The following is a 288358-nucleotide window of genomic DNA, read 5'->3' on the forward strand; positions in this document are numbered from 1 at the left end:
ATGTAAATTTTTCCCCACCTTTCTAATTTTTTAGATAAATGTCTAAAAGTGGAATTTCTGGATTAAAGGATGTAGGTATTTCTTTCAAATTGCTTCTCCAGAAAGAATGATCCAACTTCCATCCCTATTTCAATTATATGAAATATCCATATTTTCATACCTTTGGCAATAAGGGTATTTTATTCCTTTTACTCAAAAGCTCTAATTACTAAAATTTCTTTTTTTACATTGGCCTAAAATTTCCTTATCCAAATCATGAGTTTATTGATTTGAATTTTGTCCTCTGGAGATTTGTAGCATAAATTCAATCTTCTTAAAATGGAATTTCAAGTATCTGAAAATAATTATCATGCCTGCATTGTGATCTGTCCCCAGTTATATCTTTCTCTTCTTTAATAATCACAACTTTAACCCCACTTCTGGATTAACCACAGTTTTGGTCTCACTGTTCTAGACGAGCCTTTATTAATTAAGCTGTTTCTCTTAAAACGTGGTGCAATGATTGCTAAGATTTTCACCCATGGTAAACTGGGTTGGGATACAGGTGGAAGGTCATGCACTGGCTGGCTCAGTACATCTGGTTTTTGAGGGGTACAGTAAGGACAGTGGAATTGGGTGGCTCTTGCTGAGTGCCAGTGAAGACAGAAAATGACAGGCTCAGGTCTATCAATTAACTACGTAAAGCAAAGTATGAGAGTTAAAGATCCTCAATCTCCTATAGCCAGAGGGATGACAAAGCCAAAGACAGGTCAGCACAGGATTTAATTGTAAGCATGGCAGAGTATAAGAGAACACTGAATTCTCTAATCAGGTAAGTCTTCTGAGCTAAATCAGGGCCCTTACAAGGAACAAATGGGGCCCTAAGACTTGAGAAAGGGATATCTGGATAACTGGCCTTAAAAACCCTGAAGCTCAAATTTTCCAGAAAAAAATTGGGGTGGCAAGGGTCAAACTATTTTGAGCACCAGACTTCTAACTGGTACAACCTAAGTAGGTACTAGCTTTTCTTGGCAATCATGGCACAGCACTGGCTCATAAAGAGATTGATATCAACCAAAATTTCCAAGCATTTTTAAAACAATCTTGTGACCATATCAGGCATCATCTGAGCTTCACTGATGCAGGTTTTATCTGAAATCCGACTTTCATAGGGATCAATGAAATCTTTAATTCCAGCTTGTCAAGTCCTGTTTTGAAAATGGAGTTCATCACCAGATATGCCTTCTACAGACTTGCTAAGGGTGTCTTTTGTAGTAATTAAGAAAAACAATAGCTGATATCTATTACTGAGTCTTGCCCCACTCTACTAGTCTGTCATTGATCCATTAATTAACAGACTTTAGGTAGAAACCTTAGTCCAGCCACACCACTTGAAGCAACATCCAATGTGTATGTGTGTTCCTGCTCCCAAACAAACCAGGAACAAACTAAAGTTAGTTGAATTCCAAATACATTCTTCACATGTCTTTTCTATAACTTACCTGCCTATCATTCCTATTTCTCTTTAATGGAAGGTGATCGGCCATGCTGTTGTCTTGGTTTTAACTTTATTCCAGAATATGGTCAGGGTTAATGTCAAGTTCAGCTGTATGTAGTGTCTAGTTTCTAACTTCATTTCTCTATTTTGAAATATCAGGCTATTTACCCATGTCTCATCTGCCGGAATGCCTTGCTTTTATAGTAACATAAGTACGTTTTCTCAACTGTGTATAACTTATCTGGGTCTGATAACTACTATTTATTTCATGTGAAGACATCTGTTTTAGTATCTTCTAGCATCTTTAACTCTACTTCCCTGATTACTATGCTTGTTACCTACATTTTCCAATTTGAAAATCATTCTCCTTAATATAGAAGATAGAGAAAATTACCATAAAATAGGAGTCAAGAACCTGTGCTTTTCTATTACTTGTTAATAATATGTTATTTATATCAATTTTGATTTAAGCTTTCCTCATTTTTAATGTTATGGACATAATTTCAATGACTCATTTTGTTGTTCTTAGCACTTTTGCCACATCTGTGTTTTAACCTAGATTTTTATCTATGAAATGAATTGCTCTTGTCATAGGTGATCTGTACATTTCAAAGAATTCAGATTACTGCAAAAATAGCTCAGCTCTGGTATCTTTCAAAGAACTTTTGTACTTTTTTTAAGCTTAAAATATAGATGCAGTCAAATTGGATCATAAGTTTAAGTCATTTCCAGGCTAATGCAATGTGAGGTGGTTATGAATAAGGTAGAGATTGACTACATTTTCTTAAGAAAAATAAATGTGTGTATGTATATATATATATATATATATATAAATACTCTACACTCTATATTTGGGAGTTTCCACAGTTTCAGCTTCTACACAGCATAAAAGAAACACAGAATAAAACTAATTGACTTCAAACTAAATATAGGAAGGGAAACTCAAACATTTCATATGTAAGGATCATTTTAAAATAAAACATAGAATCTAATGTCCGGTTGTAGTTTTTATCTAGGGTCACCAAACATCCCAGTTGGCCTAGGACTGGGTGATTTCCCAAAATGTAGGATTTTTAGTGCCCAAACCAGGAAAGTTCCTGGCAAACTGGGATGAGTTGTTCACCCTTTCTCACAATTCTCCCCCGATAATTACCTTTTTTCTTTAAACCTAGAATGGCTAATTACTTTCCAAAATCTGATATGACTAGATTTTCTTTGGCCAGTTTCCCTTTTTTTTTTTTTTCTGGTTTCCAGATACTACTGCTGGTTAGTATACAGTCTACTCTTTCCTTCTTAAAACTATCCTCCCTTCTTTCTTCCCCATCTCCTCTCCCTCTCCCCATCTTGCTTTCTTGTTTTCTTTCCCTTGGGAGAGGAGCAAGGGCCACAGAGCACATTGTTCCTCTTAATGTACCCATTCAGTCTTTAGTTTATGACTACAAAATGATCATTAATATCTCTAGGCAATTTGTATCTCTATTTTCATTGGGAAATTCATCATATCTCTACAGTATACCAATGGCCCATCTTTTTGTGATTTGGATTCCAAATTAAAGCAATAAAAGAGGAAGATAAGTTTTATGACATGCTTTTGAAGGCCCAGAGTAACCAGCACACCAGAAGTTCTTGGAAGTAGGGGCATGATCTTGATTCTTATATCCCTGTCTGCTAAAAATGTGACCCACCCTTATTGGGTTGACATCGTCAAGGTTCACACAGGATCCAGTCATATAACTGGTGATTCCATGTCATTGGATATAAGGATCAAGGGTTGCTCACTGGGGGCTTGTGTGCCTAAAGTAGGCCACAAAATGACTGTATGACCAAAGTTTATAACCTAAAAGAGAACTTTGAAATGGTCAGGTGTAACTTCCTCATTTTCCGCTATAAGAAACTGAGGCTCAGAGATCTTAAGAAAATTTCCTAATATCACAATCCAGTTAGTGGCAGAATTGAGGGTCTCCATCATTTGGGATCCACAGCTTCATTCTGTTGTGTGGTATTTGTGACAACACCTCTGGCAAACTAAGAATCACTTACCTACTTGGCTAGTAGAGAGCAGATGATGGCCAAGTGGGAGCCATTACCCTGAAAAAAGTCAGAGTCCCTTCCCACCACCTTCCCCTTTATCCTTGACTTCCAACCTTGCTTACCAGGTAACTACAAGGCACAAAGACTCTATGTAACTTATAATTACAAGTCTTTTGAACAAAACATGCTCTTAAATCTCAACCCCTCTAGGTCTGTATTCTTTCATGCTTCCCCTATAACATAGAATATTTCATCTCTTTTTAAAAACATCCATTGAAAATACTTATGTTCTAAAATGTTATTAATAAGATGAAACTGTAACCCACCATTATTTTTAACTTAGTTTTTGTTTTAGAATGTTTCAATGTACAGAGAATTTCCAAATGTGGTACAGAGATGCCTCAATATTATTCTTCCCGTTTACTCTAATGTGTGCATCTTACATAACCAGGTTGCATTTGTTAAAACTGAGAGACTAACGTTGGTACATCATGATAAACTAAACTACAGGTTTAATTTGAATTTCACCAGTTTTTACACTATATTCCTTTCTCTGTTCTGGGATCCAATTCATGGTATTACTTTGCATTTAGTTATCATGCCTTCTTATTCTTGATCTGTGGCAATTTTGAAGTCTTTCCTTATTTTTTATGATCTTGACAGTTTTGAAGAGCACATTTCATAGAATGTGCCTCCACTTGGGTTTGCCTGATATTTTCTCATGACTACACTGGGTTATGGATTTGGGGGAAAATACCACAGAGACAAAGTGCTCTTCTAAACACATCACATCTGGGAGTATGCAGTATAGACATGGCTTTATCACTGGTGATGTTAAACTTGATCACTTGGCTAAGGTACTGTATACCAGTTTTCTCCACTGCAAATTGTAGATTTTCCCTCTCCATGTTCTATTCTTTGGATGAGAGTCACCAAGTCCAGCCCAATTCAAAGGGCTGGAGAATTAAACTATAACCTGTAACCTTATTTCATCTATGCCTGTCAACTTCCTTCACCTGGGATTTAGGCTGCTTCATCTCTAGATGGATCACATTTATTTCAACATTTTCTGACTCCTTCCTTAAGCATGTTTCTCTCTCTCTCTCTCAACCAGCTTCCTAAATCTTCCCAATGTCCATATATTCTGCATCTCTTCTCAGAAGCATCAATCTGATTTTAATTGACTTCATCTAATGAAATGTAGTGTGGCATATATTACCCCAAAATTTGAATCAAGAGATAAATCATATTGGATTAGAAAGTTATTTATGAAGGATAAAGAAGTTTAAGTTAGACTTCATAAGTTACAACTGAGAGGATGGCTACTCAGAAAATATAATGATGAGAGGATTTCAAGAAATTCCAGGGAGATACAGAGCTCCTGAGAGGTGGATTTTTTTTTTATTGAGCTTTATACAGTCATCTCCTAACACATCACATGGCACCCACTTCATAACCAATACATTTTTGTTGTTAACAGAGATATGTAGATGTAGATTTAAATGCAATAAACATAAACTCCTATGTGACAAACACTCATAGAAGCACTAGACAAACAAAAACACTGCATTTCTCAGCAGTTGCATTAAATCACCATCTGGGTCTGAATTCCAGTTCAATCACTTACTAGCTGTGCAGTCATAGGCATGTTATTTACACACACTGTATTCATATGTAAAATGGATATGTAAAATGGATATATTATTAGTGTCTGTGGTTCAGAGATGTTGTTAGAAATAAATTAATTACTCTATGTATAGCACTTCACACTTAAGTGCCTGGAACATCACAAGCATTCAATCAATTTTAGTTATTATTATTAATATTCTTGCTCATGTTGAATCTAGTATAGATCAAGCCATGAGCTGTTTTTTTAGCACAGCTATAAGACTGTCACACAATAAAAGCACCAGAGACATTCTCTAAACGAGCTAGCTGCAAAATATTAAATTGTACCTATGTAGTAAATGATCCTACTTTTCTGTTCTAATACAAAGTTATTAGTTTATCCCTGCCTATCATTTTTGCTAGTTTTTTTCCTAAAGTGTGGGTTCCATAATTTAAAATATTTTGGTAAATTATCCTTGCAGCAACTAAATATGAAAATAAGATTATGGCTAAACTTGTTTCTGTTTTTGTTTTTGTGTGTGTGTTTTTGTTTCCCTGGATATGGGATAGCTCCATACAAAAATTGCTTCCTGGTATAAATGGCCTAGACTTGGGGTATCCAGAGCAAGGGGGAGGCTCCCACTCCGAGTTTGGTTCATACGGATGACCTCAACAGTGTCTAAATCTTTGTCAATGGCAATCTTTATCTATGCATTAATTGGAGATTTTCCAAAAGACAGATTAATTAAACCATGCATCTTTACCAATTAGACTTCTTCTTCATTGGTAAATGTGGTCATGAATTATTCGTAGACATGGTTTGGAGGCCAGCTACCAACAACTCTTCCACAAAGTAATTTAGTTAGTGAACTAAAAATACTGTGCATGACTATAAGTAGCTGATCCAAAAGAACTGCTGAGCTGGGTTGCCATGTATTTGCTTCATTATGCAAATGGATGTCCCAAGAGAGTCATCCTAAAGACTATTAGCCTCTTTCACCTTTAATAACCTAAGATCTCCACTGGTGATGTGTGCAGATGAAAATATGTTCTGCCTGTGGGTAAAGGTGTAATGCATAATTCTTGAGCTTCTTTTCCTGTATACTGGAATTCTATTTTGGCAAGCTTCTTGGGGTTGGTTGTCAGAGAGATAAAAGCCTTTGAGTTCTGCAGTAGAATCTTGAGTGAATCTTGGTAAATTTAGAAGACCAGGTTACTCTTTGTGGGTGGCAGTCTTTATCTGCGAGCAATAGAATGTCTTCCCTTCCTTGTTGTATAACTGATTGTCTGCCTTGCCAATGCTCTAACTGGCTCTCCTTGGATTTTAAATGTGACCCTTTATCCATCTGAAGATGAGTCAAAATTGCCAGCTGCATTTCAGATGCAGCCTCTGGAGCAGGAACTGCTGCTTTGCAGGCAATGTTAGTCTTGTGAGGATAATGCTTCATCTGGAAGAAAGTCAGCCACAGCCTTGGAAGGCTCAGAGAGCATAATGCCATTGGTTGCCAGAGTGCTCACTTCCAAAAATGAAATGTGACCTTGCAGCTTTTTGAAAAGGTATTTGCTGGATTTAGGCATCCATCCACATGCCTTTGTGCAACATCAAAAGAGTGTGATAATTCACAGGTCTGAAGTATATTTACTATGCATATTTCCAGAAGTTAACCATCACTAGCTTCTGTCTCAGAAAAATTCAAGAAGGCTACTTGTCTAAGTGACTGCTGATCCTGAGGGGCAGGAATTTCCAGCTCTGCTGATATATAGTAGTTTAATTAGTTAGTGACTTATAAAGAAAATAAATTTTAAAAAATATTCTATTTTCTCCATCCTTCCACCACCCAGATTTCTGCCAGGTACTTTCTCCAGGACAGTTTGGAGATAAGAAGACACTCTGCCATTTCTTGGAGGACCCAATACAGAGAGACCCGATGATGTTAACCTTCAGTGTACTTGAAAACTCTTTGTAACGTGACTGCATCTCATAGAAGTGGGAATATATGGCTGTACAGTTATTGGAAGGCATCTTAGTTCAGTGTACCCCAGGCCCTTAAAAAACTGTCAACAGCCAAAGAGAAATTACATTTAAAAATTCAGTCAAAATTTTGGGGAAAAGGGTGATTAAAATTTGTTTCTTTTATTATCTACTTTAAAGTAATTTGTTCTGTTTCATTCAAAGGTTTCCTTTTCTTTTTTCTGTGAAAGCTACACTACCTTCTTCCCCACCTTTCTCCATAGATCTGTCCTTTGTAAATCTCTGTGTTCTTGAGACATGAAAGAGTATATACTTTCACACTATCCTCTACTGGTCTTTCTGAAGTCGGACTTTCCTCCAGTTGACTTTTTCCTTGTGTGTGAGGTGGTTTGCTTTTTTTTCTCCCCTTTTAATGCTTCTCATTCTCCTGTTAGTTGTTCTGCCTGAGACCTTTTTATCTGTTTGAATCTTCAGTCTTTATGTGTCTCATTTCCTTTTTCTTCAATGTCTTTCATGTCCTAGAACATCATTGGGCTCAATAAAACCTGTTCACAAAACATCTTTTAATTTTTTTATTAGAAATGCTGTAGGTTTAGAGAAAAAGCATACAGAAAATACAGTTCCCCCAAAGAAAAACTCAGCTAGCCTCATTAATAACTTTGCATTGGTATGGCAGCTTTGCTACAATTGGTGGAACAATATTATTATTCTTATACTATTAACTATAGTCCATAGTTTACATTAGGGTTCACTGTTTGTGTTGTACTGTTATAGTTGTTTTAAAATTTTATTTTAATAACATATATACACCTAAAATTTCCATTTTTAGCCATATTCAATATGTCAATGGTGTTAATTACATTCACATTCACAATGTTGTGCAACCATCACCACAATCCATCACCAAAAACTTTCCATCTCATCATTAGAAACTCCATACCAATTAAGCATTAACTTCCCCATTCCCAAGATCCAACCCAGCCCCTGGTAACCTGTATTCTAGTTTCTGACTTTATGAATTTTCTTATTCTAATTATTTTATATCAGTGAGATCATACAATATTTGTCCTTTTGTGTCTGGCTTACCTCACTCAAAATGATGCCTTCATGGTTCATCCATGTTGCTGCATGTAGGAGAACTTCATTACTTTCTAAGGCTGAATGACATCAGTGTGCTAATATCTGTTTGAGTTCCTGCTTTCAATTCTTTTGTTAATATACCTAGAAGTGGGATTTCCAGGTCATATAGTAATTTTATATTAACTTTCTGAGGAACCGCCAAACTGTTTTCCATAGTGGCTGTACCATTATACATTCCCACCAACAATGAATAAGGGTTCCTATTTCTCTACGTCTTCTTCAGCACTTTTTTTCCCATTTTTTAAACAGTAGACATTCTAGTGGGTGTGAAATGGTATATCATTGTGGTTTTTACTTATATTTCCCTAATGGCTAATAATGTGGAGCATCTTTTCATGTCTTATTGGCCATTGTATATCTTCTTTGGAGACCCTTTAAGCTACCTTATCCATTTTTTTTTTTTAATTGGGTTGTTTGTCTTTTTGTTGTTGAATTGTAGGATTTTTAAAATAAATTCTGGATATCAAACCCTTATTGGATTTCTGGTTGCCAAATATTTTCACCCATTCTGTAAGCTGTCTTTTTACTTTCCTCATGAAACCCTTTGATGCACAATTTTTTTAATAAAAGTTTGATAGTACCTGATTGAGGTGCCATCTATCTATTTTTTCCATTGTTGCTCGTACTTTTGGGGTAAAGTCTAAGAAATCATTGCACCCAACTCAAGGTCCTAAAGATGCTTCCCTATGTTTTCTTCTGGGAGTTGTGTAGTTTTGGTTGAATTCATATATTAGCTCTAGTAGACTTGTGGTGGATTTTCTATGCATAGGATCATGTCATCTGCAAAAAAGGAAAGTTTAGCTTTTTCCATTCTAATTTGCATGCCTTTTATTTCTGTTTCTTACCTAATTGCTTTGACTAAATTTCCAGTACAAGGTTGAAAACCATGGTAACAATAGTCACCCTTGTCTTCTTTCTGATCCTAGAGGGGAAAGTTTTCAGTTTTTCACCATTGAGTGTGATGTTAGCTGTGGATATTTTCTATATGGCCTTTATCATATTGAGGAAGTTTCTTTCTAGTCCTAGCTTTTTCAGTGTTTTTTTTTTTTCTCAAGAAGCAGTGTTGGATTTTGCCAAATGCCTTTTTTGCGTTAATTGAGAGGATCATGTGTGTTTTCCTTCATTCTCTTAATATTGTGCATTATATTAATTGATTTTCTTATATTTAATGACTCTTGCATACCTTGGATAAATCCCACTTGATCATGGAATATAATTCTTTTAGTGTGCTGTTGTATTTGGTTTGCTAGTATTTTCTTGAGGATTTTTGCATCTATGTTCATAAGGGATACTGGTTTGTAATTTTCCTTTCCAGTGGTATCTTTATCTGAATTTAGGATTAAGGTGATAGCCTCATAGTAGTAGTTAGGAAGAATTCCTGCTCTTCAATTTTTTGGAAGAAGTTGAGCAGGATTGGTGTTAATTCTTCTTGGAATGTTTGGTCAAATTCACCTATGAAGCCATCTGGTCCTGGACTTCTCTTTGTTAAGAGACTTTTGATTGGTGATTCATCTCTTTACCTATTATTCGCCTGTTGAGATCTTCTATTCTTGAGTCAGTATAATAGCATGTGTGTTTCTAGGAATTTGTCCATTTCACCTGCAACTCTTACAATTATTTTTTTTTTTTTCCTGTGGGGTCAGTAATAATGTTCCCCTTTCATTTCCAATTTTAGTTATTTTTATCCTCTCTCTTTTTTTGTCAGTCTAGCTAAAGTTTGTTAATTTTATTGATCTTTTCAGAGAACCAATTTTTGGTGTCATTGGTTTTATCTTTTGCATTTTTATTTTTTATTTCATTTATCTCCACTCTAATCTTTGTTATTTCTTTCATTCTGCTCATTTTGTGTTTAGCTGCTCTTCTTTTTCTAGATCCTCCAGTTGTGAGATTAGGTCTCTGATTTGGGATCGTTCTTCTGTTTTAATGTACTCATTCAGAGCTATAAATTTCCCTCTTAGCACTGCCATTGCTGCCTTCCATATGTTTTGGCATGTTGTGTTTTTGTTTTCATTTGCCTCAAGCTGTTTCCTAATTTCCCTTGTGATTTGTTATTTGACCCATTGGATATTTAATAATGTTCTTTTAATTTCCACGTATTTGTGAATTCTCCAGTTCTCCCTGTTATTGATTTCTAATTTCATTCCACTGTGGTTGGAAAAGATAAAAATTTTATTATTTCAATACTTTAAAATTTATTGAGACTTGTGTTGTGACCCAACATATGGTCTCTCCTGGGGAATAATCCATGTGCACTACAGAATTTGTATTCTGCTGCTGCTGAGTGAAGAGTCCTATACATGTCTCTTAGGTCTAATTGGCTTATAGTGTTGTTCCTACTCTTCTGTTTCCTTATTAATCTTCTTTTTAGTTGTTATATTCATTATTGAAAGTGGCGTAGTGAAGTCTCCTATTAATAGTATAGAATCATCTACTTATCTCTTCAAATCTGTCAGTTTGTTTCATATATTTTGGGGCTCTGCCACTAGATACATATATATTTATAATTATTATGTCTTCTTGTTAAATTGACACCTTTATCAGTATATAGGAACTTTTTTGCTCTTTGTAACAATTTTTGACATCAAGTGTATTTTATCTGATACTAGTATAGCTACTCCAGCTCTCTTTTCATTACTACTTGCATGGTTTACATTTTTTCTCATTCTTTCACTTTCAACCTATTTGCGTCTTTAAATTTTAGGTGAGTCTCTTATAAATAGCACAAAGTTGGAGCACGCTTTTTTCCCTTCTGTCAATCTCTGCTTTTTGACTGGAGAGTTTAATCCACTTACATTTAAAGTAGGTATTGATAATGCAGAACTTTCTTCTGGCATTTTGCTATTTGGTTTTGTAAGCTTATAAATTTTTGTCCCTCAATCCTCCCATTAATGCCCATTTTCATATTTATTTGATTTTTTGTGCTGTAATATTTTGAGTTCCTTCTCTACATATTTTTCATATATTTTCTTTGTGGTTACTATGGTGTTCAAATATTATATTCTAAATCTATAGCAATCACATTTGATTTTGTACCAATCCACCAATCCATTTCTCTGATTTCCTTTAGGTGTTTCTCTGTGTTTTTATTTATTTCCTTCAGCAAATTTGAGATCTTTTTTTTTCGTAAATCTTTGTCCTGTATGTCCAAAGTCTGTATTTCTTCATTGATGACTTCTGAATTTTATCTTGTTCCTTTGGATGGGCGATCATTTCCCTGTTTCTTTGTTTGTCCTGTAATCTTTTGTTGCACACTTCATTTAAAAATTTAAGGTGTGAGCTCTGGGATTTAGTCCCTGAGCTATCTGTTCCTTAAGTTTTTATCCAGCTAGCAATTTAATAGAGATTTCCATGAGTGTCAGAAGCTGATAAAACCAAACAAATCAGTTCAAAAGCATACCTTTCACGGTCTTTAAAAAGTGGCTGTGCGCTGACTGGTGCTCTCCTTGAGTCTAGCCCCCCTATCAAGATTAGCCCGAGGCAAAAATGAAATATAGAGTCCTCTCCTTTTCTGAACTTAGGTTTTGTCTTATGTTTGTGCTCACTTATGACCTTAGGAATTCCCCCATGTACAGGAATCCAAATGTTCCATCGACTCCTTTTGAAATGGACTCACCCCCTCCAGTAGGCTCTATTGTATGTCTTAAGGCCTGCGATTCTTTGCCCAGGCTGCTTTGATTTAATTGTGTCTTACACTGCTTTAGCTCTCTGCAAGTTGCTTCTGCCTTGAGGGCAGTTTCTTGGAGGGCAAGACAGAGATGAATGTCCTTGTTCAATCTTTCAGGCTCTCATCTGAGAGACTGGGACTGACATACAGTTCCCCCATTATATACATAGGGATTACTCTGATCCCTCTGGAACAAAACCAGGGATCCATGATTGAGCACAGGCTGGCTCTACACTCCTCTGGAACTGGGTGGGAGACTGGGGCAGCAAGGCCATCATAAGCTTCTCCAATCATTTTAAAGCCATGTTTTCTTGATTTAGCACTTGACCAGTTACTGCAACCCTTTAGCTCTTTCCCTAGTTGTTCACAGAATCTGTAAGGGCATGGCACCCTGAATCATCTTACACTGCCATCTTGGTCCAATATATCTCACATAACATCTTTAATGCTCTTAAAAGTTCTATACCAACATGATCTCTTTAACTTTAGTATCTCTTCTTCATAGATGAGAAACTGATGCACAGATAGATCAGACAATTTCCCTAAGATCATATAGTGAATTACTGGAAGGGTAAGAATTGTGACCCAGACTTTATGATTTCCAGAGAAATGTTAGCCAGCTGAACCTCTACTATTAAGAAGTAGTCCCTATACAATGGGTAAACTCGGAATTGAACCTTAGAGCACAGCTTATCAGGAGAATGCCTATTGTAACTGTCCTTAAATTGTAAGCTCTTACAGCAGTCACATATATTCCTGAATTGTAATGGCTATGTACAGATCCTTTGTGTATAACCTGATCAATCCCTGGAACTTTGGGTATCTGTGTGATGCCTGAAACTCAGAGCTAGAACTTGGTAGATATGAATGTCAGCATTAGCACATATAGCAAAGTTAGAAAGCTGCAAAAGAGTGCAGACTTCAACTAGAGATATGAATGAAGCAGATGTGGTTAGGACTATGGCAAATCGGGCCAAAGGGTAAAACACAATACTGACTGCATTTTAAAACTTCAAATTCCATATGAGACCAAAGGAAGAGATGTTCAGTTGGTGCAAGATCTATATTTCCTGAACACTTTAACTCGTACCATTTGTTCAAAGATCATAATTACATAGAACTTTTAATAGGAAGTGAGACCTGGTAGGTTTGCATAGGTTAGTGTGAAATAGTGACACATTCAAAAGTAATTTGGACAGAGAATAAAAATATATACACAGGGCCCCCCTGAGGAGCTGGGGGAAAATGCAGAGGTGTTGGGTTTCCTCACCTGGATTGTTGCTGATGTTCTCACAAATATTGAGGACTGGCTGTTTGATGTGCTGAGCCCTCTATCATGGGACTTGCCCTTATGAAGCTCATTACTGCAAAGGAGAGGCTAAACCTGCTTATAACTGTGCCTCAGAGTCTCCCCCTGAGTACCTCTTTGTTGCTTAGATGTGGCCCTCTCTCTCTAGCTGAGCCAACTCGGTGGGTGAACTCACTGCCCTCCCCCCTACGTGGGATCTGACTCCCAGGGATGTAAATCTCCCTGGCAATGCAGGATATGACTCTTGGGGATGAATCTGGACCTGACATCATGGGATTGAGAACATCTTCTTGACCAAAAGGGGGATGCGAAATGAAATGAAATAAAATTTCAGTGGCTGAGAGATTCCAAATGGAGTTGAGAGGTCACTCTGGTGGACACTCTTATGCACCATACAGATAAACCATTTTAGGTTTTAATGCATTGGAATAGCTAGAAGTAAATACCTGAAACTATCAAACTGCAACCCAGTGGCCTTGATGCTTGAAGATGATTGTATAGCAATGTAGCTTATAAGAGGTGACAGTGTGATTGTGAAAGCCTTATGGCTCACACTCTCTTTATCCATTGTATGGATGGATGAGTAGAAGAATGGGAACAAAAAAACTGAATGAAAAATAGGGTGGGGGGGTGATTTGGGTGTTCTTTTTTTACTTTTATTTTTTACTCTTATTTTCACTTTTTCTGGTACAAGAAAAATGTTCAAAAAATAGATTGGGGTGATGAAAGCACAACTATATGATGGTACTGTGAACAATTGATTGTACACTTTGGATGACTGTATGGTATATGAATATATCTCAATAAAATTGAATGAAAAAAAAAGTAGTCCCTAGACCACAGCATGGGCATTAGCTGAGAGCTGTTTAGACATGTAGAATCCCAGGCACCACCCTATACCAACTTAATTAACATGTGCATTTTAACAAGGTCCCCAGATGACTCATATACATATTAAAATATGAACAGCACTGAAATAGACCACTCTGTTCTGAAGGACACTCTCTGAAATGAATTGTATGGCATTGGTAAGTCTGCTTTGCTTCTGTGACGTTTCTCTGGATTCCTGGCTGCTCTGATTGAAATATGTGAAAGCAGGACAGACACAAGCAGAGGCTTTGGTTTCAGTATCTGTCTGATCTCTATTCTGGAAATTGGATTTCAGATAAGCTACACTTGTATAGAGTTCCAAGTAGCTAATGACAAAATAAGTGGAGCATTCTTTTGTATGCAATTAGCTTTCTCTCTCCTTGTTTATTTGTGGTTCACTGATTCAATCACGTATCTTCAAACTTGTTGGTGACTATGGAGGCATCATAGCTTTAACTGTTGTTAGCTGGCATCTGTTTCTTTGAATATATTGTCTGCAATTTTCCAAGCACAGAGTGAAATATCTTCAAGTGCTCCCTGGGATATTTCAATATCCAAAATGATTTTTATTGTTTCCCCAAACCTTAATAAAAGAGGTGTTATCTCCTTCATTCCCCTGACTAGATTTTAAATTTAGATGAAGACCAGAACAACTGGAGGTATAAAGAAAAATCTATTTGATATTAGAATTGAAATGAATCACAGGGATAAGAAACAGTTACGAGTATTTTCTTGTGGGGAGGAAGTGTTGCTAGATTTAACTGCTATCATATCAGTTCGTATATAAGATACACATCCAGTTTAGGATTTCCTAAAACAAGGGCAGAGTAATCATGAAAAATGGATGCTAAAGCAATTTCCTGGCAGAGATGAATGACGAAAATTTAAATCAATCTTGAGGGATCAAAAAACACTTCTGAATATTTTTGTCTTTTTTTCATTTTTTGTTTCCAAATAAACAGCCTTTTGATTCGAAGGACTCTATCTAGAAAGGAGTGTAATTTAAGACAGGATGGAATCCCACAAATTTGTTCATATCTCTGTGGTATGAGACTGAACCTACTTCATGTTCCTGAATATTTGTATCAACTGTGAGCAGACCCTCATGTCCCAAATGTATTATTGTTTAGAGAGGAGATACAACCATCCAGTGAGCTTCTGCAGAATGGAAGGCTTTGCCCCACGTCATTTGAACCCAGAATCAGTGTTGCAGTTGCCAAATGCCATGCAAGTCTCAGCAAGCCAGTTTGTAGAAGCCTACCTTCTGCAATGCTTCTGACAACTTCAAATGCCTGACAATTAGAATAACTGGTAAAATTATAACTTCTCCCATCTGAAATCCAGCAGACCCACCAGTTTTATCTTTAATATGCCTGAATGTGACTATAAGGCCCTCAGAGAAAGGTCCCAAGTATTAGGCCCCAGTTAAGAAAAGAGCAGAAAAGACATCCCAGAAAAATCTGACTTAAAATCTGTTTGTTTACACACAATTTTCATCCCTTTCATTAACTCATAGCAGAATAGAAAGCAGCTGATGAAAAGAAATAACTTAGCAACACCATGCCTGGCAAGATGGGAACACAAAATGGTATTGATTTGATTTTCCATCCCTGCCCTTCATGGACTCCTTGCCGATATGTCCAAAGTGAGGAAGGTAAAGGTCATTCAAAAATGGTTTTAAACTCCAGCCATCAGCTAGGCCAGCATCTGTCCTCACACATTCTCACTTAGGTCACCTGCTAGAGGTGGATGTTCTATTCCCCCCACATTTTCTTCCCACCATTGAAGACTTGTTGACTAATCTGCTAAAACTGTTTAGCAGTTCTCCATGAATTTAACCTTACAATTATAGAAAATTATGGAACTTCAGGGAGGCCAGATAAAATGTAGCTTATTTCCACTTTGCTATGTTGATGCATTTACCTTACCTTCAATTTTGAAATTCTCAAACTGCAAGCAGAAGCATGTTCTTTTACATTTGAAGTAATGCTATTGTTAGCTTGGCTTTTATTGTTTAGGAGGTGCAAATTGATGCTGTTTGAGAGGAACGTTTAAAATTCTCTGGCTTCTATTGCTAAACATATATATACAAATTCGCATTTGGAAAAGAAGATTGCCTTAGCACCTGAAATGATATTTCTGTTGAAAATCTAAGTTGGAAATGCACAGTGATTCCCAAAAGAGTAAATGACAAGCTTTCTATATTTTACATTGGGGATAGCCTAGAATATGTTATGTTACTCTAACTTCCTCCCTTTTTAGAATTGCCTGCTACTGGCTCTTGAAAATTGAAGAAATAATGTGTGCTTGGAATCATGGCTGCATTGCAAAGCAGTTCAGGTGTATTTTTGAGGCATATAAAGAAAAACAGATTTTAGAAGGCTTCAAGTTTATATTTTTCATATATTATTATCCCTTATGAAGATTTCTATGCACCTTTGAAATATCTTCCTTGAAAGAAAATAAATGAAAAATGATAGCATACTCACATACAACTATTTCACTGATGTTAAGCATAGGCTTGCGGCCCTTGGGTGTCTCCACAAAAGAACCTGTGTCCCTCACACCAGCTCTGCCATTACTTGAGTTCTTCTAATGGTGGCCCTCAGAAAATGTCATGTTTATATCAGCATCTCAAGTCCCTGGATTTCCATATGAGTAATAATGCATGCCTACTTATGTGGCAACATGGTAGAGATGGATTCCAATAAGAGTCATAGAGCATAAACACAGAAATTGCCAATGCCATGTCACAGTTGACTATCAGTGGTTTACTTCATTCATTCATTCAGTCATTCAACAAATCTTAAGTGTGCATTATATACAGGCATTTCTCTAGGCCCTAGGGATTCTGCAGTGAACAAAAAAAAAAAACCTTTGCTATTTTGAGGCTTGCTTTCTGGTAGGGAAGTCAGAGAAGATGCAAATAGATGTTGTGATGCATTCTATGTAGAAAAATTAAAACAGGGTAAAGATGGAGATTATTTTGGTTAGTGTGGTCAGAGAAGGGCTATTTGAGTAGTTGACATTTGAGCAGAGACCTGAAATAAGTTTGCAAATGAACCATGAACCATGCAGAGATGAAGGTCTGAAAGAGTATTCTAGGCAGAGGAATATCAATTATAAAAGCCCTAGAGGCAGGGCTGAATTTGATGTCTTAAAGCAGTGCTGTCCAATAGAAATATAATGAGACCCATATATATATGTATATATATATGATTAAAACTTTTATAGTAACCACCTTAAAAAAGTAAAAGTGAGCAAAATTAACTTTAATAATATTTAATAATATATATATATATATATATATATATATATATATATATATATATCTGGAATAACTGTTGGGGGAAAACCGTGACTGTCCACACATCGTACACCAACCAGGATTGGGAGGAATGCCTGAGATCACAGCATAAAATCTGTAAATAAAAGCTGCAGAACTGTGCCAGGAGCCCTCTCCCCCCACGGCAGGCTTAGTTGCAAAACCTCGCTGTGGTAGAAAGCAGCACTCTCCAAGCTAGCGAATATAGCCCAGCCCAACTCCAACTGGGGTTTTAATTAACAAATGTGGACTGCTAAATACAAGCTACAAACCCCCAACAAGCAGACAGAGGCTTTTAGTGATGATTGACCTTAAAGAACCAGAAGACTCCTCTGTCCTGGGAGGGGGAGCCCAGAATGAAGAGTGAAACTGGGGGCCTGTGGACTGGCTCCAAAAGGGGACTTTCTGTCCCTTTTTTTCTCTCTCTCAAACTGAGGGGTGCAGTGGAGAGAGCCTCAGCCATTTTCAGTTCCCAACATTCTGACCCAGACAGGGGTAGAGATAACAGGGTCAGAGGGACAACAATTCACATGCAGATGATAACTCCCTAGGGGGTGTATCTTCACTAAAGAGGAAGAAGGTGGAGCCCAGCTCTACTACTGGTCTTCCCTTCAGAACCAGACCCCAGAGCCTGGGGGAAAACAGCAAAAACAGAAACTGAAGTGGCCCATCTCCTTACACCAGTTGGGTGTGACAGGCTAACAGGTGACACCTACTGGGCCAGTTAGGAAAAGCACAGCAACTGGAAACCTCACAGGAAAGTCTGTCATTCCTCTAAGATCCACCCTGAATATAACCCTATTCTGAGACCTGAACCCATTCTGGTCTGGGAAAATCTGACTGGTGTAGCCAAGGAAACCAGATGCCTAGACAACAGAAAACTACAATCTATACCAGGAAAAATGAAGGTATGGCCCAGTCAAAGGAACAAACTTACACCTCAATTGAGATACAGCTGAGATATTGTTTCACTTTAATGAAACAATCTATTAAAGATTTTCAAAGAAATATGCTAAATGAAATAAAAAACCAAGTCAATGTGTTCAGGGATGATATAACAAAAGAGATGAGGGCTGTAAAGAAAACACTGGGCAAAAATAAGGTAGAAATTGAAAGTTTGAAAAAACAACTGGCAGAACCTATGGAAATGAAAGGCACAACACAAGGAGACAAACAACAGCAGATATCAAGAGGCAGAAGAAAACACTCAGGAACTGGAGAATAAGACACCTGAAATCCTACACACAAAAGAACAGATAGGGAAACGAATGAAAAAAATGTTAGCAACATCTCAGGGAATTGAATGATAAGATGAAATGCACAAATGTACATGTCATGGGTGTCCCAGAAGGAGAAGAGAAGGGAAAAAGGGGCAGAAGCAATAATAGAGGAAATAATCAATGAAAATTTCCCATCTCTTATGAAAGACATAAAATTACAGATCCAAGACGCGCAGTATACCACAAACAGAATAGATCTGAATAGGCCTATGCCAAGACACTTAATAATCATATTATCAAACATCAAAGACAAAGAGAGAATCCTGAAAGCAGCAAGAAAAAAGTGATCCATCACATACAAAGGAAGCTTGATAAGACTATGTGTGGATTTCGCAGTAGAAACCATGGAGGCAGGAAGAAAGTGGTGTGTTTATTTAAGATACTGAAAGAGAAAAACCACCAACCAAAACCCTATATCTGGCAAAACTGTCCTTCAAATATGAGGGAGAGTTTAAATTATTCTCTGACAGACAATGAGAGAGTTTGTGAACAAGATACCTGTGCTACAGGAAATACTAAAGGGAGCACTACAGACAGACAGGAAAAGACAGGAGTGAGAGGTTTGGAACATAATTTTGGGTGATGGTAGCACAGCAATGTAAGTACACTGAACAAAGATGACTGAGTATGGTTGAAAGAGGAAGGTTAGGAGCAGCTGGGACACCAGAAGGAAAGAGGAAAGATATAGACTGGGACTGTAAAACTCAGTGAAAAACCTAGAGTGCTGGACAATTTTGATAAAATGTACAAATGTGTTTTAAAACATGAGGGAGAACAAATGAAAGTCAACCTTGCAAGGTGTTAAAAATAGGGTGGTATTGGGGAAAAATACAACCAATGCAAACTAGAGACTATAGCTAATAGAAACATTATATTATGCTTCCTTTAATGTAACAAGGGCAATATATCAAAGCTAAATGCCTGTAAGAGGGCGACATATGGGAGGGGTATGAGACTCTCGGCATTAGTGATGCTGTCTTTTTTACTTTACTTTAATTTAATTCTATCTTTTCTTTTGTTGCTTTTTAGCTGTTATGGTTTTTTTTTCTCTCTTTTTCTTTTTCTTTTGTCTCTGTACCTTATTTGACTCTTCCTCCTTCTTTGTGGAAGAAATGGAGATATCCTTACATAGATAGTGGTGATGGTGGTGAATGCATAAATATACAACTATACAGAGAACCATCAATTGTTTACTTAGGACGAAAAGTATGATGGGTGAACAAAACCGTCTTAAAAAAATGGGTTGATGAGGAAAACTTGAGGGCACTTATATTGAGTGAAACACATCAGACACAGAAGGACAAATATTGCAGGGTCTCGCTGATATGAACTAATTATTATATGTAAACTCATAGACCTGAAATATAAGTTACTAGGATATAGAATGAGGAAAAGAATGGGGAGCGATTGCTTATTCTGAGCAGAATGTTCAACTAGGTTGAACTTCAGTGTTTGGAAATGGACAGAGGTGATGGTAGCACATTATCGTGATAATAACTAACAGTGTTGAATGTTGTGTGAATGTGGTAGAAAGGGGAAGCTTAGATTCACATATGTAACTGGAAGGAAAGTTGATGGTTAAAAGATGGGAATGTATAAAACAGTGAACCTTGTGGTGGACAATGCCCGTGATTAACTGTACAAATATTATAAATCTCTTTCATGAACTAGAACAAATGTATGACACTATAAAAGTTAATAATAGAGGGGTATTTTTGGAAAAATATACCTATTGCAAACTATATACTACAGTTAGTGTTATTTTAACACTAACTGTAACAATGTACAGTAACAAATATACTATACCAATACTACGAGTCAATAATGGAGGGGGGGTGGTTAGGGGTTTGGGAGGATTTAAGTTTTCTTTTTTTGTCTTTATTTCTTTTCTGGAGTAATGAAAATGCCCTAAAAATTGAAAAAAAATTAATTGTGGTGATGGATGTACAGCTGTATGATGGTACGTACCATGGGGAATAGATTGTGTACTTTGACTCTTTGGATAATTGTATGGTATGTGAACAATCTCAATAAAATTAAATTTAAAAAAAAATGGGTACAGGAATTGAATACACATTTCTCCAAAAAAAAAAGGAGATGTGATCCACCTAACTGTAGGTGATAACTCTGATCAGATTATTTCTATGGAGGTGTGGCCCTGCCCATTCATTGTAGGCCTTGATTAGTTTACTAGAGCCTTATATAAGAGCTCAGACCAAAGGAACTTGCTGCAGCTTAAAGAGACATTTTGAAGATAGCCATTGAAAGGTGATGCTGACATTTTGGAGAACGCCTTTTTGAAATGCATCCTGGGAGCAAGCAGTCACCAGCCACATGCCTTCAGAGCTAACAGGGGTTTTCCAGGCACCATTGGCCATCCTTCAGCTAAGGTACCCTATTGTTGATGCCTTACCTTGGACACTTTATGGCCTTAAGACTGTAACTTTGTAACCAAATAAAGCCCCTTTATAGAAGCCAATCCATTTCTGGTATTTCGCAAAATGGCAGCACTAGCAAACTGGAACATTCATAGAGACAGACAGGATATTACAGGTTACTTGGGACTGGAGGAAGGTTAATGGGGAGTTACTGCTTCATGGTACAGAGTTGCTGTTTGGATGCTGAAAAAGTTTTGGTAATGGATGGTGGTGACGGTAGCACAATATTTTGAATGTAATGCCACTGAATGGTGCACATGAAATCAGTTAAAATGGACGGTTTTGGTTGTATAAATGTTGCCACAACAAAAAATATTTTTAAAGATGCACAGATAGGAAAAAATAATAAATTGTACCATTTTCCTCTCCCTAATTTCTCCATCTTCTAATCTTTCCTTCCACCATCTTTCTTCTTTACTTCTCTCATTGGCAATGCCTTTTCAAAGGTGCTGCAGTTGGTCAGTAAATACAGTATTTTAATACCAGAGGAGCTGGAATCTATTTCAGGGATTTTCTCTGGTGCCTGTGTTGTGTTGGGCACATCACTAACCTCTCTGTTTGTCAGGCTGACTCATACTGGGGCTGTTAATAATAACACTACCTTTTGAGGACCTCTCAGAAGGTTTAATTATATGCTGTTAGAGTGTATAGTAACATCACCTGAAGAACAGCGATAGCTTTAATAATTAACGTAGCTGTTATACACCTGGCTCGGTCTTCAAATTGCTCTGGCAACCTCCATTTCAGAAGGGGCCCACTCCCACCGCTGCTGCCTGACTCTCCTGGGTTGAGGTGTCCTAGAGCCACATTTGACACTCCCTCCTTTACCAAATATGAGTAAGTACAGACAATGAAAGTCTGCAATCCATTTAAGGTCTGGAATTCTTCAATCATTTCTCTTTCATGATTAAACACACTCAAGTATTAATGACACACGAACTAGAAAGACCACATGTTAAATCATGGCTTGGTCTGCATGCACTTTGACTCCCAAGAGTTTAGTAATTCCTACTCTGCTTCCCCTTTCTCCCTTCCATCCCACACACACCTACCCATTCCTTCTTCTTGCTCTAAAGAGCATCTCAGAACTGTAAATAATCTCCTAGAGTTTTTCTTTCCCTTTTTCTGATGCTAGATTTTGCACAAAGAACTCACAAAACCAAATGGATCATTTGTAATCTTACCCAGTGAATACCTAATATTTATTTTTTAAATTTACTTCTCTCTGTGATTTGGACAATTGGTCAATAGATCAATAAACTGTGTAATCTGAAATCTGAAAATGTTTATTTCAACATATTTGGAAATGTTTTTAAAATAGGAGATAGGATTTCATTTTTTTTTTTTTTTGTCATGAGATTCTCCTTTGACTTTAAAGATCACTTCAAATCTCTTTGCAGCACTATGCAATTTGTGGTGAATCTTTCCATTTAAATGATACTGCTGCAGAAAGAGAAAGGTCAGATCCAGAAGGAGAACAGCAGGGAAGTATTACTTAAGATAATGTTCAGACAAACTCTTGTAAGGAATTAATGGGCTTTAATTCTGAATATATTTAATGGTGAGTTTTCCAAAAAGTCTGTCACCCATTTTGATGATTATTATATACATACAAATAAATCACAGTTGAATTCATAGACCCAAATTATTTATTGTAAAGAAATGAACAAGGCAATATGTTTTCTATGCCTTTCCAATTAGAGTTTAGATCCGTTTATCTTTGTGAAGATATTGCCTATTTGAACGTTTAAAATATATTATGACATGTTATTGGAGTCAACTGGCTGGAACACAAGGTTCCCGAGACTCAACATTCATTATTTATCCATTTATACTAATGAACCTTTATATCCAACATGTCCCCTGCTCATATTTGAATGGGGTCTCAGAAGCACAACCTGTTTTAGATTTATGATATAACAACAATTGCTTACGACAAAGAGGAATGACATAAAAGTGCATCTATTTCCCTCCCACAGGAAGACAAATGATAAGATTTTTTTAAAAAAAGATGGCATTCCTTTCCCTTTCTTAGAAGAAAAATTAGTCTTAAGAAAAAGAAACTCAGAGATCATAAACCACAGGAAAGAAAGAAAAATTGATTTGAGGATGCAAGATGGGATTGAGTTATATTATAAAAGTTGCTAGTCTTCTCCTACTGAAAGGCAAAACCAATTGATTAATGATCACAACACTACGCTGGCTTTTCTACTTCCCCTCCCCTCCCCCTTGGGAATGGACTGTTTATACTAGGTGGCATGACTCTTTTGATTTGCCACACTATGTCTTAATTATCAGTGCTGGAAGATCAGCAGTAGTATTTTCTAACTTCAAAGGCTTCAACAGCCTGAACAGCATGAGGAGGGTCAGATGTGCCAGGATACAGAGTGACAACAATATGGTGTCTTCATATTTTAAGGAGTGTCAGCTCATTTTTTATTTGTGGCAAATCAAAGTGAAAATGAGGACACGGGGAGGGTTTTACTCTTTGTAATTCTCTTCTTGAGCGACAGCCATGTTTTCCATTTCAATGCCCAGGCCAGAGAAGCTAAAGAACAATTCCTTTGAATTTATATTTTTCGTCTTCATAGAACTTAAAAAAATAGCTACCAATGAGAAAATGGAATAGGAAAAAAGCATGCTTATTGAGAAATACGATGAGAGATCTCAGGAGGATAGTTGGAGTGACACAAATACTGTAATCATGTTGCTTGCTATTAGTGAGCAATAACAAAGCCATGGTAATGATAATGGTAGTAGAAGCAGCAGAAACAGCGGACATGGCAGGAACAGCTAATATTTATTGAACGTTTACAAGTTGTCAGATGATTGAACAGAGGCTCAGAGAGGTTAAGTAACTAGGTTAGTTTTATTCCATATGGCATGGATTTAGGATTCAACCCAGACCATTGGACTTGGAGCCCACTCTCATGACTACTAACTGTCTTAAGCACGAATTAGGTCCTGAATTTAGTACTTGGGGCAAATACCATGAATAGCCAAAATTACCCTCAAGACACCATGAAACTGGTTGTAAAGTCCAGCGTACTTTTAAATTTTGGATTGGGTGTATAAACTTCCCAGTAATGCTTATACTAGCATTTAATAAATGAAAGAACATAATAGTGAAATGCAATTTGAGACTATTTTAAGATAGAAATGCAGAGCAAACATAGGTAGTTGCATTTGCATATATAATATCGATGCATAACATGACGTTGCTGTAATATGAAGATGATGATACTGGATATGGGTTTCTCTATTTGATAGGAGGTTTTATAATGCACAGAATATAATCACATCATTTGAGTGTGTTCATGTCCTCTTTTTCCAGGGAAATGCACTTTCCCCTCTAGTCCAGTGAATGGTGTAACAGGAGAAGTGAAGGTTGGATGTGGTTCAGAAGCAAGGGCTTCACGTCATAACCTAGTCTGTGCTTGAGTCCCGCTCCTAAATGCCTCATTTCACCCTCACAGAAACTGTATGCTTAGCAATATTTCCATTTTCTTAGAATACACAGTCCGGGTTGTTAAGTAGCTTGTCTAGGTCACATGGCCACAAGTTTGCTAGGAAATCTTTGGAAAATCCTGTTCCTGCTGTTGTTTTGTGAGGTGACAATCATTCCTTCATCGGAAAACAGATGAGTCTGATAAAGTTTTGCCATGAGAGCATGTGCCACTAGGACTGGCCTCTGGTTCTCCAGGGAGCCTCATCTGTGTTGAGAAGGGGACAGGATAAAAGCAGAACATGTTCAGCGAAATGTTGCTATCTTGCTCTCTGTCATGATAAATTATGCATGCCAATTTCATTGAATATTTCTGTTTGAAAAGAGAAGACACGCAACACAAAGTGTCCAAATGGAGACAAGAAACGTTCTTGGATATCATTACTGCCAGTCACCTCTGGAATAAAAAAGGGGGTCTGTTTGAATGGACTGCAAGAGAAGCGGTGAGTCGCTGGGTCCACAGAACTTGACAGGTGTCTCTTTCTGTCCCTCTTAATTGAGGGCAAAGGAGAGCTTCATTGTCTAGGCTATTGATGAATAATAAAGAAACCTTACAAGCAGAGGGCTGAGAAACCAGTGTAGATAATATCTGATTATTTCTTAACAGACTCTTAAAAAATTAAAAGGACTTGGTAGAAAAATCCTTTTGACTGATGGCGGGTCTTTGGAGTTTTGAATTCTTCACTAATGACCTGAAAAGAAGAACCAATTAATTATTTCTGACAAAGAAGTGTCTGGACCTGCTGACTCCCATACCGTTGGCCATGGTGTGATTCTGTCTCCATAGTTCCCTGACACTACTTCAAGGTGGGTTGCAGCCATCTTCCATTGATCACTCACCTGCCACTATGGATGGCTCATCTTTGAAGGGAGTCATATTAACCATCATCTTGTACAGATAAAACTCAGAACCTGGGCATTGAGACCATTTAGGCAATGCATCTCCTTGAGAACATAGATGGGTATCTGTGTTTGTAACTAACACAAAAATAAACTTATTTTTCTGAATTGAGTTGTTTTATTTATTTATTTATTTTGTCTTTTTCATTAACCTCATTTGCTAAGGGTTAAGTAAATCATAGTCCCCTCAGCCCAAGGCATATTATCATTTTCATTGGTTAAAGTAAAACTCTTTTCCTGTTTTATTAATTTATTCTTTAGCTACATTCCCTTTCCTATTTTCCTCACTGTAGGCACTCATTCTAACATGTTATCATCAAATGTGTATTGTGTTTTGCTTACATGTATTTTTCATGTTTACAAATGGCATTGGATTGTAGATCTCATTCTATTTCTCACTTATTTTTCATCTAGCACTATATTTGTTGGATCTACCCATGTTACTTCTAACTTCTTTATAGTTCTCCAAGGTGTTTATCTACCACATTTCATTTATCCATGGCTTCCAGCTTCCATCTCTGTTGTCAGAACTGTAATATCCATATTCATACCTGTCCACTTGTAGACCTGGTTGATAATTTCTTTGGATTGTATACCTGAGAGCCAAATTGTCCCCTAGCCTACTACACAAGTCTATGCTCCCACAGCAAAAGTAATATATCGGTTTAAATTTGCAATTTCTGATAATTTATGGTACTGAGGGTTTCTTCACATGCTTTTTGGCCTCTTAGAGCTTTCTCCGTAAATTAATCTTTTACATATTTGCCTGTTTTTCTATTGTGGTTTCTATTTTTGTTTGTAGGAGATCTTTGCTAATTTAAAAAATTGAATGTAAATTCTCTGTCTGTCATCTATCTTTTAAGGTTGTTTATGAGGTTCTTTCTTGCCTTCACCAAAGAGGCTAGAAAAGCTAAATGCATGTTCTTCCTGCTTCCCTTGCAGCTAAAGGGCACAATGTGATCCAGTTCTGGACAATGAAGTATAAACAGAAAATTTTGCTTTCCTAATAAAGGGGATAGAAGTCATTGATGAATCCTCCTTGCCCTTATCACATCTTAGAATCTTGTGCTGGAGTGCCTTTGTTAGATCATTACCATTTCCTTCCTTCTATGCCCTTCCTTTAATTGCATAGTGTTTTAGTTTCCTAGGCTGTTCAAAGCAGATACCATAAGATTGATTGGCTTAAACAGTGGAATTTATTGGCTTACAGTTTGAGGCTGAGAGAATGTCCAAATCAAGGCATCACCAAGGCAATGCTTTCTTTCTAAAGAATGACAGCCAGTGATTGTTGGCTCCATTGCCACATGGCAAGGCCCATGGTGTTGTCTGCTGGTCTCTCCCTTCTCTTCTGGGTTTCATTGATTTTAGCTTCTTGCTGCTGTGGTTATCTCTCTCCCTCTCTCTCCCTCCCTCCTTCCCTTCATTCTGTTTATAATGGACCACAGAAACACCATTAAGTCCCATCCTGAATGAGTTGGTATACTGGTTTGTATATATAATGTCCCTCAGAAAAAGCCATGTTCTTTGATGCAGTCTCTTGGGGGCAGACATATTAGTGTTGATTAAGTCGGAACATTTGGATTAGGTTGTTTCCATGGAGATGTGCCCAAACCAACTGTGGGTAATAACTCTGATTGAATAATCTCCATGGAGTTTTGGGCCCACCCATTCAGCGTGGGTCTTGATTAGTTTACTAGAGCACTATATAAGCTCAGAAAGAAGGAGTGAGCTTCCTACAGCCAAGAGGGACACTTTGAAGAATGCACAGGAGCTGAGTGAGGAAAGTCCTGGGAGAAAGCCATTTTGAAACCAGAACTCTGGAACAGATGCCAGCCATGTGCAATCCCAGCTGACAGAGGTTTTCCAGACACCATTGGCCATCCTCCAGTAATGGTACCTGATTGTTGATGCATTACCTTGGACACTTTATGGCCTTAAGACTATAACTGTGTAACCAAATAAACCCCCTTTTATAAAAGCCAATCCATTTCTGGTGTTTTGCATTCTGGCAGCATTAGCAAACTAAAACAGTTGGGTCACCACTTAACTGAAGTTGCCTGATCAAAAGATCCTACTTAAATTGGGTTTGCACCCACAGGAATGGATTAGATTTAAGAATGTGTTTTTCTGGTGTACACACAGCTTCAAGCCACCACACATGGTATAGAAGCCTGGGAACTATGTTCTCAGAACTCAGGCCATCAGGATTTCAATTTAGACTTGGCATGCACGTGAGATTTGGAAGGCAGAAGAGAAAAAGAAACTGTTTTATCGGTCTTCCAAAAGCAGTGAGCAGATGGGCTTTGGCAGAGGAGACATTTTGAAATGGCTTCTGGTTATTTTCTTTAGAATCACCTTTTCCATTTCTGGGAAGTCTAATGATGGTTAGTTACTTCCTATGGTTCCTACAGCTTCCTAACCCCCTGAAGCCAGCTGCAACCCCAAAAGCCAGCAGTGACCTAGGCAGACCACCTTTCTTCCACACCTCTCGAAAATTCCATAAGCACTAAATTCCCTGTGCTCAATCCCTTTCCTGTTTAAAATACCTGGACAGGTTTCTGCTTCCCTGAGCAGCCTTGACTGATACAAACAGAAATGATCACTGTTTTGTGATCAATCTTGAAGCAACATTCCAACATGCTGAGGATGCTGAGACAGAAAGATAACAGGTTCTTGATAGTATCATAGGGCCACTGCATCAGTTCCAGACTGAATTACACATTTACTGTTTTTTGTATGAAAAAAGATATATAAATATTTGTTAAAGCCATATTAGTCAAGTTTTCTCTATTTGTAGCCAGAACATTCCTAATTTGTACATTCAGTTTTCATCTGTAAAATAGGGCTACAGTGAGGTTTAGTATGTAAAATATATGCTGGTTACTTGGCACATGGTGACCATTTCAGTGTTGCTAATTAGTATTGAATCATTTTACTAGTCTTCAAGTTAAAAATAAGATACTTATCTTCCTCCTAATGAAATTTCCAAGGAGGAGAATTCAGCTATAGAGATTATGCTCTTCTGCAGAAGAGCCTGGATATTCAGTTAAATTGGTTAATGCTAAGTGATAATGTTTTCACGAGAATGTTTTCCATTGCATTGACAGATTGACTTAGTGGAAGCATTTTGTAGGGATCTGTGTGTGAAGTGCTGACCTTGTCTTAAAAACATAAGGAAGAGATTGGATTAGAGATAACCCAATGCATTGTAAAGAAAAACAAACTTTAATGCCATGGGTACAACTTTCTCTCCTAATGGCATTTTCTATAAATATTTCTCATTTTATAATAACTTATTTTAAATAGGGTGACCATTTATAATGTTCTCTTGGAGCCATAAAAAGAAAATGTTGATTATATCTCATCAGCAGAGGATAGCTGGGAGGTCATTATATTCCTTACTGTTTTATGAAATCAAGACTATAATCAGTGCTTTGGTTGGGAAAATCTGTTTTCCTTACCCAGTGGTTTTACATACTTAGTGTCTTTAATATGGAAAGGTATTTGGCTTGTCCAACTTCTCTAGCTGTGTCCATAAATCATGATAATCAGTATCAGCAGAACAAACAAGAGGAAAATATTATGATAAAATGTATGTGATACATGAAAGAATATTTTCAAAAGTACAATTCTAATGAAAAACATAAAACCGTTATTTTATTTTGTCCCCCAAAGTGATTTATTTGCTTTTGCAGAATCTTTCCAAATTTGTTTCAATCCCAGGATTATTAAAGACAACAAAGATATATTAATATTTTGGCTCAGAACTCTTAAACTTACCTATATTTTCACATCAAGCATTAATATATTCATGGTCTATAGAAATAAAGTTGCTTTATTAAGTGCCGGCACTGGGACTTCATAATTATCTTTGCATTGTTGCTGTAGAGAAATCTATAATTTCTTCACAAATTTGAGGCTTGTAAGATGCAATTTAAATATCTGCTAACCTCAATATAAAATGGGTTTAACTGGCTCTCTTTTTATTCTTACCACCCTGAACAATATTCTGGTCTCAGTGGACTGTCACCAAATTGACAAACCACAGCAAAACTGCTCATATACTGAACCTGGGAGATAAAAACGGCTGAGTGACAGGTGGGACTAATCAGGCCATCGGTAAAAAGCAAGATTGGATTTGATGAGGGGATTTCTTGGTCCATGGTGGATTCAATCCTTTTTTCAATATACTGAAAAGACATTTTTTGCCAAGTTTAATTTTGATTATTCCACAACCGTGGCTCTTTCAGTTTTCCACAAGGGGCCGTCCCTCACTTGCTTCTCCTAATTCAATACCTAACCAAATAACCTGAGGGAAACATTCAGAGTCAATTAAAGGGTGGGGTTGAAAATTAAATGATGGGGTCCCTGTGAAATCTATCTTGGAGACTTGTTATTAGTTATGTTTGGGGTTAGCTGCAGAAATACAAAAAATACAATAGACATAATGAGGCAGCACCAAGATGGCGACACTCACTGAGAATGTGGAGAGAAGACGACCTGCCTCCTCTCTGGCTCTGGACAGTTATGGTTGTTATCACCATCAGTGGTAGAGAGGTGATCATCTTAACATTGATTTTCTCATCTCATTGGAAATCATTAGGTCTATGCACAGATACTATTTTCGTTATTCTCTTCTATGCCATAAATTCCCAACAAAAGGGTATTTTAGGGTCACTGGAGGAACACTTCTTGAATAACACAATCACTTCTTTCTCCACCTCTTTTAAAAGGCTCTGACAGGTTAAGTGCATCTTGAAGAAAAAAAAAAAAACCCATGAAATTTTGATGTCTCATTCCTACTCCTCTTCCTTGCTCTTCAGTGTGAACCTAGGGGGCTTTTAAGGGGCTTATCTGGGACTCACACAGGTAGTTCAGGGTCAGAGAGCATCCTTGGTGATCCCCAAACACTGAGGTTATGGGGAAGCTGGGAAAGGAGGCCCATCATTGTTTCCTGCTCAGGAGCAGGGTTGCAGGGGCTAAGACAAGAACATCCTGGAATTGCTCTTACAAAGTCCAGCAGTTTGGGGTTGCGAGGAACTTAATTTACCTTTATCTGCAAGGTTGACTTACTTTAAAACATCAAGCTAGCAATCTGAGCAAGAGTCACTTACTACCAAAAGGACTATGATAAACAGCAGGCCTTTGCCCTACCCTAGTCCTGTGCCCCTAGCAGCAACCACTCTCAGTTCTGGCTGTGTTCTGTACTATAGACCTCCATATTTTAAATAATGGGCTACATTCATATTTTATTTATTCAACAAATATTTAGTGAGGCTCAGCTCTAGGTGCAGGTATCTGGCAGTGAACAAAAAATCAAAATTCACTGTCTTCAAAGAGCTGATATTCTCTTTGGGGGAAGAGTATAGTGGGCAAAATAAATAAGTAGAATGTATGCTATGGGATAGGGCTATGGGGAAAAAGCAGCAGGCAAAAGGATTTGCTAATTTCTTTTTAAATATTGACTTCCCACTCTGATGGAAGAGAAGAGTAGGCTCTGATCTTCCCCAACTCAGCTCCTTCTTCTCCACCATAGTTCTACACATTTTTTGGCTAAATTAGTAATCTTTGCTTTCATTTATTTGATGCTATAAATATCACTCACTGCTAAGCCAAATAGTGTCCTAGGAACATACCTTTGTCCTCTTGAATAACCCTTCATTATTTTTTTCCTGGAGTTAAAAATTATTTGTTGGCCTGGTTTTCTATGTATCTTCAGATCTTTTAATATCTCAATTATATGTTCATCAGTAATAGATTTAATAGACCTAAACACAGTGTGATGGTTAGTTTCATGTGTCAATTTGGCCAGGTGATGGTACCCAGCTGTCTGGTCAAGCAAGCACTGGCCTAACCGTTGCTGTGAGGACGTTTGTGGCTGGTTAATAAACCAACAGCCTGGTTTATAAAATCATCAGTCAATTGACTGCAGCTGTGACTGATGATGTCAATGCGTGTCTTCCACAATGAGACAATGCAGTCAGCTAGATTTAATTAAATCAGTTGAAGACTTTTAAGTGAGACAGATAGAGGACCTTCACTTCTTCTTTGGCTGACCAGTGACCTGTTTCCTTAGGAGTTCATTGAAGTTGCCAGTTCATTTCCTGAGAAGTTCATTGAACACAGTCATCAAAGTTGCCAGTTCATTTCCTGATGAGTTCATTGAAAATCTTCATTGGAGTTGCCAGTTTGCTGCCTGCCCTGATGAATTTGGACTCATGCATACCCACAGCTGCATGAGACACTTTCATAAATTTTATATTTATGGGTCTCTCTCATTGATTCTGTTTCCCTAGAGAACCCTAACTAATACACATAGCATCTCCATTTTTCATTGGAAAATCCCACTACTAGAGTACTCCTTCTATTTATGTATTTAAGAAACACTTATACTCATGTTTTAAGTTCCAAGCACTGTTCTAAGTAAGTTATATGTATTAGCTCACTTTATCATCATTGTAGTTTTGCAGATGAGAAAACTGAGGTACAGAGAGGGTAAGCAATTTCCCCAAGGTGAGACAGCTAATAATTCTCACAACCAAGATGGTCTTGTTCCAGAAGCCCTGCTGGTAACCAGAGGCCAATTTACTATGAAGCCAAAAAACTTGCTTTCACAGGCCCCTCCCATATTCTGAGAAGGAGTCTAGCAGTATGATTACAGGGTCTATGTTTCATAAATTTGTAAAAGTGAGATTGTGGTGGGAAAAATAATACCCCACCTCAAAGCTTTCTATGCCTTAATCCTTAAAACCTGCGACTGTGTTACCTTACATGCCAAAAGGAACTTTGTAGAGGTGATTAAGTTAAGGATCTTGAGTTGGGGAGATTATTCTAGAATAGTGGGGGGGGGGCAATGTAATCACAAAGTTCCTTATAAGAGCGAATCAGAAGAGACAGTGTCAGAGGCTGAGACAGATTTGGAGATGTTATACCACTGGCTTTGAAGATGGAGAACGGGACCACGAGCCAAGGAATATGAGCAGCCTCTGAGGCCAGAAAAGGCAAGGAAATGGACCCAAGGTCTCCAGAAGGAACACAATCCTTTCAACACTTTGATTATAGCCCAGGGAGACCAATTTTGAACTTCCTACCTCCAGAACTATAAGATAATAAATTTGTGCTGTTCTAAGAGAGTACATTTTTGGTAAGTTGTTATATCAACAACAGGAAACTAACACAGGTATTTTAATCCACAATTGGCTAAGATGGTTGTCTCTTGCCAACTTCTCCTCTGTGACTCCTTCTTGTGTGTTAGTGGTGCTGACAGAATTGCAGGCATTTCCAGAGCCCAGTTAAGGGATGTTGAAATGGGTTTAGAGGCATGGATTTGTGTGGGCCTCAGCTATATTTTGCTGGCCTTCTGGGTATATGACTGGTTACCAGGAGTACAGAATCACCTAGCAATTTGATTCAAGTTAAAGGGTCAGAGGCCCTACCACAGTAGGAACTGGCCTGTGGTACCCCACTCCAGAGATATGTGGGGACTGGAAAGGAAACAAAGCTTGAAATATAGAGAGCTAGATGCCTTTCTCTAGGAAATGTTTCCTGTCAAGAAGATGTGTGAAACTGTGAGGAGACCTAGCCTACACCAAAAATGTTCTCCTCCTTCAGAAAAATACCCAGTGATGGAGTATGTCCACTTATAAATGTACTAGGCATTTTCAGTGGGAATTGGACAAAATGAATTTATTGGAATTTCTGAATTTGTAGGGCATACATCTACAGCAGTGCTACAAAGAGTAGATTTCTGCATGAAGTTGCATGTTTTACATATCCCAACTATCAATTAGAAAAAGCAAATTTTGATCAACTGTGCTACAAGAAAACTGAATTTTCTTTCAAATCCCTTTATAGAAAGTGATATTACATAATGATTGTCATGGGAAGAGTCAGTAGAAGAATATGCAAGCAAAAAGTAGAATAAAACTGTTACTGAGGTGTGTTAGCTACTTAATGAAAATATTATGCAGTCTATCTGGGTTTTGTGATGGCTTTGATATGTGTCAGCTTTTGTAAATTCATACTTTGTTGCAATTCCCTTTCTGATTTTAGATAAATATTCACTACGCAATCTGACTTTGAATGCATAATTTTGTATTTTTTTCTTAAAGGGGCCTCCAAGTTATATAGCTTGTGGTTCCATCCATCCCAGTCTTAATCACTAATCCATGCTGTCTCCTTTCTATCCTCCAGCTCCAACCCAGATTGGCTGTTCTCTAGACCTGCTGACATTGGCAGTGCTGAGATTCCCCTTCGCAGTTGTCCTGGAACTTCCACTGCTCATATTTTGGGTTGGCTCCCTTGATTCCTAAGTCATGTCCTCCTCATTCTTGGTTTATTCTCTTCTTTTCCTGGATCACACCTTCCCTCAGTTAAATAAGAACGGGTACATGTGAATCAAGTTGATTGAGACTTTGCACAGCTTACTCATGATTGACAATTTGGGGAAACTGAATATATATATATATATATATTTACATGAATTTTGAAGACAGTTTCCATTGTCTTCCAGATTCCAGTGTTGCTGTTGAGAAGTCACATTTATTCTTAATCTCTAATATATGACTTGGGTTTTTGTGTGTGTGTGCATGTGTGTGTGTGTGTTTGTTAGTTTTTTATCTCTACTGTTCTAAAATGTCATGAGATGCTTTTTAGTGTGAGGATTTTCAATCATTTTGCTGGGAACTTTCAATTTCTCCAGACTGAATGTTTTTCAGTTCTGGGAAACTTTGGCTCTATGAAATTTTGCATTAGTTCTTGAATGATTTCTGTCTCAGAATATTTTCTTTTTTCTTTTTTCTGGAACACTTCTTCTTGGGCTTCTTGGATTGATATTACAATTTTCTTATTTTTCTTTTCTTTTCTTTTGTTCTAATTTCTGGAAATTTTCTCAACCTCACCTTCAAACTCTTCTATCAAACATTTTATTTTGGCTATCTTATCTTTAACTTTCAAGAATTTTGTCTTTTCTTATTGATCTCTTTTCTTAGAAAGATGTTTGTCTTTCATTGGTACAGTCCCTTTCCTTATCTCTCAGGGGGATATTCATTTATTTTTGCAATTTCCTTTGGCTCCCTCCACCGTTTCCATTTCCTTTAGCAATGCCACATGCTTTGTGTGTCTAAATGTTTGTTCTAGTCTTTCTGTGTCAAATTGGAGGCTTTTCACAAATGTAGAATGACTGTTGGTTTTCTGATCACAACAAAGTATGAGGCTAAAAAGTTGTTGAGAGTGCTGTGTTCCTGCATGGAACTTGTCCACTGGTGGAGGGCAGCCAGGCAGCAGGCTAGCTTTGCATTCAGGGACCACCCCTACGCCACTCATGCCAGTTCTTTGATGGTCTTTGTCCAGGATCCTCGTGCTGCTCCAGAGAAGAATTCCAGTCCAGGATGTTGGACTGGAAGATGGAGGCTGACTTCTCAACATTCAACAAATAGATTTTAATTTTTTTCTCCTATTTTGAGCCCTATGCTTCCCCTCCTGCACTGTGCTTGATACACCTGAACGTAGAGTTTCTCAAGTTCTATTTCTATCAAAATTAGAACCTGGGATCAGGTGCTGACCTGAATTTGTAGAGTAGGAGAAGGGTCCCAGAGTTCTCAACTCCCATTCAGACTTTCAAACAGATTTCCTGTTGGAAGCCCTTGGCTGAAACCCCAAGTCAGGAGCTAGAGAAATCAGCCAGTTACATCTAGTGCATCAGTTTTTATTCTTCCAAACTTGAATGCAGTTTGTCATCCAATGGTGCCGTCCTTCCTGTTCATTTTGTCTTTTTGGATTTGATTGCTTCTTATTTATTGTCATTTTTGTTTAATTTTTGGAGGGGCAGGAAATAGATGCCTGTTTGCCATATTTAGCAGCTAATTGACCTTGGATCCAAAAATCTATTGTAAAAAGAGAGAGGGAGGGAGGGGGAGGGGGAGGGGAGGGAGAGGGAGAGAGGAAGAAGGAAGGAAGGGAGGGAGGGAAGAGAGATATCCTTTTTTATCTATATCTTTGAGTCAGAGCCAAAGTGCATTTTGATTTAATCAAATTTAGCCTCTACAGCTTATAAGTTTCAACCTTCTTCTTGAGGCAAAAATGAAAACATGATTCCAGGTCAATCTCTTCAGAACCAATTTTGAAATGCATTGAAAGGAAAAAAAAGTAGTAGTTATTTTTGTTGTTGTTGTCTTGAAAGCATTCAATAATTCATGAAAACTTGATCAGGAGAAGTTGGTCCCCTGGATATTATGACAGGCTTTTCTCTACCTTGTCAACAATACTCTACTCTGCTCCTGAGTTTCTTTATGAAAGTGAGTGCTATGGATTGAATTGGGTCCCCCTCAAAGTATGTTAAAGTCCTAATTCCCGGTACTTTAAAATGTGACTTTATTTGGAAACAGGGTCATTGCAGATGGAATTAGGCAAGTTAAAATTAGGTCATATTGGAGCAGGGCGGATCTTTAATACGGTAAGACTGGTATCCTTTAAGAAGAGAAAAATTTGGACACAGATAGTGGAGACCTAGGGGAGAACGCCATGTGATCACTGAGGCAGAGAACACCATGCATTGTCGGCAAGCCACCCTCAGAAGCCAGGGGAGAGGCACGGAATAGGACCATCTCCAGAGACTTAAAAGGGAGCACAACCCTGCCAGATGCCTTGTTATTGGACTTCCATTTCCAGAACTGTGAGACAGTAAATTTCTGGTGTTTTAAGCCTCCCAGTTTTTGGTAACTTGTCATGGCAGCCCTAGAAAACCAAGACAGTTGGTTAGACTGAGAGCAGTTTTTTTATTAGCAGCGCCTGGTTTCCCACCAGCTGCTGAGTAGAGTCTGGTAATATTCACATTCCAGCACCTTTGAACTCAAAAGATAGAATGGCCCCTCTCCCAAGACAGCTGGCAGGGCCTATGGAGAGTCCATCAGGCCAGGGCTTCAGGGGCTGTACAGCTATGGTGGTCAAACACAAAGGGCTGGCACCAGTTTGCCTGGGTCTGCCTCCTGGCTCCACCACTACTGTCTGTGCACTTGTGGGCAGAGTCCATTCTAGCGAATGACTGTGATGATAGCACCTACCTCACAGAGTGTGTGCTGATGAGATTAATTAAAACGTTAACTTAAAACATGCAAAACACTTGGAAGGGTACCTGGCATAAGATAAGGATTTAGTACAAGTGAGCCAGTATTATTTGTCCGTTCTATGTTATTCTTTTTTTTTCCTTTGTGCATTTTTATAAATTCATTTATTGCTATTTATATGGATGACATCTTTGACAATCAGCTCTACTCTTTCCCCCAGAGATAACCATTCTGATGAATTTGATGAATTTAATATATATCATTTTAGAAATTGAAATAATTTGTTCAACACAAAAGCTGACATTTAGCAATTTGCTTATTCCCAAGCTACTAGGAAAACAGATTTGCTAAGAAATTCACCTCCTTTTCCCTTAGAATATCCCTAAATGTTTCTTAAAAGAATTAACTGATACATACAAAAATCATTTTCATGATTTACACCTGTATATATGTATACACAGAAAATATGATGGGTTGTATGTGTAATTTTTTACATAGTATCATGCTATGTTGTTCTGCAAGTTATATTTTTATGCAACAACTTGTTTTTGAGATTTATTCATATTCATTCTTCAACTTAATTCATTGCTTTTCACTTCTGAATACCATGCAATTGAGAAAATATGGCACTAGTTGGCAAGAATTCTAGATTTTCCAGTTGCCTCTCAATTTAAGAGGCCTACAGAGGGGTGCCTGAGTCATGCACTAAAGAGGCTACTCCCTGAAACTGAGGTTTCCAGCCCTTTCAGCAATTTTCTCTTTCCCTGTTGAAGTAGGTATGCCTCCTGGTTTGCTAGAGCAGAGACAGCAGGGCAGAAGCCTCAAACTCCCAACTCCTGCTCACTAACTGATGGGATAAGTAAGAGGTCCGAGCAGAGGTGCTATCTATCCATCACATACAAATGCCACGGGGCATCTGGGAAAATGGCCCACTCTTGATCCTGTGGCAGGGCCCAGTGTGGCCCTGGGAGGAAGGAGGAGGCTTTGCTGCAAAAGGGCCCCTCCTCTTGTTTGCTCTCTCTAGCCCAGATGAACCAGTGTGAAATCAGACACCAAGAAATTGTTCAGGGCATGTTTTGAGCAAGTTAACTCAATCATAAAATATAAATAATAGTCATCTGAATTGCTAGCATGGTTGTGAGCAATAGCTAATTAAATAGATGGTAAGGCACATTTTTATTTGCACAGAGTTCCATCAGAGACGGAGGCTTAGAGACTGGCATCGGGTCAGCACAAATCTCCTCCTCAGGAAAACAGACTTCATCTTGCAATTCATGATGCTATGAAATATCTAATTTGAGGATTTGTGAAAAGATGCACAAGCTGTTGCTTCATATAGTCCATGGCTGGATATGATCAGGACCATCTGCCTGATCATTCCGGGAAATGACTTGAGTGTGGCTTCTTTCATTATTTTAATTTCAGGTATAGTTGTTTAGAAAAGACAGTTTCTAAAATTAATCATATTGAGACAATATAGTAAACTCATTAATTTGAGCCAAATGTTTGGTCAAAGCTAGACGATAATACTATCCAGTGATCTCTGGAGAAAGTTCCAGTGACTACCAAGATATAAAGACAGAGCTCCAGGGCCTGCCTTAGTCCAGATCTAAGGGGTGGAGCAGGCTCATGGCCCACAACTCTAGAGGCTGTTGCTGAAGGGAAGTCTCCTTTGGTTTCTGCTTTGGATTCTTGTACATAATGAGAGACCGTATACTCGAAAAAGGTGCTTTTGTGCACAGCTGTTTGAATTCTCCCAGGAAATATCTAGTGACTATGAAGGGAAGGAAGACTGACTCTCAAGCAATATATTTTTTCCTAGTTTCTCAGGCATATGCCAACCAGCTAAATTTCATCTTTTGTTTTGGCGGTGGTTGTATGAAAAATTGCAGAGAAGCCTGTAACATGAAACACAATTTTACCTGAGACTTATCATTGCATTTCTCTTTGTTTGTTTTAAAATTTATTTTATAATTAGCTCAGAATTTCAGGAAGAGAATTTGAACAATGGTTTCAAGGTTTAGAGGTGAAGTTGCAAGAGAGTTTTATTTATTTAATTAACGAATGGTTTTGTTTGTCTAGTCTGCATCACATGCCCTGAATCCAATTCAAGATTTGCAAAAACAAACATGGTCTTTGCCTTTCTGGAATTTTCAGGCCTGTGGGAGGCTCCCAAACAATCACAGTAATTCATATATGATTTCAAAATTTGGAAGAGCTGTTGGTTGCTATGAGATATACAACCGGGAGAATTTATTTACTCTGGGTAAGAGAGAATGCTGCCCTGAGGAGACTTTTTTGACTTGAGATCTGAAGAGTGAGTAGGATCTAGCTAGGCTGGAGGGGGTGGACCTGCTGGTCACCATGAAGCGCTTTATGTGAAAGGGGCAACACCTTCAACAGCTTTGTGGAGAAAGCCTTATTTGGGAAACTGAAAGCAGGACTCTGTTGCTAGAGGGCTGAGAGGAAGAGTGATTGGGGAGAGAGGTCTATAAGGAGGGCCAGAAGAGGTAGGGCGTGGAGGTGTAATAAGTCATCCTGCCTGGGAATAAACAAGGAGGGGAGAGGGCACTGGCGAGACTGTCGCATTTGTCTAGGTGAGAATTATTTTATATGGACACACATGCATACGTATGAAGAGAAAGAAAGACGAAGAATAAAAGAAAGAGACACAGAAAGTGATCATGTGTGGGGGTGTTTTGTATGGGAAAGAGGGAAAGAGGGAGAGAGAGAGAGGAAGGGAGGGATGGAGGGAGAGAGAGAAAGAGAGAGAGAGGGAAAAAGGGAGAGAGGGAGGCGGGAGCAGGGTGGGGAGAGAGAGAGAGAATCAAGTTAAAAAACAAACTTGTTTTTTAAAGTCAGAGCTATTTCAAATCCTGGCCCTGTCCCTTGTAACCAGGTTACTTGAGTGAATTTCTTAAATCTCTTAACTTTTGGTTTCTTCCTTTCAAACTGGGATTAATAATATTCCGTGAAGGTGGAATGAAGTAATGTATGTAAAGCTAAGCATAATGCCTGGTGCTTAGCATTTACTCTCCCAATGTTAACTTCTGTTATTATTATGTCTGTGTTAACAAAATTCCAAAAATTAGTGTATACCAATTTGAGATAGAAAAATAGGGTACTTACTATGTGGTGAATATTTTTTTATTATATGATCTTATTGTATGGTGAATATTTTTGCCATAAGATCTTACTTTAGTTGTCTTTTCCTGCTATACTCTTCTTTTTCAGAATATCAATGTACATGATGCTCTCTTTCTACATTTTTGTTGGACATGGAAATGAAGAGAAAATTAAATAAGCTAAAATCATGTTTCTTAGTTTCTTAAGGCTGTCTTAACAACATGCCACAAACTGGGCGGCTTGAAATAACAGAAATTTTTTGTCTCATCGTTCAGGAGGCTAGAAATCAAGGTTATCACCGAGGCTATGCTCCGTTGGAGTGTCTCTGGGGAAAAATCTGTTCTCTGCTTCTGTCCTGTCTTTGGGTGGTTTGCTGGCAATTCTTGGGCTTCAATCTTTGCACAGTTGTCACATGGTCATCTTCTCTCTTTGTGTCCAAATTTCCTTTTCTATAAAGACACCAGTTATATTGGTTATATTGAATTAGGGCCCACCCTAATCTAGTTTGGCCTCCTTGTCTAATAACATCTTCAATGATTTTATTCCCAAATAATGTCACATCCACAGGACTAAGGGTTAGGACTTGTACCTGTCTTTTTGCAGGATACAATAACACCAGGTGATAATTATTTGATATTTGGGAGGACATTTTAAGAAATTTTACATGGAGTTTTGTAATGAAAATACAAATCCAGGCTTCTACAATAGGTTAATATAAGAACAGTCAACAGAACGGGGAAAGGCTCTAGTTGGTTGGGGGAGCTCATGGTCAGAAGCCCTGGGAGCAACTTCAGTGCTGCTACTGAGTTTATAGCAGCTCTTATTTTCTAAATAAACAGAGAAGCAATGTCAATTCCTGCTATAAGAATATCTGAACTACCATTTGTCCAGACTCTCCAAAGGCCTCCTTTTTTTTCCTGAATGTATGTATGTGTGTGTCTGTAAACTGGCTTCCCGTTCTCCTTTGGGATTATAGACTAGGCATTCCCCAAATGTCCCATGCAGGCCCCTCTTTGCCCTTCCTCAGTGTTTTTGTCCAGACCCATGACTTTGATTGTTACCTCTACTCAGTGACCCCACAGTGTAACTATAACTAGAACTTACTCAGGAGTGAAGGCTGGAATGCAGACCTGCGTTTCCATATCCACTAGCACCATTATTTCAAAGTGTAAGCAATATTTTAAATTCAATAGATTCTGGGGACAAAGTTGCTTTGGAAAAAGAAGATCTGATACCAGTCCAACAAAATGACACAATAGCTTTGCACAGTTACTTAACTATTGGGGGCCTCGTTTTGTTTTGCTGCAAGGCCATAGTGAATTTTGCCTAGAATTAGGGCTAAACCAGAGTCTGGTTTTGTAAACAAAGTTTTGTTGGAACACAGCCATACCCATTTGTTTACACAGAGTTGAGTAGTTGCCACAGATACTGATGGATTGTAAATCCTAAAATATTTACTGTCTGGTTCTGTACTGAAAATGATTGCTAAACGCTGGATTAAATCATTAGCTTGCGAATGTCCCTTTGTTTTTTCCTTCCTTTTCAACTTCCTTCCTTCTTTTCCTCCATCCCTCCCACCCTCCCTCCCTTCCTTCTCTCTCTCCTTCTATTTTTGTTCCTTTTTTAACTGCTGAATCCTTTCTTCAAACAATATCTTTTTTGTGCAATTTTATTAAGACATAGCCACATACCAGATAATCATCCAAAGTGTACAATCAATGGTTCATGGTATCAAACAATATCTTACATAGAATCCTAGCATAGAGCACAGATAAAAGTAGGCCTCCTCTATCCCAAAGGTTTGGATATGGGGTGGTGAAAGTTATTTAAATTTGAAAGTCACTGGACTTGATTATTTTTAAATCCTCTATAATTGTAATGATATCTATAATAGCCCTGAATCTTGAGAGATACTTGCAGGCTTTAAGCAAAACGTGCCTTGGTGGCCCCACCCCACCATGTTTTCCTCCAAGAAACCCCTCCTCTTCCTTTCCTCACCTGTCCTCTGTCAGGTGCCCTAACTGGGACACACATTTGGCCCTGGCCTTTGCAGCAGTGTCTGGTGTTCCAGGCCCTTCTGGATCCTTTCTCTGAAGGAGAAACTTGAACTTCGTGTTCTCCTCTCATTATCCATTTTCTGCTGAATGACAGATGGCTAATCAGATAAATTTAGTCTGCTAATTTTATAAAGACTGTTAATTTTTACTAATGGCTTAATGAATTTATTCCTCCCAGGTAACACATTTGTATTTTAATCAGAGTTTTCTGGAGATGGTGCATTAACCCAAAGGGAGGCCTTTAGTTGAAGGCATCCAAGCTGCATTCTGATGATTTAAGAAGTATTTAGAGGAAGAAGAGCCTTTGGTTGCTGCCCAAATTACAGTACAATGGTAGCTATCCATTCCTACTTTAATTCTCATTGACTCAGTACACCAAGGCATGACCATTTGGTTCTAGGAAGGGGGAACTTCCTAGGCTAAGCCATGCCCCTCTTTCTTAAGCACTGGGTCACAGGAGCACAAGCTAGGGTCTTTGAACCTCAGACTCATCTGTTCATGGCAGAGTTAGTGGGGATCAAATTAAACAACATCCATAAAAAGTTCTGCACGTATTTGGGTCTCAGTTAATGTTCCTTGGTTCCCATCCCAAGTGCAACCAAGATCTCTTACGTTTAGAAGTTTGAAATTTTCATGTTAGTCTTATGTAGAATTTGTTCACTGATTTAGAAAAGATGGTTTTTTCTCTTTTTGTGTTCTTTATTTTCAATTCAGTAATTGGAAGAGACAGCAATTGGAATCAGAAAATTCAATAATTGTAAGAAGCATTAGAAACATCTGATCTGTTTCTTTTATTTCCCAGACGAGGACACACAGAGAGGTTAAATGGCTTATTCAGGGTTGCCAGCAAGCCAACTAGTGGTGGATCTTGAACTAGAAACCAGGGCTCTGGAGTCCCAGTCTTTCCCAAGTCAAAAAAAAAACAAAACCAAAAAAGCACACTTTCTTCCCTGAGACTTCTATCCTGTACAGAAGCAAATGCTAAATTAGAAACCTATGTTTGGCGTCACATATGTAGAGATTTGCTCAGAATACCTTCAAGACTGGGAAGGTTGCCTGTCTCATTCTATTTGTGACCAGAGAAATGGTCAAGTTCTCAAATATACTTCGCAAAGCAAGAAAATAGGTCATTTTCCCTTGACTCTCATTTGGTGTCTGCTTTTTTAAGCCTGCTTCTGTAACTAGTGATGAAACCTGCCTTCATTCCATTTATTACTGGATGAAAACTGAGCTCCTCCATGTTGATGGCATAGCTCCGGGGAGTCACTCTGCCCACTTGAACTTTAAATAGGCCTCTTACTGCTTCGGCTGTATTCATTCCTCCATGCAAAACGCTCTTTCCCCTTTGCTGAATAGCCTAATGAGAAAGTAGCCAGACACAGCTGCTTCACTTCGCCATGGTATTTGGGGTGATAACCACCTGGCAGGCAGCAGGTCTCTCCTCCCCCCTCCTCCAACCTCCATGCAAATGTTTGAGCCTCTCCTTGTACCAGCTGCCCCACCCTCCCTTTCAAAAATTACTTTCAGTAATTACTACAGCTCAAGGATGCTGTCCAATCTAAAATAGCTAATGAGAACCAGTCCTTCAATCTAAACTGTAATCAGCTTATAACAAGCTCCCTTTTCCTGTGCTTCATTACTGTGACACAATCTATTTTTCATACTTCAGAATGATAAGGCAGAGTTGGGAGGTGGGGGTGGGAGGGTAGGGAGAATAGCTCTCTATCACCAGGCTTGCATGAAAGGGAGATGGGCTTAAGCATGCAGAATTGATTTATTTGCATTCTTCTATGGCTTTGGTGGCTGCACCTTTGAAAGAAGTTAATATTGTATTTTTGATTTGGCCCGAAGAACAGCAGGGCCTGACAATCAAGCGTGCTTAGTACAGCCAGGAAGGAAAAAAGTAGTCCAGCAGAGCTCAAGTGCACCATGATTTATTTGGACATGTGCAGACTGGGAGCAGAACGTATTTTAAATTCTATTGGAGAACCCGAGGATGCTGCCTTTATCTGTGTATTTGTTCTCCCTGAAATTTGTATGACTGTTGCCTATAACTCCGCTAGCTACCTGTCTTACTTTTTATGTTCCTGTGTAAACTCCTCATTGTTTATTTTCAAAGAAAGAACACTGAAGGCTCCAACCACAGGGATTCTCACTAGAAGTTTGGGGGAATCTGCTTGGCTAATATTGTACAATCTGTTGATAAACACCCAGGCTATTTTAATCTCCTTTCCAAGTTTATCCTCCTGAGTTAATTTCCAAACTGTCATATTTTTTTTTCCTGGTGTGATTAAAGCCCGGCCCGATTAAGCAATCCACATTCTCCCGGCGTGATTTCCTAGGCATTGAAGCTGTGGCAGACCTTGTCTATTAATCCCACCCGAATGATTAAAGGATCTCGGGAGCTGCAACATTTGATGGGTTAATACTGGTGGCTGAGCCCTTGCATTTAATCCAGCTCAGTCATCACTTTGAATGAGGCAGTTTGATGAGCTTCAGTAAAGCTGGGACTGCTGTCATTGACCATTTTAGATTCCAAGATTCCAAACACTAGGAAAAAAATAAAAGCCAGTCTCAAATGGCTAGACAGCTCCTCAGAGTTCATCTGTCAATAACATAAAGATATAAAATGCAGATTGGGGTATCTTTGTTATGTAACTGTTAATGGGTTATTCCACTTACCTCCCTGCCAACAGCAGAAAAAAGTAGAATCCATTAGCGGATTTTAAAAGTTGTTTTTCCCTGCTTTGTCTGAAACTGTAAAAGATGAAGCTAAATTAGACAATCTTTTACCCGAACTCTTCATTTGTATAAAATAAATGAGCACAACTCATTTAAAGTGTTGGGGGGGAGGGGGCTTGTGAGTTTACTCATTAGGCATAATAAACCAGTAAGCTGGTATCTCCACTCTAGTGGAATCTTGATTAGGCAATCACAAAAGGTGGTTCTCATCTCTCTCTCCCTCTTCAAGAACGCTGGGATCCAACTTGCTTTTAAAGTACGAGGCTGTCAGAGGATTCAGACTGAGCATCTGCACTTCGGGTGAGTCCATAAATTAACTTGTAGTACTTACAGCATTCTGAAAGAATGATGCTTTCATTGGAATTCATGGATTGGCTGTTTCAGGAATGTTATGTAACCATGGCCGTTATGTGGGGAGAATTTTCTACCGCCATCCTTTTCAGGAAGGAATTTTTCTTGCCAAAGCAAGACATGTTATCATTTTCTCTCATTTGCACACGTGCTTTCTTTATTTCTCCCCCACCCCTTCTCTCTTTCATTGAAGGTGACCTTCTGAAAACATGCAAAGTGGAATGCCTTTACAACTTGGTGTCAGGGGTCAGGATTCCCAGGCTCCTCCTGACTGTTGAAGCTGGCTTTTCTTACTTGAGAATTTGGTTTAAAAGAATGTGAGTCGGCTGGCAGGGTACCGGATTTATATATTACTGTATTATTTTCCTAAGGGGCATTAATTTTCAATATACACGGTTCCTATCATTCTTTATCCACCTGCCAATAGGCATCACAATTCTGAATTGTACTGCAAACAAAAATTCCAGTTTGCCAATATGTATGCAGGCATTGGCTAAAGATGCACATGAAAGAATAAATCTGGTTCAGAAATTTTTATAAATTTGCAGTCCAGTAAAGTTACTTTTATCTTAGCCAACATATACATATATATATACTATGCAATAAATATTTATTTTTAATGAAGAACATTTCTTGAGACCTTCTATGTGGTGGACAAGAAGGTAGGCATTGAGACATCAGCGTGCCTCATGGTCTCAAGGTCTCATGCATGGAACTCCTTAGTAAGTAGACTTTTTTCACAACATTAATAGAAAGGGGAAAATAATCATTAATGATGTATTTTTAAAAATAATTTTCATATTATAGTTTTGGGGGAGTTACATTTATATCAGCGATATAAATAATATTTTTCTGTTGATCCACGATTAAGTAGTTAAAGATGTTTACATTTTCTAATTAATTTAGGTTTACAACCCAAAGCCTCTCAAAATAAATCGGGAAATAGAAAAATGTTTTAAAAACAGGCTATTTGCAACACAATTTCTTGGGAGTGGAAAGATACATAAAACATAGGCATTGTCAAAGAGTTTTTAATCTAGTCGAAGAAATGGAATCACTGTAATCAAAACTTAAATATGTTTCATATACTATATATACACAGCTTAAGAAATTGTGGAAATATATATTTTAAACAGTTTTGAAGAAAAAAAAGTAAAATAAAAGTTTTAAAAAAAAGTTACCTGGAAAATAATATTGACTACAAATATTTTTGAGGAAACTAGTTCTAAGAGTTGTGTCAACAAATGATTTCTGTGGTTACATTTTGTTGAAGGCCGCTTAGGGAGTGAAGAATAAAATCAAGAGAAAAAGGCTGAAGGTCTGTACACTTGGAATTTGGAGCTGATATGGCACTGTGCTTATATTTCATTTTCTCCTCCTTCCTACCTTCCTCCTATCCTCCCTCCTTCCCCCACTTCTCTTCCTTCCCCCTCTTAAGCTTGGGCATATCATGTAACTAATTTGTGCCTTCCTTTCTCTTTAAAGTATGAACAGTCAGTGCCCTCTTTCGCTGTTACAGAAGGGTATTTTTAATAGAAATGAGATTTGTTGTAAAAAGCAATATGGATTTCTGAAAAAAGTTTCATAAAATATGTTGTTATTATTGTTAACCCTATCATTAAGAATACTTTAAAATGTAATCTTTCCTTTTTAAATGAAAAAAACAGAAACATTCCCCTGACATTTCATTCAGTATTTTTTTAGTATAAAGTAGCCATGGGTTAATATTTCAGATACTGACTTAGTGACAGTAGAATTTTAGTTATGAAAAATATATTTGATAAATACTGTAATTATAAATAGGTCCTACTCAGGAAACTCGTCTAATTGTGACAGAATATAAAACCAATCCTATACAGATTTATGGACCTGAGATTTGGCTCTCAGTTGCAGATTTTCTCCTCAGAGTCCATTTGATCAGTTAGCAAAAATCAGAGTTTCGAATGCCCTGGGAATGCAATTGGTGTCATATCAAAGGCCTTGAAAAGATGGAGATGAATGGAATTAAAGAAGCATTATTTGTTGCTAAAGTCTCTAATTTGGGCAATAAATTCATAAAGAGATCAAAAGTGGTAATGAGCTGTGGACATAGCCTGAGGTGTGGCACCAGGGCATCTCGGCTTGGTGTGGAAAACGTGGGTGGCAGGAGATGGTGTGAGGGGACATGCAGCGAGAGCAAGTGGGAAGGCCCAAATACACAGGCTGGAGCTTTAGAATTCTGGGTCAGGGCAGTCAAACCAGAGGTACACATTGGTGCTAATAATAATATTAACAATGCTCGCTACCACATATTGCTCAGTTTTGGTGATTGGGGGTATCTGAGAAGGCTTCGTGGAGCTGATGGCATGGAGGCTGGGAAATGAAGGCTGGAAAATATTTGGATATTCAGAGATAGAATAAGGATATTAAAAGTAGCATGAACAGTGCATAAAAAAGGACTCGAGCATGAGACATACTCAAACTGCAAATTGTGGAAATCGTCTAAATCCACTTTAAGGGTCTGCAATTGAACAAAGAGGCCAGAATATTCTTTTACTTAGAAAAGTAAATTTAGTACAAAGGAGAATATTAGGCTATCTAAGACACTTATTCATGCTTATTTTTCACAGTGGGGATCAACTGGTACATAACAGCAACATCACTGAACGTAATAGAATCAAGAAAACTGCTTGGTAATTATACTAAAATCTACGGACTGAAGGGCGTCAGTAGAGACAGCAAAATTGTGAGAGGTTGTCAGGATTCACCATGACAGGTATTCAACTAGGGAAATGTACATTTTTAAAAAAATAGATACAGAATCATTGATTGTTCCTAAAATAGAAAAGAGAAGGGAAAACTCCTTCTAAGTTAACCAGAAACATCACAGCCTTGCAGACTGTTATTCTCTTTTTAGACCAAAGTAAATCCATCTCTGAGAGGACATTGTCTGCCTAAGTCACGTTGATAAAACAGGCTGAATCAAGGCAGGGAACTAACACCAGAACAGTTTCTCCTCCCTGGGGTTGATCAGAATGGTGAAGAAGAAAAAAATCCTGTATTTTAATACCTCATCCCATTTTTCGAATTAAAACAAGCCTGGGATGCTTGACAAACAATCTCTTACACTAAAAACATATTTTCTCACAATGCAATGACTTTTTCCACCCTTTAACATATTAGATTTGAAATGTTTTTAACCATAGTTTTAGTTTGAAGTAATTTGTGCCTCCCTTAATTGTTCCTGGTGAGAAGTATAACCATCTGCTAATTAGCACATGTTTATTGAACACATTTCTATGAGCAAAGCACTGTGCCGGATGTTATAGGGAGTACAAAAATTTATTTTACTTTGCAAATGCTGCCCTTGCCTACCAGCAGTTCAGGATCTATGCCCTGGGAAGGTTGTGGATTATTACATAAATTTTGCTAAGGCTCCTCTCAGCATTGCACCAAATGTAGTGGAAGTAGGAAGTCAGGATTCATTGGTTCTGGTTCAAGGTGTCTGAAAGGGCTTCTTGGAGGAGGCCTATTTACTTTTGAGGGAATAATGATCAAAATGAATTATTTATATTCTCATGTTAGCTTTGACCTTGACTCCACTGGGATCCAGAGTTGTGTCCCCAGAACCCCAATATACTCTTTCATTTCCCAGATAGATGTAAGTGGCCATCTACTTTAGCAATTCATATTCAGAATATCTGGATTTTGATGCAACTCCTACTCTGCCAGAGTTATAGTCTGCAATTGAGGAAAGGCACCCAGATATGCCAAATTTAACATACTTGTTCTAAATTCATGATGAATTTCTCTCATCTCTCCCTTTCTCTTTTCCTTCATCTCAACTCCCATCCTTCATTTCTCACCGGCCCACCTGCAATTTTGTTCTAAGACAAATGCTCTTCTAAGAGTACTTCTAAAAGTAGCTACTGACTGATCGATCTTGCTGCCGACAAGTTTTAGAAGTAATTATTTGTGGATCATCTTTCTATCATAAATATTACAGATTCCATTTTAGTAGAATATCTTTACTCAGCTTCTAAAAGTGAGCACTGAATCCTTCTATGGGCCAACATTGAATAGTGGTTAAAAATGTAATATCCCATAGGTTATCAGGAGATAGAAAGAGAGTAGAGATTGGGCAATTGATACTTAAAGAGGACAGAATGTTTAATAAGGTTGATTGTAAATGTTCGGAAATGGATAGCACAATACTGTGTGATGGTAGCACAATATTGTAAGTGTAAGTAACAAAGCTGAGTGTGAGTATAGTTGAAAGAGGAAGGCTAGGGTCCTATATGTCACAGGAAGGGAACCTAGAAGATAAAAACTGGGACTGTATAATTTAGCAAAACTTAGAGTGGTCGATGATGGTGGTTAGTTGCACAAATGCAAGAAAGTTCTTACATGAACTAGAATAAACATGCGTCACTGTTACAAAGTGTTAATAATAGGGTAGTGTGCTGGTTTGGATGTATTATGTCTCCAAAAACACCATTATCTTTGATGCAGTTTTGTGTGGGCAGGAAATGTATTGGTGTTGATTCGGTTGCAGACTTTTAATTAGATGTTTCTGTGGAGATGTGATCACTGAACTGTGGGCGAGATCTTTCATTGGATAATTTCTGTGGACGTGTGGCCCCATCCATTCAGCATGGGCCTTGTTGAGTTTACTGGAGCACTATATAAGCTCAGACAGAAGGAACGAGCATTGCTACACCCAAGAGAGACTCTTCAAAGAATGCACAGAAGCCGAGAGAGTAGCTGCAGATGAGAGACAGTTTGAAGACAACCGTTGAAAGCAGACTCTTGCTCTGGAGAAGCTAAGAGAGAACACCCCAAGAGCAACTAAGAGTGACATTTTTGAGGAACTGCAGCCTAGAGAGGAATGTCCTGGGAGAAAGTCATTTGAAACCAAAACTTTGGAGCAGACGCCAGCCACGTGCCTTCCCAGCTAACAGGTTTTCCAGACACCATTGGCCATCCTCCAGTGAAGGTACCTGATTGCTGATATATTACCTTGGACACTTTATGGCCTTAAGACTATAACTGTGTAACCAAATAAACCCCCTTTTATAAAAGCCAATCCATCTCTGGTGTTTTGCATTCTGGCAGCATTAGCAAACTAGAACAGGTAGTATATGGGAAAAATAAAACAAATGCAAACTGAGGGCTACAGTTAATAGTAACATTATAAGATTCTTTCAATAATTGTAACAAAGGCACTAAACCAAAGCTAAATGTCAATAATGGGGGGATATAAGGGGTATAGAATTTTTGTTTGTTTGTTTGTTTACTTTTTCAAAACAAATAAGGATGTTCTCATTTTGACTGTGGTGGTGAATGCATAACTATGTGATTATACCAAGAGACATTGGTTATACACTTAGGATGGATTGTATGGTGTGGGAATAAAATTGTTTAAATAAAAAATTTAAAAAAAAGAAAGAGAAAAAAATGTAGGCTCTTGGGACCCCAGTCTTTGCAATTTTATTGAGATGTATTCACACACCATATAATTCATCCAAAGTATACAAACAATAGCTCACAGTATCATCATATAGCTGTGCATTCATCACCAATTTTAGAACATTTTCATTACTCCAAAAAAAAATAAAAAATAAAAAATAACACCCCAAACATCCCATACCCCTTATCCCCCGCTATTATTTATTTATTTTGCCTGCCCACACACTAGATAAAGGGAGTGTCGGTCACGAGGTTTTCACAATCCCATGGTTACATGAAGAAAGCTATATAGTTATACAATCATCATCAATGATCAAGGCTATTAGATTACAGTTCAACTGTTTCAGGTATTTCCTCCTAGCTAAATATCTATATACAGCATAAGAATAACCTCCAAAATGACCTTGCGACTCTATTTGAAATCCCTTAGCCACTGAAACTTTATTTTATTTCATTTCTTTTCCCCTTTTTGGTCATGAGGGCATTCTCAATTCCATAATGCCAGGGCAAGGCTCATCCCTGGGAGTAATATCCCATGTTGCCAGGGAGATTTACACCCCTGGGAGTCATGTACCATGTAGGTGAGAGGGCAGTGAGTTTATTTGCAGAGTGAGCATAGAGAGAGAGGCCACAACTGAGCAGCAAAAGAGGTTATCTGGATGTGACTCTTAGTTATAATTATAAGTAGCCTTAGCTTCACCATTGCAGAAATAAGTTTCATAATGGCAAGACTCAAGATCAAGGGTTTGACTTATTAAATTGGGAGTTCCTAATCCTCGGAGAGAATATCAGAAATTCCCCAGGTGGAGGAGTTTAATATTTTCACCTTTTTCCCAACTCACTCAAGGGGACTTTGAAAATACTTTTTTGTTTTCTGCCCAAAATACTCTGGAATGTGTTGATGACCCCAGGCTTTTGATCTCAGAAGAGCTAGCTTGGAGCTCTCAGTGTCTGTTTCCTTATTTCCATCTACCAAAATGAAGATGCTATGAAGATCAAATGAGATAATATATTTAGAATTCTTCGCATTTCATCTGATACATAGTAAGTACTCAGTAAGGTTGGCTTTTATTATAATATTCTTCTTCCTCATCAACTTCATAATCCTCATCAGAGAACATGACAAATGGTGAGTGCATATTTTTGGAACTGACTGTTCATGAAGAGTTGAGGGACAGAGTAAAGTAATTTCAGGGGTAAGTAATTTAAAGTATCATCTTTTCATTAAAACAAATATAGCTCTGTTACAGAGCATAACATAAAAATCATATGAATTCTTCAAGATAAAATTGGACTTAAAGGAATTTTGCACTTGTTGCAGGAAGCCCCTGGAAAAATACATTTACTTTCCTCTGCCATTTTTGATATTCTAGAGACATTTAGAGAGATACTGCTATTGGTCAACAAAATGGGATGGAAAGAAGACCCCAATCCTCTCAACCCACTATCATAGCTTACTCTCTTAAATTGCTTATTTGTCTATGTATTTTACTCAGGACTAAAAAAATTTTCAGACTTGTCTGAAAATCTTTTAGATACAGTAAATATATTAAATATATTTTATGTACTTCTCACAACAATATTGCAGATCTATGTTGTCATATTTGTTTTACAGGTGAGGAAACCAAACCTCAGGAAGATTAAATTACTAAGGTTTCACAGTCACTAAGTGATGGATTTGGACTTTAACTCAAGCCTCTTGACTCTTTCCATTCGACTTTACTGTCTACCATTAGAGTCAATTGAAATAGCTTATATGGTGGACTTGTAGTGTGTCAATTTAGCTAAGGTTCAACTACATTTTCCAGAATTGCTTTCCTTGCATAGTGCTGAGTTAGTGTGAGCCATTGGAGACATTTTTTGGGTGATTTGGAAAATGGAAGTGAAGACCTGGGGGCTAGGGGGAGTCAATGCTAGGCATGAGGTATGGCACAGTTCATGTGTTGTCATTTTCATTTTGACTCATGTTGTTGGTGTGGACAGTGGCTGGGCCATCAGCCCTTCCATCTCCTTCTGGATCTCTACTGATGCATTTCCAATTCCAGAGCCAGGTGCGTGATGAGGGATACTAGTTTCTCCAGAAAGCAGGACTGGCTATACAATTTGTGGAGCCCAGTGCAAAAGGAAAATGTGGGGCTCCTTGTTTAAATATTAAGAATTTCAAGATGGAAGCAGCAGAGTATTAAACCAAGCATGAGATCCTTCTAAGCACAGTACCCTGTGTAACTGCTTGGGTCACACACTCTTGAGGGCAGCCCTGCCTTCAGGACACTCCATCCTCAGGGTTTGAGGGTTGGCAATGATGAAAAGTCAGTATAAGTTCCAGGTCAGTCCTGAAAGTTCTAACTTGCTTTGTTTCCCCACTTGATGCCCATCTTCCCTTAATGATGGACTGCCCTGCCAACTTCAGACACTCAAATACAGCCTCACATAGATAGGCTAACCAGCTCCCACAAACACATAAGGTAAAATGCCTCAGGAAAAACTGAAACAATAATTCTTCAAGCATTTTCAGTGTGTTGTGTATGGTTCAGATGGGAAACCCTAGCTGAGAAAGCCTGAGAGCTAGGCATTAAAGAGATAACACACAAATATTTCTATCATTGCTACTGTGGTTTTTGCTGTGAAAAAAGGGTCCAGGATGCTCTGGTATTTACTTGCTATTTATATGGATATTGTTCCTGGATTGGAACTGGAAGAAATTTTTAGACACATCTTGTAAATAGACACCATAGGAGAAGATAACTCTACAGGTTTACTTACCTAGGCAGAGCAGATGATTTTTTAGACTCAAAGAATCATCGATTTCAAGTTTTGAATAAACTATGAAATCAGTCTTAAAGAGTGCTGTTTTGTCCTTTACAGTGTTCCCAACCATTCACGTGCACCTCAACTTTCCTCAAATAATTCTGGGTATTTCTGTACCCAGGTATTATTTCAAGGATGTTAGTAGAGGTTCTCTGTTTTCTCCCATCTCTTCATTAAGTTTTACAGTTTTAATAGTGAAAATGATACTTGAATTTCACTAGAAGAGCCAAGACTCTTGAGAGGAATGAGAAAACTCCTGAAGATGATGAGATCTATGCTGTAAGTTCTTCTTTCAGGAGCAAGGGGAGGTGGAAGGAGGTGAGCAGCGTACCCTGGTAGACATCAAGGGGAGTGACAGAATAGGGAAAGGGCTCTGGGGCAGGGGTCAGCACACTTTTCCTATAAAGGGCTGGCTAGTAAGTATTTTAGTATTTTAGGCTTTGTGGGCCATGTAGTCTCTGCTGGAACAACTGAACTTTGGCATCACAGTGCAAAAACAGCTATAGATTATATGTAAACAAGTAAGTCTGGCCATGTCCCAATAAATCTTTATTCATGGACACTAAAATTCAAATTTCATATCATTTTCACGTTATGAACTATAGCTCCTCTTTTGATTTTTTTCAACCATTTCAAAATGTAGAAAACATTCTTAGCTTGCAGGTCGAACAAAAATAGGCATTGGACTTGAGTTTGCCAACCCCTTTTCTAGAGGCAAACATCCCTGGTTATAAATTTGCCTAAAATTGCCTTGGCCACTAGGCAGGTGAGTTTATAGTATGTTCCAATGCATTAGAATCACCTGGGAAGTTGTCAAAATGCAGAAATTTGGGCCTTAGCAATCTGCGTTTTTAATAATCCTCAAGTTGAACCTTGCTTTAAATCTACATTTTTTACCATTTATTTATTTATGATAGAATATAACATATATACATAGACGCAATAACTTTCCAAGTGCAAATTAACAAGTAGTTAGAGAGTAAATTTCAAAGAATGTTATGGATTACAGTTCCACAGTTTCAGTTATTTCCTTATAGGGAAATATAACATATATGCAAAAAGCTAGTATCTTTCCAAGTATTATTTAACAAGTAGTTATATAGGAAATTTCCAAAAATGTTATGAATTACAGTACCATAGTTTCAATTATTTCCTTGTTGTGAAATATAACATACATACAAAAAGGTGATAACTTTCAAATTGCAATTTAACGAGTAGCTATAGAACAAATTTCGGGTTACAGTTCCACCATTGCAATTATTTCCTTCTAGCTATTCTAATACCCTAGCAACTAAGGAAAAGAAAATTATACAGAGATTCAGTATTCATAATCCTTTGCTGAATTCCATTCTTGTCTGTTGCTACCCCTCCCTCTTAGGTAGCCCTTTCTCTGGATTTCCCCCTTTTGCATGTGAAAAAAGAAAATGTAGTTGAATGACAAACATTGCTTGATTTATAAAGGCTGGGATAGGAGTACACTCATACATACGTATGACCACTTATTTACACATTTATGTTTGTGTATTATCCATCTAGGTACACAAATTCCTGTGTATGTTGATACATGCATACTATCCCGTATTTGAATATACAAACATGTATAGATATGCTTTCACTAGTGTATGAGTACATGAACAAAACCTTATTTGACAGATCTACATTACAGTGATGAAAATACATATACTTATTTGCAAATAATAGCTGCTTCCATACTATGGACATGTTTTGACACAGACTGAAGTAGAATTTATCATATGACACTCTCACTTCTGCTGAAGTTGAGGATAGGGGAAGCAAGCTCTGTTTCTTCCAGGCTTTAGTCCTCATTAATATGTGTTGTTGAAGTCTTTCATCATGTCAAAGAATTATCATCTTTTAGAGATGGTTGCTTGGAATAAAGGGTTTAGAATATGGTTACAAACTAAAATTCCATAATATATCTAAATGAACAAATTCAAATATTATTAATAGAAAAATACTACTCTATAATTGACTTTTAGTGATCTGATAGTCATTTGAAATGAATTTTAGATAAATGACAAAACCATTTATTCTCTTTTAGTGCCTTTTTTTATTTTAGCCTACTTACTTTTATTCCTTTAGTTTGTTTAGTTTAGCTTTAAACTTGAATTTCCATTTTCTATTTAGAGAGATTTTCCCAAACACAAGAATAATTCCTGCTGGTCATGTGGCTCATTAGGAACATTTCCAGCAAGAGAGGTGAATGGTGTGGCAAATATCTATTTCCAGATTGACAAATAATCTGCTAAGACAATACTCCAGCCAATTGTTTAATTTTGTATCAGATTTAGGTGACAGAACTTGGACATGACCAAAGGGCTTAGGAAGAGTTATCCATATTCCTTCCCCTTAGAACAGCAGCGTCTTCAATAAAGACACATTATATCTTTATTTCCTAAGGCATGTAGAATCAGTCTTCTTACTTTCAGTTAGTAATGGATGAACTTCAAAAAGGTAAGGATTGCCTTTTCATTTTTGCTCTTGCTGGCAGGTTTTAGAAACTTGGAGAATTTAATGGTTTCCGACCCCTCCTCTTCTGTTTCTTTTTGTTCATACCCTCAGGATGACTCCTATGAGTTAGCAGTTTGTTAGCTTCCTTTTCTTATTTGCATGCATCTAATTATTTTTGATATCTTGGCCAGGAGAGGAAGAATAGAAAATCTTTTTGTATAGATGACCTTTGTTCTTTTTTTTCTTTTTTAAAAAAATAATGGCCACCTTTTAAAGCTGTTGAATGAATTCATTTGAGATATAACTTCACCCATCATCACTTGCAAATAAATCCTTCCCAAGCTCAGTTTTCTTACAATTTTCATCAAAAGAAGAATGTGCTCAAGATTAAAAGGGATCTTTCTGCATTAATCCTATTTTTATTTCAAGGTTTGATGATTTTGAGTTTCTTTTTTTTTTTTTTTTTTCGGATTTCCTAAACTGTTTTCTCTCAAACTAGAGGTTGGGATTTCCAAATTATTCTTCTTGATAAAGGACATCTGGAGATATGAACTGTGGTGCTGGATGTAGCTACCTGGTGTAAATAGTGTTTCAGCATGTCTCATCCTGTAAGTATTTCTCTTCTTTTTCTACTTTACATCAATCAGACACAGCTTTCTTTTCACTTTAACCTCAACTTGACCCTGATGATCTCTCTCTAGTAAGTCATTCATTTATCCATCCATCCATCCAATATGTATTACTAGATATCACTTTTAGTCTGGCACTCTGCTAGTTGCCTGAGAAATAATGGTGGTGATGGTGGTGGTGAGGAAAACATAGTTTCTGCCATAGGGAACTTATGGTCTATGGAAGAGTAAAATGTTAATTAAAATATTATACATATAACTGTAAATCTTCAATGGAAGAGAGGTACATGCTTCCATGAGAACATTCGATAAGGGCATTTAACCTGGTTAAGGCAGGCAAGAAACGATTCCCTGAAGAAAGGATGACAGAGCAGAGAAACAAAATGGAGGAAGTAGAAGAAAAGAAACAGGCATTAACCAGGAGAAGTGGAAACTAGACAGACAATAAATGAACACCCCCACCCCCCAAATCTCACATAGAGACAAAAACACTCTAACTTTATATCATGTTCTAGTCATATAGTGGTTCTCATTTCTTTATTGCATATAGATTATAAGTAGCTCATGAGGGAATCTTTGTCATCTTAGGCAAATTATGCCCCATCTACTGCAAATGAAAATCAATAAATACTTACAGGTGATGACAATTATGTCACAACTTGGTTAAGATCAGAATCACTAGTAGAATTGAACAAAAAAGTCCATAGTACATTAGCCACAGTTTCAAATTCTAAAAGGTTCTGACAAAAAATTTTTGAAAATAAATTAGTGAAGAGTTTGCTCTGAAAAATTTTACCTGCACTGCCTTGAGGCTGTTTATGACCTTTATTATCCCAATAATAATAACTGAGTGGACATAATCCCAATAATAATAACCAAGTGGACATTTACAGTTTACTGCAAAGATATTAGTGTACTGGTGTTTGTGGGATGCTTTTGAGCATGGTATGTAATATATAGTTTGTATGCCATATTATCCTTCAAAAGTCTACATTTCAAAAAACATCTGGCCCCCAAAATTTCAAATATTTGCTACTCCTCCCTCTGTCTTTTCAATGTTTTATTTTCTTTTTAATTTTCTTGTTGATGGTGTGTGATGTTCATATGCACATATTTGTGCTTCAGATGATAGTGGTAGAAGATGGTTATTTGGTGGGGACTAGGTAGGTTTGGGTCCTAGCTTGAAGACGTGAAGCATTTCAGATTGAGTGCCTTGGGACAAGCTTGCCTCTACATTAAATATTTTTAAGTATATTTCTATTTCTGCTTTCACCCTTATTGATCTTTATCAATCCAATTATCAGTGAGATAGATGTTTGACCATTTTTATTCTTGAACAATTAGGTAAGACAAATTCTATATTAAATTTTACATTTTGTCTCACCAACTCTTCTCATTCTGGCCATGAAAGGGTTAGTATCTGGCATGTCTAAGACATTGAGTTGATTTTGAACTTTTTCAGTGCCCAGGAGGAATGGACAAGGTTAGGACTAATGAGAAGCCTGGACAGTGAGTTTTGGAGAAGGGAAGTGATAGAAGCCCTGATTTTTTAGTATTGCAGGCTTGGCTTCTTGTCAAAGACCTTCCTTTGCTGGGGTTAGGGTAGGTTAAAAGTTGGGACCCAATCTTATTGGCTGGAGGCTATGCCTAACCAAGCACAACTTCCTTGGTCCCAATTCTGATTTCCTAGTAGGGACCCATGTAAGAGGAAAGACTCTTCTTCTCTAAAGGTTGGAAAGAATCTTAGTGTTCATTGAATCCAGTGACTCCTTCCTCACTAACCAGGGCCCCTTTGCAAATCTGATGAAAGCCATTCTAAAAGAAATGTACATTCCCACAATATTTCACACACACACACACACACACACACACACACACACACACAATCTATTCTTAGATTTCACAGGGCTGTTAAAGAGGTCCCTGTACCACAGGCTAAGAAAGAACTCTTGCCATAGTCCAGTAGGTAGAGTCCATTTTATACTTAGGAAATCGAAGCCCTGGAGGGGAATATATATCCTCAAGATCACAAAATAAATTAATGTTTGAGCTTAAAATCCGGATCTAGCCATCTCTATCTCGATGTTCTTTCCACAATGTCAAGCTTATCTGTCCTCATAGATTTGCTTTTTAAGTTTTAAGGGAAGAAAAGCCTCTGCTTGTCTCTGCATATTTATATCTTAGAAGGGCATCACGTAGGAATATCCAGAAATGTGAATTTCCCACTAATTGTCCCTCTGTTGTTTTATCTTAATTATTTACTAACCTCCGTTGTAGCTTCCTTTCAAAACACCATCTAGTCAACCTTGCTTCTTGCCTGCCAAGGGCTCACCAGGGGTATAACTACTCATTGCCTTCTGACCCTTCACCATTTAGTGTTTTGCACTGTCCCTAACTCCCTGCTGTGCCCGAAAGTGTGGACCAGATTGGGAAGGAACACATGTGAGCAGTTGTCCTTTGTTCTTCTTTTGGCTCCTTGCTCTGGCCATGTGTTCTAGGCAGGACTTCCAATTAGAGCGCCTGAGAAAAACGAGCAGATTGGAGCTGCTCTGTCCTCCTCCACTGCCAGCAGGACTGGGGGAGGCATAATGCGCTGCCCAAAAACTCATCAGGAAAGACTTGCTTCCAAGGAAAGAAAATGTGGCATTACAACCTGCAGGTAGAGTCTGAGAGAAGCTGAAAGTGTGGCAGATCTAGGGTAAGGTTCTGCCCAGATTGATCAATGTATCCAAATCTTTATGCTAAAATTAATGTATCTGGAAGCTGAGTATAATCTTTTCCTTATTTGTTGCACATGTTTAAGTGCTCTAGGGGAGCTTTGCCTTATTTTACTTATTGTCTATTCATCATAGATACTATATATATTATACATTTATTGTAAGCCAGAACATAAGTGCCATCAATGCAGGGATTTGGAGTTTTTTGTTCACGGCTATATCCCCAGGGTCAGAATGGAATTCAGCACATAGTTATCACCAGGATTATATTTAAAAATGTTACCATATATAGTTTTTAACATATATCATACACATAGAGTCTTAAATTAATTTTTGAGCATTTACCTAATTAAAATAGCTCTTAGGCAATTTTATACCCACAAAACTGTGCACCTGGATATATCAATATGCATATGACAAATGGTCAGCCTTTTTAATCAGAAAAGAAATGCTGATTGAAACATACCTTTTCCTTGTTATTTATCTGAGCTTCTAAGGCTAAGACAAATAATGGTCCTTGAATTGGTGAGGATATGGCATTTGTATATTCCAGAGCTCATTTGTTCTACTGGCCACTCTTATCTGTATCCTGGAAGTTTCATCTCATTGACCTGGAAGGGGTAAATTGGTCCAATATTATAGGATTGCAAATATACTGCAATTTGGCAATAAGTATCCCAAACCTTACATATATGCTTGAGAATATTTGTTCTAATAATTACTCCTCTAAAATGTCATCCTAAAAAAATAATTTAGATAATTTTGCAAATACATATAGGTTGTATAGATAACTATATTCATAGCAGCATTGTAATAATAGTAAAAAATTGAGAGCCACTTAAATGCTCAATTATCAGTGAGTTGGTAAAATACATTACATTGCATCCACACAAAGTTATCTTGTGCAGCCCTGACAAATATTCATGCAGGGCCTGAATTGAAGGACATTTCATTAAGATAACATACAAAAGATGATACAGACTGTTATGTAGTCACCAAATTGCTGTGTAACAGAGGAGATGTCTAGCTACCAAAAGAATGTACTCTGTTCAGAAAGTTTGAAGTAGAGAAAGGGCAAAAAAACAAAGCAGTATTTATAATATATTTCCTTTTTGTTTACAAAATACATATACCTATACTAAACATATGAGAGTTAAAAAGATCACATAGCATTAACTCTAGAAGTAGAAAAAAATCTGAAAGAACATATACTAATATGTAAATGGTTATTTATTGGGAATTCAGATCATTTTTTCTTTTAGTTTTCATTTTGTTAATCTGTATTTCCTAACTTTTCTACAAGTGTCATGTATTTCTGTGACAGTTAAACAAATAATAATGAATAGATAAAGGGTAGTTTCTAAGATATTGTAGGAGCCAGCAGCACTGCCTATGGGATATAGCATGAACTTTGAATTGGGAGAGGAGCCAATTAGTTTCCTTGATCTTTCCTGGGTGACCTTGGATATATGACTTAGCTGCCCAGATTCTCGTTTTCATCAGTCCCATAGTAATGCTTGCCTTGCAGTACTGTTTTAAGAATTAGAGATGATATGTGTAAACTTATCAATATGGTACCGAGCACCTGGTAGGCCCTTAAAAATTTGCTATACATTGTTAGTGTTATTGGGAGACTATCTCTTAAGTTTGAAAGAAGATGTGAACATTTAGTCTTTCTCTTTAAGATCCATCTCCAAGTGCCCAGATAGGAAACTTGGCAATTAGGAATGGGACATTATTGTGGGTGATAGCTATGCACTGATACCTTGGGAAGTGAACCCCATGTGATGAAAAGGAGCCAAGGCCTGAACAGCTAAGGGGCTAGTTAAGGATTTTTAATTCCTTCTCCTAGTTTAGGGGATGGTACATAGCTGCTTGAGTGCAGTACATTGTATTTTGAGGGTAACATACACTCTTGGACACACGTACATCCATATGTGTCATATAGCACAGATCAATGGATTTGTAAACCAAGAGTTATTGCATATTGGGCCTTTTCTTTAAAACTAAAATGATTTCCAAATGCACACACACATACACCACACACATATGCAGAACAGAATGCAGCCTCCATAACTTTTGTACTCTCACCAATAGGACACCTGTGTAACAATGAGGTTTTGCCCTCATCTTCTCTTCTTTCCATACTTTGCCATGTTTCCTTGCCTCCTGGGAATCAAGGTAATACTCTGAGAATGTGTTCTGTGGACTAAGCACAGGGTTCAGTGAGTAGAACAGACCTTTGGGAGTTGCCCTGTAGATGTGCATCTGAAGTTGTTCTAACCGAGGTGCCACTGATGTTGCTGAGGGCAGGGAGTGGGGTGTTGGGAGTGGGGTCTGGACTCAGCCAGCCTCACTTTCTCACCATTTTCCCCCAGGGCCAATTACACCCAGGTTAGACCAGCCCGGTTCTAGTCTGCTGCTACAGAACAGGGTTGGTGTCCATGTAAAATCCTTGTCCATAACCATTTTCCCCTATTGCTGGGCAAACTAACCAAATTAAAAGAGGAAACATCTCTTTATATTAAAAAAATGTGTTACAATACAGGCAAGAATAATTTATAGATTGCGGGGTGGCAATTATTCACAATTATGTGTCATTTTTAAGTTTTATTTAGATAAAAGACATGTTAATACAGAAAGGGGGGGAGGGTCTGCCAACTTTCTATGTACAGTAAATTTAACTGGTTACTGAAACTTAATACTCCCAACAACACCTGCTTTTAATCTAATTTTTATGGGTTATGACTAAAAGTTAAGTATCATTTGAAGAAGTCATTCTATCAGCATTTAGTTTTTCTCATAAAAAGCTTTCCTCCTTTACAACTTGTATTTTTGGCTTCTGGAAAAATAGTAATACTTCAGGACAGGAAAGAACAGAATTCTTCATATGATTCAAAATTGTTTTCTTTCCTTTTTTCTTTTTTCTTTTTTCTTTTTTCTTTCTTCTTTTTTTTTTTTTTTTTTTTTTTTTGTAGGGGGTAAGGTTACAATTCAGCTAGTCTTCAGATGTTTTTTAAATACATATGAACTAGTTTGGGGAAATGTGGTTAATTCCAGCAACTCGACTCAAATACCTTTTTCTTACTAAACTTTTGTATATGCAAGCCTAAGCCTCAACAAAACTGATAAGTAGTTAAAACTTACTTTTATAACTAAATTTATCTTTCTAAACCCTCTTTCTTTATCCCTGGTGTCCCTCGTCTTATTACAAGATCCCAGCATATATTCCATCTCCAATTGGTCTAGTTTTGAGTTAATTAAAAATAACTCCTTTAAGGAAAGCTATTCCTTATCCCCAGGAAAATTTTCCTAGAAGGAACACGGACTAGGAAATCAGAAGTCTTGGGTTCAAGGTTTAAATCTGCCGCTTGCTAGCTTTGGAACCACTGGTAAATAAACTACACTTTCCAAGTGTGAATTACTCATCTTAGTGTAGGTATATTATAATACATGTGCCAGAAGACTATTATGAAGAATAATTTAGACAACATATCAAAACTGTAGAACATTATATAATACAAGCCCTAATCATAATTTGGTAAAGATGGGCCAGTTGCATAGATTACATAGTTAGGTTGATCATTTACGTAGGTAATTGAATCAAGAAGATAACAAGTCAGATAATCAAATCCCCAAAGAGTTACCCACAGTTGGGTAATTAAGAGTCCCCTTGGATGAATTACATTTTATCTCTCTCAGACTCTGCTCCCTTTTGAAAAGAAGTCTCTGCATTCAATACTTAAGGACTTTTCCAGCTTTGAGTTCTGTGACAACAGAGACCATTTTTTAAAAAGTTATCATCAAAGTCATTTTAAAGTAAGTTATTTTTTCACAGCTTTAATTCCTGTCATTTGATCCTCTTTTTTTGCAATGGAAAGGAAATCTGCCACTGAGATCTGTTGTGTTGGCATCACAACATCCAAAGATACTCAAAAACAGATAAATAGAAAATGCAAACAGAAAGGTCAGAGTGTCCTCTTGGAAGCTGGCAAACAGCATGGTACCAAGCAGTTTTCAATTGCAGGGCAATCTGGAGGTTCAGATGAAGTTGATTTCATTTCACTCATCGGGAGCCTGTTACCTACTAGTTTCCTAAACTGGATCCTCCCTGTCATGCAGGGTCCCTGCCTAGCACTGAAGTAGCAAGCTGGCTTCATCTACTGACTCTGGGGTGTGACTGGACTTCCAGCCCAAAAGGCTTGTGTGTTACAACACAGCCCCCCTGGGGGACTGGAATTTTCACATTGCTACTCCATGGCAAAGCAAGACAGCTGCAAGCCCAACCAGGGAAATAAGTCAAATAAACGCTTTCATGGGCAGATGAATATTTGCTGCAAATTGTCTTCTCTGAATCCACGACTAGCATGGATGACCAAACCTTTCTATAAAATGAGGAGTAGGATAGTGTAGCTAAAATGTATTAAGCACTTACTATGTATCACTATACTATTCTGTATTTCCCATGCATTCTTTGGTTTAATACTTTCAACATCTGGTTAAGGACAGCACTATCAGCCCCATGCTCTCAGCAGATGAAGGAACAAGAAGCATGGAGAGGTTAAGCAACTTGCCCAAAGCCACCCACACCCAGGAAGCTTGTTGCATAGTGAATGAAGAGGCCAAATAGCAGCTAATCGCAGACATGAACCAAAGCACAAGCTTGACATGTGTGCAGCATTACATCGTGCTACATTATATATTATACAGGGTCTTTGCACCACTAACTGCACACCTGTGTGAACTCTGACACTGATAATGTCATTAAATCCCTAACAGATGACTCCCTACTCCTCCATAGGAGACGTTCAATGTCCTACATTTCAGCCAGCCCCTATAATCTAATTTTTCTCTTCCACAGGAAAGAAACAAGAATGACCAGTTCAAGTTACCTTAACCCTGAAGGGGATAATAAAGGATGATTGATCCATCCTTTTAGTTTCATGCTTTTAGTATCATTTCAAATTTTAATACATACCGAATGAAAAACTGATTATAGCACACTTTGATAGTTCAAACAACATTTCATTTTTTTTCTATGAGTGTGTGTGTGTGTGTGTGTGTGTGTGTGTGTGTGAGAGAGAGAGAGAGAGAGAGAGAGAGAGAGAGAGAGAGCACACATTGACCTATAGACCATGGAGTTATTTAAGGGGGAATGCTTTAAAAACTGCAAAAACCAAATACAAAAATTGATTTCCAAGAAGGCCTCAGAAATTTCTAGTTATATTCCTATTGCTATTTATTGCAGAAAAGTGGGGCAGTCTCACGTTATGGTCAGCATGTCTATATAGAGTAAAGAATGACTGACATAAGAGTTTAAGCATAGCAGTTATTTTATGTCATGGGGAATGATGTTAAAATAGCTTGAGGCAGGTACGTTTGAATGGGATTTAGTCCTTTGGGCAGCAATAGTTGAGACATCACCTAAGTGGAAAAGTTTAAAAAGTTCAATATGGAACACATCTTAACTTTATAAAGTACTGTTTCAAGTTTTATCCAAAGCTTTTTCAGACATTATTTTAAGGATCTGTACACTAATTTAAATCCACCTTGGTAGGAAATAGAATCTAAGTTTAGAACCAAAGGGAAGCTTAAGCAAAGCCATTAAGTGTTGACACTAAATGTTGGAGGCAGGCTTCAGGGCTGCAACTGTGCACCCTTCCAGGAGGTAGATTCACATTGCTGTCCCAATGGCTGTGCAACGCACAACTCTAGGGTGCACCACTCACACTGAAGCCATCTCCTTTAACTGCACAAGGGGGCAGGCTGGGCAGGCTTGGGAGTTGGGGAGATTAGAAGAAAGGACTGTAGCAAAATGGAAAAGTAATCATGGTGAATTTTTAAATAAAAATGCAGATTATAAAATTCTTCCTATAAAATTGTGGTCAGTATGCAAAAATCTAATATGTACTTGCTCAAGGTCTAGAAAATGCCATCCAAATGAAAACACTGACTTGGTTAACCGTCTCGTGAAAAAGTTTTGTCTTGCATCTATCTTCTTGTTTTGATATTGTTATTAAAGTAAAACAATATTACTTTAAAACAACCACGGCCTCCAAATGACTCTGCACACTTATTCAGATGAAACGCACATTCAATTTTTTTCTACTCAAGAAAAATCATGTAGTCAAGCTCCCTCACTGGACAGAGGAGGAAATGAGGTCCAAAGGTGCTAAGGCTACTTAGTTAGGTACATATCAGCAGTGGAAAGATGGAATTTGAACCTATAGGGCTCCTTCTTCCTCACCAAGGTGGTTTCCTTCCACCTCTTGCCCTTGGCAATTCATCTACCCACTTACTAATAATTTATAATCTGAAGACTCTTGTAATAGACTGAGTAAAGGCCACCTGAAGATATAAGGACCTATTCCCTAAAGCATGCAAATGTTACCTTATTTGGAAAAAGGGTCTTTGCAGGTGTAAGTATATTAAACATCTGGAGATGAGGAGCTAATCGTGGATGTTGCAGGTGAGCTTTAAGGCCTTTGTTACCTGTTGTAATTGAGAGGTAAAGGGGAGTTGACACACACACACACACACACACACACACACACAAACACACCACTCAGAAGAAGGTAATGTGAAGGCAAATGCAGAGATGGGGTGATGCTGCCACAAGCCAAGGAATGCCAGGAGTCACCAGAGATGGAAACGGCAAGGAATAGCTTCTTCCCTTAGAACTCCAGAGGCAATGTGGCCATCTGGCACCTTAATTGTGGTCTTCTGGACTCCAAAACTGTAAGAGAAAAAAATTTCTGCCATTTGAAGTCATCCAGTTGGTGGTAATTTGTGACATTGGCTCTAGGAAACTACCACAACTCCCCAATTTCTCTCTCTAATCTGTACGTCTTTTCAGCATTGGAGATCCAAATTTCTATGGGTGCTTTAATTTTAATTTCTAAATCTCTATTAGCTATCTCCTCCTTTCTCACCATGAGAAACTTGCTTGGTGCCTCAGTTAATTGTTCAGCAATTCCTAATTGCACTGGATTGTATCTCTTTTATGTCATCTCCAGCATCTGATTAGTTTCCAAGTCAGGGTGAGGCTATCTTGAAAATGTTATCTTAGATCCCCATCGACTCCTCATTCCCAGCATTGCTAGTCTAGGCCAGGTTCTTATCATCCATGTCTCATCTTAGATTTCAGCAGTCCTCTGCACTCTCCATTCTCTCTAGTTTGAATCATCTTTCTGAAATGGCAATTTTGATAGATACTCTCATGCTCAAAAACACTTAAGTCCAATATTAGAAAGTTAATAAAGCAGGGCAGAGTGCAGACGCTAGAGACCTTGAGCACTGGATTCTATTCAGGGCTTGGCCACTTACCAGCCCTGAGATCTTACGCAGGTCATATTCTGAGCCTCATTTTTGCCTTTGTAAATTGAGGGTAATAACATCAACTGCCTTATATGGTGGCTGTCAGGAATAAATGAGTTAATACCTGCAAAGCACCCAGAAGAGTGTTTTGGTCACCCTAGAAATAAGCAGCCAAATTATGACTTGCCAATAATAACAATAATATAATCAAGAAATATTAGATGTTTTAATATGCATAGGATTCCTGGTCATGTTTACTGTCATAACCTCCTCTTACGTCATCCTTTCCTAACTACCATCTGTGCCAGCTCAGCAAAATCTCAGTGGTTCCCTTAACAATCCTGGTACTTTCTTGTCATCCTGTCTTGGCTCACACTGATTCTTCCTGCTTAGATGGCTCTACGTCCCTTCCTCCACATCCTTCCTCCTCTCTGGCCTGGAACACCCCTATTGATTCTTGGCAACCAAGTTCAAATGTCACCTTCTCTGCCTGGAAGCTCAGTTCTCTCCCTTCCCACAGTTAGATTAGTCCATCCCTACCTCTGTGCTTATCCAATAACACTTAGTTCATGGAACTGATCACACTGTTAGAAATAGGCACACCCATCTACTGAAAGTCAGACTTTATAGACGAGAGGAACACAGCTTGACATCTTATTTTCTCAGTGCCTGGCCCAGCGCCTGATGCATCTTAGATGATCAATAAATGCTTGTTGAATTAATTCTTGGTCCTGTGAGAATACCGAGATGAGCAAAGCAAGACCAGCAAACTGGAACTCTGCTTAGTAGCAGTTGTGCCATTCCCTAAGTGAAGTTTCTTCTAGAAGGCATCTTGCCACTCATTTCCTGCAGAGGGAATTTAGGGACTGCCAGCAGGAGTACCCCAGCTGATCTGAATCACTGTGATGGTGTGCAGGGAGAGAGGCAATCTTCTAAGCGACCAGGCGGTAACCTTTATTTAATTGGCAAGATGGAAATCAGTGACACATATGGCATTAACAATTTTAGATTCTGGATTAGTTTGCAGTGATATCTGCTGATTACCAAAAAGAAAGATTCAAATAATCTTCAAAACATTTTTGAGTCCAGGAAAAAATCCCAGTGCATTTGTGGTATTTCTTAATAAGAAATTCGATATTTAAATTTATATGCAGAATATATTTAAAAAGGTTATCTAAAAAATGCATTCTTTACTTAAAACCTATCATCTGTGAAATATAGCAGATTGTTCCCCATCTTTTTTTTTTTTTTTTTTTTTTTGGCTGACCAAGAGATAGGTCTATTATTACCTTTCATTTTTATTTTAAACCTATTAAAATCGTAAAGACAGACAAAATATCTCCACAACCAAAATAAAGCAATGATTTATTTTAGTAATTAACTGCATCACTCAGGGAGCAGTGCAGGAAACAGAAACCACTTCAGGTATTTTAAGCAGAAAGGGATATAATACAGGATATTAAGGGCTTCGAGAATTGATGGGAAGGCTGGAGGAAGACAAGTCAAAGGTCACCACTGGGAATACCGAGGAGGCAGCTTGGAAATCTAGAGCCAGTATGGCGCTGCTAATGTTCAAGGACTCCTGACACCTTGAAGCTGGTGATTCCACCCTGGAATGGCCCCTTGTCACTCATGTCTCCAGGACCTGACTTATCAGGAAAAAGAGTGGTCATCCTAAAGCGTTAGTTAAAGTGTCAATATGATACAAACATTAAAAGTGCAACCAATGTCATTTGGGTGCTTTGTTAAACAAACACAGAAGGAGAACTTTCAGAGCTACCCAGTCCAAACCCCGTAACTGCAAAATAAAATGAACAAACAAACAAAAAAAACAAAAACAAAAAACTGAAGCTCTGAGCTGTCTGAAGAACTTAATTTGAAAAATAGCTGAGATAACACAAAGAATCAAATTGTCAAATCAGACTTCCATGAATCAAGGATTTTTCTCAGTGTCAAGCTTTATTAAAAATTTCAAAGATACAAGCAACATAAAGGCAAAGTGAAGCACAGGAGAGCAAGGTCTGGAATATGGAGGGTGGCTCTCCAGGCCCTTCCTTCCATCATTGCACGCACATACCCTCTGGCCCAGATTACGTGTCTCTAACTGAGGTACACGGGTTACCTCACAAGCAGAGGGCATTTTGGCTATGAAGTATCTCCATATTCTATCCCAGATGGTCACCTAAATTATGTAACATTTTCTAGGGAGTCATTTCCCATAAATCCATAGAGCCTGGGCTTTTTTTTTTTTTTTTTTTTTTACCTTAAACAATCCTAAACCAGAGACTTCCTCTTAGGAAGATTCCATAGATAAGGACTCCGTTACTAGCAAATAACTGGAGTATATTTACTAGCACATTTATAAGAAGATTAGATGATGTCACCCACCTTTTTTCTTTCCCTGGGAGTGTAACCCTCAGAAGTGGAAAGAGAAATTTGATCATAACCACCTGTTTGAACTCCTTCCTCCCCCAGTATTAAACCTACAGAAAAGTTGAAAGAGAATAAAATAAACTCACCTAGATTCACTAATTGATAACATTTTACTGCATCTATTCTCTCTTTCTTTAATGTACATGCGTTTGTTTGTGCGGATGTATGGTGTATGCATTTTAGGTTGAATGCCCCTGAAGCAGATCTTGAGATGAAAATTTATGTGAAAGTGATGTATTACGGATATGCTTACAGGGGAAATAGGGAAAAATGTTGGAGGGGAGCAGGAAGAAGTTAAGTGAGGGCAAAGTTCAGCTTCAGCCTAATCCCATGTGAACTCCTTAACACAATAGAAGCTTCCAGTGTGGGGTATCAGAAGCTAAAGCACACAGAAGCTGGTGGATGGATGTGCAGAAACAGTAAAGGGGATGCAAGGAGATCTAGGCAGAGCCATGTCACAGTGTGTGTGTGCATGTTTGTGTGTGCATGTGTGTGTGTGTGCATATGTGTGTGTGCATGAGCACACATGCATGTGTTTATCCACACACTGGTGGATGCATTTTTGTTTTTTGGTGAATCATTTGAAAGAAAATTACCAGCTTTATTGACACTTCACCTAGAAACCCTTCAGCATTTATTTCCTAAATAATCTATGTAACTATGATAACCATTATCACATTCAAGAAATTTAACATTAATCTAATAATGTTAATCTAATATAGACTCCATATTCAAATTATCCCAATAATGCCTGTAAGAATTTGAGATTTTTTTCCTCATCCAGGATCCAATAAAGGATTGCATGTTCAATTTAGTTGTTATATTCGTGTTATACTCCTCTAATCTAGACTAGTTCCTCCAACTCTTTTTGAAATGAATATTTTTGAAAAGCCCAGGTAAATGGTTTGTAGAAGGTCCCCAAATTTGTTTTTGTCTGATTGTGTCTTCACAATTAGATGCATAATGATGAAAAAATACTACACAGGTGATAGTGTGTTCTTCTCAGTGCATCATATTGGGAGACATGTCAGCTGTCCCACTATAGATAGCGATAATTTTGTCATTTGTTTGAGGAGATGGCTCCCAGATTATGGTACCCTAAAAACATATTCTGACTCAAAATCCAAACCATAAAATCCATCCAATGTATACAATGTATACAATCAATGGTTCACAGTATCATCACATATTTGTGTATTCATTACCATGATAATTTTGAGAACATTTGGATTACTCCAGAAAAAGAAATAAAAAGAAAAAAGAAGACCCCAAATATCCCATACGCCTTACTCCTCCCTCTTATTGATCACTAGCATTGCACTCTACCCAATTTTAAGACTTACAATAGAGGTAGGTTAACTAAGACAGTGTAGTGTTGTCAGAGATAGATACATAGATCAGTGCATCCAGAGTTTCTAAACTGACAACATTGTTTCTCCCTGTTTCTTGGACCTACTTCTCCCTGCTTTGACACATTCTCACACTGAATCTTTCCCTGTGGTAGCCAGTTTGACACAGACAGGTCTATCTCACCTGCTAAGCAACCCTATTCAAGAGCAGATGACTTTTCCTTTCCAAAAGAGTCTATCTATCTCCTGATTTGGCATCTCATTGGCTGAGCATGGATCACATGCTTGCCTCTGAACCAATCACATGGCTGATCATGCCGTGGGGCTGCAGGCAAGCACGGAGTGCGAAGGACCTTTACCCTTAGGAAATCGAGGCTTTTGTTACAAGAAGGTAATGGGTACTGAGGAGACAGAACAGAGAAACAAACAACTCACCCTATGTTCACCATAGTTCATTTATACATCTCTTATATTTTCATTGGCACTTTCAATTAATGGAAATGTATGTATGTACACAAATATATTTGAGTTTCATAATTTCTGCAGCAACTGTGGTGCATACAAAAGGAAGTGGAGGCCAAATCTTGATTAAGACAGTTTTCAGGAACATGCCTTTCTAAGGGAAAGTGCCACAAACTTTTATCTTGTAGGGATAACATATGGATTAACCAGGACTTTGAACATAAAAAGAACAATGTAACTGTAGCCTTTAATTATGCTTCTGAAAATAATACCTGTTTTCCCTATCTATTAGGAATAACATCAGGTAGCAAAAGTAAAATGTAATGAGAAAGACCAAAATTAATCATGCTGGGTCCAAATAAGAGATTGAGGCAAAATAACTAGGCAGAAACTCTTTCTTCTTGAATACAAAATCAAATCCAAACATGATTTCAACTTGCTAAAAAATAAATCATGTCCACTTTCTTCAACGGCTTCTTTATGTATTGCAAAAAATGACCTTTAAACTACCTTGAGAGATAGCAGCTGACTAGAAAATTACAGTTATTAACAGGATAACCAGATATTAGAGTATTTAGAGTATTGTACAAAAAATGCTAAGAGACAGATGTTACCAATTTGCAACCTCAAAAGACAGTTACAATAAAGCTCTATATTGTAGTGCTTCTAAAAGATGATTGTCAGGTTTGTGATAATATTCTGTACCTAGAAATCTGAATATGGAGAAGTAAAATTACCTTTTTTATTGAGGACTTTATCTTGGACGTTTGTTTTAAGAAAACCATGGAAAATTATTATCTTTATCAAGATTCACCTCTGCCACAAAGATTTTTAAGTGTAACATTTTCCTTTATTACAAACAACTAAAATACACATTTACATTTTTTTGAAAGACATTCCTAATAAAGGACCACATAATGATTTTTGTCTGTTAACTGCTAACCCTTCAATAGAAGGGCAACATGAACTACTGGGTAAAACCCTAAATTGGCTATTAGGAGTCCTGAGTTAGAGACATCAGTATTAATTTCCACTCAATCCAAGGCCAATCATTTAGTAGTCATTTTTCTTTCCTTCTCAGAGGAAAACTCTAGCAAAACCTTCTCTGGAAGAAAGTGGAAGGAAAACATGAGCTCTGACACCAGGCGAAAGGGTCCCTGTTGACCCGACCATATTGTCCCACTTAGGCATGCAGAGACAACAGTGTGGCAAATAAGCTCATGGGCTCCAGCCCCAGACTGCATGAGTGTGAGTCCAGCTCTGACTCTTGCTATTTGAGATTGTGCTACCAACTTGACTTTCTAAGCCAGGGTTTCCTGTTCCCTCAAATGGAGCTGAAAATCATACCTCCCACTGCAGTTAGGAGAAGTAAAAGGTTTAATATTCATAAAGGGCTTGGACCAGTGCCTGGATATGACAGGAGATATTTAAGTGTTTGCTGTTACTATAGTTACCTGAGATTAGCAAATCTCAGTTACCTCTTTAGTAAACTGGAATTGTAATGAGTAAGTGAGATACAGTTCATAAAACACCTAGGTTTTAGGTGCCCAGGGAATGATAGCTGCTTTCCAACTGATGAGACTTTTCCATAATGACAGCTGGACGTGGGGCCTGGAAATATTCTATAAAATGGAGTGGTTGTTCCCCTTGATGTCTACCCCAAGTTCTAATGATGTCTCTTGACATCCTATTTACATCATGGTCATCATATACCTTTAATGTTTATTGTGGATTCAAATCAATTCAGTAACTATTCATTAACTTATTTTTATGTGTAACTTTCTGTCGGGTGCTGGACTAGGAGACAGATGTAAAGAGATAAAATAATTACTTAATGTCTCAACAGGGAATAATTTTTTGCCTCCATCCAACTTGTTTTTCCTCATATGCTTCCTGCTTTTGTCAATGGCACCACCACCTCCTGGTTCTTAAGGACCACTTCTTCCCTTCCTCTCCCTTGTCCTCCATATCTAACCAACAGTCAAGTCTTCTCAAGTCTGTTTCTCAGACCTCCACCCCCTCTGCCATAGCCTCGGGTTAGGGCTGCAACATCCTTTGCTTACCCCATGGATGCACCCTGAGGGACCCTCCCCTCCCACCCCACCTCTTCCTCTTTTGTCCACCTTTTCTATGAGCAGATTAAGGAGAAGATACTGTCCAGGTTCCTCAGACTGGCATTGGTTTCCAAGCTACCATCCCAGCACTTCCTTACTGTTTCTCCTTATGCATCACAGGATCCACTCAAACTGACCTTCCCTTTATTCCTGTTTGTGCTTTACTCCTGCCACTTCCCCTACCTGGGAAACCCACAAGCCCACACTTCCAAATCTTAGCCAGCCTTCCGTGGATGGTTTCAAAGCCTGCCTTGTTCCATGAAGTCTTCTCTGGTCATTCTCTTCTCTCCCTCCCCCCTTTCTTTCTTCCAACCCTCATTCACTGTGGAAATGCTCTGTTCTTCTCAGAGCTCTCACAACATTTAATCTTTGCTTCTCTTATGTGACTTATGGTTTACCTTGTATTGCATTTATTTTTCTACCTGTCTTTTATTCCCTGCATTGTAAACTCTTGCAGGATAAAATATAGTCTGATTTATTTTTTTATCTCTATAATGCCTAGCACAGTGAATATGGACACTCAAAGATATGTATTTAATGACTGAAGATGGGGGGAGACAGTCACGGCCTCAGCATCTAGCAGAGACAACTAATATATGCAAGCACTATATAAACACATATAAACAAACATCTTGTTAGGCAAGTATGAGCAAAGTCAATGACTCTGACTGAGGGACTTGGGGGATGCTTCTTAGAGGAGGTGGGATTCCAGCTGATCTTTAAAGGAGGGATAGAAGACATAAGCAGATTGGAGACAAAGACATTTTAGATGGAGCCAACAATTTGAGCCAAAATCTAGTGGAAGCTAAAGGTAGGAACATGTTCAGGAAACACTGTCCAAACTCTTGGATGTGTTGAACTTATCTAAATCTTTTATGATCTAAGCATACTCCCCCCGGATGGGTTTTTCGCTTCAACTAGATTATAGGCTTACTTAAGAAACTAGTTTCCTAATATTGCATGGGGGCAAGTCTATTATTGAATACTAGTTATTTTGTGAACAATAGACCTTACATTTTGCACTTCCCTTATTGAACACTATAGATAGTGTTCATTGTAGGAGGAGATGTGCTCATTTCAATGTCTTTATTACTTGCCATTTTGTTTCATGATAGCACTGTAAGCTGCAAATCAAACAATATGTATCAGCATATTTTTTAGTGGTTCACCCAATTTAATTTTAAAAGAGTGAAGTGTTATGATAGAGCACGTAGATTGACAAGCATGAAAAGTTGAGTGGTGTAGTGCCCTGCACATAAAAAGGTACTTAATGAATATTGGCTAGATTGAACTGGTGTAGAGGCCACCCTTGAGATTGTCTATGCAGTATTACCCCATCAACCATCTACAGGGAGAAATGGGAGTCACCATGTCTTAAGGGGACATCCACACACATTCCTGGCCTTGGGTTCCATGCAACACCCAGTAATTTTTAAGAATAAATTCCCCTTTTGTTGTCTAGGCTTTTTACATTCGCATTTTGATCTTTTTCTACCCAAAGAGTTGGAACAAATATAACTTGTCATAGCCTCCTTCATTATATATGAACATCCTTAATTAAAAATGATTATTTCTATATACCATTTAAAATGCATATTGAAATTTTATCTATAGTAGTAAGTTCCAAGTTGTAGCACATTTAAAATCCTCCATTATCCTATCTATATGTTGGAAATTATTGTTTTATAAACCAAGCTTTAGAGGCAGGAGAGTTTTCTTTCTGCCAGAAAGCAGAAGGGCTCCTCAAATTGGTTATCATCTCCTAAGCTTGGCTGATTGCATCAGGTGCTACTGAATTTTTTCTAGGAATAAAGCATTATTGCTTAATATCTCAATTCATCTTTGGGGCAAAGATATGTCTGCCATCTGATTGTCTTCCAACATTTCCATTTTATCCTGGGTACTCTTTCCCCCTACATAACCAAATCTCATGACTGATGTGGAACTTGGGTAGTCAATGAATCATTTCATAAGGATTATTGAATTTGGGATCCAGAGAGTTGCAGTGAATCCCATTTAATGGCAAAACCCATAAGATCCAGGGGCTGTGTACAGCCATATTCCCTACAAAATGGATAAAGATTGGAAGTGAGAATGATTTTGCCATCCAGAGCAATCAGAAATAGGAGATGAAAAGAGGTCATCTTCAAATACCAGGTTGCAGTTGATCCTGGGTTCAGCTACATTTTTGTCTCTCCACTAGCTGGAGTTCTGACTTTGGGTTCTGTTAGTTAATGTATTTCCCTTTCTGCTTGAGCTTGCTGGATGTGGACATTTGTCATTTGTAACCAATCTACTATAAGATCTCTGAATCAGATTGGGATCCAGGAAACTAGAGCTTGGCATAGGAGTGGAAAGACTGCCCTAGGACTGTGAGAAGTGGAGCAAATGACAACTAGGGGCAGTGCCTAAGCAAGAACAAGCTCAGAAGAGGCAGATTACTTGACCTGAAGTAGAGCTTAGAACAGTGATCAGGTTTGGCTAATCAGAAGGCAGATAGTAGGAAAGAGACCCCTGTGTAAAAAGGAGAGGGCAATTCTCAAATGCCTGGGTACCAGCCCATGCGTGGGGAGGGAACTTGAAGATCCTGAGTCAGTTCAGATGCAGAAAAGGGCAGGAGAGATTAACTAAATGCAGGATATGTTTTGAGAAAATATAAGATATATAATAGGGAAAAGCAACAGGTTCTTTTCTCTCTCACACCTGGGAAATGAATCAATATCATCCATTGTCTGTAGATCAATACATCCCCAAATATTGTTAACAAATATGAAGCTATAAGAGAGTGAAGTAAAGCTTTAATGCCGTTTTGGTGATGCAACTGGCTCTCTGTTAGAGCCTTTACATTTCAGCATATGTTAACAAGAAAGAGAGAATTCATATGAGAACATTCCAGACCACAATACTGAAATCATATAATCTGAGTTCTTCTCTGAGAAGCTCAAATACCAGAAATTGTAGGGTTCTAGGATTCTTCTGTACACTTAGTTTTTGATCCTGACTGCAAAGCACATAAATATATCAGAAGTCAGAGTTAGGTGCTTTGTGTGTTTTAGGAAAATAAATGCCACTCAATTTCATAATCGACTGATGCTGAATTATGAAACACCTTATGATTTAGTTCAGTGGATACTGCCAAAAACCTCTCTCCTAAAATTCACATCTTTTACCTTGAGACATGAGGCAATGCAAAGCTTTTTAGGATGACATGTCTTTGCTTTCCAAATTAGTTTACTGCAAGACTATAAATCAAGACTATTTTTCATTCTTTGCTGCGGTGGGCTTCTGTGTGTCTGACTACATTCTGGAGTGGAAGACTTTTCCCTTCCGCAATGCAGTCATTCTCTCACTCTCTATCACTAATTGCCTTGTCTCTTAAAACAGACAGTTGAAAGTTGAGTGCATGGGAGGATGTGACTATGGGGCCTTAATAAATCAGGGCCAGCCAGGTTAGAAAGTGTGGCATAACAGATGTCTACCATTCTGACCCTGAACTTGCTTACCCAGATTCCTGACCTTGAACTTTAATGGTCTGTCATATTAATTATGGTTGTACATTTTTTTTTAAAGAAGGAAAAAGAAAAAATCCTTTTCCATATTTGAGCTATAGAAGTGTTTGGGAACTTTACTGGGTTTCCCTAGTTTGGTTTCTGTTCAAATGGTGAAGTATTTAATTTGTCCAGTTTCACCCCGTCACTCCATTGTTCAATTATCAAGAGAAATATCACTTTCCAACAATCCTTAGAATCTGTCTATAATATACAGAGGTTAAGAACATACTAATTTAAAGCAAATGGTAATCTAAATTATGTAACATTTATATATGGTTAGCACATAAAACCATACACAGGCATTACTCATAGGCACTCCGGGCAGCAAGTATTAATTTGTCAAGGTGAGCAGGCCAACTTTATCATGTTGGCCTTAGGCAGGAATTATAGGAGTTATATCCATCTTAAATCCTTTTCTAGGAAAGAACATGGTAGGGCTTAAAATATATATAAATAAATGTGAGGTGAGTTTGAAACCTGTAAGCCTTCCATCTACAAAGGGAGCTACACTATGCAGACAGAGGGATTATAGTTCTGCTTTTATTAATCACCTAGGAGGTACATACTCAACCAGCTGCAACTGGGTTTATTAGTGAATATACATTCCTTTATAGTCTGCATTCTGAAAGTGTTGTATATTCTTCCTTCCAGTTAATGGCTGTTCAGAGGGAATGAGCTCAAGCCCAATCCTTGTAAATTCTCCCAATAACTCAAATACCTGGAGAGGATAGAGTGCTGGTTTGGATGTATTATGTCCCCCAAAATGCATGTTCTTTAATGCAGTCTTGTCGGTTCAGATGTATTAGTGTCAATCAGGTTGGAATCCTTTGATTGAGTGTTACCATGGAGATGTGTCTCAATCAACTGCAAGCAAAATATTTGATTGGATTATTTCCATGGAGATGTGGGCCCTGCCCATTCAGGGTGGGTTTGATTGAATCACTGGAGCCCTATAAAAGAGCTCACAAACAGAAGGCGCTCAGACCAGCTGAGAGTGACATTTTGGAGAGCAGCTCAGAGAGACATTTTGTAGATGGCTGCTGAAAGCAGACTTTTGCTGACACTTTGGGGATGCTAGCCCAGTATTTACTCTGGAGAAGCTAAGAGAGGACAAAATGCCCCAAGAGCAACATTTTGAAGAAAGCACAGCAGCTGAGAGAGGAGCTGGAAAACAAACCGGGATCAGCAGATGCCAGCCATGTGCCTTCCCAATTAACAGAGGTTTTCCAGATGCCATTGGCCTTCCTTTGGTGAAGATATACTCATGTTGACGCCTTAGCCAGGACACTTTTATGGCCTTAAGACTGTAACTGTGTAACTAAATAAACCCCCTTTATAAAAGTCAATCCATTTCTGGTATTTTGCATGAAGGCAGCATTAACAAACTGAATAGATAGTAACACTGGTCTATTTGAATGGGTCTGCAGGATGTCACACGCTTCCAGGTAGAAACAGAAAACCAGTGTAGCAAATACTGTCTGAAGATTCTCCCCTCACACTGCTAAGCATTGAGGAAATTGATTTATTTTTTCACTCCTCTGCTGGATGTTTCTCTGGTTTGTCTTAATGCTGTGTAGACAAAGTAGTGGGACCCTACTTCTGAGCTCCCAGTAGCTTTAGTTATTCTAACCCAGAATTCCACTGAAGGGACACATGATGGATGATGAGATCTAACAGTCAGTCATAAATATGAGCGGGTGGAGGAGGGAGAGGCCAGGCTGACACTTCACCTCTGAAGACTGGATTACAGACTCCTAACTGATTTATCTGCCCATTTCCCCTCATTATGCAAGAAGGAAACGGTTTAGCTCAAATGGTTTACAGAACTATTTGGTCAGGATGAACCTATTTCATGGAGAAGAAATTCCCATTTTAAAACTGTTTATTGCTCTCCAAAAGCTAATGTTCTTTAAGCTACATACAGCCACCAGGCCTCCATTGACAGATTTTTCTTAGAAATAAAACACAAAACCCTGGAACTTGCAAACTCCTGCTCTCCTGCTTTCTTTTGGAGAGGATGTATTGAGTAAAGTGCATACTGAAAACCCAAGGTTCCTTCCTGACAGTAAAGAGCACATTGTGGGCGTTCAGATGCGGTCTGAAGTTGTACCCGGCCCTTTTCCAACTATGCAACTCCAAGTTCATTACTTAACTGCTCTTGATCTCAGTTCTTCATAGACTTAATGACATTAATCATAGCATCTGTCTCCAAAATAGCACATAGCAAGGGGTCAGTAAAAACTGTTACATACAACATCATCCTCATCTTTCCCACAGAATGGACACCAACACTATATTAGGAAGGAGAGAGTTTTTTATTTTGGGACTTGTTGCCTCTTTTCCATTAGATCCTGGTTCCTTAAGTACCTGAATGACTGGAAATTATCTCCATGTGCTGAGCTTGGGCAGACTTAGCCCTGCATTGTGTTTCAATAATTTTCATCCACTACAAAATGAGGTCCAGTTTCCTTAGCCTTATATACACATATACAACCCCCTTCCCCTTTACCTGGATTATGTTTAACTCTCCGGGCTCATCACATTCCCTATCTCAAAATTCATTCTATAAAATATAAAATGGCTCACTGTTTTCTGCTGAGTCACACTTCCATGGCTGTTTACATGCTTTCCCCTTTGCCATAAACATACTTTGCACTTCTTCTAGAGCACTCTTATTTTCTTTTCAAAAATATTTGATAGTTTACTTTAGGCATACTCTCTCCCAATCTCTCAGGTGAATCTAAGTGACCCTCAGGTACACTTTTTCAGTAATCTGTATGTTTCTCTTGAGATTATTAAATTGCCACTTTAAAAAAAATTATGTGCATATTAGTCTATTTATGTACTAGAATGTAAGCGCCTCGGGGCATAGATTGCCATATCAGTGCCTGACACTAGGAGGCACCCCAAACATGATTTTAAGGGTGATTTAAGCTAGTGTTGGGATGAGAGAAGCTATGGAAATCACCTTCCCCAAGTGTATGGGTACATGGAAAACAAATGAATCATATAGTTACAGATGTTTACATACAAAAATATTTACAGATTTGAGATCTGTGCATATATATGTGTTAGTATACACATATTTCTTTGCTCTATCAGCCAAGAAGTTCTAAAAAGCCTGAAAGAAATGACGTCTCCATAGCAATGAGCACATCTAATGCACATATCTTGGTTTCTAATACCATTTTCATTTTCTAATAAAAGGATCTGGAACTCCTTGGAGAAATTGTGGCTCTATGACTGGGGAAAGAAATATGTAAGAGTCTGGAGCATCTTGCTGTGCCAGAAAGTGAGGAAATGCTTTTTTTAAAAAAGAAAAAGCACACACATTGATCACACTGATGTTAAGTCAAAGGAACCCAGGAGTCAACTGAAAGTGCTCCCAATGGTGAATGTTGGGATGACATGAGGAAAGAAATAAGTAAAGTGGTATTCGATTATAAACAAAAGTATAAAATAAATATCCATGAGTTCATATTGATGCAACTGATTGAATAACTTAATAAAAGGAGGAAACTCTCTTTAAGTGTGGGCTGTGTATGAAGACTCCTTTAAGGGCATGTACAGTATGGAAAGGGGGAAAAAGAGTAATTTTACAGTGGAGAGTCCATTACTTCATCCAAGTGATAGAGGTCAATATAAACAGTCATAAATCATGTGGGTAGCATGCACCCTGAATATATGATGTAAATGGCACTTTACCTCTGTGATCCTCCTTCCCCAACCATGAAATCACTTTCTCTCATCATGAGAGAATCATAAGATAAATCCCAACAGAAGGGCTTCCCACAATAAACCCAAGCAGAACTCCTCAAAACTGTTAAGGGTATCAAACACAAGGAAAAGTCTGAGAAACTGTCATAGTGAAGAGGTGCTTAAGGAAACATTTAGACTAAATGTAATACGGGATCCTGGTTGGGATCCTGGACCAGAAAAAGGACATAAGGGAAAAACTCAGGAAATCTGAATAAACTTGGACTTTAGTTCATAATAATGTATCAATATTGGCTCCTTAACTGTAACCAATGTGCCATACTAATGCAACATGTTAGCAATAAAGGAAACTGTAAGGCAGGGGGTATGTGGGAATTTTGTACTCTCTTTTCAAATTTTCTGTAAATCTAAACCTACCCTAAAAAATAAAGTCTATTAAAGTGATTAAATAAAAAAATAAAAGAAACAAATGAGAGGAATATATTCATTTTGCTGAATAATACAGAAGAAATACTACTTCTTCTTTATCTGCAGCCTTTCCTGCTTTATCTAGATAGTTTAAGCAAACAAATTTACCTCACAAATTAACTAAATAGTTGCCTCTATTTTCTGCTTCATTATGTGACTATAGGCAGAGTGGAATGAAGATACTTCACATGGAATCCTTTGTATAACAAGAATAACATGTTGCTCCAACCGTCAGACTTTTACAATTGGTGGCTTTATGACACATCTTCTCTAGTCCTTGTTTAACTCAGACTGACATCACGGTCAGAAGAGATGAACAGTCAAGGGCTGACTCTGCATTTATCGAGCCCTGTTGGTCAGAAGAGTTGGAAGGATTATAATGGCTCCTGTTTTAGTTTCTCAGCTGCTAAAACAAATACCGTACAGTGGGTTTGCTTAAACAATGGTAATGTATTGGCTCACATTGAGGCTAGAAGTGAAAAATCGAGGTGTCAACAAGGTGGTGCTTTCACCCTGAAGACTGTGGCATTCTGGAGCTGGCTGCCAGCATTCCTGGGTCCTTGGCTTTTCTGTCACATGCCAATCCACATGGTGTCGTATTCTCCTTTCTCTTTCAGGTTCTGTTGACTTTAATTTCTTGCTTCTCTGATGCCTTGTCTTCTCTATCGGATACCTTTGCTTATAAGGACTTCAGGTATGTTAGATTAAGGCCCACCCCTCTTCAGTTTGGTCACATGTTGACTACTAACATCTTCAAAGGTCTTATTTGCAAATAGGTCCTATTTGCACAGGACCAGGGGTTGGAACCTGAATATGCTTTTGTGGGAGATGTGATTCAATCCCAAACAGCTTCTTTGCTATTTTGGCAAAGTCAGGTAGGCGAAAGCAAGCTGAGCACCAACCTGCTCTCAGTGAATTTAGGCAGAGAGAAGTGTTTTGTTTTATAAACCTCAACAAGGAATGAATGTAAAAGGCTGTGCTCAGGAACCATAGCATTCCCGATAAGAGGTTCTTTTCTGCTGTGTTGCTTAACCCACAGCCTGAGACTGATTTCCTTGGTCATAATATTTTTGTTCAGACAGGACCTACTGATTTAGGGCTCTTAGCTGACTTGATAAAGAAGCTGAAAAGTTAGCTTGCTGCTCTCAAATAGCCATGCCCCTAGACTGATGCTTTATTTCATATACATGGATCTGTGTTCTCGCTCAGAGAGAGCTTCGACTGAGTCCTTTTGATAAATGGTGGTGTGGGAGAAAGGCAGAGGATGGGCAGCAAATTAAGGCTCCTTCTAGGAGCTGAGCTGGCCAGGAGAGGGATGGCTCTGGCCTTGAGAGCTTTACCCTGGAGGCCTGCAGAGGTGGTCCAACACAGAGTAAAAGATGCAGTGATTTGATGAAGTTATTTAGATGCATTCATATCCCTGTTTAAACCCTAAGACTAGGCCCTCATCATGTAGACACAGCATGAGTGCCTTTAACATTCAAGTGTTTGTAGGAACGTCTGGTAAGCATGTCCTGGGATGCAAGAACCTTCAGTTAAGTCTTCGTTCATAATTCCTTATACCTTATGTACAGTGCTTTCAACTTCCCCAACTGCTTCTGTAAACTTGAACTCACCCTCTGGGTCCAGCCTGATTGACTAGCCAGTATCTTCTCCCACTTTCCTTTAGGAAAAAAAAATCAATGATAGAGTAATGGTTTTACATTGCCTTGGAAAATTAACTCTCCAGAATTTTATATATTGATGGGAAAAGGTGGTAAAGGGAGGGCAGTGCAATGTAGCAGTTAAGGGCACAGATCTGAGCAGGACTGGCTATGTAAATTGCAGGCCCAGTGCAAAATGAAAATGGGGCTACTGGTTGAAACTGATTCAGATTTCAAGGTGGTAACAGCAGAACATTGAACCAAGTGTGGGGCTCTGTGCGACTGCCCAGGTCACACACTCATGAGGCCAGTCCTGGTCTGGGGTAACACAAAAATCATCCCTGTTCTGGTTTGGATGTACTATGTCCCCCAAAATACCATATTTTTTAATGCAATGTTGTGGGTGCAGGTGTATTAGTATTGATTACGTTGGAATCTTTGTATTAGGCTATTTCCATGGAGATGTGAACCACCCAACTGTGGATAATACCTTTGATTAGATTATTTCCATGGAGGTGTGGCCACACCCATTCAGCATGGGTCTTGATTAGTTTACTGGAGCCCTAGAAAAGCTCAAACAGGACTTCAGAGCAGCTGGAGCTTAGAGAGACGTTTTGGAAATGGCTGTTGAAAGTAGACTTTTGCTGACACTTTGGGGATGCTAGCCCAGTGTTTGCTCCGGAGAAGCTAAGAGAGGACAAAATGCCCCAAGAGCATCATGTTGAAGAATGCACAGGACCTGAGAGAGGAGCTGGAACACAGCCTGTATCAGCAGCAGCCAGCCACTTGCCTTTCAAGCTAACAGGGTTTTTCCGGATGCCAATGGCCTTTCTCCAGTGAAGGTATACTCATGTTTATGCCTTGGTTTGGACGCTTTTATGACTGCAGAACTTTAAATTTGTAAGCAAATAAACCCCCTTTATAAAAGCCAATCCATTTCTGGTATTTTGCATGATGGCAGCATTAGCAAATAGGAACAGTCCCTAACCTTGGTTCTACCTTTTACCAACTGTGTAACTTTGGGCAAGTTTCTTATGCTCTCTGAATTCAAGTTTCTTTATCTGTAAAATGGTAGTAAGAGTACCTACCAAGTTGGTTTTGGAGAGTTCAATGAGGTAATGAATGCAAAGAACGAACACTATTGTATTGTGCAGTAAGTATTGAATAAGATAATAACAACAATAACAGCATTAATAATAATAATAGTACAAGCAAGAAGGGAGGGGCAGGAATCAGGAGTTGGGTTGGCAGCATCAGATCATTGTGTCCCTTGGCTTTCCTTCCAGTGCAGACACTGCATGGTAAGGAGAAATTGCTGCCCCTTCCCAGCTCCTCCTCTGCTGGCTGCCAGTTGCCTGCCCCCGCCTGCAGGCACCAGAGGCGGTCATCTGGAACTGACATTTGACACCACTCAGAGCATAGAAGAGACCAAAAAGCAAGGTCAATAAACTGCTCCAGTGGTCACCTCCTTGACAACGGCATGTGTTTCTATTTACTGCAGTCTTGTTCCTCTAGAATCCCAGTCCTTCATCATAGTCTGAAATTTCCTGAGGGTCCCTGTGCCTGACCCCCACACCTGGGCCTGTGGAGCTGGCTTCCTGCTGTTGCCATCTGCCCTCCTGCCTATCCCTCCACCCCCCTGTTGACCTCCAGAGGGTGTGTGCCCTATGGCCTTCTTGTCTCTACACTCTCCCTGACCTGACACTGTGACGTCTGTATTTGCCCTCAGGCTGCCTGCTGACTCTGTTTGTAGTCCTTTGCCTCACATGAACACCCCCCCAGTTTGGGCCTTTTGCCCAGAACAGTGACCTTGAGTGGCCTGGACCCTGTCCAACAATGCCCCATAACACATTGGTGAACTGCAGTCCCTTTACCCACCCGATCTGGCCCTGCTCTCTCAGTGTTCACAGAAGGACCCAGAATAATGACTAATAGAAACTTCTCCACATGCCTTGATCTGGGTGGTACCACAGCAGCAGATTCATTCAGTCCAAACACCAACAGCATTAGTCATGCAGCTTTCACCAATGGCACTTTGGAGAGCTGTTCTTTCTCCAATGAGTCTTCCTCCTTCTTCCCTGCCTGTGGAAAGGCAGAATAGCTGGGACATTCTTTCCTTTGGGGTCAGCAAGAGTTCTCCATGAGCACACTTCTTTGTTCTTTATGATTTGGTAATATTTATCAAAAAAAAAAAAAAAAAAATTCAGGCAGGCTTAGTGCAAAATTAACCCTTTGGGATTATGTATTACTTGACAATCCTTAATACCAAACCACTTATTTTTCATTTGGCAGGAATTGTGGCAGTGAGCCAAACTGCAGTGAGAAGGTTAATAATCAATCTACTTGTGTTTTTATTGTGTCTGATACTGGGCCATGTCAATGTAAGCTGCCCTGATTTGCCAACAGATGCTTACACTTTAGTTGAGTTGACCAGTATGCCTCAAAACGTGTGTCTTTGGACACTGGAAATTATTCCAAGACAATGTTTTTTTTTCCTAAAGATGTAGTTCTTAAAGTGTGGTCTGGGCACCCTGGTAGTTTGCAGATGTCTCTAAGCAGTCTCTGAAATTGGAGTCCCTCAAAGAAGTCACAATGTTTAAGTAATCGTACTTGACACGTCAGCAGCACTTGACAGTGATCGCTCTCCTTGAAACACATTCTTCAATCTCTGTGACATCTCTCTCTTGATTTTCCTTCTATCTCACTGTCTCCTTCTTGTCTATCTCCCTGCTTGTTCCTCCTCATGTACAAGATCTCCAAAAATTGTAATACCCTTTAGCTTTGTGCTGTGAGATCTCTTCCATTTGCCTATTCAGCTTCTCTCTCCCATCTTCTCGCCAGCTCTGAGCTCTGGGAGGCGGACCTCTGTGGATTGCATCATGGACTTCAGTGCCCTTTGGCTTCCAGTTGTACTCAGCCCATGAGGAGGAACCTGGAGGGAGAGGGGCTGCAAGTCAGGATCTGCATTCCCCCAACCATGTACCTGTGAGCTTGCTTTGGATAGCAATACCTAGTGTTCCTCTCAAGATGGCCAGTTCTGCAAAGCTCTCCTTATGGGTTCTGACAACCTCTGCCTTCCTTCATGCTTTGGCTAAGAAGTGTACTGGCTCTGCTGTTGCTAACCCCAGATGCCACAGCATTTCTTGTGATGGTCCAAATCTTCCCACACCTTAAGGATTTTTTCCTTTGTAAATAAAGTTTTTAAAATATTATCCTAATTTTAGCACACTGACTGTTCCCTTTTGGAGCATTAACTGATACAGACCTTCTCTCTTTTCTATACATACTCAATCCTTTGGTTATCTTTTTCTAGGCACTTGCCTATAAATACTCTCTTCAATCTATACCTCTCCCTGGAATCCCAGTTTAGCTGTCAGTCATTGTATTATTTCCTCTTTGTTGGTTAATAGGTATCACAAGAACTTACATATCTGGAATCTAATTCTTGATCTTATCCAAAATCAAGTTATTGATCTTGTCTCCCAAACTTCCTCTTCTTACAGTCTTTCTCATCTCATGCAATGGCACCTTCATTCTTCCAGTTGTTCAGACCAAACACCTGGGAGTAATATTTACTCTTTTCTTTCTTTGATATGCACATTCAATCCATCAGCAAATTCCATTAAATGTACATAAAAAAATATTTATCCAGATTGAACCACTCTCCCCCACATGCACTGATGTCCTCTGTGTCCCAGCTGCCATATGTCTCATGGGGATAATTGCAGTAGCCTCCTTGGGTATATCCCTTATTACACACTTGCTCCCTGTATGAAGCACGGTTCTCCAGGGAAAAGAACCAACCAGAAATACTGGTAAAAGTGATGTTGAATTCTTGAGTCTGACTTTCCAGGTCTGGAAACTCAGCAAGGAGTGTAAGGTATAGTCTTGAAGCAAAATCCCTTCTGATCCCTGGACCCGTCAGTTCTTGCTGTCAAGACCTCCAACTGACTGGCTGAGATCCACCCACATTATGGAGGTCATCTCCTTTACTTAAAGTCAACTGAGCGTAGATCTAATCCCATCTACAAAAATCCTCCACAAAAACAATCAGGCCAGTATTTGAACCAATAATTGGCCACCATAGCTTAGCCAAGTAGACACATCCAATTAATCATCACTCTTCTCCACACAGTAGCAAGAGTAATATTGTTAAAATCAAGATAATTCAGATTAAGCCATTTCTTTACTTATTACCCTCTAGGAGCTTCCCAGAGTAAAGGCAAAATCTTTATATTGGCCTACAAGTTTCTCCAGGATGAAGCTTCAGTTACCTCCAGACCTAATATCCTTCCATTCTCTTCCTCCTCTCACTCTTCTCCCACTGGCCTTGCTGCTCCTGGAATGCACCTAAATTCCCTTTCCTCTGCTGGAAAGGCACCTCCTTCACTCCCCTAGGGTCCTTGCTCAACTTTCTTCTCATCTCTGAAGTCTTCCCAGATGCACTCCACACACTTCCTATCCTCATCCTGTGCTTTATTTTTCTCCATTGGAATTCCATATAGAACTGGTTTACTGTTGGCCTTTCTCCCCATTATAATGTAAACCCTTGAAAGCAGGGGCTTGTTCACTGGTGTCCTCCTTCCACCTAGAATGGTGCCTGGCCCATGGCAGACACTTGAAAAATATTTGTTCAATGAATGAATGAAGGCAATACTATCTATGTTCCTATTCCTGATCCAGATGAATAATTGATGCGAATAATAAAATTCCAGACATTTCCTCATTGTTGTCTGCTTCCACTATTTAGTCTATGACTTTTTATTATTGTTGTTCTGAGCTGCTTCTGGGGAAGTAAACGGGCAAGAGGACTTCAGACTTGGGAACCCCACTTTGCATCAGACAATGGTTTACTGATGGCAAGAAGAGGACACTAGAACTTCTATTTATGCTCATTTTTTATTATCCTTTTAAAAATTCTATTTTTACTTTTATAATATCCACAATACATAATAGAGTTGTGCAGATGTATATAATTCATATATAAATGAAGATACATATATTAGGGTGTGTGCTCAAAAATATTTTGTGGGTAGGTGGTCAAAAAAGTTTGGTAGCAACTGCAGTAGTTCCTTTGTTCTCTGTCTGGATAACTCACTTCCAGCCTCTTCCCTCTCCCCAGCTCTCCTCAAGAACCCCTCTACCTTTAGTTTCACTCCTCATAGAAAGATATCTTGCTGCAATTCAGTCCCTGCCCTCTAAAAGTTTATAAAGGAGCCTGCTATTTGTTAGTTGTATCATTACGACAAGGAGCCCAACCCTGCCTCTTCCCAGCCTTCCCACAGGCAGTGACCCAAGTGGAAGGATGGGTTCCCCTTCCTGGCTGTATCTCCAACACCTGGGCCTCTCGCTTTTCATGAGCATTTCCCCCCTTCTTTCCTTTCTGTGGGGAGCAGGAGTACATGGCCAGAGGTGGGTGTGGGTGGGCAGTGTGTACAGAGTCTTGCAAGCTGTGTCTTGTGCTACCTGGTTTGTCCTTTTTAGGTCTCCAGTCTCGCCTTTCCCTACTTATCATTCTTAGACCCCAGGAGAACTGGACTCTACCTGAAGACCCTCCCATTCAGTGTGCTCTCCTTTACCCATGGCCGTTTAGGCTTTTTAGCTCCCTCTTTATCTGGCTAACTCTTACTCCTCAGTCTCAGCTGAGATACCACTTCTGTTTGAGCCACTGAGATCATGATTAAACCTCCATCCAATGTGCTCTTGGAGCCAACTGTTTCCTCCTATCATGGCTCTGCACTTCCAGATTACAATTTGGGTTAATACAGGGAGGGGATTTTTCTGCTTCCTACTGTCCCCACCCCAAGCCTGGTACCTTAACTCAAGCAGAGTTGGTGCTCCAGAAATATTTGTTTTTAAGTGTGCAAATGAACGAGACTCCACTGAGGGCCCCTTAGAATCTCCAATCCCTTTTATCTGGAAACACAAGCAAAGGATGCTAAGAGAGTGCTCTAGTTTGCTAATGCTGCTGGGATGCAAAACACCAGAAATGGATTGGCTTTTACAAAGGGGGTTTATTTGGTTACACAGTTACAGTCTTAAGGCCATAAAATGTCCAAGGTATCACATCAACAGTTGGGTACCTTCACTGGAAGACGGCCAATGGCATCCGGAAAACTTCTGTTAGCTGGGAAGGCATGTGGCTAGCATCTGCTCCACGTTCTGGTTTCAAAATGGTTTTCTCCCAGGACGTTCCTCTCTAGGCCACAGCTCCTCTTCAAAATGTCACTCTCAGTTGTTCTTGGGCGTTTGTCCTCTCTTAGCTTCTCTGGAGCAAAAGTCTATTTTCAACGGCCGTCTTCAAACTGTCTCTCATCTGCAGTTCCTCTCTCAGCTCCTGGGCATTCTTCAGATGTCCCTCTTGGCTGTAGCAAGCTTGCTCCTTCTGTCTGAGCTTATATAGTAAATTAATCAAGGCTCATGCTGAATGGGCGTGGCCATATCTCCAGAGAAAGTATTCAATGAAAGATCTCGCTCACAGTTGAGTGATCACATCTCCATGGAAACATCCAATCAAAAGCCTCCAACCTGATCAACACCAATATATTTCCTGCCCACACAAGACTGCATCAAAGATAATGACATTTTGGGGTGCATAATACTTTCAAACCAGCACAGAGGGTAAGACAAAGGAAGGAAGTGGTGAATCTCCATGGTGTGATGGTAGCTTGTAAATTCTAACTCAAATATGGTAGAGATAGTTTGAATTAAGTGGATGTTTTGAGTAATCATTATAGAATTCATTGTATTAGGAAAACTTCAAGTCAGCCAAGCCTTTGATGGGGGCTTCCAGGACCCTCCTACTTCAATTCTGGCTCCACCTTTGCAATTCAAAGGGTGAAAATGGACCAGCAATTTCATACCACCAGGGATCCCTTAGAAATGAAGAATCTCAGGACCACCACAGACCTACAGAATAAAAATCTGTATTTTAACACAGGCCCCAAGTGATGTGGGAAGTTGGAGGAGCTCTGAGCTACACTGCTTACCAGCTGTGTGAACTTGGGGAAGTTACGTCGCTTCTAGACCAACCGTCCTAGTCCATAAAGTAGAGAGAGTGATAGCCAGGGTTGTTTAACAACTAATTGAGGTCTTTTCTGCTGTTGAAGAGCCTGGCATAAAAGAGGCTCAACAGGCTATAGTTGTCCTTGCATCTAGGAGGTCATGGGCAAATTTCAGAGGACAGAATGGACCACTGTGGCTTTCTCTAGAGGCCATGGCAGTGTCATGCTCACCATAGTACCAATGTTCCTAGGTTTCTGAGGTGGACTTAGTTCTAAGTTCCCAGCAAATTATATCCGGAGAACAGGGCCAGTCTCTTATGATTTGCTCATACTACAGTGTCTTTATTCTGAACATTGTTTTTGTTTTGTGTTTACTTCTAAACCCTTTTTGGTTATTTTATTGGGCATTCACCATTATTTATTGGACATCAGTTATATGTAAAGCTCCATGCTAGATGCTGTTGTAGACTTAGAAGATAAAAAGGCAGGGGTCTCGTCTTGCATGAATTTATAATATGTTAGAGGAACATAAATACATATAAAGTAAGTCAGAAATTGAGAAGTACTAGACAAGATGGTAAGAAAGTTAGGGAATGGAAACATTTCTTATTAGTATATATGTTATGTTCCTGTAGTAGCTACTGTCTCAATTTATTTCTAATTATTGAAATAAATATTTAATAACAGATACCCAAGCTCCACCTACAGAATTAGTGTTCACTTTTTAGCTACTTTTGTTTTGAGCAAGATTTATTGTCTTTCATATTTTGAAAATTGGAATTAATATGCTCTTTATGAACATTTCACTTTAATTACTACTTTAAAATTCAAAGAGAAACATCATTAAATATTAATAGGCCAATCTGCAGAAGCACATCTCACTGGAAATTTGGCTTAGGTAAATGGGGATTTGAGAAAGTATGGCAGAGCTTAAGAAATAACAGAACTAGGAAGTAGTTTGCATTGTTGAGGCCTTCATTTCCTTATTTATAAAACTGAAATTTAGGACTATGATTCCTATGCTCATATATACTGGTGGTCATAAAGTAAATAGTTATAAAAGCCATCCAGGTAATATTGAGAGAAGTGGTCTGGTGTGATACACAAAAGGGAATGGTGGGGACTGTAACAAATCAGAAAGCAACTGCTTGGACATCACTAGGGCCCAGCCAAAATGTGCCATATAGAATGCTTAGAATTGCTTTTCCAGAAGAAGTCAGAAATCCATATTTTTACATTAAATATTCTGTTGTTTTTTTTTTTAGACAATATGGATCAATTTAAAATATAATGCATGGCACATCAAGGATATTTATATGGTAATTAAGGTCCTAAAGCTTCAAGTTGCAACTCCTCATCTATACCAAGGGCCCATAAGCAGTCAATCATCAATCATAATTAACCATCAGAGTTAACCCTGAACTCAGCAGTCCCCAGCCCAGCTGAATCATTAGACTCATCTGGAGAGCATTTTAAAATACCAGAGCCAAGGATCCACCTGCAGAGATTCTGATCCACTCAGTCTAGGGTTGGTTTCTGGGATCAGTCTTTTTAAAAGCCCCACAGTTGATTCTAATGTGCAGCCAGGTTTGAGAACTGCTGCCTCAAGAAAACATTTGCATCTCCACTCTGGCTCACCCTGATCTCATAACTTCTGGGGTCCCCATGACTCAGGACCTGCAACATGCCACTTGCCTTTGCCATCATTCCAGAGCCTTTATTAATGACCAGAGCCAACGAAGAAGTCACAAGTAGCTTTCTTTCTGAAGAAGGCTGTAATGTTGACTTGTGCATTTCCAGGCCATTCTGCTCCCAATAGCATTCCACATTCCACGGTCCCAGGTCCATGTTTCTCCACCAGCTGCAGAGCGAGAAGGAGAGAATCAAACGGATCTCCTCTTGCTATTTTCTCAATTTTATGCTGCCTAAACAATATTCCTAATAAGCACTGTAGCAAATTTCTCATTTACTGTCACAGTTTTTCTACTGTTTTGGTGTGCTTTTATATTTCTACTCCCTCTAAGTATTGAAAACAAATCAAATTCAGCAAAATAGAAGATCCAGGGAATACAGCAAATAATTATTCCTGCCAAGCATGAGTATTTAGCACCTGCATGTTTGGGAAACATTCAGATTGGGTTGCTTCGTATATGCTGTAAAAGTGCTCCCTGGAGCTGAGGAAATCTCTTTTGGATTTACTTGTTATTTATGTATTTATTTGATTTTGAAAATGTAAGCAATAGGCAAATTAAGTTAGGTTGCAAGGTCTCTGGGTGCAGCCAGGAGATTTTTAGAATATTGCATTTGGTCTGGATCTCATATTGGACTCAAGTTTGGGTTATTAATCTGTGGACCTGGGGCCGGATGGATTATATTAAGGTAAGACTTTGTACACTTTCATATAACTCATTTTTGTCATACAGCATTCTATTTCTCAGTGGCTAAAGGTTCACAAATGGCTCATAAATATTTCGTGAATGAAGGTTTGTGGATGATAGTTTGTCATAGCCAGGATGAATTGATGTGAGAGAGAGAGAAGAAAAAGGAAAGTGAGCTGCAGAATTTTCATTGCTCCTGCATATCTTGGAGAACTGATTTAGAGGCCTGTGTAGTTTCTCTTTAATTACTTTAGAGATGGTTTTGGAAAATGCAACTCTAAATGGAGCGCAGGATGATTTGTGGCAGTATTTTATGAGATGGAATTAAAAATTCAAACCAGAATGTGGAACTGCGGCAGCATGGGGCTACTCATTAAATGGCAGTGAACACTGCCTTCCATTCGAATGCACCTGCTAGCAGAGGAAAACACTGATACCTGCCCATTTGACTGCGCTTAGCAGGAACACTGATTTCCAGATCAGTTCCTGGAGAAAAACTCTTTGTAGGGAGTCAGGAGAACCTCCCCAATTCCCAAAACAAGAGCATTTGGTAACTTACAGAGTACAGAGTACCTGGGAATCTGTGTAGTTGGGAATCCTGACTCACATCCTGCAATTGAAGACCATGTGGCTCAACTTCTCCATCTGTCAAATGGGGTCAATGAAAACCTTAGGCTGTTGTGGAAGGACAACATAAAATCACATGTGGGGAAGTTGCTAGTAAACTAGATAATGGTATATAAATGTGACTTTTGCTATGCTACTCTAAAATCCTCAGCAAGATCTTTTCATCCTTTACTATGAAGGCACAGTTTCTCCATTTCATCTGTAAGCGATCTGTTTTTCCTTGCAATCGCCCTCCTGCTAAGTTGGGATGGATCAGTTTGGTAACCTGAGTTTGATACAGTAATTGAAACTAACTCTCTAGGTCTCTCAGCTTATAGGTAAAAATGCTAAGACTCCCAATCTTCATGGACTCCCCCTAACTCCTCTCCCAAATGGCTTATGTAACCTTGAGGCAGCAGGTGATAGGGTTCTAGGGTCCAGGCAGTGTGCTCTGGCTTCTCTGCTCTTGAATGCTGTCCCTGTCCACTTGACACCTGTGGGCATTCGTGGTCAATGTAATTTCTGATGTATTCTCTCTTTTACCCCTGGGTTCAGTAGCATCTCTCTGCTTCTTGGCCTCACCTGGATTCTTTGTGGTCCCCTTTGAATCTTGGCCATATTCTCCTTCCACCTCACTGGCCCAGGGTTGATGTGGGTCTCCTCTCCCTTCATCATCAAAGAGACCCATTGTTTCTCAACTTAGCTGCATTTGGAGTCTTCCCTCATAGGTGACAGAACATCCCAGATTCTGCTCACACCACACAAGAACCAAGAGTGGCCCAAGAAAATGTAACACCTGACCATTGCTCTGATTTTCATGTCTGGCTATTAATTTTCTTTGATGCCACCACCTCCCCTTACCTACTCCTTGCCAGGCTGGACAGTGGTAATCTGTAATCTAGAGTTCTTTGCTCTTGACTTTTTCCTTCATTTATCTAAAATACCTCCTCATCCCCACATCAATGTCTGGAGAAAGTAGATTAGGACTCTCCTGCTTTACCCTCTGCCTCATACCCAAGGAAATAAAAAAGTTGGTTGGATTTGTCTGTGTTCCATTCTGGTAATAAGGCTGTGGTCTGGTTGTCATGGGTGGAAGAGGCATCTTAGATAAACCATGGAAGATCTAAAAAGATCTAAAACAAAATTGCTTTAACATTTAGACAAATCTTTCTCCACAAAGACAGGCTTCATAGCCTTTTGTCTTTCCGTAAAATCTTATTTTGAAAGCCAGAAACAGAAAATTAACTCTTTTTCTTTTGATTGTGCCACTTCAAATATCTCCCACCCACACACTGGCCTTTCTTGTGCCCCCAAAGCACACAGAAGCTTCAGGATTGCCTCCTTCACTCAGTGGGCATTTATTGATGACCTGCAATGTGCTACACTTTTGTAGGTGCTGAGAGTAGAGTAGTAAAGGAAACAGAGCAAATTCCTGCTTCCAAGGAGCTGTCATTCTAGTGGAGGGTGACAGGCAGTGAAACAAATGAATAAGGAAAATAAACCTGTGAGGTGGTGATATGTGTATGAAGGAAAATAGAGCAAGAGAGAGTGATAATGAGTGCTGAGGGTTGGGGTAGTGGGCTTTGCTGAAAAAAATGACATTTCAACAAGACCTGATGGAAGCAAGAAAGCAAGCCATGAGGATTACCTGGGAGAACGTCATGTTAGAGAAGGTTGTGTATAAAAAATTAAAAATTTTGAAGAGTATTTTTCAAAATACTCTTGTTACCTTGTCATCACTGATCCCAAAAGATGATTCTCTACTTTAGACAGATATATTCAGGCTGCATATTATGGTATGTTTTTTTTTCTTTCAATTTTCTAAAAAGATTTTCTAAAATACCACAAGGATTACGTCACATCCATGTTCAAAAGTCTTCACAGAATCTTTATTACTCACATGACAAAGTCATTTGTTTATTCATGCAGAATACATTAGGAGCTGGGGATAGAAAAAGGAATGTAACTAGTCCCTGCTTTCAAGGAGCTCTTGATCAATTAGGAAGGATAGATTTATTTTTAAGGACATATAATAAGAGCAATGTTAGAAATGTGCATGGGTCTTTTGGGAACATAGAGGAGGCATCTGATACATGCCAGATGGGAGTGGGAGGTCAGGAAAGGCTTTCTCAGAGAAAGCAATCCCTGAGTCTTAAAAGTTGAGTAGAAGTTACCCAACCAATGCCATGGAAGAAGGAAATGTGAGCAGAAGGGGCAGCATCCGTTAATGCATGCACGTGAGAAAATGCAAGCGAACTCAACATAGCTTATAGTGACTAGAGAGTAAGTATGAGCAGGCAGTGGAGAGAAGCAAGATTGGAGATGTAGACACATCAAAGAAAGCCATATTATTAAATCCAACTTTGTCACGGGGCATTCTTGGCTCTCCATGATCCTTTCCTTACCAGGCCTGTCTCCAGCTGTCCAGTCTAGTACAGCTTTCACTCTGCTCAAGCTGTGCTGGGTGTCAGGGTGTTGTCCCCTGCTGTCCACTCCCATAAAATGTATGCATCTCTTAAGTCCTGATTACAACCTGCCTTAACTTTCCTCGTTATAGCTGTCTGGGTGATCTAACAATTATTTTTTTATATACCCTCAGGTTTCTCTCATTTTAGCTCAGTCACTGATGATTCTTGTCATTTAGATGTTTCATGTATATTTTCCTTTCACAGATTATAAATTTAAGAGCACAGACTTTCCCTTGTATTTCTTCCACATGGATCAATAGAATGTTCTGCATATAACATGTGCCCATAAATCCTAGTTGAAACATGCATTTTATTACTTTAGACATGTTCTATCTGCTACAGTAGCCATTTGTCACATATGGCTATCTAAATTTAAATTAATTAAAAAAAATAAGACTAAAAAGTCACTGTCTCAATCTCTTTAGCCACACAAAGTGCTTAATTGCCTACTTGTGGTTGGTGAGTAGTACATGGGACAGCGTGAGAACATTTCCATCATCCCAGAAAGTTCTATTGACTGTCGATTCTTTAGAATTTTCTTAAAAGAATTTTGAGATGAGAACTGCTCCAGGCCCCTTTGGAATCATATCTGTAAATTGTCAAAAGAGCATCATTCAATTCTGTTTGCACACGAGGTTAAAGTTATTGATAAAATATTATAATTTGGCTCCAGGTAATTTATTTTTACAAGCTTGGCAATACACAAGATGTAGATATTTATTAAAGAAATAAAAAATAATAGTGTTTTATTGATATCTGCTCTGTGCCAGCCCTACCATGTTATGTATATATATATAAATTTAATCCTTAGAACAACCCTTTGAAGTATATATTATTGAAGAAGAGGGGACAGAGATCACTCAGGTGAAATGATGTGCTTGGAATATACAATCAGGAAGAGGCTTGGTCAGTGTCCCAACCCAGAACTTTTGAATTGTGTATATATATAATTGTGTGTGTGTGTGTGTGTGTGTGTGTGTGTATCTATCTATGTATCTATCTATCCATATATATATCTTGCCAATATGTTGCCTAGATCTAAAAAATGTTAGTGTTTGCCATATTTGTTTCTTTTTATAAAGACCTACAAATTTTAAAATATTAACCCTTCCCTGATCATCCTGTTCCCCTTTATTCTTCCCCCCACAGTGTAACTGTCATCCTGAGGTTGGTGTGTGCCCTTCCATCCAGATCTTAGTACCAGCATTTTCATTATGTATCTATGTATCCAAAAACAGTATGTGGTATTTTTTTTGAATTTCTTTAATTTAAACAAAAGGAATAATATATGTGTATAATATTTTCATTTTCACTTAATGTCTTGTTTCAGGATTTATTCCTGTTGATGCAAGTAGCCTTGGTTCATTTATCTCCACTGTTCTGTATTATTCCATTGTGTGAATGTAGCAGGGTTTATTTATCCATTTTCCTGCTAATAGACATTTACATTGTTTCTAATTTTTCTCTATTATAAACAAAGCTACACAGAAGATCTGCATCTATGTTTCCTTAAACACATAATAAATGTGTCTCTAAGACATATACCTGGGAAGGGAATTGAGGCAGACTTAGTTATGCGTATCTGCACATTATTAGGTATTGGTAAATTGTTCACTAAATGGTGATTACAGTTTATATTCCTATTGGCAGTTCTTGAAATTTCCCATTTTCACATATTCTTGCAGCAGTTGGAATTGTCACTTTGTAATTTTTATCATTCTGATGGAAATGAAATGCTATTTAATTTTTGTTTTAATTTTCATTTCCTTGTTTATGAGTGGAGTTAAGCATACCTTCTTATATTAGTAGGCATTCATTTTTTCTCTTCTATGAACTGCCTAGCCATATTCACTCTCCAAATTTCTATTGGGCTATTGGTTTATTCTTCATTTTGATTCACGTGAGTTCTTTATATGTTCTGATTACTAGTGCTTTGTTAGTTATATGGGTTGCAAATAACTTTCAAGTCTGAGTTTTCTTTGTTTTTTCACTTGGCTCATAGAAGTTTTTAATTTCAACATAGTCAGATTTACAATTTCTTTCTTTGGGTTTGCACTCTTTATGTCTTAAGATTTTTTAAAAACTCTTAATATCATAAAGATGACCTCATGTTTGTTTTTTTTTTAAGTTTTAAAACTTTGTTTTTTACATGTAGGGCACTGGTTGATTTGGATTTTATTTTAGCATATGATTAAGATTAGCATCCACTTGTACTTTTTAAATATATACAGCCAATTTGGCCTTAGCTATTTTTGACCAGCCACCCCCCTCACTCTGTAGGATTCTTCTCTGTCATTTTTTAAGTCCCCAGATAGGTGTGGGCCTGGGCCTGGCCTCTCTTCTCTGCCACTGATGACTTTATCCGTTTGTGGACTTTGTAGCAATGTTTGACCTGTATGGTGCAATCATCTGTTCTTTCTATTCTTCTCTGAAATTGGTTTGGCTAGTCTTGACCTTTTCTTTTCCTTCTTAGGTTTTGGAGCAGCCTGACAAGTTTGAACCTGTGGTTTCCCATTCTGTCCTACCGACTCTACTTTAAGTCCCAGGGTGGTGATTACAAATTTTATGAAGTCATTTAATGCAGTCTCTGAAAGAGAAAGCTTTTGTCTCAAGGAGGACTGTGAGGTTAAGTTAGGAAATAACATGGGAGGAGTTTGTGGTTGGTGCTAACAAGACTTAAGCACTTCGGCCAAGATGGATGGACAGATAGAGATGAGAACTAGTCGCTGGCCTTTCAGACCTAAGGCTGGATGCACTGTCCACCCAAACAGGGTCAGGATGAAGCTGTCAGAGCCCCAGGCACACAGGATGATGAGCTGAGATCCTGGCAGGGTAAGTGGCAGATAGCCAGGATCTGTGACAATCATCTGGATACCTGGGGGCAAGTAGCTACTTAACAAACAGCTAACAAGATCAAGGGCATCACAACTGGAGGCAGCCTTGCTGTAGTCCCCAGCACTTGCCCAGAAGGGGATGTCCTCTCGCCCTGGTAAGGCAGCATGGGCAAAGTCGTAAGGAACAGGACTTCTGCACCAGTCCCAGGGTCACTACCCACCATTGAGGAGCTGAATGACCTTGTGTGAGGTTCCTGGTCTTTCTAGGCCAAAAAAATGAGGATGGTCCTAATTTCTTTAGCACAAGGAGGAAAGAAGTCATTGTCTTCTTTCCACCAGATTCACTGCAGGGTGACCCAGAAGCATCTGATTGTTCTTCTTTCTATATGTCTCAGGATGGGCCTCCCAAACTCCCTCCTAAATGTGACGGGGGAGAAGACTGAATGGATTGAGATCGTGGGTTTGTCTGCCACCAAACTAGGTAGACAAGCTCAAAAAAAAAAAAAAAAAAAGACAGACTTTTGAGAAAGAGAGAGGAGTGGGGGTTTGAAATTACTTTAATCTTGAAAAAATTAGATGTAATTACAAAATAAAACCTCAATATCACAGCTGTAGTTATCCACCCAAATACAATCTTCACAGTAGGTGAATTCAACTTTCTAGTCATTAGCGGCTCTCCCTGAGTTGCCAGATATGTCGTAATAATAAAATGAATTCTTAATAGCTTCCAACCAAAGAATTAGAACACAAAGTTCGCAGTTTATTTTAAATGGCTTTTTGGAATATAATGCCAATTATCCATGATAAGAAAACTCACTTCTCCTGGAACTGGTGGGGGATAAAGGGGCCACTTTCCTGAAACCACCAGGGTGATGATGTTACATTACAGACACTACCCCAGGAACGGCCCTATGCCATGTGTATATAACAAAAGGCTTTTGTTTCTGGCTCTCAGCCTCTGAAGTTTTGTATTAGCTAGAATGTAAAGTTGGGTGCGACAAGAAAGACCAAATTAACAATGGCTTAAGTAGGATAAAACTTAATTCCTTGCTCTCTTTAAAATCCAGGCAAGTATGGAGGCTTTATTGTAGTAAACAGTCCTCAGAGGTCCAGGTTTTTTCATAATGTTCAGCATCCTTGATCAGCACATGTCTGGGTTTCCAGCCATTGTCTGCAGAAAAGGGCAAAGGGAGGGCATGCGCCTTCTTTCAGGATATGGCCCAGAAGCAGCACACCTGATTTATGCTTACAGTTCACTGGTCAGAACATGGTCACATGGACACACTTAACTGCAAGGGAAATTGGGAGATGTAGTCCTTTTTTTTTTTTTTTTCCCTAGGCAGCCATGTTCTCAGCTAAAATTCCAAGAGCCACAGAAATTATGGGACAGTTCAAATGGGAGCTGGGGTCAATTTTCTATTCCTAGTGCCTGAAAACTTTGGCCTGAGTTTACCACAGGGCCTAGGAGAGGAGGATAGACACTAGTTCACATGTTGAGGCAGTTCTCAAAGCTTCAATCCAACCCAGTAGCACTAGTCACCCCATTGGCACCCAGAAGTTTATGTTTCGGCAATAGATTTTTCAAACAGTGCCCATATTTCAGGCCTTTTTATTCCATATAGTCTAGTAGGAGATAAGAAATATGTTAATAGTAATACACATAGAAAGTTATGTGTGCCATCGGAGAGATTCTAATTAAGTGTTAGGGAATTCAGGAGATGAAAGAGTTACTTCCTGTAAACATGCCATCTTTTCCCTGGTCCACTCACTGGCCACTCATTATCTATTCACCAAGCCCAGTGATGTTATTCCTGGGCTTTAAATGACCGGCAAAGATGGCAGCGAAGGAGAGGGTCCTCTAAGCTGAGGAAACAAATGTGTGGAAGTTTCACATTGGCTAGCGCGTAGGCAGCTGAGGCTGAGAAACGAAAGAAGACTGGAAAGGAAGGCAACGAAGGATGGGGCCAGATCTTACGAAAGATGTTGATATTGTGTCTTTCCAAGCAGTGATTGGAAACATTGGGCAAATAGATGTGATTCCACTTACTAAATACCCTTATTGATTAGGCAGAAAATTAAATGAACATGCAGACTGTGAACTGTGGGTGATAGAACTGGCTACTATAAACTGCGGCAAATAGCATCGCCTCCCATGCCCTGATCAATCTTAGACAGGAAAGGAAGGAGCAAGCAACTGCCCACATGCTGAGTTTAAAGATTCACCAAAACTTTCTCAACAATTTCCCCTGAAAGAAAACAGCTGTCAAATTTCCAGGTGTTAAATCCCAGTTTTCTCTGGAGTTTGATCATAACTGCTGCTTTTCTTCCCTGTTCTCCTTCTCTGCCTTCTCTATCTTCTATTCAAATTGAAGCCTCATGATGTAATGGATGAATAATTACTGGGGATTGGGCAACTGGGTTCCAATTCAAAATCAGCCCTGAAACTGTGGCCCTTGGTTAGCTCATGTCTAGCTCATCTCTTGGAAACATAGCCTCTACTACTTAGGCTAAAACATTGGTATGTCTGAGCTGAACAAAATCCTCAATGGCCTTGGTAGTCATTAAAAAATGAACACTAAATGGCCTTTTCTCACCAAGATCACACAAGCAAGGGGGAGGGGAGGTGAAAGAATGATCAAAGTAAAGAGATGAACTCAATTTTCATTTTCTCAGCACCGCCACTTGGGTAAGGCTTTGGAGTTTTCTTAAGACACAGATATGAAGATTCTAGACAATCTGCTCCCAGTTTTAAGAGGTCAGGGTAATACCAGGTACCATGTGGATCAAACATGAATGTATAACCTCATGAAGCTGTATTTGGCCCATCAAGTCATGATGGTGATTATAAGCACTTAGTTATATCTTTTTAAACAAATGTGTGTCACAATAGTCTTTAAGAGGTAAATTAAAATTTAGGTGAATATGTTAACATTTTTCCAATAATGCAGTCTGGAGACATTATGTGAAAAAGAGACATAACATTATGTGAAAAAGAGATTGAGAATGAATGGCAAAATGACTTGATTAGTATTGTATATATTCCCAGTGTCTTACAAGTATGGATTAATCATTCCACCTGATTTTGCCACAGTTAGATAAGGAGCATTCAGAATATACATGGAGCAAAGAACTATATTTCCATCCTTGATTATAAGAAGAACAATTTTTATTTTTCAGATTCACCTTTGGCTCAGTGAAAGCATAGCAAGATTGGAGGGGTAAAAATGCTTTAGAAAGAACCATTGGTGCTTTTTGGTTTTGGTTTTGTTTTCCCAAAGAATGTGCTTTGATCCCTCCTGCTATTAAGGGACAAATTTTCTTATGTGAAATTGTAATCTCAGAGGCATCCTGGAAAGAAAATAATGGAATCTATTTACCTGTCCAGCAGCATGACAAGAAAGATAACCCACAGAACTTGAAATATTAAAATTCTGCATAAAATATATTAAAAATAAACACATTTCTAAGCAGGCATGAAAGAACTAAATACATTGATTCTAAATTCAAAATGAAATCAGGAATCCTGGGAGATAAACAGACACTAAATTTGGCTTCTACTTTGAAGTTTTCTGCTGAACCCTGGGGACTTTGAGATTTCAACTTTGGTTGCTTCATGGAGTTCAAGGGGACATAAACTGAAAGTCACTCAAAGTGGAGGAATTTAATAGATTTCTGAATAAAGCTCAAGGATGAATGAAAATAAACACTGCTCTGCAGACAAACATAGCAAAGAAGCTTGACTTTCTCAAACTAGTATATATGTCAGGGAGAAATAATGTCACCAAGAATTAATAACCAAAGGCAGTCCTCATATCTTAAATGTAGCTAAAGAAAAACATCAGATTACAAAGGTAAGGCAATTAGACAGTCAATTGACTTCTCAATGACAAAAATGGAAGTCCAAAGAGATTACAAAGAGAAAAAACTTTCAACCTATAATTCTACACCAAGCTAAACTATCTTTCCAAAATTAGTGCTAACTAAAGACATGTTCAATAAACGCAACCTGAGAGAGCTTACTATATTAAAAAAAAATTAAAGGATATTCTATAGAATATACTTTATGCAGGAAAAATTTATCTAAGATACTAAGTCTGAGATATGAGAAGGAATGATGGTAAATATCTCTGAACAACTAAGTGATATTGATTGCTCAACACAATTAAAATAATTATATTGTTTCATTCTTTGGCTAAAATAAATTAGAACTAAATTATTGGAGCACAATAGTATATAAATCAAAAGAATGGAAAATTATTTCTTAATTAGTTTCTAATTTACAAATAAGGTAAAGAAAATGAGCACATTTGGATTTTGATAAGTATTTGTGTTAAAATAGTTAGAAAATCATTAGTTTGTTAGCCATAGACAATACAACTTCCAAACAAGTGGGAGAGGGGTGGGGGAAATGGAATTAGAAAAGAACAAAGAAACAAAAATACTGCTTTGAGAGAGAAATTTGAGAGAAAGCAATGAAAAATGGGGGGAATTAGGGACAAAGAGCTAGCACATAGCAACATGGCAGAAATAAATTCAAGCATACAATAATATGTAGATTATAGTTATATTTATATAATGGTGTTTGAAAAATCAGTCAACAGATTGGCTTAAGCAATGGGAATTTATTGGCTCATGGTTTTGAGGCTACGAGAAGTCCAAAATCAAGACTTCATCCAGGTGATGCTTTCTCCAAGAAGACTGGCTGGCAGTGATCCTGGGCCCTTTGGCTTTTCTGTCACATGGTGATGCACATGGCAGCTTCCCCAGGCTTCTCCTTTCTCTTCCAGATTCTCTTGATTTTCAACTTCTTGCTGCTCCCTCTTTGAGTTGTTTCTCTTCCATGGCCGCCTCTCTAAGGCCTTCAGTAACAGGATAAAGAGCCCTCCTGAATCAGTTGAGCCACACCCTAGCTATTGTTATCTCATCAAAGGTCCTACAGGAATGGAGAACATGTTTCTCTGGTGTACATAGCTCCAAGCCATCACACATGGAATACTACAAAGGACTGAAAATTAATAAACTGTTCCCCCAAATCTGTTCTTTCCTTCCTCCTAGGTACATGCTGCCTGCTGGAAGCTACATTTCCCAACCTTTTATGTTATATAGCTAGGTCTAAACATATAATTAAGTTTCTGCAAAAAGATGGGGGTAAAATTGATATGTGTACCTTTAACATCATTAAAATATGAAATCCCCAAATTTCTTGATCAAGGCCATTTTCCTTTCCCTTTCCTGGGCTGAAATACGGACTTGACCAGAACCCAACATTGACAGTGAAAATGTGGTCATTGCTCTAGTGGATACCACGGCAACCAGATGGAGGGACCCTGGGTTCTGCATGAGTAGAGCCAGCTCCCCACTTGGAATGCATTCCTCAAAACTGTTGCATGGAAGTGAAACTAATTTCTGTCTCATTTAAGCCACTGTATTGTTTGGATTCTTCTGTGATATCAGCTCAGCCTCTCTTCAAATAAATGCTATGCATTAATACAAATTAAGCTCTAAAATATACTGTTGAATTAAAGAAACTTGTCTCAGAAGAAAGCACATAGTGTTATATATGTTGAGTTAAAGCTAAATAGTATATTGCTTAGAGATTCATATGGATGGTAAAACTGTAAGAATAGTAAATGTTTCAACTAAAATTCAGGATAATGTTTCTTCTAGGGATTACTGTGGAAAATGTGTTAAAAAAGGGAGACACAGGGGACTATATCTTAATTTAGGTAGTAGGTACAGGGATGCCCATTTCATCATAATTTAAAATACACAGACATGATTGATATGCTATTTTGTAAGTCTTAATACTTCACAATTAAAATAAATATCAGAAAATATGCAACCTGGAGACCTAGATCCTGGGTCAGGCATTCTACTAAACACCAATATGATCTTTGGCAAGTTGCTTTATCTCTCTGAGCATCAGTTTTCTGATCCGCAACAACAGATTCTTCAGGGTACAAATTCTATGCATGTTGAATTAAAGGGTCTTGTCACAGAAGAAAGCATATACTGTTATTCCATTTCCATATACATAAATATGTATATATGTATATACATCCAACCAGTCTTTATATCTTTTCATAGTCTGGACCATTTCTTTGCAGTAATCAGAAAATTCTCTGAACATCTGGCTAGTATTTGGGGATGACAGAGTACAAAGTTTTTTCTTTCTCCAAAGCTTTAGAGGACAGCATTTTGTACATTATGGAACAGAAAGTAGAGAACGATTTAGATAAAGGAGTTCAGGAAGCTGAATGACTATCACAATATCAGAAACAAATATGGTTGAAGGTATAAGTGATTTCTTTTTCATGTACTGGATCTACAAGGTGTTAAGAATGTCTCTAAGGCATCGTTTTGTTTTGTTTTTATTTGATTTTTTTTTTTTTGGTTGGTTGTTACTTTGTTTTCCTTAAGGAAATAGATTATTTTTAAATGTGTGTGTAACACATTGAACCATGAAATTATGCAGTCTACCTGATCTCTCTAGAATTAAGTTTCTATATCTGAGAACTCTGGTATTTTAAATTTCTTTTAATAGTTATATCTGTGTGAATTTGAATAAATTAAGATAAAAACACCCAGTCCCTCTAATTGTGAACCACTTATTCCCTGACTGTAGGACACGATGGAGAGCTAGCTATGTCCTCATCAGGCAGGCACTGCAGCAAAGTGTCTGCTTTGCCAAATGCTTTTTCCCCCTATTTGCAAGGGCCTGTTTTTGAGATGTCCTTCTGAGTGCCAATTAGAAAAATGGGAGTACATACAAACAATTCCAATTCCCTCCTCCTTATTATCTTTCCTTTTCCTTCTTGTTCTCCTCCTCCTCCCCCTCCTTGTATTCCTCCTCCTGTTTTAGCAGTACTAAACAACTTTGTTTCATTCTCTCCTGCACCCCTTCCTCTTTCTTATTTTATGGAGCCTTTCCCTGTCCCAGCATTTTACATGGATCAGAGGGGCATGACCCTGCCTTCCCCACTCTTGCCCCAGCCACAGCTGAAGGCACAGGTAGGGATCTGGCAAAAGAGGAACCTTGCTCTCTGGACATGATAATTAGTGTAGACTTGGACATCTGCCCAAGCAGAGCCAATTAGAGACTTGCTGGGTATTTGAGACGGGGGCTATAGAAGCTGTGAAAGAGACAGGTTCTTTTCCTTTGAGACCAAAAGAAAAAAAAAGAAAGAAAGAAAGAAAGAAAAATGTATGCAAGGGTTGCTTGTGCACTTTTCTCCTAGTCATTTGGAAGAAGTTTGCAGAAGTAAAGGAGGCCAAGACAAAAGAAGAGGAAGAAATGCAAGAGGTGGGGGTGGGGGTGTGGGGGGGTGGATGGAGAGAGAAGCTGAGAGAATTAGGGAAGGATTCGATAACAATTTTTGATAGCTGCTAAAACAAATAGCAAGGGATATGTTGCTAACAACAGGAATATATTGGCTCATGTTTTCAGAGGCTAGAAGGCTTGCTTCCTCCCTGGCTTGGTATCTTCTCTCTGGCCAGCAATCTTTGAAGTTCCTTGACTTTTCCCATCACATGCAAAACATATGGTTCCATTGGCTTCCAGCTTCTGTCTGCTCTTTGTGGCTTCCCTCTCTGTTGCCTTCTTTATGAGGCCTCCAGTTAGATTAAGGCCCATTCTGATTCAGTTGGGCAACACCTTAAATAAAAATAACATCTTCAAAAGGTCCTATTTACAACGGGTCCACACCCAGAGAAATGGATTAACATAAAGAACCTGTTTTATTCCGGGATATATAACTTCAAGCCACCACAATTCTCAAGTCATATCTATGTATAAAGTTTTTAGTTACGTGATAAAAATACATTTTAAAAAATTGGACCAGTTTGAGTAGAGTTTCTGTCATGTATACCCCAAATATTTGTTGAATACAAATTTGAGAGACTGAATTAACTTATCATGATTCAAAATACAAGTACTAGCACTTAAATTTTTAATTAAAAATACACATAATATAATATATGCATTTTTTTCAGAGCAATCTTATTAGACTTGGGTAATTAGATCAGCCAAATTTTTTTGGTCTGGTCTGAGTAAATCATGTTCAGTAGACAATTCAAGCTGAGATAAAATTTCTTTTTAAAAGTTTCCAAATATAAGCTCATTCCTTATTGTATTGTTTGTTTTGTAAGCAAAAGTCTGCTTATATTTGTTTACAAAATTTGTATAGTTTGCAAACAGTTGGATAAGGAAAAACATTAATATTTATCATGAATGGCATGAGTGGTTTGGAATAGATGTCACATTTGAAGAAAATGAAGAAAATTAACAAAATGTGTTATGTTTATTTGCTTTTGGCTCTATATTTAAATAAAAACTACGTGAATACGGTAAATATTTCACATATGTAAATACTGCTATCACATCTCTACTAATCATGTAGTACATTTGCTAATCTCAATTAAAACTCTTAATTTGCCTGCTGTAATGCCTGCAGTCCCTAGAGTAATTGCTCTCTTATTTTCTTGGAAAACTTATTTAGGAAAAAATAAAATAATGAAATTATCTTAAAATGAAAAGGCCTGAAAATAGTGCTCTTATTTAAATTACAATACTTCACACTCATCTGAGATTTCTTCATCTCTGCAATAACGCAGCTGTTTTCCTCAGGGTGTTCTCACAAGTTCATAAAGAAAAAAACTGTTATGCGCCTTGCGAGACCCCAAGGAAAGCAGCTGTGTTTTTGATAAACTGGGCTACGGTTTCAACACTTTAAGCTATAGAGAAATTTACACGGGAATTTTCTGCATTATATATCCACAACCAATATTTTTCCAACAGTAACAACATACACCGTATTTAGCCAAAGTTTACACAGCGAAGGGGCCAGACTGAGCACTGCGAAATTAAAAACCTGACCTCCAGAAGAAGATTCCGCGTTCAGAGCGTCACTCACGCTGACCTGCGAAAAAACACGAGGGAAATCGGGGAGCCAGGAAGGGAGGCTTTGGCGGAACTTCCCCATCAGACGTCTGAACCTCACTTTTTCCTTCCCATTCGGTAGAGGGGATAGGTCATAAATCAGTGGCATTTACCAAGGATTTCAAAAAAGAAAAATGTTTACCAGACCTTGAGTGATTGAAGAGTTGGGACTCTGCCAACCCCAAATTCTCCTGGTGCGTGAGGCTGTGCTGAATCTTCCCTGCTCCCTCACCTTTACTGTCAGAACTCTTATCCCTCTGATTTTGAAGAAGAGGGGGAAACAAACCAAAACAACAACATTCCCGGATTGAATATATCTTCAGGGTTTCTGTGTACTTTTATAAAAAATGACCTAGGTTGTGTCCCCGCAGTTGCTAGAAAATGTGCAGCGAAAATACTCAGGGTGTTGGGTTGGAGAAGATCCTTGCTTCCGGCCGAGGAACCCCCCACCCCTTCCAGTCACCTCCCGCTGAGCAGCCCCTGGGATGGCGCCTTCAGGCCCAGCCGTAGCTCTTTGTCAGATCCGCTCTCCAGCGAGACAACTCTCATTTATTCGGTGCTTATTTCTTCCTTCGAGCGTCATTTATCCTGCTGACTTTTACTTCTTGCAGCCTTCTTAGGCTCCCCTACTGTAGCCATTGCAATGGACTTAAAAAAAAAAGTCAGTCTTTACCTTATTCGGCGAGCTGTGTCTGTTTTAAGAGTTCTATTGTTGTTGCCTTGTGTTTTTTTTCGTTTTTTGTTCTATTGCTTGTCTTAAGAGTGTATGTTGGGGGGGTTACCATTTTTAACACAAATATTTCCTGAGCTCATTCATTTTCTGAGTTCCTGTTGATGGGTTATATGTATATGTTTTCTGGGAAAGAAGACAGAAAGGCACAAGGAAACAAGTAATTACAATACAGTATGATGTGCACAAGCAGAGAAGAATATGGTATTTACAGTGCTGAAACCCAGGGTTTTTTTAATGTTTGTTTGTTTGTTTATTTTTGTGGAGTGGAATTAGAGGTTTAACAATCCCTGGGCATTGATGATAAAGGATGCAGGCAGCAGGCTAGGGGCCTCAGGTGGGTCATATCACTGAATCAACGCAGCAAATCTGCCTCCTGTTACCCTCTGTCAGCAGGTGAGGCTCTCAAAGGTAACGTCATTCTCCCAAGGTTGTAGAGCTGGTAAAAGGCAGAGGCAGAATTCACAGGACCATCTCTTAACAAAGTCCACCTCGTGTCCCCTCACCAAGACAGTCTCCCTTTCTTCATAAACCTGACTTTGTGTCTCTGTTTTACAGTCCTGAATCCAAGATACAAGCTCATGTTTCTTACCTATCAAGGATAACGCTCATCTCCAAATATAGAGGAAAACAAATTATGCTGATTTGATTAACTTACCATGTCATTGCCTTTGCTACCCCTTTTTGCCAGGGCTGGGATAGCCAATAGAGTCACATATGCCCACCGTCTCGTGACAGACATCATCAGTCAAGTGCTACCCTCAGCTCTGCCCATCCCTGACACAGTCAGGGAGACCTTCTCCCCACAGTACCCAAAGCAGCTGTTCCTACATGTCAGCCAACCTTGGCAGGTAAGATTAAACCTATTTCCCATTGCTATACTTGGGAAGGTAGGTAAAAATTAGGGGGCAGGGGGTTTTTAAGTGACTCCACTCTCTCCCTGCCACTATGACAGCACTCACAAATAACCTATATCATTCCTACTCAAATTCAGTTTCTCTTTAGAGACAATATCATATATGGTCTCACAGCAGAATAAATTAGCAATTGATAATGTTATGCACCATCTACAGCAAGTATCCTTTAGGCTAACGCAGGCCAGCGTCTCATAGAGAAAATCATGGCCACAATCATATGCTGAAAATTGATCATGCTCTTTGGAGGTGTGAAGCTGGGTGAAGTGGGAGCCCTCCCTTGGCCAGTACACCTCAGCCCTTGCCCCAGTTGTGACGTTAAGAAAGGGTCCTTACTCATGCTGTGAGGAGGCAGACCTAATCTAATAAACACAATGTCAGATAATTATTTCAGTGCTTACAAAAGGATATTAGTCATTTCAACAAATGGCACATTATTGTGAAGCAGAAGGATAAAAGGTTGAGGGTGTGTGTATTTAATACTATGTGAAAATTAGGCTCTCTTGTACACCATTATTAAATGAATAAATGAATGAATGAATGATACATGGCATAGCATCAAAGAAAGAGTATGGGCTTTGGCAGGATGGAGAACTGGGTTGCAAGGATTAAAAGAGCTGGTGTGTGCGAAAGCACCAGCAAAGCTGTGTTAGTTTCTTTCACACTCCTTGCTTTCATTACCGACCTTATGCAGGGACTGCAAACTCAGTCTCATTAAGCACCCTGATGTAGTTTCATGGTCTTATTCTAGCCTCAGTCAAGCTTTATCTAAAGGGATCTAGATGAACTCAGTTGAATAAATCCATCTTCCGGTATGATAATCTCATCTTTTACGAGACAGAGAGGGTGATGTTATTCATAAACCAGTCTTTTGCAAAGTCAGATTTTATTAATCATTTACCGTCTTGGAACTAATGAGTGCATTGGCAGAGACTAAGCAGCACATCCTGCTTTAGTGATCAAAGAGGGCATGGCAATGACAAGCACACCCGTTTATGTCTCCCAGGGTGCATGTTACAGTCAAAACCCCACACCCCTAAGTCGTGTGTGCCTAATGTTACCAGCTTAATCCTCACTCCTCTAAATTGCCCTATTAACTAGTTGGGCTGGAAGGCTTGTCCAGCAGTCATGGATCCAGGGAACTTTGGGTAAAGTAGCTAACTACTGGTAGTGCCCTGTGGATTTCGTCTCAGTGACACTGGGGTTCTCACTGATGTAGAAGCTGGGTCTTTCTAGCTGCCGAAGGACATGAATAGGGCCAGAGAATTAAGGAGATGTTTCTTGTCTGCCCTTGCATCATAGCTTATGGTATTTCAAATCAATAAGTTGCTTAAGGCGAACCTTAGAATATACCGAGACATTCAAGGTTTTACCAGAGAGAGACGCAGATTCAGCATCACCTTGACATAGGGGATGTGACCCTCTCCAAACTATGTCGGTTGACTTAATTGCCCTTTCCTTGGCAGCATAATAGAGAGCAGAGCTCTATTTAAAAGTTCCTTTGGCCAAGACATTGCTTCCAATTTTTGCTCCTGTATCCAAAAACTGGGGCTCTGTTTTAGTTCCACTACAGGTAATGAAGCAGCTGCAAAGCATAGCTGCCTTTTTCATATCACTTTCTGTCTCAGGGTCTTACTCTGTGACTGTGGCAAAAAGATACTCTGGGTACTTCATTGCCAGATTAAAAACAAGAATTTGAAAACCCGTCTACCAAGAGAGGAGAAGAGTTTGATTTCTTAACCACCAGAAGCAACTGAAGAATTCAGAGCTGAATTGTTACAGCAGCTACGACCAATTCAATTTGATCTCTGAGCCTTGGCTAAGAGTCCCAGCAAAGAGGGAAATGTGGTTGATTCTTCTCCCCTCCCCCTCACACACATTCAGCGTCATTCTTAGACCTCAGCTTCAGATCAGTGACAAGACGGGTAATTATGGACTCTGGTAAACCTTTTGCTTTCAGCTTGCAGAGCTTCTCAATGCAAAGCAGGATCTGATTCCATTTCTAAGAAGAGATTAACATGCAGAATTGTTCTTTCAAATTTTGGTACCAAGTGGTGGGTCGGGTGTATGGGGAATCACAAGTGAAAGAACCACGGTAAATCTTTTTGGCTTATTAACTTTACTCAATGATATGCTATTTAAAATTCTACTTTTTACATACGAGAAAAATGAACATGTTTTGGAGAAGAATAGCAAATTCTGTGAGCTTTTAAGTAAAAACACTGAGATACCATAAAAATACCATCCTGAGAGCAGGATGCTTCGGGTGATGTCTTCAGATCCTCCAAGAATATTTTCTCTCATCACAGTGCTTAGTGAGTTAGGGATAATTCGATTGAAAAGGATGAGAAGTTTGCATTAAAGTGCTTTAAATTAAAGGAGGGCTAATAAGATAAGCAAAATAAAGTCAGGCAACAGAATTGTTAGGCATTTTATATTCAGACAGGTCAAATTGACATCTGTAGGACCAGCTTACGTAAATTGCAGGGCTCAGCGCAAAATTGAAAATCTGGGACATTTGTTCAAAAATTAAGAATATCAATATGGCAACAGCGGAGTATGAAATCTCTGTATGACTGCATGTGTTGTATACACATAAAAGCCAGTCTTGGATACCTGGTTGCACACAGGGTTGCCAGATAAAATGCAGGATGCCCAAATAAATATGAATTTCAAAAAAATAATGAATACTTTTTTTAGTATATTCTCCAAATATTGCATGTGCACACTTATGCTGAAAATCATATGTTGAGTATCTGCAATTCACATTTAATTTGGCATCCAGTATTTTTATTTGCTAAGTCTTGCAACCCTAGTTACATGTGACTTCCCAAAGTAAATATTCCTCCCTTTCCAAAAGAAATTAGCATCAATGTAAGTTTATTTTGTGCTTGCATTTTGTATGTCTATATTCACATTTTTAATAAAAGTAACTGAAAGGGGAAAAAAAGGTTGAGAAATACTGGCACCATGGAGCAAGCTTAGCTTTTAAGTCCCAGATCTGACCCTTAAGTAGCAGAGGAAACTGAGAGGTGTTTGGCCTCTTCTCAGCATTGGGAAAAATAATATAAAAGGAATATTTATGGTTGTTAAATATCCTTATTTATACTTAAAGAATAAAATTATAAAGCTAGGGATATAAATGATTTGACCAATGTCTTATGACTTTTTATTTATTTATTTTTTTGTTTCTCCCTGAAAATTCAGATTGATTAGTACTGCTTTTCCAAAAACAAACAGGATAACTTGATACAGTCTTAGCATGGGCTGAAATTGCAGGCAAAGCCCTTGGTTCATGTTAAAGTGAGATGTGATCAGAATTTCTTTAGAAGTAGGGGAGAAAACATGGGAGAATAGTCCTAGTTGCACCATGACGACTTTCACTCTCCTGTAACAAATGCCCAACCGGAAGCCCACCTGGTAGACGGGTGCAAAGCAGGGTGCTGAAATAACGGGTTGACATTTATAATCTGCAAGCAACTTTTTGATTGTACAATTTCCTTCCCTTAATTAAATCACCACTTAATGAGTGATAATAATAAAGGAAAGCAGAATTATAATTGTTATATTATTAGGTGATTCCGAATATAACAAACAAGATGTCACGCAAGTAAAACAACGTATCGTTGGTCAAGAACAAGAACTTGAATTTGAGGACAACATAGTTTAGGAGTTCTCCTACCTTCCATCTTTGGTAATGCATCTCTACAAGATAGCAGACATAGTGTTTGCTGCAAAACCATAACATATGGTGAGGAAATTGAAATGAGCTAAATGGCAAACCAAGAACAGTGTTCTTTTTTTCTTTCCAGTGTAAGTGATAAATTGCTAAAAAAGAAACAGGATACAGAATATTTCGAACTTAAATATAAGGAAGAGATCCTTTGTGAAACACAGAAACTGACACTGGATACATATAAGGAGAATTTTTAATGGAGTATGAATTTAGTTAAAGGTACAAACTTCATTTCCTAGTGGTTTGGAACATAGGGAGAATACAAATTGTCAGAGCCAAGAAAATAAATACAGCAAACTCCTCTGTTCTCGGATAAACTGTAAAAATAAATGAAGTCATCAACAATATTAAGTGTAATTTAATAATAATTTTTCATTCAACATTTAATAGTTTCCAGATGGCTTGATAGTTCTCCAAAAATATAGTATATACATTTATAAAATAAAAGCAAATAGTTAATTATTTTCTAGAAATAGAAGCAAAAAACCTGAGAAATGTATAAGCTTTAGATTTATCAATTACATTTATCTTGAATCACAGATGTAGAAGAATATTTAATCTAGGTATTTTTTCAATTTGCTTCTGAAATTTTACCGCATTCAGGAGTATTCTGTTTTGTCTTCTCAATTCTCCCTTCTCCACCCATGTTTTCATACATGTGCAATGTTTGTTTTCTCTTATTGGTCCTTAGATGGTTAAAAATGCCTCTTTTTTATTTTCTTCTTTAATGCAACTTGAAACATGGCTTTAAGTAACCATATATAGGAACTTAGAAAATGCTTGTTCTTCTTCTAAACGCTGTGCATCCTCAATGCCCATGGATAAGGGATGTCATGAGGGTGTCTTGGCTTGCTTTCTGCACGCACTGCACTTGCATGGATGAGTTGTGTAACAGGGATCTCAGCATTACTTCTACAGCCTTAACTTTCTTCTTATATCCTGGACCTTGTGATTTTTCTAAGCCCCAAGATGTTTATAATGTAGTTCAAGGCCACCTGCACTCTATAGACTTGCAAAAGTTCTTGGAAATGGAGGGGTGGGGGGGCACTCCCTTTGGTAGCAGACCCAGTGCATTAAAGAGGGAAGATCCTCATATCTGTTAGTGGGTTTCAACACTGTATGTCAGAATGACCTGAGCAGCTTTAAAAAATATTATTGTAGAAAACTCACTCCACACCAATTCAATTGGAAAATTAAAGAGTTGAATAAGAAAGCAACGTTCACCAAAATAGACAATATAATAAATCTTAACAAGATGTTTTTCTTTTAAAAAGATAATATACAGCACATGTTCTCAGCCCATAGTGGAATTAAGCTAGAACTTAATATAAAAAGTATATGGAAAATCTCCAAATATTTGGAAATTAAAAAACAAACTTCTAAATAACCCAAGGGTTAAAGAAGAAGTCTCAAAGGAAATTAAAGAAATATTTTTTAACTGAATGAAAATTAAAACATATCAAAATTTATGGGATGATTTGATAAAACTTAACTAAATTTGTGGGAAGCAGCTGTAAGAGTGCTCACAGGAAAATTCATAGGACTAAATACTAATATTAGAAAGGAAGAATTTAAAGATGGCAAGGTCTCAAATCAGTAACCTAAGCTTGTGCATTAAGAATCTAGAGAAAGAAGGGCAAATTAAGCCCAAAGGAAAAAAGGACATAAGAAATAAAAGTAACATCAGAAATTGATAAATTGAAAATAGAAAAATCAATAGAAAATAGAAAATCAATCAAGCCAAGAGCTGGCTCTTTGAAAAGGTCAATAAGATTGATAAACTTCTAACCAGATTGAGAAAGAAAAAAAAAAGAGAAGACAAAAATTACTGCTATCAGGAATAAGAGAAGTGACATCAATGTTGACTTCAGAGACAATCAAAGGATAATAAGAAAATACTACACACACTGTGTCCATAAATTTAAGAACTTAGAGATAAAATTTACTAATTCCTTGAAATGTACAAGCTACCAAAACTTACTCAAGAACAAATAACTTCAGTAGTATAACTTGAATAATACTATATGTATTTTTAAAATTGAATTGGTAATTTAAGAAACAAAAAATGAAATGCTAAGTCCCCGATGGTTTTACTGGCAGATTCTACTCAACATCTAAGGAAGACAAAATACTATTTCTATGCAATTTCATCTAGAAAATAGAAGAAAGAACGAATTACACTGTTATAAAAAAACTATAAAACATCAATATCCCATGAAAATAGGCAAAAAACTCCAACCCAACTCAAATCCAGCAATATATTAAAAAAAGATAATACATCACACTGAATGGGTTCTATCCCGTAATCAAGGCTGGTTCAACATTCAATTAATTCACTGTATTAATAGACCAAAATAGAAAAATCATATGATTATCTCAGTAGATGAAGGAAAAAAACAAGAATTTGATACAATCCAACATCCATGCAGATAAAAACTCTCAGCAAACTGGGAATAGAAGATAATTTCCTTAACCTAATAAACAGTATCTGTGAAAAATCTATACTGATGTCAGACATCTTGATGAAAGGATGAATGATATTTCTCTGAGATTAGAGAGTTCAAGGATGTTCTCTCTTACCACTATATTCAACATTATATTGGAAGTACTAGTCTGTGTGATCAAACAAGGCAAGAAAATAAAAGAAGCATATAGATTGGAAAAGAAGAAATAAACTGCCACAATTTGCAGGCTACATGATTGTCTAAATAGAAAATCCCAAAGTTCCTAGATCAAGGAAGTAAGCCTTAACAAGTTTGCAGGATACAAGGTAAATATACAAAAGTTAATTGTATTCCTATTCCAACAGTGAAAAATTGGAATTTGAATAAAAAATACCTTTATAAAGCATAAAAATGAAATGCTTAGGTGTAAATCAAACAAAATATATACATGATCTGTTTGTTTAAAACTTAAACTATAAAACACTGATGGAATAATAAAAAGAAGATCCAAATAAATAGAGAAATACTGTGTTAATGGATTGAAAGACTCAACATTGTTAATAAATCAATTTCCCCTAATTCAATCTATAGAGAGTCAGGCATTCTCATTCAAAATTCAAACAAGCTTTTTTTTTTTTTTTTGGTAGGTATTGATAAATTAATTCCAAAATTTATATGGAATGACAAAGGAATCAGAATAGCCAAAACAATTATGAAAAAGAACAAAGTGGAAGAACTCACATTACCTGTTTTCCATATACTGTAAAACTATGGTATTCAAGGCAATAAGGCATGTGTTATTGGTGAACTGATAGACATATAGATCAGTGGAAAACAATAGCTAGCTACAAAAATAAACTTGTAAAAATGTATCAACTGATTTTTGGCAAAGATGAAAAGGCAATTAGATGGAGAAAGGATAGTCTTTTCAATACTTGGTGCTGGAACAATTAAACATCCACATGCAAAAAACAAATCTTAACACACATTTCATGTGTATACAAAAATTAACTTGAAAGACACCAGAGACCTAAATGTAAAATATAAAACAATAAATTTTCTAGAAGAAAATATAGGAAAATATGGTCTTGGGTTTGTCAAAGAGTTTTTTTTAGATTTAACATAAAAGCATGATCCATAAAATTAAAATGTGATAGCTTGGACTTCATCAAAATTTAAAATATTTGCTCTGTGGAAGACACTGTTAGGAGAATGAAAAAACAAAGGATCTGCATCTAGAATATATAAAAAACATTTAAAACTCAATAGTAAGGAAACAAATGGACAAAAGAACTAAACAGACACTTCACCAAAGAAAAGATACAGATGGCAAACACATGAAAAGGTGCTCAATATCATTTGTCATTAGAGAAATGCAAGTTAAAACCAAAATGATATACCACTGCACACTTGATAGAATAGTTACAATAAAAAAATATTGACAATACCAAGTGCCAACAAAGGTGTGGAGCAACTGGAGTCACAGGGGCTAAATTTGAATATTATATTATGAAACTCCAATAGGGATTATTGGAAAGTTCCAAAGAACATGATGAAGGCGAGAATTGATAAGAAAGATTTCAAGTGTCATAAATCCATGGATGTCTATTTAAGCATAGACATTGGGAAATTTCCACAAAATTCATAGCAATTAACATTTTAAAATATAGTGGCATAGTATATTCAATGTGAATGCACTATAAATTTTTTCACATGTTTTTAATTTGAAAAATCAGGTGCAATTCTCTTCAATCCTCTTCACTTGTCAAGAAAGAGAATAGTGTTATCCTTTTTTATATGTTAATGTCTTCACATTTTTATTGTGACATTCACGAAATTTTCTAAGAATTAGAGCTTTTTGATTGGCATAATGCATTTTTCCTGTTATGCAATCCAATCTTATGTGTACCTCTGAATTATCTTGATCATTTAATTGAGTTCAGATCTTTGGATATACAATTCCACTGACTATTTGATGAAATCTCTGTTCACTACCCACATGCTTACTATGAAAATGGAAATAGAAATGTATAAAGATAAATGATGATGCCAAATGGCAATGAAAACAAGGAGAAGTTGAACCATGTGAGTAAACAAATTAAATTTCCTGGACATTATTTTGCAGGGATCACAGATGAAATGTTGTCACTGAATATATGCTGCTCAAGTCTCCTCCATATGCTTTGATTTTAACAGGCAAATGAGCTTCCTCTGCCTCCCTATCTATGTTTTCTTCCTGAAACGTTTGTGGTGTAAATGCAGTCACTGGAACTAACATTATCTGTACTTTTCATTAAAGTTCCTTCTTTAAATGCAAAATCTTGGGTTTAGAGTTAGACAGAACTGGCTTTGTGACCTACTGGCATGAGGACCTTGAGCAAGTGACTGTCTCTCTGAAACTGAGGCTTCTCTACATGCAAATTAGGCTACTCAAAGGATTGCTATGAAAATTAAATAAGATAATGGTGAAAAGCATAATACCTGGCACATAGAAGTTTCTCTATAAAAATTAGTCTATAGTTTCTTCGTTCTTCTCCTTTCCTCTCCCTGATTCCTCTAGAGAATACTCTATCCATTTTATTGGTTGACATCCAAGAATGGTGTAAGTTTAGTAGAATACACTTGGGATAGAATAGAAGTTTATGATTTTTTGATAAGTCTACCTGACATCTAAAATGATGGTGAAAGCTTTTGCAATGCAGAAAGATTACTGGATAAATATAAAATTATCCTGGAAAGAAATCAAGTCAATTAAGCAGCTATTTAGTGGCCCCTGAATCCTGTATAAGCCCATATGTTATGCATGTGCTTGGAGACACAAAGATGAACAGGGCATAGTCCTTGCCCTTAGGGTGTAACTAACTCATGGAGATATAAAATATGTGATAAAGTACCCATAAAACAAAGCAGAATAAAAAATGCTAGGTCGCTATATAAACAGTGAGCTGTGAGACTGCAGAGAAAAGAATGATTTGTTTTTATATGAATTTCAGTGAGAGGTAGTTTTAGTTTTCTAGGCTGCTCCAAGCAAATGCCATGAAAAGGGTTGGCTTAAATAATGGGAATGTGTTAGCTTATGGCTTTGAGGCCATGAAAGTGTCCAAATCCAGGCATCATCAAGGCGATGTTTCCTTTCCGAAGACTGGCTGCTAGCAATCCTGACTCCTCTGCCACATGGCAAGGAACGTGGCCGCATCTCCTGGTCTCTTCCTTCTGATGTGGGTGCTGTTTCAGCTTCTTGCTTCCTGTTGCTTTTTCTCTCTGTGTATTCATTCCATTTATAAAGGGCTCCAGTAATAGGATTAAGACCCATCCTGAATGAGGGGGGCATTGACATAATCGAAGGAGACTCATACAAAGGTTCTACTTATAATGGGTTCACACCCACAAGAATGGATTAAATTTAAGAACATGTTTTTCTGTGCTACATACAGCTTCAAACCACCACAGAGGTACTCCAAACAATTTGATAAATTAAATGGCAAAAAAGGACTTATTTTTTCCCTTGGTTCCACATTCTTATTTCACATGACTTTAATGTTTAATTACAGTATGCATGTTACATAAGGTGTCAAGTGTGGACTAAAAGATGGTGCTGCAAACAACAAAGGAAAAAGGTACCCTGTCCTAAAACAAGTTAATGCACTGGGATGGGATTCATGTAGATTAGCCAGCACATTGGTCCATGAATTTATTAATTTCTTTGAAGGAATCTATTTCAAAGTGATTTAAAAGTGATTTATAATGCCCAGTACAGTAGAATAAGTAGTACCAGTAAAAATGGTAGTAACTTGTTGCTTCATAAATAGATCACTGCACTTGTTCTCTTCAGGTAGCTGAGTTATTTATCTTTTCTATTTATGTTTTATTAAGAGCCCCAATATATGCTCTTTTTAATTATGTATATAGAGAGATAGATAACTTACATACAACAAGATTCATAGATATTAAGTGTACTGTTCACTACATTTTGAAAAAAGCATATGTCTGGTTAACTCACATCTACATCAAGAATACCATATTTCTATTATTCCAGAAAATTCCTAATCCAACCCCCATAGACTACCGGTATCCTGATTTTTATAACCACAGATTAGTCTTTTTTTCTGTTCTAAAGCTTCTTATATGAATAGAATATGAATAAAATATGCACTCTTTTGTGTCTGGCTTTGTTTACTCAGCAAAATGCTTATGAGATTCAACTGGGTTATTGGGTTATTAGTAGTTTGTTCCTTTGTATTTTTTTTAATTTAATTTTATTGAGATTGTTCACATACCATACAATTATCCAAAGATCCAAAGTGTACAATCAGTTGCCCATGGTACCATCATAAAGCTGTGTGTCCATCACCACAATTTTATTTTTTTCAATTTTTAGAACATTTTCATTACTCCAGAAAAGAAACAAAGACAAAAAGGGAAATTCAAATCCTTCCATACCCCTAACTACCCCCCTCCATTATTGGCTCATAGTATTGGTACAGTACATTTGTTACTGTTGATGAAAGAGTGTTAAAATACTACTAACTGTAGTACATAGTTTGCAATAGGTATATTTTTTTCCTATATGCCCCTTTATTATTGACTTCTGGTTTTAGTGTCATACATTTGTTTTAGTTCATGAAAGAGATTTCTAATATTTGTACAGTTAATCATGGACATTGCCCACCACAAGATTCAGTGTTTTATACATTCTCATCTTATAACCTCCAACTTTCCTTCTGGTGACATACATGAGTCTGAGCTTCCCCTTTCCACCACAATTACATACCATTCAGCACTGTTAGTTATTCTCACAACGTGCCACCATCACTTCTGTCCATTTCCAAACACTTAAGTTCAACCTAATTGAACATTCTGCTTATGATAAGCAACTGCTCCCCATTCTTTAGTCTCATTCTATATCCTGGTAACTTATATTTCCTGTCTGTAAGTTAACATATTATAATTAGTTCATATCAGTGAGACCCTGCAATATTTGTCCTTATGTGTCTGTCTTATTTCAGTCAATATAGTGCCCTCAAGGTTTCTTCATCAACCTGTTGTTTTATTTTTTAAGACAGTTTTGTTCACACACCATACATTCCTTCCTAAGTAAACAATCAGTACCCTGTATAGTCACATATTTATGTGTTCACCACCCTCACCACTATCTATATAAGTACATCTCCATTTCTTCCACAAAAAAGGAGGAAGAGTCAAAGGTAGAGAGACAAAAGAAAAAGTAAAAAGAAAGAGAAAAACAAACAAAAATCATGACTTCTAGGAAACAACAAAAGGAAAGATAAAATTAAACTAAAGTAGAATAAAGAATCAGACAACATCACCAATGCCAAGATTCTCATACCCCTCCCTTACGTCCCTCTCCTATATGCATTTAGCTTTAGTATATTGCCTTTGTTACATTAAAAGAAGCATAATACAATGTTTCAGTTAACTATAGTCTCTAGTTTGCATTGGTTGTATTTTTTCCCCCCAATACCACCCTATTTTCAACACCTTGCAAGGTTGGCATTCTTCTGCTCTCCCCATGCAAAAACGTATTTGTACATTTTATCACAATTGTTGAGCACTCTAGGTTTCATTGAGCCACACAGTCCCAGTCTTTATCTTTCCTCTTTCCTTCTGGTGTCCTACATGCTCCTAACCTTCCTCTTTCAACCATACTCACAGTCATCTTTGTGCAGTGTACTTACATTGCTGTGCTACCATCACCCAAAAGTGTGTTCCAAACCTCTCACTCCTGTCTTTTCCTTTCTGTCTGCAGTGCTTCCTTTAGTGTTTCCTATAGAGCAGGTACCTTGTTCACAAACTCTGTCATTGTCTGTTTGTCTGAGAATATTTTAAGCTTTCCCTCATATTTGAAGGACAGTTTTGCTGGATATAGGATTCTTAATTGGTGGTTTTTCTCTTTCAGTATCTTAAATATATCACATCACTTCCTTCTTGCCTCCGTGGTTTCTATTAAGAAATCCACACATAGTCTTATCAAGCTTCCTTTGTATGTGATGATTTGCTTCTCTCTTGCTGCTTTCAGGATTCTCTATGTTTGATGTTTGATAATCTGATTATTAAGTGTCTTGGCATAAGCCTATTCAGACCTATTCTGTTTGGGGTACGCTGTACTTCTTGGATCCATGATTTTATGTCTTTCATAAGAGATGGGAAATTTCCATTGATTATTTCCTCTATTATTGCTTCTGCCCTCTTTCCCTTCTCTTCTCCTTCTGGGACCCCATGACATGTACATTCATGCATTTCATGTTATCATTCAGTTCCCTGAGACATTGCTCATATTTTTCCATTCTTTTCCCTATCTGTTCTTTTGTTGTAGGATTTCAGGTGTCTTGTTCTCCAGTTCCTGAGTGTTTTTTTCTGCCTCTTGAGATCTGCTGTTGTATGTCTCCATTGTGTCTTTCATCTCTTGTGTTATGCCTGTTGTTTCCATAGATTCTGCCAGTTGTTTTTTCAAACTTTTGATTTCTACCTTATGTTTGCCAAAGGTTTTCATTATATCCTTCATCTCTTTTGCCATATCTTCTCTAAACTTGTTTAATTGATTTAGCATTAGTTGTTTCAATTCCTGTATCTCAGTTGAAGTGTAAGTTTGATCCTTTGACTGGACCATATCTTCATCTTTCTTAGTATAGGTTGTAGTTTTCTGTTGTCTAGGCATCTGGTTTCCTTGGTTATCCCAATCAGATTTTCCCAGATCAAAATGGTCTCAGGTCTCATAAGGGGGCAATATTCAGTATCAGGTTTCCCTGAGGGTGTGTCTTAGAAGATTGACACATCCTGTGAGGCCTCTAGCTTTTCCTAACTTTCCCAACAGGTGGCACCTGTCTGCCTGTCACTCCTGACTGGTGTAAGGAGGTGTGGCTCCCTTAGTTTCTGTATTGGCTGTTTTACCCCAGGCTCTGGGGTCTGGTTTTGAGTGGAAGGCCAGTAGTAGAGCTGGGAACCACCTCCTTCCTCTTAGGGAAGATACACCCCCTAGGGAGTTATCATCTGCATTTGAATAGGTTTTTTTTTTTTTTTTCTCTCTGGCTCTGCTGCCTCCACCCTGTCTGGGTCAGAGCACTGCGAAGTGAATATGGCTATGGATTTCTCCACTGAGCTGCTCAGGTTGAGAGAGAGAAAAAGGGACAGAAAGCTCCCTTTCAGAGTCAGTCCACAGACCACCAATTTCACTTCTCGGCCAGGGGTAACACCTGGTCTTCTGGGCTCCCCCTCCTGGGACTACACAGTCTTCTGGTTCTTTAAGGTCAGTCATCACTAAAAGCCTCTGTCTGCTTGTTGGGGATTCATAACTTGTATTCAGCAGTCCAGATTTGTTAATTAAGACCCCAGTTAGAGCTGAACTGAGATATATTCACTTATTCAGAGAAGGCTGCTTTCTACTACAGCAAGGTTTTGCCATTGAGCCTGCCATTGGGGGAGGGGCTCCCAGTGTGTTTCCGCAGCCTTTACTTACAGATTTTATACTGCAATCTCAGGCATTCCTCTCAATCCAGGTTGGTGTACGATGTATGGACAGTCATGGTTGTCCCCCAGCAGTTATTCTAGATTATTTACTAGTTGTTCCTGGTTGTTTGTTTGTTGTTCCAGGAGAACTAACTAACTTCCACTCCTCTCTATGCCGCCATCTTGCTGCCTTTCTGTTCCTTTTTATTTTTGAGGTGTATTTAGTGATGTGCTGGTAAATGTCAAACAACTGGTTCTTAAAACAAAACAAAACAAATAAGCAAACAAAAAAAACCCTTGAGTGATAACATTCACCTATAGTCATAGTCCATTGTATCAACATACCACAAGTTGTTTATCAACTCTTGATGTAAATATGTGGGTTGTTTCTACTTTTGCATTATCATGACTAAAGCTCCTAGAAACATTCTTACACAAGTCTTTGGGTAAACATATGTTTTCACTACTACATGGGTAAATATTTAGGAGTAGATTTGCTTAATCATAGTGTAGGTATATGTTTAACTTTACTACAATATCTGCCAAACAATTGTCCAAATATATTGTACCATCTTGCACTTATAAAAATAAAGCATAGGGGTTCTAGTTGTTCTATATCATTTGCAATATTTGATACTGTCAGTCATTTTAATTCTAGGCATTTTGGTGGAAATCATGTCTCACTGTGCCCCACCCCCCATGATTAATGGTGAAGAGCAGTATCTCAGGGGCTCATTGGCCAACTGTACATTGCCTCTGTGAAATGTGGTAGATCAAATTATGTATCCCAACAAAAACATGTTCTTAATCTTAATCTGCACTCCTGGGGCTGTTAGCCCATTATAAATAGAACCTCTTGAAGATGTTATTTTTAGTTAAAGTGTGGCCCAACTAAATGAGAGTGGGTCTTAATCTGGATTACTGGAGGTCTTCTAAACAGGATTTGGAAGTCACAGGAGGGACGAAAGGAGAGGACATCATCATGTGACAGGAGACAGAGATGCAAGGCAGGGAACCCCAAGGATGGTCAGCAATCAGCAGTAGATGCTACAGACTTTGGAGAGAAAGAAAACCATGCTGGTATCTTGATTTTGTACTTCTAGTCTCAAAACCATGAGTCAATATACTCCTGTTGTTAAGCCAACCCATTGTGTGGTATTTGTCATAGCAGTTTGGCAAACCAAGACAGTGAAGTATCTGTTTAAACTTCCAAACCATATTTTTGTCTGTTTATTATTGAGTTTAGGAGTTCTTTACATATTCCTGATACAAGTTCTTTGTATACATGTAGTGTCTTATATAGTGAATATTTTCTCCAGATTGAGGTTTGCTTATTGCTTTTTTTTTTTGCTGCCTTTAGATGAGCAAAGGTTTTCAAAAGTTTTATTGATAGTTTTTAAGACTAATGTTTTCTGTGTCCTAAGAAATGTTTGCCTATTCTGAGTTAATAAATATATTTTCTTATGTTTTCTCTAGAAGTTTTATGTTTACATTTTGTATTTAGTTCTATAATGTATTTCAATTTAATTTTTGTATAGGGTGAGAAATAGAAATTGAGATACATTTTATTCCATTTATATTTCCAATTATTCCAGCATCGTTTGTTCAAAAGAGTTTCCTTTCTTCATTAAGTTATTGTATCACTTCTGACAAAAGTTAATTGACTATATAAGTGTGAGCCTAATCCTGGACTCTATATGCTGTTCAGTTAATCAGTTTGTCTACCCTTATATCAATATTTAATTGTCTCAATTACTTTTTATTTATAAGAAGTCTTGATATCAGGTATTATAAGTCCCCCAACATTGTTCTTTTTCAAGGTCATTTTGGCTTTTTGATGTGTTTTGTATTTTAACTCTTTATATTCATTATATATTAAAATCAACTAGTCAATTTCTACTAAATAACCTGCTGTGATTTTGATGGGGAATGTGTTCAATCTTTAGGTCAATGTTGGGGGATGACTTCTTAACAATACTGAGTATTCCAATCCATAACTGTGATATATATCTTTATTATTTCTATCTTCCTTAACTTCTCTCAGCAATGTCATATGGTTTTCAGTGTATAGGTTTGTTGGGAATTTAATAATGTCCCTATTAAAGTCATTTGAGGCCTAACTCCCCAGTGTCATGAAAGTGAACCCATTTGTAAATAGGACCTTTGAAGATATCATTAGCTAAGGTGAGGCAAAACAATGAGGTGAGGCAAAACAGTGAGGGTAGGCCTTAGTCAATGAGGGTAGGTCCTAGTCCAATATTGTTAAAGTCTTTAAAAGCAAAGGAAATTGTACACAGAAGGAGAAGCCAGAAGTGGAAGTGAAAGAAGGAGACAGATATCACCATGTGATAGAGGCAGAGATCAAGCCAGCACTAGAATGCTATAGACTTAGAGAGAAAGCATAGCCTGGTGATACCTTGATGTTGGACGTCTAGCCTCCAAAACTAAGACCATGAATTGCTGTTGTTTAAGCCCACTGGTCTGTGGCATTTGTCATAGCAGCCCTAGCAAATTAAGACAAGGTCTTCAATATAGTATGTTAAATTTCTTCTTAAATATTTCTTGTTTTATGATACTATTGTCAATGACATTGTTTTAAATTTTATTTTCCAATTTGAAGGGTTAGTAGGTAAGTTTGCAATCAGTTATTTAATTGATCATATATCCTGTGATCTATTTAAATTCACGTTACGCTAGTAATTTTTTGGAAATTTCTTAAGGATTTTCTACATCAATAATCATATTATCTGTGAATAAAGATATTTTTAATTCTTCTTTTCTGACTTCTATGCCTTTTTTTCTGTTTGCTCTTCCAGCATCATTAATCTGCACAAGTTTCTAGTTTCCTTCATTTTTGAGACATGTTTTTGAAGGATATATAATTTTAGCCTGATAATTTTGGTTGTTTTCAACACTCAAATGATGTTGTCTGATTACCTTCAGACTTTCATTGTTTATAATGAAAAATCAGTCATCTTTTATATTGTTTTCTTCCATAGGTATTGTCTTTTTGTCTTGCTAATTTTAAGATTTTTTTTTCCTTAGCTTTAGAATTCAGAGACTTGACACCTTCCTATAGCTGTCTTTATGTTTATTTTGCTCATGTGTTTCAAGCCTTTTAGATGGGCAAATGAAGAGGAACCTTAAGCAGTTATTTGGAGGTTCTTCTCTGTACTGCCTTCTTCTATCTGTTAACTTGCTGTATATATCCTAACCAGCTCAGTAGCCTTGAAATTCCAATACTGGCTTTTTCTAAGCAACAAGACTGCTGCTATCTGTTTGGATCCAATTCTTTGTACCAAAATTTGGATTGTGATTCCAGGCAGGAAACTTGGGTGAATGTGGTACTCACTTTCTGTGTATCTTTTCTGTCAAGGCTCATAGCCCTGCCTGCTCTACTTTTCAATGCCCCAAGACAACTGCTACATATATTTTGTCCAATTTTATAATTATTATGGTGAGAGGTTAAATGTGATACCCACTCCTTTGTTAAAGCCAGAACCAGAAATATGCCAATATATGCTTTTTTTCCAGACAAGTATTTTTATGGTTGTCTTCTGAGAGAAGCAAAATGTAGACATTTCTTACTTTTCCCCATTACTCATTCTGGTATTGCTTTAGGAATGTCTTTCAATATTATGCCAAATTCAAGTGTTATCTGTGAATTCTTTGCTCTCTTTCTCATTTCAAACCTTCCAGATGTGCTTTAATTCTTCCACAAATTATTCCCTCACGCAATGAATTTCTCTATGAACATGTCTTGTCTTATGCATTCGAGTTTTTGAGAACTGATTGTTCACTCTATTATGATTAGCATATTAAGGGGCTACGTGTAGAACTCATTAAGACTTTAGTGCTTTCACAGAAGAACTATGATGATAAAAACTTAGAGAAAAGAAGCTTAGTAAAATATATTTTATAATTTCTAATTGTATGAAGCTGTAATAGGAATTATTGTATAGTTCCATAGAACATGATTAATTCTAGTTAGCCTATACACAGTTACTATTTTGAGACGGATTTAGTTGATTTCTTACCAATTAATTGATTCAGCATAGGACCTAAACAAATTGGTCATATTCCAGAATAAATAGATAAGGTTGATTATACGTAGATATGCTCACAATTCATAGATCACTAAATTGAGAAATAACTGCTCTAGTGTTTCAGGCTATACAAATAGTTAATTTGGGTCACTGTATGGTGAGTTCCATTGAATGATGGCTACTTAATAGCTATTGATTGAACACATACCCTATAAAGGGACTGAATTCAAAAACATGAGCAAACACAAAGTAAATCAAGTTTACACTTTGTATCTTCGGGTTACAGTATATTCATATAATAAGAATACACATCAAATGACTTACAAAAACAATTAAGTTATGAAATTGCTGGTCTGAGGTTTTGTAAACAAGATTGAGGTTATTTTTGTAAAGAGATGACCAGGTGATAAAGATTTGAGGATTAAATGAGATAAACTGAGAATGGGTAACCATACTTTGAAATTTATAAGCCATGATAGAAATATAAGGTATTTATCATTATATGCATTAACATTTTAGGCTTCCCAGGCTCTCTTCTAACTTCCTCTTTGGTGACATGTTCTCAGGCAAAGACTACTTATACTTTTTCTTATACAAAAAAGTCCACAATCTTTTCTTCCATAAGAGATTTCTTAAGCTATATTATAAATTTTAAGCCTTTGCAATCTGGTGATGGGTTTTGAGGACAGGAGAACTTCTGAGTTCATACAAACTCATTTGCCTACGGATAAGTTTCATTTGCAGAACAGAGATTTCAAGGGTAGGATATATCCTAGACTGCAAAGCCTAGAAAGACAACTAGTCTGAAAGAAGCCCCAACTGACAGAAAGGCATAGTTAGGAAAGTAAAGTCAGAGAAAAAAATCAGTATGACATGAAAATGCAGATTTTTCAACTCTAAAGCCTTGAAAGGAATAGCAAAATCTATTTATTTCAGCCACTCAAATCACGCCTTGAATTCCCTCATCTGGGTTTTGATCGTTTGCAGAGGTGACAAACTGGCCACCTAATGACAGGTAAAATCTGGTCTATAGTCATGTTTGTTTGTACTGCCCAAGGTTAAAAGTTTCTTTGATTTTTTTACTGCATTTTTTGAAGTTGGGATATTTACCATATAAATATGGTTATCTGACTTCTTTTGAAAAGTTGAGACTATCTGGCTGCACCAAAGGCTCAATTAGCTGGGATTGAATAGCAATTACATGCTCTCCTGTTCATCATTGTTCCTATACCTCTACTTCGAACATGTATCTTCTCTGCCCAGACCCAATAGCCTTTGAGATTATGATCCCTAGATGTCTCAGTGATTGGAAATTTTCACATCTGAAGACAGCCCACTTTTTCTCTGAACCCCTCCCCTGATATTATGTATGACCTCTCATGAAGCTAAATGCTCCACGCCTTCACCACCAAACAGAAGAGATCATTGGCAACCTTCCCCAACTTGGCTTAACAATTGAAATATATTTCTTTTTTTGGGGAACTTCTGTAAATAATGTCTGTTATTCAAAGAAAAAGGACTCTGTCGGTTCTCTCTCTAATCCAAGCTGGTATTTGTTATTTGCACATAAAAAGACTTGGAAATATTTACCATAGGCTAAGTAAGGTCCTTGTTGGTATCACCATTGGATCCGACATAAAGGGCCTGCTCTGGCCTTTCTGTAGCCATAGTTCTCACCATGGTGTGAAGGGGCTACATCATCAAGGGGTCTTGGCTACCCAGAGCCCAGTACCCCTTCCCTCCACTCCAGACCATGGACCTAGAATTCTTGCCCCAGTGCCCTGGAGCCCTTTTCCCAGAACTCTGCTGGTTTCTTCCCTGGTCTGCCCTTTAAGAGCAGACTGGGCAACCACTGTGAGTACCCCCAAGACTAAGGGGTTGGAAGTTACTATAAGAGTGTATCTTAGGGTGTCCATACACACGTACACAAGATCTCTCATGGATTAGGACAGGAAAAAAAGAAGGCAAGCTGGGGCCAAGGGTCTCTAGTTGTACTGTTTCCCACAAATGCTAGGGTTGGCCCTAATCCTTGCCTGCCTTTCACCCTCAACTCTTGCCTCTCTCCCCCACCCTAGTCACACAGATTTTCTTTCTAGCCCAGAAACAGATCAAATTTGCTGCCTTGGTAAAGGCTGTTTCTTTTGCTTGGATTATAATTCCGCTGATTAATTCCATGGTTGACTTCTAGTTATTCAAGTCTGAGCTTAAAAAGGATCTCTCCTAGGTTTCCCTTTTCACTCCCAGTCGTTTTCCTTCATTGTAGTTGTTTTCTTCATAGAACATTTCATAATCTGAAAGCTCTTTGAAAGACATTTGCTTATGTCTTGTTAATCTCTTCTTAGAATAATTTAAACACCATTGGGGCATAGAATTTGTCCTGCTCACTACTATCTCCCCAGGATCTAGTTCACAGCAAGTGTTCAATATTTAGTTACTAAATGACTGACTGAGAGTTGACCAAATGGATATTTGTTGCCTCTGCACAATATGAAGACAACCACATGCGAAGTTAAAAATATAGTTTTGATATCAGCATTAATCAGGATAGGTTAGGTTAAGCTCCAGTAACTCCCTGGCTTAAAACAAGTATTATTCTCATTTACACTACATCTCCATTGTGGGTCAACTGGGGACTTGACCCTGCATTGCCCACATTCTGTGACCAAGGTTGACAGACCATTCACCCATCTGAGAATATCACCATGGCACAGGGAAAGAGGGAGGGCAGTGAATTATTAAGTAGCTCTTAAATATTCACCGGGAAGTAACATACATCACCTTTGCCCAGTTTTCATTGGTCAAAGCAAGTTACAAGACTATGAGTGACTTAAAGGGGGTGCCCTGAGGGAGAACCGGACATGTGATAAACAGCTCCACTGGTGCCCACATATCCACTTGACAGATTCTTTGTTCTCCACTGATGTTATAGAATTTTTTGCTTAGTGTAGACAGCTTAAGTTTGTAATGCAAGTGAACACCACATTTATGAGTGGTCATTAGTATTGGTGAAAAACTACACTTTTATTTAACAAAGGTGAATCTCATTAAAAGTTAAAGCTGTTTTCTTATGTATTTATATTGTCATATTTTAGTTTTAAAAGATTTCAGTTCTTTAAAATTGGTAATAACTTTGCATCTAATTCCTTTGGCCTTTTAAATGTGATAGCTTCAGACAAATCCACCAACATGTTTTAAAATACAATGACAGAAAATCACGAGGTTTATTCTCCTGCATACATATGGCTCCATAATGAAATTATTCCTGCTGTGAAGAACAAGTTTGCATTTTGCAGCTGTTCACAATTGGTGAGAACAGAGGGTCTCTACAGCTTTAATGGAGAATATTTCTCAAAATCTTCCTGACAATTGCAGCATCTCTCAATTAAATCAGCACCCCTTGATTTCAAGTCTTCATTAAGGAGAGATGTGAAGTATTGCACACTGAGACAGCATCTTGCAGGTTGCTTTCTAATCTATTATCTCTTGCTTCTCCTTTTTGTTCTTCTGCCTGTCTCTTCCAACTTCAAATTATCTGCTCATTATCTGCATGAAAAAATTTAGGTGAATTTCATTAAAATTCTTGCATATTTTGCAAAAATAAATAAATAAATAAAATCAACACTTAAAAAGTGCCATTTTGAGATCTTTATTTTCCTTTTTTTTTAATTTAAGAAATGGTTATGTTGTTTTTAAAATTGATAAAAGCCTTTGGGTCCAAGAGAACATGAAGGAATTTCTTGGAAGAAGAGTGCGTCAATATTTTCCTGCTTCATCAGGTGGCATTGGCTCAACATGGTAAACTGCCAATTGGTTTCAAGAAGCATCTCATTTACTATTTTTGGTCAAATTGCTTGATATGTCCTCCCTCTATGGGTTCTAGTCTACGGATCTCAGAACTATTTTTATTCTAAATATGATTGAGAATGTATGTTGTGATGAACATGTTACCATAAAATGTTGAGAGAGGCTATTCCTAATCATAATCTTAGGAATACTCGCTTTCCATGGTAAATCAAATATTTGTAAACATGCCTTACTGGTTTCTTTAGAAAACTTTCCCACTATCCTAGAAAAACAATAAGATACACGGTAGGGAGGATTAGTGTCTGTTGAATCTCCTATGTACTAATCATTGTAATTTTTGCTTTACTTACTTCATCTCATTTAATCTCCCCAGTCAACAATCTGTAGAATAATGATCACTTACATGCTCATGTTTGTTTTATGAACTTCCAAATTGGAAGCCAGAAGTGGTCACACACATTTTTCTCAAGGGCAGCCCATCTCACAGCCTTAGTCTTGGGAAGAAGGATAGTGCCTTTTCCTGGAATCTAACAAGTTTCAATATCCATACTTGTGTCACTGTTATTAAACCTTGTCCTCGAATGGTAGAATGACCAAGGTATTCTGATACAACTTTAAATTACCTTCTTGTGTATAACTGTCGTGTTGGTTGCATAAAATTGTAGACAGGTAGAGAAAAATATTTATTGTTTTGTTTTTACATTTATTTATTTTATTAATAACATTTCCTAAAATATTAAGTTAGAATATTGAAAAAGATTGAAAATACAATAAAAAATCAATATGAGTCATGACCATTCCAACCACTTTTTACATACTGGCATATTTGCTTCCAGTCTAATTTGATGCATAATATATAATATTGATATCCTGTAGGTTTTAGTTTTTACAAAACATAGATTTTTACCAAATATACAGTTTAATGTTCTCCTTTCTTCACTCAAAATTCCACAATGAACATTTTTGCTTGACATCATTATTATTTCAAAATGTAATTTTAATAGCTATGTATTTTCCGTTTATGGATATACAATCATAGATATAGGTTTCTCCCCATTGTTGCAGAGATGCTGGTTATTTTTGAATGTGTGTATGAGTACGCGACAAAGGGACATGTGCTTGACCTATTCTTCTACATTTTCTGTTTCATTTCTGTAGCAGGTCAGATTACCATACTACCTATTTTAATTTCCCATGAAGATGCCATTCCTGAATCATGGCTTAGTATTACTTCTGCAGCAATGATTAGGACTCTACATAAAAATAATAGCAATTTGAATAACATTGCTGTGTCCTCTATAAAACCATCATACCAAGGAATTATTCACTATATGGATAAGGGCCCATGCAACATATTCCTAGCAGATATTAGGGGTGAATAAGAGATTGCTTCCTTTAGTAACAAGAATTTCTTTGACCAGCTAATTTTTCTCAAGGCATCTTCTATTTTCCTTAGATAAACAGGAAGCACAGAATTAAATTTAGAGCCCAGCAGCAGAAAATATTCTTAGTCTAGATCTGCACTATCCAGTATAGCAGCCACTAAACACTTCTGGTGTTTAAATTTGAATTAATTAAAATTTAATAAAATTTAAAATTTAATTCATCAGTTAGACTAGACACACTTTACGTGTTCAATAGTCACATGTTCCTCTTCCCCACCATATTGAACAGACCAGACATAGACTACTCTGCTCATCGTGGAAAGTTCTGTTGGACACTCAGGTCAAGATTATAAATCAAAATATAAATTTCTAACATTCCATACATCTTTATATTTGATGTTAATTTTAACTACCTGGATGATTCCAAACTTACTTATTGTATGTTACCTTCTATTACTTTTAGAATTAAGTGGCAAATAAATTGCAAATATGTGATTAAAGATAAAATAATTTCTTATAGTGTTGATAGCCAACCACTAGGAGATGACTGGATAGTTTATCAGGCTTATGAAAGAGAATTGAAATTTTTCTAATATCCAGATTATTTCCTTTTACATGATTAAATTTGTTTGGATCCTGCCTATCATATTACATGACTTTCTCCACCTCATTCCCCTTGTCTAGTCTTATTTTTTACATCCCATGTACTAAGTGTGTAAGAAGAGACCTTAGCCAGGGTTGTTAGAGTGGTACCAGAAATTATGAAGGTTCAGTGATTCTGTGCTTCTATTTTTTCCATGCAATCAGTATTTTTAGTAGACATAGCTGCAGGCTGAGCACCAGCAAGACTTGCAGCAGGAAAACAGTCAGGCTTGGCTGGGTAGCATACAATATTTTATATGCATTTGGGACATTTGATCTCAAATTGAAAATCCTAAAGTAGCATTCATATTTTAGAATACAAAAGTCCCTTTTCCTATAGTTTTTACTGATTTGAGTTGGAGGAATAAAAAATCAATGTTACATCCTCTTTAGGGCTGGTGATGGCACATACTTTTGAAATGCTTATGTATAAAAAACAAACAAACATATATTTCCTTGGTCTGGCTATACAGACATAAGCACTTGGTCGTAAATCAGCATGGACCACTTTAATTTCATTCTTTGCCTACATAATCAAAACATGAAGCTCCCTTTTCTTTAATGCATAATTCTTCTCAATCATTACATAAATTGCCATATTTCTTTATAACAAAGTAAGTGTCCAGGTTCAGCTATGATTTACAGATTGTGTAAATTATTAGCCATATGGTTGTTGTATGCCATTCTGCTTACAAAATATGTGTTTTAAGTAAATACATCCATGCCTACGAGACAGAGAGTTAGCCATTACAATTTAGATTTTTAAAATATCTTCTCTAGTAAGGGCAATCTCTTCCAGCTGGCTTACATTATTTGTCCCAATATGTTTTTTCATGGTTTTATTCCAACCTATAAAAGTAAATAAAGGATGAATCTTCATGCTATTCATACTATTTTCATTTACTATGAGAATATCATACACCTTTATGTGACTGCTTCTCTTTCCCACTATCAGCCAACAATTATCTGACTGAATTTTTCATTTGTCAATTTCTATATTTGCTGGGTTCTGAGATGCCACTGATTGTATAATCATCATTGATTTAATAGTAATCTTTCTGACAGTGGAGAGGAATCTATTTCAATACAAGTAAATGTTGATTAGCAATAAGGTGGAAAATATGTTCTTCCATGATCAGCTGGCACCAGAATTTTTCCAGGAAGAGAGCTGTTTTGGTAGGCAAGATGCTTTGTTGAAGACTTGGAGTTGCCACTCAGCCCTCCAGACGATGTGGATTTTAGAAAGTGTTGTATCTACTGAAGGTGTGTATGTGTGTGTGTCTTTGGGGAGCTGCTGTTGGGGGCATGATGATGCCATGCATACAGACCAGATAATTTAGAACTTAGGTTGGGGCACTCCTGGAGATAGTGTGAGAGGGGAGAAAGATGAGAGAGGCATGTAAGATGGGAGTAGATCTTCAATTTGACCACTTAATATCTCCCTAAAATCTTCAGCAAATTAGGCATGCTCACAAGTAGCCTGGTGGAAATGAATTTTTGTGTAAATTGGAGGGGAGGCCAAGGGGCTTTTGACTGGCATCAATGAACTTGGGATACTACTGAGAAGCACCCAGAGATGCAAGGGCCAGAGTGAGGAGAACCATGGAGTATAAACAAGCCTTGCGGATGTCTTCTTGAGCATACATAGAACAGCTTCTCTAAAGGATGTATCTAGAAGTGCAATTTTCACTTTATTGGAAATTTTCTAGATCTTTTCAAATTGTCCTCCAAAGTAACTGTTGTAGAAATGCATGCTTTGATGTTCAGTGTATGAAAATTCTCCTTTACCCTCATTTTGTGAACAATTGATATTATCATTTGAGTATAGAATGATACCTTATTATTGCTTTTTTTACATTTTTTTATTCTGAAATATAACATATATACAGGAAAGTGATAACTTTGGAAGGACAATTTAACAAGTAATTAGACAGCAAATTTCAAAGAATGTTTTGGGTTGCAGTTCCATAATTTCAGTTATTTCCTTCTTGTGAAATATATATGCAGATAAGTGATAATTTTTAAAGTACATTTTAACAAGTAGTTAGAGAGTACATTGCATAGAATGTTATGGGTTATATTTCCAACATTTTAGTCATTTTCTTCTAGCTATTCTAATACCCTAGCATCTAAAAAAATACTTATAGAAAGAGTCAGTATTTGTAACCCTTTGTTAAATCCTATCTTTTCTGTTGCTGCCCCTTCCTCTCGTTTAATCACTTGGTTGATCTTCAGGGATGTCTAAGCAGTGACCACTCTAACTCATTCATATTGAAAGGGGTGTCAACATTATGGGGCTGCATCTGGTTGATGTTCTGGAAGAAGCTGTTGCCTCTGGGTTTGGGACTCATCTGGCATAGGAACACTCTGGAGGATTTAAGTTTCTGAAATATAAACTTAGTGAAGTTTCATAGAGTCTCAGAAAGGGACCTAGGTAATTCAGGACTACTGTGGATTAGGGCTTGGTATATTGTGGCTATTTGGGATATCTAGCTGGAGCTTGCATAAGAGTAACTTCCAGGAAAGCCTCTCAACTCTATTCGAAATCTCTTTCTCACTGAAACCTTACTTTGTTATCTTTCTTTTCCCCCTTTTAGTCAAGAGGCATTCTCAATCCCTTGATGGCCAGGTTTGTTCCTGAGAGTCATGCCCCTCATCCCCAAGGAGATTCACTCCCCTAGGAGTCAAATTGCACTTAGTGGGGAGATTAATGAATTTATTTGCAGGGTTGGACTTAGAAAGGCCACATTTAAGCAACAAAAACGGTTCTCTGGAGGTGCCTCAGGCATAATTATGGGTAAGCTTAGCCTCCCTTCTACAACCATAAGTTTCACAAGAGCAAGACTCAAGACTGCAGGCTTGACTTATTAAGTGGAGTTCCTGATTTCACATAGTATATATTCTTTCCAAGATAAGCAATGTCACACATTATCTTCACTTAGTTGTGCAATCATCATCACTCTCAATTTTAAACAATTATCGTAACACAACACACCCCAAAGCTCTTCTCAGCCCCTAATTTTTTATCCCTACTATTAGTGTGGTACTGGAAAGGTATTCCTATTAAATATAGTCTATAATATGCAATGGGCAGTTTTTCCCATATACCACTCTGTTGTTAACTCTTTGTACCAGTGCCATACCTAAGAAGTAGATCATGAAAGCACTTATTTATATGTAATGCTTATCTGTGGGATACATACTTTTAAACAACCCTTTCAAACATGTTCACCTTCAATGCAGCACTGATACTTATAATCCCATTAACAAACTTTTATCAACCCTGTCTATTCCTATACGTTTAAGTTCACCCTCATTAACATGTCTGTACATATCATGTAATCATTCCCCCTTCACTAGCTTCTGTCTGCTACGTCCCCTATATTCTACATCAAAAAACATTGATTTTAAATTGTTCAGGCAGTTCATATTAGTGTAACATACAATATCTCTCCTTTTGTGTCTGACTTATTTCACTCAGCATTGTCTTCAAGGTCCATCAATGTCATATGTTTCAGGACCTCATTCCTTCTTACTGCTGCATAGTATTCCATCCACATGTGTACACCACATTTTGTTTATCCACTCCTCTGTTGAAGGATACTTGGATTGTTTCCATCTCTTGGCAATTGTGGACAATGCCACTATGAACATCGGTGTTCAAACGTCTGTTTGTGTCACTGCTTTCAGATCTTCTGGATATATACAGAGAAGTGGAATTGCTGGGTTGTAGGGTAATATGATACCTAGTTTTCTGAGGAACCACCAAACTGTCTTCCACAGTGGCTGTACCATTGTACGTACCCACCCAGCAATGAATAAGAGTTCTTATTTCTCCACATCCTCTCCAGTATTTGTAGTTTACTGTTTGTTTAATGGCAGCCATTCTTATTGGTGTGAGATGACAGCTCACTGTGGTTTTAATTTGCATTTCCCAAATAGCTAGTGAAGATGAACATTTTTTCATTTGTTTTTTAGCCATCCATATTTCCTCTTCAGAATAATATCTTTTCATGTCTTTTGCCCATTTGATAATTGGGCTATTTGTGCTACTGTTGTGGAGTTGTAGGATTTCTTTATCTATGCAGGGCATCAGTCTCTTATCAGATATATGGTTTCCAAATATTTTCTCCCATTGAGTTGGCTGCCTCATCACCATTTAACAAAGTCTTTTGAGGCTTTGAAGCTTTCAATTTTTGAGGAGTTCATATTTATCTATTTTTTCTTTTGTTGCTTGTGCTTTGGGGGTAAGGTCTAAGAAGCTACTTCTATTACTAGGTTTTGAAAATGTTTCCTTATATTATCTTCTAGGATTTTTATGGTACTGTCTCTGATATTGAGGTCTTTGATCCACTTTGAGTTAATTTTTGTATAGGGCATGAGGTAGGGAACATCTTTCATCCCTTTGGATATGGATATCCAGTTCTCCCAGTCTTATTTGAAGATACTGTTCAGTCCCAGTTCAGTGTATTTGGGGGCCTTATCAAAAAATCAGTCAACCATAAATCTGGGGGTCAATTTCCAAACTCTCAATTTGATTCCATTGATCAATATGTCTATCTTTGTGCCAGTAGCATGCTGTTTTGACTACTGTGACTTCCTAGTAGGCTTTAAAGTCAGGAAGTGTAAGTCCTCCCACTTTTTTCTTCCTTTCTAAAATGTTTTTGGCAATTTGAGACCCCTTTCCCTTCAAAATAAATTCCATAACTAGCTTTTCCAAGTCTGCAAATTATATTGTTGGAATTTTTATTGGAATTGCATTGAATCTGTACATCAGTGCAGGTAGAATTGACCTCTAAATGGTGGGTAGCCTTGCTATCCAAGAACATGGAATATCTTTCCACCTAATTTGATCCTCTTTGTTTTCTTTTGGTGAAATTTTGTAATATTCGTTGTAGAAGTCTTTTACCTCTTTGGTTAACCTGATTCCTAGGTACTTGATTTTTTTTAAGTTGCTATTGTGATAGAATTTTTTTTTTTTGATTGCCTCTTCAGTTAGGTCATTACTAGTATATAGGAACATTACTGACTCATGCATTAATCTTGTATACCAACACTTTGGTGAATTTGTCTATTAGCTCAAGTAGCTTTGTCGTAAATTCATCAGGAGTTTCCAAACATAAGATCATATCTTCTGCGAATAATGACAGTTTTACTTTTTCCTTTCCAATTTGGATACCTTTTATTTCTTTGTCTTGCTGAATTACTCTGGTAGAACATCTAGCACAATTTTGAATAATCACAGTGACAGTGGGCATCCTTGTCTCATTCCTGATCTTAGGGAAATGTTTTCAGTCTCTCACCCTTGAGTACTATGCTGGCTATGGATTTTTTATATAAGCCCTTTATCATATTGAGGAAGTTTCCTTCAATTCCTACCTTTTGAAGTATTTTCATCAGAAAGGGATGCTGAATTTTGTCAAATGCTTTTTCAGTGAACATCAAGATGATCATTTGATTTTCCATTACAATTTGTTAATGTATTGTATTACAGTGATTGATTTTCTTATGTTGAACCACCCTTGCATGCCTGGAATGAACAACACTTGGTCGTGGTGTATAATTTTTTAATATGCCTTTGGATTTGATTTGCAAGTATTTTGTTGAGAATTTTTGCATCTATATTCATTAGGGAGATCGGCCTTTAGTTTTCCTTTCTTGTAGTATCTTTATATGGTTTTGGTATTAGAGTGATATTAACTTCATAAAATGAGTTAGGTAATGTTCCATTTTCTTCAATTTCTTGAAAGTTCTTTTTGGAATATTTAGTAAAATTTCCCTGTGAAGCCATCTGGCTCTGGGTTTTTATTTGTAGGAAGCTTTTTGATGAATGATTAGATCTCTTCACTTGTGATTGGTTTTTGAGGTCTTCTGTTCCTTCTCAGCTCAGTCTAGGTTGTTCATGTGTTTCCAGGAAATTGTTCATTTCCCCTAAGTTGTGTAGTTTGTAGGAGTACAGTTGTTCATAATATCCTCCTATGATTTTTAAAATTTCTTTGTGATTCATAGTAATGACCCCACTCTCATTCTGATTATGTTTATGTGGGTCTTCTTTCTTTTTGTTTTTGTCAGTCTAGTTAAGGGTTTGTCAATCTTGTTGATTTTCTCAAAGAACCAACTTTTGGTTCTATTCATTCTCTCTATTTTGTTGTTGTTGTTGTTGTTGTTCTCCAGATCATTTATTTCTGTTTAATCTTTGTTATTTCTTTTCTCCTACTTACTTTAGGTTCAGCTTGCTGATCATTCTCTAGCCTATTCAGTTGTTCAGTTAGGTCTTTGGTTTTAGCTCTTTGTTCCTTTTTAATGTATACATTTAGATCTGTAAATTTCCCCCCAGCACCACCTTCACCACATCCCATCAGTTTTGATACGCTGTGTTCTCATTTTCATTCATCTCTAGATATTTACTGATTTCTCATGCAATTTCTTCTTTGACCCACTGATTGTTTAGGAGTGTGTTGTTTAACCTACATATTTTTGTGAAAGATCTGGTTCTTTGGTGGTTATTGATTTCTGGTTGCATTCCATTGCAGTCAGAAAATGTGCTTTGAATAATTTCAATCTTTTTAAAACTTATTAAGAATTCTTTTGTGTGCCAGCATATAATCTATCCTGAAGAGCATTCTATGAGCATAAAGAAGAAAGTATATCTTGGAAATTTGGCATGTAATTATATATATATATATATATATATATATATATATATATATATATCGTTACACACACACACACACACACACACACACACACATGTCTTTATGAAGTCTAATTCATTTATCAAATTGATTAGGTTCTCATTTTCCCTTATTGGTTCTCTGTCTAGTTATTGTACCTATAGAAGAGAGTGGTGTATTTAAGTCTCCCACTGTTATTGTAGAAATATCTATTGCTCCCTTCAGTTTTACCAATGTTTGTCTCATGTACTTTGGAGTTCTTGGTTGGGTGCATAAACATTTATGATTGTTATTTCTTCTTGGTGAATTGTCACTTTTGTTAATATATAGTGTCCTTCTTTGTTTCTTATAGTATCTTTGAATTTAAAGTCTATTTTGTCTGATATTAGTATAGCTACCCCTGCTTTCTTTTGGTTGCAGCTTCTGTGGGATATTTTTTCCATCCTTTCACTTTCAATCTCTCTATGTCACTGGGTCTAAGATGAGTCTCTTATAAATAACATATTGATGGATCATACTTTTTAATCCATTCATCTGGTCTGTATCTTTTAATTGGGGAGTTTAATCCATTCACATTCAAAGCTATTACTGTAAAGTCGGTTCTTGAACCAGCCATCTTATTTATTTATTTATTTTTTTTGTCAGATCTATTTCCCCCCTTGCTAATACTCTTCAGTTCTGTGCCCTTCTCCTAACCTCTCTCTCCTTTCTTTTTTCTCTCAGCCAGTAGTACTCCTTTTGGTATTTCTTTCAGGGCAGGTCTCTTGTTAACAAATTCTCTCAGCATTTGTCTGTGAAAAGTTTAAACTCTCCCTCAATTTCAAAGGAGGGCTTTGCTGATATGAATTCTAGGCTGGCAATTTTTCTCTTTCGGAATCTTAAATATGTTATACCACTGTCTTCTTTCCTCCATGGTGCCCATTGAGTAGTCTGTAGTTAGTCTTATGTGGTTTCCCTTGTATATGGTGAATTGCTTCTCTCTTGTTGTTTTCAGGACTTTCTCCTCTTCAGCATTTAACAATCTGATTAATATATGTCTCAGAGTGGGGCTATTTGGATTTATTCTATTTGAAGTTTGTTGAGCCTCTTTGATTTGCATATTCCTGTCATTTATAAGGGTTGGGACATTTTCCCCAACTATGTCCTCAAATGCTCTTCCTAGCCCTTTACTCTTCTCTTCTCCTTCTGGGACACCAATGATTCTAATCTTTATTTGCTTCATGTTGTCCATCATTTCCCTGAGATCCATTTCAATTTTTTAAATTTTTTTAACCATTTGTTCTTTTGTGGTTCATATTCAATTATTCTCTCCTCTAGTTCACTTACTATTTCTTCTGCTTCTTCAAATCTGCTGTTGTCTGTCTAGTTTATTTTAAACTTGATCTACAGTAACTTTTATTTCCATGAGATCTACTATCTTTTAAAAATTTACTCTTTCAGATTCTTCTTTATGCTCTTTCAGAGTCTTTCCCTTATGTCTTTAGCCAACCCATTGAAATTGTTTTGGAGTTGTGTTTCTACTTCTTTGATTAGTTGCTCCAGATTCAGTGCCTTCTCTAGATTTTTAATTTGGTCATTTGTCTTGTCCATATCTACGTGAAGACATGTGCTTTGTGATTTTCTGTTGGCTTTGTGGTATTTGCTTATCTTTATAAGGTTATTTTGGGAGATCCAGGATTACCTGGACATTTATTTAAAATTTTGCAGAACCACAGCTTGCTGGGGTTCATTTTCCCTGTCTTCCTAGCAGATGGCACTCTTGAGCCACCTCTTACCTCAAGCCAGCTTTTCCCCAACTGAGTCTGCTCACTCAGTGGGGTCTGTAAGCAGCTTACCAGTTCTCCATGTGCACTGGGACTGCCAGCCCTGTGGGTGTGAGGTGGATTCCATACAGTTGAGCTGGGAGTCTGTTTAATGGCACAGTGTGTGTGGTGATTCCTGGTCCTCCAAGTGGATCACTCTTGGGCTGTGAGGCTGCATGTCTCACCCTCCAGCTCAAATATGCCCCTGGCCCTGCCTGTTGTGCGCCTGTGAGCCTCTGAGGTGGTAGAGGAGGGGCTCCTGGTGCTTCTCTGTGCCAACCTCACCTCTCCCCACCTCTCACTCATGCATACTGCAAGTTTGCATGGAGGAAGAGCAAACGTAGTCAACACAGTTCTGCTGAATCCCGAGTTCCCTCACAGTAGCTCCCAGCCACAGGACTGTGAAGGGTTATCTCCCCAGCTAGTTACTGAGATGGGTGTGGGGGGAGTGGAGAGCTGCTCCCTCCCCCACTCAGTGGCCAGCATCCTGCTGCCAGCCCCCAGTGGTGGTCCTGGTTAAATAAACTCACCGTATCCTGTCAGACATAATTTCTCCACTTTTTCATCCAAGTCCCCACTATATATTGTACAGATCCCTCTCTGGCTCACACCCTGGAATCACTGTCCTGGGCACTTTCTCTCCTTTCTTGAGTTTTCTTCATGGAGAAGTTTGCTCTGCCTGTCCTATTCTGCCATCTTCCCAGAAGTCCCCAAAGTCTTTTCTCTTATTGCTTCATTCTGGGTTTTTTTTCCCCCTGATTACTGGAGAGATTGAGAAACATTTTATAAATAGACATTAAATTTGTCTCTTCTGTGAATTGCCTCATTTTTTTCTTTGGCAGTCACTGATAATTGTTTCCCTTCTATCCATTATTCACTTCTTTACAAAACACTGATTTTATTTGAGCTCCTAATATATCCAGTTTAACATATTCACTTTCTTATCTTAACTTGTGGCTGAAGGTGGTATGTGACCCAACTCTGGCCAATGAAGTTGCTGGGGCCTCTAGGAAAGCTTTTTAAAAGTCTTGTATTTTACTTTTTGTCACTGGCTCTTCTCTTTTCTTTTTTTCTGGACAAAGACTTGATGCCTGGAGAAGGGGAAGAAGTCTGTGCTGTGTGATGAAAAAAGCCTCTTGAACAGGAAAGAAGCTGAGTCTTTTATTTCTTCAGGTGGCTATGCCTGCCCTGAATGGCCTCTTTCCTAACCTCTGGTTGTGTGAGGAAAACTATTGCATATTTGTTGAAGCCCCTCTAACTGGATTTGTGTTATCAATAGCAGAATGTTATCATTTTCTAAAATCCTTTTCTCATTTTTAATAGGATTCTTTTTATTTTTATCATTGATTTACAAGAGTTCTTTATATATTGCAGATGCAATTCCCCTATTCATTATATCTGCCACAAATATCTTCATCCAGAGGGAAGGAATTTTGTTCTGGTTCTTTCTCTAACATCACCATGGGTTTTTTGGATAAATCACTTTCCTCTCTAGGTCTTGGGGTCATATTCTATAAAACTAAGGGGAGGGAGACTCTAAGGACATATCTAGTCCTTATATTTTATGAATCCACAAATAGGTGCTAAATAAACACACCTCTGAGCAGTGTAATCTGCCACAGCCAGTCATGTTGATAAAGCTCTTTCGCTTGCTGCTTAATCAATCACAAAATCCAGACTGATTACTTAAAGAGTATTTGCAAAACATTCTGGTTTGCTGTAGTGTTATCCATCTTTTTGAGCATGTATAGAAATAGTTTTACAGACTTGGAGATGAAAATTTTTGTATGTTACCTCAGTCAAAAAAAATGCCTTAGAGAACTAAAAATTACAATATTTTGGCATATCTATTACTAAATTAACCTGTTTAATTAAGTGGACTAATTTGTTTTATTGTTTATATTTAGTTTACTATTAAACTAAATGGACTCAATTTCTGAACAGAACTTGAAAATAGCATATTTTATGGATAAGTAATAGAAGAAAATGTTGAGTTATTCTTGATATTTTTCAACAATACTAATTAAGTTACTATAAAATGCCAATTTATTAAAGCAAAATAATTTTCTAGCTTCCAGGATCAGATTTGATTCAAAACAGATGGCCTGAGGAGAAACTGCAAAACAACAACACAGAACAACAAGGTAGCTCATCATGAGAGGTTTTTCAGGATAGCCTGTTTATTTCATTAATATTGTGAAGAGAAAATGTTGGTTTTTAAATTGGGGAATATTATCCCTACATTTTTGTTTTATTGGTTTGTGCTTTCATAAAAGCTGATGCAGAAAGGATCATGACAAACAGTCTGGGTGAAAATGAGAGAATACCTTTTCTGGAGTAAGACCATCTTGGATGTGAGCCCAATAACGCAAGCACTTATGTGAGTATTTGAGCTGCCAGTGTGCTTTGCACCACTCTCTCTTAATTTCCTTGCTCTGAGCAAGAGGATCCTGGCCAGCTGTCTAGAGCTGCAACTCTCAGGTTGGTAATGGCTTGTGAGGTTGTGTGAGAACTACTGCATAAATATGCTGACCCGAATCAAGCAAATGAAGTCTCAATCCACTGACAGCAGATAAACAACAAAAACTAAACTTGTCAATAACTTGGCCCATGGAAAAAATCTTCCAAGTAGTGTTTTATTTTCCCAGTTGCTAAAACAAATACCATGCAACAAATTTGCTTGAACGATGAGAATTTATTGGCTCACAGATTTGAGGCTAGGAGAAACTCAAAATTGAGGCGACATCAACATGATACTTTCTTCCAAAGACTGTGGCATTCTGGGGCTTGGTCCTTGCTTTTTTGTCACATGGCTGTACACATGGCAGCCTCTCCTGACTTCTCTCTCTTTCTGACTTCCACTCTGCCTATAAAAGGCTCCAGTAATCCACATTAAAGCCCAACCTGATTTAGTTGGGCCGTCTTGTAATTGAAGTAACATTTTGAAGAGCTCTGATTTACAATGCATCCATATCCACAAGAATGTGGACAAAGACCAAGAACATGTCCAAACTAGAGTACATAATTCAATCCACCACAAGGTGCCTGCTTTATATAATCCTTCATCTTCTGCCTCATTATCTTTTCTTTATTGCAAATCAAAGGTCCTCTGGAGTCCCCCGTGGTTTATTGGAGCCTAGGTTAAGGTGTCACTGATATTGTCATTAACTGAACTAGATGGATAGCCCCAATTTCAAATGGTAGGAGCTGGCCTTCCTTTTCTCTTGTATTCCTGTGATATATAGAGAAGGCTGCCTGAGCTGCTCCCTTAGCAATAGGCAGGTTTCTGCTCTTGCTTTCTCCATAGTTGTTGCTACATAACCCATGTAGCAACATGGCCCTGTCCATCCTCTGCAGCCACACACAGCAGCACATGCAGGCGTCCATAACCCCAGAAGCTTCTTGGGGTAACTTATCTCTCCACTTTCTACTTGTTTTTATGAGGGGCAGCAGTGGGCTGGGAAGTTCTGAAGTCAACTCTGCATCTCTAATAATGCATTGGACTCCAAAGCCCCCTTTTTCTCTGCATGTACAGGTCCCTTCCTTAGAGCCAGTTACTGGGTAGTTAGACGTGGACCTGAAGCAACTCTACCTGCAAGGTCAAGGGTCCAGTGCTTCTTCTGGCCCTCATCCTGGCCTCCTCCTCACTTATAAAGATGGGGTGCACCTTCATCCCCTGCATCCTTCACAGAATCTGTTTTTCATCTTCTCTCTTCTTTTCTACTTACTTCATGTTGTCTATCAAATGTGAATATATATTTATTTGAAACTCCAAGTCTTAGATAAGGTTCAATTATTTCTTCTGTGTGTGTTCATGTTTTTATTTGTCTAGTAGCCTATTAATGACTTCCTACTGGTTTATAAGAGATCCTTGCATGAATTTGTTGAGTATATTGATTCTTTGTCTCTTGGAATCATGTAGTGTGCACTGTTGATGTCCCATCCTCTATCTCTCAGAACACCCTAGCTTACCTAAAGTTGTGGTGGAGGTTTCCAGCCCCCTGATACCTTCTGTCCTAATCACCAGCATCCCTCTGCCTCTCTGACTGAGATATTTCTCTGGAGCAGGGAGCTTTTTGAGGGTATTAACAGCCCCAGGGGAACCCTCAAGTAATGAAGGATGGGAGCCTTGTTCCTATTTCCTAAGCTCATTCATTAAAACTTCATATTTTATTTACTATTGTAAATTTGGATTTATTTCTCACATTATGTTTTTTTAAATAGAACATTCTGGCATAAGTAAAGTATATAAAACCTGTGACAAAGTGCTTGGCACATGGGAAGTAACTAATGAATGTTTTGGTCTTTGTAAATTTTTTTGCTTTGTGGTACCTTACTTAATAAATTTGTATATTATTTGTAAAGTTTACTTTTCTTAATTTTTTTTATTTTTTAGTTATCAATTATATAATCTGTACATTATTTGCTCTTCACTTATCCTTTTCAATTAATACATTATTTTTGTTTCCTTCATTATTACATTGGCTCAACCTCAATAACAAATTTCAGTTATGCTACAAGGAAATATATGTTGGTCTTATTCTTGAGAGTAAGGGGAACCTTACATGTTAAAATTTCCCCTGAGTTATCTTTGCTTCCTTTGGGCCCAGTTTTTCTCTTTGTTTATCCTCCTGGCTTCTTTCACATTTCATATTTTCCCATTGTCTGGTGTCTATTTTTAAGAATGTGACAATAAAAAGCTTCTTGGCAGCTCTTTGTACAGGCATGGAGCTTTTTGACTGATGGACTTTATTATAGAGATTTCCACAAGGTTTAAGATACCCAAGTGTCAGAAATTGGGACTTTTCAATTTCTCCAGATTTCAGGACTCTTTGATCTCTTTATTGGGAAACATTAGCCTGGCTTCCAGGAGTTCGTCACACAGGAGTTTGTATGTATTCCCTGTACATACTTTCAATTTGTTTTCAGTCTCATGTCTTGTTCCTTCTGTACAGTGTTTCTGAGTCTCAAATCTTTCTGGGATTCTGGAGGGTGAAAGAATAGTTCTTTACTATATCCTCCTATTCAAGGATTCTCAGCTTCAAATCCCTTTACCTTGCAGATGAATGTCTCCATCCATCTCTATGTTTTCATTCTTCTAGAAATTCATTAATTTCTTTAAAAAATGCTTTGGGTAGATTTGAACTTTATTGAAAATATTTTTTATTTCAATGTGGTCTCAGAAAGTAAGTCAGTGAACCATATATTTTTAAAAGGGCTGTTAGCTGCTTATTTAAGATAAAATCTTTTACATGAGAAAAAAAATTTTCCTAATTTTCCAAAAGGTTTTAAAATTAGGTGTTTCACAATTTTTGGAAGATCTTTAAAATTATCTTGGTGTTTTATTATTGGTCCTAATGGTGTGATATGCCACATTATTAGATTTTCTTCCCCATTCTCTTAATTCTTCAGCACTAATTGAATATATACCTTTCTCTAGATGCTTCTTAGAGGATACAAAAATAAGTAGATATACTTAATATAATTGAGAAGCTTTTTAAACAACTAAGTATAATAAAGTACAAAATAGATGTACAAGGAAAATGCTCAGATAATCAGAGTAGAAGCGATTGATTGCAAAAAGCTTCAGAGAGTTTCAAATTCCATTTGGGTTGAAATTTTCTGTGAAGGATAATATGTCCCACACCAGTAACGGGAAGTGAGGATAAAGTTGAAATGACATTCCAGGCTAAAGGAGAAGCATGAGCAAAAACCAGTGAGGGGATAAAATAACAAAACATGGGCCAGATGGAGATGGCAAGTGACTACCTCTTGTTGTCCTTTAAGATGTATGGAAGAGGAGATGTACCACCAAGATAGATTGGGGTCGGGTCAATGAAAGCCTTGAAGGATTTTAACTTTTATTCCATGGGCATGGGCATTTAACCTTGTGAAATAGTTTTTACAGAAGTGTAACATGATCAAAACTGTTTTACAAAGGTAAACCTGGAGAAAGGATGGGTAGCCAAGGTGATAGATCAGTGGCAGGGAGCTTGTTAAAAAGCCATTGCAAGAGTTCAGATAGAGATCAAAAGTGTCCAAACTAAAGTATTGGGTATAGTAATGAAAAGGAAAGAATAGATGTGGATACACAATTGAGAGGAATGATTAACTGATTGGAAATAAAGATTGAGAAAAATGGAGGAATGAAAAATACATTGAGTTTTCTAGCCTGAGTGACTTGGAGGGTTGCAGAATTTTCTCCTAAGAAAGGAAACATACAAGGCAGGTAATAGGGGAAAGGTAATAGGGTATTCATGGCAAATATGATGCTAGAAAGTATCACCTAAGCCTTCTGTGTTCAGAGGAATAGTCAAAATATTGGAGCAGAGTTCCACTTCATTATGTCATGCTATACCCAAGAAGTTGTAGAATTTGATGAAGAGCTGGGAGAGTGGCCTAAGCTGTAATGAGAAACTGTATCATATACACCAAAATAATGAAATGTGATCAGAAACAGGGACTCTTTAACAGAAATGATGAAGCCTGGCTATAAGATTTGAAAGTCCATAAGGACCTGTCAACAAGTTTTCTCACATACACACACAAAACACACACACTTACATACAAATACACACATTTCTTTAGAAAACCATGTATGGTGGAAAACTGAATTCTTAAGAGTCTGTGTGCTCTTCAACCAAGGACTGAATGGCATGAAATTGGCTTTTCCTTGGAATTAAATTTCTTTCAAATCAGTTGGGTGCAGCTGAGTCTGATTATGAAACTCAAGTATATACTAAGTGTTCCGGTTTGCTAAAGCTGCCATTATGCAAAATACCAGAAATGGATTGGCTTTTATAAAGGTGATATATTAGGTTACAAATTTGCAGTTCTAAGGCCATAAAAGTGTCCAAACTAAGGCATCAACAAGAGGATACCGTCACCAAAGAAAGTCAGTCAGCTGGGAAGGCACATGGCTGGCGTCTGCTGGTTCTTTGCTCCCAGGTTCTGGTTACAAAATGACTTTTTCCAAAATGTCTCTGGGCTTCTGTCTCTCTTAGTTTCTTCAGCTACTGTGCATCTAAGCATCTGGGCGTCCTCTCTTAGCTTCTCTGGAAAACTCTGGGCTTCATCTCTTAACTTAGTATCTCCAAGTGTCTGGGTCTGTGTCAGTTCTTAGCTTCTCCCTGGGGCAAACTCTGGATTATGTATCTTAGCTTCTCTCCAAAATGTCTCTCTCAGCTTCTCTGAGTAATTTGTTTCTGTGAACTCTCTTAAAGAACTCCAGTGATCTAATTAAGACCCACCTGGGATGAGTGGGGTCACATCTCCATGGAAATAATTTAATCAAAGTTCTCACCCACAGTTGGGTGACTCATATCTCCATGGAAACTCTCAATCAAAAGATTCTACCCGAGAAGATTAGCTTAAAAGATCATAGCTCTTCTGAGGTCCATAACAGTTTCAAATCAATGCACTAAGGAAAGGTAACCCCAAACTTCTTTTGTTCATCAATTCTAAACAAGCAGGAGCTCCCACTAAACTTCTTTGGATGCTTTGATAATGGCTGCAGATCAGTGCATTTTTCTGACTCTTCCTGGGCCATTGTGGAGTGACCCTCCCATAGTGATCCCTGTTTTGTACGATAGTGGAACCTCTAAGTAGAGAGGACTTGAATAGCAAGCACTGGAAATGCAGCCCTGACTGTCCAGCCAGCAGTTGTTTCTTCCCATGTGCGGTGCCCAGCAAAGCAAAGAAAGGGAGTGCTTCTCTTTTTTTCATCTGGAAGTTTGTAGAGAAATGGGCCAAATAAAGCATTGCTACCCCAATTCCTGAAAACTCCACTTCCTGAAGGCAGCACTGCGGCTCTGAGAGAAAATAAAGAGACAGGGATGCTTCTTTTTCAGGAAGAAGAATTTCCAGCTCTTGGTACCATTCCAAGCATCTGCTTTCACCAAAGGATCCATCCACCCTATCTAGATTGAGCTAACATAACTACGGCCATAATGTTCTAATTTCCCATCTCTGAGTTCCTGATCAGGGTTAACCACCCCACATCTCCTGAAACCCCTCAAGCCATGTGTTATTTTTTGGATATACAGTTTTTTCTTTCTCCTGCCTTCTATCTACCATGCTTTCTGAAAATTTCAATCCTAAATCAGATTAACTAATCAAAAACTTCCTTTATATTAATTTTATAACCACATTTTAACTTTATCAAAACATGCTTGCACAGTGTAATTTCCCTTGGGACCTTGAAGGGCCTGGAGAAGATCCTGGAAAGGAGAAACTCTGTGTGAAGATAACAACAACAAGATTTTGTCACTAAGCACAAAGACTTCTAGGTCACAAGCTTCAAGATATATTTGTGGTTATCCTGTGGTATCAGGCAAAGCCTGTACCCTCCAGAGCTCTCAGCTCTTTAAATGGTGGACTCTCCAGGCTGGGCCGATGGTGCCCAGCCACTCAGTGTGGAAGTCAGGTTTTTGCATGAGGTGCAACACTTTGAAGATGGCGTCACAAAAGAGGGTACCTAGTCAGGCAAGACCCAACAAGCTGGCAGAACCCGGCCTCTGGGCTCATGTAACAAGGCAGATTGTCCAGAACAGAGAAGTGTATCTTGGATTGGGGCTTCAATAAACTTAAGATGGGAGGAGAGAAGGCCACCTTCCTCACAAATATGGGCTCAGAGAACTGGTGTCTAGTTGGCATAGAACTGTGAATATATATGTTTAAATCACAGAGTTGCTGTAATGATATCCAATTTTGTTTTTTACCAGAAAGTAGTTTATATTTTGGGAGAGTAGTCACCATAATCTTTTATAACCCATCACTTTTGTATAGATCTTCTTGGTTTATAAAGTATTGCACACGCTTGATCTAATTTAATCCTCTAATGACCCGATACTTTATTAACCTCACTTTGCAGATGTGGAGCCCCAGAACCACGGAAATTAAAACAACTTCCCCAGAAATGATTCTCATCTTGTACTTTGTCCACTAAACCACAATCATGCAATCAAGGACCTAGGTAGTTGGTGCAAAGATTGGCTCTCCCCCCAAAAATCCTTATGTGTAGACTGAGGAACTCTTACAGTCTCTTTAGAACTGGGCTGTATATTCCTTGGCTGTTAAGTTCCTACTGTCATGCATATACATTCCCTCCTTGCCCTAGAATTGACACATCCCTCCAGTCTCAGCTGGGTGGTTGTTGCTTCACAGAAGCTTTCTCTGGCTTTGCTGACATCCACCCCAAACTTACACTCTCCTAACATGATGAAATTTTCTTCTGTGTGATTAAATGATCAATGTTTATATCTGCTTGGAAGCCCCTCATATATCCTTTGAGTAAGGAGAATCTGTTTTTGCTTCTTGCTTTGTTCCAGTGCACAGCAGTTTCTGGCCCATAGTCAGTGCTCAATATCTATTTGTCGAATGGATGAATGAATAATTAAGTCTTACTTGAAGAAGTTGACCTATTTGTAATAAAAGCATTAATTTTATAATCCAGTGCTGGAAATGTGTTTAAAGACTTTTTCCCCTACTAAGCACATTTTCGTATTGTGAAACTGACTATGAATCCAATTCCTCTGGTACTTAAATTATTCCATGAAAGTAAATGAAGCTACATAAAATTAGTTAAATCAAGCAGAGGAGCATTTAAGAAGTTTCTGTTTGAACACATAAAGCTAGTTATATCCAGAATGAACTAATAAATCTATCAGAGATTCCAAGTCTTTTTTTTTTTTCAGAAAGGCCAGCCACAGGGAGAATCTCATACCAGGTGGATAAAATTCATTTCCAAGTATTTCAGCTCAGAAGCTGGCCCAAAACAGAAATGTCAACTCATGAGACATTTATGTGAGATGGATAAACTTTTCTCCTGAGCATGCTAAATCATCAGTGGGCATTCTGAGTTTTCATTTTGCCTTTGATACTAATGCTATAACAAATGCGTACAAGCATTTTTATTTACATAAAATCTGTCATAGAGTAGTTCAAGAGGTGAGACCATATTTTTTATCTTGGCCCATGCTTTTTTTATAATGCTAACAGACCATTCGATGAGGGCTGGTGTTATTCCCACTGTACAGACAGGGTAAATGAGGCAGAGCACATTGCTGGCTCGGTGCTTCAGGAATTAGATGAGCCAGAAAAATGACTTTTGTGAAATGAGTTTCTTGCATTGACCTGTGATAGGCTTTTCTCTGCAATTTTATCCCCATAAAAAGGTGGATTTGCAGTGAAAGATTCCCAATGGAGTCAATGAAGAGTTATGGGAAGCTGCCCAGAGTCCACCACATGAAACCCTCTTATCACCCTAGTGTTCGGCGGCTTAGCAAGAAGGGAAGAACATTGGGCTGGAAGTTGGGAGGCCTGGTGATCAGTGGTGAATCACTTTATTAGTCTGGTTCTCAGTTTTTGCATCTGTAAAATGAAGAGAATAAATTCTGCTGCTGGATTGTATCAGAATTACTGGAGACTCTCAAATGCAGGATCCTGGCCCTTATCCAAGACTTAACAAATCAAAACCTTTGGGACAGGAGTCAGGACCTGGGAATCCATATATTTAATAGCTCCATAGATGATTCTTGTAAATTTATGAAATACAGATGGAATACTTCCAGCCACAGGGTGTAGGCTGTTGGCTCCTGCATTCAGCAACCCAATCACAATCTATATCCCCGGGATGGCAATGGAGGTTGCTGGAAGTATCTCTGGGTTTGACACAACACAAATGGTCATCAGGATGTATTGCCTGGATTTTCTAAGCAATGTATGATTTGAGGGAGACTAAGATATATATAGTTCCATCTAGGGCCATAAATACCATAAAATAGAGATGGGACATAATTTTGACAACAAAGGAGGACCCATGGAAAGCTTCTGAGGAGAGGACCACCATGAGCAACGTGTGTCTTAGGAAGTTATTTCTTGCAGCAGATTGGTGGACAAGCTGGAGGAAACATCCTACGGGCCACTGCTGCGCTCCAGACAACAGGTGATGGGTATCAGAACCTGGCAGTGACCTCTTACTAAACTGTGCCAGAGGCTGCTCAACCGAAACCACTGCCATTGAGAATGAATGGTGGTGCTTCAAGGGCACCGTCTGTTTTATACATTTTTATACACTTCAGCACACACTGTGTTTCTTACGTACATGGTTAAGCACATTTGTGCTCTCTCAAAGTACCTAGATGTGGGACCTGCGTGTGTGTGTGTGTGTGTGTGTGTGTTTAAGTAGTTTTTGTAGTGTTTTTGGACAGAAGTACCCAGAAGTTCTAGGAATTCTACTTGGGATTTGGAATTGGAAAAGCAACACTTTGCAGACTGGCCTTTTTTTTTTTTTTTTTTTTTTTTTTTCATTTAAACAACTGATTTGTGGTTAAGAAATACTTTACAGCATACTGTGTATAATTAGCTTTGTTTCTCCCAAGATTTAAATTTAGAACAAAGATGACGCTTCTTAGTTAAGACCTTTAGGCACAACATTTAAAAATTTAAAATGATGATTTTCAATGTTAAGATATCTTTAGATTTTCAAAAAATAAGAGATGTATATTGACGCTATAATTTTAAAAAGCCAATTAATATTGGGGTATTTTGCTTATCTTGGCTTTTTTTTTTTAAATTTGTACCCTTGATTGGTAGCTTATCCTGATAAAAAAGATAAAAGTTTTATGGGTTTATTCTAATCTGCATATTTTCATCTCAACTTATCCTCTCAAAATCCTGTTTTAGAAAACTCTTGGTTGAGAAAGTCTCTGTAAGATGGCTTTAATTTAACCTACTTGGCCACTAAGTTGCCAGTTTGAGTACTGATGACAACTGATATTCACAATTGTACTTTCTTCAGACAATAGAATCTCAACCATGGTTCCTTGAAGGTGTGGCCAAGGGTAGCCTTCTGTAGGTGTGAGGTTCACTATGTTAGGTTGTCAGCCAGAGAACCTCCTGCTTTACTCTCTGGTCCACAGGCATTTATTGAGATACCATCGCCAATACTGTGACCTCGCCATGTGCAAGAGAACTGCTACAGGAAGGAAGCTGACAAATGAGCAGCACAGATCTCCTATCTTGCTAAAATCAAATAGGACCTTTCCCCTTTGTTGGATGACTTTATACACACGGAATAAGCCAACAGGAGGCCCACATCCGAGTTACTCATCCTTTTCACCCAGCTCAAAGAGGGCCAGTTCTCATCACTTTTATTCAGCAAGAAACATTTCACCATAAGCCAACTCATTTTTCCCAGAGAAAGCAAGATCTTATATAACTTAAGAGAATAAAAAGTCAACTTTCCTATGTATTTTAATGAATATATTAAACCTTACTTCTCACCAGGTGGTGCCCAGGTATGGTGGAAATAACATGGACTTTAGTGTCAAAAAGACCCTCTTTTTTGGTCTGGAATATACCACTTACTGGCTTTTGACTTTTCACATTACTTACCTGCTCTGAACCTCAATTTCTTCATCTATGAGATAGAAATAATGATAGCTACTTCATAGTGTTATTTTAAGGAGTCAATGAAGAAAGGATTAAAATAATGAAAATCAGGTTGTGTACGGCTATGAGTTTCCCCAAACAAATTACTTTTAAAATTTTTTCCCTCCCAGGTTGTCTCTGAAACAGTTGTGTGTGTGTGTGCATGTGAACTTTTGTAACAGGATAAATATAAGCTGGGCAGTTGGAGGCTATCACTACCTTTTTGGGGTTGGGATTTTCAGCCAGCTACTTCTTCTGTCTCTCTCTGAGCCTCAGTTTCCTCATCATGAAAATGGGTATAAAAACTCTGACCTCAGGTGGATGTTATGATGATTAATTGTGATAACCTATCTAAAATACTTGGGATGTGGCAGGAATGCTTCAAGAATATTAGCTCCCTTCCCCTTCTCTCTTTCTGCCTTTGAATAGGAAGAAAATGGATGAGTAGGACCAACTTAACTGTAGTGTATATCATGCTTGCAAAATTAGTCCCTAATAGAGTGATGATGATTATATTAAACATCTATTGATTACTCTGTCTGAACAGTTCAAACTCTTATATGTATTATCTCAAGCAATCCTCATTTCCGACCCTCTTTGGGAGATAGTGTCATTGCCCCTGATTTACAAACAGCGAGGTTCAGAGAGATTAGGTAACTCATCTGAGATCAAACATAGGTCTCCCGGATGCCAAAGCCAATGTGTTCCATCCTTTGCTCTTCTAATTTCCTAACTAAGTTTTTTTCACACTTTTATCATGAGCGTGCCCCCCTCACCCCTTTGTAGCAAACTTTAGAATTAGATCATGAGGAGGGATGCTTTATAAACACAGACAGGTCAAACTTATGCTGTCTTTAGATTTGCTCTAGTAAAAATAAAGTATCATTTTTTTCAGCCTGAGTATTTGATTGCTGCTTTCATAAATACATAATTGCAGTGCACTTAGGGAAAAAAATATAGGATTGCACTTACTCATTTGCTTTGCAACAAAGGTATATGGTCTGAGGAAGCCTTGCCCTTAAATGATTAGACAGCTTGTGTGACTAATAAGAATATTGTCCCTAAGGGAAAGTGGAACACCTTACAAATACAAGAGCACTCAATTAGAGTTTTAAATTAGAATGTAATTATGTGTTTTTTTTTTTTGTTTTTTTTTTTTTTTTTAGGAAGAAAAAGAGAGAGCTTTTAATCTGTTAGGTGGTCTCATTTTGGTGAAAAGACAATTTTAGGAAGTGTTTAAATTTAAAAAACTTCTCTGCATCTTGCCGAATTTTGGACCTGGTCCAATCTCTGAAGGACTAGAAGCAGATAAGTTTGCTCATACCTGGCTTTTTATATAACTGCATTTTATAATTCAAAACAAGGATGAGTTGTTGATATGGATTACTGCACTCAGTATAATGAAATTGTCAATATGCATAGAGATGCACTGCATGTAATCAGACATGTAGGGAAATAGCCCATTCAACCTCTGAAACAAAGCATTTACCTTTCAGACCATGACTGTACAAAAGTAACTATGCCCTTTCTTTATTCAGAAATCAAATTAGCATATGGATAGCTGTCTGAACATGGAACCAAGTCTACCCTTTGTCCCCAAATACTCGCTTTTATAGTTCCCATGGGCATTTTCCTTAGGGAAAAATAAAAGGTTATTGTCTGAATATGGTGGATCAGATTCTTGTCCTGTCTGATCAGTAACATCTCTTGGGACTTAAATAGAAGGACAAGGTGTATGGTAAAGACCAAGGGGTTATCTCTGAATCTACTCATTTTCCAGAGTCTCCCTTTAACCATTTCTTGAACTGGAACCAAACAACTACTTGGGGATCAAGTCTTGGGAACAATGATGTAATCTTAGCAAATTTCAAGGACAATTTCATCTGAAGAGATGAAAAGCCATTTGTTCAACTTGGAACAATCTTGCCCTTTGGTAAGTCTCTATTCCCATGATGTGGATTCCTTGTAGCCTCTGTTTCATTGTTTGAACTTGGATGCTTTCAGACTAGGACACTAGTAAAAACTATGAGTTGGGCTCTGCAATGTGCTGGGTATGGTTGCAGATGCTTTGCATTTACATTTCACCCAATACTAGCCATATTATGAGGGTAGTTGTTGTTTCTCCATTTTATGGATGATGAGTCAGGCTTGAAGAGACAGTGACTTTGGATACCACAGCTCTTAAGAGGTGGAAGCAGGATTTCTTACCCTTACTCTTAATAATTCTGGAGTCCTCCTCAAGGAAGAGGTGTGGTCTGGCATGCTGCCCATGTCCCTTGAATCAAACCCAATCGTCAGTCTCCAGCTGTGCTTTTATAAAGCCAGTCAAGCTAACACATGTTTTCTAAGGGTAGGGTTCCTGGGATCCTAGAAACTCAGTGTTTGAAAAAATGCTGGGAGTCACCCAGGACCCAATTCACTAAATATACTCATGGGAAATTGAGGACCAAGGAAGCAAATAACAAATAAACAATAATAACAACAAATTCTTTCTGACCTTCATTCGGATGACCAGTAGATCTAAAATTAATACTTGGTTCTTTCTGCAGTGTTCCAATCGCTCTGCTTCCATGTTGCTAGTGATATATTTGTATCTTTCCTTGGTTCTAAGGACACCTTACAGAATTTTTCATTTAGGGAAGGAGAAATTACATTTTTCAAATGTCTTTTCTTTAAAAATTGCACCGGGATTAAAAATCCTCATTGAGAAGATAATTATAGATGAAAACACAAATAACTGGAGTGCTGTTTAAAGACATCTGAAACCATGGTAGGAGGCTTAAAGTAGCAGAGAATAAACAAGTCACTGAATATAGGAGCTGGAAATGGTATTAAAACTCCTATTGTTCAATGTTTCCCAAAGAATGGCACACGTAGTGGGGTGATGTGGGAGTCCATGAGATGGTTTTTGGTGACATAAACATAAAATTAATATTTATTTTAATAAGATTAGTATATATATGCATATGTGTTTATATGTGTGCATGTTTATGTGGACAGATTTATTGAGCTCTTACTATGTGCCAGGCCGTGCCCTAGGGGCCTGGACTACATAAGTAAACAAAGATCCCTGCCTTCATGAAGCTGACATTTGTCATGAGGATAGTCGATACAACTCAAGGATTGTTTGAAGTTTCTTGGCCATTCTACTGTTGCCTTTCTGGGAAGGCTCCCCCTTAACTATAGAAGTCGGCTCCCTGCACAAGCTTGGGTAGGAAGAGCGTTTGGTTTGGGAAGAGAGAAAAGTCCTTCAGTGTATCCCAGGTTCTGTAGCAATAGATAGACCTCATTAGCCATTCTCAGCCTCATAGATAATGCAGTCATGAAAAGCATCATTTGGTCTAGTGAAGAATTGCTGGAGAGATTGTGTTGACATCTGAGATTTATTTTAATCCCTTTTTGCAGATTTTATAATGAGCATTGTAACCAAGTACACCAAGAAAATCATTACATATCTTATAAAATCTTAATTATATAAAAATTAGTAACATTTTTCATGCATATGATCAATTTACTCAGAATCCGGTGATTTTACTCTGCTGATTAGCATTACGGTATCCTGCAAGGGGACAGCTAAGAGGTCACAATCCTGAATCACCATGCATATTTTTGTCATGAATATTGTTTACAGGCTGCTACTGTAAATTTTTGCAGTTTGGACAAAGAAGATTTAGCCAGCCATATACATGTGACCAGGAATTCTTTTTTTCTCACTTATTGACCAAATGGCTATTGATTGCCTACCTTGAACACAGTATTAGCTATAAAGAAGATGAAAATTAATGCTTTAGAAATCAGGAAGCATTTCTGGTTTGGAACAGGAGATATGTTGTGGGATTCATCTAGAAAAGTAAATGATTCCCATGAAAATAGGAAGCCAAGGGAATGGGTCATTGCAGGCATGTGGTGTCTAGGATTAGATGCCCACCACCTTCTTTTCTGGCCTACTATTTAAGAGCTGTGTGATCCTGGGCAAAACATTCAATCATTCTGAGTCTTTCTGCATCTGGAAAAATGAAGCTAACACCAGCTACTTCATGGTGTTGCTGTTTAAAAGATGAAAGGGATGTTGTATGCAAAGTACCTGGCCCAGAGGAGATATCCAGTAAAAGTAGGTTTCTTCCCTCTCTGTTATTTCATTGTAAGAACTAAAACAACTCAGTTATCCTCAAAGAACCCAGGTGGTGGCACATAATTCAAATTCATTTCAATATATGTCTTCATGAGATGCTTCCTGGTCCTGATTTGTCAAATCTTACAGCTTTTTTTCCTTTCTACTTCTCATTCCCAACCTAGAAATCATTTTGCTTCTCTATCTTTTCCCCAGCACTGTATTTTTTCAATCTCCCAGGCTTACTTCTCCCTCAAAAATCTATTTGCTTCCCTTTCCTTTTCACAGCTTTCTCTTATTCTGTTTCTTAGGCTCCATTCCACTCAAGACCTGCTATAGACAATATTTCCAATCTCCTCACTTTTTTTTTTTTTGCACCAAAATAGGAGCACTTAAGTATTTTTAATTTAGAGGCTTTCCTGGTAACGAATAGGAGTAAGAAAAACATGAACAATAAAAAAGATAAAAATAACCTAGAACCTCCCAAAATTCTTATTATATTTGTGTTAGCACTCCATAGCAATATGTATATTTTTTTTAGAAATATCAGGATATGCTTTCATTTGACATTTATTTAAACACAAATGAAAGATTGTGAGATGGCAATAAAGGGAGTTGGCAAAAAAATAACAGGCATTACTAATATTTCTATGAGCTTAAAACAAACATTTTCATGTTTGCATATTCAGTACTATTTTTAACCCATGTGTGTCCACGTTTCCTTTAGTTGAAATCACAGTATGGACATTCTTAAATTCTTTTTCATTTAGACTTTTTCTCTTTCTCCATAATGTTCATTATCTTTTTGTCTGACAACATATTGTACTTTATGTTAATATACTATGTAACCATTATATTTGGAGGTTGCCAGTTTTGCTTATTGTTTATTTGTTTAATAATGTTGCCACTGGCATCTTTACAGAACTCTGTTCTGTCAAATGATTTCCCTAGGATAAATGCTCAGAAGTAGATGAGACTGGGTCAATGTCAAGCAGTGTTTTTTTTTTTTTAATTTTTTAATTTTTTAATTTTTCAATTTTTTAAATTTTTTTTTGAAATTATTCAGATACCATACAATTATCCCAAGATCCAAAGTGTACAATCATTTACCCCTGGTACTCTCATACAGCTGTGCATCCATGACTGCACTTAATTTTTGTTCAATTTTTAGAACCAGACAAGAAATAAAGTGAAAGATGTAAAAAGAAAAAAAAAAGGAAGGAAACTCAAATCCTCCCATATCCCTAACCAACCCCCCTCAATTGTTAACTTGTAGTGTTGGCATAGCACGTTTGTTACTGTTTATGAAAGAATGTTGAAATACTGCTAACTGTAGTATATAGCTTGCAATAGGTATATATTTCTTCCCTATATGCTCCTCTATTATTAACTTCAAGTTGTATTGTCATATATTTGTTCTGGTTCATGGAAGAGTTTTCTAATATTTGTTCAGTTAATCATGGACATTGCCCACCATAGGATTCAGTTTTATACATCCCATCTTTTGACCTCCAACTTTCCTTCTGGTGACATATATGACTCTGAGCTTCCCCTTTCCACCTCATTCACACACCAGTCAGCACTGTTAGTTATTCTCACATCTTGCTACCGATACCCCTGTTCATTTCCAAATATTTAAGTTCATCCTAACTGAACATTCTGCTCATACTAAGCAACCACTCCCCATCTTAAGCCTCAACCTATATCATGGTACCTTATATTTCATGTCTATGAGTTTACATATTATAATCAGTTCTTATCAGTGAGACCCTGCAATATTTGTCCTAATGTGTCTGGCGTATTTCACTCAGTATATTGCCCTTGAGGTTTTGTCATCAACCCATTTTTTTTTTTTTAAGATGGTTTTGTTCACTCACCATACATTCCATCCTAAGTAAACAATTGATGGTTCTCTGTATAGTCACGTATTTATGTGTTTACCACCTTCACCACTATCTATATAAGGGCATCTACATTTCTTCCACAAGGCAGGAGGGAGAGTCAAAGAAGGTAGAGAGGCAAAAGAAAGAGGAAAAAAAAAATGACAGCTAGGAAGTAGCAAAAGGAAAAATAACCTTAAATCAAAGTAGAATAAAGAATCAGACAATACCACCAATGTCAAGTGTCTAACATGCCTCCCCTATCCCCCCCTCTTATCTGCATTCACCTTGGTATATCACCTTTGTTACATTAAAGGAAGCATAATACAATGATTCTATTAGTTACAGTCTCTAGTTTATGCTGATTGCATCCCTCCCCCAATGCCTCCCCATTTTTAACACCTTGCAAGGTTGACATTTGCTTGCTCTCCCTCGTAAAAGAACATATTTGTACATTTTATCACAATTGTTGAATACTCTAGATTTCACGAAGTTACACAGTCCCAGTCGTTATCTTTCCTCCTTTCTTGTGGTGTCTCACATGCTCCCCACCTTCCTCTCTCAACCATATTCATAGTTACCTTTGTTCAGTGTACTTACATTGTTGTGCTACCATCTCCCAAAATTGTGTTCCAAACCACGCACTCCTGTCTTCTATCACCCTGTAGTGCTCCCTTTAGTATTTCCTGTAGGACAGGTGTCTTGTTAACAAAGTCTGTCATTGTCTGTTTGTCAGAAAATATTTTGAGCTCTCCCTCATATTTGAAGGACAGCTTTGCTGGATACTGGATTCTTGGTTGGTGGTTTTTCTCTTTCAGTATCTTAAATATATCACACCACTTCCTTCTTGCCTCCATGGTTTCTGCTGAGAGATCCGCACATAGTCTTATTAAGCTTCCTTTGTATGTAATGGATCGCTTTTCTCTTACTGCTTTCAGGATTCTCTCTTTGTCTTTGACATTTGATAATCTGATTATTAAGTGTCTTGGCATAGGCCTATTCATATCTCTTCTGTTTGGAGTACGCTGTGCTTCTTGGATAGATTTTATGCTGTGTTCTCGGGTATTCCTCCCAATTCAGGTTGGTTTATGATGAGTGGATGGTCTCGTTTGTCCCCCCACAGTTATTCTGGATTATTTACCAGTTGTTTCTGGTTTTTTGTAGTTGTTCCAGGGGGACTACTTAGCTTCCACTCCTCTCTATGCCGCCATCTTGCCCGAGTCTCCTCTCTAAACTATTTGAATTGATTTAGCATTAGTTGTTTAAATTCCTGTATCTCAGCTGAAGTGTACATTTGTTCCTTTGACCAGGCAATAGCTTCATTTTTCTTAGTGTAGGTTGTAGTTTTCTGTTGTCTAGGCATCTGACCTCCTAAGCCACCCCAATCAGGTTTTCCCAGACAAGAACAGGCTCAGGTCATAGAAGGAGGAAATATTCAGTATATGGTTTCCCTGATGGTTTTTCTTAGAGGATTGATACACCTGTGCTTTTCTGCCCAGCAGGTGCACCTGTCAGCCTGTCACTGCATGTGTAAGAGGGTGTGGCCTGTGGCTCTCCTCCCCCAGGCTTTGGGGTCTGGTTCCAGAAAGGTGGACAGTAGAGCTGGGCCCCTCCCTTTCCTCTTGGGAAGCTATGCCCCCTCCCGAGAGGCCATCTGCATATCAATAAATTCCTTGTTTCTCTGACTCTGCTGATCAAAGTGTTTTGATTTTAAAATGGCTGAGGCTGTCTTTACTGCAAAGTGCTACAGCTGAAAATGGCTGAGGTTTTCTCCACAGAGAGAGAAAGGGACAGAAAAGCTCCCAGTTTCACCCATCAGCCAGAGATAGCACCCGATCCTCTGGGCTCCCTGTCCTGAGACAAATATGTCCCCGGACTCTCCCAAGGTCAGTTGTCACCAAAAGCCTCTGTCTGCTTGTTGAGGATTTGCTGTCTGTATTGAGCAGTTAACATTAAAACCCCACTTGGAGCTGGGCTGAGAGAGTACTGCCTGTGAGGGGCCGGTTCTCGGCTCTCGGCTCTCAGCGTGGGTCTGCAGTTTTACTTCCAGATTTTATGCTGCGATCTCAAGCATTCCTCCCAATTCAGGTTGGTGGATGGCGAACAGACAGTCATGTTTGTCTCCCCGCAGTTATTCCAGGTTATTTATTAGATTTTTGGTCATTTATGAATTGTTCCGGGGGGGACTAACAGTCTTCCACTCCTCTCTATGCTGCCATCTTAGCTCTTCCTCCATAGCAATATTTTAACCAATGTTTTCCTCATTATACTTTTACCCCATCTCACCCCAATCCAGACCTAAAGGGATTTCTGTTATAAAGCTTGCCTGCTTGTCTACTCCACTATCCACCATGATTGTATCTGTCCAGCTCTCACCCTCCTCCAGACATATCAGGGTTTTGTTTCCTAAAATTAATGTCACTGAGAACATATATTGAAGGGAGGTAAGAGAGGCAAATGCCTTAGGGGTTGAGAAAGGTGAATGAAAATCATAAGAGAAATCGTTATGGATTAAAGGATAGTGGCTTGAGTTTCTACACAGTGAGAAGCAGTATAGCCCCTCAGAGAGGTGGAACAGATCTACCTCCTACAGGAAAGGCTGCATGGTAATCCTAGGGTACCAGGGACCCCAGAACTGAACCCAGGGACTGAGACTTGTGGACACCAGTGTTCCAAGCTAATAGAGTCCCCCACGTCCAATCCTAGCAAAGCAGCTATGGAGACAATGTAATGCATTAAGAATTACCCATAGCTCCTGGTACCTTCATGTAATTCTGGGGTGGGAGAAAGGAACCCCTGTAATAATGAAATGGAATTCCCCATCAGGCCAGTCGAATGAGAGCTCGGTTTCAGATTAAATTGAATTCAAAGAAAATGAACAAATTTCATATATATTTGTTATATATATTGTGTAATTTGTTAGAATTTTTAATGCAATGGAGAAAATAAACCAGGGAAGGTTGACAATGGATAACATAGTTGGAAGAAGTTGTAATTTTGAATAAGTAGGCAGACAAGACCTCACCTAAAGGAAAACATTTGAACAAAGATTTGAAAGATGAGAGGGAGAGAGTCATGAGATATCCAGGAGAAAAGAGTATTCTAGACAGAGGGCACAACAAGGGAAAAGTCAGTGAGGTCTTGAGATAAGGGCAGGCCTGGTGTGATGTGAGCACAGCAAGTGGGAAGGAGAATTGTAGAGCGGCCCTTTCCAATATGACAGCTGCTGGCCACATGTGGCAACTGAGCACTTGAAATGTGGCTACTCTTAATTGAGATGTGTTGTAAGCATAAAATACATGTCAAATTTCAGAGACTCACTATGAAAAAAAAATGTGAAATATCTCCTACATAATTTTTAATTGATTATATGCTGAATGATGATACTTTGGTTATACTTGGTCAAGTAAAATAAATTATTAAAATGAATGTTATCTCTTCATTTTTGCTATTTTAAATGTGGCTACTAGAAAATTTTAAAGTTGCACATGTGGAGCCCACTATGGCTCATAATATATTTCTACTAGCAGTGCTGTTGAGAAGATGAGCTCCAAAGAGTGAGGCTCTGTAGGCCATTGTAAGGACATCTGCATAAGCTATGAGAGAGATCATTCTTTTATAATAGGATCACTCTGGCTGTTGTTTTATAGGCTATAGGAGGACACGGGTGGAAGCAAGGAGACTGGTTGATGAGCCAGGCTAGATGTGTCACCCATTTGGGTTGCATCAGAGATTGTGAGAAGTGGCCAGAAACCAGAGGATTTTCCCGTGGTATTGGATATATGATGCAATAGAAAGAGAGGAATTGAGAGTTACTCCCCAAGTTTCTGGCTGGAGTGTCTATAAAGATTCAGATGCAATTCGTTGAGATGGGAAAGGTGGGGAAGAGTAGGTTGGGCTGAAGCTCAAAAGTTTATCTTTTTATGTGTTAAATTTGTTATTGAAATAGAGGCTTAAGAAGACAGTTTGATACAATACTCTAGACTTCAGGGGAAAGTTCTTTGTGAGAGAAAAAATTTGCGGAGCCTTTAACATACAATGGACATTTAATTCCATGAGATTGGATGTCGTATCACCAAGGGAGTAAGTTGAAATAGAGAAGAGGTTGGAAGACTAAGCCTGGGGCTACTCAAGAATTCATGTGCAGAATTGCTACAGCTACACTGGTAAAATCTCCCTGGAACCCCCAACCATGGTGCTCATTGGAAGGAAGTATCATTATTAATTTTAAAAGTCCCATTTGTTCTGGGCTTGGTCGTTACAACAGAAAGAAAGTTATTCATTGTGAGAAATGTCAGATTTAAAGTGTATTTCCTCATATGCAGACAAAACTCATTTTTTAGATAGACAAATTGCACTGTAATTAACTCTTAGAGTTGCTATAATTTTAAAGAATAAATTGAAATGTCAGTGATCCCAATACTATAGTATACCATCTTGAGGGGTGGCCCTCAATTTCTCAGTAAAAATTTTAATTTTCTATCAGTAATTGTTTAATGCTACACAGTACTATGAAATGAGCACTTGCAAAATTCAAATTAAAAATCAGATGGCCTCAGAACTCTAAATCAGTGGGAATCACTTTGACATAGTCTCTGATACACATTATAATGACATTCCAGGCACTATTGACCTTGCCTTCTAGAGAATATGCTCCTTATCTGTCTACTTACTGCTGCATTTTGAATCATCGCTGGTGAGGTTTCTGAATCTCTTTCTCCCTTCTAACCTGATCTACGTGTCCATTTCTTAAAGCCGAAGATTCCACAAAGGGCTAGAAAACACAGGCTCAGTGACCAAAAGCAGAAACCTGGTATTCTACTGCAGAATACCCAGAATACCATGGAGAAAATTAGCTTCTTATTCTAGGAGAGGAAATTCATGCTTTTATTTGTTTCTACTTATCTAATTAGACAGGGGATAGCACGGGAAGGCTAGAATCCAAGTTTTGCTGCTGTTCTCCCTGGATTTGAATCGTAGCTCTTCCACTCAATATTCATGTGAATTTGGGAATTTTTTTTTTTTATCCTCTCTACCTTTCAGTTTTCTCGTTTGTACAATGGGGATAATAATAGTCTCTATCATAGTGTTGTTGACAGGATTAAACTCTATGAAATCTGTTAAACCCTTAGAGGAGTCTTCCTCTAAGCACTCTGTAAATTTATCTATGTTTCATTATGTTTATCTATCTTTGGCTAATCATGATTCCTACTTTGAAAGTGCTATCAGCAGGAAGCATGTATTGTTTTATTTTCCACAAAGAAACTTAATGTATACTCTGAGCCCCCATCCTGAAAGGCTCCCAGGAAATTCAAGCTAATTAATCTTGAAGTTTTCCTTATCCCCCATATTTTGTGAAGTGTTCCCATTGCTTGGACATCAAGGAGACTCCTTAAGCCATTGGTCATACATCCACATTGGTTACTACAAAGCCATCTGTTATTACAGCACTTATTTCCCCTTACCTCCCCAACTTCCATTTCTTTACTGCTATGTACCAAACTGTCATTCCCTCTAGGTGTTTGCCATGTCCTCCAGGCACAATAATAAACATAACTGACTAGCTCAAGATGGAGTAACAGAGAAATTTACCCTCCTGCTTGAAACAACCAAAAAACAAAACAACAAAAAACATAAAATACATGACACAATGTTTGCAAGACACTGGACATCAGGCAATGAGGTTTGGTGACAGGAGAGAGACAGGAACCAAACAGGGTGAGTCCTACAATTTCCCAAGCTTACTGCCTGGAGAGACGTTCCAGGCTGCAGTGCCGGGAGGAAGAACCCAGGGAGAGATTGGAAAACTCCTTGAGTTGAGAAAAGGGATCTGAGAGTCTGGAAACACCAAAGCAGGAAGAGTTTGCTGGACATAGTATCAGAGAGGAGATAGTTGCACAGAGAAAGAATTCCAGAGAACAGCAGATGGTTTCCCTCTAGTATTCAACTGAATACTGATAAACATATGAATGTGAGGAAAATACTCAAGGCTGGGAAAAGAACTATCTGAAAGGATTAGAGTTAACAGTCCTCAATGCTCACACAGAACCAGGAAGAGTGCCTGTTCCCATCAGGCATACTGAAAACATCAAATTCACAAGACTTTCAATAGAGTACTTAGGAAGGTCTTCCTTGCCTCAGTAGTGGAAATAATTGGTCCTATACTGAGTAATGCTCTGGTCCCATCCCACAAATCTTAAAGACAAGACTCAAAAGGATAAAACTGTTAACAAATAACTGCATCCTAGACCAAAGGTCCAGAATATTTATAAGGGTACAAAATTATCTAGCTCCAGCAAGATACAATTCACAGTATCTGACATCCAATAAAAAATTGCCAAGCATGCAAAGAAGCAGGAAAATCAATCAGTCAAAACCAACCCAGTATTGACACAAGTATTAGAATTAGCAGATTAGAGCATTAGAATAGTTATTATAACTGTGTCCCATGCATTCAAAATTTAAGTAGAACATGGAAAATATCAGAAAGACCAAAATAAAATTGCTATAGTTGAAAACTACAGCATCTGAGATGAAAAATGTACCGGATGATATCAATGGCAGATTAGATTTTGTAAATGAAAGATCAGTGAACTTGAAGACATAAAATAGAAACTATTCAAAATGAAATACAGAAAAAAAAAAATCTATAAAACTGAAAATATCAGATTACTGTGAGATGAGTTTCAATGGTCTAATATATGTTTACTTGGAGTGCCTGAAGGAGTGAGAAGGCAAAAAAACAAAGCAAACAAAAAACATTTAAACAAATTACTGCCAAATGTTTCCAAATTTAGCAAAAGCTATAAATTCAGTGATCTAAGAGGTGCAATGAAACCTAAGCACAAGAAACATGAATAAAGTTACACCAAGGCACATAATCAAATTGTTCAAAACCAATGACCGAGAGATAAATTTTGCAGGTAGCCAGGGAGAAAAAGACATTATGTACAGGGAACAAAAATAAAGAGATCAAATTTCTCATCAGAAACAATGAAAGTGAAAAGATAGTGGAGCAACAGCTTTCAAGTACTGAAAGAATAAAACATAAACTGCCAACATGGAATTCTACACTGAGTTAGAATGTCTTCAAAAACACAAATTTAAATGACAACTTTTTTCATATTTAAGAAAAGGAATTTTATCACCAGTAGATCTGCAGTACAAGAAATGTTAATGGAAGTCCTTTTAGCAGAAGGAAAATGATATCAGATAGAAATATGGAATGAAAAGCACCAAAAACTATAACTACATGGGAAAAATATGAGATAGGTTTCTTACTATTTAAATCTCTTTAAGGAGAATTAACTCTTTAAATAGAAATAATAACAATGTGATGTTGGGTTTATAGCATTTGTAAAAGTAAAATATATGACAAGAATAGCACAAGGGTCCAGAGAAAGAAATGGAAGTATACTATTTTAAGGTCCTTATATTACAGGTGACATGGTATAATATCACTTGAAGGTAGTCTGTAGTCTGTGATAAGTTAAAATATACAGTATCAACCCTAAAGTAGCCAGTAAGTTAAAGATCTATAGCTAGTAAGACCACAAAGGAGATAGAATCATAAAGAAAAGCATACTGTCAAATGTATGTTTGTGCTTTAAATTAATATAATAATATTGCACATTGGAATTCTGGAACGCTATTTCTTTGAAGAACATAATAAATAATTTTGAAGAAAGAATAGCAGAGCACTTGGGTAAACCGACAGTAATGCAAAATAGGGAAAGCTCGATTTTACACTGATTTCAGGATATATCAATCATCTTTGTACTGCAGATAACCTTAAAACAAGGAGCTTGTCTCAGGTATGTTACAGGAACTTAGTTGAAATTTCAACAGGAAGTACAAGACTTGAGTCAGGAAGTAACCCAGTACCTTCACTGCACAGGGCAGATTGAAAACTTAAGTGTTGAGAGCTGCTTTCCAACATGTGGCTCCCTGCATAGAAGCCCATAGAGCCTGCAGGAGGTTGGCTTACCAAAGGAGGTGTTACCTAAAACAGCATCAGTCCTAATAACTAGCCAATGCCTATTAAAATAAATAGAAAATTTTATTTTAAAAATGATACAATCCTAACAAAAAGTGGATTACATCTTCCTACAAATTGAGTTCAATTCTTGGATGATGTCACATAGATGGAATAATATTACTGAGAAAGCAAAATGGAAGGAGCATCAACTTAGAGCATTAACAGTGAGATTCCTCAGGTGTTATGTGGCAATTTACCTGCCCAGCAGAGAAAGCAGAGCTCCGTGATTACAGTGTATGTGTGGGGGGGTAGGTGGCAGGGGGGATTACAAGTGAGAAGTGAAACAGCCAGTATTTGAAGACTAGGGAAATGCAGGCCCAGGTTGTCCATTTATGAGCAATGTGAAGGTAGGCAAGTCACTCATTCTGGCTGGACTAAAGTTCCCTCCTTTATAGCATGGCAGGTAATAAATAGATCACTTGTGCATTTGTATGAGGCTGTATATTTTACAAAATATCTTGCATTTATTACTTCCTTTTGTGATTCAAAGATTTTTATAAAATATGACATAGTAGATTCTGAAATATTATCATTACTATAATAACCATTTTTTTAAAAAACTGTAGGCCACTGATGAAAATTCTCTTTTACTCATCATATATGCAAGCTGATGGTCCTAAGTCCTATTTAAGGGAGTGTGTTATCCTGCTTTGTGATTTACAAAAGTTTTTCATGGAAAGAGCATTTCTCCAAGTATTTATTGGCTACTCATGCCTCATAAAAGTATGATAGAGTTGATATTTGGTTGAAATCCTCCCATTTTCTTGTCTCTTCTTCTAATAATAATTTTATGAACTCCTTTAGAAAAAATGAAATTTATGATATTACAAACCACTGCTTTTTAGGCAGCTTTGGTGTGCAATATAATTTTTCAATGAAGGGCACATTAAGACACAAATAGTTTAATAATACTGATCATTAAATTTTGCTTTTTCCAACTTTAAATAGAAGTGCATTAAGGGGAGGATCAAACAATTGGGATCCAACTAGCTTTTCCCAAAATCATATATGTTTTCAGACATAAGAGGGACTTAGAGATCATACTTAAAGCTCAGATTGCTGACATTCTTTTTTAAGGGCAGAGCCAAGATTGGAACTAATTCTCTTAATATCTATAATGGTGTCTTTTCTGATACTTTTTTTCTTAATTTTTTTCTTAATCGTTGAATCTCCTATGTACTCCTATGTACTCTAAATGGGAAAACATAAATCCATAATCGGATAGATATTTTGAGAGAAATAAAGACTCAGGGTATGAGCTAATCATGTATACAGAAGTGTCAAGTACAGAGTGAAAGCAATTAACGGAATTCAAATGTATTCTTTAGTTATTTAAATCAGATAAATGAAAACGTAGGTCCTTACATGATATCATGAAGCCATTCTATTTTCTAAACTTGTTACAGCATCACCAAGGGGTATTCTATTCTCCGTCTTACTTTCTACTTTTCTTGGTTTAGCAATCCTTTTAAAGGAAAAAAAATCTTGCTAAAATTGAAGTGAATGAATTTAATGCAGCATAATCAGCTTCTAAATCTACTTAACTGGAGGCCCATCATGCATTTAGCACATTGAATGAATGGCACAAATGGGAAATGTATTATAATGAGGACTGGGTGAATTTTGTGAGACTAAAATTTCACTTTCCTGAAATGTTTTTAAGCTTCTGATTTTATAGTCAAGTATAGCTCAATTTGCATACTCCTTTATTTGCATTTGACCTAGACACCTGCATTACTTTTTGGAGAATTCTACTTTTATGGTGCTTTTGTACACTTCACTGCCACCCCACGATGAAAAAAATGCATTTTGCCTGCTGTGGATCTTTGAGGGGTGCACAGCATGATTATTTTTAACCTTTCACTTGTTTTCATTTAAGTTAGAGCATGTTGCTTACTTATATCACAAGAGTGTTTTGCTTTTCCTGGATTTACTCCCTCATCCAATTTTTAAAAACTAGCAGCAGTTTTAGAGACATGGGCATTTTCTGAAAATAAAATATGAATGATACATTACTGATATCATAATTGTTTGTGTTGAACATAAAGTTCTCCCCACTTTCACTGTTCTAATATCTAGAACACATGTTTTTCTGTCATCACTGCTCTTCAGGCATGAACATCGAAAACTCACAAATTGAACCCATCACCTTCCCACTTGACTTTGCAGCAAAATAGTGTATCATTTTAAATGCCTCCACTTGAATTACCCTTGAATCTTTTCTCTCCCACCCTACCACATCCAATCAATCACTAAGTTTGCTTGAATCTACCTTCTCAAGATATATTAGGTCTGTTACTTCTCCCTCCCTGTAGCCACTGCCTCAGTTCAGGCTCCCACCATCTCTCAACTGGAATATTTCAGCATCCCTGTTACTACCCTTCTGGCATCCAATTTTGCTTCTCTCCAATCTGGTAATTAAAATCTAACTATCACTTCCTACCATAGTTTCCTAGGGCTGCCGTAACAAAGTACCACAAACTGGGTTGCTTAAAGCAACTGAAATTTATTATCTCACAGTTCTGGAGTCTCGGAGTCCAAATTCAAGGGGTCAGCAGTGCCATGCTCCATCTCACACCTCTAGGGAGGGAACCCTTCCACGCCTTGTCTAGCTTGTGGTATTTCTAAACAATCCTTGGTGCTCCTTGGCTTGCAGATGCATCATTCATTCTCCACCCCCTACATCTTCACATGATTTTCTCCCTGTGTCTGTCTCTATGTATCCAAATTTCCCTTCTTATGAGGATACCAGTCACATTGGTGGTGGGTCCATGAGTGTGGGACTTAACCTTTGGCCTCATTTTAACTAATCACATCTCCAAAGACCCAATTCCTAAATACGGTCACATACGTGAGATCAGGGGTGAGGACTTGAACATGTCTTTTTGAGGAAAATGATTCACCCAAAACATAGCTCCTTGCTCAAAATAAATCAGTGCTTCCCAATTGCTTTTAAAATAAAAATATAAGCATCTTTCATGCCATACGTTGCATCTTTATAATCTGGGCTCTGGCTACCTCTTCAGCCTTATACTTTCCACACATTCCTCCTCCAATATTCCTCTCTTGCCATATGGAATGCCTCCTTACATCCCATTGCCTCAGGCTTACAAATACTTCTGAACTCACGCATGAACTGTGCCTAGGATTCCCACTTCCTGGCTGCACAACTGACAGCATATGTCAAGAAGATTAATGGGTTTCAAAATGTAGGTGCTAGGGTCTAGATTTCACTCCTTCTGCCTATTATCTGTCGGAACTTGGCCAAATTACTTGGCTTCTCCAGGTCTCGGTTTTCTCATCCTTAAAATGGTGATCATTTTACTATCTACTTCGTTGGATTTTTGTGAGGTTTATGTCTGAAAAGAGTGAATTATATTGTCTGGCCCATGGTGATCAAGCATTGATCACTATGATCAATGCTAAGAATTAGAACTAATAATGGCATTATCATGAAAGGAAATCAAAGTCATTAGAGACATCATGTTGCGTCCCATATAAACTGCCCAGAGGTGTACTTGATGGCTATGGCAAAAAAAAAAAAAAAAAAAAAAAAAAATGATGCTTTCTCTATTATGCCTTATAAAGTCATCTAATTTGTAAGTCAAATCTGTGTGATTATGTGTAACACAATTCATCTTTTACGGATGTCCATGGACAGGGCTGGGAAATTACAGTCACCAAGTAAACATCAACTGCAGAAATGACTTATTTGGTTAATAAAGCAGAACTTCTGAGGCTCACTGTCTAGGACTTTCTTTTGCAGGAGGAGTTGTTTGCAATTTCTGGTCCTGCAACAGAGGGTTTTGCAGGATCTTTAGTCCAGGCAACCCCTGCTGGTTCCATGCTCTGCCTTTTGTAGCTCTCATTAGCCTTTTCTTTTATTCTTCCTTTGCCTCTGGTTTCAGACCCAAGGGTCTGCCTGGAGGGTAGTGGGGGTGGCCAAGAGGAACCCCTGATTTTACAAGTTCCTTAAACTCTCCCTCTAGCATTTGCCCAAAGGGCTGAGCTGTTTCCTCCCTCTCCTTCTCTTTCTGACAACCTCGGAAGCCATGTAACATTTTCATTTTCTTTGTGGTCAGAGTTACCTCTGCTTTTGAAGTGACCCTTTCACCCCAACTCCCAGAACAGCCATCAGCACTTTCTTCTCTGTAGGCCATAGAGCAGTGGAAGGTCTCTGCTCCACTATTGTTTGCAATAAGTAATTATTCTCGTTCCCCAAAGTGGACGGCCAAGGGTAAATTGAGTAAGAGACTGCACAGGGTGATGCAAAGGTCTCTTCCTGCTCTAACATCCTATGATTCTAAGTTTGGAAGCATTTTATTTTAAAATCTGCTGTCAACCAAAATAATTCTTTAAAATAAAAATAAAGGGCATGCTCAGACTGCCTCTTGTTTATAGCAGTATAGCAGGCTGTTTGCCCTAATGAGAGGCAAGAATTTGAGATACTAGTTTTTCAGCGTGTCCCCTGGTATAGGGCAGCTGGCTTCCCAAGCTCTGTGTCCACCTGTCCCCAGAGCCAATTGCTACCTGGAAGCCCCAGCATCAAGGAGCAATCATGATTTCAAGCAGGGAGGGGTATTAAACTCTTTCCAAATGTCCTAGACAGTTTCCTAAAATCCTGGTGTCTTCCTAAGAAGATTTGGTGTATGTGCTTGGCTGAGGAGCCAAGGGGCAAAGCTACCATTTGTAGGATTATGACTGAACACCTTTAAGTCAGAATCCCACTCAGGTGGAATGATACACAGCTCTACGGGGCCTCGGTTAGCCTCAGATGGCCCGTCGCCTGCTGTCTATGAAGGAGTAGGGGTCTGGAGGGAAGGGAGAGAACTGAGTCCTCAACCAGAAGCTTCTACCAGAGCAGCTCTACATTTATCGTTCACTCTTTTAGCAAATGTTTACCAAGTCCCTCCATGTGCCAGTGTTATGTGCTAAATGTTGGTGATCCTGGAGATGACAAAGGCAAACAAAGTCTCTACTCTCTTGGGTAGGGGGTGGGAGTCGGGGTTTGGAGAATGCAGGCAGCAGATGAAGAATGGAAAGGAAACACAAAGCAAGATAATTCCAGCAAGTGGTAAATGTGATGAAGACTAAGAAATCATTTACAAATAGAGTAATTTGAGCAGTCACTTTAGATATGGTGCACTGCTGGGTGGGGGAGCTGGTGCTTGGCCAGGAAGATGGGGAAAGAACATTGCAGGTAGACCAGGTGGCCACTGTGAAGGGTCATTCCAGATGGAAGCTTGGACCAGAGGACCAAATCAGGACCAAAGGGAAGGTAAGAGTGTGGCAGAGGGAAGTTTGGGCTCCAGTTTGCACATAACTGACCCTGTAGATTACAATACAGAGTTTAAATGTCATTCTAACATATTGAGTTTCAGGTAAAATTTTATTTGAAAAAAGGAGATGTAGCAGAATGGGTCCAATCAGGTGACAGAAAGAACACAGTAGATTGAGCAGGGGAAGTTTAATATACAAAATTATTAACTGTGATAAAAGTGTAACTCCATGATATGAGGAAACTCTGCTTCATGCTCTAGGGCTAAGGAAGCGTTCCCAAGGAAGGACACACTTGGAACAGGTTGAACTGGTTGGCGAAGGTGTGGTTCATCCACTAGACAGCAGGTGTGGTTCATCCAGGTGGAACTGGTCTTGGAGTTGCTGGACAAATAACAGGCAACCTTCTGCAGTGCTGGTGGGGAGCTGCTGGTGTGCATGAGCAGTGGAGTGTGGACCCCAATGAGGGCAGAGGCTGTCAAAGCTGGGGTTGGGGAGGGTCTGGTGGGGGTCAGAAAGCTTGAGGTTGGAGTGACTGCTTGGCGCGACCTCCTGTGCCCCAGGCAGCTGCATGTGAACCATGTGTATGCCTCTTGGGGCTCTGGTTTCCATGCGGAGAGGGCTGTGGAAAGGTGATCCCCAGGCCAAGGGTGCAAGCTCACAGAGGGTCCACTTTGCTTTATGGACTCTGCAGGCTCTCACATCCACACCTCCTAGCCTTCCCACCAGCACCATAAATTGCAGGAAGCCTCTTCCTCCTGCAATGTTCCTCCAGCTCCCTTTATTGAGAAAGGTTAACATCATGCTTACTTTAACAGAGAAATGCTTAAAGGAATCCCATACTTGTCAAAGAGCATACATTGAAGAGCACATTTGGAGCTGAGAGGCAATAAATTGAGAGCTGACAGAGGGTTCCGGCAGCTAAAAGTAAAACAAAATAAAAACCTATGCAATAGAATGAAGTTAACTTTGCTAAGGATCCTGCTGAAATCTTGGCCTTCGATTTAGATATCTGAGCTTATCAACTGTCCTCCCCACCCCTTGTATCTTGCTGTCCTCCTTGGATTTCTATGGCGCTCCCTGCGCCCAAGTATCTATTTTCATCATCTTTCTAGTCCCCTAATCTTTGGACTGGTGTCCTTCTTGTTGTTTTTGTGTTTCTCCCATGGAGCCTCCCCTGACCTGCAGCTCAGCATCTGGGGATTTCAGATGCTGATGGGATTCACAGAGCTTGACTCTGCTGCCAGCCTGAGTTCCTGAGCACTACTGCCCAGGATTCTCCTGCACATTCCACCATTGCAACAGGGACTATCTTCTCAGCAGTGCCTACCCCACTGCAGAGTAATAAGCAGGAAAACAATTTAAAATCCAAAATATAAAATATTTAGCACAATGCCTGGCACATAGCAAGCCCTCAAGTCCTGTTAGTTTCCTTCCATCCCGAGGGACAGCTCCTGATCCTGCTCTGAGTGTCTCCTACCTGGTCCCTTCCTTTGTAAATTACATAGACCATGGCCAATGTTTCAAAAATAAGTGTAACAATAACAACAGAAATGACAATGGCTGCTGTTTACTGTGCCCTTGTTATTTGGCAAAATTAAAACAGCCTTTTATGGAAATTCTTCACCATCTTTTAGTAAATGAGAAAATTGTAGCTCAGATAAGTTAAGTAACTTGTCCAAGTTCACCCAGCTACTAAAAGATGGAGCTGGGACTCTAGGCCATGTGTCGCAGAGGATTCCATTGATGCTCTTAATTAGAGTTGTCTCCTAAAATAATATCAAGAGCCGATTAGCAATCCTGGCTCTGAGCAAGTGCTTAGGTCTCATATTTGGGCATTTCCTGGGAAAGGCCTAAACCCTAGTGCTTCAAAATGTTATTTGGGGATAATCATACTTATCATTTCCTCAACACAATATAATAAAGACTAATTAGTGGACATGAGTAAAGCACTTTGAAGGGGAGTGATTTAGGCATAATCACAAGCTTTACCTCTCATTGATCTTTAGCATCCTTTTTATTTAGCATTGATCCATTGTTATTGACCAGCTTGATGGTCATTAATCAGGCACCTTGGGTTTTACCATTTCCAAATACATTTTTGCAAATTAGTGGAATAAGTTATTTTTGCCATTATGCATGTACACTTCCAACTGTCATTTTAACTGAGAATTTAAAAGGTTGAATTAATTCAACCTGCAATGACACCTTTTTTCATACTTTTATTATAGCCATTACTACATGGTATCATAATTTATTGCACATGTGTCATCAAACTCTTTAGAGCAAAGATTATAATTTCTTAGTGATAACTGAATGAAATGGTATCCACTGACTGTCAAACATGATGTCTAGGATCTACATGAGCTAAATATTAATTAAATATAAGAGATTGTGCATGACAGTTCAATTTACTCTGAGTGGCCTCTGTTGATATTTGGTTTTCAGGCAGACACTTACAGGCCATTAGTAAGCAATCTTGTAGTTTGAGGGGGTTAAGTCATTCCAATTTCTTTTATCTTTCCACACATTGTGTACTGTACTAGTTCAATAGTTAACATGGTTCTCTTTGCAACCCCCCTGATTCTCAAAATCCCTCTTTCATTGCTAGATCCTCTATAGCCACAGCATAAGAGAACAGTTCTAATTTGTTGTGTCTTTTCTTTCAAGAGGGAAGAAGTGATGCTAGGGAGCTAAAACTCATGTGCATATCAGTTCCAGGTACATACCTGTACACAGCAATTATGTGAGAAAGTTATCACACAGCCTGGCAAGTGAAGAAACCGAGACTCACAAAATTTGAGTCCCTTAAAAAAAGTCACTCAGCTCATAAATAGCAGATCCTGGATTTGAAGCCAGGTTTTGAATGGCTCCAACACCTGTGGCTTTCAGCCCTGGCATCCTGCTTCCAAGGTTAGTAATCAATCATCCCTTCCCCATTTCTCATCAGAGTAAATGTTCTAGCAAATATTTAATTGACATAACAATATTGGGATTCTTTGAGTAATGCTAGCATTTAATTGCATTTTATTTTCCAGCTTTGCCGTCAGTCAAAATAGAGCAAGTGAGGGGCTGCTGTATTGGGGCTGGGGGTAGGGGCTCCTACTGGGCAGTAGGGACTGGGCAAAACTGAAGAACGTTATTAGGAAGCACAAGCTGAATGGAAAGCGGGAGGTCAGCATCTCTATGTGTTCAGGGAAGATGATAAGAAATAACTGGGTCAGTCCCAGAAAACTTCATGGAGGAGACAGGACTTAAGTCAAGCTTTAAAGAAACTGTGGTAGATTGAATTATGTACCCTAATTTAGACATGTTCTTAATCTTAATCTGCATTCCTAGGGGTGTTTACCTATTGTAAAGATGTTATTTTTAGTTAAGGTATGGCCTAACTGATTGAGGGTGGGTTTTAATCCATATCATTGGAGGTCTTAAAAAGAGAAGAAACTGGAAGCCAGACATGAGGGAAGGCCAGAAGTAGAAGCTAGGAGTCAAGGAGAAGCCAAAAGTCACTGGAAACTAGAAGAGCAGCAAAAAGGAGAGGATATCACCATGTGTCTGTGGGCAGAGAGACAAGCCAAGGAATCCCAAGGATTGCTGACAGCACCAGAATACTACAGACTTTGGGAAGAAAGCAATCCTTGCCAATGTCTTCATTTTGAACTTCTTCTAGCCTCAAATCTATTAGCCAATAAAATCCTGTTGTTAAGCCATAACCAGCGTGCAGTTCTGACAGAGCAAGACAGAGAGTGACGTGTGTTCCTCCTTCTTATACATTGGACTGCACCTGGGAACCGACTTTGCAGTGAATATCGTTGTACTGGAGAAGCCACATATTTGCAACCACATCAGAGGGGAGGATATGTGAATCCCTGTAAAGACAATCACCCTGTCCTGTTCCTGGAAGCCTGTGGTCCTCTGAAAGATGCATGCTCATCTTTCTCCGTCCCCTTCTCACCTGCACTGCCTTCTCCCCGTCACTCCACCATCCCTTCTTGAATACAATTCCAAAAGCAATATGCAATGGAAACTCTTCAGTACAAGCAAGCCCTGCTGCAATGAATTTTCAGCAGGTGTGGAAAGTTGGGGTGCAGATGTGACCCTCTTCCTGTGACTATCTATCCTTGGCCCTCTGGCAAGCGGCAAGAGCAGATGAAAGGAGAAGGCAGCAGGGATGTGGCTGAGGTGAAGTCTGAATTGAGAATGCTCCTCTGTAGTTGGTGATTCACCTCTCTAGGATGCTATCAGCACTAGATAGGATGAGGTGAAATACTGGAGTGTCAGCACGAAGAATCTGTCTCCAGATCAGTAAATGCAAAATGAAGCTGAACCCCAGAACATGCAATCCATAGAGCTCTGAAAACCCAGGAGCCTGATCCCATGGTCCATCAGTTGAAGGACTGAATGACAACGAGTTGCTGAAGATCGCACGTTCAGGGGTAGGGCCAAGACTTGAATCCGTCAGCTGACTCCCACTCTGATGCTGTTTCCCCAACCTCTCAGCATTAACTGGGATTTCATATCATTCTTAGGTCTCCTCTTGATACATAGCCTCTGAGCACACATCTTCCCAGAAAAGCCCAGAAAGGGCATGGTCAGCTTTCTTCATTAAGATTTTCAAACTGAGTGACAGCAATAGAGAGAAAGAGAGAAGATATACGTTTTTTTTCTTCCAAGTAGATGAGCTCCAGGGAGAGAGTTTCCGTAGCAGCAGAAACTCCCAACTTGGCCTTGCAGCACTTCACTGGAGAAGGGTTCAGCAGCTTCAGCAAATCATTCCCCTGCATTGTCCTGCCCCTCCTCAGCCAGCTCTGCTTCCCTGGCACCCTCTTTCTCCTTATGCTGATCCTATTTCTTTAGGTCTGTAAATATGGCTAAATAAGCATCAGCTTGCATCGTTTCAATGGGAGAATTTCTTTCTCTTCTTGCTTTGATCTCATAAAACTTGTCCAACTTTGTTGCAGCTTATAGGATATGGATCTTTTTTTAAAATGTGTATCTGTAATACTGCAGCAAATAATCAACTGATATCAATACCTCCCACATCCATATAAGTATGTCAAAAAGTATGTGAAATCTTTCTCCTCTTTAGGTTTAAAAAGTATATATTTTATCATCTACCCTCAGAGTTACAAAATCATAAGAGGTTCTAGGAACACAGCCCCCCAAAAGAAAGGAATCAAAATTGGGTAAAGGAGGAGAGGGCAGATGGAGAAATCTTGGCTACCTATTTCCAAAATGACCTCCAGGGAGTTGACATTATTATGGCATCTCTTTATGCTCCTACACAAGGAAATGTAAACATGAGGAGGGCTGATATAATCTGTAACTCCTTCTAATTTGCATCAACTTAAATTGGCCCAAGGGATACCCTTACCATCTTTGGCCCTAAGAAGACAATATAAACTGGGCATGAATTACAATTATTTGGAATGCAGATTTACTTTAAACCACCACCAAGTGGATTAAATAGCATAGATATGGTATTTCTTTCCTTTTTTCTATTGTCTGTGACTTGAACTGTTGCAAGTTTACTCCCTCCAGCTCCATAATCGCCCAGCAGATTGTTAAAGGGTGTTTTGGATTGCTGCAGATGGTGCCACCTACACCCAGTTCCTCAATCCTTGTTTACTCTGCCAGTGGCCTTGGTCATGATCTTCTAAAAGCACAATTAGGGGAGGAGAGGCAACCACAGGGCCTTTCTGTTCACAGTTCACTCACAGATCAGCAGCCAATGTTAAATTGTCATGGATACAATGATATGAGGAGGCAGGCAACTGGTTATGCCATCCTCATTTCCAAACTAATTCTCAGAGTGTATTGGAAAGAATGAAGATATCAGCCTGTATAACTGGCAAAAATGTATTAAAAGGATCACAAAAACCCTCTTTATCAAATATTCAGGGCTGCAATACTTATTGGAGTACAGGTTAGTTTAATATAAGAGAAAAAAAATTTGCTGCAATAGTGCCAATGTCTAATTCAGTTGAAATGTCTAAACGTAGATGTTAGGTTTCTAGGTAACTGTTATCACCATGTGTGCTATGGATGGATTGTTAGACCTTGCATAACTTTTTCTTTACCTCTTATATAATACGTAAATCTCAAAATATTCTTTGAGACCCAATGGTGCCCTGTTTGGAAGTCCTTTAAATATAATGAAGAGTTATTCAAAGACTCTTCATAATACTAGTGATCATAGTTCTCTCTTCCTTCCTTCCTTTCCTTTTTGTCCAAGTGTTTGATATCTTAGGTAAAAAGAAATGTTTGACTGTTAGATATCAAGTATAACTAAAACGTTTGTCTATGTCAAACTGTAGGTTGCTACTCTTTGCATGTCTACACTAGTGATGTGGAAATTTTATGCAATTGCTCAGATGGTTCAGTCTCTGCCTGAAATTTCCAGATGATTGGGGCAAATACATGGTCAATATGGCATAATTACTGCATAATTATGAATGCTTTGATGCATCATTTCATTATGAGAATATAATCCTGGCATATGTTTCCACAAAAATCTCTCTTAGGTGGTTCTAAAATTATTGAGAGATAGTGAGATTGAGAAAGGGAGAGAGAGAGAAGCACCCAGAAATACATTGTAAAAAAACAATTAAAAAAAATGAAAAAGTGTGTTGGCACTTTTTGTTCTTCCCTGGATACCACCAAGAGAATGACAGTGATTTGCCTCAGTGTTTGATTGATGTTATCACCAGCAACATACTGCCTGTGAAGGTTTTGCTCTTGACAAAGAGAAACCCTTGGAAACCCATCCACCACCCAGAATTTAGTCTCTCTTGGAAACTAAAGTGGCAAAAACAAAGCACAGAAGAGGATTTCATAAAGAGGACAAAGCAGCTGATTAAGGTTGAAATATTTTGGATGGAGATATTAAATACTCTGTTTAATATTTAATAATTTTGAAGTTAAATATTTAAGGATTGCTTAACAATAATTAATAAATATCTAAGAGAAAGTGTGTTTATTAAAATCACCTTTGAAAGATGTATTAAGATTATTGCTATGATATGGGGAAATTTAGGTTCTTTTTTAAACTGCATAGTACAAATCCTAAAGCAGTTCTGGCATTTGAGGTTGACAAATCATTAAAGATTAGGCCAAAATTTGTCCCATCAAGCAAAATGTCTGTGACATTTTAGCATATGATCATGCAGCTGGCCAAATTTGAATTTTTTTTTCATTTTGTCTTTGTGTTTTACAAAATGCTTCAAGAAACTTTGTCCAAGTTTTTTTTTTTTAAGTAGTGTTTATTTGAAGAAAAGGAAGGTTTAAAGAGAATAAATGAACCAATGCCAGATCAATTTTAATGGTAAAAGAGAAAAAAGGAAAATGGGCTATACTTTCCTCAAACATTAGTATGTGTATACATGTGTGTGTGTGTGTGTGTGTGTGTGTGATATTATTTTTATATATATCTTTTCTGCCCATGGAGAGTTAAAGAAATGACAATGGCAATTGTAGGTCATGATAAGAAGGTCAATTGCTTGTCTAGACACTATCTTTGATAACAATAAGCATTTTCAGACAGCCAGGAGAAAGCATATCCTTTTCAAAAAGGTAACTGAATAGGGTGATAGGTTCTTATATTACCAATAATTGGCCCTAGAATTAAAAATGGATTTTTTTTTCTTTCCTAAGTGGCTCACCCATCAAACTGGATACCACCTGCTCTTCCATAAGGAGGGAAGGAGAATAATTCTAGTATTAATCAAAGTAATGCATTGTCAGGAGCCATAGGAATACATTTCATATTCATTATAATGTTAGAGACTATAGGAATGTTTATAATGATCTCTTTTAATAGATTCTATGCATCTCTATGGATTAAACAATATTCACACCCCTTTTTTTTCTTTAATATTCTCCTTTCATTCTTGGTTATTATGATTTCTTCTGGGATTTCCATTTATTTGTTTGTTTCTCCCTATATTTTGTCGTCAAATGTGTATATCATACATAACAAAAAAACAGTAAGCATTCTGTCCTTTGTCAGTTTCTCCCTATTGTAATCTTGAGCTATGCTAGTCGTGTGAGAAGAATTCAGCGCTCAAAGCATGCTGCAGCTAGCTGAATTTAAACTTTGTCGGATTACAATGCAAAAATATCATGAAAAAGAGTGTGTTTCATCTTGTCTTTTGATGAGCACAGCACAAAATAGAAAATGTTCCCTTTTAGCTCTGACTGCCAAATTTCTAAACTGGCGCCCTAATTACAGCCTTGCAACGTGAAGGCTTTGAAGGCTTGTCCATTTGCACATCAGTGAAGATCAAATCCTGCTGCACACAGAAGGGATGGTACTGTCCCAGGAATGGGGAGAGTGGGTAAATGACCCTTTTCTAATAATTTTTTTTTCTCAACATGTTATTATGAAAATTTTCAAACATACAACAAATTGAATTTTACAGTGAGTACCATGCACCCACCATCTAGATTCTATCACTAAAATTTTACTACACTTGCTTTATCACATGTTTTTCTACCTCTTCATCTCTCTATCTGTACATCAATTTATCTAATTTTTGGATGCATTTCAGAGTGAACTGCAGCACTGTTCCCCCTAAATACTTCAGCCTGCTGTAATGGTTTTGATGAAGAAAATGGATGCATTTCTCCCAACCAACTCTGAAAGAGCAATTTCAGAGAGGCAAATAATGGTACAAGAAATTATTTTCCAGGAACAAAGATAAGAAGAAAAAATAAGTTTGGTGACTCCACATAGGGTCATTTTATAGCACACTGTTCTAGTCCTGCTGGAATTTAAATTTATATGTCTTTTTTTTTTGCTTTGAGTAGCAAGAGAGAATTGCTCAGCATCAGACTGATATGATATTCTTTAGGATCAGCAACACATTGGAATTAACTTGATACCAAGTGATGCTTAAAATATGAGAATTGTTAGTGGATTTTTTTGCTACCCCTCTAAGCACATGGAGGAAAATGGGTTCCTTTTTGTTGTTGAAATTAAATAGTACAGTGGAGATGGGCCTAGGTGAGGTAAAGATCATCCTTCCATTAGTCCATTGCTTTGCTGCAATGTTGAGCACTAAAAAAGTAAAAAAGTAATTAAGACACTCACTCATCTCTCTACATTGTCATGTTGCTCTTTGACTGTGGATGACTTAACCTTAGTTGATAGAAGATGGCTGAGTTGGTTACATAGGGATATAAAAGGGACTGGAAAAAGAGTTCTGAACAGAAGATGCTAGAATAAGCCTATAAACAGGATTTCCTAAGTTGAAAACAAAGATAAATTATGTAGGTCAATCTTCAATCTGTCATAACATATGTGAATTAGAGATGATTTAACTTTAGGATGTTTCATGGTTCAATGATTCAGGAATTGATCCCATGGAGCAGGACTGTGAATACTGTAGAATGATTGCACTCAGCAACCTGTGTGGCAAAGAGAAGTAGACATGTGCTACTGCCTGGGGCCAGAGGATGATGGGAAGGTGGAAAACAACCATGGAAACATAAGAGAGGGTGACCAAGACCCCGGTCAAAGGTGAGTGAAATGAGGAAGAGTTGAAGTCCCGTAAGAGCAGACAAAAATAAAGAACGTTTCAGAGGGCTGTAAACAAAAGAGAACTGATTGTGGTGGTTGAAGTTGGGGAGGGGAAAATGACTGCTGAGTAGTAAAGGTGATAGAAAGAAAGGATGAGAAGTGTACACTCCTTACTCATGAACACATCATGGGATTTGGCCTACATGATATTCCAGAAAGGGGTCCCCTTTTCTTTTCTTTTGTCCAGGAATTTCTACACATACATACATAATCAGTTCTAGCACACATCTCATCCTCCAGAATACATGCCTTAGTTCCCGCATCAATATAGATCTTGTACCTGATGATATACCATATCCCACCACAGAAGCTCACACAGAAGGGCATCTAGAGAGAAGGAAAGGGCAGTGGTTATCAAGATTATGGGTTATTTTGGTGAAATAGTGAAACATCCCAAAATGAGAGATCTGGAGGAATGTCAGTCTTCTAATCTTATAGAAAGTTTAAGTGATTCACCTAAGTTTCCACAGCAAGTTAGTTGCAAGCATTGGACTGTCACTTGGCTTACATTCCAAAATTATTCAGGAGAAATGAAAGAGAGAGAGGGGTGGGGAGAGAGACAGAGAAAGGCAGAGAGATGGAGAAGTAGGGCATGTGGAGGCGGAGAGAAGGAGAGAGAGAGAGAGAGAGAGAGAAGAAAGTAGGGGTAAAATTCCCCCCCACCAAAAGTTTTTTTTTCCTTTCATATCATTTTAAATATAAATTATTTTTAAATCTATGTATACCCTTTTTGGCAAATATTCCTTTTATGGGCAAACTATATTATATATAATGCACTCTCCTTTACTTATCTTGTAATTAGAAGTAAATAGATGTCATTGGTTCACTAACATTTTCATTAAAAAGAAAAAAAATCCCGAGATTTCATAATGTCCATAAATCATAATATCATATCTTTATCCTGCCTCACCTTGTTTCAGTGTAAAACATTCTTCCATTCTCATGCCTAAAATTGTTCTCAGCTCTCTTTGGCTATAACTTGTTAATGGCAATTTGTAGAGTGGTACTAGATGAATACACTCAGTGCATTCTTCCTTTACTTTTTCTCATCTAAATTTTATATGAAAATTTTAATAAGGAAAAATTCAAGGGTTAGGGAATTAACTAATTTAGCTATTTTTTCTCAAAATTTCTGTGGGAGTGAAAAAAGACTGTCACTTGAAATCTTCTGACAGATCCCAAGAGATCACTGACATAATAGCTCTGCTTTGCCACCAAAGACCCCCTCACTTGTCTCCCTCCATCTTCCACTTTCATTTGATGCAAATTAACTCTTTGCTCTCCAAATATTTTCCATATTGTCAAGAAGAAATGGTTTTTAATTTATTATGTGAGAATACTTTTTCCTCCTCGTTCTTTATTATTTCTGCAACAAAAGTCAATGATAATCTACTTTATAGCCACTTTTGCTGAATCCCATCTATTTTCTACTTTATAATGCAAGAAATTTGAATTTTAGCAATGGCAGAGTTTAGAATAGGTACAATCAATAAACAGTGAATATCGCCCCCAGAGATTTGAGAGCAAAAATATTTCCTACATTATGCATGCTAAAAAAGAAAAGAGGCTCCTTTGAATATCCAGAGAAGGGAATTAATGGGATAAATTAGATTTAGAAGTTTTCGATTAGGCTTTTGCCAAAAGAAGGTCATATAAATATACTCATTATTTTCACATCAAATATGAGATTTTCCATATCTAGGTTAGCAAGAGTTATAGCATTGTGCAAAAGGTGAACAGACCAGATGGCTAATTATAGGGTATGATTTTTAGAAATAATAAGTGATTGGAAAATTGATATTTTTCTCTTTGCATTGTGTTTTCCATAGTTTTTATATTATGTATTCATCCATCCATTTATCCTTCCATCCATTCATTCTGCTACTATATAATACATATGAGGCATGTGCTTAGGTTGTAAAGAAGAATGAGACAAAGTCCCTCCCCTGAGTGAGTTCACAGTGCAATAAAATGTCCTGCCTCTCAACTTGGGTTTCACCCCGGGGTTCATGCAGGGGGGTCCCCAAAACCAGAGGATAAACATGGTACCTCTTTCTGGGGCTTCAATTTCACTCTAAGGCAAAGATATTGGGAAAAATAATTATAAGTTATTTAAACATCATTTATAGATAAAGATGGAAATTTTTTATGGAATAAAGGAAAAATCTGCATATATTTGAAACAATTTAAGAGAAAAGAAGGCACCTGACTGACACCCCATGAATCTAGAGAAGAAATGGCAGTTTGGGTGGAAGCCCCAGAAGGAAGAGAGCTCCGCCAGTACGTGGGGAAGGCTCTGGCAGGACACTGCCCAAGCAGGTGGAGGGAGCCTGTGAAGGGCCTCAGCTGCTGAGCTGATGAATTTGGACTTTATCCCAGAAACTCCAGGAAGCCACCAAGAGTGAACCAACACAATGAAACTCCTGGAATGGTTTCGCCCTTCTTGCTAAGCTGCGTTAGGCATTGTCTGACATTTGCTGAGGCAGCGTAATAAACTGGATTTTGTGCTACAGACTGTGAGTCAGAAAACCTCCCTCCTGCTTCCACTAACCACTAACCATAGGCATGAACTCTTGCAAGTACGTTGGCTTTTCTGAGACTCAGCCCCCAAATCTACCAAAAGGGAGAAAACCATCTGCCCTTCTACCCCCACATGGTCATTTATGCACCTCAAGGGAGAACATGCCCAAGAAAGTCCAGGGTACACAGTGAAGTAGTGAGCAAATACACAGAATACTTATTAACATGAGTCACCCTGACTGTGGAGTAAAAACACTTAAATATTCTCACATTTTTTTTGTATAAGTGAGTCTCCAAATCCTGATTTTTTTTTTTTTTTAATTGCCATGGCATGCCCTTAGTCAGGGGATTAAGAGTTCATGTCCCTTCAAAGATGTTTCTCTCAATTTTTACAGCACCCACAGCATACCCTGCAGTGCAATAATTCAGCAAGGCTCAATAAATGTTTTTGTATGACTCCATTCCTATAGCCAGCTGCCTTCCATCTAGACCTGTTTATCTCCTGCTCAAACAAGTATAACTCCCTCCTCTCCTTCCTTCTAGTTTCTTAACTCCATGTCTGAATATCTTATCTTGTTGGCCCTTTGATCTTGGGCCCACACTTTGGACTTGAGACCATGTTCCTGTTTTCCTGAGCATAAGGGCTGTGATGCCCAGGTGTTTCTGCAAAGCCATTCATCTGCAGGGTTCTAATCACTGTTCTCCTTGTAATCGTACCCATTTCCTGCTCTCTTAACAGAAAATTTTAACCAATGTTTCCTTAATTTTATCATTATGTATTCATTCGTTTATTCATACAGCAAGCATTAAATGTGTCTATACATTGTACAGCACTAGACTTTGGGAAAACAGCAGTGATATTAATGAAGCTCTCAAAGGAGCTCTTCATCTGGTGGGATAAAGAAACATTTAGGAAGTTAATTGTAAAGCAATGCATGAGGGCTGCAATGAAGTTATGAACAAAGAATTGGGATTCAGAGCAAGCACCAGCTAAGTGCCTGGGACGATCTGAGCAGGCTTCACAGCAGAGGAACATTAAACACAGAAGAGTGATAATTCATTTGTTGGTCATTTGTAGTGCAGGTTGTTCCCAAAATGGTTTCTGATGGATCTCAAAAATACAGGCAATCCAGGCAATCCGTATAAAAGGAAGTGTGGAAGTCAGGATATTGAGAAAATAGGAGGAAAAGAAAAATGAAGATGGGGTGAGATTACAGTGAGAACGTAAGAATATAGTGAGGTCTTTCCTCTGGGTAGAGGTGGCCTCATATATGGCTCTGAGTTAAAGCAAAGAGAGGAAAACACTTCTGAAATGAATCATAGTGCCCTTAAGGTAAACACAAACCAGCTCTCGGGAGACCCTAACCATTCCTGGAACTGAGGAGACATTTCCTTGGAGGCCCAGATAAAAAGTACTCTTGTGAAACATGGCGAACAGCATTTTCCAACAATATCACTACCGTGAACACAAGTTTGTGGGTTTGTTCTCACAGTAGTCCTTCAAGCAACCAGTGGCATAATGCCCATGCAAAGTTCAATTGAAGCACTTGTGTTGTCAGGTATACAACTCAGAACAATGAACACAGCTTTGCCAGGTGAGGCTGGCATTGGGAACTGAGGAGACAAGATGAACAATAGCAGAGGGTTGTGAAAGTGCCCCTAGGGGCTGTGGCACCATGTAGCATTGGGCAGGTGTGTAGCGTAGGGTGTGTCTGGGAGCTCTGGCTGCCTGCAGAATGAAATCCAAATTCCTTAGAATTGCAAACAAGGCCCTTGGGGAGCTGATTGTCGACCTGCATTTCCAAGCTTATGCAATGCCCTCACTCATTCCACCCTTGAATCTAAGATTCAATCTTTCTGAACTTATTTTTTGTATCTTACACATTCCATGCTCTTTCACGCCGACATTCCTTGTGATTTGCCAACATGTGATTCCCTCAGCCTGGAATGCCATAATTCACCACAAACACGTCTATATCTACCTGGTTTCTATTTCTCTTTCAAGGCTCAACATCCTCCATCTGCTCCAGAAAGACCCTCCCAGGCTGAGCCAACATTACTCCTCTGGATTCCATGATGCCCTTTGTTATCTCCTTTATGCCACTCATTAGCTTTGTAATTGTAGGTGGGTATTTTTACCTCTTCTGTAGTCTGCAGTTCATAAGGTTCTATCCTGTTCATTTGATTTCTCCATCTCTTGGAACAGTGTCTTGCCTAAGTAGGAGTCAATAAATATTTGTTGAAGGAAGGCAGCGAGGGAGAACTGAGGTGATAGACAGAGGATGATACTGGAGTAAGTGCCTAGGAAAAGAATGAAAATGACCCCATAAGCCATGCTAAAGATTGTGTCCTTTATTTCGCAGAAAGTGGAGAACAACTACAGGTGTTTACCTGAAGGAGTGCTGGTATAAATCAGCATTTGGGAAGGAAAACCCAGCATTCTGTAGGTGTATGGGGTTGGGGACAGGTTAAATAGGCTGGTGCTTATTGCAGTTACCCTGGTGTGAAATAGTACCAGTCTGAGCAGATACAGGGCAATAGGCATGAGGAGACACTTTGGGGGTTATATCAAGACCTTTTAACTAGTTCCTCTGAAACTGCTTTAAAAGACACTGAAATAAACTTCACCAGTTCACCAAGTTCTTTCCCACTCATCATTTACTAGTTTTAAATTAAAATACAGCATACATAGAGTATACCAATGTTAAATGCACAATTTCATAAATTTTATATATTTATACAGCCATGTCTTTACCACCCTGATCAAGGAAGAGTAAATTTCTAACATATTGGAGGCCTTTTTGTGTCCCGTTCTGGTCCATTATCACTCCTCAAAGTCAGCCACAATTCTGATTTTATCACCTGTAATTAGTTTTGCCTTTTCTTAGGTTTATATAAATGGGATTGTGAAGTATGTACTCTTGTGCCTGTCCCTACATTGCTGTCTATGAGTATAGTCCTTTCTTTTTCATTGCTGCATACTATTTCCATTTTATGAATGCATCGAATTTCTAAATCCATTCTGCTGTTGATAGACACTTGAGTTGTTTCCCGTTCGGGCTATTATGAATGAAAGTTCATCATTTTAACAGCTTAAGTTACCACATGAGACCTACTTTGACTATAAAAGACAATTGTAATGCTAAAAGCCTTGGACTGCACATCCAGCCCTGGCTCTTAGAGTCATTAGCTTCATAACATTGGCAATTTACTTCAGGACTGTAAGTCTCAGCTTTGTTTTCCATAAAATCAGGATATCTCTCTGGACTTACCTGATCTTGAAATCCAAGTGAGACCAGGCCTAGTTGTGGGATGCATGCCTGCAGGAGATTATCAGAAGGTGATTCTGACTCACTCACTGTTGAAGCTGCAGAGCCTGACACATATTAAACACCTACAAATTGTTGAATAGGTAAAAGAATGTTAAATAATAGTTGGCAATCTCACCCTTAATCTTCCCTGTCTAAACAATAAGCCTTTCTAGTAGACTTTTTAGTCATATTCCAGCCCGTCAACTGGCTCATGGATAAGTGATTAAAATACATATATTACACAGGTTCATTCTGGAGACACATATTTTTCTTAGCAGAAATCTGCAGTGTGGACATAGCCTGCTTTCTTCTGTTTTCTTCTTCAAGCGGTGGACCTGTTGTTTGGCCAGGCTTCGTGCCATGTGGAGCTCGTCTCACCGGTGACTCTTGTGATTGGGAGCAGATGTTCCCGATCCTCATGTTTGCCTTTAAGCACCACTTTAATCTCCATTCCACCAAATGCACTTAACTCTTATTCACTGTAAATACTTGTAATATTTACCTAATATATGTATTAGTTTAATATCAGCCAGTCTGTGTTCCTACCCTTCAGAAGTTCACTGCTAGTGGAAACTTTACGTGCAAACTTCCTGGCAGGGACCCTTTTATTGACCATTTACTCTGCATCCAAGCAACTATTTACTGAGTGAAAAATTAAATTAGCCATGTTTTCACTATATGATACTAAAATAACTCATTTGACTCCTGTGGAATGATTGACAGTTGGTTTATTTGGGGGATGGGGGAGCAGGTAGCTCATTCTATGAAACTTTTAGCTACACATTGTGTTAGCTAAAAGGAGAAAATTTACAATGATAAGCGTTGCAAATGTATTAAATTTGGGTACCCTTTCCCATGTCCCATAATTTTGGTCTCTAGCATGATTTCTAGGAAATATAAGCTAGTAACCTTATGGCTCCCACAAATAGTTGAGGAGGCCATTTAGATCCCTCGGTTGATTGCCAGGCTCTGTTCTCCAAATGCCAACTAGGCGTCTACCCTTGGAAAACTACAGGCCATAAAATTCAACCCATTAAAAGTGAGCTTTTTATTTCTTTATTCTAAACTTGCTCCATCTCTGTTATCCCCTTCTTAGTGACTTACAACACTCAGTTGTACAAATCAGAAAGCCCTCTCTCCTACACCCCACACCCACCCTGCCACAGGGGGACATAATGAGTCCATTGCTCAGTCCAATGGCCCCAACCTCTTGATCCCTCTTGTCTGCTCCCTCCTCTTCACCTCCCTTTCCTTATTCTCCTGGTCTTTTGGTCTCTCTACTTCCCAAAGTAACCCCCTCCAACCCTTTCCATACTTTGTTCAAAGTGAGTTTTCTAAAGTTCATTTTAAACAATGCCACTTTCTCTTTAAAATCTTTTGCTGTCTTCTCGGAGCTTTCAAAGGAAAGCTTAAGACTCCCTCCATGGTATGAAGCGGCCCTAGTTGCATGATGTGGCCCTGGTCTGGTGCTCCGGGCTCAGCCCCATGCTTCTCTGGCAGCTATTTGTCAATCCAATAATAAAGTCTTCAAAGGTGTGGTTGCTTTTCTATGCGATTGTGTTTTTTTTTTCCGTAGACACTTATACAACTTATACATGAATGAATTATCACTATGCAAGAGTCAAGCAATCCTAAACTATGCAAAGCACAATATGGAAATGCCACTTGCCTTAACTCTTCTCTCTTCCCCAATACTAGGCTGTTTCAAACTTCTGCACCTACATACTCTGTCCTCTTTGTGAGGCAATCCTTCCTCTTCTTCTAGCATATTCCAGTCATCCTTTAACATTCCGGTAGACTGCTGGCTTCTCCAACGTGATGTCTCTCATTCCTTCTCTGAAATACATATGCCTGGACTTGCATTTCAATGTGATAATGCCTGAATGTAGTATTTGTCACTCTGTCCTCTAATTATCAATCTCCTTGTCTTTCTCCCTAGCCAGAAAGTAAGTCCCTTAAAGGAAGGGAGAATTGTCTTATCTGAATTTGTGTTCCCAATTATGCTCAGTAAATGTCTGTTGAAAGAATGCATGAGCAAATTATTTAATTTGTCATGGGAACCATGTGAGGTATGAGGCAGGAAATGGCCACAGAGAAAAGAGCTTTAGAATAATGTAAAGGGATCTTGTCCATTGATAAGCTCAGAACATTTTCTTTCTCCCCTGAAGTCATAGAGATATATAAATCTCTCCCATAGTAGAAGCACAGACAGAAGATATTTACAGAGATTCAAAGGATGGCAGGCAGTGGTAGCTATGCTGGATGGATTAATGAACTAGCAAGTAGGAAAAGAATTGGAAACAACAAATACATTGGGCAAACAAGTGATGACTTCTATGTTTCCTATATATCGAGGTTTGAACTCTGAGGTTTACATATGAAGAACCTGAGATAAGAGAAGAATATCAGATGAAGTCCAGATAGAATCAATCTGGCCTAGACTGGCCTGGGGCGCTGAGGATCAGACACAACCAGAAGATGAAAGAGAAAGGAAAATCCAGGTACGTGTAACCCAAGATGGTGTGATGAACATCTTGGGTTTCAGCAACACCCTCAAATTGGCAAGGTCTTTAACAATGCAGTCAGGAAGTGATCACTTCTTCATATTGATTTGTAAGTTGCCAAGCCTATTTATGTTTCTGTTGAAGGTATAGGAGTTATTGTTTGGTATGAGGTTATTCTTTTCAAATAACACTATGGTTGTCTTTGGACGGTCTCAAGTTAATGAAACCCTAAGCTATTTCAGGGTGATACCAAACTAGATAGACACAAATCATAATGCCCTGTTCTGTTGGCAACCTGATTGTAGTTCTTGTACACATAGTATGCAGCATATGGTTAAAAATGAAAAATTGTGCTAATAAAATGCTCTGTTTCTACATGAAAACAAATAAACTGTCTTTTATTTCCAAGATCCATTATTTTCCTTATTGAACTAAATAATGTCATTAAGTAAAAAGAAAACATACTGCAGAAGCAACAACAAGAAGTCCTAGCCAGCAGTAACCAGAAGCAGGAATGAATTGTTATGTAAATTGTGTTAAAAACAAGGTCATAGGTGGAAGGACTCAAACTAATATAGGACCACTAATATAGGACCAATGGAATTTAAGGAACAAAGTAGAACCATAAAAGTTTTCATAGAGTACTAAATATAGAGTAATGACTCTTAGGGAAAAATAAATCTCAATAGGTAGATGAAAGTGAACAAATTTAAAGAAAGAAGTAGGGTGTAAGTGTCTGTTATTGATGTTGCTAATTTAAAGGCATATGCATTGAAAAATGACTAAAAGTTCATTGATAGCAATGAAAATATATTAGCAAGACAAAATAATTGAAATAAAATAAGAAAAATGTAGTTCATTTGCCTATGGCATCTGAGAAATATTTTACACAGAAAAACCTGTAAAAGTGGAGATACCTGAAATCACTTTGGGTGTCCTAAAAAAAAGAAATAAATAGTCCCCACTCACCTCCATTCCTTTGCCGTTTATTCAGTGCTCAAATCGCCACCATTTTTCTTCTATTTCCAAGAGGCAATGAAACCATTTTCCTGAAATTCTTCATTGACCTCTGACTTGGCAAATGCAAATGGAGTCTTTCCTCTTTTCTTTTCAACTGGCCTCTCTGGGACATTTGACAAAGCTGAAGATTTTCAGCTTCTTGAAAATTTCTCTTCTCTATTTATCTGAGGCCATTCTTTGGTGGTTTTCTTGCTACCACTCAAGCTACTCACTTCCAGTCTCCTTCACTGGCTTCTTTTCCTCAAACTGTCCCTTAAATTTTTATGTATCTTAGGCTCATTATCAGTTCTCTTACACTAGCATCCCACATGCTCTCTGAGAACTTAGCTGCTCCCAATATTTTAACCATCAATTTACACTACAGTTACTCCCAAAACTTTAGATTCAGCCCCTATTTCCTTTTATGCTTTGCTCTGGTTTGTTCTTCTGGCTACCACACAGATTCTCTATTTGGGCACTTTGTTTTCTTCTTAAAATGAATGCATTTTCTCTACTCCAGATTCTTTTCCTTCCCATGCCTTTCCCATTAGAAATCTAGCCCACACATTTATTCAAAGAAGAAAGCTTGTGTTCATCTTTGACTTTTCCATCTCTTTCACCAACCACAACAAAATGGTCACCCGGTTCTGTCAACTCCATATTCTAAGGTTTTGTTTGTAAATGTATTTCCTCCCCATTATCTCTGACCTGCATTCTTTCTCAGGTTTACTAGTTTCTGCAGGCCAGTCAGGTTCACTGTCTCCGTCATCTATCCTACTCTCTCCCTCTATCCATTCTTTCTCCACATTGTATCATGGGCAATTTTTCAGAAATGCAATTGAGATCATGTCCCTCCTCAGCTTTGAACGCTGAAGTGGCTCCCAAAAATTCTGTTGGTTAAAATCCAAATCATCCAGCAGGGCAAAACCAAACAGTAACAACAAACATTCACATTTTGTTGCCCCCAAGTCCACCTCACTACACACATGTAAAATTATGTCCATTTCCCCCATCCTCCTCCCAGCACATACTTTGCCTTGTCTCTGTCCCTTTGTCTTTTGGCCTTTCCACTCATCTTCTCCAAGACACAATACAAGCCTCACACTCTATGAGGCCTTCCCTGTGGGTCAGTCACTCTTTCTGCAGCTTCCTCCTGGACTTGGGTACATGTGTCTATCCTAGCACTTTACCAGACGGACGGTATTGTGGCCATCTGTTTACCTGCCCATTTTTCCCATTAGGCAGAGACCTTAACGTTTTTTTCAGATGTGACACATTTCACAGATGACATTCAATAGTGCAACACATTTCCACAGGTATTCCCAGTGAGGTGCATAGAACCAATCTTTTTCCCCCTCCCAGTCAAGAAAGCATTTTATAACAGGAACAAGAGTGACATATGATAATGACCTTAGATCTGTCCACACACACATACATGAGAGTTTATTTCTATTTGGGAGGTCATTTAGAACTCTCTTTCTGCAGTCAGACTGCAGAAATGTTTAAATACTGGTTTTATCACTTACTGCCCAAAGCCCAAAATGAATTATTTAACCCCTTTAAGCTCTAGTTTCCAGTTTCCTTCTTCATAAAGAAAGAATCATAATTGTAAAAAGGGTTCTTAAGAAGATGAAATAAAGTTAAATGAGCTAATTCATGCAAATCATCTAACATAGAGGTGGGAATATGAAATGTTCCCAGTAAATTTTAGCTTATAATTATTGTGGTTGTTGTTGTTTGATATGGATTGATCAATTTCTCCTTCAGTGGACCACAGTAACTCAGTCTTATCTTCCTGATATAGAGTCTGACTTCCCATGAGTACTTTTGTGAAAAGACAGATATAGTAATCCCTGAGATTTCTCTGAACTTCAGTTACTCATGAAATTGAAAAAATAATGCCTACTGCATTGGGAAAAACAGAAAAATAGCACTATTTAAGAGAATCAAATACATACTGCTCCTGTAGTAGGCACTTGATAAACGATGGTTGCCTTCCCCAAGCCAAACCTGCCAGCTAGGGGTAAAGAAGAGGGCAGAGCTCTTCAAATCTTTTGAGGCATGACTGTGTAAGGAGACCAAGATGAGATCAGCTTTGTTCAGTTATAAAAAGAGAAAACCACTTCAGCAGGAGAGGTTCTATCAACTTGAACACTGAAGAGAAAGAAACAAGCCTGATGACTGGAAAGGAAATTCTTTAAGTGTGAATTGCTCCGAGTACAATATAAACCTTGTCAGTTATGGGATTCCAGCTGTTGTTTTATTGCCTTTAATTTCCCATCAGTGGTTCAATGTCTGGGAAAGGTATCTGGCCTCCAGGAGGGGAGCTGAGGTTGAAATTGTTGTTCCTGTCTCTGTCAACATTTTGAAAACTGTTAAAATGAAGTCATTCAAACAATCAGCTTATGCTGTGTTCCTGTATGGAGTGTTTGTGACAAATAAGCTCTTGCAGTGTCCTCTCTCCCTCTCCTGTATCTCCTCCTCTCCAAAAAATGAGATTCTGGAATAATACGAAAGAGTGATTAAAATGTACTATGACAGTGTAGCTGTTTGTTCCCAGGGTGGGGAGGGGTTAGGAGTGTGTTGGCAGTGAGGGGTGGGACGTCATCATCTCAGCTTACCTCTCCTGCTCCGTGAATTTAATGCAATGCCTCATGAGTGTGCACTGCCAAGAAAGAGGGTGTCCCACTGGGGTGCACCATATTTCTACCACTTACTTAAAAGATGGCTGATATCTTGCAGGTAGAATTCAGCTGTTTATTGGCAAGCTAGAGAAAGATATTCCTTTTGCTAATCTTTGTGAAGGCTACTGCCATCTGGACTTCACCCTAGCTGCAGACTAGAGGATGATGAGAACTAACCTTTAGTTGAAGATGGTGATAAATAGATGATAGCTAGCTAGCTAGCTAGAGACAGTTATAGACTCATAGGTAAAGACTTTTAATTTATATCATCACATTTAATTCTCACAGTAACCATATGAGGAAGATAATAGCATTATTTCAGGATTCAGTGATTCTGACAAGTGAAGAGCATCTAGTCTTTAACTGGAAGGGATGAAATGGGACCACATTTTATTAAATCAAAACTCTTTGCTTTTCAAGGAGAGGCTAAACCTGCTTATAGTTGTGCCTAAGAATCTCACCTGAGTGCCTCTTTGTTGCTCAGGTGTGGCCCTCTCTCTCTAACTAAGCCACCTTGGCAGGTGATCTCACTGCCCTCTCCCCTACATGGGACCTGACTCCTAGGGGTGTAAATCTCCCTGGCAATGCAGGATGTGACTCCCGGGGATGAATCTGGACCCAGCATCATGGGATTGAGAACATCTTCTTGACCAAAAGGGGGATGCGAAATGAAACGAAATAAAGCTTCAGTGGCTGAGAGATTTCAAATGGAGTCAAGAGGTCACTCTGGTGGACATTCTTACGCCTATATAGGTAACACTTTTTAGGTTTCAGTGTATTGGAATAGCTAGAAGTAAATACCTGAAACTACCAAACTCTAACCCAGTAGCCTTGACTCTTGAAAACAATTGTATAACAATGTAGATTACAAAGGGTGACAGTGTGATTGTGAAAACCCTGTGGCTCGCACTCCCTTTATCCAGTGTATGGATGGATGAGTAGAAAAATGGGGACAAAAACTAAATGAAAAATAGGGTGGGATGGGGGGATGATTTGGGTGTTTTTTTAATTTTTATTTTTTATTGTTATTCTGATTCTTTCTGGTATAAGGAAAATGTTCAAAAATAGATTGGGGTGATGAATGCACAACTATATGATGGTACTGTGAGCAATTGCACCATGGATGATTGTATGGAATGTGAATATATCTCAGTAAAACCAAATTTAAAACAAAACAAAACAAAGACCTCTTTGCTTTTCTATCTGTCCAACTTTCCCAAAAAGAAGAAGGTAGACTTTCTCCTGTATCCTGATCCTAAGAATTTGCTCTGCTGAGAAGCTTCAGAAAGAAACAGGGAGAACTATGCTCAGTCGCTGACTTTCCAAGAGTGTGGTGTTCAAATCTGCATTTATCACTGCTTTGCCTGTTTTCCCAGTGGCAGTCATTACAGAGCCTTGTAGGTCCGAGCGAGGATTCCTTCTGATTTCCCAACAAACTCATTGGGATTTTCCCCGTGGAGACTAAAAAGAATGGATCCTTGTCACTTGCCTGACTGTCAAATCTTTCTTGGGCGTTTCAGGGAGTCAGGTAACGAAATGCAGCTTCATTTCCCTGACAGCCAGAATGGGAAGGTTACAAACACTTGTTTAGAACATTCAACACCTACAAATGCTAACCTTGGAAAAGTGGCATTCTTATTATTCCAGACCCTGGAGTCAGGATTTCCTGGTGCTGAGCACTAATATAAGCCATAGTTTTTGTTTTGTTTGTTTGTTTCTGTTTAACAATAGAAATAATGATCACCTTAAAATGCCCAAGGGTTAACTCAATTGCAGAGAGATGGCATAATGTATACATGAAAATACAAAATAGCAGTTAATACCTAAAAAGTCAATTGAATTCCATGAGAAATTTTATTTGAAACTGTGGCAATGAGCAATCACTTATTCAGCTTCTGGTCATGACCTTTATTTGAGAGAAGCAATCTGTAACTATTTGTCTGGGCATATTGTTTTCTATTAAGCAATATGTGAATATCGCTGACCCTATATATAAACTACTAACCCCTACTTAACTCTATATATTTCCACTATTTCCATTTAATGGGTGGGTTATTATGGTGTTTTGTGTTTAATTTTGCAATTTATTCTAATGACATTCCTATTATGAACTCGTTCCCCAGCTGGCTTTTTGCTAAAAAAAAAACCAAACAGTATCATAACAGTCATATTTTGGCAATATTTTCCCCATACCTCTACATGGCAGATATCAAAAGTCAAAATACTGCAGTTTTTTAAGGGTTACTGTCATGTATGTTCCCACAGTGAGGTTGAGGCAGATGGTGGTACAGTAGGGGTGAGAGACCTGGCCTCCGTGTTCTCAAAAAGCCAAGTGAAGCAGGCACAACTCTGCCCAAGCCATATGGTATTTGGCCCCAAATAAAGTTGGCCCTTGTCCCTTTGTTTCTGCATCTTTTCCACATCTTATGAGTGGAGGCTGTGTGCATCTCATTCACTATGCTGTTATGCAAATCCTGCCAATATAGGCATTTGTGTGCAGAGCAAATCATACAATCCAGACTTGGGAGGGACCACCAGGTCACTGTCACTCTCCATGCCAGAACAGAAATAATAACTCCTTGACATTAAGGCTTCAAGGTTTTTCTAGGATAGAAATTGTAAAATTCCCTTCATTTTTGCTGCCCTATCATCTATCTGAAAATTTTCTCTCTTACGTCTAACTGATGGTCATGTCCTCATGATTTGCAATTATTGGTCTATATAAAAATTAATTTAGTCATTCAAGTGGTTTGCTTTTGTAGTGTTAATCATCCTGAGTGGTAAAACTTCTGTTATCAACTTTACACATTGATTTGCTTAAAATAAAGCCTTCTGTCTTAATTATGGTCGATACTCATGCTTATTATGTATACCTATAATCAAGAGGTGGCATTTCATGGAAGCAAAGCCACTTGATGATTCTTACATGTAAGTATTAATAGAAACTTTAATTATAAGTATTTCAGTGGTGGTGTCCTTGCTGCAGCTATTAGCTTTTGTTTTATCTTTTGTCAATTTTAGGGGCTTGCTTCTTTCAAAGGACTCGAAGGATATAACTTAAGGAAAAGTAGTAGTTGGACTTATTCCCACTTAATTCTGTCATTTTGGAGTGCAAGTTTGGGTAAGTTGTACACGTTCTTTATCCCTTTAAACAGAATTATTGAGTGATGGAGAAGTGAAAAACAACTGTGTTCAGATCTTCCTTGGCAAAAACGTGAAGTAGTTGAAAAGTACGTGACCCCAATGCTTTTCCTCGTTGAACTTCTTCCCCTTCTTGCTTTTTGTTCCTCTGGCCCTCAGTGATGTCATGCTTATTATGTATTTCATCCATATGAAAACTGGCATTTAAGATGCTGTCCACATTGGGGCTAAAGCTATATATTTTCACTCAGTTTAGTTTAAATCGAAGTCAATGCATCACCACTCCTAAGAGAATTATATTTTATTCCTTATCTGTGAATATTGAGAAAGAAGCTTTGAAAATTGTTTTTGAATCAGCAAATGAAGAGCTGTAATGAACTTTAAAAATGTCTACTACATTCTTATAATTCATCCATTCATTTGTTTTCTCATTCTTTATTCAAAAATGACTTTTGAGTGTCTCTGTGTTCTGGGTACTGTAATAGGTGTTAGGAATAAATAAAACAGTTCTTCTTGAAAATGGCTCATCCTAACAATTTAGTAAATGAGAAAGTAAATGAAGTAAAGTAATTGAAATAAAGGATTGTAGATGCAGTGAGTTTGCCTTTACAGGGTGCAGTGCAGATGAAAAAGAGAGAGAAGAGTCTAATCTGCCCAATAAGAGAAATCAGGGAGGGCTTCATGTAGGAGGTTACTTCTGAGCAGAGTCTTAAAGGGAAATCATGTGTTTGCCAGGAAAGCAGAGAATGGAAGGGCATTCTAGGCTGAAGACTTGGGAGGATGAGAGACAGAAGGATATTCTATGGGGAGAAAAGCCACAGGGGCTTGAGATAGTATTACACATTCAGGCACTACGAGGAGGTCACATAGCTAGAATGTGAGGTGCTCGGGAGAATAAGCTAGAGAGCTATTGAGAAGGTCAGAAAGGAAGTTATAGGCCTTGTGCGATGGTTGAGCTGTTTGTTCTGAATATATTTTTGGCTGCTTATCCCTAGATATATCTATGTAATGATGGCTATCATGGTGGATATGTTTGTGCTATTGTAGTCCACACATAATTGCCTTCTCATTTCCCTTGTCTATCATGGCAAGAAGGTTGAGCTATATCTCATTGATCCCTGAAGGATTTTAGACAGGGAAGAGACATGACCAGAACAGTTTTGTCAACAGGATGGTGAAGACTCCGTATATTGGAATAGGCCAAGTTGAGAAGGACAGAGAATCTATGTTAAGTTCTTCAAGTAGCCCACATAACAGAGTCTAAATAAGACAGTGACAACAAGAAAGCTACGGGAGATCTCAAGTATATAGAAACAACTGGATTTGAACCCTATATGAGGGAAGAAAAAGCATGAAAGCATGACAATAGTTGTATGGTATGGTACAAAGAGAGACAGGGAACGCAGCAGGGAGGCCAAGTCTGTTGACAACAATGAGCTAAGCTAAGTGCATGTTAAATTGGGGTACCTGTGAGACATTTGATTACAGGGATCTGGTGCAACAGGAAGTAGACTGAAGCTGAGGGTACAAATTTGGGAGTCATCTGCACCAAAATGTCTATGCTGAGTGATTACACAGAAAGAATGTGGAGAATAAAGAGAGAAGAGGATAACTTTGGAGACCTGCAAATCAGTGACATTCAAGGAGGGGAAAGAGTTGTCACCAGAAGAGACTAAGAAGGAAAGGTCAGAGATATGGAAGAACTGGTGGGGTGAGGTGGGGAGGGAGAGTATGGAAATTAACAGAAGAGAAACTGTTATAAGATTGTTAAATCAGAGTTTTAATGATGGGGAAATGCTTATGTGAAGAGATAGAGAGCAAGAGAGAGCAATTGGGAGGGCAGACAACAAAGAGGATTTTTTTTTCATTATTGCTTTTTTGTTCCAATGAAAAATTCAGGCCAATGTATATGCTGAAGTGACAATGACAGGACTGGCCTGTGTGAGCAAGGTTAGAGAGACAAGAAGGAACAGATTCACATTTGAGTTTAGGATTTGATGTGCTTGAAAGAGGGTGTTACAAGATGAAGGCAGCATCTAGAACATGCTGAGGAGCTTGAAGTTTATCTCAAAGGCAACATCAAAGCGTTTTGAGCAGGAGAGAGATAATTTCAGGGTTGTGTTTTAGAAAGAACATTCTGACAGCTGTGTGGAGGAAGGTTGGACAGGAGCCAGCCCACAAAGGGAGGTCAGTCAGGAGGTTGGTGAAACACCAGCCAGAGCCGAGGAAGACTTTGAGGAGGGTATGCCAATTGGGCACCTACCAGCTTTCCCCTCTTTGCGATTCCCTTATCTGTCTTTGATAGAGCGTGGCTTTTCAATGGATCCTGGTGTTCCTAACAATAGCCAACAGTGTGCCCAACACTTGCCCAAGTTAGCTCAGAAGGTCGATACACATTATTAAAACTTTGTCTCACTATCCTGGTTACCTTGACTTGCAACAATGTCTCTATTCTCCAGTTCCCCACCGTCACAGCTCCCACCCTGCATAGCCTCAGCGATGCTCCAGGGCGCGCCTTAGCACGGAGGCTCTGTGATTGGCGCCCCCTGGAGGCCCGAGGCGCACAGGCACTCCCTACAAAGAGAGTCTGTGTCTTTCACTCCGTCCCTCCCATGGGAGAATTACTAAGGTGATCCTATGTTCTCCTTCATCTCCTCACGGGTTCAAACAGTTGACCTCTACTTTAGAGCAATGGTCCTCAACCAGGGGTGATTTTTGCTCCCCAAAGGTCATTTGGTAACGTTTGGAGGCATTTTTCAATTTGTCACGACTTGGAGAGCAGGGGTTTGCTAATGGCATCTAGCAGGTATCTTACACAGAACAGCACCCCCTTCCCCCAACAAAGAATTATCTAGCCCCAAATGTGTATAGTGTCGAGGTTGAGAAACCCAGCTTTAAAGGACTTGAATATTCTTTCCTTAAGGACAAGTTTTTGTTTTTTTATGATTCATCCCTTATTACAGGAGAGTGTGTTTCAGGTTTTCTATTTTCCGCCATCTGTGTATCTACTAGAAAGTGAAATGGAGAATTGAATAAATTGTCTGGCTATGTCAAACCAAAACTTTGAAAGAATTTTTACTGAATTATCAAGTGTTACTCTAGTCAATTTTAAAAAATTTAATGATCCAAATCATGCCCATAGATGCTAAAAACCTCCACTGCAGTTTGTGTCTTTAGGCCATGAATACATAAGACAAAAATTTTATCAGATTTTGATCAAATAAATTAGTATCTATTTATACTCAAACTCTGCTGAATTGAGAATAAATATTATCTTTTTTTTTTCTGATTGGAATGGGATCCAAAAAGCAAATTTCCTAAACTTCATCTGGGTACGTTGCAATATAGGCAACAGGTATGGGGCTTAGACTATCTTGAGAAATGGCTATCAAGAGCATCTTCTCGCTAGAATATTATCTTCACTTCCTTTTATTTGCTGAGGAAAGGCATTGTATTTATTTTTTACCATTTGATGATCCTGTTCTCCAGGATATTTCAAAGAAAGAGCAAATTCTGGCAGAATGCAGTAGATCTGTGCCTTTATAAGGTAAGAGACAATTCAAACATCCCACAGTTACTAAAAAAGTATTAAGTTTATATTAGAAAGATAATCTGTCTTCTTAGAAAAGCTTCACTTAATGTTTGCCTCATTCTGACTTCCAGTTTTTCCAACCACGAGTTATGATGTTAAAAAACAAAATGCAAACAAAACACTACATTTATTATAAACTAAAACTAAAACATATGACAGAAAGGCAGATATTTAAGCTTCAGCAATTCAAGCAAATGGTTAAAAACTGTTCTCTGAGAGCGTTAGATATTCTACACTGAAATAAGCCAACTCCTTAGAATTAGCATGGGAACCAGTGGGGTCTCATAGGAAGCCCAAGACTGGGCTGGAGTCTGAGCCATTGATGCAATTCTTCTTGGCTGTGTGCCAGCCAGAACCCCATTTCCTAAGTTGCATCTGACTGTACTCTTAAATGTCATCTTAGAATTTCTAGAAGGGCAGGTTGACACTATATTTTTCCTTCTAGCTTTGAGTTGGATTACCTTGAGATTCAAAGTCCTAAAAAGAACTGAAACAATTTTTTCTATGGTTAAACAATTTTAAAATAAAGTAAAAATCTAATATTATTGTAGAGAAACCTATTGTTTGTTTTGGAAAACTTCTTATCTTTGGCTACAGGTTTTCAAAATTAAGGGATTTTGGACATTTAGAAAATACTTTGCATTAAGTGCCCTTTTCTGTGAGCTTCTGTACTAATCCACGCATGTGTCTATCACTTCATTTATCACATTGAATTTGAATTATCCGTTCATGTGGCTGTCTCCCCTTCTGGACTGGATGCCCTTTGGCTGAGGACTATGTATTAATTCATTCCAGTGCCTAGCACAATTGTAAAAATGAATGAATGGGTAGATAGTTGAATGGATGGATGGATAGGTGGATGGATATACGGAGATGGAGCACTGAGAGGGTACATTGAGAATAGAGTAAAGGCAGTATTCACTTTGGCCCAGGGACATCTGGAGCATATATTATTAATGGATTTTCACTAGGAAAAAAAAAAAAAACAACAACCAGAAGTTCCAGGGTGAAATATCCTTAGGAAATGCTGGGGTTTTGTGTGTGTGTGTGTGTGTGTGTTTTAATAAACTAAAGGACTTCTCAGTGCTTATAATTTGTCCATGTGCATTGTGAAAGTTTGAGAAAGGATAGCATGCCTACTATTTCAAAAACTTATTTGACCACAGAATGCCTAGTAACTCTACCAAAAATGGCATTCAATGAAATATTTGGAAAACACTGATTTAATGTATATCCATGGGCCATCAGTGCACCACCTTTAAAAGGAAGTTCAGAGTCATTGGTGTAGAAAAAAGGAAAAAAAATAGAAACTTGGATTTGTGAAAAACAATAAATTTTCTTAGAAAACTCTGGAATGGGTTGAGCCTGAGTTCATAAACAAAACAAACAAACAAAAACAGAATTTAGATTTAGAGAAGTAAAGTTCCTGTATTAAACTAATGATAACTTACTCAATTGTACTTTTTTTTTTTCATTTATACCCGTTCATTGTTTATATGTGAAAGTAGATTTAACTGCTTTTGTGTGTTGTCTAATCAATGCCCTAAATAATGGACACACCCCCCCAATCACTACCTCTGTGATTTCATTTCCTAGGACACCTTTTTTTCCACTCCCTCGCTGTTTGTCACATGCTCTCACCTCAGGGCTCTGTGTCATCTCTCTCCTATGTCTAGAAAATGATTCCGCAAATATCACTCCTTAATCCACTCTCTCAAATGGCACCTCCTCAAAGATTCCTTCCCTGTTGTGCCACCTCTTCTCCCTTAGCTTCTCAATTTTTTTCCTAGTGCTTATCACTATTTGATGTATTACATATTTCTGCATTGTGTTTTCCTTCACAGAAGAATAACTTAATAAGGCAGTGAGTCCTATGTTAGGGTTACAATGGTAAATAATGCGGAGTTGGTCCATGCACTCATGGTGCTTCTAGAGGTAGATGAATTTAGGTGTCTCTCCTCCATTCCCTGGACAAGTCAGGATTAATAGAGACTCCTTAGCATGTTCGACAAAGTAAGAAAATCGATAAGAGGTACAATTTTACCATTTTTGTACAGATTTGCCAAAGATGTGAGAAAACCCTGGCCACAGAACTTCTTCACAATATTACTGGGAAATAAATGCAATGATGTGCATATGCAAGTTATTTTTAATAGGTAAAATGCTGTAGGTTTAGATATTATTGTTAGTGTTGTAATGAACACTTTTCATTTAAGTGTGTATTTCTAACCCAAATTAATAAAAAAATCAACCCTTCTTGTCAAACGAATAAATTATCTAGGGTGCATTCAGAAACACTTCAGCGATTTCAGGCTCACCAACTTTTAGATTCCAGATGCTGGAAGGGACCTTAGGGATCACATGGTACAGCCCCCTAATTTTCATATTTAGGCCTACAGCACTAATTATTACAATCTACTGCAATAAATAGTGGTCTAGAGGCAATAACAGACCCAGAGGAGGGCTCCATGCCCTTGGCTTCTAATTGGTGGTTACAACTCAATCTTGGCATAAGAGAAGGAATTTCTCTTTTTCCTTCCAATGCTATAAACCGATAACCTTAGTCTACATGAATTGCTTCTTTTCATAACGAAGAGTGAGATGGAAAGGAGAAATGCTAGATTAGAGTAATTGTTTGAGTTCATCTTTTGCAGCTGAATTGCATTTTGTTGTTTGGGGTAAAAATTCTTGATTGCAAAGTGTTCATTGCAATGTTCTGAACCTTTCTAATGTCGACATTCCATCTAAACTCAATCGATTTCAAGATCTAATTGAACATTCAAACAGAGAGTAACCAAATCAATAAGTGCAAGAATCATACAAGAGAAGGACACAGATATCCTTTTGATCAACATAAATTTCAAATACCAGTGAGTTAGGTGGCCCTGATGGACGACTTCAATAGACACCCTGTGGAAGTAAGTGGAGGCATTAGTTAGTCACTTTAAAGACAAGAAAATTTGTCACTTAAAACCCACAAAGATAAATTGTGTTCTTATAAGAAGTTCTCTAATATATACTGTTTAAATCCCCTGCTACAAATTGCAAGTGTGATTATATGTGTTTGTTTTGTTTTGTTTGGAGGGGGTAGCAAGGAAGAGACATTATTCCACTTTCAACCCTTATTATTACTGATCAAAGTGTTTTCATTAATTAAATTCAAGGTGATGGCAATATTCTTTTAGTCAAAGTAATTACTTAATTACTTAATACTTAATACTTAATAATTACTTAAAATATACAAATTTGACCTCCAGTTTATTATAATTGGTTTAGTTTTGTTTTTTTGTATCTCGGCAAGAGTAGAATTGTTCAATTGAACATTTAAAGAATAGCAAAAGAATGTTTTTTATTTGGATATAAGCTACAATATATGTTAGAGTTAATATGTACTTATATGTGCTCTACATTTAAAGCAACTTTAAAAGACTGAATAATATGTAATTGGCGTTTTAATTCTACAATGCTCGACATCTGGTTTAACCAACTCTTTGATATGCATTCGCTCCTCATTTTGAAATTGTGGATGGAGCTTAAACTGTTCACCAAATGGACTTTCAAGAAAAGCTCCACTGTTAAAACTGGACAAGGATAGCACTGCTCATGCATCATATCAACATATGACTAATAATTACGAGCAATAAACTGCCTTAGATATAGATCTGTGTTTTGTAATGAAAATGTAATTGTAAAAGTAGCTCTCACTGAAGTTTCTGTCCTTCCAAGCCAACTTACCATCAACAAACATGTTAATACCCGACAGCATATTTCAGCACCTTAATGTCAGAAAATAAGGAAATGCCAATTTTATTCATAACTCAACAGATTCCATCTACTTAGGCAACTCCTAACTTGTGGGTTCAGTATAATTTTAAAATTCTGATTGCTCAATAAGTGATACTCATCTTGTAAGGGGTTGTGATTCTTATTCAGGAGGCAAGTAGTAATTTGTAATAAAGGTGGTTTTTAAGGTGAATTGTTTCTAATGCTTCCCACTTTTTAATACACTGTGGGTTCTTTAACAAGAAATTTGATAACAAAATTATTCATTTTCTTTCCCATGCCTTATGTTGTACCTTAACTTATCTGTCCAGATGGATGTTTCATGTCATCGAGATTACTTTATATTTTTATATTTATTTTTATTCATTCATTCCACAAATATCTTATGAATTCCTTTTCTAAGGAAGATGACACTCTGTCAGGTATTAAGGATACAAATATGAATAAAATATATTCCCTTCCTATTAGGAACACACAGGTAATAAGATTAGCATTACGTAAATAGATACCTGCATTTATAAATAACACAGTCAAGTTATGAACAAAAACAGTGGAAGTGCAGATTGAGGGGAAACTACTGGCAGAGCACGAAAAACTGGTAAAGAGAAGGAGATTGTCATTTTCAATCTAAAGAAAAGTAGGAATTTTCCAGAAAAGAGGGAAAAGTCCATTCCAAGCATAGAGAATATCATGGCCAAGGCACAGAGTGGCATGTGAAGGGACACCCACATACAAGGAATGGTGAGAAGTCATGTGTGCCTGGACTAGACATTATCTTGGAGGGTTCAATTGGGAATGATGCTGGAGAAATGCATGGGGTGATATTTTTAGAGCCTTATATAAGCCACCCAAAGGAATTTGGACTTTATCCCAATAAAATGAAATATTGCATGGTAATATGAATATAGACTTTTTTTTTAACAAAAAGTATTATGAAATTAGACTTTTATTATCCTTTCCTGTTTTTTCACCTGTCAGTTAAAATCAACATTTTGGTTAGCTTTACTTCAATTGCCTGTGTTCCTAGGAATTGCATAAGCAAATGGCTATGGAGAGGAACCTGAGCACAAGACGATAGTGTAAATGCATGAGTTTACTCTCAGTGGTATCCAAGAAACCCACATAAAGCCCTAGCCAGTAGGGCCTCAGAAAGGTAAATGCCCAGGACAAGTTCAGAGGATAAATATTGAAACTTCAGGACAAAGTCACAAAACGTATCTCTATGGCTGTGGCCAGTCCTATACATGGTACACATCGAGTAGGTAGGCAGCTGTATGTTGAAATTTATAAAACATTGGAAGACATAATTGTCCCCAAACTATCTCTTCCAGTGGCTAACATCCACCGTTGGATTCATTCCACTGGGGAAGACATTGTCTGCTGAAGTTCCCGTTAAAACATGAGCATCTCCCCAGAAGTTATCATGTGAGCATATTGGCAGCAGGCGTTCAATGACATCTCAATTTGAAGGTAGTGGTGAATAAATTTGGATCTGAGGTATCTGCTATCCTACACTGGTCACAGAGGGCATGGAAGGAAGTCAGAAGGAGGCAGAGCAAGAGACAGGGTGGGAGTAGGGGGAGATGTGGGTGGAAAATCTTGAGTTTCCCCCCAATATGTCTCTCATCATTCTGAAGGATTAGAAGTATGCCTCAGTAAGAAGTCATGGAAACAACAATACCAACAAAAAGTCTAAACAAAAACAAACAAATGAAAAACATACCCATGACCAAGCAAGTTACAGATGTCTGTATGGTACCGGGTTCTAAATTTGAGCTAACTCCTCTTCTCAATTTGCAAAGATCCTCAGCCCATCATAGATTTTTGTCATTTGTTTAGGGTGCCCAGACTTTCCCCTCTGGTCACCTTGGTTCTATTTTTCCCACTGTAGAAGAAACACCTTTCTTATGTAGACCCAATAATTCATCCCCTTGAATTTAGACAGACTTGGAAGTTGTCTGCATCCCCACTGTCCTAGAGAATTCCAGCATTCCTAGCAGGATCTGACTATTCCCTGGCAGTGCTCATTGTGAGCTGGCCATTTGTCTGATGCCCTGTAACTAGCTAGTATAAGGCTGAACGTTCCAAACTGGGTCTCACCCACCTCTCCCTCAGACTCTATGGTGGACCTTAGAAAAAGCCCCTCTTCACCTGGAGCTCTTCCACTCAGTGTCAGCCCTCTGTGGCTGCTTAAGACCTTAGAAAAAGCCCCTCTTCACCTGGAGCTCTTCCACTCAGTGTCAGCCCTCTGTGGCTGCTTAAGACAGAGGCCTCCTCTTCTCCTCTTTCAAGCCCTCAGCTGCTCCTCTATCCACGTGGTAAGCTACTGTTTCTTGTTGGAAGGCTGCCTTCTGCTCTAGCTACATGTATAGAGCATTGATGAATGAAGGTCCTGACCTCACAAAAATGATCCAGCATTTGGTCCAGAAAACTCCATTTACTAATTTCTGTAGGTTGTATAGAAAGGGAGATGGGGGTAGAGTGAGATTGAGTAGCAGTGTTGCAAAATCCCCATTATCGCTTTACATATTAAACACAAAAATATGTGATAGAATAATAATAATAGATAATATTTATTGAAAATTCACCATGCACCAACTATGTATACCTATTTTACATATATATGTGTATATATATATATTAATTTTAACTCTAAACATATCACCACAGTGCCATTAGAACAAAGTAAGAGGCTGGTTCTCCACATTTGCAGGATTTGACTTGACTGTGCCGTTTTCCCAATAGACATCACCTCTCTGTCTCTCTGGGCTTAACGTGAGAATATTGCCCTTCCTTCAAAGACATGCACACACACACACAAACACACTCCTTTTCAATTTCTGTCTGCCTTGTGTTTTATCTGGGCCATGGTCACCTACACAACTTTCCTAGAGGACCCCCATGTTGTTAGCATTCTAAGTGTCACTTATGAATCAAGCACAACATATTTCCAGGTAAATGGGCAGTTTAAAAATTGTATGCATAATACAACAACAACAACAACAACAAAAACCATAGAAGACATTATGAACCAAAAAGTGTAGCTTTTGAGCAATGTCATAAATAAGCATTTCTCTTCAGCAGTTGCTATGCAAAATAGCAAAGTTGGGATAGAGAAACAAATTTCTTAAGCATCTTAGAAAGTCTAGGATTTGAAGAAAGTGAAAAGAAGCATAGATTTGACATGTGTCATGACACATTTTTTTGAAATAACAAACCGGAGATTCCCCCCATCCACCTGAACTCTGTCAGGGATTACTTCCACAATTTGTCAAAACCCTATTTGCATTTTTTCCCAAGGAGAAGGAATTTCTGTTTGTTGGAAATGAGCATCAAAAAACTATCTGGATGTAATTCTGCTAAATACCCATGATTACATAATAAAACATTCAATCTAGAAACCAATTCGCTAGGGAATTGATCAGTTTTCCTCATAAAATGCAACACTCCTTTTCCTTTTTCACAGACAAATGGCAAAACCTACATACAACAGCCTGCTTTCATAAATTCAGAGTATTTCCTGAGCAAAAAGAACATCAAATCTGTAAAGCTTAATATCACCAAGTAACATTTTGGTTTATTCACAGACCCCAAATCATGTTTTAAATCAACATCAGCAAGCTCATTACTAAATACCTATTTGAAGAGTTAAAAGAATCATATACTATGGCAGTTAAAAGTGATGTATTTCCTTGTGTATATATTTAACTGTGTTGGAACAGATTAACCACAGATTTAAGCCTTTTGAGCTTTACTAATTTTCTTGATTGGGAAGTTGTTTTAAAGATTCTCTTTCAAATGACAGGGATATTAAAGAATCTCAGATACCATAAAATGTTCAGGTTTATCAATAATTGAGACTTCATCAAGTTTACATTACTCTAAAAGAATGTCATTGTTATGATAAACATATTGACTTGAATCATCTGTATAAATTTAGACCCTATCCTAGCGATGATTATGATCTAGGATAGCTGATCTTGACAAATCCAGTATTCTCTTTTTTCTATTTTTGCGCCTTCCATTTGTGTAACTTTTGACACCTAATGTCTACATTTTATGATATACATCCTCATGTATGTATTAGTCAAGATGGATTGTTATTAAACTGCAGTGACAAACCTCAGATCACAGGAGCTCACAATGACAAAGTTTTATTTCACACTCATGTTGCATTTCCATCTTGAGTCAGCAGGGGGCTCTGCTCTGCATTGTTCTTAGGTGACCTGCACAGACTGGACCATGGCAATTATTGCAAGGTCAGGGTGGGGGCAGGGCATGCATGGTGAATTACACACTGGCTCTTAAAGGATTCTGCCCAGAAATATCACACATCACTCTTGCTCACATGCTAATGGCAAAAGTCATGTGAAGACACCTAACTTCATATTCTATTGAATTTGGAATCTGTTTTCCATCTCTTGACCTACTTCAGGTTGTCATCATCCATTTCCTTTTAATTTCTTTTCTCTCCCAGTTTCTAATGACTTCTCACTGATTCCCAGATAAGGTCAAGACAAGTCCTTACTTACCAAGTCCATTTCCTCTCCTTCCCGGGCACTCGAGTGGACCCTTGTGTAGACTAGGTGTGACCATGTAATGGATGTGAGTGTAAGTGATAAGCACCACTGCAAGCTCTAGCTTATAAATCCTCCCATGTGAGGTCACCTGTGCGCTTTCCCCTTCCCCTCAAGAGTAAAGCCAGAAGAGTCCTGAAGAAGGCTACTGTTCTAGTTTGCTAATGCTGCTGGAATGCAAAACACCAGAAATGGATTGGCTTTTATAAAAGGGGGTTTATTTGGTTACACAGTTACAGTCTTAAGGCCATAAAGTTTCCAAGGTAACATATTAGCAATTGGGTACTTTCACTGGAGGATGGCCAATGGTGTCCAGAAAAAACTCTGTTCAGCTGGGAAGGCACATGGCTGGTGTCTTTTCTGGAGTTCCGGTTTCAAAATGGCTTTCTCCCAGGATGTTCCTCTCTAGGCTTCTGCTTCTCTCCAAAATGTCACTGTCAGTTGCTCTTGGGGCATTTGTCCTCTCTTCGCTTCTCCGGAGCAAAAGTCTGCTTTCAAAGGTCATCTCCAAAATGTCTCTGTAAGCTGCAGCTCCTCTCTCAGCTCCTGTGCATTCTTCAAAGTGTCCCTCTTGGCTGTAGCTCATCTTCAAAAGTTCACTCTTAGCTGCACTGAGTTCCTTCTGTTATGTCAGCTCATTTATATGGCTCCACTAATCAACTTAGACCCATGCCAAATGGGCGGAGCAACACCTCCATGGAAATTATCCAATCAGAGTAATCACCCACAGCTGGGTGGGGCACATTCCAAAGAGACACTCAAAGAATTACAATCTAATCAACACTGATAACATCTGCCCACACAAGATTACATCAAAGGTAATGGCGTTTGGGGGACACAATATATTCAAACTGGCACAGCTACCATCCAATCAAGAATACCCACTGAATTTCATAGGAATAGGAAATAACCTTCCACCGTATCAAACCACAGAGATTTTAAATCTATTTTTGTTTTATCTACCATTCCTTAACCAATTAAAACAGATTTTAAATAAATTTTATAATGCAAATATTAGCATCATTACTATTTTGTAGACAATTAGACTGAGCTTAAAGGAGGTTAGTAACTGGTCCAAGGAGTGGAGCCTAGATTTGAATCTAGGCAGACTGACCACGGAGCCCAAATTTCAACTACAATAGTGTCCTTCTCTTTGCTAGATGTTAAAACAACAACAAAAATTCTAGCAACATATTTAAAGCAGTGATCATTGAGGGAGTGAAAGAAGATAGGGGTTAATGGAATAGACTGATGAAGCCCAGAATCAGATCTGTGGGTTTATAAACATTTAAATATAATAATGAGAGTATTTGAAATTAGCAGTTGCAGAATCAGGATTATGCTTCCTATATTTCATACTTTATATCAATGTATATTCCAGATGGGTTAAAATAGTAAATATAAAACTTAAATCATAATAAACTCTGAATAAAATAGGGAAGGATATTTGCCTGAATCCTAGGATAATATCTGACACTTAGTAAATGCTTAACAAAGCTGTGTTGACTGAGTTAATGAATGTTACCTTAACACCATTTATCATCTGATTCCATCACCATCTTTCATCCCTGTTTTGAAACATCTAAGGAGGAAGGAAGCATCTTTGGGAGAGATGCAGATTTTAGGTTCTATGAGATTTTATATTAGAGGGAATATTTTGGTTTATTTTAGAAGTATTAAACAGAGTCTTACTAAAGAGTTTGAAAAGAAAAAAAAACTTTGGGTAAAAATCATCAAGACTGGAAACTTATCATGGCATATATTTCCAGGGACAGACATCAGCTAATACTTTTTCAGTTTCATAGCCATGTTCACTTCATTTCTAAGATGGTTGCTGTTACAATGACAGATTTAAGCATTTGGTCAATATAATGAAAGTCAAAGTTTCAAATACCATGGATTCATTAACACAGGTTTTAAAGTGATTTTCTGTTTGTTTAGGCCCCCAATCACACCAAAATCAAAACTCTAAAAATTTACTTTAACTTGGATAAACACAAAAATTTTGCTTATCCTAGTGGTATAAAATTGTCACCAAATTCCCAAGTTTAGAAAATGTCTAATGATCCTGGATCTTTAATGAAAAAGGTCCAATGGGTTAGGTCAATATTAGTGTTTTTGATATAAAAAGTATAATTTTTTCATAATATATCATTTTTTATTTCAATTAAAGTACTAATATGAGAATATCTGAACCATTTCCAAGATTTGTCCCATTCCTAATATTGGATCATTTCAGTAATTACCACTCTTCCCATTGGGAAGTAGGATAGGACCCTTTCTCTTGAATTTGGGCTGCGTAACTGATTTAGACCGCTAGACGGCAGCAGAAGTGGTACTGAGCAACCTTGGAGGCCAGGACTTGAGACATCTGCAATTTCTGCTTTTACTCTTCTTAGAATGCTACTCTTGGAAGCCAGAAACAATTTAAGGAGTCTGTGGTAGATAGTCACTGAAGATGTGCCTCCGCCCCCCTGCTGCCACGGGACATGTCTTCCAGTGTGCATGCTCCTTCTGGAGTTCCCTTTGCTTGAGTCTGTGCTGGTCCTGTGACTTGCTCTTCACAAATGGGGAGGATCTGAGATGATGCTATGTAGCTTTCAGGCCAAGTCATAAACAGCCTCAAACTTCTTCCTGGGTCTCTTGGAACATTCTCTGTTGGGATGCTGCCTCTCAGAACCCAGCTGCCATGCTCTGAGAAGACAAGGTTAACTGGAGAGGCCATAGGTAGGTGCTCCAGTTGCTGTTCCCAGCTGAGATCTTGGTAACAGCCAACATCAAGTTCCAGTCATGTGCCTGAGTCTTTTGGGCAGCCCACTTTGTCAAGCCTTAGAAAATTAAGCCCCATTTGATATCTGACAGCAGCCTCATGAGAGTCTCCAACACAATGAGAAACAATACTAAATTAATGTTTTGTTACACAGCAACGGATAGCTGTAACAAAGTCCTGCTACACTGGGACCTTCACACAGTGAGGAAGGCCAAGTTAGCTACATAGAAAGAGAGAGGCTGCATTCAGGAACACAAAGAACCAGATATGCAAGTGAAGCACTTTGGGACTAGCCAGCCTTGCTTAGCCACCAGGTGAATGCAGACAAATGAATAACCCAGGCTGAGCCTTGCCTGTGCTGCTGATATGCAGAATAATGAGGAAAAATAAATGGCTGTTATTTTAAACCACAATGTTTTGGGGTAAATTTAATGCAGCGTGAGATAACAAAAACTCAGAGTATTTAGGATTAGGGCTATATATTTGCAGCTGTATCTTTCACAATTGAGTTGTTAATATGTATATCATGTATATAAAGAAAGGTCAGGACTCAGGGCTCAAGACAACTAGCTATCTGCCCACAGCTCATATAGTAGTGTATTTGTGGGCTGCTTCTCCTCTCACCTCCTTCCCTTTGATACATTTCTTTCTTTACCTCTACTTTTCCCTCTAAACAGAGTATATTTTTATTACTCACTGCAGGGAGTATATCAGTTGTTCACCAATACTTGAGTAGTTATGGGAGAACCAAAGAGCACAACCGATGCCTGAGTCTACCTATGACTAATGATTCTGTCCCCAGTTGCCTAGTGCAGGCCACTGCTTCTCCAGGTGGCCAAGTTCAGTGGGTGCAGCTGAGACCAAGGCATTGCTCACCCTAAGCCCCTGTGCCCTGGATTCGTGCACAGTCTGTGTGCCTAGTGGGCAAACAAGCCCATGGTGCTACCTGCTCCCTGAAATCATGCACCTATCACTTCTCTGCACATTTTCATCCTAGTTTTAAAACCACAATTCCAGAAAACTCAAACCCCAGAGATTGGTTGTTTATTTATTTACAGATGCTTGCCCTGCCCACCCCCCCCCCCCACACATACACACACATCGTGGTTGCAGTTTGAGCTAAACAATTGTGAATTGAACAGTTTAACTATGACAGATACAGTGGTGGTAAGGTCTCTGCTGACTGCCCAGATGATCTGCTGTATTTGCTGAGAGCTTTGAACCACCAAAGCCCTGACTCCTTCCCCTGTGATCCAACCTTTAGAGTGAGAGTGCTTTTCTAGCACATTTGTCCCTGTATGTGCTCAGGTCAATTCTGCAGAGAATGGCCTGAGATTTTTCATTTTTTCCATTAAAAAAACAAAAAACAAAAAACCCCAAAAATACAAAAGTATGCAAGTGCTTAGCCCAGAGGAAAAACTGGCACTTTTATCTTCCAGAAAGTGAAAGTAGCCATGGTGAGAACTGCTAGTCTGGATTTAATTCTACCGTACAAGGAAGGACATGTCGGCAGGCTCTGAATAATAGGAAACTCCAAAGTAAGAAACAATGTCTTCTTAGAGCGGATGATTGCCAAAAAAGAATATAATGAATCTATCAGATTTATACCCAGGCTTTATAAATGCAGATTGCAAAAGGTTCTAAGAAAACATATAAAATATATGCATTATTTGGCTAGATATTCTGAAAGAATGGGAGATGGATATTCTTAAAATAAGCAAACAAGGAACCAAGGAATAGAAAAGGGACATGATATTACTGCAACTGCAAACATTTCCAAAGAGGAAGAAATCCGGAGGTGCCTGGAGTGAGTGGTGATATAAAAAGAAATCAATGTGGCTGCACAAGAAACTTTACAAGCCACTCAGATTTTAAAACACCCCACGTGGAAGATGGAAGGAAGAATGCATGGCCTAAGATAGATTTAAAAAAACAAAAACAAACACTGGCCCAACTCAGGAGGTGTAATGCCAAGGAAGCTAATGGTTTAGTGGAAATTAAGGCTTGTGAAAATGCTAGTAACAATTAAAGCACCTTTAGATGGATTGGGATAAGAATGGCTTGGGAAGAAAGAGGCTTGCTGCTTAGGAAGGATTATTAATAAATGACAGAGCTCAGAATAACAAAACTGGTAAACAGCTGCTTTGCTTCAATAATTCCTATATGCAAAATGGAAATCCAAAAGTTAAGGAGCTAACAAACTGTATTTAATAAAACTGATGTCTGAGACAGGTGAAAAGGCTCTGAGAGAATAGTCCAAAACCATTTCCTTTATTTAAACCCAGGCAAATTTTCCTCCAGCATATGAGGAAACAAAGATGGCCAATCCGAACAAATGTGGAAAACAGGAGCAGAACCTGGGCCTCACTGCTTGAAGTGTGCAGCGCAGACCAGCAGCTTGAGGGACCCCTGGGACCCTGATGGAAATGCAGATTCACAGGCTCCACCTCACACCTGCAGGATCTACATTTTAACATGATCCCAGTGATTCACACACAAGTTAAAGTATGAGAAGCTCTGTTCTTGAAGACTAGGGATGGGGAAATAACTTCATTTTCTACACAGGTCAATTCTGTACTATGTAGCATGCTGAGATTTGACACTAATCCCAGCAGAACCTGAGAAGGAATTAGTCAAGAGATGGTTTGTGTGCACATTGCCAAGGGCTCTTAGTAATCCCTGGGACTGGCAGAAGTCCACCAAGAACAAAGCACACAAACTAAACCCATTTAAAGGTTAGCATTAGGGAGAGTATAACAGTTAGGATTTATTTTTTTAAAAAAGGTAGGACAACTTAAGGGTTAAGAAAAAAGGCTCTGGAACCAGGCCACTGGGTTCAGATCTTAGTTTTGTCACTTAGTGTGTGACTTTCACCAACTGCTTATGTTCTCTGTGTCTCTGTCTCCTTGTTTGTAAAATGGGGAAAATAATAGTGCTTGTGCCATAGTGTTGTTGTGAGAATGAAATGAAATGATAGCATAAAGCAATTCTAACTACCATGTGGGGCCTGGATTGAATCCTGGAACAGGAAAAGGACATTGGCGGAAGGCTGGTAAAATCCAAATAGTCTGTAGCTTAGCTAATAGCAAGGCACCTAAACTATCATCTTAGTTTTGACAAATGTACTGTGTTTATGTAGGATGTTAACACTGGGGGAGCTGGGTGAAGGGTATGTGGGAACTCTCTGTACTATCTTTGCAACTTTTCTATTATTCCAAAATGAAGTTTATTTTAAAAAAAGTAAAACACTTAAAATGTGTCTGGCATATCATGAACACCTAAGACATTCGAGCTGCTGTTATTGTTTTAAAATTTTGTTTATTTATGGTCAGTGTACAAAAACAAAAAGGCTCTAATATAGGAAGCACAATCCTGATTCTGAAAGATCTTGGATGAAGTTTTAGGGAGATGTAATTATCACGTTTTGAGATAACACAAAGCTGTTAAGGAGAGCAAATGTATTTAAAGCTTGTATCCTTTAGGTTTTTTTTTTTTTATTTTTTATGTTAAGCAAAAGTAGCCAAGTCTATCTTTGGTAAGGTCCACAGAATTAAAGGAGAAGTTGAATAAAGGCCTTTGGAAGAACGGGGTCCAGGCCAGCCTGGAGCTCTAAGTTGCAGTACCAAGTGACAGTTGAGTCAGAGTGCAGATCAGGTATTGTGAACACCACAGTAGTTTTCATATTTAGGTCACTCCAAGACTTATATTCCAAGGAGAAAGAACAACTAATTAGTCCAGCTTGGATTGCTCTGTAATCCAGCATATGGACAGAGAGGGAAGGAGTGAAGTTGTGACAAGAAGGGGAAGAGACACTAGGCAGGCACAGGGGACAGAGATCCAAAGCAGTCATAAAAATACAATTTTGAGAAGATCTCATAAACAGGGGAAGAATTTTAATTATATGAAGTCTTGCTTAAAGGCTGGTTTATAAAGGAAAGAGGCTGTAACTCTCAGCAAGTGCAGTGGGATTCAACTTGCCATTCACATGCCAAAACCCTCGATAGGAGGAAGTTGGAGTATGTTACACAGGAAGTGAAGGCCCTCCTGATCCTGGCACTAGGTAGAAGGCCTTTCTGTTCTTGTTCCAGTTCCATATTTTAGTGGGATCTTTTCAATCTGAAATAAATAAGATAAGGGGCCTGGAAGGTCTATCGCTGTGTCTAGTGGTCTCCATAGCAGGATCTATACATTCCAAGGGGAAGAAAGATAATACTTTGGAGTGAAGGCAAGACATTAGAATTGCTATAAATATCTCCATTTTATATAGAAAAAGAAATTCACTAAACTTCAGTGATACTTATTCTACAGATTGCTACTCCCTGGGACCACAAGTTAGATGGTCTTACATCACGTGCCACGCTTCTGACGCAAGGTTAGAGCCGGAGTCCCACCGTGGTGCCTTCTCACATCCTTCCAGTGAGTGGTGACAAACTCAATTTAAATGGGCCCAATTAAATGGGTTTAGGAAGTAACTTGAGAAAATGCTTTCAAAGAGGCCCCAGATAAAACATAGCAGGAATAATGGTAGATCAAGTAAACCAAAGCAAATGGAAGTGCATTGTCTCTTTAGGAGTAGAGCAAACTACTCATTAGGTATACATGAAAAGAAATGCAACAACAGCCTAAACAAAATCTTCAAGAAGTCGGCCAGGGAAATTATCAAAATTAGCAAGAAAAGATCTGAACTATGGATTTGTATCTATAACATTGAATGATAAAATTTGCCCTGAACCAGTGGTTCTCAACAAACCGCTGGAAAGTCTAGAGACATTTTTATTGTCAAAAGTCGGGTGATACTACTGCATCTTGTGGGGTAGAGTTCAGGGGTGTTGCTAAATCTCCACAATGCATAGGAAAGCCCCCCACAACAAAGAATTTTCTGCCCCCAAATTTCAGTAATGGTAAGATTGAGAAACCCTGCACTAAAAGTATACACGCCTTGATATATTGGCAAATAACAAAGCTACACATACATTATTTATAAAGCTATCTTTATGATATATAATAAATAATAAATATATTAACAATATGTACGCAAAATACTTTTTCCAGTGGGGCATTGTGAATCAAAAAATTTGGAGATTATCAGTATACCACATAAAACATGCTTGATAAAAGTGATTGTTTGTCTTTATATCAAAGATGGTTAAAGTTTTCAAACCCATGTCATGGAAACTATTGAAAGACTTGTCCTTGTGGAATTTAAAACAGAAGATGAAAGAACATGTTAGCTGTCTTCAAAAATCTTAAAGAGTATTTTGTAGACGAAAGATTTGTCTTAGTGGTATAGCTCGGAGGACAGAACTAAGATCACTGGAGTCAAATAAAAAAAGGACTATTTTGATATAATAGAAGGAAGATTTTTCTAACAATTTTAGTAGTCAGGCAATGAAATGAGCTGATAAACTATAGACAGTTCTCTCCTGGGACAGGATGATGGCCAAAATGCACTACGTGGACCTCAGCCCAACAATTCTGAAATTTTGTTCTTAAAAAATGTGAACAGTTTATCAAGCAATTTATGCTGTATTCCAGTGGGTCCATGTGTCTCAAGCAGAGGTTGGAATCTCATGGTTTTCAGAATTGTGCCATTTTCCAAAGAAGTGCATGAAAACATTTTAAAATTAATATTCAACATTTATAAAAGTGAGCCTTCAAATAAATTATCAGGGTTTCTCTTTTGCAATATAAAAAGGTATGACAATATCAGATCCACATTGCAACATGGTAAAAATAAGCTGGAATTGTCCACTTAACTTACTTCTATGACCTACCTTGGCCTTAAAAATGCTTGACTCACAGAGCTGAGTCATGGTTAAGAAAGTAGACTCGGGCCTACACAACTTGGCAGCAAATCCTACTGTCCTCATTTCCTAGTGGTTTAACCCTGGGCAAATTTTCTCATCTCTGATATGGAGAAAATAAGACCCTCCTTATAAGAGGTCTATGAAGATCAATTGAAGTCAGTTCACATAAAGCCACAAGGAATAGTTCCTGGCATAGCAGGTGCTCAGTAAGTGTCGGCTATCATTATTTGAACTTGCAGCCCTGGTAGAAAGGCTGCCTACAGGAACTAATTCTCAGTAGAGGGTTGGCGTCAGCACCACTCTGTTGTTCTGACAACCATTTAAATGTATGCTGTGCAAGGAACACAAGTCAAGTGTCCATCCAGGCTTTGAAACAACTGTTCCTGCCATTTTTATATTGTCAGATCCTATGACTAGGTAGAATGGTTGAAATGAAATAAGGATTTTGTTATAGGAAAGAACTCCTTGGCCTTTTTCTTGGAACTTTGATAATGTCATGTCAGCAGCTCACAGCAGAAACATGCACGTACAAAGCTACAACTTTGAGAAAGCAGTACGTCCCATCACTCCAGTTCAGGATGATGCTGGAGACTGTCAGGACAGAATCCGAAAGAGAAGTTTAGAGTGAATGGAAAGGAAAATGTCCAAAGATGTCTATTAGAGCTCCAAAGAATAATTGAAGTCCCAGGGAACACCAAACAACCATTTATCATCTAGAATATTGTGATCAGTTGATCAAAAAAGAAGCTTGAATTAAAATAGCATTATAATCTTGCCTAACTGAAGTGAAATGTTTTTTTAACCCTTTCCAGTTATAAGGAAAAATTGAAAAGCAGTTAGAGTCCATTAGGGAATATATTTGATTTAGTGAATTTTTACTTCATCAACAAAAACTAGCTTTGGTGTTGGTTATACAAGCTTCTTAGTTTGGGATCAGACCAAACAGAAATGACACACATGCCTTTTGACACTGGCTGCTATTCAAAGCAAAACCACAAAGCCTAGAAATTGCAGGTTCTTTCATTCTCTAGTGCTTAGCAATCTCCCAAGGAAGGCAGATGCATTTTCCAAGACAGCAGTTTCATCACAGAACGGCTGATAATGACATGTAAAATGCTGCCTGGTGTCTTGTGCTTTATGTCCTTTCCAAGGAGTTACTGAATACTAATAGAACACAGCTTTTGTTTGAGAAGGAGCCATTGCAGCCAGCGATTGCCTAGTTTCATTAAACCTGGTCACCAATTGTTTTGCCCTACAGGATCTACTTTACCAAACCAGGGAGGGAAAAAAAAAAAAAAGAGTAATTAGAGGTAAAAGAAAATAATAATAAAAATAAAATAAAATTGGAAACTGTATTTTAAAGTTTGCATATGTTTATACGATAATGAGAAAGATTTGTGTGTATGATGAGTGATTTCTGTTTCATTAGTGTAGAGTCAGACTTTGTACATGTGGGAGGCAGAATGAAGTGTCTAGAATTCTTAGGTCAGAACTACACCCCAGTAAAGGGAACCTTAAACCCCACCTGGCTTTATACATGCATTTTTTAATGGGCCATTTTGTTCACATATCTCCTGAACAACACAGTTAAGTTTTCCATAATACGTTGCCATACATTTTTCTATAATTATTTAAAATACATTGTTGTTGCCTCCAAGAGTATAATATACATTCCATGAGGTCTTGGACTCTTTTAAATATTTCTTCTGTTGCCTTGTGTTATTCCTAACAGAGAGCTGCACATTTTTCATACGTTCCAAATTGCATGTGAATCCAGTGGCAAAAACTGTAGATGCAGAAAGGGATGAGAAGAAAGAGGAGGGCGTCTGCTGGTTCCAGAGAAGTTGCGCTTTCAAAGGATTAAACACTTGATTTACTTAGAAGTGACTTAAGAAAAGGGAACAAGAAAACCTTGGGAAAGTTGCTAGTTCCAATTCCCTCTCTGCTGAGATAGGATCTTCAAAGCAGAAATGGTCAATATTGAATGATTAGGATAAATCTTTGGCTTTACAAAAATGGATGTAATCTTTGAACTGTATTTGGTTCCCTTATGATAGTACAGATTAGGATAATATAGGCTCAGATTTAATTCCCCAGTTCTTTGAAACATTCATTTATATGTTTCCTCCCCACTTTTCACTGTTTGTAATCACCATCTTTGTTGGCCTCATAAAGACTTACTTAAAAATAGATAACAATAGTGATATAAGATTGTCTCATTTCTGTGTATTAGTTATAGTAGCTGTGTTTTCTATCCTTTAAGAACTAATGGTCTCACTCCCATTCAGTTGAGGAATGAATAAAATATATTGGGAAAGTTACCTAGGACGTCAGCATGCATAAGAATTTCAACCAGCTGTCAGTCAAATGCATGGTCATTGTTTCAGTTTCCCAGCTGCTAAAACAAATACCATTACAATGTGTTGGCTTAACAACAGGAGTTTATTGGCTCACAGTTTCTGAGGCTAGAAGGCTGGCTTGCTCCCAGGGGTGGGTATCACCTGGCTGATTCCTTGGCTTGTCTGTCACATGGCAATGCACAGGGCTGCATCCTCTCCTTTCTCTTCCAGGTTCTGGTGACTTCCAGCTTCTTGTTTCTCCTGTGGCTTCTCTTTTTTATCCAATTTCCTATGCTTGTAAGGACTTCAGCCACATTGAATTAAAGCCCATGCTTATTCAGTTTGGGCACATCTTACCTAATAACTTCTTCAGAGGTCCTATTTATACCCACAGGACCAGGGATTTGGACCTTTCGCATGGGACATGATTCAATACCCAACAGCCATGAAGTGGATGTGGTGCCCCCAGTATTTTTTCTGAAGATATCTAAGGAAGAGTGAATATCATGCCCATTGTTCCATGATTAGTACAAAAGCTACAATGACTTTTATGTAAATACTGTGTTGTTAACATGTACAATTAATCTGTGCATGAGTTGAAATGCTATCTCCCCTGCAACAGATGAGTGATGGGCTTTGACTGTATCAGGGTATACCCAAGTCCTCCTGTGTTTGGGTAGCTTTTAGAAAATCAATGCACCACTGAAATCCTTCCTGGAGAATTTAGATTAATGGAAGCAACCACCTTTGTGAGTTACTACATCTGTAAATTTCTATAGAACACCAGACATGTTTCCTTTACCTTTGTATTTATTAGGGAAGGTAGTGGATGAAAACTAACATTTGTTAAACAACTCTAATGGGTCAAGCTTTGGAAGGGGCCTTAATATTGTCATTTCATTGACTCTTCAACAGCACTCTGAATTAGGTATGGTTTTCCTCATTTATTCAAAAGGAAACTGAAACACAGGGCTAAGTAACTCTCTTAAGGTGAATGTCAGAGTTAGGATTTGAATCCAGATCTATTTTAAGGCAGAGTTCTTGCTGTTTATCTTGTTTTCCTTTGCCTCCCATTAAGAAAGAAAGAAAAAAAAAAAAGGATTTTAATCTTCCCCAATTCCACCACCCTAATTGCATCAGTTGTTTTATATGTATAGGGCTCACGTTCATTAGGTACTGACTGTTCCATAACTTCATGTGCTAAGCCTTTAATATGTTTTTCTCTTTTTAAATCCTTATTACAGCCCTGCAAAGTAGGTGCAACTGTTGTTGTTCCTACATATAAATTTGAAATTGAAGCATAGGAATACTACCTAAATTGTTCAAGGTCACATGGCTAATAAGTAGCAAAAGGATTTGTACCCAAGCGGTGTGACTCCAGAGTCTACGTAAAACCACAGTTGTCAAGGGCTGTACTCTATTTGCCATACTGTCCTAAAAATAAGCCCAGTCTTAGCTTTGATCTTGAAGTGAGCCATTTAGTATAGTGACAAATAATTAATTACCTAATTATATATATATAAAGTAGAGCATCTGTGTGTATCACTTCAAAATGGTTTATGCACTAGCTTAATCTGACCGAATAAACATTTATGCTGCTATGAGTTTTACATATTTAGGAGTCAATTTTTCCTATATAATAACATCCTATCTCTGAAATCCTAATTTTATCTATTTTATTTAAAATACACAAGATTCTTCAAAACAATACAATTTATGTGCTATTTGCCTATCAAGTTATATTTTCTGTTCAATATAAATTAATTACAAATGGTGTATGGGTAAAAATGGGCTACAGTATATCCAAGCATTCACATTATTTCATATAGAAGCCTCAAAGTAACATTTTATGATTGCTTTGAGCATTTAAAAAAAATAAAATAAAATAAATGGGCATCTTGCTTGCCTTTGAAGATCCCTTTGCTAATCTCAGATTGCCATCTGAAATTTTAATTGGTGACTTAAAATGTGCTTACACAAAGAACCTTGTCCAAGTTGTCTGTTTCTGCCAAATTAAACTATTAAACTAAGTAACCTAATTAAAATCCTTTTAGCTTTTAATCAATATTTTGTTTACATTCATATTTCCTGGGAAGCTTGATTAGTTTTTTTGGATGTGATAGTTACTGCTCCTCCATTTATTAAAGGTGACTCCTCCATGGCCTTGCAGCCAGCTGAAAGGAGAGGTGACGATTTGGCATGTGTCTCTCTGCCCTCTCCCAGCCATGGTCTTTCAAGGGAGTAGGGCAGTGCAAATACAAGTTCAAGGAGATGCCTGCACTGCCACAATGGGAGCCCATGAGTGGCTTGCTTGCCTACTCATCCTTCCCTTCCAGAGACCCTAGCACCACACAAGGCAGTGATCAGAGGAGGTGAAAACAGCCACATGTTGTCCGAGCCAAAAAGTAGGTTCCTATATTCATTATTTTTAAGAGTCAAATAGTTTTATAAGACTTATGAAAATATCATCCATTTGTTTTCCCTCTCACACTTCCATTTACCCCATTTCTCAGAAGTACCCACTTCCCGCTCTCTTTTTTTAAAAAAAATTATTTACCATTTTCTCTAAAAAAAACTTACATTGCAACTTCCTTGAGTTTTTAAATTTTAGATATTACCTATTTATTTATCCACTGTAGAGGATAATGATTTAGGTTTCTGTAATCACTCCCAGTCCTCATGCCCATACACATATGTATATATTCTAACCATACACACCCCCATTTCCCAATATAATTACAGCACAATTTTGGTTAGATCAGTATTTAATGTTGACATTTTTATGACCATATAAACACCATTCTTAACTGAGTCATATCGTAGACTATGATAGGTTTCCCTTTCTTGAAAAACTCTTTGTTTTCCTATATCTTGACTGTCTTGTTTCCTTTGCTTTTTATGGGCTTGTTTCTATTCAGCCTCAAATTCTCCCCTATTTGTTTAAATCTTAATACAATCAAACATATTGCATTGTAAATATTTTTTCTTGAAGATGTCACTCTCAGAGCACTCTGATTTGCTTTAATCCAGGTTTTTTTTTCTCTTTATGGATGGTGCACTGCTGCATTCTAGGATCACCCTTGACCACCCTGGGATTTCCTTCATCTCCCATGGAGTTGAGACCCTGCTTTCCTGGATTTCAAGTCATTCTCCTTATTGGTTTACTTTCATATCATAATGAATCACCTTCTCTCATAGCTTCCCCCAGAATATGTACATAGGAAGTAAATTTTCTGACATCTAATGTATCTAAAAAATATGTCATTTGACACTTGCACTTAATAAGTACTTTCTCTGAGTACAGAATTCTGGGTTGATGTGGCAGATTGTATTTCAAAAGGTGGCTGCAACAATATCTCCATGCCAACATGCCCTTAGAATGTGAATTTGACACTCATCTCATAGAGGGGTGAATGTCTGCTATCTGTCTTGAAATATGGGCAGACTTGTGACTAGGGTTGTAGAGACCCTATGTGGCTTCCATTGTTAGAGCACAAAAGATTGTGCAGCTCTTTCTTGGTTTCCTTGGGACACTTGCTCTTGGACTCCAGCCACTCTGCTGTGCAGAAGCACAAGCTACCACATGAAGAGGAATCTACAGTCAGCACGAATTCACTATTCTTGTGAGTTAGCTAACTTGGAAATGGACCTTCCTTACCAGTCAAACCACCCCAGTTTAAACTACATGCACCAGGCAAGCTGTTGCTGCTGAGCTTTATGCAAATTGCAGATTTGTGAACAAAATACCTGACTGTGGGTTTGGGATGGTTTTTTATATAGCAATAGATAACCAGCACAGCTGAGAAAAAATTTCCTTAGGAATTTTGAAGATATCACTTCCTGTCTCTTGGTTTTCCATATGTCTGTGACAAGCATAGAAGCATTCTAATTTCTGATTGCTTTAATATAGTTTGGCTTTTATTTTTTATGGACATTTTTAGAATTTATTCTTTGACCTTATGCAAAAATTTCACAATGCTGCACCCTGAAGTGAATCTTTTTGTTTTCCATTGTGCTGAGCGCCCGCTCAATGGACCCCTTTTCATAGTAAATGATCTTGCATTAGTTCTTTGATGATTTCTTCTCTTACCTCTTCTTTCTTTCTGAATGTATATATGAATATTGAATCTCCTGAATTAATTCCCAAAATCTCCTATCCTCTATTCTACTATCTCTTCTTTCCCTTTCTGTATCTTTTTTACATTTTTTGTTCTACTTCCTGGGATATTTCCAGTACTTTGTCATTCAACAATTCTAATGGGATTTTGAATATCTTTTATTGTATTTCAAATTCCCCAGGTTGGCTCTTTGTTCTCCAGATTTCAATAGCATTTGTATGCGAGTATGCATTTTGTGATGAACATACCGTGTTTTCTTACCTCTGAAATGGGATTAATGATAAACACAGCTTATTTTTTTTAAACATCTCCTTGCCTAGTCTGCCTCCTCCGGGTGATTTTTCTCTCCTTGTTCATCATGTTGTCTTTTGTTTTAGAAAATTGTCTTTGATATCCAATGATCACCAACTGTCTGATTGCATTAAGGCATTAAGTGTGGCACACTAAGAAACGGAATGGAATATCCATGCCCACTTTTGCCAATTGTGAGCTCCATTTTAAGCTGAGTTGGTTGGGTGGGTCGTTCCATTTGGAGAAGCCCAGATTATCAGAATATGTGGCTTTTGGGTTGAGCATGTTTATCTGAGAAATGTCTTTCACTGTTCTCTTTACAATAAGACTGGTTGCTAGCCTTATGAATGAAATGAAAAATGTTGGGTGTAAAAGAATGTAAGTTTCTCAATGTTCATCATGACTCACAGCTGAACCTCATGTTTCCTACTCCAGAGACCCTTTTTTTTTACCATCTCCATAGAATAAACCTTCACTCCTTTTTTTCTGGGTGGCCTATGTGGGGATTAAATCTATAACTCTAATTTCTCCTTAAAGGTTCTTTCAGCCAACTGTCCTATTCCTGTTTCATTTCCCACCATCATCCCCTACCTCCAGGGGCCTGGTGCTGCCAAATTCTGATTATTTTGGAGGTTCTCCAGTGCAAATTATATTGCTTGTTATATTGTACCATTGATAATACGGTCTCTTTTTTAAGTGTGCTAAGTTCATTATTACTGGTTTTTTTTGTTTTTCCAGCTTCTAAAATATTTTTCTTCTCTTTCTTCTCCATTTCTCATTGTTCTTGCAGGATGATGAAAAGAAAATAACAGTAACAGCAACACCAACTTTTTATGGTCATTTTAGTGAGGTTTTGGAAGAAGTGAAGATCAATACCTTTATCATTTAACTACTTCTGTGTAATGAATTGCCAAAATACCCCTAAACCCCTTGTCTTAAAACAATAAATATTTGATATGGCCCATGACTCCATGGTTCAGCTGAGTAGTTCTGGTGATCAGACCAGCTTTGGCTTATCTCAACTGATGAGTTGACTGGGGTCTGGCTTGTAAAAGATGGTCTCATTCATGTATCTGTAGGTTGGCTTGCTCTTGGCTGAAGTAGTGGATCTATCATCATCCATTAGGCTACCATGGGTTTGTTTTCATGGTGGCTAGGCAGGTTTCTAAGAGCAAAAGCAGAAGCATGCAAGGCTTATGCTTGTAGCTGGTACATTATCATTTCTGCCATGTTCTATTTGCCAAAAGCAGTATCAAAGGCAGCCCAGATTCAAGTAGTGAGGAAAGATTAGTGAGAGGAACTTCAAAAAGACCATTCAAAAGGCTTTCATATAGGAATTGGTAAAGAATTGAAGATGTTTTTTAAATCAATCTATAGCTTATGTTCAATTCATCAATTTTAATCATCATTTCCCTGTGTTGGACAGGAGAATGTCCTTCCAATGATGTCTACATCCTGATCTTCGGAGCCTGTAAAGTGACTGTATGACCTTCCATGGTGTGATAGGTTAAATTACATACCTCAACAAATACATGCTCTTATCTTAATCCATGTTCCTGTGGATGTGAACCCAGTGGAAATAGGCTCTTTGAAGATGTTATTTTTAGTTAAGGCATGGTCCAACTGAATGGGGGCTGGTCTTAATCTGGATTACCGGAGGCCTTACAAAGAGAACCCAGAAGTCACAGCAGTCAGAAAGGAGAGGACGTCGCCACATGAGATGCAAACCAAGGATCCCCAAGGATTGCCAGCAGCCGGCAGCAGAATGCTACAGACTTTGGGAAGAAAGCATCATCTTGCCTTGATTTCAGAGTTCTTCTAGCCAAAAAACTGTGAGCCAATAAACTCCTTTTCTTTAAGCCAAAACAAGTTTGTGGTATTTGTGATATAAGCTCTGGCAAACTAAGACACATGGCAAAAGGACTTTGCAGATGTGATTAAGTTAAGGATCTTGAGGTTGGTATATGATCCTGGAATTATTCAAGTGGGACAAATATCATCACCAGAGTCCTTATAAGAGAGTGGAAGGAGAGTGGGAGTCAGATAAAGAGAGGTGATGACAGGAACAGAGGTTAGACTCATGGCCCAGCTGGAAAGAAGCCAATCACCAAGGAAAGCAGACAGCTTTTAGAAGCTGGAAAAGAAAAGAAAAAGATTCTCCCCTAGAGTCTCCAGAAGAAATAAAGCTCTTCCAACAACTTGATTTGATGACTTATAACCTCCAAAACTGTAAGAAAATAGATTTGTATTGTTTTAAGCCACTAAATTTGAGGTAATTTGTTACATCAGCAACAGGAAACTAATACATCCCTACTCTTCTTTCAATTCAAGCATGATATATACAACATAGAAATTTTGCTATATCTACATTCCACTTCTATTATTATTTTCTTCAAAATTTTATTTTAATTGATTTGTAAAAACCATATGTTTATTTTAAGCATTACTATCTATGAATCAAGGGATATGCTAGTGATTTCCAACACATAAAATAATAAATGATTATCAAGAAAAGTATTTGTTCATATTTCATGAGCGTTATATAGTATGCAGCATTTATCAATTCTGTTTGACTATACTGCTCTTTCTTCATGGAACATTGAGTCATTCAATACTGAGCACTTACTATATATCAGACATCTGTGAACAAGAAAGCTCAACCCTCTAACTTCAGGAAGCTTAAATTCTAGTGCAGAAGATAGAAAGTAAACATATTTTTTTAAAGTTATTAATATAATTATAGGTTGTGATGAAGGAAATAAAGTGCTGTGCTTCAGAATTACTGGGGATTGAGAGTTATTCTGAGGAAAGCCTGAGGTAGGGGTTCTGTTAGCAACTCACAAGGTTAGTGCTGTCTAAAGAGGTGATTTTAAGTCATATTCTCATTTCTGTATAGAAATCCTTCAGCTTACTGGTCAAAATTTTTACCTTTTCAACATGTCACTAAATCCTATTAATGACTTAGCCTTGAATCATTTACTTCTTCCCATTCTCAATTACCCACCCAGGCTAAGGTTTTTAAGGCTTTTTGTTCCTTATGATTCTTACAGCTTTTAATTTTTTCCTGCCTGACAGCCCTGATGGATGCAGTACACCTTCCCTTGGAAGCTTTAGCAGCCTCCATAATGATTGAGATATGAGGTCAGAAGATGAGGGACAGGGTCACAAATCTCCCAGGTGATTCTAACATGTTTCCATAGATAGGATGATCATACATTAGTGGCTCCACTAACTTTGAGGGGAGTAACTGACCTTATACCGTTTTTAGGACATCATAAGTATGTGTCCTCCAAAGAAGCAACTGTGCACTGGGGGAGCTTAAATTGTAACCTCGTGGGTCTACATCCCTGGATCCTCATGCCCTTCCTGATTCATCCAATCAGTGCAAGCTTTCCACCAATACATTTCATTTCTCTTGTTCTGACTTTCAATTACAACCTTTAAAACTACTTTAAAATAAACCATCCAACATGTTGACAGAATGATTGAATGCACAAAATAACTCAAGTATTTTATACTGTGTGCATACTGTCATGATCAAAATTAAAATTTGGTATGTATGACCAATACATTTCATCTTGAGATTATTTGAGTTACAGCTGGCATGACATGTGTGTTATTTCTTTCACTCCTGGACCATGGTAAACATTTCTAACCAATCGTAGAACCCTGTCTTCAAGCAGAATCTTGTACAACACAATCTCTTGGCTGCTACAACCCAATAATTGCATTAAATAGGTGAATTGAAAACCCATTCAGTTGACCTACACTATAACTACTTTATCTTACAAAAAGCACATACATAAAATTCCAAACATAAACTAGGAGGTGATTAAGATTATGTATTATTGTGGTTGTTTTTCCTTTCCTTTGTCTATGGAAAGTATATTATTTTTTGGTTTTGTTTCTTTCCCTTTTTTTGGTTTATAAAGGCGTCTCAGAAACTCCTCTTGCTCTTCTTTTAGTATACACATCTTTAATAATCTTAATATTCCTACTGGAAAATAAAGAAATGAATCAGATTGTCTATTTCAGTTCTAAAAGTATGTGGGTCTTTTCTCTGTATCAAAGAGCATTAGCTAATAAAACACATCTGAATAGTTACAGAAAATTATTAAGTGGGAAGAGGCCCTCACTGTTCCAAAATTTCCCAACATGAAGAGAAATATTTCTGAAACTCTAATATGTATATAAATCTATAAGGAAAATAATGTTTTCAAGTTATAAAATTCTATTTACAAATAATATTTAAGGAGAATTAATAGATGACGTATTTTTCTATCATGAGTAAAATCTGACTTTTCTTTCCCGTGGAATCACCACCATTTCACATGTTTGTGACTATGAATTAGCCACTCAATCAACAGTCAACTTACAAACAAACAAACAAACAAAACTGAAAATTAAAATGTGGCTAAATAGGGCCAGAAAATTTGAATATTGGAGTCAGGAAATGTGGGCAGTCCTACACATAGAAGAATTCTGCTTCCAATTTTCCCCAGTCTCAGACAGGTCTTTCTCTGCTCACAGTGGTCAGCAGTGAGGGGAATTCATTTTAGTTGGAGGGGTGTGCCTGTTTGAAACTGCTATGGACCCCAGAAGAGCCATCTTTTAACGCAATCTTAGGGTGGAAACTTTTTTTGGGAGGGGGGGGCATAAGTTTTTATTTCAAAAGCTTGGATAGCTTCAATGTCCAGGTCATGGCAAAATCAGGACATACGTAAAATACCTTCCAATACATAAGATTCCCAAACGGTACCAAAAAATACAGTAAAATTAACACTTCCATTACAGGAAATGTATGACAAATAATATAAAATTAAAAGGTGAAAAAAGGTGACACTGGTTTCCTAAGACACAGGTGACTTTACAACCAGGGTCCACAGGTCCAGGCTGCAGAGTGGCAGCTGGAAGCAGACCCTCCACTTGGCTCTGGGGAACCTGGTGCAATCAGCCCTTAATGCCGCTCTGGCCTTGGCTACACCACATGCTGCCTAACACAACTAGAGTTCTGGAAATCATAAACAGGAGAGTAATTTCCAGGGGGAGTATTTTAAATAACATGCACATGGGACAGGCTATAGAAAGTTTGCGAAGTTAAATTTGGTACATAACTGTTTGTGTTCACTTGATAGCCAAACAAAGTATGTGCGGTCAGCCCATTGTCCTGCTGCAGCCTGGGTCTGGCTTGTCATTATTCTGATGGCCACCGTGTCTCTGGCTCTTTCTGTTATTTTTACTACCCTGACCTCCACTTCCTGCACTGCCTAGGTTCCCTCGGTTGAGGTTTCCACGGCCCCTGGAGCCATACTGCTGATGCTGACAGACTTCTCTGGGTTGGGCCACCTTGATTTCACACTTGCTTCCACTGATGGTGTGGAACTTTTTCTCCAGAACTTTCTTCACAGGTTCCTCTTCTTTAAAGATGATGAAAACGAAGCCCCGTGTTTTGTTCGACTTTGGATCCATGGGATGCTCAATGACCTCGAACTCCCCAAACTCTCCAAAGTATTCTCTGATCTCCTCTTCAGTGGCTTCAGAATTCAGAACCCCCACCCCCCACCCCCCACAAAGATTTTCTTCACTGGATCCTTCTTCACGGCCATGGCCTTTTTGGGGTCAATGACAGGGCCATCCAGCCCGTGTTCCTTCTGGTCCAAGACCTTCTGCACACTGGCTGCATCTTTGAAGAGGAAAAACCCAAACCCTCTTGACTGATCAGTGTTGGGATCCGTTTTTATTGTATAGTCAACGACCTCTCCAAACTTGGTAAAATAGTCCTTTAGGTCCTTTTTGCTGGTATCCCAGCTTAGGCCACCAATAAACATTTTTCCCTGCGTCCTCCTCTTTCGTGCTGGCGCCGTTCTGGTTCTCTGTCGGGGGCGCCCCGCGGGCCTGGTGCCAGCCCAAGCCGGGCACTTGCCCTTGGAGGCGGCCTTGTCCGTTCTCGGTGGCGCCCGTCGTCTCCATGGGCGGCTCCTCGCCGGCTTCCGACATGCTAGGCCGCGGTGCCACAGCTCCCGCCGCGCGGCCCGCTCATGCCCACCCACCGGGGGAGCCGAGGTGGGCTCGGCTGCGCTCACGCTCGCGCTGCCGGGTCCTCCTCTACATCAGCCGCGGGATCCGCTCCCGCGTGCCTCCCTTCCTGCGCGTACTCAGCCGCCCGGCAGAACCCACGGGCCCAGAACACCTCTACGGCCGGCGGGGTTCCATCGCCTCAGGGTGGAAACTTTTGATTGAGTGTTGCCATGGAGATGGGACTCACCCAACTGTGGGTGTTAACTCGGATTGAATTATTTCCACGGAGGTGTGGACCCCACCCATTCAGGGTGGGTCTTGATTGGTTCACTGGAGTATTTAAGAGAGCTGAAGAGCCAATATTGACGCTGATGCTTGAAGACTCCTGGAGGAGACATTTGGAGATGCTAATCTAAGAGATGAAGCCCAGAGTTTGCCCTGGAGAAGCTAAGAGAGGACCTCCAGACACTTAGAGAGAAACACCCTGGGAGAAAGAAGCAAGGACGCACAGGAGCTGAGGAGCAAAGACAGAAGCCCAGAAACATTTTGGAGAAAGCCATTTTGAAACACAACTGGGGAGCAGAGAACCGGCAGATGCCAGCCACGTGCCATCCCAGCCAACAGGAGTGTTCCGGATGCCATCAACCATTCTTAAGCGAAGGTGTTCTCTTGCTGATGCCTTAGGTTGGACACTTCATGGCCTTAAGACTGTAAATTTGTAATCAAGTAAAAGCCCCTTTATAAAAGCCAATCCATTTCTGGTATTGTGCATAATGGTAGCATTAGCAAACCGGAAGAGGGGACAAGGGAGAACTTGATCCCTTGAGTGTGCAAATCTCAATTGGTAGAGAATCTGTCATGTGAAGGAGATGTGGAAATTAGACTGAAATTCCCCAGCAGTTTCTTAGGGCAAAAAATAAAATAATTTGGGGTAAGTCCATTCAGAGATACTTCTGTACACTACCTCAGGAAGTCCAACACTAACAGGAAATCAAAAGGAAAGAAAGTGAGAAGATTAAATCACAAAGTCCCCACACAGAAATCATCTTTAGAAAACTCCACGCTAGCTCTGTTTGTGAAGAGGCCAGGCTTCATTGCAGGGTCAATAACAGTCAAGAAAGCATGAAAGATAAATTGAACTATGTAAAATGAATGAGGATAAACTTCCTCTTGGAAATAGTTTAGGTTCATCTCACTTACGAAATGGCCATATTCTTGAACTTTTTAGAATACATTTTTGTACTGATTTTTAGTGGTAAATTTTGGCACTATCTCAGAGAAAAATACATACATAAAATACAAGACAATAACATTTAGCTCTGAAGGTATCTTTCTAGGATGAGAAATTAGAAAAAAAGTTACTCTTAGTGTTAGTATGTCTTTAGTCATTATTTGGAAATGCCTCCCTGTGAGGCTGTTACCCTAAAGCTACAGTGTTTCATTTCTCCTTGTGGAATTGTGCATCCCTGAGGCCAGGTGACTTGCTTTGGCCAATAGGATGTGAGCGGACATGATGAGGGCCATAAGCAGTGGAGCAGAAGCCTTGGTGAGCCAATATGTGGTTGGCCACCCTCCTTTCTCCATGCCACAGTGAGGTTGCAGATGTGGAGAGTTTGTTAGCCTGCGTCTCTAAGTAAGAGTGACCTGAGGCATAGCTCCCCCTCATCTAAGACAGCCATGTAGCATGAATGAGAAATTTTTGTTGTTTTAAGCCATTTACATTTTGGGAGTTTTTGTTACTGCAGCATAGGGTAGTCTCTGCATATCTGACTGATCTGTAGGCTTTCTCCAGCTTTTAGTGCAGTAGCAGGATTATGTGATGAAAAACCAATAATGTCAACTCAGCTGGAGAGCATATTGGATTGAAAATCACTTAACTTTAACATAACCCTATGTCAATACTCCACAGTCAGGTAAGTGCAAATCTCTCTGGTGGCTTAAACTCTCTTTCCTAGTACTTTGTGGACACTCCCAACTCTTAGAAATGAGTGGATTGATCTGGGGTCCAGTGGGGCAAGAAAATCAGATTCAGTGATTCAATGTGGAAGACTAAATGGAATGAGGGGTCAGGTTTACTGGAATACATGGCCCAAAGAACCTAGCCATTCTGTAAAATGAAGTGTAAGAATTTTAAAACCAGTTCTGAGGTTTGAAAAGTCATAAGCTTGTAATTCTGTATATTGAGGATCTGTTAAAAGGTAAAACTGAAAAACTGACAAAGAATCAAATTGTATGTATGAAGCGACCACTCCCTGATACCTAGAGAAAACCTTCTAATTATAAGGTGATGTTATGTGTATTCTTCACAAAGACATTTGTATGAAATTTCACAGCTCTTCTGCCAACATAACCCGAGTAGCCTTAAAAAATGGATGAACCCTTTAAAAATGACACCTTTGTATTGAGGTTTTGAATTAACTACTTGTATTATTTTTATAGTTACTATTATATTCATTAAAATTCCTATCTTCTTAGGGGTCAAACCTCATCTTAACTGTAATTAAGGTGATATAGCATCTACTTAGGAAGCCATGAATCCACTTTATTTGGATCCTGATAATCATGTTAGAAGTACCCTTCAGTGTTTTCCTTAGATTTAGAATTACTGTTATTGTTGTGCTTTATTCTTAAGTAATAGAATTTTGTAATATTTTCATGATATCACCTTTTTCTTAATTGCTTTGTTGTTAATTTGCTTCTTCAGTTTGGATTTGGCTTTCAAAGAAACTGCTTTCAAATTATACATTTATATCCCTTCCTTGCTCTAGAAGTATTCATGAAAGTAATTTCTACTTTCCCTGAGTTAGGAGACAGTCACATAATTAGGAAAAGTTGATTAAATGAGGAGAACACATACCCTGGAGAGTTTCACATGATGTCCTAAATCTTGTCTTCCAATGAGACATTTAGTTATTCTGTATAACATTAATGCCTCTGTTTCAGGTACATGTTTATTTAAATATAAATATGAATACACAGGCAAATGAATCTTGGGATATATTTCTTAAGTAACCATATTTTTTATTTATATCATCAGCTAAAAAATTCTCCCCACTTCCTGCCATGGAGAACTCATGACTTTTTTCTCTGGGACCCTATAGAAATTTCTTTGTAACTTCCTTTATCAACTATCCAATTACATCATAGACTTATGTGATTCACGTTCCCACTAGATTGTGAATTTATTAATCCCAGTGACAATGTCTGTTTTTCTTTGTTTCCCAAGGGCCTAGTACATAGTCTGGCTCAGGGGAGATGTTCAATAACTGCTTCCTGAACGAAAGAGTGAATGCATGAAAGAATATTACCTATCCACAGTTATATTTTGTTTCTTAAGTTCAGTGTTATACCTCATTAATTCTATTCCATTCAATACTATTTAAAATCATCAAATGGTTCATACATAGAATAATGAAATGAGTAAAACAGGTCCCATCCAGAGTTTTTGTTGTTGCATTGTACTTAGATTTAGGAATCTTGGTTGTCCTTTTTCACAGTCAATGGTTAGGGAAAAAAGTAGAACAATACTTTGTAGAAACCAAAGATTTTATTTCTTATAGTATTTGGATGCAAATCAATTTAAAAATGGCCAATAGAGTTCTTTCAGACATCTCCAGTCAAGAGATGATGCCAATGTTCTTTTCTCAAGCATCTGGGTGGGCTATTGCTTCAGCCAATAGGGAGTGCAGCAGAAGTGACGCCATGTGACTTCCAAGCCTAGGTCATAAAAGAAAATGTAGTTTCTGCCTCATTCACTGGAAAACTTGAACTTGGAGCCCTGAGCTGCCATGTAAGGAGTCTGACTAACCTGAGACCGACATGCTGAAGAAGACATGAACAGAAGCTTCTTTAGACTAATTTGGCTGATGCGCAGCATGCAGCCAGCATCAACCACCATGTGAGTGAGCCATCCTGGGCAGCAAGGAAAGCCGAGACTTCAGATGGCTGTAGCCCGGGCTACACTCTGACTGCAATCACATGGGAACCGCCAAATGAGAACTGCCCCACTTCACCCTTCCAAAATTCCTGCCTCACAAAATCATGAACAAAACAAAATGGTTAAGCACTAAATTTGGGGGTATTGTGTTATGTAGGAATAGATAACTAAGACATTTCATTGGAGTTTTCCATTGTAACTGAATTTTATTTGACTACAGACTTAGCCTTTCAGGCTACCCAAGGTTCAGGCAACTCTTTCTAGTTCAGGGCAGAGAGGGGAAATTTTCAGTAAAATGGGCGGGTGGCAATATGGGAGTAATGAAGAGCACTTAGGTGAAAAATTGAAGACCAGAGTCTTGTCATTTATTTAGAATATGCCTTACTCACTCATTTCAATCCCTTGGTTTCAGCCTCCTCATCTGCCAAAGCATGTTTGAAAATAAAATATAAACAAATATTTGAAGTAAATTTCAATAAGGTCCCTTACAGTCAGTGGTGGGCTGGTATATGTTTATCTGATTTGTTTTGTTTTGTTTTCTTGAGAAAATAATAATAAAGACCTGAAGTTTTAGAAGTTGCCAGTTTCTGTGGTGTAAATACTTCCACCATGCAAAATTTTAGGCTGCCAACATGGCATCCCTGGAGGCAGAGTTAGGAAAAGATGCTGATAATCAAGTATCATGAGCCTGTGTAGGCTGCTTCCAGCTCATCACTGGATAATCCTTGCAAATAGGATTTCAGTTTCCTAGGCTGCTCAAGCAAGTATCAAGAAGTGGGTCAACCTAAACAAAGGGAATGTATTTGCTCATGGTTTGAGGCTCATATAAAGTTCAAATCAGGGTGTCAAATCAAGATGATCAAGATGATGCTTTCTTCTTGAAGACTGGCTTTCTGGGGCTGGATGCCAGGGTTCCTAGGTCCTTAGTTTGTGACAAGGCAAGGCACAAGGCAGCGTCTCCTGGTCTCTCCCTTTCCTTCTGGGTTTCCATTGATGTTCAGCTTCCAGTTGTTCTCTGGCTTTCTCTCTCTGAGTCTGAATTTCACTCTCTTGTAAAGGATTCCAGTTATAGGATTAAGACCCATCCTGTGAGCCTGGACCTGCCATCGTGGGATTGAGAAAGACTTCTGGATCAAAAGGGTGAAGACAAATGAAACAAAATAAAGTTTCAGTGGCTGAGGGACTTCAAATCGAGTTGAGAGGACATTCTGGAAGTTATTGTTTTGCGTTATATAAATATCCCTTTTTAATTTTTAGTATACTAGAATAGCTAGAAGGAAATACGTGAAACTGTTGAACTGCAACCCAGTAGCCTTGATTCTTGAAGACTATCGTATAATTATGTAGCTTACACGGTGTGACCATGTGATTGTGAAAACCTTGTGGCTTGTACTCCCTTTTACAGAATGGACAGATGAGTAGAAAAAATGGGGACAAAGGGTAAATGAATAATAGAGAGGAGGAGGTTTGGGGATATTTTGGGTGTTCTTTTTTACTCCTATTTTTATTTTTATTTTTTGGAGTAATGAAAATGTTCAAAAATTGATTGTGGTGATGAATGCACAACCATATGGTGATACTGTGAACAACTGATTGTACACTTTGGATGATTGTATGGTATGTGAATATATCACAATAAAATTGCATTTTTAAAAAAGACCCATCCTAATTGAGGTAGGCCACACCCTAACTGAAGTAACCTCATCAAAAAGTCCTTCTTACAATGGGTTCAACTCACAGGAATGGATTAAGTTTGTGGACATGTTTTTCTGGACTACATGTAGTTCCAAACCACCAAAATGACTAATGAGAACTTCATGAATTATTCTAATTCCCAGCAACTTGACTCCTCACTAAATTTTTAGAATTTATTTTCTGTGCCCCTCATTTGACATTTAACTGCATATTATCTGAGACATGTCTCATTTATATCTTGCTATATTTTATTTTAAAAATAATTTTGTAATCCTTTGTTATTTATATATCTTGTTTGTTTCCAGGCGGAGCATACATCATGTAAGGGAAAATCTTTGTATTGTGCCTCCCAGGATCTCCTCCACCCCTTGCCCTTCTTGAATAGATGCCCACAGTTTTTCAATGTATAAATAATGTTTAAGTGCTTTCCCCACTTGGACCTGTGCTGTGTATATGCAGCTTAATATTGTCCTTTACATCTGTAGTTGACAAACAATAACCCTAAGTGGCTAGTTTGCTTGTAAGGTGCTATGCCATATGACATTTGCCAGTTTTATTAACAGTAATTTTAAATTATGGATTACAAATACAATAATAATTACAAGGGGATAGGTTGAGAAAAGAAATATTTGAAGAGTTTTATATGAAGATAAATTCTTTAAGAAATCAGTTCACAATGTAGCCTCCTCTCTTCCAGTTTAAGTGATCAGACTATAAAATGCTGCCAGAGCTGCAGATTTAAAGAATAGGTCACTATTTCCTTATTTACAGGCACAAATGCCCAATCTGATTACAAAATATGTTTCAAACAGCTGTTAAAAGGTTCTTTAGTTCACTTTTGTTTCTAAGGAACAAATAATAATATTGTTGAATGTTCAAATCATGCGAGCAATGTCCATTGAAGAGCATAAGATTAATTACCAAATGAATCAATGAGGAGAACAAAAAGCAATTCTTTGATTCAAAATACAAGGATGGAGAAATTTATGTGTGTTTATGTGTTTATTTCCTTTTACTCTAATATCCTTCATCAGGAGATGTACCAATATTCATCAAAATGAACTAGTTTTATGGGAAATCAATGCAATTCAGCATCCTCTCCCAAATTGGAGTAATTCAGATAGAAATAAATTATAACAGTGCTTATATCAGGCATCAGAGCACATACCAAGAAGTGTCTACTAGCTGTCCCCAGAGAGGCCTGGGACATCAAGAACCAGTGAGTCTGGGTGGGGGAAACCAGCCACACCATCGCCACAAATAGCACTGGTCGATAAGAGCACTCATATTCTCCTGTCCAAGAAAACGAAACAACATGAATCATTTCCATTATATATGGAGGCTCTAACAACATGAGAGAATAACTTCTCTCTTAATGGCTGCATTTACCCTGAATTTGGGTTTGTGAGTTGTTTTCAAAGAAGAGAGAAAAAATGAAACCCCAGAAATCACATTCTTTATCTAGTAATTAAATGGACAATCCACAGCTGAATTAAAAACTCTAGTGCTATAGGATGTTTCTGTAATTCCTTGACTAATGCAGGTAGTAAATAAAAGCAATGGTGCTAATTCCACCAATTAGTCAACTTTGTCAAAAGGTAATTCTTCGGTGGTTGTTTTTATTTAACTGTGCAATACTACCGCAAGCATTTCATATCTTCATAGCTTTTATTCTATCATTGAAATGAACACTTTTTTTTCCTTAAGCCAATGACTGTACTTATATAGCACTAGTAGTTTCCATGTGGTTTGAAAAGTCGGCTGCAGTTACGGTTCACTGGACATAGAGATATTAGCTCATCTGTACTTTTCTTCAAATACAGAAATTTTCATTAAGACAGCTAAACATAGTAATCTTAAAATAGTAATGCATTATATAGTTATGTGAAAATTCAGCATCTAATTTTGCACTTTAAATATGGGAAAATTCAAGATGTTTGATAACATTCAGCATTTGCAAAAAAGAGAAGGAACATATTTTCATGCTACACCAAGTTAAAAAAATATATATAATGGTTCCCATTTATTAAATTGTTATGTGTATACAACTTAATGAATAAATAGGCCTTAACAACTTATTAGCCATTAAAAATAATATGCATAAATGTAAAGAAAAATTATAAATAGCTACAATTACTCACTAATGGAATGTGTGTGCTTTTTTGGCACTGCACAACTGCTTAAACCTTGTAATCAGATAGAACATCTCCAGTCATTTCTTGTTTCACATTGATTTCACATGATATTTGCTTTAATCACAGTAACTACTGAAAACCCAGCTTCTCATAGACATGATGCAATTGAACCTTAGTGCAATCTAATGTTGAAACTGTGAAGTACCATGAGTTAATAGTTCATGCAGTGTCAGACAGATACATCCGTGTTTCCCTCAAATTTATGGAAAATCTCATGGCATCCTTGCAAATTTGCTGGGCTGTCAGTGCCTTGGCACACAGTTTGAAAACCATGGGCTCATACACTTCATTGCCTCCATAAAACTTCTTGGTTATTGCCCATGGCAAGCTGAAGACTCACCTTTATTAGATGGCTCTCTGATATTCCTGTACAGTTTGCTCCTTATGGGTGCATTCTGTAAAATCCCACGTGCCTATGACAGTTGTACTTATTTTTGTAAGTGTACCATTTAGATTGAGAAAATGAGTACAAAAACAATTATTTCTTTTTCAGTGTTTTGGAAATTTCAGTATTTTAGAAATTTGCAAATATTCACCCATACTGAGGGATACCTGGGAGGCCAAATAGCACCATCAAGGAGGACCTTGTCACAGCATGTGACCTGGACTCCGTATTCTTTGTTCTTGTGAGCTTGAGACCCTCCTCTTCTACTGAGAGTCACTGGATGGCCAGACCTGGGGACATCCCTTCCAGCCCTTCAGGCAGCACCAGGAACGTCCACTGGGGGCCTTAGCAAATAAAGTGTTCTTTGGAACCACAGCTTTCAAAAATAGGCCAGAACCTGCATGCTAATCCTAAATAGGGCTAGTGCCTGTAAAAATAAAAGATTTAAATAGGTCCCAGAGTCTCCTAACATAATAGACAAAATGTCCAACAAACAGTGGAAAATAACCTATCAATCAAGAACCAGGAAAATCACAAATTGAATAAGAAAAAGCAATCAACTGATACCAACAGACGTTGGAATTATCTCACAAGGATTTTTAAAGCAGCCATCAAAAAATGTTTCAATGAAGTGTATTGAAAGAAGTGGGAAAATAGATATATTTCACTAAAGAAATAGAATTTATATAAAAAAATAGAAATTATAGAACTGAAAAAGACAATAGCAGAAAAAAAGTCACTAAGTAGGCTCAACAGTAGAGTGGACATAACAGAGGATAGAATCAGTAAGCTTCAGGACATATTAATAGAATTTAACCAATCTGAGCAACAGAGAGAAAAAAAAATTGAACAAAACTGAGCAGAGCCTCCGGGACATGTGCCACAATAACAAAAGATCCTACATTCATGTAACTATTAAAAGGAGACGAGATAGAGTGGGGCTGATATTCAACCTCTTTTGCCATCAAGGAAATATGAATAAAAACCACAATAGGGTATCACCACTCACCTATCAAAATCACTAAAATTAAAAAAAAAATAATAAAACACCAAATGCTGGTGATGATGAAGAGAAACTGGACCACTCCTATATTGCTGATGGGAATGTATAATAGCACAGCCATTAGAGAAGAGTCTGGCTGTTTCTTATAAAACTAACCATGGGATTATCTTAAGACAGCAATTGCACTCTTGGACATTTAACCCAAGAAATGGAAACTTATCTTCGCACAAAAGCTTGTGCAAAAATATTCATAGAAGCTTTACTCATTGAGACCCAAACTAGAAATAACCCAGATGGCCTTCAATGGATAAATGGTTAAAAATAGAAGTAGTATTTCAACATCATAGGATATTACTCAACAATAAAAAAGGAAACACTTGTTATATACAACAACTTGGATGGATCTTTAGTAAATTATGCTGAGCCAAAAAAAAAAAAAAAAGCCAATTGCAAAAGATTGCATGCTATATAATATTTTTCAAATGACAAAATTTTAGAAATGGAAGAGAGATTACTGCTTACCTAGAGTAAGGAATGATATGGGGGAGTCAAGAGGGAAGTGGGCATGGTTATAAATGTATAACAGAAAGGATCCTTTTGGTGATGGAACTGTTCTCTACCTTGACTTTCATGCTGGATACATGAATCTAAATATGATAAAATTGGACAGAAATGTATGCATGCACACGTACAGGTAAAATTGGGAAATCTGAGTAAGATCAGTAAATTGCATCAATGTCAATATACTGGTTGTGATAGTTGTTCTTATTCTCAGCACAAATATGAACTTTCAAACTGGTATCAAAAGTGTCTATCTTGTTTTTTCACATCAACATATCTTGAATATATTTAATTTTAATATTTTATAATTATAGTTTTAGTTATTTGATTGTGTTAAATTATATGAAAATGCTATAATTGATCAAATCCTTTATTATCAGATATTTTTTCTCTTTAAAAAATTCTTTCACAACAAATCTTTATAGTTAGCCATAATTATTTCCTTAGCACAAATTCCTACATATGTATTGTCATATTGCTCTTCATAAAGATGGCATGAACTTACATTCTCAACTCTACTGTATACTCTGCATATATCTGTGTATTTTCATTGACACTAGGCAATACAATTATTTTTAATCTTTGCAAAATTTAATAAGAAAAGGGCAATTCCTGGTAACTAATAAGTTCAATTTTTTTGTGTTAGCCATTTTTTGTTTCTTATTTTTTAAATTGTCTTTTTCATATTGATATTGTTTTTATATTGATTTGTAAGAATTCTTTTTATTCAAGGATACCAACTCTAACATACATTGCGAATATTTTCTCAATGCTATAGAAGATCTTAAAATTTAATAAGATGCAAATGCATTAATAAAACTGCAGACATTTAAAACAGAGACTTCTGGGAAGCAAGAGGTTTATGGGTCCTGTTAGCATTGGGAAATTAACCCTGATCCTGAACAGAGACCTGGGAAGGAGGAAAATTTATGAGAAAGAGGAACAACTGTGAGGTTGTTTGCCTTATAAAACATCCCTGTGTTCTAAAGCATGGTCCAGAAGTTGAAGAGCCGACTGACCTGATGGCACCATATTGACTGGTACCATGGCTAAGTTGGTGGTAACCAGAAGAAATTGATGACTAACTAACAAAGGGTTTGAACTGCTGGGAGGCAGGGTGGGGTGGGGGCACTTACTACTTGAGAAGGACTGAATTTGAATTTCATAGCAGGCTAAAAGCTAGACGTTGAAATTTAGCTGGTTCTAGGGAAATAAAGAAATGCAACAATTGCATAGGTCAGTTCTTTGACTGAGACCTACACCCTCTATGTTGAGTATATGTCTGTGTGTTGTATGATTTTGTGGAAAGTTTCTGGGAAACTGTTCCAGAAGCTCTTGATAATGATTATCTCTGGGAAGTGCCATGGGATCTTGGGTGGGAGGAGGCTTACTGTTTATTGACAATATTTTTGTGCTGCTAATTAATTTAAACCATGGGTACAATTTTTCTAATAAAAATAAAGAAAAAAGATCTCAATATGCCATATGTTTACACAGTATACAATATCCATGTTTATATACCACATACATAAACATTATACATATAAATATCAATATTTTGATACTTGGATTAGAGAATCTTTTTAAAAGGTTTGTGTTAAATTGCCAAACCACAAATCTGAATTCTGTCCTACTGTTGTTTTGTTTTAGTGTCTGTCATGGGAAGGAAATTTTATAAATGAAGGCCATGTGATGTGCCTCATAATAGGCAAATGGTCTCTGCTTAGTATGACTGGAGAGATATTACAAAGAAATGCATTAATTTGACTGTTCTTAAATCCCCCTCTCTCTCTCTCTTTCTCTCTCTCTCTCTCATCTCTGTCTCTATCATCATCTCTATCTCCACCTAACCAATATAATATCCTTGCTGAGAGGAAAAAAATTGCCTCCTTTTTGGTTTCCTGACCCTACTTTTACTCTTTCTTTAGTATTTGACAGTCACAGAAAGAAGATATAGTCCGTGGACACTACTGAACATGAAACCCCTTTTCAGTCAACATGGACTAATGGTTATTCTTTTCTGGAAAACAGGCAAATTAATCCCATGTTTCCTGAAGTTGGGGCCAGAAAATTCAGAAATTTAAATATAACTACTGTTAATATGTGAGCCTCTTCTCAACTGGCTCCCTTTGCACCTACTAAACAGCAGTATTCAAATACTTTACTCAATATGGTTTAACAAAAGGATTTCCTTGAAGTTGATTTTCAAAAGATTTCATAGGCCTAACACAAGCCATATTTAAAGAGAAAAATAAATATTTCAAATGGATTCAAAAATGTTTCCTTTAAGATGAAACATAGTCATAATCATCAGATTATGTATTTGGGTTGATAGTACCATCTTATTAAACATCCTTTATACCACCTAAAGTTGAGATAAAAGAGGAAGATGTTATCCATCTAAAATAACTTTCTCTGCTAAAGTCCATGTTTGAGAGAAAAAATATTCAAGGGATGGAAGCCATGCATTTGTTCTTTAGCCAAGGCAACAAATCATATTTTGGACTCATTCTAAAGACAAAACCCAATCATGAAGCCTTCAGTGAAGATGATATTTTATACCACTTACCAGCTGGCCCCAAGTGTACATAAATCAATCAACAATTGATCATATCATTGCATATTTGATCCAACTTGCTTTGTCATTATAAGGAGCCTGATAAAGGGCCATCATAGTTATTTTGGTAGGGAATCAGTTGTGATTGATCAAATTTATCAACTGGTTCTAAGAGATTATTTGACTCAATCTTGTTTATGTGGACAGGCTTTATAGACATAAATTTGGATTTCCAACCTCTTACTCAGTAGGCAATACATGATCAGAACATGTATTTCAGAACAACCATTGCCATGCTGAGAATGTTTGCTTCTTTATCTGGGTGGATGATAGGTAACTTTGCTGTATTCACCTTCTGAAAATTCACCAAGCTTTACACTTATAATTTGTGCAGTTTTCTGAATACCTGTTATATTGAGTTTTTTTTTAAGTGAGTATCCTTTAAGATGTGTTGATGTGATTTTTATCCAGAGGCAATGAAGGTGATCACAAGTGACATTTTGATGATTATTCTCCCAGTATTATCTGATTTGTTTCCAAACCATAGATATTTTGCAATCAAAAGATTTGTCCAAATACAATTGTACTCTTATCTTTATAGTTTCAAATTCCATAGCCTCTTGAAATGATTTTCTTTAGCTTTGTCAACTTAATTCATGAGTTGATCCTTGTGATTATTTTGATTTTGGCTGTTTAATTTCCAGTTCATGAGACTTAGCCCCATTCTTGAAAATGATTGTTTTCCAGATAAGCACAAAGGAGAGGTAAATGCAGTAAAATCTCAACTACAAGTAAACTAGCATTTTCTGCTGATTTAAGACATTTTCTTGGGTAGACAGCTTGGCTCATGAATTCTGAAAAGTTTGAACCAAATTTGTGACAAATAAAAACTTCTTGCAGGATCCATTTTGTTATCATAAATTCCGATACAAGAAATTCTTGTTTCCCACAATTGATGGATCCTAAGACTTCTTCCCCAGGAATAGGTGCAAACTTAAGAGAATCTTTCAGTTATTGTAGCAGAGGTTCTTTACCTTAAAAAAGGACTAAATCTTTTGTCTTCAGATTACCTCAAAGGAAACAAAGAGTTTGATATTGTCAGATGTTTTGCCAAACCAAAGGATGGATGGAAGCAAAAGCATGCAGGAATAAAATTAAGCTTACCCATCATTATCATCAAGGTTATCAGAATTGTTATAGTTATTAAATTCAATGTCAAGCCTGATCCCAGGTGTTTTACCTGTATCCACTAATGTATTATTGCCAATAACTTTATTAGGTGATCACTGCTATTATATTCATCTTCATGTTTAAAAAAAGGAAAAAAAAAAATACCTGAGACTCTAAAGTGATGATAACCATAAAATTCAGGATAAAGTAACTTCTTGGGGGAGGGAGGAAGATGGAACTGGATCAGGGCACAGAAGGGACTTCACTCATGATATATTTTTCTTTCTTGAACTAGATGGATAGTAAGTGCACAGATGAATGTTGTATCACCCTCCCACTTTTCTGTATTTTATAGATGGTATTTTGTATCTACCCAATCGTATGTATTTATTTGTTTGTTTATTTTTTATTTATTTTACCCGATAGTTTTTAAAACCAAAACCTCCGGCACAGAGAGGTCCAGAAAGACTATCCGTGATGACATCTACAGACTACTGACTCACACTCATTTTATAACCATATAAGCATCTAATTGTATTTCTGCTTCTCAATCTAGTGATGAATTATTTCCCTCCTCTATCTACTTTTTAACTGTTCAATAAAATTGGTGTCTCTACAGTTTGAAAATGTACAAGTTCAGTTGCTTCCATGTAGGAGGGGTAATGTGATGTAAACACGATATTTTAATGTTATGCCTCAACCTGTGAACACTAAAATGATTTTAATTTAGTCAAAGCTGGGAACCAGAAAGGACACATCTAGTTCTCATGCCACTGAAGTTAAGAAATCTACCTGGTCTATGCCAAGTTAAAAACTGCTATTGGACTGAGAAAGAGAAAAACAAACTTTTCAATGAACCAGGAACCAGGGATTCTGGACAGAGAAAAGGTTAAACTGGGATGGAGATATGGAAGCTAAAGGGAAATATCTAAGATGAAATATTTTAACTCATTTGTGAGTCTGGACAGCTGTTGACATTTAAAATATTTAACAGCCCAGGTGGAAACAAAAACAGGGTTCCTCCAAAAAACCTTTTGACTGGCCTTTGCCTCCATTCACCTGAAAGAAAAAATTTTAATGATTAAGACATGAAAATCTCTCCCAGCTAGTTGAAATATCCAGTTTTAGTTTGAATGCTTATGAATAACATTGCAAATAATTCAAAAGCACATTAATTAAGGACAGGAAAATTAAATTCCTATTTGGTGGCCTGGTTCGCAGTTTAAAAGAATTATTAGTATTTATCAAAACTTTACTTAAGCTTATTTATTGTTAGTCATGCAGGAATAACGAGAACATATTCGTTATTTAACGTCAGCAAGTGTCCAAGTTGGGTTTGGTTAAGTTAAATGTAAACCCTTACCCTCTATGTTGGAAGTGAGCAGAGAGAATCTGGAAGTAAATAAGCTTCTCTGGTGAGATTTAACATGAACACACACACACAAACACACACACACACACACACACACACAAGCTTTTGATGAAGCAGGTTCTGAGGTTATGACAGGCAAGTTATCCTATAATTATAGCTGTGATAAACAGTCCCACTATAGCATGAGTTTGGGTCCAATAAATCCATTTCAAACTCCCTCATTACCACTTTCTTACCCTCATTCTCTGCTTAGGGCATTTTAGAACTTAGATATTTTTCATCTGGTCCAATGGGAGAAATTGTTAGAGTTTTTGTTGACTGCAATGATTTCCAATGAGTCAGAAGAGTAAAGAAAAAGTCTGTTGAATTAGGTCAAACATAAATTTAACCGGTTTTCATACAAACTAAAAGTAAACAACAATAGTGGCGGGTAGCGACAACGATATGCTGTTCACTACATAGAAGCTGCCGGAGAGTTTGATATTGACTCTCTCTTGAGTTGTAATTAATGTTCAACATTTCAATTACATTTTGAGAACAGTCATATATAACCTGTAGTCTATGGCCCTGGAATCAAAATTGCCCAATTAAACTGTATCTATACTGATCCAAAATATCCATCCTGTTCAGCCACATTAAAAAAAAGGAATTAATATATTTAGATATATTAGTGAACAGGATTAATACTTAATGTAATAAATTTACAAGGGCAGTGTATTGGTTTCCTAGGGCTGTCATAACAAAATACAACAAACTGAGTGCCTTAAAGAACAGAAATTTATTACTTCACAGTTCTGGAAGCTAGAAGCCCTAAATCAGGGTGTTGGTGGGACCATGTTCTCTCCAAAGCCTCCAGGGGAGTATTTTTCTGTTTTAGTTTCCTTGGTTGCTAAAGAAAATGCCATGAAATGGGTCCAGTTAAACAGTGAGAATTTATTTGCTCACAGCTTAAGGCTGGAAAAAAGTCCAAATCAAGGCATCATCACAGTGATGCCACACGGTGGCGTTCTGGGTCTGGCTGCTGGTGATCCTTGGTCCTTAGCTTGTCACGTGGCACTGTCTCCTGGTTTTTCTGTTCTCTTCCAGGTTCTGTTGATGTTCAGCTTCTTGCTTCCTCTGTGGCTTTCTCTCTCTGTGTCTGAATTTCATTCCACTTATAAAGGACTCCAGTGATACAATTAAGACCTGCCCTGATTGAGGTGGGCCACACCTTAACTGAAGAATCCTCATCAAAAGGTCCTACTTAAAATGGATTCACACCCACAGGAATGGATTAGGTTTAAGATCATGTTTTTCTGGGGCACATGCAGTTCCAAACCACCACATCTTCTGTATCTCTTCCAGGTTTTGGAAGCCCCAGGCATTGCTTGGCTTATGGCAACATAACTCCAGTCTCTTCCTCTGACTTCATATAGACATCTACCCCTGGGTTTGTGTTCAGGTCCCCTCTTCTTACAGGGACACCGATCATATTCAACTGAGGGTCCACTTAATCCTGTATGATCCAATCTTAACTAATTACATCTGTAAAGATCTTATTTCCAAAAAAGGTCGTATTCTGAAGTCCTTCCTGACATGAATGGGGTAGGGTGATACTATTCAACACAGTACAGGTAACAACACTAAGCTGGGAGTTAGGAGGCATTAATTTCAGGATTGGTATAGCTGCTTTAGCAGACAATGAAGGTGACTTGAACAAGAAAAGTTGTGAATGCGTGTGTGAATGCATGTGTGTGTGTCAAAATCCACTAGTAAAGTGAGCTAACGTCTCTCTTCAAAAATATTTTGCAATCTTGCTTTTCTGCCCAATAGATGTTGAGAATGATTAGGTTTGCTCTTTGAAAAAAAAAATGAGTAGTCTCAATTTGATCTGTGTCTGAAATTCTGGGCAAAACCCTATTAGAGATTGTAAATCCAGTAAAGGAAGAGGAAGCAATGGCAACTTGTTAAAAAATAGGAAATTCAAATGCCCATAGAAAGTAATGTGCCTAGCGTGTTTCAGGAACATTAAAAACAAAGAACAAAAAAGAAATGAACAATGTGATGAGTAAATGAAAGAGGGAGAGATGGTACTAGAGGAGGCTGATGGGGTTTGTGGGGGCAGATCATGTAGAGCCTTGCAGTGCACAGTTTTGGGTTTGGATCTTATCCCAAGTAAGAAGGAAAGTCTTTATAGCATTTTAATAATGGCAGTACCAAGATCAGTGACATCTGAGTCCATGCTTGTATCTTGAAAACATTGTTTTATGAAATGATTCAAGAACAGTCCAACAGTTTTACAGCATTACACTTAAAATTATATAAGGACATATACAATTTTCTATGCTATTCAGTGTTCAATAGTACTGATAAATCACTTAATGATTTTCTTATTTATTGAGTTGAACCTATCTAATAATTCAACAAGTTATGTTAAAAAAGTGGTTTGTCATCATCTGTTGAAATTGTTTGTGTGCATATGTGTGTGTGTGTTTAAAAGCTGGCTTTCTTGAATTCTTTAGATGTTCTCAAATATTTAACAAGCCACCGGTATAGTCGGGTTGTCAAACTGGTTTTAATAGCTCTATCATAAATGTCTATTGATAACCTTAAAATATTTTCAGAGAAATTGTCCTCCCAATTTTGGACTAAAATACCAATACAGCCAATACATTTTCATTTTACAACCTTGGAAAATATATTGGGAAACATTTTAATAGCCCTGCACTTATTCATATGAAATAAGGAGCTGCATATATATTATGAAAAATGAAGCCACAAGATATTTGGCTCCCCAAAATATCCTTAATTTGGATCAGCCAGAGAGGTAGCATGCACCTTAAAGGTTTTTTTCTGTTTGTTTTTTTAATTTGAGACTAGAGCACAGGTTACTTTAGTTATTAAGATAGCTGTTTTCTAGCAGAGTGTAAGAACCAGAGACAATAAGATAATTCTGTTCCAAAGAAACAGGCTTTTGAAAAATAAGATCACATGGTACGTGGGTAAGAGGAGAGGAAGGGTATACAGGAGACTTGACCTACCTCACAGTTTTGACAATGCTGGACTTACATTTTACAAGATTTAGGAGCCATTTAATTTTTTTAGTTACATATTACCTTCATGGATTCAATTGCACTGCTGACATTTTTCTTCTTACAAATGATATCATTATTGCGAAAGATTTTACATACAATTCATAGCTATCTATCAGCAACATAAGACTTATTTCAAAATTAAAGCTGTAATTTTATGTGAGTGAGCTTTGGTGACACACCAAATTAATTCAGAAGATTCATTGAACATAATCTAGAAAAATTTCCCATGTATTTTGTAAATCAAAAATGAATTTATGGCCATTAGTAAAAATATTTGGGAACACAAAGTTATGAAATAAAGACAAAAGATTGTGATCTTTTCTTTTTGGGGATCATCTGTTCTTTATTTTCAAAATAGAGTCTAAGATGATGTAGAAAATATGTTAACTGTTTCTTAAAGTGAACTTACTGAAAAGTAAGTATAATTCTGAACTTGAAGTGTGATGGAATATCTTTTGTTTATAGTATTTTGCCTTCATCCTAAATCATACGATTAAGGATAGAACTGAAATTGGAACCAAAAATATATTATTTAGGGACTCTATATGGTTAGATCTGAGATTAATAAGACAAAATAGTATTAAAGACTATTATTTTGCCTCCAATATCAAATAATGTAAGTATTCTCACTTAACATGAAAACACTGACCTTTTCTATGCATTATGGTATAAAAGAGAATTTATTTATTAATTACCTTTGTGCTTGTACTTTGAAGAATGCTAATGAATGAATGCAGTGCATGAATATATTTAACCTTGGGAACGTAAGCTTCTTTCTCTTATCTCCTTCCTAGACACTAGAGCATCACAAGTTTAAACAATAAATGGTTTGAGTGTCCCACCAGAGACATTCTAGATAGCAGCTGCAGAAGGAAAATTGAATTGGTCTTCCATTTCTGTGAAGCAAATTACCCCTACTTGCAACTTAAAACAAGAAATGTTTATTATATCACAGTTTCTGAGGGTCAGGGAGCGGGAGCAGCTTAGTTGGCTGGTTCTGTAATGGGATCTCTTACGGGGTTGTAGTAAAAATGTCAGCCAGGGATGGTGTCATTTGAAGGCTTGACTGGACCTGGGGCATCTCTTCTAAGAAGGCTGACTCACATGGCAGTTGTCTAAAGGCCTCAGTTCCTCACTGACTGTTGGTTGGAGGCCTCATTTGCTTGTCACATAGGCTTCCACAGGACTGCCTATGTATCTTCAAGACATGGAAGCTGGCTTCCAGCACTCCCAGAGAGACCAAGGCAGAAGCCGCAGTGTCTTTAATGACCTAGTTTCAGAAGCACCATACCATCACTTTTGCTGTCTTCTATTGATCACCCAGAACAACCCGGATCCTGGTGTTACATGAAAGGAAACTACGCATACGCAAAGGCATGGATACAGGAGGCATGGATCCTTGAGTGCCATCTTGGGGGCTAGGCACCAAAGAACCTAAAGGATATATTCAGTGGGAGGAGATAGATGTGGTAAGCAATTTTTTTTCTTCTTCTAATTTTCAAGACACACCGACATTGTAATTGTCATCAGACACAGATTAGCCACAAACCGAAAGATGTGTGTGTACATACACTCATGCTTGGCTGAAATAACAGGCCAATAGGCAAATGGACATATTCACTTGCAATTTAGCATATGAAATTTTCCCATGTGTGAAACAATTATTAAAAAAAAAAAAAAAACTTGATTCAGATTCCAAAATTAATTCCATGTCTAAGCAAATATCATTTTTTATTTTATTGGAAAAAATCAAGCTGGCAATCTATTAAATTAGTAGCAACTTTTTTTCTTAATTGTGCTAAATTTTCTTTGCTTGGTTAGCATGATAATTTCTGAACTTTGTAAAATATCTTTAAATTGTTTAAGAAAATAAAGGTTTCCCTGCTAATTTGCATAGGACTAAGGCCATTGTAGGTAATAAATGAATTGGTAAGTTCATAGTAGGTGAATGAATGAATGATTGAATGAAGTCTTGAGAAGAGTCATTCTATATTCTTCATATAGAAACTTCCAAACACGTTTTTGAGTGGTTCACAGCAAATTAGTCTTTTCAAGTATTTTTCAAAGTGTGATCCATGAATTACTGGCTTCAGATTCACCAGCAGTACTTAAACAAATATTGATTCTTGGGTCATCAAAAGACTATTGAATCAAAATCACTGGGGTTGGGCTTAGAATCCACATTTTAACAAGTTCTTAGATGATCCTTATGTATATTGACGTGGTCAAGCTGCTGGTCTTTGCAATCACTTTCCGGATTTAGCAAAACCCAAGCCTATTCCCCTCGTTTGCTCTAGCCATGCCCCTTTGGAGACTCAGTGTCCTTGCCTGTGCTGAGGCTCCATTTTACCAGGCAGCCATAACTTGGAGTCACGTGCAGAGAGGGTTTCCCATCCGGACAGGATGACAAGGCCTGAGTCTCCCATATAAGTCCCTGCCTTTGCCTCTCTGTGGGAGGAAAAAGCTCTGAAAGCTGGGACTCAGCTGCAAGGCTAGTGGTCCATTGCAAGCCTTAGTACCACATCCTCTTTGAAAATGCTCTTAGATTTTAGATGTTTTCAATTTTTCTTTTGTGGAAATAATAAAGTGTCTTCTAATATACAGTTTCCTCTGTTTCAGAATGTTGTGTGTTTGTGACAGTGTGGTCAATCGATGGATTCCTTTTGGTTTATAATTTTTTGACTCCTACAGGGCAATCAAAGGCTAAATTCTAAAGGATTTGGAAATATCAACTTGTAATACAAACTGGGGTGGCCCCAGGTCCTGAGATCAGAACCATAACTCACCATGTTTACAAATTATATCATCTAGTCTAATGTGCTAACTGTAAACTCACTGATAATTATAGTACAGAATGAAATATAGTCAACCTCTTTCCTTTCTTTTTTTTCCTGGTGCCTGAACTGTCATGACATATGGATTCTTCATCAGCCCTCAAATCACACAGAGGGCCTCCTTAGAACCTAGTCTTAAAATCAATAGGCAACTAGGCTTTCAGATGAAATATGGAGTTGCTATGGACTTTTTAAGAGAGTGAACAAATTGATTCACAAAATGAATCCCCTATGTTGTTCCAGGCAGATGTACACACATCTGTGATCTTTAATAGGAAGGATAAAAATATTACATTCTGTTAGGGAACTTACACATTTGACAAGTCATTCTTTTCTTCAGGCTGTGCATTTTCCTTATTCTATTCCTTCTCAACCTATTCTTTCCCTCTCACTAATGTGCACCTGTTTGCAGTCAGAATGGAGATACTTTACTTTTCTCTCTTTCGATTTCCTCTCTTTGCCTTTCTCTGATGACCCCCCTCCTACCTCCTCTTTTCCTTCCATTTTTCTCTCCCCACTGGTTTTGCTTCCAAATCTGTTACCTTTTTATGTTGTTCTAAACAAGATAAACTCACTCTAGGACCTTGCAATGAAGAAAAAGATGATTGTCTTCCAGACTGGCTAATCCCCATTGTTGAGCTGGGCAGACTAGGGAATGCGTAAGTCTTGAGCTGTCAACTATTGGCATTGAACTTATGGTCAAAGAAATGTGGATTTTGGCCACTTTACCATAGCAAATAACCATTTCTCATTCACCAAGAAAGTAACAACAGTAGAATTAAATTTGAAACACTGCATTGTCTTAGGATTATATTGACATAGCTATAGATATAGATATAGGCATCTCCATTTTTGGAAGGCTTAATAAAGGTGAGATAAATTAAGGCACAAAGAGGAACAGGGATGAAGCAAATGATACACCTATATTTTTATTCTAATAAATTATGTTAGCTGACATGTTAGGAAGTTCTAGAGCATGCACACGTGTGTGACTGTTTGTGTTGTAGTATCCACTGTCTCTGTAGCCAATATGTGTTGAGACCTATCAGTTGCCATTTTTCCAGGTAACCACCATTGATCGTCACCTAACATTCTGAGCAAGGTTTTGTAAAAGATTGCAGATGCAGTAAAGAGTCAAGAAGGATGCAAGAAAAGATTAGACTTTGGAGAAAAATGTTATGCATTTAAGGTATAAGTAATGACAACTGGTTAGAAAGTTCTTGGAAAACAATGTGTTGTAAATCATTTGTATAATACTCAATACTGAGAGAACAAGAAAACAAATAATTTCAGAGGATCGAGTTTCTTCCTCCAATTCCAAAATTCTGTAACTTAGTTCATCAACTGGTAAAACCAGTCAGAACCACCCAGGAAAAGCCAATAGGGAGAGCAGCCATTCTTAGAATCTAGCAAGTCCAATTTCTCAGAATTCCTTGTTTCTCCATGTAGCTTCTACAAGAGCTAAAGGCTTAGTATTGGCCAAGGAAAGCAGCCTGATGGGAGCAGAACAGCTCCTGTTATCAGGCATTGCTTAGAGTCTTAATCTCATAGTCCCAAAGCACCCAACCTTTGCCAAGGCCAAAGACTGAGATCTGTTCCCTTTCTTCTATGCAAATATTTTATGATCTATTTTCTTCTTCAGGGACCCACGTAGTATTCATTACAATTTGATACAATGTGTAAAACTTGTGATTTTTTTATTTGGCCACACACACTTTTCAAATTATAATTGTCCTATCCTATGCAATTATTGTAGTTCCAAGAACTTCATCATATTTTACTGTGGCATTTATTTATGTTTACAATGCTAACATACATTTTAATAATAATTTGTCTCAAAGTGTTCTAGTTTGCTAATGCTGCTAGAATGCAAAATACCAGAAATGGACTGGCTTTTATAAAGGGGGTTTATTTGGTTACATGGTTACAGTCTTAAGGTCATAAAGTGTCCAAGGTAACACATCATTAATCAGGTACCTTCACTGGAGGATGGCCAGTGGTGTCCGGAAAACCTCTGTTAGCTGGGAAGGCACGTGGCTGGAGTCTGCTCCATAGTTCTGGTTTCAAAATGGCTTTCTCCCAGGACGTTCCTCTCTAGGCTGCAGTTCCTCAAAAATGTCACTCTTAGTTGCACTTGGGGTATTTGTCCTCTCTCAGCTTCTCCAGAGTAAGAGTCTGTTTCCAATGACCGTCTTCAAAATGTCTCTCATCTGCAGCTCCTGTGCTTTCTTCAAAGTGTCCCTCTTGGCTGTAGCAGCTTGCTCCTTCTGTCTGATCTTATATAGTGCACCAGTAATTTAATTCAGACCCACCCAATGGGCAGGCCAACACCTCCATGGAAATTATCCAATCAGAGTCATCACCCACTGTTGGGTGGGGTGCATCTCCATGGAAACACTCAAAGAATTCCAATCTAATTAACACTAATAGGTCTGCCCACACAAGATTATATCAAAGATAATGACATTTGGGGGAACATAATACATTCAAACTGGCACACAAGGTTACCCACCGATAAATTTTCTTTCTCAGGTTGTCACTATTTTTTATTTGATTTATCAGTTTGGTGTTTTAAAATACCACAAATCTCCCTGAATTCAATAGTGCTCTATTACTTTGGCTTCCTTTGTTCATCTCTAGAAACTAAAAAAAAATGAGATTGCAATTCTCTATCAGAATATTCTATGAATATTGATATTTCTCCAAAGAATGCTCTTATTCTTCAGCCTACTATAATGAAAATATGGAAAGAGCTTCTAGTTTCTCTGAAAAAAAAACAATGAAAATACCAAGACAAGTCATAAAGTCAAGTAAGTCCAATAATCAGACCAGAGCTAATGGTTAAAAAATTCATGAGATAGCAAAAATGAAGTTTTATGTCTATTTAGATTACTAAGCAAAGGGTTGACTGATCTTTAATCAAAGTGAAAATTATCTAGAATTTACTGTATACCCTATCAGGCTTTCTGAAAGGTCATCTAGTTGACATTTCACATTAACTCTACTCTTCACCTTCAACCCCAAGCATGAAAAACGTGGGGAAGCATATTTTACTTGAGATTCGTAGTGATCGTGAATACAAATAAACAGAGAGCTAGAAAATATAGTAAGTAGGGAATACTGTTCTCTGTTCTCCAAGGACATTAAGAGAGATAAGGAACTGAGAAGATAGCTGGACATCAATGTGAGGACCAGATAGAAGTTGGGGTGTGAACCATATACCCTGATATTGAGAAAGGCAGACTATTTATAGAATTCGTAAGCAGGAATCATCAGGGACCAAGAGCTGGATTGCTTTGAGGACAAAGACAGTTCTGAGTCAGGATTATACTAAATCAAATTTTAGGCCTGACTGCAGAGTGGGCTGTACAGATAGATTGGAAAAGATGCTTGTATTTCAGGATATAGATACTCAGAAGAAACATATTTCTTTTTCTATTTATCATAGTAGTCTAAATTCCACTACTATTGATTATTCTTTGAAATGCTGAGTTGCTGCAAACAGCAAGAGGCTAGAATGTACAGAAGGGGCGAGAGATATAAAAAATTGATTAAAAGTCAATGAAATATTTAATAAGCACCTACTATTTCAAAATATTTGTGTTGGAGGAAGAGGGAGTGATATAAGGTAGACTTTATTTATTCATCCAACAAATATTTACTGAGTATGCACTATTTATTGTGCTAGTGGCTAGGAAGATCAAATGATAAGGCACAATTTCAGCCATAGGGAAACCTTAACCTTTAGTATTCTTTCCTAATTTCCATATTAATGGGTCAAATGAGCAGAGTATAAAATTTATCCATATTCATTTAATATTGCCTCAAATATAAGAGTCCCATCCCTTGCCCCTACCCATCAAGCCCTTCCCTACATATACCCTTTGAGTCTGAAGCTGAAGAAACACAAGTATTCCAAATGGCCACTTGGTCACTGCTATAAGTCTTTCATCAATATTTTCTTCTAAGATCTATATCTATCTTTAGTATCCAAAGAGGGATGGGGTTGAATGGAGATGGTAGAAAGGAGCGCCACCAGTTCTTCCCCTCAGACTCTCCTCCTTGTGGACTGAAGTCTTCTAGCCATCCTGCTCCTGTTTAGACATGAACACAACCATCCACTGCTTTTAATGTGGAAGGAGCTTCACAGAAGAGAACACATTTCGAGTCAGAAATTCATCTTCTAAACACTTAGAAAGTAGAAGCTTTATCATACCCCCACCTTCTAACACACACAGTAGTCCACCTGGGCAACAATTTCCCTGAGAGATGTTTGCAGCTCCTTGGGAGGGAGGGACTGATGACAGCAGCCCAGAGCAAGTTGCTAGTGTCCTTCCATGCAGAAAGTAGAAAAGTATGTGTCTTGTTGGATGTGACAGCAGAAGGTTTGACTTCAGAGTCTAGACATGGCTAACAGTTATCCATAAATGAACATCCCTATTTTCATCTTATTTTTCCCCTCCCTTACTCCTCCCTCACTGCTCCACCATGGAAAGGACAGCCTGTAACATGAAGGCAAACTGCCTATCAGTCATGGACATCTAGAACAATGAAAATGCCTTGTGAATTGTAAAGTGATACCAAAATATCAACATGATCACTAAATTCACAAAAGGGGCAGGAAAACAAGGAAGAATTCTCAACCTGCAGAGGGGAGACACAGCAACTTCAGAACCATAAAGTAGGTAGTTGTTCCTACAGATAATAGAACACAGGACACAACATAATTGAGTCAATTTAAAAAATAAAAATAAGCAAAACAAGCTCCATACAAAGGTGAAGGATACAAGAGTCCTGCTCCCTACGTGGTAATTCTGAGTCATTTTTTAATCTTCATGAGAAAAATACCTTATAATTCTGTCTGGGACAGTTTCCTCCTATTGTGTAAGGATTTTAATCCCAATTAAACTTAAGATTCACCTGTAAAAATGTAACACCTTTACCCATGAGCGGTAAGTTATCCTGAGTGTGAATGGTGGTGGTGAGGTGTTTTAGTTTCCTAGGCTGCTCAAAGCAAATACCATAAAATGCATTGGGATTAACAATGGGAATTTATTCACTCATGATGCTGCAGCCAGGAAAATGTCCAAATCAAGGCATCATCAAGGCAATTCTTTCTTCCCAAAGACCAGCTGCTTACAATCCTTGGCTCCTCTGTCACATAACAAAACACATGGCAGAGTCTACTGGTCTCTCCCTTCTCTTCCGTGTTTCATTGATTTCAGCTTCTTGCTTCTGTGGTCTTCTCTCTTTATATGAATTTTATTCTCTTATAAAGGACCCCAGTAATAGGATTAGGACCCATCCTGACTGAGGTAGGTCACACCTTAACTGAAATAGCTCATCAAAAGGTCCTACTTAAAATGGCTTCAACACCCACAGGAATAGTTTAGGTTTAAGAATGTGTTTTTCTGGGTTATATATGAGTTTAAACCACTTCAAGGAGTGAGGGCATGGAAGGACCACACTGGAGTCAATGAGGCATCCTTCCATGAAGGAGGGTCAGGATGAATAATAGAAAGGTGCAATCCTTGCATTTGGCCTTCTTCCTCTGGTCATTGCAAGACATCTACATTCAGAGATAGGGTATGCAGGGATGTATAGGAATGTGCACAAGAATGTCTAAGGCAAAGGAAATGCAAAGGAAAATATGGGGACAAATGCAAGGGAAAATATGGGGACTTAAATGCTCAGGGGGATACGGAGAATAAGACAATTGTACTAAGGAAAGGATCTCTCCCTTAAGGGATGTGAGCCTAGAAAAACTGGACAGATGATATTTTATATTTTCACTAAATTTTTTTGTGAATGTGAGTAGACTATGAATGCCCGGGGAAATAAGAAAATTGGATCAATGAGTGTTAGCAACTTGATAATTTCTTGGTCCCTTAAGCTCTTCTTCTAGAACTTATTTTTATATTAGTCAATGAACTTGCAAAACTCAATGTGTCAAAATGTTTTGGCATCCTTCTTAACTGTTTCTTTTCCAGCATTAATTTTTGCACCTGGAAAGGGTGCCTGTAAACTCCCCATGGTAGAGATGGCCAGCTGCCCTGGAGATCTTTCCTCCTTAGTGAAGGAGGACCTGTTGCCAGGAAGTGGCTGCCCTGAAGGGGAATGTCAGATAACTGAGTTATGGTCAATGAAATATGGGCAGAATTAATGTTCACCATTTACAGGGTTGGGCCATATAACAAAATCATCTACACAATCTACTACTTTCTTCCTTGCCTACCTGCTGGATGTTCCTCCCAGGAAAATCTCTGGAATAATGGGTTCAGTCAGCCTGCATCCCTCTGTCCTCCACTCCAACGGCCAATTAGACCTTCTATGAGCAGGAAACAAATCTCTATGAACATCATATGATGTGACTTTGTGTCTTATAGAAGCTGGTATACTCTTGGTGCACAATGGAATTCACTTCTATTTCTCTTCTTTTGGGGGGTAACCAGAGGGAAATCTTCGGTGTGAAAATTTTCCATCTGGGTCTCTGATATCTGTCTTTCTTTCCCCCCAGAACTCAAGCCAGCTCTTATGGATCTGAAGAGGTAACACTTGGCATCTGCTAAGAAAGCTTTAAAGAGCTTCTAGTCAATTGTATGCACCTTGTCTCAATCTTCTTAACAAAAATCGGTGCCTCACAGCCTTTGAAAGAGATCCTAACAAACTCTACCATTAGACCAGGTCCTCAATAGAGAGCTGCAGATTCAACTTCTAGAAGAACCTGGGTACAGTGTGTTCCCTAAGTGTCAGTCACAGATACACTGAAATTATAATGGAATTTTAAAAAGGCATACAAATAAGGCAAGGGGATTTTTTTTTATTATTATTATGTCAACTCCCACCCCCCTCCCAAGCCTTAGAGAAATGCCAGAACAAGCAGAAAAGTGACTTGTACTTGTTAGCTGTATACTAAATGGGTCAGAGTAACCGTAGGAATAGGCACAGCTGAAAAATAAGATTTTATTCAAGTATCTATGGCAAATAAATAAATTCCACCACCACCAAGAGCTGCCAGCTTTGGCCTGTTTTCCAATGATGATTCTTGAGATGCTTTAACAGAAGATAACTAAATCATTAACTTCATACTGAGTGAATGACAATGTTCAGTCAAATAGAACAAACTTAAACTAAGGGGCAGAGAACATGCACAAATCAAGAGGAGATTGTTTAAGCTATTGCTGCGTTTTTGTTTTTGCAGGATAATTAAACCGATTTAATGAAATGATGGGATTAAGAGACAGAAATCGAGAGGTCATCTAATCCACCAGTTTTTCAATAATCCTCTGATCTGTGCTGGACCAAGATAATGTTTTCACTACTAATGACCAAATGAAATAAATGAGGAACATGAGTTCTTTAATAAAGGTTTCAACATAAATTATTGCTCTTTATTCTATAATTATGAACTTCCTAATTTTGATATTAAAATGGCCTTCCTTTAAAAGAATTTTACTCATCATACTTTTTATTGTTAATTTTGTTTTTTAGTATCTTTGACCAAAAAAATAAAGTAAATCTTTGTTTCTTTAATATTTGCTTTTGAAATTTTACTGGTTTCTGAAATTCTAAAAACCATTTATCTAATTCATTCCCTGCATTCAGAAAGGACTATAATTCAAACTCTAAAACTTAGGAGTCTACATATTTTTCCACAAATGGACCAAATTTTATAGCGTCCCTGGATAACATTTATCGATGCTAAAGAAATTTTGCCATGAAAAATGCTTTCTTATCTCTAATATTAATCCCTCAAAGGAGGATTAAATTACTTCATAGACTGTTTTTCCTGCCCAGTACCATAGAGATTTAGTTAGATAGGATGCTTAAAAACATGTAGTTGAACTACTTCTGTCTTTTATGTAGAGTTGGAGAAATGGAGAGAGAGAGCAGTGAAGTGACTGAACCTGAATTATATGACTGGGTAATTGTAGAAATATGTCCCCTTAACTTTTACCTACAATCTTTCCTATATATACTATCTGGGCTCCTTCATTAAAAAAAACTGGGCACACTTGCAGGTGAAACCTTTTCAAATTTTGGCAAGTCTTGGTTTAACATGTTCTACCTAGATCCTGAATTATAAAAGTAATAATGCTTAATAAAAATTTCATGTCATTTAAACATCAAATCAATTATATGCTCATAGACATATCCAATGTAAACAAAGCTTTCCTATGGGGAAATGCTTGCCAATAGAGGGCCTGTGAGGCCACTGGAGAGTATTCTAATTGAGGTAGTTGGGCTTACTTCACATATAGAGAAAGGAGAAGAGTCAACCTAAAAAATATATTCTTTCTTTAAATTGCTTACATTTTGGCAAACAGCAATATCTATTGGAACACAAGTTAGAGCAAGATATGGAAAAAAAGAAGTATTCATGTGTACAGTTTTTGAAGCAAAAATGAACTCTTCTACATTCTGTATTATGATGGAATTCCAAAACTTTACAGGAAAATGAGTTCCTCCATAAATACTATCCAACTTAAATCTGTATTCCTGGAGATTCTGCATCTAGAGAAATTAAAGATAGGCATCAATATCCAACATTTCCAGAACCCAGTTTCCTTACAGCTGTACATGTAAATCACAGTACTGTTTTAAAATATTAACTGAACATGGTGCATGCATAAAAATTAGAGAGGGGACGTAAGGAGAAAATACGAAGCAGGAGAGACAAGAGTGACACAGAAGTCAGGTGACAAATTGCTGCTGAAAAGTTGGCCTCATTACTTCCCCATCTCCCAGAAACCAGAGGACAAGCAACACTTTCAGCTGGTCAGCCAGAGGGCAGCAGGTGGTCCTGGGAAGAGGCAGTGAGCTCATCTGAGTGGGGACAAAATTGTGTTTTGTCTGTTTTGAAAATTGGTGCCTGGGGATTCTGGTAGAATCACCGTGTGACACCTTTGACATTTATAAAGCTTGCCTCAGTGGAGTATCCCCTTAGCAGGAAGTAGGTATAATATAAATGAAAAACGTTATCACGCTCTAATGTATGTGTGTGTATGTGTAACAAACATGCATATTTTGCTGCTATAACTCACCTGTATAACCACATGTTTAACTGAATACACGTTTGTTGTCTTCCACCATCTTATTATTCACATCCACCTAAGAGTATCAGGGATAATTTATAAACCAGGCTCAGTTATTTCTACTTCCTTGCAACAAAGGTGCTAGCTGTGCTCTCCGTGTCTCCTTCACAGGATGCCCTTATTCTGGGTACTCACTGCCATAAGCAGAGCATCTTGATATATGAAATCAAACTCATGTCTTTCTGCCTGACCCACCGTGTTCAAAACGTTGAGTCCTTCCTGTAACTGCTCACTTTTCCAACTCAATTCCTTATCAGACTCAAGATTTGTTCTCCCTTCCTCAATAATCACCCCCCATTCTTCTGCTTACACTGTTATCCTCTTAAGGAGACCAAAGACTTACCTTTTTTTTTTTCTTTTGCCATTTAAAAAAATCTGTATATTAAATAAGAGTATGCTGTTTGGACACATAAGTAAGTGCATGTTATTATTTTCTAGATGAAATTTTATTTACAGTTGGATATATAATTGATATACCTTTCTCCATAAAATCTTAACTAAGATTTTAGTGGGAGCTGTATGCAACTAAAATTATGTGAAAACAAAAATAATGATCCACAGCTTCAATTCTGTGTTTTTCAATTCAGTGTTGAAAATTTCTGCACTCAGCTGACTCATTTACTAATCAAGGTAAAAATAATGAGTAGTTTTTGTTTTTTTTTTCTTTGGGTTTAGCAGATTTTTTTTTCCTTTTTGGTGGACAAATACTATTCAACATAAGAGGGGGAGGGTTAGCTCGGATACGATTCCTAGTTCAATGCCACATTCCCAACGCATGGCCCACCAGCAATGCTTGGTAAATAACTAATTCTGGGAAGTTTGAAAGATATGTTTTTCATAGTGAAATCTGTTATATTTAGGGGCAAAATGATACCCATTGCCAAAATTAACTTACAAGGAAGAAAACATTATTCAGACGTACAAACCGTCCCTTACATCATTTGAAGACTTCAGCATATGTTATAATATTTTCATGTTTCTGTTTTAAAATTGACTACTTGGAAACCATTATTTCACAGAGTTGGCATCACTGGCCTAGTCAATGAATTGTGGCAGGGAATGGTAGTCATGACAAGCACATCCTCTGGCATTTGTGACTGTGTTTAAAGTGGAGCAGCGATGTTTATTATCAGTGAATGAGCTGCATGCATTCTGTTTCTGTGCAAAAATATTTCAAAGAGAAGAATGCATGCATTCATGGCTCCTCATACACTAGCTGGCTTTACTTGTGGATAAATGTGGCTTGCTACCAAGCAGAAGGTGACAGTCTCCACAAAAGCCCTTTGCCAAAATTTTCTCCTCTCTTTGCTTCTTGTTCTACTGAAAAGGCGCCATCAGAGTACCAACCTGTGGCATAAGGCAGCTCAGCATAGCAAAAAGCATGAATTCTGGAGCCAGATTACTGAGTCCAAAGCTCAGCTCTAGTACATATCAGCTGTGTGACTTCAGCCATCTACCTAACTTCTCTGAGCTTCAATTTCCTCATCACTGTTGTGAGGTTGAACATGACAATAGGCATAACATGTTTAGAACAATACCCCTCAGTTAGTATCATCTTTTATAGCTATTATTATTGAGGATTTTTCTAGAGATAGAAAACACTGAGCTAAAATCAGAAATTAATAACTGTACTGAATATCTGTAGGAAATCTGGTGAGTAAAGAAACATTGAAAGAAAAAGAGAGCACCAAAGATAAAATGCTTTCTTTGAAATTCCATAGTTCTAATATTATATACTGCCCTAAATTCTGTAGTTCTGAAATGTCGTATCTTACTCTGACAAGTGGAGATCTTTTTGTGTTTTCACAACCCAGCAAAAGTATTCTGAGAAATGCTAGCCTCTTGCAAATTATTTGGTATACAAAACAACATGCCTTCTTAGGGGAGCAATTTGGCCCCTGGATTCATAACTTTTATACCTGAGTTAGTTCTGCCTAGCCACATGGACCCAGAGTGGAGCCAGCCTTGTAGGCCATTCTAATTTCTTATGAGTTAGCCTCAGACCACATTCCAGGGTCACCTCTGGGGCTATCCCAGAATATTAAGTTTTTCCGATGGTGATTTCTCAGATGTGTTAAGGACAGCAATTCTCACTTAGGACAACCCTTAAGAACAAACAGTATATGTAGTTGCCTGTGTGATATAACTTAAGATGTCCAGAAAATGCCATGCCACCACAAATCAGAATTATAGCATGAATTGTGAGCTTTGGAAAGGATGCTAAATGTGTATCACTTCGATGGGCATTATTCATATCACCTGGCATGTAGTAGTCACTCAATAAACATCTACTAAATGAATAAATGAATGGATGAAAAAATGTGGTCTGGTTTCTGATGTGAAACATAAATTTTCCCTGTTAAAAGCCTGATCATTGCTAATAATAAGAAATTTTACTACCCACTGCAGAAATTCTTAACCTCTTGTTTTGTGTCACAGAACTTTTGGGCAGTCTTATAAAGCCCATGAAGCTGTACTCAGAATAATGTGCTGTTTTTATTTCAAACAACTTTGAGATACAATTGCAGCACACTAAACTTCACACATCTAAAGTGTACAATATTATCAGCTTTTTACATATGTAAACACCCATGAAACCATCACCACAATCAATATAAAAACATTTCATCAATTCCAAAAGATCCTTCATGCTCCTTGTATTATATTCCTCCCCCACCCCCATCTCCAGGCAATCACTCATCTTCTTTCTATCACTAGATTATTTTACATTTTATAAAATTTTATGTAAATGGAATTGCACAGTGTATGCTCTTTTGTCTTTCTTCTTTCACTCTGCATAATTATTTCAAGATTCATTCATGTTATGCATGTCAGTCATTTTTTCCTTCTTATTGCTCAGTAATATTCCATTATACAGCTATATCGCAATGTGTTTTTCCATTCACAATATCTAAGTTGTTTACAGTTTTTGACTATCACAAATAAAGCTGCTAAGAAATTTGTGTACAAGTCTTATATGTGCATATGTTTTTATTTCTTTTGGAGAAACGCCTATGGATGGAATGGCTGGGACACATGGAGAGTATGTTTAACTTTTTAAGAAACTGCCAAACTGTTTTCCAATATTAAATATTTTATATTCCTACTAGCAGTTTATAAGAGTATCAGGGGCTCCACAGGTTCATCAACACTTGGTTTAGTGAGGTTTTTCTTAGACTATTCTTATGGATCCAAAGTGGTATTTCTTGGTGGTTTTAATTTTCACTTCTCTGATAGTTAATAATAGTGGGCATTTTGTCATGTGCTAATTGGTCATCTATATTTATATATATATATATTTTTTTGTGAAGAACCCATTCAAATCTTTTGCCCACTTTTTTCATTGAGATAATTGTCCTCTTTTTATTGAGTTGCAAGTGTTCTTTATTTGTTTTGGAAACATGTCCTTTGTCTGATATATGTGCTGTTTAGTATTTCCTTCCAATCTTGATAAGCCTATTCATTTTCTTGATGTTATCTTTCAAGGAACAAAAGTTATTAATTTTGGGGAGTTCCAATTAATCAAAATTTTCCTTTAATTTTTGTGATTTTTGCATTTAAGAAATGCAAGAATCCCAAGGTTGTAAATATTTTCTCCTATTTTTCTTCTAGAAGTTGTATAGTATAGCATTAGTATAGCATTAAGTTGAAGATCCATTTTGAGTTAATTTTTATATGTGGTGTGAGATAAGGATCAATATTCAATATTCAATTTTTTCCATACCCATAACCAGTTGGCCTAGTACCATTCACCGAAAAGATTTTCATTTCCCTATTTAACTGACTTGGCAACTTTGCCAAAAATTAATTGAATATATATATGGACTCTCCAATTCTGTTCACTTGATCTATACACTTATCTTTTCACCAATGCCAGTGTGTCTAGATATTGCAACTTTAGAGTAAGTTCTTGAAGTCTCTTTGTTCTTTTTTATTATTATTCTTGTTCCTTCACATTTCCATATACATTATAGAAACAGCTCATCAATTTCAACCAAAAATTATTGGAAATTTGATTGGGTTTTCATTGAATCTATAAACCAACTTGAGGAGAACTGCCATCTTTACAATATTTAGTCTTTCAATCCATGAGCATTTTGTATCTTTACATTTGTTTAGGTCTTCTTTAATTTCACAGCATTTAAAAAAAACTTTTTAATGTAGTGTTCCTAGAGATCTTGTGTTAGATTTATTACTAGATAGTTTATGTTTTGGGCACTACTGTGAATGGGATTTTTAAAGTTGCTTTTTCTAATTGTTTTCTGCATGTATATAAGGACACAATTAATTTTTATATATTAACCTTTTTGAGTTCATTTATTGTTTCTAGTAATTGTTTTGTAGATTCTCCGAGGTTTTCAAATCACCATAAAGGACTTGTTCCTTTCTGATATTAATGCTTTTTATTTCTTTTCTTGCCCTATTGCTCAAAGCAAGCGTCCTTACCTTTTTCCCAATATAGGAGAAAGTAGTTCTGTTTTCATCATTAAGTAAGAAGTTAGGTAGTTACACATACATGTCTTATACCAGTTTGAGGGAGATCCCTCCTATTCATGGTTTGCTAAGAATTTTTATCATGACTGAGTATGAAATTACGACAAATGATTTTATTCTGCATCTATTGAATGACCATATGATTTTTCTCCTATATTCATTTACTGTATTGAATTACTCTGATAGATTTTCAAAGTTAAATCCATTTTCCATTCCATGGATAAATCCTATTCCATTGGATTTGATTTACCAATATTTTAAGAATGTTTGAATCCATATTCATAAGGAATATTAATCCATACTTTTTTAAGTTTTGTAGCATTTTGTCAACTTTTGTTTTCAGTATTCTGCTGGCCTCATAAAATGATGTGGTCAGTGAACCTTCCTTCTCTATTTTCTGAAAAAGTTTGAGTAACATTAGTGTTATTTCTTCTTTTATTGGTTGATAGAATTTACCAGTGAAATCATTTGAACTTGAGTTTGCAATTTAGGAAGGATTTTATTAATAAATTCAATTTAAAAATAGATATTCAGATACTCTGTTTTTTTATGTCACTTTTTAAAAGTTTTACTGTTCCAAATAATTTGTTCATTTCATTTAAACTGCAGATTTGTTGGCATAAAGCTTTTTATTATATTCTGTTTTACCCATTTAATATATAATATCTGTGATATAACCCTTTGTTCATTCCTGATATTGGTAATTTGTGCTCCTTTTTTATCTTGATCAGTCTTCCATTTTCTATTACATCTACTCTCATCTGCATTATTGTCTTTATTATACTACTTTGGCTTTAATTTGCTAGTTTCTTAAAATAGACATTATGTCATGGACTTTAGGACTTTCTTTTTTTCTAATAAAATGTTTAATAATATTAATAATAAAATAAATTTCCATCTGAGCATTGCTTTAGCTACACCTGATAAAAATTTAAATGTTTTATTTTCATTGTCATTCAGTTCAAAATATTTCCTAATATCCCCTGTGATTTTGTCTTTGACACATGGATTATTTAGAAATGTGTTGTTTAACTTCTCAATATGTGTTTTTTTTCAGATATCCTATTGGGATTGGTTCTAATATAATTCCATTGTGGTTAGAGAATATACTTTATATGGTTTCGATCCTTTCAAATTGATTGAGACTTGTTATATTGGTCTATCTTGGGTAATATACCAAGTGCACTGAATGTGTATTGGATGTAACATTTTATAAATATCAATCAAATCAAAATGGTTGATAATATTTTTTCTCTTCTGTCATTGCTAATTTTTTTGTTTAGTTTTACTATCAATTGCTGAGAGACTTGTAAAAATGTCTTCTGTGATTATGGATTTGTCTCCTCTCTTTAATTCTGTCAATTGTTGCTTCATGTATTTTGAGGCTCTGCCATCAGGCATACACACATTTATAATTGTTATGTCCATTTTATTACTATGAAAAATTCTTCTGTATCTGTAGTAATATTCTTAGCCTTGAAGTCTATTTTATCTAATTTAAAATAGTCATTCCAGCCTTCTAATTTTTACTGTTTGCATGGTTTATCTTTTTACATCTATTCACTTTCAAACTATCTATGTTTTTAAATTTAAATAATGTTTCTGATAGGAAACATAATAGGGTCTTGCTCTACTATCCACTCTGTCAACCTCTACCTTTTATATGGAGTTTTTAGACAAATAATATTTAATGTAATTGCTGATATTGTTTGATTTAGGCCTACCATTTTATTATTTGTTTTCTGTTTGTTACTCCTGTATTTTCTTCCTCTGTTTCTTCTTTTATTGTTTCCTTTGGATTATTATTATTATTATTATTATTATTTTTTTTTTTTTTAGTATTTCACTTTAATTTAATATTATCTTTAAGGCCATATCTTTTTATATTTTTTAGTGGTTGTTCAAGGGATTAAAATATACATATCTAAACTTTTAAGTCCATGTCAGTTAATATATAATTTAATGTAAAATATAGACCTTCTGTTACCTTTTTGATTTGACTTTTTTTGTCTTTTTGCACTTTGAAGACATTCCACTTTCTTCTGACTCACATGTTCAGTTTTCAAGGGCTTGGCTATGGTTTGGGTCTGTCTCATGCATATATGAAGTAGAAGACAGCCTAAAACCTTTATCATACCCTTTTCTAGATCTCTTGCCTCTAGGATTCACTCCCACACTCCCAAGTCCAGATGTGCTCCTTTTCCTGGTTCCTCTGGCCAGAAAGGAAGAATATGTCTTGGAATTTAGCCATCTCCACCCCCATGACTGCACTACTCTAAGACTTGAACTTTCTCCCAGGGCAAAGCTGTGCAAGGAGGGGAAAAAAAAAGAAAAAAAAAAAAAAAAAAAAAACAGAAACTCAACCCCACAAAGCTTGCTTCTCCAAGATTTGATGTCCCTCAAAAACCTACCTGCATAATTCTTTTTCTTATTTCTATGCAGAATTTTTAGTTGCAATCAACAAGATAAATGGGGTGTAAAGAACTTATGCTCCACCATGCTGATGGCACTTCCAGAAGAAAGTTTTCAGATACTTAAAACAAATGTTTAGGATTACAAAGAAAATCAGTTGTATAATATCTCCATCTGGTTATGCCTGGTGTCTTAATACCTCCATTAAGCCATGATATGATAGAATGTTAGAATTGAAAAGGTCCTTCATAGTCACTCTGTTTGTTCCCATTATTGTACAAATGAAAGACTGGAGCCAATAAAAATGAAGTGATATTTTCAAAAGCCTAGAACTGATTAATAGCAGAACTCCTATTTTAATCCAAGTATCCTAACCCCCAGTCTAATTCTATTTCTCAACATCATATTTATATGGTCATTCCTTTATTGTAACTTTGGGTTTCACCATGGAAAGTTTATCACACTTTTTTATATGGCCACAATCTTTATTAACTGCATACATCTTAAAGTGAGTTTATCGCAGGCATATTATTGGAATTATTTCATTTAGCCCACAAAAAATACTCAACTATTTGTTACTTTTAACCCCATTTTGCAGATGAGCTAACAGTTAAGAACTTAGAGATATTCAGTATCTCATCTTAGGTTTCAAAGCAAGTAAATTGGTCCAATCTGACCCAAAGGCTTATAAATTTGCTAAGTGTAACTCTGAAGCTATTATAGCCTGTTCCTGTTTGAACATATTGTGTCCCCCAAACACCATTATCTTTGATGTAATCTTGTGTGGGCAGATGTTATCAATGTTGATTAGATTTCTTTGAGTGTTTCTTTGGAATGCACCCCACCCAGCTGTGGGTGATGACTCTGATTGGATAATTTCCATGGAGGTGTTGCTCTGCCCATTCATGGTGGGTCTAAGTTGATCAGTGGAGCCATATAAATGAGCTGACATAACAGAAGGAATGCAGTGCAGCTGAGAGTGAACTTTTGAAGAGGAGCTACAGCCAAGAGGGACACTTTGAAGAAAGCACAGGAGCTGCAGATGAGAGACAGTTTGAAGATGGCTGTTGGAAGCAGACTCTTGCTCCAGAGAAGCTAAGAGAGGACAAATACCCCAAGTGCAACTAAGAGTGACATTTTTGAGGAACTGCAGCCTAGAGAGGAACGTCCTGGGAGAAAGCCATTTTGAAGCCAGAACTTTGGAGCAGACGCCAGCCATGTGCCTTCCCAGCTAACAGAGGTTTTCTGGACACCATTGGCCATCCTCCAGTGAAGGTACCGGCTTGCTGATGTGTTACCTTGGACACTTTACGGCCTTAGACTGTAACTGTGTAACCAAATAAACCCCCTTTATAAAAGCCAATCCATTTCTGGTGTTTTGCATTTCAGCAGCATTAGCAAACTAGAACAGATTTTGGTACCAGAGAAGTGGGGTGCTTTTGCTGCTGAGTTTGCAAATACCAAAAATGTTGGAATGGCTTTTTAAATGGATAAGGTGAAGATTCTGGAAGAATTGTGAGGAGCTTGATAGAAAAGGCCTAAACTGCTTTGAAGAGACTGTTGGTGGAAATATGGACTCTAAAGATACTTCTGATGAGGCCTTGAACAGAAATGATGAATATGTTGTTGCGAACTGGAAGAAAGGTGATCCTTGTTTTAAAGTGGCAGAGAATTTGGCAAAATTGAGTCCCGGTGTCAGATGGAAAGAAGAATTTGAAAGCGACAACCTGGAATACTTAGCTGAGGAGATCTCCAGACTACGTGTGGAGGATGTACCCTGGCTTTTCCTTGCAGCTTATAGTACAATGTGAGCAGAGAGAGATAAACTTAGAACTGAACTCTTGGGTACCAAGCTCATGGCTTGCAAAATTATGGGCTTCCAGGGGGTGGAATCCCAGAAGCTACTGCCTAATGTGAGGATGTAACCAAACGTGGAACCCAGCCACCATTTCAGTACAAGCCAAGATTGGAAAAGGAGTTAAGCAGAAAGGATTTGTGGAAAGTCCTATTGTCTGATGGCATTGACCCCTGTGTGCTTCATGCGAAGCCAACAGAATTTTTGCAAGATCTTTATAGACAGAACCATTGCCGGTCTGGACTGGAGGAGACAGACAAGAAACAAATTGAAGGAAAAATTTCTTCAAAGACAGAGCCATGGAGGTTGAGGTCTGGAGTCAAGAGGTCTCAGGCTGGGAAAGCGGAGCAGCCCACACACATGGAAAGGGTGAGTTTGCCCTGGAGATCAGGGGTGGGCCTTCTGCCTCCATGCTCAGGAAATGTTCTGCTACCCCAAGCCCCAAAGAGGGTGGAGCACATTCCCAGGGAATTGGGGAGAGCCTGGCTGCCACCCCACTGTTCTGAAAGGGTTGAGTGTGTGCCCCAGGGATGGAAAGGAATCTGGGTGCTGCCCCGATGTTTGAAAAGGGTGAGGCCAAGAAGGTGGTCTCCCCAATGTGAGAATATGTTGGAGCACTCACCCAAGCATTTGGAGAGGAAAGGGCTGCCACAAAGGCCCTTAGGAAGGGTTAGATTCCCGCTTTCTCAAGGCCCAAGGATGCAACATCATTCTGTAAATGACTCTCAGACTTTGAAATCTAATGGAGTTTGTCCTGTGGGTTTTAGGAACTGTTTTGGTCCTGCGAACCCTGTTTTCCTTTCAGTTTCTCCTTACGGCAGTGGAAATGTTTATCCTATGAATGTCTCTCCTTTGTATATTGAAAGCACGTAACTTGTTCTAAGTTCACAGATCCACAGCTAAAGGAGAATTATGCCTTAGGACCGACCATGCCTATAATTGATTTTGACAGAATTTTGTACTTAACTATTGTTACTGAAATTATTTAAGTTTCTGTGATATTGTTGTGGGATGAATGTATTTTGTATGTGGAAAGATAATGTCATTTTGGGGTCCAGGGGGTGGAATATGCCAGTTTGAATATATTGTGTCCCCCAAACGCTATTATCTTTGATGTAATCTTGTGTGGGCAGATGTTATTAGTGTTGAGTTGATTTCTTTGAGTGTTTCTTTGGAATGTGCCCCACCCAGCTGTGGGTGATGACTCTGGATAATTTCCATGGAGGTGTTGGCCTGCCCATTGGGTGGGCCTTGATCAGTAGAGCCATATAAATGAGCTGACAGGCAGAGGGAACTCAATGCAGCTGTGAGTGATGTTTTGAAGAGGAGCTACAGCCAAGAGGGACACTTTGAAGAAAGCACAGGAGCTGCAGATGAGAGAGAGTTTGAAGATGGCCGTTGGAGGCAGACTCTTGCTCCAGAGAAGCTAAGAGAGGACAAATACCCCAAGTGCAAATAAGAGTGACATTTTTGAGGAACTGCAGCATAGAGAGGAATGTCCTGGGAGAAAGCCATTTTAAACCCTACTTTGGAGCAGACGCCAGCCACCTTGGACACTTTATGGCCTTAAGACTGTAATTGTGTAACCAAATAAACCCCCTTTATAAAAGCCAATCCATTTCAGGTGTTTTGCATACCAGCAGCATTAGCAAACTAGAACATAGCCCTAACTCCATGAAATGGTGTTGCATGTTCTGGTAAATAATTGTATTTTCTTTTTAAAATTTATTTATAGGAAAATTATTATAAATATAATAAAAATAAAGTTTCTTTTAATTTTGTATATGTTAAATATCTTTTATTTGAAGGAGTAACATTATATGTAATAAAACCTAGAAAATCTGTACAGTGATATATTCATAGGCACCCAATAAATACTTGTTGAAAAAATGAGTGATACTATTATCTTCAGCACCATCATCATCACCATCATGAGTAACATTTATAAAACATTTATTATGTGTCATGCACTGTTCTAAGCACTTCATGTGCATTTTCTTTTTTAATTCTCACAGTGAGTCTCTGTCTTATTTAACAGATGTGGAAATTGAGGCACAAAGAAGTTAAGTAACTTTTCCAAATTCATAAAGTTAGTAAGTGGTAGAGCTGGGACAAAAACATAAGCAGCTCTATAAACTGAGCTTTTAACCACTATAAAAAGAAGAGCATATGTCAGTACTTTTTCTGTGAGGAAATATCCCTAAATATGGATTTCATTTAGTAACACTTCATTAGGCACCATTTGACATTTGTTATCACTTCATTATTTAGTTTTGCAATTTCAACACCCCCACCCCCCGCCATCTTAGCTACTGTTCCAAAAATGGGGACAGTGTGTACAGATTCAATCCTAGTTTCTGGCCATCCTCACTTCATCATGAATATTTTACTCTTAAAAAAAAAAATAAGTGAAAACAGAACAACTTAGAAAAAAATAGATTAAAGGGACATTTAACAAAAATTTTTTGAAGACAGTTTAGAAACACTTTCCAAAGACAAAATAAATATGGTACAATATTTGGAAATTTGGAATTGGTTAATATGGTACAACTGAATTCCCCATTTCCATTACTAGTTTATCCCAAATCCCTCCTTAATCACCAGCATGAAGCCAACTCAGAGTCAAAGTTTTACTCATAATAGCAACACACATTTCAGAAATAACTGGACTGTATATTCTGAATTAGTCTTTTAAGTTGACTCATTCTAGGAAATTCTATTTCTTCCTTTAAATAGATCCAAAAAGGACTCTGAGGGTAAAGGGAATCATATTTTACTCCTCTATAGTCACTGTATTTCTTCTCCTCATATAGTCCAATAAAGCCTTATTTAATGAATGAATGAAGAAAGCCTCTAACAGGTAATGACAAGCATTAGTAAATGTTAAACTAACATTTTTTAAAAAGGAGCAAGAAAAACTACTTAAAATATTCCTCACTCTTCCACAATTATTTTTTGCTACAGAGATGAACTCTTCAATTTTTTCTAGTCCTCAGTATTTCTCCTATACTTCTTTTTAATTTGGCTGGGTGACAAACTGACTTGCATTTAACCCTTGTTTTCATCTCTGTCTCCTCCTCTTGACTTTCCATTGCCAAGTGTATCTTCAAAATAATGTTCTCAAAGAACCATTTTTCCTTAACAAAACAAAATTTTTAAAGTAAAATTTAAATATGGCTTTTGAACGGATGTTTAGTTTAATATCATGGTATCTAGAGCAAATTTTGGAAAAGCAATGCCTGGATAACTCAACTGAAGCATGAAATATCTATTTCAATAATAAGAATTTATTACAAGTGAAACACAGATTTGTTTATCAGGGTGTTTACTGATGTAAAAAAAACAGCAAGTAATAGGTAGAATAACATGTGAATTAATACCTTGCTTAATATATAAGATTATTTGATAAACACCAAATGAGAAAACCAAGACTTGGGTTCTGAAAACTTACATGCTCACTTTAAGATTAAAATAAAATATTTTACAAATTAAATTACTATTTGCTAATTTATAAGATGTGGCTAGGGTTTGGATTCCACATTACTCTCTTGCTAACTTGTTCAGTAACATATGTGCGAGTTAGAGGTAGGATGTATTTTAAATACACCCCTCCAGGTTTCTGAAACAATTTCAGCTTAACTCTCTGTTTCCTTATTAAACTCGTGTCTGGCTTGTGAGTGCTTGGACTTGAAAGCAGCACATTCCTGACAAGGTTGTGACTCTCTGTGGTGGGCTTCATAAAACAATAAAAGAGGTAAGCCCCTAGCTGTGTACGTGTCACCTTGTGAACCTCCAAAGTATGGTCATTGACAAGAGTGGCTTAATTTTGTATAGGTTAAAACAAAGTGGGGGTACAAAGCAGATGGCAGAGAGGGGTGGCAAAATGTAGGATAAGAATAGGCTTACAGGTGTTGGGAGGATGGGAAGAGTATGATGCTGGCTTCTTAAATAGAAAAAGGAGAAAGCAGTAAGCAACAGAGGATTCTTAATAATTGGAATATGGCTACAGATGCCTGAGGCTGGGCCTATTTCAGGCCAGTAATGAGTTTTCAGGCTTGTGGAGTCATTTATTTGGCTCTGCAGCCTGGAGCCCAAGGGCACTGTTCATTAGGAAGCAGAAACTTCACCTAGGGGTTGTTTGTGTTGGTCTTTCTTGCCAGAATGAATTGTTCATTAGCATCTACGCAAAATTCTCCTCTCTCTCTCTCTCTCTCTCTCTCTCTCTCTCTCTCTCTCTCTCTCTCTCTCTCTCTCTCCAGATGAATGGTTTAAAATAAAACTTGATTGGGGCTGGGTGAGCCAAAGGGACAGAGTGTTCAGTAAGGATCACTAAATCCCTTTGATGTTGCTTGAGGGGGGCAAACTAGTCCGTGACACATAAATAAACCCCAAATCACTGCATGACTAAACTGATTTATCATTAAAATGGCAAATTAACTTGGTTCTATGTTATGGCCCAGTTATATGGGTTGACTTAATGAAATAATTGGATCAACTAATGGTAATCCACTTGCTAATGCAAACTATCAGCTTATTAGTCCCATCCTACAGTCATCACCCCTAACAACTGCCCAAGCAACTGATGACCCCCAGGGATTTTCTTGTGCTAGGAATGACATAGAAGTGAGGAAGTGAAATGGAGGGTTCCAGTATTTTGAATTCCAAAGGTGTGATGGATATAGTGGCTAGGTGGGAATTTTCTTGGTTGTTTGGCATGATGTTATAGTATAGAGACCCTTTGCTTTTTACCAGGGAGTTTGTGTTTAATAGCATTTTACATATGAGGATGCCTTTTATTTGTGTAACCTTTGTCAGTAATGGCATGGAAATGTTAACATGTTTCTTTGTTTCCTCCTTTACTGATATTCTCCAGAAAGTAATTTGGAGAACCGAAAATATATGTAGCCTGGAGACTATAATAAGAGAGTTTAAAAAATTAAATAAAACAAAATAAAATAACCAAACATAAGCTTTCTTTCCAGATGGATATTCTCATAGCCTAGAACGAAGTACACAGAAAGGTTTATATAACTAGTAGTGGCAGGAAGGCTCAGAAACAAAATCTGACCTGCACGAGGGTGGCTGCACAGGGTTGATGCAAATCTGACTAATCCTCTTGTAAAGGGTAGAAGCAACCCACTGCTGCAAATCAGAAAACCAACTCTCTACTGAAGGTTCCTTTTAATTGAGGTTAACTGCTATGTTTTCTTAATTACTGTGCCTTTTCTTAGTACTTCTAGCATAATGTTCCATTGCCCCTGACTCCAGCAATATCCATTGAAATGTGATAAAATTACCAATAACTGAAAGGGGCAACAAGACTTGAGGATAGCCCCTTTAAGATGGGATTAGTTCTCGTGAGGGACCCCTGCTAATGATTTCTTGGCAAACTGAGCAGTGGTAATTTAAGTAGACTCTATCTTTCTTCCACAATATATTCATTGTACATGGAGAGATGCAGATGCTTTTGCAGCCCAAATGGTGGGTTAATTACTGTCTCTAGGTGTCCTTTGTTTCTCTCCCACAGTTCAATTTATTGTTCCTTCCATTTGTTACTGAGAAAGGCCTCTCCCCACCAAAATCTGCCAGAGATTGGGAATCTTAAAGCTATTGGCTATTTCTATTCCCAACAGAATCTGGAATTACCAAGCAATCAGGAATGCCCACATGCAAATTCATCATACCCACCAGCTGTATTAACATATTTTTTCCAGGACCATCTTCTGCTCCTTGTTTTGAAATTAACACCTTGCTTCAAGTGAAAAATCCCATTTCTCTCGCCCTCGGTCCCTATGAATCTTTTTCAATGAACAATATAACTATTATAACTCTTGGAAAGTGAAATTTTGTGAGTGTGCTACAGTAAATTATTTATTTTTTGTTAGCTATCCTCTGTCTGTTTCACTTGGCTTAAAAGGAAACAAACTACCAGCTGAGCTCAGCAATTGGAACTCACCACCTATAGAATCGGATTAAAGAAATGAGAAAATGATATGCATTTCCTCCAAAGCAAACATTTGGCATTTGCTTCACAACTTCCAGTGTCTTCTTTAAATAAAATAATGAGCTATTAATTAGGAAAATTTGCCAGGTTATTTAAACTTGTGACTATTGCCAATCACATATTGCCTAGATTACGTCATGCCTTCCTGATATTGACAGTGTATAACATTCATTTGGGATTTTCATTTAAAAAGATACTATTTAGACCAGCTGAATGTGTTACAGGGTGGAGATTCAAATTGATTTTTTTAACCAGGGGCATTTTCTTGGAAGACTAATTTCTTGACACCTTCATGTCATCTTTGGATAACTGCTATTTATTGATTTTATACCATGTCTTCAAAAATTGACAGTCTTGTTGTGAATTAATAAAGAATCCCCATGAAAAATTTATCAGCAAGCAAAACATGAATCTTCATCCATATACAACACTTTTATACTTACCCACATAGGAGATGGAAGGAGTAAATAATATATTTACACATTTTTATTTAATAAACATGGTAAAATAAAAAAAAGTAGAAAAGTATTAAAATTCTCATGTACTCATTAACCAATGCTAAAATTGTGAAATATCTTATCATTGTTGTCTATTATATATATTCCAAAAGGAAATACTGCATTAAAGGGAAAAAAATGACACCCCCCAGCCTCTTCCCCAAACTTTTTTCTCCTTTATGCTTCCCCAGAGACACCATTATTAAATTCTTGTTGTGTATCTTTCTAGTCTCCTAATATGTGTGTGCCTATAGGATCATGTTTGTTTTATACAAATAGTATTATACTGTATTCAACATTCTTCATCTTTTTTTTTCTTCCCCGCTAAATGTGATGCTTTTGAGATCCGTATATGGAAACCTTCTTTGTTTTAACCACTGTGTACTTGTATTAGTCAGAGTTCTCCAGAGAAACAGAACCAACAGGATACACACACACACGTAATATATAATATATGTAATATGCACAATATATGTAAATCTTAAGAAATGTACTTTAGCAATTGACTCACAGTACCATGGGGTTTGGTAAGTTGGAATGTATAGGACAGGCTGCAAGTTGGAAACTCCAATGAAATTGAATTCCCCAGGAAAAGCTGCAAGCTGGAAACTCCAATGAAGAGTTAAGTTGGATTCTCCAAGAAAGCCTGGGTGGCTGAAGTAGAGACAGAAATTCTTTCTGGCTTCTGAAATCCTCAGTTCTGGTTTTAAGACTTCCAACAGATTGGCTAAAGAGAAAACGCTCATTGCTGAGGGCAATCTCCTTTGCTAATTGTAGATACAATCAGCCTTCGATGCAATCAACTAACTATAGAGGAAAATCCATCTTTGAAATTCACTCACAGTAACTAACAAACACTCACAGTAACTAACAATCAGGCCAGACAACTTAACACCATGAACTAGCCAAGTCAACACACAAAATTAACCATCACAACAGTAGTCTATTATGTTCCACAATATGTGTATCTTTTCTTATTGATGAATATTTAATTGATTTCCATTCTTTTGGCCATTATAAACAATGCTCAAGGAATGACCTTGACAATCTGCTGGCACATATGTGTGAGAATTTCTTTATCATATATATCCAGAAGTGGAATTGCAGTCCTAGAACAAACACATTTTAACTTCCCAGGTATTTAGTGAGAATAACAATTCACTCTTGCCCCAACAGTGAATGATGGTTTCCCTTCCTCCACATGTTCATCAACTTTTTAGATTTTCACATTGAAAAAAAATGTTTTGGAAATTGGAACTCTTGTGCATTGTTCGTGGGAATGTAAAAAGGTGCAGCCACTGTAGAAAGCAATATGGTGTTTCTTCAAAAAGTTATAGAATTACCATTTGACCTAGCAATCCCACTTCTAGGTATATACCCAAAGAGAGTGAAAACAGGGTTACACAAGATTCTTGGGCACCACTGTCTATAGCAGCATTATTCACAATAGCCCAAAGCTGGAAACAACCTAAGTGTCCATCAACAAATGGATGGATAAATAAAAGGCATCATATGTATACAATGAAATATTATTTGGCCATAAGGAAAAATGAAATTATGAGACATGCTGCAACATGGATGAACCTCAAAAACATTCTTCACAATGAAATAAGCAAAACATATAAGGATAAAAATTGTGTAATATCATTTATAAGAAATGACTAGGAATAACGAATCTGCAGAGAGAGCAGATTAGAGGTTACAGGGGAGGGGGAGTGAGGGAAGGGAGTAGGAGGAGTGTTTGTTTATAAAATAAAAAAACAAACAAGCAAATAAATAAAGTACCAGGACATGTTTTGTAAAACTAATATTTAAGAAATGAAAATTCAAAAATATATTAATTTGTGTTTTCCCAATACCTTGTGAGATTAGTTCTTTCATGAATTATTTACTGTAGGACTGCCTTCTCTGTGAATTGTTTTTTCTAGGTCCTTTGTCCATTTTTCTGCAGGATTATTTACCTGTTTCTTATTGGTGCATAGGTTTACATTCATATTTGGGTATGAATCCTTTTAGTTACTCATTGTAAATATTTTCTCCCAGTTTTTTGCTTTTGGTTTAATTTTGCTCATTGTACCTTTTAGGAAGTGGATGTTTACCTTGGAATGTAGTCCTACTCATCTGTCTTTATTTTTTCTGAGTTATGCTTTTGCAATTTTTATCTAAGAAATTACTTTCATGTCAAAGAGTTCATAAAAAATTCTAATATTTATTTAATGATGGTAAAGTTATTTTTGTATTTTGATTTTTTTAATCCTCTGGATTAATTTTGGGATATAATGTGAGGTAGGAATTTAATTTCTTTTTTTTCCATTAAAAAAAATGTTGGCCCAACTTCACTGGTGTATAAGGCTATATCTGCCATATACCAAATTCTCATAAACACATGGTCTTTTACGGGCTCTCAATTCTGTTGCAGTGAGTTTTTTAAAATCTGTTCCTGTGCTGATACCATACGGTTTTAATTATTATAGTTTTCTAACAATTCTTTCTAGTCTAGTAAGTCCCAACTCCTTGTCCTCTCTTTTAAAATTGTCTTGGTGGCTCTTGGACCTTTATTCTTATAAATATAGTTATGAATTTCAATAATAATTTGCCAGGTCCATTAAAAACATGTTCGAGATTTTTATGAATACACATAGGTTAATATGGGGGAGAACTGACATCTTATGATATTAAGTCTCTATCACAAACATGGTTGCTCTCCTCATTTAAACAAGGGTTCTTTGGGACCTTTCAATTACATTTTGTGCTTTTCTCTGTTCTTTTGTATCTTCTGTTTTACTTATTCCTAGGTTTGTATTCTATGTTGATACTGTTCAATTGTATCTTTTAAAAAATGTTTTAATTGATTGTTACATTATTGATTTTTCTATGCTGTCATTAAATCCAGCAACCCTGAACTCTCATTAACTTGTAGTCAATTTGTGCTAGTTTCTTATATTTTGTTATAGATGATTGTCTCTTTGCCTACACAAATTCTTAGGTTCATTTCTTTTTCTTTATTAATAGTTTGGCAAAGACTTCCAGGAAAGTGTTGACTAGTAGAGGTGATGGTAAGCATCCTTATCTTATTCTTAACTTTATAGGAACTGTTTCTGTACTTCAACCATTATGCACTATTTGATGTAGATAAAATTTACTAGGCAAAGGAAGTGTCTTCCTATTAATAACCTGCTAAGGATTTTATCAGGAATGAATATTGAATGGAGTGATTGCTTTTTCTAAAGCTACTGAGATGGTTATATATGTTTTCTACTTCCTAATCTGTTAATATAGTAAATTATATTAATATATTGTTATGTAATACATTCTTATATTTTTGGAATATTTCATACTTTATCTTGATGTATTAATCTTTTACAAACTGTTGAATTTAGTTTTCTGATATTTTATTTATATTTTTGCATCTATGCTCACGATGAGACATGTCTATTATTTTGTACTGTCTATACCAGATGTAGGTAACAAATATATACTAGACTCATATTTTGGAAAGAATCTGTCTCCCTCTTTTTCTCTTCTCTGAAATAGTTTGAATAAGATAGAAATCATGTTCCTTGAACATTTAGTGAGACTTATCAGTAAAAAAGTCTGATGGTAGTGCTTTTGGTAGTTCATGTATGACAGTGTGTATATTCAAAAAAAAGTATATAGTATGTGGGAAGTAGCATTTTACTATTAATATTTTATCTGTTCATTTCCTCTAATGGTATTTATTTCTCTAACTAATTCTCATATATCCATATATCCATATGTACATATATATATGTTCTATATTAAATAATAATTACAGTTTTCTTTAAAATTGTACATTTTATTTGTCTGCAAATTTATTGACATAAATTTGTTCATAAGATTCTCTTAAGAGTCTTTAAATCTCTCCTGTATTTGAAATTAGTACACCTTTAGCAAAATGTTACTGCTCTTTGTGCCTTCTTTCTTCTTTCCTAGATTATTTTTCCTAGTTTTCTCTGTATTTTAAGTTTTGGTGTTTTGTTTTGTTTTGTTTTGAATCAAAATGTTTGGTTTACTAATGTTTATTGATTTCTGCCTTCTATTTTGTCATTTCTACTACCCATATATTTTCCTTTTCTCTACCACAGCTATGAATTATCCATTAACTGCTGATAGCAATTCAAAATTTTTGCTTTTTCGTACTTTTGTGATCATTTAATTTAAAGACTTTCTCACATTCCTTGTTTTATACTTTTAACCTTTTTAGTTGTGTGTGTGTGTGTGTGTGTGTGTGTGTGTTTCCATCTAATCTTTCCCTAAGTAATGTCTGTTATTTCTTTTATTTATTCTCTTTATTGTTAATTTCTAATTTAATTACACTGTGTTTGGGAAACATGATATTGAGGATTTGGACTTATTAAGACATTCTAGGTCAATTTTTATATGTTCCATATATTCTTTAAAAATATTAATATTCTCCATTTGTTGAATTCAGATCAAATTTGCCATCTTTTTAGTTACAAGCTTCTCTATCTTAATTCTTCTTCTGACTATCTGTTTCTGAGATATTTTCCTTTATAAATATTTTGTTGTGTCTTACATATATCTTCCTGACTGATTTTTCCTTTAATCATTATGTCATGCCCAATTTTATCTTTATTAGAGGGTTTTGGCTTAAATTGTTTATTGTGGGATAGTAATATTGTTTTACTATTTTTTTGATGAATATTTTCCAGCTATATCTTTTACATACTTGTATTTTTAATTCCTCTGTGTCTTTTTTTTTCCACCCTAGGGCTATTGTAAGCATATATGGATGCATTTTCTTCATTCACATCTAATTTTCTCTCTTTTAATAACTGAACTTAATCCATTAAAATTTATTTTAATTACTGTTATATTTGGACTTTTTGTTGCCATGTTATTTTTTTTTCTATTGTCTGTGCTTTTCAATTGCTTTCCCTTTCTCCTTTCTTGCCTTTCATTGGATTGATCCAAATAACTTTATCTCTCTTTTTCTAAAGTCTACTAATTTGCAAATTATATTAAATATTTCTACTTTTAGATAGTCATTTACATTTTCATTTTTATATCAAAACCATCTTAAACTAAACATCAAATTTTCAAGTACAGTAGAAATATTTTGAGAATAAATTGCTGACCCAATGCCCCATCACCTTTGAATATTTCAGTATGTATTTCCTACAAACAAGGACATTTTCTTATACAACTAAAATAAAACTATCACAGTCATTCTAATTTTGTCAATATCTCATAAATGTCCTTTATAGCAAAATAATCCAGTCCAGGTTCAGTTTCTTTTGATCTGGAACATTTCCTCAGCATTTCCTGGACTTTCCAAGCCTCAAAACAGAAAAAAAGGCCTATCTGGCATATATTTTTTTAAGTTAATAGAGCAGGGTATGAACTGGATTTGTTTTTAAAATGGAAGAGTATTTGAGAAAAGCCTCTTAAAACCTTTTAAGATAATTGGAGATAGCTAATGGGTGTTGAGAATCACTATTTTTCATATATATAAATGTATATTCTTGTTGAACCAACTCTTCTGGAACATTGTTTATTGTGAATTAATGTCATTTTGCACTCCTCTAATGCATTCAGCATAATATGGTATTTGGACAAAATCATAACAACTCATTTCTTTGTAGCGAATATTATTTTACTCATTAAGAGGGCACTGCTAGGTTAAAAGTGCCGTTCACTATAATCTAATTTGGCTTTTTACAGATAACATGTATTGAAACCTACATCAGAAATGGAAAACTAAAATTTGAAATTTCCAAAGAAAACTTTATTTTGCTTAACAAATAACAAAGCTTTAATTTTATTATTCATGAGACTTCTTCTTGAAGGATATTCTCATTAAAGTATATACTAGACATCATGAGTTTCAATTTAAGAGGGAAATAAAACTCTATTTTTCATATACATATCTTGATACTCATTAGGAATAATCATTGAAATGATTTCCTGAATTGAAGGATTGTGTTAAAGTTAATGAAGCTTGTCTTTGGCAGTACATCATTAAGAAAAGGCAAATCTGCTCTCTTTTTAAGATATCTTAGGCTATGACAAGATGCAGCATTCATCCTAAAGCATACGGGCTCCGTCTATGGTCGTTGCACAATATGGGGAATTTATCTAGATTATTTTAGAGCAGATTCTATAAGACTGTGGACTGTTACCTTTTGGGGGAAATATAAATAAATGGAAAATTACTACAAAATGATTACTTCTGCCTTGCTGGGACTGAGCTCAATTTTAAATTAGGCAAAGAAACCAGTCTGGCCAGGCTATAGTCCATTCTTTCTAACACTTAAAGTATGCCCTCATTCTGCCAGGAAGCACTTCATTACATTTTCTGTAAAATGCACGTGTGTGAGCGCATCTCCTGGTTTTCGTGATAGTCACTTATGCTCACGGCTCATCTTCTCTACCAAAGAATGAAGGCCTGATGTCTACACTACAGCAGCCGTGTGATCAAGCCCCTTGGTCCTAAAAACCATGTCTGCAACTTACTCCCTGTGTGATCCTAGACTAGTTTCCTAAATTCCTAAATTCTCTAAGCCTCAGTTCCCCCAGATGTACAAAGGGAAGGGTGACCTGACGTAGTTTCTTGGGACTGTGGTGGACTCCCTGGACACAGGTCTTTCAGTGCTAAAACTGGTACAATCCCAAACCATGGGAGAAGTTTCCAAACCAGGAAAAGCAAACTGTGATGAACTGACTACCCTAACAATAAAATAAAAGTACCTCCCAAGCTGTTGAGAGCTTGAAATCCTCCATGGTGGGAGTGGTTATCAACAAATGCTACAAATTGGGGCATTCCTTCCACCTCACCACCACCCCCTGAGACCCGGTTACCTAGCACACCCCTGCCTACCACAAATAATGATGACATCACTAACTAAATAATCCATGTAAAATGCTTAGTGGAGTTCATGATGCAAAGAAGTTCTAATGCAGTTAACTGATTAGTAATTTATCATCATCATTTTTAATTGTTCATCAGTAGTCAATAAATACATGTTAAACTGAACTGAACTGTGCCTGCCTTTGCTCCCTGTAAGTTATTTCAAGGGGTTTTTGAAAAAAAAATATTCTTCGGGAGATAAACTAAGTATGGTTTCTAGGTCTCCAAACTGGTGGCTTCGTCTCTTACCTCCTCTGACCTTCCCCCTCCCCTTCTCCCCTCACTATTGCCAGCCCTCAGGCACTGCAAGACCGGCTGGGGCAGTTGCTCTATCTCCAGGAGTGCATGAAGAATTGTGCATTGGTGCCATGCATGGAGCATGGCAAATTGGATTATGCTAATCAGGCCTATTCTGAGAGGTTACAAAGAAGATGCCCCCCTTTGGTGTGAGAGACCACCACCATTTGGCTTGTCCTTGCCCACTGCCCAAATCTTCCCCATATTTCTGTCATCTCCAACACTGCTAGAAATTCCTAAACTTAGTTTTTGAGTTAAAGATGCCCCTTTAAATGCAAATCTGCTACTCGGGAAAGGAAACACATTAAGTCATCAACATAGTGCAAATTAGCTTGCCAAGATATCTCTATAAGGGACCTTGTTCTAAGGAAATTGATCCAGATGGTAGTGAGAGAAAACTTCTGAAGCTTGGGAAGTTAGGACAGGCTAGGGTGGAGACAGTGGCTATAGCTATCCAGTAGGCACCACTAGGGAGTGCTGGATCTTTGGGTGGGGTGGGGTGGGGGTGAGATATATGTGTGTGTAAAGGTTAAAGAGAGGGGCTAGTGCAAGTATGAAGATAATGGGAAATAAAGACAAATATGCATCTCAGATTTTTGAAAGTTAAGAGGGTTTATTCAATCATTCCTCTGAATTTGCAGATAAAAGAAAGAAGCTGGAGTCAAGAAACATAAAATGGTATCACCCTCATTACATTTTGCTGGGGCCAGCCTAGACCTTCAAAGCATTAAAATGTTTGCCTAACAGTAAACATGTCTAAATAATTTTACCTCTGGTTCATTATGAAGCCTAAGGTACAAAAAGGGAGACACTTTGCCTGTAAAGATGAAAGATGAAAGCATCCTAATCCCAATGTATTAGATCATTTGAGGGTTTTGTCCTCTCTTTGACTCTGTCCAGCGGAAGCCAGCAGACATGCCCTCCTAGGGAGTAACAAACAGATCAATCGCTTCTGATGGGGGATGTTGGTTCATGCTGAACAGCCCTATTGGTCTCCCCAGCAAGACATTTCAAGGAGAAGCAGAGTGTGAGCCTGTCAGTTCCCTCTTGGTGTTGGGGGATTCCCAGCTGAACTCTCTGATTGCTCTCATATAGATAATGTAGCATCATAAAAGGGGAGTTTCTGCAGCAACTTACTTGCAATCAAAGGCTGCCTGCAGCTCTGCAGCATTCCCTGATGTGAATGCTAGTTTCAGTGTTCCATAGAGTTTAAGAGAGAAAGGGAAGGAAAGACTGAAGGGTAAGGGAATTTCTGTACAGAGCTAGGCCTTCAAAAGCGCTGGAGTAGAAAGAGGGGTAAACTGGAAACAGCAGCAGCAGAAGCATTGTCAACACAAAGAAATGCATCCGACACCCCAGTTCCCATGTTTTTAAAGGTTGAATCTCTCTATTGAACCAGATGTTCTTTCCAGTATCTGTTTTCTCTCCCTCTCTCTCTTCAATGGTCCCTTGGCTTTTAAAACTATTGACTGAAAGCTTTTTTCTTTCCTCAACTCAATTTACTTCAGAAAGTATATGCCCCTGTGTACTCAGCAGCATACTGCATCCCATGGAGCAAACAGAAAGGCACCTAAAACTTGGTCTGTGTGCTTCCGGAACTCACAGTAGAGGCAAGTCTCCACTATATGTTGTTTTTAAAAAGTTAAGTCATATTACAAAGGCATATGTGACTTCAGGAAAGAAAGAGCTTACTGGGGGTAAAGAAGAAGACATGTAGGTGGTCTGGCCCCTTGTGGGAATGTATCTAATTATAAAAGAGAAGGGAATGACAAAAGGAGAATAAAATTTTAGGCAAGGGAAACCAGATCATGATGATCAAAAACACAGAGCTTGTTATAGGCAACATGCTGTGTCTGTGTGGTGTTTGTTCTTTCATACCATGAATACTTACTGAGCTCCCACTAGATGCCTGGCACTGTTCTAGGAACTGTGGATTCAGCCTCAAAAAGAGCAGTCATTGATCTCTTGGAGTTTACATTCAAGTGAAGCCAATAAGTAAAATATTAATTAAACAAAAACTCTCAGTTAGAGTTCAGGACATTGGGAACATAATAAAGGAGGAAGTGATAGAAAGTTCCTGGGAGTGGGGCTCTTGAAGTTAGGATGGTCAAGGACAAACCTGTCTGAGGAAGTGACAATTTTACTGTGTCCTAAAGAATGAAAAAGAACAAGACATGCAAAGAACTTCCCAAGCAGAGGCACCAAGCACAAAAGCCAGGAAACAGGAAACATCTTGGCATGCAAGAGTTAACACTGACTTTAGATGAAAATTACCTAGGGTGCTTAGAAACAAACAAACAACAAAATTGCATGCTTGGGATCCACTCCAGAGAATTTGATCTAACTGGTCTGGAGTTATGCATAGACTTGGTTATTGTTTAAAACCTCCTGGGGTGATTCAAATGCCAGTCAAGTTTGAGAACCACTGGGTTAGAGAAGTAGATCTCTGACTTTAGCTTGCATCAGGCTGTTAAAACCAAATGGCTGGGCTCCACCCTCAGAGTTTCTGATTCATTAGGTCTGGGGTGGAGCCCAAGAATTTGCATTTCTAATGTCTTTCCAGTTGATCCTGCTGGTCCAGGTACCATCCATTGAGAACCAGTGGATTAGAGGAATAGAAACAGAATTGGTATGATGCAAGCCTATTGAATGAGGAGGAGAGTGATATGAGGTAGAGAAGGAAGTTGGAATTTCTGTCCTTGAAAGGAGAAAATGCAGAGCAGATCCACAGAAACACAGATGATGAGGGCAGATGAGAAACACTGAGGACTGTTCTGGGTGACCAAGGAGAAGACACACAGAGCAGAGATGCAGACACAGATGTTGGGGACAGCTGAGAGATGTGGAGGCTTTTCTGGATAAGCAGGATGGACATGCAGAGCAGATGAAAACCTGGAAGACTGTTCTGGGTGAGCAGGGAAAGACATGCAGAGGAGAAAGCGAGTCACAGAAATGGCTGGGGAAAGAGAAGCAACCCAGAAGACTATTTTGGAGTTTGGATACTGGCCAGGTATAGTGTCATCAGCACAGAGATGGTGTTTTGAGCAACTGGACTGGGTGAGATCTTGGAGAGAGAGTTTAGGTAGAAAAAAAATGTGTATCCCAGTGAGAAGTGAAGGCTTGTGCTGAAAATAACAAGGGAAGAGTTGACTAGTTAGAGGGAAATCACATGGAAGCTCCTGAAACCACTAAAGCTCTGCCTTCTCATTTAGGGAATAGGCCGGTAATGTAAATAAGCGAAGAGGACCAGGTGTAAGATCTTGGAGCAAGCGGGCTCTGTCTGCAGAGACTGGCCTGCAGGAAATTGTGATCCTGCAGGATTATTAGCCTTCTCACTGCCCTGCTGCAGGTGCCAATGCAGATACCCAGGGAGACGGCCTTCAAATTTTTAAAAAATATCCTACATATCAAATCTGTGCATGCCTCTGGGTTAGTTTGACCCAATGGACCTCTAGTTTTCAACCTCGGGACTACTTGATATCTATGATCCCTCATGTCTCTAAATCTTTATTGTGTAAATAAAGGAATGGGGTATGCTGCCCAGACACCTCAGTCAGTGTAAAGAAGTGGGTAAGAGCTCAGACATGTGAGTTGACTTATGTAAAGATAATAATCAACAATAGCCACTACCAAGGAACTTTAATCAAAGCATAAAATGGTTCTTCAAACAAGGAAGGTTATACAGCTCAGACCACATTTAGGGGACTGAACTTGGTTTGGAGCATTTAATATTAAAAATGATGAGGATGCACCAGAAGACATTCAAAAAAGAATGTCCAGGAAGGTGATTCTTCTTTTCCCTGAGTCTAAAAAGGAATAACTGAATGGCTTGGGAGTAATTTGCTTGAGGGAGTGACTAGTTAGATATTCAGATAACTGCCTTCAACTTTGAATGAATGTCATCAGGAAGAGGAATTTAATTTTATTCCAACTAGCACAAATGGGTAAAAATTCATGGTAGAATTTCTCTCCCATCTAATAAAAGTCCTTCCACAGTCAATGCCATCTGCGATGGAGTGGACTGCTAGGGTGGTAGTGAGATTATGATTTTCAGAGTTGACCACCTGCAGAATGTGCAGCCTCATGGTAGGAATTGTGTAGAACGAATTCAGACGTGCAAAGGATTCTTGGTAAGGTGACCATTTACAAGTCTGAAATCTATATTTTTGTTAATTTTTGCCTCATTGCAAATGAACCAACATTTGGAGATCTTTGGAGAAGTAAACCAAATTATGTGCCTCATGGGTCTAATGTGTCTGATTTGTAACCATCACTTTCCCGGAAAACCCAATGTGTGAGTGACTGCACTGTGTTCAGTATGAATACACATGGTCAGTATGAATACGCTCCCAGATTCCATAAGAAATTTACTATGCAGCAGGATGGGAAGCAGGGGAGAATCAGATATAATATATGAATAACCAAGTTAAAATCCTTTGATTACTTATATTACCATGCATCTATTAAGCCCCACTAGGTGCCAATATCAAGCCTTTCCTTGTATTATCTCATTTTATCCTCTTAGCATCCCCATGAGGTTGTTACACATTCAACACCAATTTAACCCTTGAAAAAAGTCTAAGAAAGGCCCCAGATCAGGGCCAGCAAAGGAACCCAGGTCTCTTTAAGACCATGCAATCTTGAGCAAGTCATTGTTTCTTTGAAATTTAGTTTTGGCATTTTTAAAGTGAAGATATTTTTAGCTTGGTGATTTGTTGTGGGTTTCAGCATTAAATGAGCACTTCTGTGTAAACTTCTTTGTAAACTTTTAAATGAAGACATAACTATAAAAACATGTTAATCTGTGGAAACGGACTCTCAAAGGATTTCTCTATGGCTACATGAGAAAGCGGTAGAAGAAGGTATCTTGTGATTGAGTCAAGAGTTATTTAAAATTGTTCATAGTTTTCTGCTAAGCACAGGAAATAATGAAGAGAGAGATTAAAAGGGCAAATTAATATACAGGCAGATTTCTTTATTTAAAACTCAGGCTTATAATGAGATAGGCAGTCTCTGTGTGAGATCTGGCCATTTTGATGTTAAAAGGGTAAAAAATGAAAAATAGCAATATTTACACTTTAAAATAAGAGTCAACAAATGGCCTTTCATCTTTAAAGCATCTGAGAAGCTTGCTTTCGAAATATAAAAATGAAAACTACACCTTATTTCTTCTAACAAGAGTGGTATAGTCACTATATACTAGTAGTGAGAATGCAGTTAAGTCAATGTTAACTCAAAAATTCGTCTTCATTAAAATCAGCTGGCTCTTCACCATGAGTATGTGTGTTTCATCAAAATAGTCATAATCTCTTTTCCATCCTTTCACCAAGCTCCTTAGAAAATGAGCTGTTTTATTTTATTTATATATAAACCAGAACAGTCACTCAAAGATGTGTTTGAGAGTCCACATATCCAGCTGGCATTGGTAAATAAAATGTGTGATTTTTTTCTTAATGCTCTTTGTGGTGGCTTGAAGCTGTATGTACCTCAGAGAAACATGTTGTTAAAGTTAATCCATTCCTGTGGGTGTGAGTCCACTGGAAGTAGGACCTTTTGATGAGACTTCTTCAGTTAAAGTGTGGCCCACATCAAAGGGGACAGATCTTAATCCTATTACTAGAGTCCTTTCTAAGAGAATGAAATTCAGATAAAAAGAGAGAGAAAGCCACTGAAGTAAGAAGCTGAAATCAATAAACCCGGAAGAGAAGGGAAAGACCATGAGATGCTGCCATGTGCTTTGCCATGTGACAGAGAAGCCAAGGATTGCTGGCAGCTCGTCTTTGGGAGGAAAGCATCACCCTGATGATGCCTTAATTTGGATATTTTCCTGGCCTCTAACCCGTGAGCAAATAAAGTCCCATTTTTCAAGCAGAATCATTTCACAGTATTTGCTTCAAGCAGGCTGGGAAACTAAAACACTCCTATTCTTATGTTTAGAAAGATATATTCACAATTAGAAGTGGTTTATTTTTATATATCAATGTATTATAGGCTACTCAAAGTAGCACGATGGGTTTGTCAAGCACTTCCTTATAAGATATGCTTGAACAAGTGTGCACTTTTTGCTGTACATTTTTATCTATAGTATTTTCCTCGAAGTTGAAGTTAGGTCTTGTTTCAACCCTATCCATGGGTTACTTCTAGCACTGTCCTTGCTTCAAATACTGGAGTTTGATTCCTTCACTATTTTTATATAAACTACTGTCTATACTACCTAGTAAAACACTAACTGTAAGAGTATGGAACTTGATTGTTTTTCTTCCCAGCAGAATACCTTACTACAAGAGAAGCCTTAAATGGATGCCTAATTTGTAAAACAGGGATGAGTTTAGCAGAGACTTTCTGTTAGAATCCATTAGGCCTGACTTAGGAACCGCTCTGTACCTGACCAACTAAGTCACC

The 288358-nt window shown here is 37.8% G+C and overlaps 1 long non-coding RNA gene and 1 pseudogene across 4 annotated transcripts; one reads left to right on the plus strand and one right to left on the minus strand.

The window, feature by feature from the left end:
- Window positions 1–38731: 38731 nt before the first annotated feature.
- LOC119544868 lies at window positions 38732–225444 on the plus strand. Of its 4 annotated transcripts, none has more exons than XR_005218945.1 (8): window positions 38732–38848; window positions 44737–44807; window positions 47468–47613; window positions 180946–181113; window positions 189360–189505; window positions 196213–196312; window positions 205039–205177; window positions 225036–225444. It is a non-coding gene; the product is annotated as an uncharacterized LOC119544868 (long non-coding RNA). The 4 variants fall into 4 exon arrangements; XR_005218947.1 differs by having other exon boundaries at window positions 205039–205132; XR_005218946.1 differs by lacking the exons at window positions 205039–205177; window positions 225036–225444 and adding exons at window positions 215363–215470; window positions 224400–224901.
- Window positions 225445–228763: 3319 nt separating this feature from the next.
- Window positions 228764–229606, minus strand: LOC119543835 (annotated as a pseudogene).
- Between the last annotated feature and the right edge of the window lie 58752 nt (window positions 229607–288358).

The sequence above is a fragment of the Choloepus didactylus genome, chromosome 9 (assembly GCF_015220235.1).
Source record: "Choloepus didactylus isolate mChoDid1 chromosome 9, mChoDid1.pri, whole genome shotgun sequence".
NCBI lineage: Eukaryota > Metazoa > Chordata > Mammalia > Pilosa > Megalonychidae > Choloepus > Choloepus didactylus.